This window comes from Oncorhynchus mykiss, chromosome 5 (genome assembly GCF_013265735.2).
Source record: "Oncorhynchus mykiss isolate Arlee chromosome 5, USDA_OmykA_1.1, whole genome shotgun sequence".
Lineage (NCBI taxonomy): Eukaryota > Metazoa > Chordata > Actinopteri > Salmoniformes > Salmonidae > Oncorhynchus > Oncorhynchus mykiss.
This window is the reverse complement of record NC_048569.1, coordinates 14,271,329-14,559,686: the sequence shown is the minus strand read 5'-3', so window position 1 is coordinate 14,559,686 and position 288,358 is coordinate 14,271,329. Positions and strand designations below refer to the sequence as shown.

The following is a 288,358-nucleotide window of genomic DNA, read 5'->3' as shown; positions in this document are numbered from 1 at the left end:
CTCCCTGTATGTAGCTCCACATTGATCTGGTACTGGTATTCCCTGTATGTAGCTCCATATTGATCTGGTACTGGTACTCCCTGTATGTAGCTCCACATTGATCTGGTACTGGTATTCCCTGTATGTAGCTCCACATTGATCTGGTACTGGTATTCCCTGTATGTAGCTCCACATTGATCTGGTACTGGTACTCCCTGTATGTAGCTCCACATTGATCTGGTACTGGTACTCCCTGTATGTAGCTCCACATTGATCTGGTACTGGTATTCCCTGTATGTAGCTCCACATTGATCTGGTACTGGTATTCCCTGTATGTAGCTCCACATTGATCTGGTACTGGTATTCCCTGTATGTAGCTCCACATTGATCTGGTACTGGTATTCCCTGTATGTAGCTCCACATTGATCTGGTACTGGTATTCCCTGTATGTAGCTCCACATTGATCTGGTACTGGTATTCCCTGTATGTAGCTCCACATTGATCTGGTACTGATATTTTGTATGGATTTAACTCCTCTTTGTATATCTATTTTATTCAAACTTTTTAATATAATTTTTTATATTTGCTTAGTTGAGAAGGGCTCAAAAGCAAGCATTTCACAGTAAATTTTACACCAGTTGTATTCGGCGCATGTGACTAATAAAATTGCACTTGAGGTACATATTCACCAAAGCATTTGATTTGAGTTTGAAACACAAACAAAACAACAAGATACATGGAGAGTAGTGTGTGATTCCCCTCAAAAGGACATTGAGCTACTGTCTCTCTGCGATTCACTGCACTGTCAAAAGAGACAAGAGAGTGAGGCAGAGAGAGAGAGAGAGAGAGTAAGGGTGGGTGGGAGAGAGAGAGAGAGAGAATACAGAGTAGTAATGTTCTGGGACATTTATTACATAACTCCCAGCGCCACCCCTTGTCCCTGTACACACATACACACACACAGTAGTTGAGACCAAGGATTGCCTGGTACAAGGAGATTGAGCCAACGCCACCATGGGACTATGAAAAACAGCCATGCCAATTATTTTGCTCACACAGTTCTGGAAAAACCCTTTGAAGCACACAGCCATACCTATGTTAAATAACCTATTTTGAGAAGTGTGTTTGAGTTCCAAGTTCCTGTGTGTACACAAGGAATATGTATACTGTGAACAGCCATACAGTTTAACCATGGAATTGGTCAGTACAGCTCTGGTCACTGTGCTCTCAAACATGCACAGACCAGACAATACCAGACCAGACAATGCCAGACCAGACAATACCAGACCATACAATACCAGATCAGACAATACCAGACCAGACAATACCAGACCAAATAATACCAGACAATACCAGACCAGACAAAACCAGACCATACAATACCAGACAATACCAGACCAGATAATACCAGACCAGACAATACCAGACAATACCAGACAATACAATACCAGACCAGATAATACCAGACCAGACAATACCATACCATACAATACCATACCATACAATACCAGACCAGACAATACCAGACCAGACAAAACCAGACCAGACAATACCAGACAATACCAGACCAGACAAAACCAGACCAGACAATACCAACCCAGGACAAAACCAGACCAGGACAAAACCAGACCAGACAATACCAGACCAGGACAAAACCAGACAATACCAGACCAGACAATACCAGACAATACCAGACCAGACAATACCAGACCAGACAATATGGAATTGGTCAGTACAGCTCTGGTCACTGTGCTCAAACATGCACAGACCAGACAATGCCAGACCAGACAATACCAGACCAGACCATACAATACCAGACAATACCAGACCAGACAATACCAGACCAGACAATACCAGACCAGACAATACCATACCATACAATACCATACCATACAATACCATACCATACAATACCAGACAATACCAGACCAGACCAGACAATACCATACCATACAATACCATACCATACAATACCATACCAGACAATACCATACCATACAATACCATACCAGACAATACCATACCATACAATACCATACCATACCATACCAGACCAGACAATACCAGACCAAATAATACCAGACCAAATAATACCAGACAATACCAGACCAGACAAAACCAGACCAGACAATACCAGACCAGGACAAAACCAGACCAGACAATACCAGACCAGGACAAAACCAGACCAGACAATACCAGACCAGGACAAAACCAGACAATACCAGACCAGACAATACCAGACAATACCAGACCAGACAATACCAGACAATACCAGACAATACCAGACCAGACAATACCAGACAATACCATACCATACAATACCATACCATACAATACCAGACCAGACAATACCAGACTATACAATACCAGACAATACCAGATCAGACAATACCAGACCAGACAAAACCAGACCATACAATACCAGACAATACCAGACCAGACAATACCGGACCAGACAATACCAGACCAAATAATACCAGACCAAATAATACCAGACAATACCAGACCAGACAAAATCAGACCAGACAATACCAGACCAGACAAAACCAGACCAGACAAAACCAGACAATACCAGACCAGACAAAACCAGACCAGACAATACCAGACCAGGACAAAACCAGACCAGACAATACCAGACCAGGACAAAATCAGACCAGACAATACCAGACCAGGACAAAACCAGACAATACCAGACCAGACAATACCAGACCAGACAATACCACACAATACCAGACAATACCAGACCAGACAATACCAGACCAGACCAGACAATACCAGATCAGACAAGAAAATACCAGACAAGACCATTTATGTACTGTAACTGTTATCTGCATTAGGCCCCGTATGTAAAACCCCAGCCTTCAACCTCATCCTCTATGCAAAACCCTAGCCTTCAACCTCATCCTCTATGCAAAACCCCAGCCTTCAACCTCATCCTCTATGTAAAACCCCAGCCTTCAACCTCATCCTCTATGCAAAACCCCAGCCTTCAACCTCATCCTCTATGTAAAACCCCAGCCTTCAACCTCATCCTCTATGCAAAACCCCAGCCTTCAACCTCATCCTCTATGTAAAACCCCAGCCTTCAACCTCATCCTCTATGCAAAACTCCAGCCTTCAACCTCATCCTCTATGTAAAACTCCAGCCTTCAACCTCCTTGTCAATGCAAAACCCCAGCCTTCAACCTCATCCTCTATGTAAAACCCCAGCCTTCAACCTCATCCTCTATGCAAAACCCCAGCCTTCAACCTCATCCTCTATGCAAAACCCCAGCCTTCAACCTCATCCTCTATGTAAAACCCCAGCCTTCAACCTCATCCTCTATGTAAAACCCCAGCCTTCAACCTCATCCTCTATGCAAAACCCTAGCCTTCAACCTCATCCTCTATGCAAAACCCCAGCCTTCAACCTCATCCTCTATGCAAAACCCCAGCCTTCAACCTCATCCTCTATGTAAAACCCCAGCCTTCAACCTCATCCTCTATGCAAAACCCCAGCCTTCAACCTCATCCTCTATGCAAAACCCCAGCCTTCAACCTCATCCTCTATGTAAAACCCCAGCCTTCAACCTCATCCTCTATGTAAAACCCCAGCCTTCAACCTCATCCTCTATGCAAAACCCTAGCCTTCAACCTCATCCTCTATGCAAAACCCCAGCCTTCAACCTCATCCTCTATGCAAAACCCCAGCCTTCAACCTCATCCTCTATGTAAAACCCCAGCCTTCAACCTCATCTTCTATGCAAAACCCCAGTCTTCAACCTCATCCTCTATGCAAAACCCCAGCCTTCAACCGCATCCTCTATGCAAAACCCCAGCCTTCAACCTCATCCTCTATGTAAAACTCCAGCCTTCAACCTCATCCTCTATGTAAAACTCCAGCCTTCAACCTCCTTGTCAATGCAAAACCCCAGCCTTCAACCTCATCCTCTATGCAAAACCCCAGCCTTCAACCTCATCCTCTATGTAAAACTCCAGCCTTCAACCTCCTTGTCAATGCAAAACCCTAGCCTTCAACCTCATCTTCTATGCAAAACCCCAGCCTTCAACCTCACTATCTACGCAAAACCCCCAGCCTTCAACCTCATTATCTATGCAAAACCAGCCACCACAACCGACTACAACAGGACAGCCATTGACACCTGTGTGTGTGTCAGAGAGCTTAAAGTGTTATATATAGGCGCCACACACCGGGTCGCTAGTAGTGGCATACGGTGAGACATCTGTCTTCTACTTAGAGTAGAGTTCAACTGACCTTCTTTACCGGTGACAAATCCTTTGTTGTGCTTTGAAGAGTTTATAGGGTCAAGGATGTAAATTATGACACCAAGACCTCTCTAATACTACTACAATGACTTTGACTTATGACTTTGTATCTATTTTATATGGCAGTTAGGTGCTTTGCCTTTGACACATTTACAGTTTGCACACAGACTACAAATGAGATTGGTTGGTTTGCAGAGCTGACAATCAAAGAGAAGCAACGTTAGGTCTGAGTCCTTCGATTCAGCGTTGCCTTGACAACATTACAGCAACATCTCCTAGTTGCTACCAAGTTGCCAACTCAGTCTCCTCCAGAGTCGAGACACACATCAACGTCTCTTTTTCAATTCAGGCCCTTTCATACGAACAACATAGGCCCGAGAATCAGCGATGCAACAACAACCCTTTAAACACGGTCCCTGAGGGCTGGCAATAACATTGGCCAGTTCTGTAGTATCTAACCATGTATCTAATCCACTGTTTCAACCCTACACCCTGGACAATATTACATGAAGTGCTTTGATGACAGAGTTCTCCATTAAGCAAGGCAAAGCCGGGGGAAATGGGGGGGGGGGGGGGGGAAGACAGAACTGCATAATGCTCTGACAGATCTCGCTCTCTTTCTCTCTCTGCAGAGGCTAACTAGACCCTGGTGTCTTCATCAGACAGTCATGTTAGGGGAGATAGTGGTGGATGAGATCATACAGTCAAGCAACATGGGATGAGAGGGGTAAGGAAACAACTACAGCAGAGGACTAGGACTATAGGGCTGTAGCTAGTGAGGGGCTATGGTGAGGGGTTATGGTGAGGGGCTATGGTGAGGGGCTATGGTGAGGGGTTATGGTGAGGGGCTATGGTGAGGGGCTATGGTGAGGGGCTATGGTGAGGGGTTAGGGTAAATGAACTTGGGCTAGTGTAGGGCTATAGTCACTGAGGTTGCATTAGGGTAAATGGACTTGGGCTAGTGTAGAGCTATAGTCACAGGGGTTACATTAGGGTAAATGGACTTGGGCTAGTGTAGGGCTGAAGTCACTGGGGTTACATTAGGGTAAATGGACTTGGGCTAGTGTAGGGCTATAGTCACTGGGGTTACATTAGGGTAAATGCAGGGGATGATCAACAGACTGCTTATCCCTGTTGTTGTGTCACCACCACTTAACAGGCCACTACTATAAATCAAATCACATTTGATTTCTCACATGCTTAGTAGACAACAGGTGTAGGCTAACAGTGAAATGCTTACAGGTCCTTTTCCAACAATGCAGAGTTAAAGATAAAAAAGAATTGAAACAAAAATAGAAATTGTGACACGAGGACAAAATACACAATGCATAACATGGCTATATACAGGGAGTAGAAAATAACATGGCTATATACAGGAATTATATAATAACATGGCTATATACAGGAATTAGATAATAACATGGCTATATACAGGAATTAGATAATAACATGGCTATATACAGGAATTAGAAAATAACATGGCTATATACAGGAATTATATAATAACATGGCTATATACAGGAATTAGATAATAACATGGCTATATACAGGAATTAGATAATAACATGGCTATATACAGGAATTAGAAAATAACATGGCTATATACAGGGAGCAGAAAATAACATGGCTATATACAGGAATTAGAAAATAACATGGCTATATACAGGAATTAGAAAATAACATGGCTATATACAGGGAGTAGAAAATAACATGGCTATATACAGGAATTAGAAAATAACATGGCTATTCAGGAATTAGAAAATAACATGGCTATATACAGGAATTAGAAAATAACATGGCTATATACAGGAATTAGAAAATAACATGGCTATATACAGGGAGTAGAAAATAACATGGCTATATACAGGGAGTAGAAAATAACATGGCTATATATAGGGAGTAGAAAATAACATGGCTATATTCAGGGAGTAGAAAATAACATGGCTATATTCAGGGAGTAGAAAATAACATGGCTATATTCAGGGAGTAGAAAATAACATGGCTATATACAGGGAATAGAAATCCATTAACATGTAGGCCACCCTGTCTGGGTGACATATATCAGACCATGTTTACAGCTGTTATCCAGATGAGAAGGAATGTTAGGCTCTGGAGTTCTAGAGGTATCTATGGATTTCAACATATCCCCCACACCTGTGATATAAATCACTACATTTCAATGTATCACACAATTAAACACAGAGAAACCCACATGGTGTAAGAAGAGTGTAGGAATGCAATTAATTTAAATGAACCAAGCCTAGGAAGGCTAACTGTCCACCAGCATCTTGTCGGTCTACATTTGACATTTAACTCAAAACAAATGAGTAGGGCAAGAGTTGTTTGGAAAAGGTCACTGCCACCACTGTGTGCCAACTTGAATGCTGAGTGTGAGAGGCAAACGATAGGAAAATACACACAATCACAGCAAGCCTTTCAAAAGCAATACACTGATATAACCATCTGTGGCATTTACCTTGGAAACCATTGGTGTCAAATGGCAAGTTTAAAAAGTACCCTGAAAAGGTTTTGTTGTAGAAACTGTGAATTACTGAATTATTACTATGTGTGGTATAGAAACAATACCTCTGTCACAATATGACACGGGATAAAATGGACATATCCCCATATCATTCCATTGATCAAACTGCTAGAATTCTTATTTGGTGTCTGCACACAGCAAAGGATCAGAAACAGGCAAAGCGTGACAAATCTGAAACAAAGAAACAAATAAGGCACAAGCCCTGACTACATTTTTGGCGGGGATCCAAGCAGCCAATTCACAGATCGGAAGATCCTATTATTCTCTTAGATAATATACACACTTAGAAAAAACATTGATATCTAGAACCTAAAATGGTTCTTTGGCTGTACTCATAGGAGAACCCTTTAAAGAACTAGTTTTGGTTCCAGGTAAAACCCTTTTGGTTCCAGGTAGAACCCTTTTCGGTTCTATGGTAGAACCCTTTCCAGGTAGAACTCTTTCCACAGACGGCTTAAGAACCCTTTTGGAACCTTTTTTTCTAAGAGTGTATGATGTTTAGAAAACTGATCTTGCTTATAAAAGCTACCTAATAATCCTCTGTTTACCATCCTGAAAGGTGTGATCAATCTGTCATCTATTATGTATGTCTATTCAGGCTAATCCCTCTTGTACCTACCTATATTGATCAAATCAAGCTTTCAGGACATTCAGGCAATAGCCTAGACTGGGTGCCAGTCTGTTTCTGCAAAACATGATAAGGAGTGGCAAGGAGTGGAATGATAGCTAAACAGACTGGTACACAGGCTAGCAATAGCCTACCCCAAGCACAAAATGCACAGTGAAAAAATACATGAGAATCGTTTTTACCTGGATGATGAGACGGCAAAGTCCCCACCGTCCAACAATCGGATCTTGCAAAAAAGTACCCCATTGACAAACGGTACGGCCGTGAGCTCGTCCAATGTAAAATGGATTTGAAACTTGAACCTCTTCTTTTTCATTAAAAATGCCATTGAGACGGTTGAAACAGGTGAACTGGAATATGTTGGGAGGTTTATTCAGCAGAAATAGTCCTAAATTAAATGTTTGGGATTGACAAACAAAAAGGATAGGAAATTAAACAAAGTATTAATTTCGTTTTTAAATCAGGAGCTTGCAAGTCCTTGATTTTTTGGCTCAGCATCTCTGATGACCCAGTGTTGATTCGGACCTGTAGCAGGAAAAAAAATAACAACAGGTGCTTTACGATCATATACTGAAGAGTGCAAACACATCTTATTGGTTATCCCTAATTTTTCTCACATATAGGTTAAAAGCCTTTCATGAAATATAACAACCAGATTATTGTAGTGATATTCATAGCCGATGATTATACTTATATTCAATCAGGGCAACTTCAGAGAAAATAGTTTGAAGGCATATCCTACACCCGAACACATGCTTTGTTGAGATGTTCTCTTGGCTTTTCTTTACACCCGGTGTTGGTTATGGGATTTAGACATTATAAAGTATCTACATCATTCCCCAAACCACACGTTAATTCGCAACTCGTGATTTTTAGGTAGTCGGCGTCAGTAAAGTAGATACAAAAAGGAAAGGGTAGTTCCACCCATGATCTATTCGATTCTTCTGCATTACATGAATCGTACCAAGTATTTCTTGCCAACCCTCCACGCAAACACAAGCGCATGTCAACCAGAGAACGAGGTGAATTAACAGAAAGTATACAGACACAATTACAACTAAGACACTCAAATATGTCAAAGAAAGTAATAGTTTTACCTCATATTCAAAGAGGACAACGTGACATCTCACAGTCCAGCAACACTGACATTCATTCTTTACTTTGAACCGTTGTGGGCTGTTCTTGACTCTAGTCCCTCCTATCTTCTAAATATAAATCGAGATGCTATAAGCACCGCCTTCGGCTCAGAGAAACGTGTAGATTACTTTTTGCATTATGTATAATAAATAACCTGAATTGATAGACAGTATTCACAAACATAAACGTCTTAGACATTACAATCAATTTATTTTAACCACCCAAAAGTTATATAATTTTCAGTTCATTAATACTCATAAATCCATATTTTATGGGGAGAAAATTATCATGTTCTTCTACTGGTCTATTATCAATATGTGAAAACATCAAAGGACGTTAATGTGTAGAGTACTCGTCTAAAATAAATAACCTTCACACTGTCATGTCAAATTGTGATTAGTTAAATCTTAACATAGAGCGCCATCTGCTGGTAATTGTAACATTGACGTTGCATCCTAATTTTTATTGAGTCAGTGTTAGCCTACATTTTACAGTCAGTCGTGTCAGTGCCAGCAAACTGTATTTTTCCATCAAACCCAACCAAATCATGAGAAAACAAAAAGGTAATTACTTGACAAAAACAGAGCAAACTAGAATGCTACAGTATTTGGCCCTAAACAGAGAGTACACAGTGGCAGAATACCTGACCACTGTGACTGACCCAAAATTAAGGAAATCTTTGACAGACTCAGTGAGCATAGCCTTGCTATTGAGAAAGGCCCCCGATGGCAGACCTGGCTCTCAAGAGAAGACAGGCTATGTGCACACTGCCCACAAAATGAGGTGGAAATTGAGCTGCACTTCCTATCCTCCTGCCAAACGTATTAGAGACACATTTCCCTCAGATTACAGACACACAAAGAATTAAAAAACAAATCAAATTTGGATAAACTCCCATATCTATTGGGTGAAATACCGTGTGCAATCACAGCAGCAAGATTTGTGACCTGCTGCCACAAGAAAAGGGCAACCAGTGAGGAACAAACATCATTGTAAATACAACCTATATTTATGTTTATTTATTTTCCCTTTTGTACTTTAACTATTTGCACATCATTACAACCCTGTATATATACATATGACATTTGAAATGTCTTTATTCTTTAGGAACTTTTGTGTAATGTTTACTGTTAATTTTGAATTGTTTATTTCACTTTTGTTTATTATCTATTTCACTTGCTTTGGCAATGTAAACAAAAACTAGGCAAAAAAAGAAACGTCCCTTTTTCAGGACCCTGTCTTTCAAAGATAATTCATAAAAATCCAAATAACTTCACAGATCTTCATTGTAAAGGGTTTAAACACTGTTTCCCATGCTTGTTCAATGAACCATAAACAATTAATGAACATGCACCTGTGGAACGGTCGTTAAGACACTAACAGCTTACAGATGGTAGGCAATTAAGGTCACAGTTATGAAAACTTAAGACATTAAAGAGGCCTTTCTACAGACTCTGAAAAACACCAAAAGAAAGAACCCCAGGGTCCCTGTTCATCTGCGTGAACGTGCCTTAAGCATGCTGCAAGGAGGCATGAGAACTGCAGATGTGGCATGGGGAATAAAATACAATGTTCGTACTGTGAGACGCCTAAGACAGCGCTACAGGGAGGCAGGACGGACAGCTGATCATCCTCGCAGTGGCAGACCACGTGTAACAACACCTACACAGGATCGGTACATCCGAACATCACACCTGCGGGACAAGTACAGGATGGCAACAACAACTGCCCGAGTTACACCAGGAACGCACAATCCCGCCATCAGTGCTCAGACTGTCCGCAATAGGCTGAGAGAGGCTGGACTGAGGGCTTGTAGGCCTGTTGTAAGGCAGGTCCTCACCAGACATCACCGGCAACAACGTCGCCTATGGGCACAAACCCACCGTCGCTGGACCAGATAGGACTGGCAAAAAGTGCTCTTCACTGACGAGTCGCGGTTTTGTCGTGGTCGGATTCGCATTTATCGTCTAAGGAATGAGCGTTACACCGAGGCCTGTACTCTGGAGCGGGATCGATTTGGAGGTGGAGGGTCCGCCATGGTCTGGGGCGGTGTGTCACAGCATCATCGGACTGAACTTGTTGTCATTGCAGGAAATCTCAATGCTGTGCGTTACAGGGAAGACATCCTCCTCCCTCATGTGGTACCCTTCCTGCAGGCTCATCCTGACTTGACCCTCCAGCATGACAATGCCACCAGCCATACTGCTCGTTCTGTGCGTGATTTCCTGCCAGACAGAAATGTCAGTGTCCTGCCATGGCCAGCAAAGAGCCCGGATCTCAATCCCATTGAGCACGTCTGGGACCTGTTGGATCGGAGAGTGAGGGCTAGGGCCATTCCCCCCAGAAATGTCCAGGAACTTGCAGGTGACTTGGTGGAAGAGTGGGGTAACATCTCACAGCAAAAACTGGCAAATCTGATGCAGTCCATGAGGAGGAGATGCACTGCAGTACTTAATGCAGCTGGTGGCCACACCAGATACTGACTGTTACTTTTGATTTTTAACCCCCTTTGTTCAGGGACACATTATTCAATTTCTGTTAGTCACGTCTGTGGAACCTGTTCAGTTTATGTCTCAGTTGTTGAATCTTATGTTCATACAAATATTTACACAGGTTAGGTTTGCTGAAAATAAACGCAGTTGACAGTGAGAGGTTTCTTTTTTAAATTAATTTATGTTTCCCATGCCTAGAAAGCCCTTAAATTGAAATTGACTACGGGAAGGGCACACACCAGTTTGGCCCACTTGTTGAGGATCAGCGTGGCGGGAGGTGCTGTTGCCTACCTTCATCTTGGTCAGCTCTTCAGGAAGTCTAGGACACAGTTGCAGGGGGGTTCAGAGCTTTGTGATGAGCTTGGAGGGCACTATGGCTTTGAAGGCTGAGCTGTAGTTGATGAACAGCATTCTTACATAGGTATTCCTCTTTTCCAAGTGGGATAGGGCAGTGTGCAATGGCGATTACGTCGTCCGTGGATCTGTTGGTACGGTATGCAAATTGTGGTGTAGGTGATATGAACACTTCATGATGACAGAAGTGAGGGCTATGGAGTGAGTCATTTAGTTCAGTTACCTAGCTTTTTGGGGTACAGGAACAATGGTGGACATTTTGAAGCAAGTGAGGACAACAGACTGGGAAAGGGAGGTTGAATATGTCCAGAAACACTCCAACCAGCTGGTCTGCACATGCTCTTTGGATGCTGTAGAGTACCATAAAACATAGAGAACAGGTTAAAAAAGACTAAAGGAAAAACTAATATTTATGGTATCATTTAAAGAAAGAGTTTATTTTTGTTGCATTGATTTTGAAAATAATGAGCAAATTCTGCAAAGAGATAAAAATGTGATGTAACTATGGCCCACTGGCTGTAAAGAAAAAAAATATTTAATTCCAAAAATCAATCTAGCCATGCTGACTAAGAAGAAAAAGGGTTATGACAATCCGGTATACTCTTTTTAGTCAGTATGGCTAGGGTCAATTACACCAATCAATAGCAGAAAATGTCAACTTCATTTTACAACCAATACAGCAACTTATCTCTATCTAGATATGTATTTCTAGAACTACAACCCTAAACCTAAATGCTTGTTCTAAGGCAACTTATTACAATTCTCTTTCTCACAAACATGAGCAAGCTCACAAATGCATTTCATACACCCTCTCTCATTCACGCACACACACACTTTCTCATTCTCTCTCTCTCTCTCACACACAAACAAAAACAAACAAACACACACACACTGAGTCTTTATTAGCCTTCGTCTGCTGGCTGTGGAGGCGGGGTCTTGGGCCTCTGTTCTGAACCCTCTGCAGCAGCCCCAGAGCTGTTGTTGGAGTTGTCAGTCCCGCTCTGCAGGAACTTCCTCAGGTCCTTGAGAGCAGGCCTCATCATCTGAACCAGGGCCAGCAGGGCTGCCTGGGTTCCCTCCAGGGCCTGGGCCTGCCTCTCCTGGGCGTAGGCCTGTGCTTCCTGGGACCTCCGGATCATCTGCAGCAGCTCGTTCTGGCCCTCCAGGTGCTGGGCAATCTGCCTCACGTGTACATTGGTGACCCGCTGTTCTTGGAGGAGCCGGGCTGAGTTGAGGGCGATGCGGCTCTTCAGCTCCTGGGGCTTGGCCTGGCTGTGTGGCGGAGAAGACGACACTGACGTCAGCATCTCCACCGGATGCGACTCCACAGCGGTCACCACGGTGGGAGTGGCTTCAGTGGTGGTGCAGTACTCCACCACACCGCCTTCCTCCAATGTGTGGTATGTGGTCTCGACTGGTGGAAAGAAAGATGGTTTTGCCTGTAAGTATAGGATTATTCACTACTGGTCTTGGAGATATACAGGCTGATTCAACTATTCATCAAGACCCTTGATTAGCTGAATGATTCAGCCTGAGAATCAGACTGAGTCCAATGTGGCTCTGTTGGTAGAGCATGGTACTTCCAACACTAGGGGTGTGGGTTTGATTCCCATGGGGGACCAGGGTGAAAATGTATGCACTCAGTACTGTAAGTTGCTCTAGATAACAGCATCTGTTAAATGACTGAAATATAAATGAATTAGTGCTGTGGTGGGGGGGGGGCTGCACACCCTGTTGTTCACCTCAAGTAAAGTGCAAAATTAATTCAAAATAAATTATAATGTCAAACATTTCAAACCTTGGAATAAACTACTTACCATCTAATTTAGTCTCCTCGCATGATGCTGAAGCTGTCTGAAGGCCTATACATATCAGAGAAAGAAAAGGTCAGGAGAGGAAATTGTAAAGAAAAAAAGTGTTTTGAAAAGATTAAGCAATGTATTTAAGCAATGTTTTTCCTTTAATTTTGGGTGGCAATCTGAATAAATGGCTATTGCGACATGAATAACATTATTTACATATATTCACACTATTAGTGTGTAACATTGGAGCTGACGAACAGTAATTCACTCTAGCTCTTTCTGCATATTTCATTACAGTCTGGTTAAAAATATTGTGAAATTCGTACTCTCTGTGAGTGTCACGGTGGTGGCTGAACTCATAGTAACAGGTAAAGTTATCTCAGCATCTGGGTCTCCAGTAGGTAAACTGATGATAGTCGCCTCTCCCAAAAGGTTACAAATACGCTGCTGCATAGCAGTGAGGATGACGTGAACCGGAGTGCAGTCGGTAGTGGTCTCCTCAATTGCCGCCCTAGCCTGGGCCACTTTGCGCCTCACCTCGGTCTTCATATCCGACCACTTCTTCTTGACTTCAGCCAACTCTCTTGGGCATGTTGTTACAGCGTTCACCTTCTTCAGAATTTCTATCCACGCGTTATTCTTTGCTATGTGAGTGACTCCAGCATTGAAGTGGTTAACGAGTGTGTGCTTTTGTTTCTCTATTTCCTCCACAATAATTTCGACCTCCCTCTCTGAAAAATTCATTTTTCTTTTTTTTGTATTCGATGCCATATTTGAATAAATTCCTGTTTTTAAAATACAATTGTGCGTATTGTACGCAAAAATAGTAGGATTTACTCAATTGATCTGCGCAACGTAATGGCTTCCAGAATCGGCTTCTTCTTCTTCTTCCTACAAACAACGCTTACGTTCGTTGTGCTTAGATCTCCGCCCAACCTACCAATGTAGCGCCATGATTGGTTACATTCTGAGGTTCCTCCAGTTTTACCTGCTACCGTTGGCTAAACCAAATGTCAATCGTTAATCCTCCCTTAACGATTTCTTTCTGTAGTAAAAACAACAACAAATTGATAAAATGATAACATTGCATTAATATATACAATAGGCTATGTTGTGATGTGGATGTTTTGTCATGAGATGGTGAGTCTAGTCATTATGTTTTCATTTCGTATTTAAATTCACCGGTTTCCTTGTGGGTCTGACAAATGTACATTTAACGATGGTGATTGGCTACTGGACCTTTCCATCATGCGCATTCCAACACCCGCGCCTTTCCTGTCACTCTTTGAACGAGTTCGTTTTGCATGGCCCGGTGCCACAGGGGGAGGAGTTTTAATTTTAGACCATGTCATCAAAGATTTTTATAACTAAGCCAAGATAGACCAGTGCCTGTCGTTATCAAATGGAACACATTTGTCATAGTGGGCAGAAAAAGCAAGGAGGTGGGCAGGCCTATTTCTATTTTGTCCTGTTTATCAAAAGTGGTGGAAAAATTGTCAATAATCAACTGACTGCCTTTCTTGATGTCTATAGTATTCTCTCGGATATGCAATCTGGTTTCCACTCAGGTTATGGTTGACTTTTAAAAAATGGTTTTAACAGCTTTCTTTTTAGAAGAATGTTGAATGGTCTTAATGTACTGCTCAAATTCCTTATAGAAAACACAGAAGAGTGTTTTTTATGAGTGAATTTACATTTATGAATATGCAATCTTTCCATAAGCACAATTAGATTTATGAGGTAAAATTGTTTTTCTTTATGCTTATTATGGTTAAGGAAACCGAGCAGCACATTCTCCCATAAAAAAACAAAAGTCATCAAGAATATTAACAATTATAAAACTGAATATCTTTCCATAATTGTTTTACATGTAGACAATGCCAAAATAAATGGATGCTCAACACAAAAAGGTCTCAGAGCAAGTGACGTCACCGATTGAAACGCTATTTAGCGCAAACACCGCTAACTAGCTAGCCATTTCACATCCGTTACACTCACCCCCCTTTTGACCTCCTCCTTTTCCGCAGCAACCAGTGATCCGGGTCAACAGCATCAATGTAACAGTATATCTTTAGACCGTCCCCTCGCCCATACCCGGGCGTGAACCAGGGACCCTCTGCACACATCAATGAAGCATCGTTACCCATCGCTCCACAAAAGCCGCGGCCCTTGCAGAGCAAGGGGAACTACTACTTCAAGGTCTCAGAGCAAGTGACGTCATCGATTGAAACGCTATTTAGCGCGAACACCGCTAACTAGCTAGCCATTTCACATCCGTTACATAAACAACATGAGAGTTCCAGATGGAATAGCATCAAATACTATGCCGAACTCGCTAGGTGGAACAGGGATATTGTAACGAGATAAAAAATTCCTCACAATTGAGTAACAATCCTTCTGCATTAAAAAGTTTACTCACCAGCAGGATATGATTATTAAACCAGTTCTTAAAAAATAAAGACTTGTTTCTATGCAAAATAACCTTATTGTTCCAAATTAAATACCTATGCGGGGGAAAATTATGTTTATATATTAACGACCACACTATACGAATACTTGTCTATGAAAAGCAGATAATTTTGTAGGAATCTTATCAATGTTTTAGTTACAAAGTAACATAAAATTGAGGCCACCAAAACGGGGGAAAATATAATGAGGGATGAGATTTCAAATTGAAGTTGGATTCTTTAAAACCTCTAGTGACTCCCCATCCCGCATGAGGGAGCGTAATCATCGACTGACACTAATTAACATAACACAACGGACATAAATATTCCTAGAAAATATTCCTATTCATGAAAATCACAAGTGAAATATATTGAGACACAGCTTAGCCTTTTTTAATCACCCTGTCATCTCAGATTTTCAAAATATGCTTTACAGCCAAAGCTAGACAAGCATTTGTGTAAGTTTATCGATAGCCTAGCATAGCATTTTGTCCAGCTAGCAGCAGGTAACTTGGTCACGGAAATCAGAAAAGCAATCAAATTAAATCGTTTACCTTTGATGAGCTTCGGATGTTTTCACTCACGAGACTCCCAGTTAGATAGCCAATGTTCCTTTTTTCCAAAAATATTATTTTTGTAGGCGAAATAGCTCCGTTTGTTCTTCACGTTTGGCTGAGAAATTGCCCGGAAATTGCAGTCACGAAAACACCGAAAAATATTCCAAATTAGCTCCATAATATTGACAGAAACATGGCAAACGTTGTTTATAATCAATCCTCAAGGTGTTTTTCAAATATCAATTCGATAATATATCCACCGGGACAATTGGTTTTTCAGTAGGACCGATTGGAATAATGGCTACCTCTGTATTTTACGCGAGAATCACTCTGGGAGCCATCAGGTGACCAGTTGCGCAATGTAGCCGCTTACGGGTATTCTTCAACATAAATGCGTAAAACTACGTCACAATGCTGTAGACACCTTGGGGAATACGGAGAAAAAGTAATCTGGTTGATAGCCCATTCACTGCTCAATAGGGACGCATTGGAACGCAGCCCTTTCAAAACATGAGGCACTTCCGGATTGGATTTTTCTCAGGCTTCCGCATGCAATATCAGTTCTGTTATACTCACAGACAATATTTTTATAGTTTTGGAAACATTAGAGTGTTTTCTATCATAAGCTGTCAATTATATGCATATTCTAGCATCTTGTCCTGACAAAATATCCCGTTTACTACGAGACTATCACAGTGCAGGTGCATTTATACGGAGACTTGATTACACACAGGTTGATTGTATTTATCATCATTAGTCATTTAGGTCAACATTGGATCATTCAGAGATCCTCACTGAACTTCTGGAGAGAGTTTGCTGCACTGAAAGTAAAGGGGCTGAATAATTTTGCACGCCCAATTTTTCAGTTTTTGATTTGTTAAAAAAGTTTGAAATATCCAATAAATGTCGTTCCACTTCATGATTGTGTCCCACTTGTTGTTGATTCTTCACAAAAAAATACAGTTTTATATCTTTATGTTTGAAGCCTGAAATGTGGCAAAAGGTCGCAAAGTTCAAGGGGGCCGAATACTTTCGCAAGGCACTGTAACAGAACTTGTAAGAAGTTGGGTTGCAAGCAGGAAGAGGTAAGGCAAAATCTGGGCAACCTTGCCTAATTCCTCTTTTCAAATCTAGGAGAAGTGCCATGCTTTAATTTAATGGAACTGTTCCCATTCATATAAAGAGTTATAATAGTACTAGGAGGGGTGCGTCACTTGAGTGGGTTGAGTCACTGATGTGGTCTTCCTGTCTGGGTTGGCGCCCCCCTTGGGTTGTGCTGTGGCGGAGATCTTTTGTAGGCTATACTCGGCCTTGTCTCAGGATGGTAAGTTGGTGTTTGAAGATATCCCTCTAGTGGTGTGGGGGCTGTGCTTTGGCAAAGTGGGTGGGGTTATATCCTGCCTGTTTGGCCCTGTCCCGGGGTACATCAGACGGGGCCACAGTGTCTCCTGACGCCTCCTGTCTCAGCCTCCAGTATTTATGATGCAGTAGTTTATGTGTCGGGGGGCTAGGGTCAGTCTGTTATATCTGGAGTATTTTTATATCTGGAGTATTTTATTTTATTTATTTTTTTGTCTTATCCGGTGTCCTGTGTGAATTTAAGTATGCTCTCTAATTCTTTCTCTCTCTCTCTCTGAGGACCTGAGTCCTAGGACCATGCCTCAGGACTACCTGGTATGATGACTCCTTGTTGTCCCCAGTCCACCTGACCGTGCTGCTGCTCCAGTTTCAACTGTTCTGCCTGCGGCTATGGAACCCTGACCTGTTCACTGTGATTACTATTATTTGACCATGCTGGTCATTTATGAACATTTGAACATCTTGGCCATGTTCTATTATAATTTCCACCTGGCACAGCCAGAAGAAGACTGGCCACCCCTCGTAGCCTGATTCCTCTCTAGGTTTCTTCCTAGGTTTTGGCCTTTCTAGAGAGTTTTTCCTAGCCACCGTGCTTCTACATCTGCATTGCTTGCTGTTTGGGGTTTTAGGCTGGGTTTCTGTACAGCACTTTGATATATCAACTGATGTAAATCAATTTTATTTTATTTTATTTACTACAAAATAATTCCCCAAAACCAAATTTCTCAAGGGAGAGAAATAGAAACTCATGTTCCACTGAATCGAAGGCTTTATAAAAGTCTAAGAAGACAATAAATCTATCTTCGAGGATTAGATCAGAATAGTCAATAAGGTCTAACACCAGTTGGATATTATTAGAGATATGTCTATTCCTCATGAAGCCAGATTGGGTCTCTTCTATAATTGAGTCCAATACTGCCTTCATCCTTTTTGCAAATATAGAGGCTAATATTTTGTAGTCATTATTGAGCAGACAGATTGGACGCCAATTATCGAGGAGAAGCAAGTCTTTCTTGGGCTTAGGTATTAATGTAATCATACCTTGAGTCAAACTGGGAGGGAGACTATTATTTGCAATGCTTTCAGAAAATACCTCCAACAGAAATAGGGCTAACTGATGAGAAAATGATTTGTAAAACTCAGCAGATATACCATCAGTCCCAGGAGCTTGTTATTTTGAAGGTGTTCAATAGAATAAATTATCTCTTCAACTATAATAGGGTCATCACACTGTTCCCTCTCAGCATCCCCAATTGATTTCACATCCCCCAGAGAGTCAAAAAAAGAGTTGAGGAAACCTCACAATACTTAGAACTATATCAATTCCTGTAAAAGTTGCAACTAAAGTTAGAGATGAATTTGGGATCATCTGTGATGAGACCATTAATATTTAATTGTTGAATTGTATTATTTTTAGAGTGGTATTTTTCTAACCTGAAAAAAATATTCATTTTGTTCACCCTCTTTTAGCCACTTCTTCCTAGATCTGACAAAGGCTCCCTCTGCTTTCAGTTTACACATATCATCCAACTGTTTTGTAGCTCAAACAGAACAGATGTGTCCTCCTCTGAGAGACTTTCAACAGGCTTTTGAACAAGAGAGGTGATCTTTGTAATTACACCTTCTTCTTTAGCTCTCCTCGTCTTGGCAAGAATACTCCCATATTTTCTTATATTTTCCAACCTCATTTAAACATCTCCCAGTTATTACTGTATGAATTGTCATTTATAGCTTTGTTCCAAAAGTGCGTAATTAAATAGTTTATCTCTATCTTGATCAACTCATGTTTTAATATAGAGCTATTAAGCTTCCAGTAGGATGCTCTGCCAATGTAACGCTCGTCCATAACGTTACTTTATTAACAAGAACACTAAACTACAAAATAACAGTGAAATACTGAAACAAACGAAACAGTCCCGTGTGGCACAAACACTAACACGGAAAACAAGCACCCACAACTCAAAAGTGAAACCAGGCTACCTAAGTATGGTTCTCAATCAGGTACAACGATTGACAGCTGCCTCTGATTGAGAACCATACCAGGCCGAACACAGAAATCCCAAATCATAGAAAGAGGAACATAGACAACCCACCCAAGTCACGCCCTGACCATACTAAAACAAAGACATAACCAAATAACTAAGGTCAGAACGTGACAGCCAAGGCCATTATCAGAGATAAAAAGTTTAATGTCAATATAAATAACTCTATGATCAGAAAGTGGAGTGGCAAGGATGTTAACAGAAATACCCTGTTTATCCAAATATTTAGACACCAGCCAAAAATCTATGTGTGATTGTCTGGAGCGTGCCTTAACTCTACAAATATCTATAATATCAAACCTTTCCATAAACTGCCTCAAACTTGTAGTCATAGGAGTGGACTTTCCCAGCGGCCATCTATCAATGAAATTATTTGAGAAATATTAAAATCCCCACCTACCATAGGTAAAGCATTAGGGAACTTGGTTAGCTAATGGAGAATACGCTTTTCTAAGGATTCAAGTAAGTGATCGTTTTCGAGTTTGGAATTGTACCCATAAATATTGGTAATAATAACAATGATGTTGTTACAGTTGATAACAAGACAAAGAAAGTGACCAAAAGGGTCACAGTCGGAGTGCAAAATACTTCCTTTGAAGTTTTTCTTTAGAGTGATAACTCCAGCAGAGTTCAGAACCATGAGAGAGCCATACATCATTGCCCCACTGCGATCTCCAGAAGTTGATGTCGGTAGCAACTGAATGAGACTCTTGAAAAAAACATACATCTGTTTTAAGCTGTTTGGCAAAGTCTTTGCACTTTACATTATTTGTTAACCCCCTAGCATTGAGTCAAACTATAGACAACGACAATGTGGAATATAGAACAAAGTACTAAGAGCTAAACAACAATCGCAAATCAAATAAGAATGAAAGGAAACCAGCGTTGCACACCATATACAGTTGAAGTCGGAAGTTAATAAACACCTTAGCCAAATACATTTAAACTCAGTTTTTCACAATTCCTGACATTAAATACTAGTAAAAATTGACTGTCTTAGGTCAGTTAGGATCACCACTTTATTTTAAGAATGTTAAATGTCAGAATAATAGTAGAAATAATTATTTATTTCAGCTTTTATTTCTTTCATCACATTCCCAGTGGGTCAGAAGTTTACATACACTCAATTAGTATTTGGTAGCATTGCCTTTAAATTGTTTAACTTGGGTCAAATGTTTCGGGTAGCCTTCCACAAGCTTCCCACAATAAGTTGGGTGAATTTTGGCCGTCAGGTTTGTAGGCCTCCTTGCTCACACACACTTTTTCACAATTGGCCTAGCGTCATCCGGGTTAGGGAGGGGTTGGCCGGTAGGGATATCCTTGTCTCATCACGCACCAGCAACTCCTGTGCAACACCGACACATTGGTGCGGCTGGCTTCCGGGTTGGATGCGCGCTGTGTTAAGAAGCAGTGCGGCTTGGTTGGGTTGTGTATCGGAGGACGCATGACTTTCAACTTTTGTCTCTCCCGAGCCCGTACGGGAGTTGTAGTGATGGGACAAGATAGTAGCTACTAAAACAATTGGATACCACGAAATTGGGGAGAAAACGGGGTAAAAATTCACCAAAAAAAAAAAGAAATACATCCACAGGTACATCTCCAATTGACTCAAATGTGGTCAATTAGCCTATCAGAAGCTTCTAAAGCCATGACATCATTTTCTGGAATATTCCAAGCTGTTTACAGGCACAGTCAACTTAGTGTATGTAAACTTCTGACCCACTGGAATTGTGATACAGTGAATTATAAGTGAAATAATCTGTCTGTAAACAATTGTTGGAAAAATTACTTGTCATACACAAAGTAGATGTCCTAACCGACTTGCCAAAACTATAGTTTGTTAACAACAAATTTGTGGAGTGGTTGAAAAACGAGTTTTAATGACTCCAACCTAAGTGTATGTAAACTTCTGACTTCAACTGTAGATATAAATGATTGAGTGACAGTAGTTTAGCATAACAAAGCTAACTTCCAGAACAAGAAGGAGTTTGCTCACTGCCTATACTGCATGTAAAAATATCAGAAGTGAGAGAACAAATAAAATAGTAAATATCCATTACTCCAGTGCAGTAAGAACAAAGGTTAAATCACCTTAAAGCCGGGAGTGGGATCTGCACACATCAGAGGTAGCTATCTATAGGTAGCCTATGTTGACCACCAGGCACAGCTTATGACAGTTCTCAAGGAGGAAGGTGATTTCGGATCCTGTGATGAAAGTGCGCCCTCCGATGAAGTAAGCCGCTTTTCCTTCTTTTCGTGCTTTTTCCATACTGGCCACAGTTTCTCCCTCTTTTCTCTGTCTGCTTTCGAGAGGTCTTCAGAAATCCGCAGATTTTTATCACTTAGGAAAGTAGATTTCTTGGCTGCTTTCCAAATGGCATCTCCGTATATCTGTGATGTGAATTGGAGAATGACACCTCTGGGCTTGGAGTCACCCTGCCTTCTCGTGCCGAGGCGATGTACAGTGTCGACAACATCTGCTATCTTAGCCTTCTCCACAGGTAGGATAGCTTGGCAGACTTTGATGGTCTCTTGCCGCACATTCTCCTCATCTGCACCGGGAACTCTATACAGTCTCAGATTCCACCGTCTGGTGTAGCTTTCGAGTTCCGTGATTCTTCTTTGGCACAAGTCCATCTTTCCCTCTCCTTTTCGAAACACTCTTCGATGTGGGCGACCTTCTTCTTAGCATCCTTAATTTACATGCATGCAAAGTCAACAGTTTTTTTTAAGCCCTCGATTTTCATTGCGTTCCATTTTCTCCATGGCATCGGACCTTGCATTGATGAGCCTAGAAAGAGTGGCGATAACATCATTGGCAGCGGCATCTTGGCCCAGTTCAAACATGCCTTTCTTGGAAGCTGGAGGTTTTCTTGGGGTTATAGGCAAAGAAGGAAAATCCTCGTCTGATATGGTTATTGATGTCACCATTGCTCTTGATTCTAAGCAATATTGTGCTGCTATTTTTATTGACTTGGCCAAAGCTTTTGATGCGGTAGACCATTCCATTCTTGTGGCCGGCTAAGGAGTATTGGTGTCTCTGAGGGGTCTTTGGCCTGGTTCGCTAACTACCTCTCTCAAAGAGTGCATTGTATAAAGTCAGAAAATCTGCTGTCTCAGCCACTGCCTGTCACCAAGGGAGTACCCCAAGGCTCAATCTTAGGCCCCACGCTCTTCTCAATTTACATCAACAACATATCTCAGGCAGTAGAAAGCTCTCATCCATTTGTATGCAGATGATAGTCTTATACTCAGCTGGCCCCTCCCCGGATTTTGTGTTAAATTCTCTACATCAAAGATTTCTTGGTGTCCAACAAGCTTTCTCTACCCTTAACTTTGTTCTGAACACCTCCAAAACAAAGGTCATGTGGTTTGGTAAGAAGAACGCCCCTCTTCCCACAGGTGTTATTACTACCTCTGAGGGTTTAGAGCTTGAGGTAGACACCTCATACAAGTACTTGGGAGTATGGATAGACAGCCTTTCTCTCAGCACATATCAAAGCTGCAGGCTAAAGTTAAATATAGACTTGGTTTTGTTGTAATAACATATTAAAACATGTAATGACGCATTCACGGACTGTTGTTAAACACACTGATAACCCATGAATATACACTGCTCCAAACCCTTTGGGATGGGCTACAAAGACAAAGAACTCTGTCAAGAACCAATGGGATACAGACAACAGGCTGGAGAGGACTGTCTATCACCTACGAACAACCAACCAGGAGCCAGGACTACTAGAATCTACCTACGTCATTTCAATGTATAAATGTACTGCCCAAATATGTGTTACGCCCTCTTTTTCCGAAACCTCCCTAAGAGTGGACGATAAGAGCCGTGCTGCACGTTTGCCAGATATTACCATGCTAGATTAAAGTGCCTCAAATATACCGTATCCGCCTTGTCCAGAGTCTCATCTTGGTCTTGTCTCTCCTATAACTAATCATTGACAGTTTCCTCTATCGTAATCGCTTCTCTTTCACCCCAGCTCCCAAACTATCCCTGATTCAGATGACCATCCTACCCATGCTAGATTACAGAGACATAATTTATAGATGGCAGGTAAGGGTGCTCTTGAGCGGCTAGATGTTCTTTACCAATCGGCCATCAGTTTTGCCACCAATGCTCCTTATAGGACACATCACTACACTCTATACTCCTTTGTAAACTGGTCATCTCTGTATACCCGTCGCAAGACCCACTGGTTGATGCTTATTTGTGCGATGTATTGTTGTCTCTACCTTCTTGTCCTTTGTGCTGTTGTCTGTGCCCAATAATGTTTGTACCATGTTTTGTGCTGCTACCATGCTGTGTTGTCATGTTTTGCTGCCTTGCTATGTTGTTGTCTTACATCTCTCTTTATGTAGTGTTGTCTCTCTTGTTGTGATGTGTGTTTTGTCCTATATATATATATTTATATAGTATTTATTTTACATTTTTAATCCCAGGCTCCCGTCATTTTGCCTTTTGGTAGACCGTCATTGTAAATAAGAATTTGTTCTTAACTGACTTGCCTAGTTAAATTAAGGTTCAATCATTTTTTATTTTTTTTAAAGCCAAGCACGAGCTAGTGAGATTCTATTGGCAAGTTCTAGCGTTTATTTGCAAATTTCCATTAGGGAACTTGCTATGTGAAGTGCGCATGAACAATAACTAAATTCACCCTTGCAATAAACAACACCATTTTTAGAAAGTCTACAAAAACACAGTCCACTCTGTTTCTTACAAATTCTAGTTTTAGAAACAGAAAACAGTATGGAGATCAAATGTTCCATCAATGAGAAAATTAGCAGAATGTCTGCCAAAATCCATTGCGCTCCATCTTTTCCCATTTCTGGCCACTGGGCTTCCTATCATCACCATATTTGGTAGTGAGCAGAAACAGCAACCGAATGCGTCACATTTATACATCCGGTGAAATATCTGGCTCATAGCTGGTTCTTTCTGTTATTCCATTGGTCAAATGGTAACTCACCACCAACTCGGGGAACCGGGCCATGCAAAACGAACTGGCCCAATTTGTGGCAGGAACAGCCCTCTTACTATACCGGTTTATTATGTGTCATCACTATCAAACCGACCGCCAATTCAAACGGGAGGATTTCGCCGGCGCCTTAGTCAAGACAGGAAAGTGGACCTCTTCACGACCAGTAGAAGGTATCTCTGTAGTGATTTTCGTGACACTGAAACTTGTCTAACGTTACATTCCAATCCGCGTGCGGCTCAGCATCCACCTCCTCGTTTCTCAGCTGTAGCTAACGTTAGCTGGCTAATATGTCAGTTGCTAGTAAACCAAACAGAGTTAGCAGATAATAAGTCAACCGTTTTGGACTAAACAGGCATAACAGTGAAATAAGAAAGTTACATTGCAAAGTCTACAACATTTGACTTTTTGTCTGTAGTTACTACTTTAGCAATCCTTAACAATGTGGGGTTATAACGCACGTGACATGGTGGCGAAAATAGACGGCTAGCAAAGCTACCACACGTCACCTTAAATTTCGATATTGTAAAATATCGTCATTGATTGTAGTAGTTTGACATTATTGGTTCCATCCGTATGATGCACCAGCAAGGGACTTTTGTGTCACCCTTACTCAGCGGGGTCTTTTGTCAATGCCGAACAGAGGATTCTTCTGACCCGGGTGGAGGGGTCGGGGGTGCTGGGGGCGCATCCTCATCATCTTTCACAGCCTCACTTCTAACTCGGGAGCGTCCGTTGTCAGTAGAAATCACAGGTTCCTGTGATGACTCCTGTGAGCCATCATACCCATGCGAACTTTGTGGTGGACCCGAGCAGGACCATAGACTAAAAGTGCTGTTTCAAGTCCTGGACGTGAATGGTGATGGGGGCATCTGCGTCAACGACCTGTCCATTGGGCTCAAGAAACTGGGGGTTCATCGCACTGAGCTCGAGCTTATGGTAAGTGTGAGGGTTCATATCTCGATATAGAGTAAATCAATGACTTATTGTGATGTAGTAGGTGAAAAGCAGTGAGTTCAAGCAAGCTATTTAGCACTGTGACAGGATAAACAGTTTATGTTGACTCCCTGGTTAAGTGGTTTTAAATGTTATTTTTTGAGTTGGTGGGAAATATGAGTTTTCTAGCCCATAAAGTCCTATAACAGATGTCTTTGATTTAAGATTAGTGTCTAATATGGAATGTTGTGAAAATGTGAATTTTCAATTTCCGTAGGTTCCCACTCAGTTGTTCTTATACAGTGCATGTCCCTTAAAGATGCAGTCCGGGATCTTGAGCGCTTACAAATTTGTAAAATGTTATGCAAATTTCAGGACTTAACATGGATGACAGTACACATTTGGGCACAATTTTCAAGGACCCATTTTGGCTTGTGAGCACTACTTTCAAATCTACTAGCTGAAATTATGCAAAAACTCTGGAGCATCACTTCCATGAGACTGTGGTTCTAGGCAGTTGCAAAGAAAAAGCCATATCTCAGACTGGCCAATAAAAATAAAATATTAAGATGGGCAAAAGAACACAGACACTGGACAGAGGAACTCTACCGAGAAGGCCAGCATCCCGGAGTCGCCTCTTCACTGTTGACGTTAAGACTGGTGTTTTGTGGGTACTATTAAATGAAACTGCCAATTGAGGACTTGTGAGGCATTTTGTTTCTCAACTAGATACACCAATGTACTTGAGCCTGTAATTGAACCCACAAATGCTGATGCTCCAGATACTCAACTAGTCTAAAGGACCGTTTTATTGCTTCTTTAATCAGAACAACAGTTTTCAGCTGTGCTAACATAATTGTAAAAGGGTTTTCTAATGATCAATTAGCCTTTTAAAATTATAAACTTGGATAAGCTAACACAACGTGCCATTGGAACACAGGAGTGATGGTTGCTGATAATGGGCCTCTGTATGCCTATGTAGATATTCCATAAAAAATCTGCCGTTTCCAGCTACAATAGTCATTTACAACATTAACAGAAATACATTGCAGATATTAATTCATTCAATGTTATTTTAATTGACCAAAAATGTGCTTTTCTTTAAAAAACAAGGACATTTTCTAAGTGACCCCAAACTTTTGAAGGGTAGTATACATAAAACTAAAGAGGGGCTGAGGAGGAGTATGCTATAGCAAGGATCACCGACCGGTCGATCGCGATCGATCACCAAACGTTTATGTAGAAAAGCTCCTCTTTTCTCTTAATTTTTTTTTGTCTTGCTCTGTTGGCGGTCAGTGGACTTGATTCAGAAGCCCTGCGCGCCGGGTAGGCAAAGTGTTCCCCTTTTGAACCATTTCATTTGTCTGAAGGGACACATTCCGCCAAGCCGGCAAACCAGGACCGCTGTGGCCTAATCAAGTGCGCCTACAGCGCTGGCCAAGCTTCCACGACCCCAGAGCAAATGTTCATACTAGCCTACGTGAGATTTCATAACTTTTAAAACCATGACCTGAAAGACTGTCAAAGAATACAGCGAAGAGTTGCTGTTTTTGAGTGCGTTCATGTCTGTGTTTCTTCAGCTCTGTCAACCCTGTTTTTATTCAACACTTTTACAAAACATGAAATGCTTTTCTTCCTACTTCCACTCGCGCTGTGATGAATGAGTAACAAAGTTTATTGATAGGTCTGCATTTTTATTATTAGCAGCTCGTAGTGTCTTTTAATATCAATAAATATTTTACTTTCACTGGTCATGGGTACAACATGAAGACTGTGTCCCCTCTCTCTGGTCAGACTCACCATAGGAAAGGGTAGAGCAGGGACCGTGAGAGGTGGACCCTCTGTTGCTCTCCCTCCCTCCACAGGTACCATCAATCCAGTAAAATAAAAAACCAAATTATTTAAATTTATGCTCAGCTGTGCCTCAAGTGATACAACAACTGATCTATTTTGTTCTCAAAGCTCGAGTTTAATATATAATATGGGCTGAGAAGAACAATATTGGCAGGCCGAGCATAGCCAATATGCTGTGCTTATGTATTAAGCCTACTGCACAAACCTAATTCCTACAGAACTGTTTTTATTAGGTTAATGTTGCATAAACATTTAAACATTTTGTTTAAAGTCATGGGGGAGAAAAAAATCTTAGTGGCAGGTCTCGGCTAGCTTTTTGACTGTGAAAGTGATCTTGACTCAAAGGTTGGTGACCACTGGGCTATAGCTTAAAGAGATGGCTCTTCCTATTTGTATGTTTCTACATCAGGGGTGAGCAATAATTTTGTCTCGAGGGCCACATCGGGATTTCAAAATTCAGACCGATTTTTTTTTTTTGTTGGCAAAAGCAATTTGTGGGCCAGAAAAATGTTTTTTTACGTGTAGGTCTATAATAATGTCTGCATACTTTCTATCAGATGTTCAAGAGTTACCTGGAGTGTTTTTACTTCTTTTTTTTTACACAAAATAATAATTTACCAAAAACCTTCCGAGGGCCAGATTGAATGGGCTCATACAGTGCAAAGTATTCAGCCCCCTTTCCATTTTCCACATTTTGTTACGTTAGCCTTATTCTAAAATGGATGACATTCATTTCCCTCATCAATCTAAACACAATACCCCATAATAACAAAGTGAAACAGGTTTTAAACTGTTGCAAATTTATATTAAAAAAATAAATAAAACAGATGCCTTATTTACATATTTATTCAAATGAGCTTAGGTGCATCCTGTTTCCATTGATCATCCTTGATGTTTCTACAACTTGATTGGAGTCCACCTGTGGTAAATTCAGTTGATTGAACATATGCCTTTCCAAACACCTGTCTATATAATGTCCAACCGTTGACAGTGCATGTCAGAGCAAAAACCAAGCCACGAGGTTAAAATAATTGTCCGTATAGCTCCCAGACAGGATTGTGTCAAGAAAGATCTGGGGAAGGGTACCAACACATTTCTGCTGCATTAAAGATTCCCAAGAGCACAGTGGCCCCCATCATTCTTAAATGGAAGAAGTTAGGAATCACCAAGACTCTTCCTAGAGCTGGCTGCCTGACCAAACTGAGCAATCGGTGGAGAAGGGCCTTGGTCAGAGAGGTGGCCAAGAACCCAATGGTCACTCTGACAGAGCTCCAGAGTTCCTTTGTAAAGGTGGGAGAACCTTCCAGAAGGACAACCATCTCTGCAGCACTCCAACAATCAGGCTTTTATGTTAGTGGCTAGACGGAAGCCACTCATTAGTATAAGGCACATGACAGCCCGCTTGGAGTTTACCAAAAGGCACCTAAAGGACTCTGACCATGAGAAGCAAGATTCTCTGGTCTGATGAAACCAAGATTGAACTTTTTGGCCTGAATGCCAAGCATCACGTCTGGAGGAAACCTGGCACCATCCCTACGGTGAAGCATGGTGGTGGCAGCATCATGCTGTGGGGATATTTTTCAGTGGCAGGGACTGGGAGACTTCAGGATTGAGGGAAAGCTGAACGGAGCAAAGTACAGCAAGATCCTTGATGAACACCTGCTCCAGAGCGCTCCGGACCTCAGACTGGGGTCAAAGGTTCATCTTCCAACAGGACAACAACCCTAAACACACAGCCAAGACAACGCAGGAGTGGCTTTTGGGACAAGTCTCTGAATGTCCTTGAGTGGCCCAGCCAGAGCCCAGCTGTGTAGCGACACTCTCCATCCAACCTGACAAAGCTTGAGAGGATCTGCAGAGAAGAACTGTAAAAACTCCCCAAATACAGGTGCACCAAGCTTGTAGCGTCATACCCAAGATGACTTGAGGCTGTAATCGCTGCCAAAGGTTATTTAACAAAATACTGAGTGAAGGGTCTGAATACTTATACAAACTGAAATATCACATTTAGATATCTTATACATTTGCAAAAATGTTAATGTTTTTTGTTTGTCATGGGGTATGGGGTAGATTAATTAGGGGGGGACTATTTAATCCATTTTAGAATAAGGCTGTAACGTAACAACAAAATAAGTCAAGGGGTCTGAATAGTTTTCGAATGCACTGTTGCCCACCCCTTTAATTATTCCTCTGCATATTTTCTCAGAGGGCCTCTAATGCTAAAATGAAGGGAAACAACAACTTTTCTCAAGTAAATAAAATAATTTAAGCCAAAAATGCTGGCAGGGGCAACAAAGGAAAGGGGGAGGCTATCCCACCAAAGTGATATGAGGAAAAACACGTTTTTGAATAAGAGATCAGATGGAAATGTGAGGTCACTTATTGACACGTGAGCCCCCTTGTCCAAATGCCTTACAAAGCAAAGATATTTGAGACCACCACAGGAAACCAGTAAATTTAGGTCAAATCCCAGACTAAGGCAGGGCTCAGGAATTAGGTAATGCCACACAACATTTCATTTACTTAGCAGATGGCCAATCTGTCATCTGTCAAATACAGGATCATTTCTGACTTTTATGACAAATTATCAAGTCAATAACAGCTCACGAGTTTACATTAGTAAATTCCTTTTTTTGTAAACATAATTCCTTTCCCTAAATTACATAACCCAATTCATTTAGTTAGGTCTAATATGGAGTGCTGTATGGCTCAGTTGGTAGAGCATGGCGCTTGCACCATCAGGGTTGAGGGTTCGATTCCTGGGGCCACCCATACTTAAAAAGAATGTATGCACACATGACTGTAAGTCACTTTGGATAAAGGCGTCTGCTAAATGTCATATTTATACTGAACATAAATGTGAAGTGTTGGTTTCATGAGCTGAAATAAAAGATCACAGAAATGTTCCATACTCTGCACACATTTGTTTACATCCCTGTTAGTGAGCATTTCTTCTTTGCCAATATAATCCATCCACCTGACAGGTCTGGCATATCAAGAAGCTGATTAAACAGCATGATCATTACACAGATGCACCTTGTGCTGGGGACAATAAAAGGTCACTCTAAAATGTGCAGTTTTGTCACATAACACAATGCCACAGATGTGTCAAGTTTTGAGGGAGTGTTCAATTGGCATGCTGACTAAAGGAAGGTCCACCAAAGCTGTTATCAGAAAATGTTGTTAATTTCTCTATCATACACCGCCTCTGTCGTCTTAGAGAATTTGGCAGTACGTCCAACCGGCCTCACAACCACAGACCACGTGTAACCATGCCAGTCCAGGACCTCCACATCCGGCTTCTTTATCTGCGGGATCGTCAGAGACCAGCCACCTGGACAGCTGATAAAACTGAGGAGTATTTCTGTCTGTAATAAAGCCCTTTTGTGGGGAGAAACTCATTCTGATTGACTGGGCCTGGCTCCCCAGTGGGTTGGCCTATGCCCTCCCTCCCAGATCTACCCATGACTGCGCCCTGCCCAGTCGTGAAATCCATAGATTAGGGCCTAATTCATTTATTTCTATTGACTGATTTCCTTCTATGAACTGTAACTCGGTTTAAAAGTTATTCAATTTTATATTTTGGTTCAGTGTATATATAGAATAGCTTATGCTATATTTCATGGAGGCTACTGTGCACTGTTTGTTAGACCTACCCTACTGTGTTTTGTATTGTATAGGTGAAGTAGTTGATATTGGAGATACAATCCTGGGTTCCTGGTGGTTTTGAGCATTTGCCAGACTGATTCGGCACGTGAAGGTTTACAATTGTCTAGTACTTTCCCCCATTGTTCATAGAGCAGTGGCGGAACAACCACATGGATATGCTTGCCCACTCTGCAGATAGGCAAAGGTCATGGGGGCATATTTTTGCTGCCTGTGACAACCACTATCTATGATCTTGTCTCACACTTTCACATCGAAAAGAAGCAAAGTCATGCTCTTTTTGTTCCTCTTCAAAATGGAGCCCAATAACTTGTTTTCAGTTCCTGACCATCTTCTGAAACATTTGGTTTAATATTAGCCTTGGTAAACCTGCATTTGTTGACTCAAGGTTAACCACCACGTGGTCTCTTTTAGATAAAACTGTTTCGAATATGGATTTGCTTTTGACCAAAAATATTTATTTTCTCTGCAATCTGTTTTAGTGGTTTGGCTGTCTAGTCAGGTCGTGATTCATATTTCAAATCAAATTTTATTAGTCACATGCACCGAATACAACAGGTAGTAGACCTTACAGTGAAATGGTTACTTACGAGCCCCTAACCAACAATGCAATTTAAAAAAAATATGGATATGAATAAGAAAAAAAAGTAACAAGTAATTAAAGAGCAGCAGTAAATAACAATAGCGAGACTATATACGGGGGGGTACCAGTACAATGTGCAGGGGCACCGGTTAATTTAGGTAATATGTAGGTAGAGTTCTTAAAGTGACAATGCATAGATGATAACGACAGAGTAGCAGCGGTGTAAAAGAGAAAGGGGGGGCAATGCAAATAGTCTGGGTAGCCATTTTGATGTTCAGGAGTCTCATGGCTAGGGGGTAGAAGCTGTTTAGAAGCCTCTTGGACCTAAAATTGGCGCTCTGTTACCGTTTGCCATGCGGTAGCAGAGAGAACAGTCTGACTAAGGTGGCTGGAATCTTTGACAATTTTTAGGGCCTTAGTCTGACACCGCCTGATATAGAGGTCCTGGATGGCAGGAAGATTGCCTCAGTGATGTACTGGGCTGTTCGCACTACCCTCTGTAGTGCCTTGCGGTCGGAGTCCGAGCAGTTGCTATACCAGGCGGGGATGCAACCAGTCAGGATGCTCTAGATGGTGCAGCTGTAGAACCTTTTGAGGATCTAAGGACCCATGCCAAATATTTTCAGTCTCCTGAGGGGGAATAGGTTTTGCCGTGCCAGTCTTCACGACTGTCTTGGTGTGCTTGAACCATGTTAGTTTGTTGGTGATATGGACACCAAGGAACTTGAAGCTCTCAACCTGCTCCACTGCAGCCCCGTCGATGAGAATGGGGGCGTGCTCGGTTCTCTTTTTCCTGTTGTCCACAATCATGTCCTTTTGTCTTGATCATGTTGAGGTTGTTGTCCTGGTACCACACGGCCAGGTCTCTGACTTCCTTCCTATAGGCTGTCTTGTCGGTGATCAGGCCTACCACTGTTGTGTTATCGGCAAACTTAATGATGGTGTTGGAGTCGTGCCTGGCTGTGCAGTCATGAGTGAACAGGGAGTACAGGAGGGGACTGAGCACGTACCCTTGAGTGGCCCCTGTGTTGAGGATGTGTTACCTACCCCAGTGTCCTTAGCTTATTGATGATCTTTGAGGGCACTATGATGTTGAACGCTGTGCTGTAGCCAATGAATGGCATTCTCACATAGGTGTTCCTTTTGTCCAGGTGGGAAAGGGGAGTGTGGTGTGCAATAGAGATTGCATAGTCTGTGGATCTGTTGGGGCGGTATGCAAATTGGAGTGGGTCTAGGGTTTCTGGGATGATGGTGTTGATGTGAGCCATGACCGGCCTTTCAAAGCACTTCATGGCTACAGACGTGAGTGCTACAGGTCTGTAGTCATTTAGGCAGGTTGCCTTTGTGTTCTTGGGCACAGGCACTATGGTGGTCTGCTTAAAACATGTTGGTATTACAGACTCAGACAGGGAGAGGTTGAAAATGTCAGTGAAGACACTTGCCAGTTGGTCAACGCATGCTCGCAGTACACGTCCTGGTAATCAGTCTGGCCCTGCGGCCTTGTGAATGTTGACCTGTTTAAAGGTCTTACTTACATCGGTTGCGGAGAGCATGATCACACAGTCTTCTGGAACAGCTGGTGCTCTCATGCATGTTTCAGTGTTATTTGCCTCGAAGCGAGCATAGAAGTAGTTTAGGCAGGCTTGTGTTACTGGGCAGCTCTCGGCTGTGCTTCCCTTTTGTAGTCTGTAATGGTTTGCAAGCCCTGCCATATCCGACGAGCGTCAGAGCCGGTGTAGTATGTTTCGATCTTAGTCCGGTATTGATGCTTTGCCTGTTTAACGTTTCGTCGGAGGGCTTAGTGGAATTTCTTATAAGCTTCCGAGTTAGAGTCCCGCTCCTTGAAAGCGGCAGCTCTAGCCTTTAGCTCAGTGCAGATGTTGCCTGTGATCCATCGGCCGATTATTGGAGGACAACAAAAAAAAGCAGATACCGATTAATCGGCCTATTTTTAATTATTTTTAATTAATAATAATAATAATAATAATAATTATAATTATAATTATAATAATTATAATAATTAAATACGTATTAAAAAAAAATATGTAATGACAATTACAACAATACTGAATGAACACTTTTAACTTAATATAATACATCAATAAAATCAATTTAACCTCAAATAAATAATGAAACATGTTCAATTTGATTTAAATAATGCAAAAACAAAGTGTTGAAAAAAGTGAAAGTGCAATATGTGCCATATAAAAATCTAACGTTTAAGTTCCTTGCTCAGAACATGAGAACATATGAAAGCTGGTGTTTCCTTTTAACGTGAGTCTTCAATATTCCCAGGTAAGAAGTTTTAGGTTGTAATTGTTATAGGAATTATAGGACTATTTCTCTCTATACGATTTGTATTTCATATACCTTTGACTATCGGATGTTCGTATAGGCACTTTAGTATTGCCAGTGTAACAGTATAGCCTCCGTCCCTCTCCTCGCCCCTACCTGGGCTCGAAACAGAGCATGGAGGCGCTACCAGGAGACAGGCCAGTACATCAGACGTGGAGGAGGCTGTAGGAGGGCAACAACCCAGCAGCAGGACCGCTACCTCCGCCTTTGTGCAAGAGGAGCAGGAGGAGCACTGCCAGAGCCCTGCAAAATGACCTCCAGCAGGCCACAAATGTGCATGTGTGCTCAAACGGTCAGAAACAGACTCCATGAGGGTGTTATTAGGGCCCGACGTCCACAGGTGGGGATTGTGCTTACAGCCCAACACCGTGCAGGACGTTTGGCATTTGCCAGAGAACACCATGATTGGCAAATTCGCCATTGGCGCCCTGTGCTCTTTACAGATGAAAGCAGGTTCACACTGAGCACATGTGACAGTCTGGAGACGCCGTGGAGAACGTTCTGCTGCCTGCAACATCCTCCAGCATGACCGGTTTGTCATGGTGTGGGGTGGCATTTCTTTGGGGGGCTGCACAGCCTTCCATGTGCTCGCCAGAGGTAGCCTGACTGCCATTAGGTACCGAGATGAGATCCTCAGACCCCTTGTGAGACCATATGCTGGTGCAGTTGGCCCTGGGTTCCTCCTAATGCAAGACTATGCTAGACCTCATGTGGCTGGAGTGTGTCAGCAGTTCCTGCAAGAGGAAGGCATTGATGCTATGGACTGGCCCGCCCGTTCCCCAGACCTGAATCCAATTGAGCACATCTGGGACATCATGTCTCGCTCCATCCACCAACGCCACGTTGCACCACAGATTGTCCGGGAGTTGGCAGATGCTTTAGTCCAGGTATGGGAGGAGATCCCTCAGGAGACCATCCGCCACCTCATCTGGAGTATGCCCAGGCGTTGTAGGGAGATCATACAGGCATGTGGAGGCCACACACACTACTGAGCCTCATTTTGACTTGTTTTAAGGACATTACATCAAAGTTGGATCAGCCTGGAGTGTGGTTTTCCACTTTAATTTTGAGTATGATTCCAAATCCAGACCTCCATGGGTTGATACATTTGATTTCCATTGATAATTTTAGTGTGATTTTTGTTGTCAGCACATTCAACTATGTAAAGAAAAAATTATTTAAGAATATTTCATTCATTCAGATCTAGGATGTTATTTTAGTGTTCCCTTTATTTTTTTGAGCAGTGTATTTTTTTTAACGTAAATAATCGTTACAATTGAAGACTGGATGATCTTTGTTCAATACAGGAAGAAAACAAACTGTAGCATGCTGTCTGGTCACGCGCCTCTATTTAACAGTACACTTCAAATGACCCTCGTTCAAGATGGCTGTACTTCATTACACAAAGGAATAACCTCAACCAATTTCTAAAGACTGTTGACATCCAGTAGAAGCGATAGGAACTGCAAGAAGGTTGCTTAGAAATCTGGATTCCCAATGAAAACCCATTGAAAAGAGTGACCTCAAAAAAACAAATCTGAATGGTTTTTGCCTGATAAATAAGTTATGTTATACTCACAGACATGATTCAAACAGTTTTAGAAACTTCAGTGTTATCCAAATCTACTAATAATATGCATATCTTATCTCCTGGGGATGAGTAGCAGGCATTTCATCTGGACGTGCAAATACTGCCCCCTGTCACCAAGAAGTTAATCGGTCGACCTCTAGTACGTACGTCACTGAGGGGATGATGTCATCGATGCACTTATTGATGAAGCCAATGACTGATGTGGTGTACTCCTCAATGCCTTCTCAGGAATCCTGGAACATATTCCAGTCTGTGCTAGCAAAACAGTCCTGTATTTTAGCATCTGCTTCATCTGACCTCCTTTTTTTTATTGATCTAGTCACTGGTGCTTCCTGCTTTAAGTTTTGCGAGTACGGAGGATAGAATTATTGTCAGATTTGCCATTGGAGGGAGAGCTTTGTATGCGTGTCTGTGTGTGAAGTAAACGTGGTTCAGAGTTTATTTTATTTATTCATTTATTATTTATTTATTTTACTCTCTGGTTGCACATTTAACATGCTGATAGAAATTTGGTAAAACGGATTTACGTTTCCCTGCATTAAAGTCCCCAGCTACTAGGAGCGCCGCCTCTGGGTGAGCGTTTTGTTTGCTAATGGCGGAACACAGCTCATTCAATGAGTGCCAGCCTCAGTCTGTGGAGGTATGTAAACAGCTATGAATACAGATAAACTCTCTAGGTAGATGGTATGGTCTACAGCTTATCATGAGATACTCTACCTCAGGCGAGCAATAGCTCGACACTTCCTTAGATACCGTGCACCAGCTGTTATTTACAAAAATACATAGTCCCCCGCCCCTTGTCTTACCAAACGCCGCTGTTCTATCCTGCCAGTACAGCGTATAACCAGCCAGCTGTATGTTGATGGTGTCGTCGTTCAGCCACGACTCTGTGAAGCATAAGATATTATAGTTTTGAATGTCCCGTTGGTAGTTTAATCTTCCGCGTAGGTCGTTGATTTAATTCTCCAAAGATTTCACATTTGCTAGCAGAATGGAAGGAAGTGGGGGTTTATTTGATAGCCTACAAATTCTCAGAAGGCCGCCCGCCCTTTGGCCCCTTTTCCTCCACCTCTTCACTCAAATCACGGGGATCTGGGGCGAGTCTCCGAGAAAGCAGTATAACGTTAGCGTCGGGCTCATCAGACTCGTTAAAGGAAAACGTCAGCCTTCTTCTTTGGCGCCATTTGATCCTTTGCAAGGTAAATGATGTACAAATGCCTGCTGGGCAATTTGCAAATGTCATCATTCTGATATCCAGTGAGTTTTGGAAGAAAGGTAAAGCTCTAGTGCTTGTACGCGTTCTCTACAGTTTATTATCTTGACAATAACACAAAAAATGGTGCACAATAGCAAATCATTACAAGCATGGACAATAGAAATACTCCCTTCACTGCTGCAGAGTCTGAGACAAGTCCACTGTCCTATGCACTTTTCTTGTCCAATTAGCTGGGTAATTGTAATGTGTGTGTGGTGCCAGCTCAGCTTTCTTATCTTATGACAGACATTTTATTTTCATGATGGTCTTCATCCATAATCGTTGGTTATTATATGGTAATTGTGCCAGCCCTAGTCAGGCCTCAAATCAGTTCTGTCAAGGGTGAGGTGAATAGTCTGGTCTTAATTGTTGCCAGCACAGCAGGGCTGCAGACGTAAGTAGGGCCAAACCAAATCTGAGGGGATTTTTTACATTTGATTAATACTTTCACAGCAGTTGTCTACACATAGTTGGTAGGTTAAACTGCAGCTGTAATATTATGCAGCTTCATATTTAGTCTTGCTAAGAGTGTGCAAAGTTGTCATGGAGGCAAAGGGTGGCTACTTTGAAGAATCTCAAATATATTTTGATCTGTTTAGCAGTTTTTTTTGGGCTACTCCCTGATTCCATGTGTTATTTTATAGTTTTGATGTAATCACTATTATTCTACAATATAGAAAATAGTATTAACAAAAACCCTTGAATGAGTAGGTGTGTCAACTTTTTATCGGTACTGTGGTACGCGCACACACACACTACCACACGCACTCTATACACACACACACACACACACACGTACATTGTAATATTGTTGTATGGTGGTATTATACATTTTGTATTGTAGGTCATATTGTGGCTTAATACTGTTATATGATGTACTGTTGTATCTTTTGTTTTGGATCCCTTATGAATACGAATACAAATGTATCACACTGCATGAGGTAAAAGGTGGCCACACCAGATACTGACTGGTTTTCTGATCCACGTATCTGTGCCTATCGGATGCATATCTGTATTCCCAGTTATGTGAAATCAATAGATTAGACCCTAATGAATTCATTTCAGTTGACTGATTTCCTTTATGTGGACATGTCCCTAGACATGAGGAGCACTCACTGACCTTTGCAATGATCTTCTGTTGTTATCTCTGGATAAAATCCCAATGCACAATCAGCTAGTGTTGAAGGAAACAAATAAACATTTCCTGGCCAAAAGGTCAACATGGGGAAGTCTGAACCCCAAGGTTAAGTCTGCTCAGAAAATGACCAGAATTCAATTGATTTAAATGTTTAAAAGAAAAGTATTAGCAAGATTGAAGCTAATGGGCAACATTCCAAATCATTCACTGAATGAGACATCCTTTAGTGATAAATGGAATTGACTCCAACCCTGTTGGAGACATCGTAATAAAATCAGTAATCCTAAGTAATGGTAGGATTCAGCTGTAATCGGTTCTAAGCTTCAATTTCAAGTTGAAAATGAATGAAAAGAAAAAATCAAATTCAAACTGATACTCAGACGTGCAAGCTCATTCAGAACAGTGTTGGATGGAGCAGTCTTTAAAATTGTATAACCTTTAACTTAACTAGGCAAGTTAGTGAAGAACAAATTCTTATTTACAATGACGGCCTACACTGGCCAAACCCGGACGACGCTCGGCCAATTGTGCGCCGCCTTATGGGACTGCCAATCACGGCAGGTTGTGATATAGGCCTTTGAAGACAGAAAAGACGAAGAGTGAGGAGAGTTGAAGAGGTTTTGCTGATCAGTATGTGTTAGTGGAAAAGAGCATGCAGAGCTGGGTGAGGTTGCCATGGTGATACTGACATTTTGATGGAGAGAATCGAAGAGGAGGGGAAAGAACAGTCAGCAGGTTTTTCCGAGAGTAGAGAGACTTCCCCCAACCCTTACAAGCCCATTCGATTTAGGATGACAAGTCATAAATTAGTTGCTTCGTTGTATCCTCCATTCTAATTGGTTGTGGAGTCCAGCTCTGGGGAATCTCCAGTTGGACCTATCAGTGTGGGCTGCCATGATTGGCTGATGCAGCGCTGCAGTGAGAATGCAGGTTTCAGGAGCCTCTTCTTTTTTACTGCATTACTCTGTCCGTCGATACTGAGCCAGCTAACCGGCACAATCTCACTGTAGCTCCTGTCTCAGTCTTAACCTCTCAGTAGATGATATGCAGCAGAGATGCAGCCAAGGTAGTATCGAACTAAACTCAAGATATCAGTTGCGTCATTCTTTAGTCTTTAACAGAAGTTACATGTTAGTGGTTTAAGAGTTTGTCCATACAATCGTTTTGATTGGAACAGTTTAGTCCTGCATATTTGGCTGCATTAAAGCTACAGCTAAATTAATGTTTTTGTTTGGGCAGAGTAGAACTTATGGTGTGCGTTGATTGAAAGAAAAGTGCCACTAATACTGACTGATACATCTGAGGAAGGATGATGAAAGGAGGAGCACAGCTGAGTGCACACAGGAAAAGGGGCTTTTGGAGCTGAAGCAGTGACGCGGAAGAAACTTGAAGGACCCTCTTTTGCATTCTGCGGTTGTCCTCACCTGCCCTGGCTGTGAATTCTCTTTCTACCGGCGCAGAACTCTTACCTCGGCTGACACCCACCTTTCTAATTGTGTGTTGGCACCGGCTTTTCAGCACCCAGACGAGCATCAGTCTAGAGACGAGGATGCTGCAGAGTGTGTGGACTTCCCTATGCCAATGGTTTGTGGGAAGGACAGAGTGTGAGCCCGTGGGAACCCAGTCACCGGAGGAGAGCGAAGCAGAGGTTTCCGTCAGTGGAAAGACTGCCAAGAAAACTGGACTCGAGGGAGACCTTGACACATCTGCCAGGGATGACAAGGGCAGGAGTGATGGTGCACCTGCGAAGAAGACCACAGTGTTAATCATGGTGGTGCCCCCTGATGGCTTTCAACAGGTACCGCAGGGACGGAAACAACCGCTTTGTATGTGTGGAGGGGGTGACAGGTGGAGGGATTGAACTGGCCATTTACTGGCTGTCTCCTTTGCATGGTGGGTGAGCACATTTGAAGTTACAGTAATTAAGACATTGAAAATTCCGGTTCAATTTGGAAAAGGTCATTTTTGAGTTGAGTATTTCAAAATTCTGTACTGTTCTAGGACAGAATATAGAGATTAAAGGGAGCATGTCTTCTTTGGTGATCTGAAAAACTTTGCACATCTTTCAAAGTTCACGCTGTGTCCACAGGCTGACACTTAACTATAGTGCCACCCTTTCAGAGAGGAGACGTTTCTAAGAGATGTCACAGGTACTGCATGTCCATTTCACAGCCAAAATACCTAATTCCAGTGAACATGTACAAACAACTTTAGAAATCTTTAGAAATTGGCGCGTGATTGTCCTCTGGGGTGCGATGAGCATTTGTTTAAGTGCTGTCCACTTAAGGGTTACCATGTGCAGTGGTGGTACTCAACTTTGCTGTGGTACTCTCTTCGCATTGTGCTATGTGACAAACGTTGGCTCAAGGTATCAGGTGGATTCAGAACATTGTGTCCAGAAAGGCTTCAAAAGTAGATATAATGTGTGGCTAGTTGCAGGTCTGGGAAAACCGCTATGTATGGACGATTTGTCCAATGCCTGCTTTCAAATTGACTTTACCGCAGATTGCAGAGTAAACGTGATAATACAATGTATGCCATTTGACTGATAATATATGCTATGCTTTGGTGGTAAATGGCACAACGGGAGATGGCGAGTACAGCTGTGTATCTGGTTTAACATGCTAGTTAGCTCAGTAAGTGGCTGAATCAATAAGGATACGGGGCATCATATAGTGTTAGCCGTGTTTTGAGAAGTCAAAGCACTTTGGATGACTTATCTGTTCAGCTGCCACTGCTATCTTGATTTCCTTGCGTCTTGCTCGCCTCTCTGTTTTCGGCCCCTCAGTCTGCTCTTCTCCGAACAGAGCAGGCAGGCCTCTACATATGCGCCTAAATATCTTTCTGTGCGGCCTGGAATTTTTATTTAAGAGCACCAGTGAGTCTCTATAAAAATGTACGATTTTAGCTTTGTTGCCTCCCATATTTTTCATTGTACTCGAAATGTCTTTGTGTGCGCCTACATTTTTCAGCTTAGGCGCACACGTGCTCCTTGTAAAGAAGGCCAGCGTGGAGCCCTGTGTTATTTTAGCGACTCCACACAGACACAGCGTGTACACATGCTGCTCCAGAACCAGTGCTCTTCTTCCTTCAGACAAGCATGTGTCAAAACTTTGTTCATTTGCACAATGTCTCTCATTCACATTCGCTTGTAAATGTCCAAACTCTCCAAAAATGACATTCGGTAGCTACTACCTATACTTGTATAACTTTGAGCTGGATTGCCTGTCTTTGCAATTAGTTTATTTTCGTTTTGTGCTCGTTAGCATATCTAGCTAGCAGCCTCTATGGAAATACGCTATGTGCAAGTTTTGTTAGCATTCTGGTAATAGACGCCCAATGGGCTGTTTTTGCGGATTCTTTGCACCCTTTGTGTACTGAGACAGTAATACCTTAAATCCTGGGATGAGAGAAGGACTGTACTGTTTGACAATATGAAAATCTAGGTACTGCCGCCATTTAGACTACTAAGTCCCCAATCCCATCCTAATAGGTTTCTTAACGACGGGACATTTAGGCCTGGCAAAGTTGCACTGCCATTTTTAGATGAGCGTCTTAATGGAGTGAGCCCCCCCCCCCCCCCCCCCCCACACACACACATCGTTCATGACACGTACGTATGTCACATGTTACAGACTTTATCTCAGCTGTAACCTCAAACCTATAATTCAAACCTGTGACTTTCACCAGTCACAACAATACATTAGGGCTGAGAATTGCCAGGAACATCATGATACAATACTTAGGTGCCGTTACAATATATATTGCGATTCTCACGGTTCTATATGTATTGTGATTTGATACTGTGATTGTATTGCTATTCAACGTTCCCAATTGGCTCTCTATTTTTAAAAGTGGTTCGGGAACAAGCTATAAATTAAACATTTTGGGGTGTTTTGGTGCAGGTACAGCCAACTAGTGCAAAAATATCACTACAATACGTACTCACTGACCGCATGTTTTTTTGCTCTAGAAAAGCGTTTTGACACTTTGGACTGTTGTGGACTGATTATCTGAACTTTCAGACCGGCCTAATGACGGGACTGTATTGGAGAGGGATTGCTGATAACTATATGTTTATGTCCTTTTCTAAGTTGTCTATTGCATAGAGCGGGAGTAAACGGAAGATGGCCTATATTCAAATCAAATTTTATTTGTCACGTGCCGAATTCAACAGGTGTACAGTGAAATGCTTACTTACAAGCCCTTAACCAACAATACCATTTTAAGAGAAATACACACACAAAAAATAAATAAAAGTAACAAAGAGCAGCAGTAAAATAACAATAGCGAGGCTATATACAGGGGGTACCGGTACAGTCATGGTGCGGGGGCACCGGTTAGTCGAGGTAATTGAAGTAATATGTACATGTAGGTAGAGTTATTAACGTGACTACGCATAGATAATAACAGAGTAGCAGCAGTGTAAAAGAGGGGGGAGGTGGGCAATGCAAATAGTCTGGGCAGCCATTTGATTAGATAGGAGAAGGATGAAAAAAACATGTTTTTCGGTAGGATCTTAATTTCATCACCCTGTTTCAGGAGAACTTTGAGGTTTTAAAAGGCTTCTGAAGTTTATTTCCACTTACAAATTTCAGACTTGGTTTTCCCTTATTAAAAAATGTATCAACCACTACAAAAATGTTAATTGAATTATAATTCACATTTCCTGTTGTAGCAGTATTATTTTCCTGCTGTATCAAACTGGCTCAAATTAAGACCCTACAGCTGTAAGACCCCATGTCCCATTCCCAGGGCCGTCCCTAGTTGCCACAAAGTCATAAACCCTGCCCATTTCCACAATTTATCTTCTTAAAATGTGAGTTTAGGGCCTTCCAGGTGGCACAGTGGTCTAGGGCACTGCATCGCAGCGCTAGCTGTACCACCAGAGACTGGGAGGTCTGTGGGGCGACGCACAATTTGCCTAGCGTCTTCCGGGTTAGGGAGGGTTTGGTCGGTAGGGAAATCCTTGTCTCATCGCGCAACAGTGACTCCCGTGGCGGGCCAGGCACAGTGCACGCTAACCAAGGTCTCCAGGTGCACGGTGTTTCCTCCCACACATTGGTGCAGCTGGCTTCCAGGTTGGATGCGTGCAGTGTTAAGAAGCAGTGCGGCTTGGTTGGGTTGTATTTCGGAGGACGCATGACTTTCAACCTTCGTATCTCCCGAGCTTGTACGGGAGTTGTAGCGATGAGACAAGATAGTAACTACAAATAATTGGATACTACGAAATGTAATTAAAAATAAATAAATGTGAGTTTAAACCTAACCTTGACCCTACCTTATCCACCCTCTAACTTTATGCCTAACCTTCAATTAAGACAAAGCTGTGGTAACTAGTGGTAGAGCTGTCCCCGGGAAGAAAAAAAAATCTTTGTTGACCGAAAGTCGTGTGTTCCTTCGACCAATCGATTGGTCAGAAATGTTTAACTAGTATTTTTCCATATAGACACACACTAGAGGTCGACCGATTATTCGGAATGGCCGATTAATTAGGGCCGATATCAAGTTCTCATAACAATCGGATATCTGTATTTTTGGTCACCAATTTGGCCGATTTAAAAAATAAATAAATAATACAAAAAAAAAAATATATATATATATATATATATATATATATATATATATATATATATATATATATATATATATATATATATATATATATATATATATCTCACACACACACACACACACACACACACCTTTATTTAACTAGGCAATTCAGTTAAGAACACGTTCTTATTTTCAATGACGGCCTAGGAATGGTGGGTTAACTGCCTTGTTTAGGGGCAGAACGACAGATTTTTACCTTGTCAGCTCGGGGATTCAATTTTGCAACCTTCCGGTTAACTAGTCCAACGCTCTAACCACCTGCCTTACATTGCACTCCACGAGGAGCCTGCCTGTTACGCGAATGCAGTAAGAAGCCAAGGTAAGTTGCTAACTAGCATTAAACTTATCATATATAAAAAAAAAAAAATTTGTTTACATCTCTGTTCGTGAAAATTTCTCCTTTGCCAAGATAATCCATTCACCTGAAAGGTGTGGCATATCAAGAAGCTAAATAAACAGCATAATCATTACACAGGTGCACCTTGTGCCGGGGGACAATAAAAGGCCACTCTAAAATGTGCGGTTTTGTCACACAACACAATGCCACAGATGTGTCACGTTTTGAGGGAGTGTGCAATTGGCATACTGACTGCAGGAATGTCCACTAGAGCTGTTGCCAGATAATTTTATGTTAATTTCTCGACCATAAGCCCCCTCCAACGAGGGCTTGGCGGTATACCGTATTTGACAAAAAAATGGTATTGATGGTAATACTGGTATTGGCAGACCGGTTGGGGTTTTTACTTTACCTTCGAAAACGGTATTTGAGTGTTTGGTTTGTTAAATGTAATACTCCGTGTGTAACATCCCATTTTTATAGTTAGCGACTTGCGTCATCTCTCACTCACTCCATGCTGCTTTCCACACAGACCTATCCCCGCCCCCGTCACTCAATGGGCACATTTTGTTGTTGCTCGAGCACAAGACACTTCCGTTTTAATATAAATCCCCTAGCGTTCTATAATTACACTTAATTTGTTTCTTACATCTGCAAACAGCTTAAGCTAGTTGTTTTTTTTCTTATCAAGTTGGGCCTAAATCTTGTTAGTCGCAAATGCTAATCGTTAGTTAGCTGGCATACTAGCTATCTAATAAATGTACTGAATCTGAGCAAACTTAATTAGCTATACATCCTGATAATACCAGTGACAGTGTAGACCTCAATCAGCATGTTGGTATAACAGTATCTTCTAAATTAAAAAGGAATACGCAAAGCATGAACGTTGCTACATGAAGTAGCTGAGAAAACATTCCGTGTAGCCAAAGATTATAGGGTGCCCTATAACACTTATCAAAACTTTGGTTCCTACCCTGTCACAATAACTCCTCCCTGGCATTTTCAGTCATTGTCATGTCCATCCACACTGTATTGAAAGTGCCCACTATTTTATGCAAACTATATAATTAGAATAATACTTTTATTTCCATTATTCCAACAGTTCGCTGAAGTGTTTTGCTGTAAATTGCAAGTCAAATCGCAATTGCCACATTTGGTAAAACAAGGCCTAGATTGTGTGACCATATCGTGCACCCCTATGTAGCAGTGTAAAAATGATCTCAAATGAGTGCGGGAAATGCAAAATTGAAAATGCTGAAAATATTTGGGGTTGAAGTTGAATTTAACAGTATAAAACAATCAGAATGGAGAAAGACCCATTGAAGTCAATTAGAATGTGTGTTGCCACCCAAGGGGCACACACTACTCATAAAACAATTGTAGAACTTATTCCAAAACATAAAATACTGTCAATTTATTTTTTTATTATGTTTTTGCCATATCGCCCAGCCATACCTGCCATGTAATTTTAGAGAATTTGGCTGTACGTCCAACCGCAGACCACGTGTAACCTTGCCAGCCAAGGACCTCCACATCTGGCTTCTTCACCTGCAGGATCATCTGACACCGGCCACCCGGACAGCTGATGAAAGTATGGGTTTGCACAAACAAAGAATATCTGCACAAACTGTCAGAAACCTTCTCATGGAACTCATCTGAGTGCTTGTCGTCCTCACCAGCTTCTTGACCTGACTGCAGTTCGGCGTCTAACCGACTTCAGTGGGCACATGTTTACCTTTGATGGCCATTGGCACGCTGGAGAAGTGTGCTCTTCACGGATGAATCCTGGTTTCAACTGTTAACGGGTAGATTGTGTGGGCGTTGTGTGGGCGAGTGGTTTGTTGATGTCAATGTTGTGAACAGAGTGCCCCATGGTGGCGTTATAGTACGGGCAGGCATAAGCTACGGACACAAACGCAATTGCTTTTTATTGATGGCAATTTGAATGCAAAGAGATACCGTGACGAGATCCTGAGGCCCATTGTCGTGCCATTCATCTGCCGCCTTCCTCATGTTTTAGCATGATAATGCATGGCCCCATGTTGCAAGGATCTATACACAAGGTTTGTGGAAGCTGAAAATGTCCCAGTTCTTCCATGGCCTGCATACTCACTAGACATGCCACCAATTGAGCATGTTTGGGATGCCCTGGATTGATGTGTACAACAGCGTGTCCCAATTCCTGCCAATATCCAGCAACTTCGCACAGCCATTGAAGTGGGACAACATTCCACAGGCCACAATAAACAGCCTAATCAACACGATGCGTCACACCAGATACTGACTGGTTTTCTGATCCATGCACCTATTTTTTTTTATTTATCTGTGACCAATATGCATATCTGTATTCCCAGTCATGTGAAATCCATAGGTTAGGGCCTAATTCATTTTTCAATTGCAATATTAAAGCTGCTCATGTTGCATTTTAATATTTTCATTGTAGCAACATTTTTAAATGTATTAACCCAATCAACTTGGCTGGTTTTGAATAAGCGTGTTATGTGTAAAGGGTGCATTACATCTCAGCCACGTGAATTCTGGACAAAGCAGAGTAAAAGGGACTGAATGTTTTACCCTACAAATCATTGACGGCCTAATGGCCGTAATGACTTTGACCAGACGTTTGTTTGTAAATGTCTATAGCCGAACTCTAAAGGGATGACTAGGTTTTAGAATCTAGGAGCAATCTACTATGTTTTAGGATCTAAAGCAGGATCTAGCAGCATCTAAACTCTGTACAGGTATTATCCTTGCCTGCACGTGTAACAGCTCCTGGATGTGCGTACGTTATTTTGAACAGTGGATTTGACCTACCTACACACACAGACCCCCCCCATACCAAGACCCCTCTCGTCAGCGGCCATTCTTCCTTTACCCTTGGACCCCAGCCAAGTGACTCACCCAGAAATAGCTGGCAAGTGAAATGGGAAGTCCGAGAGCTAGGTACCTGGCGGTCACCCAAGAGTTGCTTGGCTGAAAATGCCCCCTTCTGACTCCCCTGCGCCCACCCCCACCCCTTCAGTGGGATAGGTGGTTCCTCTAGCAGGCAGTGGACAAGTGTGTGGGTTTTACAAGCTTGCTGCAGTCAGGCACCCGGCAGTCTCTGGGACTCTCCAATCTCCTGTGCCTGTAATTGAATCACTCCTCACTCTCACCACCTCTATCGTTGACAGAAGACACTTTACTGGAGCAGACTATTACGTCAATGGTGATCTCTATTACTGACACACAATACAGTCTGGAATGGTGGTAACCTCTCGTTTAGTCCTAATTCTACAGGTACATGTTCTTTCTTCAGAAGGGGAAGTTTCATGCTGCTTTTTACTTAAGTTTTCTACTTAAAGGGCCCATTTGTAAGCCTACTTGTATACATTTCAAGAGTAAGCTACTAAGTTCAAATAGGCTAAACTTAATAAATCCACCAGCCTCATCCCTTGGGAGGCAGGTAGCCTAGTGGTTAAGAGCATTGGGCCAGTAATCGAAAAGTCACTGGTTTGAATCCTCGAGCCGACTAGGTGAAAACTGTCAATGCACAAGGCACTTAACACTAATTGCTCCTGTAAGTCGCTCTAGATAAGGGCGTCTGCTAAATGACTAAAATGTCAAATGTAATCCCTCTTGACTACACTTTGGGTTAGCATTTGTGCTTTGCTAGTACTCCTTGGGTTAGTGGTAGCGTATTAGCGTAGTGGTAGCGTATTAGCTGTGATGGTCTACTGCAGTCAGTCTCATACAATTTGTCATCAATGCTAATGGTGTGGTACTGTGTCGCCAAAGTTCCTGAGCACATCAGTGTGCCATTTTCCTTTTCTAACAAGATGACTAATATCTAGTGTATTAGCCATCTTGTTAGACATAAAAATTGTTACATTTCTTGAAAGGAAGATGTTAGACATTTCAAAGTTGCCCCACAATTACAACTGCACTTTAGTGAAACACAGATTTTGTGCATGTCTTTGAACTGTAGGAGATGGTCATCAATGTCAAACTTCAGCTAGTTTAAATATCAAATCCCCCTTGATATAATGGGTTGGGTAACACTTATCTGTAATAACCCAGTTAAAGGTGTTGATCATACAGTGCACCACAGTTTCGGTCCCAAGATCTGATTCCTTGTAATGCTGATGATCTCATGATTTCCTCTGTGTAAGGAAGAGAAAGATGCCTAATATTGCCACAGTTGGTCACATTCCAGTACGGTAGGCTGTGACTTGTGTATTTAAGCCGTTGTAATTAATTACACAAGAAGCATTTGTACTGAAAGAAAGAGGAGCTTTAAAGGGTTTTCTGGAAAGTTCACCTCTGGTTCCTTAATTTCATTCAAGTGCACAAGTCATTTTTTTCATGAAGGGGCCATTTGTTGGGGGCTAAATGGGAGGGCTCCTTTGTCGGACTGCAGTCTTGTTTGGTTCTCTTGAAATATTGACAGCCTGTGGTGTAAAGATAGTAAGAGGGCGGGATGTTGTGGCATCCAATGAGATTGCTCCTTGGTCCTACCAGTCTCTGTGGGAGGAACCTTTTTTGAGTCCTTTTATCCCATATCTGTCTTCTACCTACCAGCATTTTAGCTTTGCACTGCAGAGTGGGCAAACTTTTTTTTCTTTTTCTATGTAACTTATTTATTTGTGTTTTACACTTACCTAAGAGAAGCATGTTGTGCGTGTGCCTGTGTGTGCCCTTTCCAAACTCACAACACACTGAATTTGAGTATTTTGAATCAAATGGACTACCAGCTGAACTCAAGTCTCTCTTCAAACTGAGCATATTTCTTCCTTCTCAGGAATTTTCTACATATCGAAACTGGCGGAAGGTAGATATGCCGTTTTTAAATCTGGAATCTTTTTATAGCTGTATAATTCTGTTTATGTGATCATAGCAATAACACTTGAATGCATTCCAGTTGGCATTTCGGTATTTCATTCAGCACTTTCATTCATATGGCAAGACTGGCAGACAGCCCTACAGCTGTAGAATGCGCTTTGTGATTGATTGTGTGAGTGGCCAGTCTGTAGGCAGGCTCTCTGCCTCTGAGTAATAACTTGGAAATTATTGTAAATTCATACGAATTTGAATGAACTCTTGTTATATATAATCTGTCAGCAAGGCATTGTCCTTTGAACCCCCTGGGACCTAGCTTTTTAATGTGCTTCATGCACTGTCCTTATTTTGTCATTTGCTTTTTCATAGGGGTCAAATATGGCCTTAATGATTTATGCTAACAAAATATTTCAGACAATTCATTTCATAACCATGAGTTTGTCTTTTAATTCATGTTCTTCCAAACTCTATCCAGTGGCTATGTAGTCAGACTTCATTTAGCCTCTGCCACAGGCTTTGACCTCCCCTTCTGTATGTGAGTGAAGCCTGGGAGCCGACGCTAGACTATACTTGACTCTGAGTCTGAACTGGTTCTTTAGATTATTCATTTAAAGTCAGTGGTTTGGCAGGTATCCTTCAAAGAAGGCTCAGACGCTTCCTGTGGAACGAAGAGTCTAGAAATGTCTAGAAATCTAAGAAAGCCCAGATTAGTGACGTCAAAAATTATTAGAATGTAGGCTAATGCTTTGGTTGATATTTGCTTGTTGTCAAAATAACTTAACTTAAATGTATTCTAAGGGATGAGTGAGAAAATGGCGCTATAGTTCTTAAGACTGGACTTTGAACTCATTTCTGTTATTGCCCAGAAATTCTGTACTTCCTCAATAAGACTATTATCTGGAAAACTCACTATTTTATAAACAAACTAGTGGGCATCTGTCCAGTTTTATCCTTAACTTTGGTCAATTGCTCCTGGTCTGTTTTTAGGTTTCAGCTTGCAGAAATGGCCAGCTAGTTCACATGGTTGAGTTTTATCTGATGTTCAGTCAAAGCTGTCTCCTTCTTTTCGAGGGCAAACAAACCATTGTTTAAAGGACTGAGTTCGCAAACACCCATATTAGCTTAGTTTCCTGGGTCTACTGACTGACCCTGGTTATTATAATTTTTTTATTCTCAAAGTATCGCTATATAATACTATACACAAATTGCTGTCACTCGATTTAGTTTATGGCAGTCAAGTTCCACTTGGCACTATAATTCACTCTGCCTTTTTGCTACCAACAACAGACTGTTCAATACAGTATAAAACCTAATGTTCTAAAAATAGTCTGGTCCAAAATTGTCACCATTTAATAAAGATGATAAAAAATACTGTGTCAAATAAATAAATGTTGTTTAACATGTAATGTTTTTTATTTCAATACCTCACCTTGTGAGGATAACAACACTGAGCCTTTTCTAAAATGTTTTGAGATTGGAGAACACATTGGGAGGGATCTTAGACCATTCCTCCATACTGAATATTTTCAGATCCTTCATCGTTTGTTTGTTCTTATGGACTGTCCTCTTCAAATCAAACCACAGGTTACAAGTTCAATGGGGTTCAAGTCCAGAGACTAATATGGCCATTGAAAATGTAGATTTTTGTGGTCAATTAAGCTTGTTTTTGTGGATTTTGATTGGTGCTTGGGGTTATTGTCTTGCTGGAAGATTGACTATTTTGCGTCCTTGTTAAGATCAACGGCATCATGAACATTACCCAGTACCAGGACATTTTAGCCAAAAACCTGGTTACCTCTGCCAGGATGCTTAAACTTGGCAGCAAATTGATCTTCCAGCCTTATCTTTCTTCTCCAAGCACACACCAAAATCCACAAAGAAATGCTTAATTGACCACAAAATCAAGATTTTGCAATGCCCATCTGTCTCCAGACTTGAACCCCACTAAAAACCAGTGATTTGAAATGAAGAGGACAGTCCATAAGCGCAGACTAAGGATATCAAGGATCTGGAAAGTTTCTGTATGGAGGAATGGGTTTCCCAAAGTCGGTACTGGGACCCCCTCTCATGCTGCAAGTTTTGTTTTTTGCTCTAGCACTACACAGCTGATTCAAATAATCAAAGCTTGATGAGTTGGTTATTTGAATCAGCTGTGTAGTGCTAGGACAAAAAACAAAACATACTGGTCTGTTTGGAGATTCTCTTCTGCACTGTTCAACCAATCCAGTAAATGTGGAGGAGGATTTGAGATGGAGTGTCGCCTTGTTAACGTTTTAAAAGAGGAAGTCTCATCACAGGCTCTCTTTCTATTTTCCCTGAAAACCGGATGCATCTGGTGGTTGGGGACACGGCAGAGGCTAGGTAGGAGTTAAAAAGGTGCTGGACTGTTAGAAACACAATAGTCCTAGAATATATAGATATATTGGACCTGTATTTAGGCCATCTACTCTATAAACCTGATGTGATAATCTAAAAGTTTAACATAAGGAGTTACACTAAGGTAACAGGGTTATTCTTTCACCTGTCCCCTAAACATGGCCCCCAAAGGTCAGTAGTTCAGATATTTTTTGGAAACGCACAGAACCATACACACACCCCTACAGTCATGGAAATGCACACACAACCATGTGAGTCAGTCCTCGTAGATTCAGCTGGCCCAGACAGACACACAAACTCCTCACCCAAAGTTCATAAGTGTGAGTCAAGATTGACTGTAAATCGCTGAGAAGAACTCCCAGGCCTAGCTCCGCCTTCTCAATAAAGGCTCTTCCTTGGCTCAGAGCCCATTGGGGTAGGGGTTAATGACTGAAATGCACTCGGCTCCACATGCATTTCTCAACGCCTTCAGCTCGATGGCTCAGGCAGCCTGGGTGCTCTTTCCGCCAGGCTTGAGTTAGAGTTTAATGTGGCTGTGATGGTGTAAATACTCCACACTAATGGATCAGGTGATGCCCACTATATGACCACTCTGGAGCAAACAAGACCCAGATGGCTTGTGGCTGTTACCTTCCTCTCACTGACCTACACGCCTGTCCTCGAATCACTCGGTCCATCTCTTTCTCGTGGCTCACCTTTGTCATAGTTTTAACTACATTTAGGCTATAATTTCCCCTTGCCTCGAGAAATCTCCATATTTTTTGGTTTTTTTTAATAGTCCTTGACTCACCTGTCTTGTCTTCAACCTGTATGTAAGTTGATATTTAATCCTTATCTAAATGTAAAATGTCTCTTTCTCATCTGACAGAAAATAGTGAAAGCGGGAGACAAGGACCTGGATGGCCAGCTGGATTTTGAGGAGTTTGTCCACTACCTGAGAGATCACGAGAAGAAGCTTCGGCTGGTCTTCAAGAGCCTGGACAAGAAGAACGATGGTACGAAGGAACACAGGCTGGAGCCACACAATCACTGCCTGTGTTTATTTGTATCACTACCAGTTACACTTAAACCACTGTTTAGCCTTCAAAGTGCTATAACGTACTAATCACTTGGGCAGTTGGGGGGAAAATGATGCATTGGGTTAAGCTGTGCATACATAATGACATACTGCAACTGAGGAAATTCTGCATTTAGGTTTATTACATTTGATGTACTATTCTATATGCTGGTATTAAAAGCGTAGTGATATAATATCCAGTCAATGAGATGATATAATCATAATTCAACACATTGCAAGTGGTCGATGTTGATGTTTACTCTTTTGCCCCACAGGTCACATTGACTCGCAGGAAATCATGCAGTCCCTTCGAGACCTGGGGGTTAACATCTCTGAGCAGCAGGCTGAGAAGATCCTCAAAAGGTGAGGCTGTCAACCTGGGCTGACGAGTCTCCCGTCTCACCAACACTCCTGTCTAAACTAATGGCTCGTAGTGTCCAGCATACATTTAGTCTCTGACTGTCTCTACTTCTCTCTCCTCTCAAATTCAGATTGCTTTATTGACGTGAAATACAATTTGTAGATATTGCCAAAGCAATGAGGATAATGAAATACAGTTAATTTCAGTAGTAATAATAGTACATATCATGTATGCAGGTTCAACACTATTGATGTTGTATTGTGTAATCTTCGGTTGAAGATCCTCTGGGGAGAAATCCTCTCTCTCCCCATTTCTCTATTTCATCTTTAATTCCCGAATGGCTGACTGGTTGCAGTCAGTGTCGTCCATTTACCACTGCCTGGGTCGACTGGGTAACCCGAGTCCACCAGAACATTCCACAGAAGTATTGGTGTTTCCCTCGATTACTCTGGGATACCACCTGTTAATCCTGGTCAGAGTTGCCACTCCAGTCCTACAGTGCCTTGCGAAAGTATTCGGCCCCCTTGAACTTTGTGACCTTTTGCCACATTTCAGGCTTCAAACATAAAGATGTAAAACTGTATTTTTTTTGTGAAGAATCAACAAGTGGGACACAATCATGAAGTGGAACGACATTTATTGGATATTTCAAACTTTTTTAACAAATCAAAAACTGAAAAATTGGGCGTGCAAAATTATTCAGCCCCTTTACTTTCAGTGCAGCAAACTCTCTCCAGAAGTTCAGTGAGGATCTCTGAATGATCCAATGTTGACCTAAATGACTAATGATGATAAATACAATCCACCTGTGTGTAATCAAGTCTCCGTATAAATGCACCTGCACTGTGATAGTCTCAGAGGTCCGTTAAAAGCGCAGAGAGCATCATGAAGAACAAGGAACACACCAGGCAGGTCCGAGATACTGTTGTGAAGAAGTTTAAAGCCGGATTTGGATACAAAAATATTTCCCAAGCTTTAAACATCCCAAAGAGCACTGTGCAAGCGATAATATTGAAATGGAAGGAGTATCAGACCACTGCAAATCTACCAAGACCTGGCCGTCCCTCTAAACTTTCAGCTCATACAAGGAGAAGACTGATCAGAGATGCAGCCAAGAGGCTCATGATCACTCTGGAAGAACTGCAGAGATCTACAGCTGAGGTGGGAGACTCTGTCCATAGGACAACAATCAGTCGTATATTGCACAAATCTGGCCTTTATGGAAGAGTGGCAAGAAGAAAGCCATTTCTTAAAGATATCCATAAAAAGTGTCGTTTAAAGTTTGCCACAAGCCACCTGGGAGACACACCAAACATGTGGAAGAAGGTGCTCTGTTCAGATGAAACCAAAATTGAACTTTTTGGCAACAATGCAAAACGTTATGTTTGGCGTAAAAGCAACACAGCTCATCACCCTGAACACACCATCCCCACTGTCAAACATGGTGGTGGCAGCATCATGGTTTGGGCCTGCTTCTCTTCAGCAGGGACAGGGAAGATGGTTAATTGATGGGAAGATGGATGGAGCCAAATACAGGACCATTCTGGAAGAAAACCTGATGGAGTCTGCAAAAGACCTGAGACTGGGACGGAGATTTGTCTTCCAACAAGACAATGATCCAAAACATAAAGAAAATCTACAATGGAATGGTTCAAAAATAAACATATCCAGGTGTTAGAATGGCCAAGTCAAAGTCCAGACCTGAATCCAATTGAGAATCTGTGGAAAGAACTGAAAACTGCTGTTCACAAATGCTCTCCATCCAACCTCACTGAGCTCGAGCTGTTTTGCAAAGAGGAATGGGAAAAAATGTCAGTCTCTCGATGTGCAAAACTGATAGAGACATACCCCAAGCGACTTACAGCTGTAATCGCAGCAAAAGGTGGCGCTACAAAGTATTAACTTAAGGGGGCTGAATAATTTTGCACGCCCAATTTTTCAGTTTTTGATTTGTTAAAAAAGTTTGAAATATCCAATAAATGTCGTTCCACTTCATGATTGTGTCCCACTTGTTGTTGATTCTTCACAAAAAAATAGTTTTATATCTTTATGTTTGAAGCCTGAAATGTGGCAAAAGGTCACAAAGTTCAAGGGGGCCGAATACTTTCGCAAGGCACTGTATACTGTCTACCCTGATGGCTTTTTTGAAGCTTGGACTTTCAGGGTTCTCCCCGGGATTTTTTAACAAGGTGGTGCTGCTGAGTACGGCGGCAGGAGAGGCCCATAGGAGGGCAGTTACCGCCTTTGGACTCGTAGATTTTGCGTTTTTGAACACCTGTTGCTGCCATTTCCTGCAATCTAGAGAAATGTTTTGCCATATATTCAGCACCAGTCAAAAATGTGGACACGCCTACTCATTCAAGTTTAAAAAAAAAAAAAACTATTTTCTACATTTGTAGAATAATAGTGAAGATGTCAAAACTATAAAATAATAACATATGGAATCATGTAATAACCAAAAAGAGTGTTAACCTGTTCTGTTAGCGGAACCCCCCCGCAACAGCCAGTGAAAGTGCAGGGCTCCTAATTCAAAACAGCAAAAATCTCATAATGAAAATTCGTCAAGCATACAAGTATTTTACACCATTTTAAAGATAAAGTTCTCGTTAATCCAGCCACAGTGTCTGATTTCAAAAAGGATTTACAGCGAAAGCACCACAAACGATTATGTTAGGTCACCACCAAGCCGCAGAAAAACACAGCCATTTTTCCAGCCAAAGAGAGGAGTCACAAAAAGCAGAAATAGAGATAAAATGAATCCCTAACCTTTGATGATCTTCATCAGATGACACTCATAGGACTTCATGTTACACAATACATGCATGTTTTGTTTGATAAAGTTCATATTTATATAAAAAAATCAGTTTACATTGGCGCGTTACGTTCAGTAGTTCTAAAACATGCTGTGATTGTGCAGAGAGCCACATCAATTTACAGAAATACTCATAATAAACATTGATAAAGATTTGACTATTATACATGAAACTTCAGATAAACTTCTCCTTAATGCAACCGCTGTTTCAGATTTTAAAAAAACTTTACGGAGAAAGCAAACCATGCAATAATCTGAGTACAGCCTTTAGACAACAAAGCAGCCAGTCAGAAATAGCATTTTAAATATTCACTTACTTTTGATCTTCATCAGAATGCACTCCCAGGAATCCCAGTTCCACCATAAATGTTTGATTTGTTCGATAATGTCCATCAGTTATGTCTAAATATCTTCTTTTGTTAGGGCATTTGGTAAACAAATCCAAAAGCGCGTTCAGGTCGCGCCGATCGTCAGACGAAAAGTTCAAAAAGTTCCGTTACAGCTCATAGAAACATGCCAAACTAAGTATGAAATCAATCTTTAGGATGTTTTTAACATACAACGTCATTAATGTTCCAACCGGACAATTCAGGGTAGCCTAGTGGTTAGAGCGTTGGACTAGTAACTGGAAGGTTGCAAGTTCAAACCCCCGAGCTGACAAGGTACAAATCTATCGTTCTGCCCCTGAACAGGCAGTTAACCCAGGCCGTCGTTGTAAATAATAATTTGTTCTTAACTGACTTGCCTAGTAAAATGTTTTGGGTGGATTTTTTTTTAATCCTTTGTCTGTACAAATGATGTGGAATGTAACTACCTTTCTCGTGAGCGCGCTAGACCACTCACCCAAAGAGCACTTATGAGCCCCTCCTTAAGAGTAGTTTCCTCAAAACAGGTTCTAAATACTGTTGACATCTAGTGGAAGCCTTGGGAAGTGGAACATAACTAATATCCCACTGTATCTTCAATGGGGGCTGAGTTGAAAAACTACAAACCTTAGATTTCCCACTTCCTGGTTGGATTTTCTATGTTTTTTGCCTGCCATATGAGTTCTGTTATACTCACAGACATCATTCAAACAGTTTTAAAAACTTCAGTGTTTTCTATCCAAATGTACTAATTATATGCATATTCTAGCTTTTACAGCTGAGTAGCAGGCAGCTTAATTTGGGCACGTTTTTCATCCAAGCTACCCAATACTGCCCCCTACCCCAAAGAAGTTAAACAAATCAAATTGTTTATATTTTAGATTCTTCAAAGTAGCCACCATTTTCCTTGATGACAGCTTTGCAGACCAGCTTCACCTGGAATACTTTTCCAACAGTCTTGAAGGAGTTGCTACATATGCTGAGCACTTGTTGGCTGCTTTTCCTTCACTCTGCGGTTCAACTCATCCCAAACCATCTCATTTGGGTTGAGGTCGGTGATTGGGGAGGGCAGGTCATCTGATGCAGCACTCCATCACTCCTTCTTGGTCAAATAGCCCTTACACAGCCTGGAGGTGTGTTTTGGGTCATTGTCCTGTTGAAAAACAAATGATAGTCCCACTAAACTAAAACTAGATGGGATGGCGTATTGCTGCAGAATGCTGTGGTAGCCATGCTGGTTAAGTGTGACTTGAATTCTAAATAAATCACAGACAGTGACACCAGCAAAGCACCATCACACCCCCTCATTGCTTCACGGTGGGAACCACACATGCGGAAATCATCCGTTCACCTACTCTGTATCTCAAAGACACAGCGGTTGGAACCAAATATATCACATTTGGACTCATCAGACCAAAGGTTAGATTTCCACCGGTTTAATGTCCATTTCTCATGTTTCTTGGCCCAAGCAAGTCTATTCTTATTATTGGTGTCCTTTGGTAGTGGTTTCTTTGCAGCAATTTGACCATGAAGGCCTAATTCACGCAGTCTCCTCTGAACCGTTAATGTTGAGATGTCTGTTACTTGAACTCTGCGAAGCATTTATTTGGGTTGCAATTTCTGAGGCTGGTAACTCTAATGAACTCATCTGCAGCAGAGGTAACTCTGGTGTCTCTCTCTTTCCTGTGGCGGTCCTCTTGAGCCAATTTCATCATAGCGCTTGATGTTTTTTGACAACTGCACTTGAAGAAACTTGAATAGTTCTTGAAATTTACCGCATTGACTGACCTTCATGTCTTAAAGTAATGTTGGACTGTCGTTTCTCTTTGCTTATTTGAGCTGTTATTGTCATAATATGGACTTGGTCTTTTACCATAAAGGGTTATCTTCTGTATACCACCCCTACCTTGTCACAACACAACTTATTGGCTCAAACGCATTAAGAAGGAAAGAAATTCCACAAATGAACTTTTAACAAGGCACACCTGTTAATTGAAATGCATTCCAGGTGACAACCTCATGAAGCTGGTTGAGAGAATGCCAAGAGTGTGCAAAGCTGTCAAGGAAAAGGGTGGCTACTTTGAATAATCTCACATATAAAATATGTTTTGATTTGTTGAACACTTTTGTTTTGATTACTACATGATTCCATATTTGTTATTTCATAGTTTTGATGTCTTCACTATTATTCTACAATGTAGAAAATAGTACAATTTAAAGAAACCCTGGAATGAGTGTGTCCAAACTTTTAACTGGTACTGTGTATATATTACTTTTTTTACATAGTGGTGCAGCGCCCCTCTTAAATTCTTTGGGGAGAACCCTGCCTTTTACAGTTCTAAGGACCCACACGTTTAATATGTGCAAGGCATATTGATAAGCGGAGGAAACTACAATGATTTACTCTAGTTGAGATGACGCTAAGTTTATGTCCTTCTGACTGTGAAGTAGCTCTATTTTACTTGCATGTTACATATTAAACCATTTTTCACCACGTCCAATATGGATATTGTGAAATCACTAAGAGTATTTGGTTTTATTCCATCCATTTGAAAGATTCTTCCTCAGGCATTAGTTATGACATCACCACCACAGCCCCTCTTGTTCTTTTGTAGTTCTAATTGTGTGTTTATGTGCATGTCCCTGCCCTCCCCCTTTCTGTGCCTCCCCTCTCCTTTCTCTCCCCTTCTCTTTCGCCCTCTTGCTGGTCTCAGAATAAGGAAGGGCCTTGTCTGGGCCCCTATCATGTAGTAAGTAATGGAATCATCTCCGTCTGCTTGCCCTGCCTCACAAACGCACATTGTCGTCTTCGCTTCATATTTGACTCTGTTTGTTTGTTTCTGCCCTATCTTGAAGTTTGATTTAATTGTTACAAAGAAAGCCACCGCAAAAACTTGCAGCCCTTTTAATTGCTTGTAAAAAGGCCAAATTAAGACGAATACTGAAAGATTCCCATAACCCAACATAGAAAATGCCCATGGCAAAATTTGGAAAGTAAAAAAGCAGCATTTAAAAGCATTTATAATTTTATCAAAAAGTTGTGCATGTGTGAGCTTATGGCACACTCCCACACATAGACGGTCTGGTGAAACAAAAGAGAAGAGGCACTGTATAAAGCTATGTTGTAATGGTTCTGGTCTTTTCTGTTTTCTCTGTCAACAGCATGGACAAGAACGGCACGATGACCATCGACTGGAACGAGTGGAGAGACTACCACCTGCTGCACCCTGCTGATAACATTCCTGAGATCATCCTGTACTGGAAACACTCTACGGTAAAATGGAAAGCTGCATGTTTTCCTCTCAGGGTTGTTCAAAAGCTAATTTTGTTTTTCATTTAAGTAAAATTAGTGGTCCTGTATGGTAGAGCATGTGCTTGCACCACCAGAGTTGTGGGTTCGGTTCTCGGGGCCACCCATTCGTAAAAATGCACGCATGACTATAATTTGCATTGGGATAAAAGCATCTGTATGGCGGCGCGAACACCATGCTCTACCAATATTAAAACTACTAGGACTGTATGTTGACACGTTTGCCGTATTTCCTTTCTCTTCGAATTCAAAAGCAGAGTAGTGTTCATATATTATTAATAGTCCCACAGATACAAACACATTCTCTATGCCCCAACGATATTAGCCGTCTAGGCCCTGACCAGGATTCCCGGAAAGACTCCCTAGAGGAGCCAAACTGGTCACTGTGATCCTGCTTAACCAGACCAGAGCAACCAAGCAGCTACTGCTGACGTCAATAAGCTGGTCTTTCTGCTATCGTATCCCTTTAGGCCAGACACAGACCTGTAGATCAAATCTAACTTATTTTCCACGTTCGCCGAATACAAGTGTAGACTTTACCGTGAAATGCTTACTTACAAGCCCTTAACCAACAGTGCTGTTCAAGAAGAAGAAAATATTTACCAAGTAGGCTAAAATAAAAAGCAATAATAAAAGTAACACAATAAGAATAACAATAACGAGGCTATATGTAAATTGTCCGGTGGCTATTTTTATGAATTGTTCAGCAGTCTAATGGTTTGGGTGTAGAAACTGTTGAGGAGCCTTTTGGTCCTAGACTTGGCACTCCGGTACCGCTTACCGTGCGGTAGCAGAGAAAACAGCCTGAAGTCTCTGACAAAGATCGTAGTGGAGATTCAGTTCACACACTCGTCATTCACACACTCGTGGTCCATATGTGACCGACTGACTTGATTTGGTCTTATGTAGCAAAATTTGAAATTGTGTTTTTTACATTGGATAAAAGTAGAGACTCAGAGTTAGAAAATTGTAAATCATACACTACAGTTGAGGAACAATGGGAAAGTAATTCTCCTTTGAAATGTAATACATTTGTAACCCCACTTTTGAGAAAATGGTCCTTGAATGTTTTGTAACACCTCTGGAGAGCTCTTTGTCTACGCCCATTATGCATCGTTCACACCCTCTTAAGCCTTAGCCCCACCCATCTCTTTAAGGATTCACGTGAGGCCATGTGCTAAACAGAGTGAGTACGGTAGTGTACTAAACAACCAAAGATTTCAAGACTAAAGTCTGGTTTATACTACGTCTATCGACATGTCTGTAGACAGTTGTCGCAGTGACATCATGAACATTCTGTTGTCGCCCGACATCAAACTTGTCGTTGTCGTTATGAAAAAGTATAAACACAAAAACGACAGGCTGCATGACATCAGCAGCCTGGTGGTCCAAAATGGAATATCTGGTGTATTTTAACACCAATAAATCCATCCAGTCAATCTAGCAAACGAGGCAACTTTCTAAACAATGTTTTTTGTTAGCGAGTCAGCCAGATAACGTTAGCTAGCTAACAGTATGCTTTAACTTTCAATGAAAATGACTGTCTTTAAAAAAAAAGCTATGTTAGACAGGATTACCTACACATACTGAGCAGCTCATGTTAGACAGAAGCGTGGCAGACCAATCCAAACTCCTCTCCAGGCATGTCCAGCCCATCCATTATACCAGTGTTAGGAATATTATGAATAAATGACTAAACAATATCCTAATTTTAAATAGAACTGAAACTAAGTAAACTTATACTCTGTTTTATTATATCTGATTAACAATATGAGTTCATAAGAAGGGATTATGTGGCATGAACAAGGAGTAATTAAATATAACAATTCATGCATTCCTAGGTTTTCTGTTAATTAGAACTCTCAGCCAAGTGGTGATCGATAATGATGAGGGGTCAAGAGTTAATTCAGTTATGTTGTGTGTCCTGTGTGTGTGTTAGTGAGTTGGAATTAACTTTTAAACTCACTTCATTCTCGGTCGGGAGGAGGGGATTCATTCTAGAAGCAATGAAATGACGTCATGTTTTGTATATAAACTGTTGTTCGTGGATACATGAGAGCGCGCTCCGAGAATAAATCCTATTATCCATTTTTGATGAGACTCGTCTCAGTCTATTTGATGAGAATTTGCAAGATTCTTATTTGCATAAAATAGACGAAGTGAATTCAATTAATGAAAACATATTGGAAATAATTAAATTACTTTAACAGCCAGCCAATCATGGCTAGCGGGAAAGTTCCCATCTTTTTCCGTGGCTAAAACAACTAGTCTCGTAATTTTAACAATTTTATTCATATTTACAGATGGCAAACATGTTTGTTATTAAGGCACATGTAAGTTCACATGTTCCAGAAGGCATTTCTGCCAAAAAAAAACGCATTTTGATAAAAATACAAATTTGGGTTTAAAATGCCTCTCCTGTGAAGTAGTGATGTGATGTGAAAAATCATGACAGGTGAAATGAACGCGATCTTCTTTGTCTGCTAATGTATTGACAAGTTAACTGCAGGTATTTACTTTAAAAGCAGCTACAAATATTCACATTCATTAGAACACTTCAAATAAATAGTTTCAACGGTATTGACAGTATTAAAAAACGATCCCATGGCTATTTCCACAATTCCCCTGGTATGTGGTATATATGGTAAACACTGGACCATAAGGAGTACTGTCACTTATATGTAAATTAGAGTTTGGAGCAGGATGCCTTTTAACTACTATCACAAGGAATCTTATACCCTGGTCGGTTAGACCCGCTATCGTTGTGCATCTTATATCCTGGTTGGTTCGACCCGCCATCACGGTACGTTTGCATGTGACAAATGTTTTTATTTGGATTAAAAACATTTATTTAACATTTATTTAACTACAATGGGTAAGTCAGTTGAGAACAAATTCTAATTTACAATGTTGGCGTACCCCAGCCAAACCCTAATTGGATGACACTGGGCCAATTGTGCACCGCCCTATGGGACTCCCTGTCACGGCCGGTTGTGATACAGCCTGGAATCAAACCAGGGTCAGTGGTGTCTTATACCGCTGCGCTACTCGGGAGCCCCACATGGGGGACCAGTATACATTACAAGACTAGTGCTAAGTGGACTTAAACTTGAGGGGATTTGAAAGGGTTGAAAGCGGTTCTGCAGCTGAAATACAGTGGGTGTTTTCACAATTTGTCGTGACCCCCCCCCCCGCCCCCCCCCACCCCCTTTTAAGAGCTCAAACTTCATTTCAAGGGACATTCCTGTTTAAATGATCGTAGGGTACCGACTGGCTGATTCCCTGCAGGAGGTGGAACTTCTTCTAAAAACCCCTGATGCTTCTGTTCCTTAGAGGACCCCCCCTCTACAGTTGTCAACAAAGTTAAATGATTTCCCAATCGTTTGCTTATATATTTAAATAGCGTTTATACTGGGGTATGATACCGTGCTACGCCACTGTTTTGAACTTAAGTATAACTATAAGAAATCTAAGATGTGTCAAATAAATGATATGCAGCTCAGGGCTCCAGCTGTGCATTTGGTTTACTAACTTGTTAGATGTCAAAATCAAGCCTCTTGGTTACAGCAGAGACTGAATGAATGAGTGACATTTTTATTTTTGTGTCAAATCGCCAGTTGGCAACCCATCCCTTATGGGATTAATTGACACACAAACAAACATTACAAACATTCAATCCCCTCCTGGATCAAGATCCCTGTTGCCTAAATAGTAGTATTTTAAATATAATTTAAGAAATAGTGTCCCTTGTGTGCACATTGTGTAATACCGTATACCCCAGTATGGTACAGAAACTGTATGAAAATGTGGATACCGTCCAACCCCATTCTGGATGATGATTGCATAATACTGTTGGTCACAGGGTAGAATAAGGAAAGTAGACCCACCAGTCCAACAACTCTATGTCAATCATGGGACCTTGCTGGAAGTGTATGTGTGCCTCATACCTCCCTCCCTCTTATCATGTCAGAGCAGCCTGTGCTGCTCCTTATCGGTCCCATGTCCCAGACCGGATGTGGTGCTTCAATGCTCGTCTAATGCCCCAGTCAAGGCCCATAGCTGCCAGTTCAAGGCATAGCAGTCATTAGGTCATGATCATTGCCTTGAAATGGTACACACAGACAATAGTCTTGGGCATCATGTTTGCAATGTTACATTGTTCAGATACAAGACCAGAAATTACTTGTAGAGATAATTGTGACAAGTCTGTATGATATATAATCTATACTACCGTTCAAAAGTTTGGGATCACTTAGAAATGTCCTTGTTTTTGTCAATTTTTAAAATAACATCAAATTGATCAGTAATACAGTGTAGACTGCTAATGTTGTAAATGACTATTGTAGCTGGAAACTGCAGATGTATGGAATATCTACGTTGGCGTACAAAGGCCCATTATCAGCAACCATCACTCCTGTGTTCCAATGGCATGTTGTGTTAGCTAATCCAAGATTATCATTTTAAAAGGCTAATTGGTCATTAGAAAAACCTTTTGCAATTATGTTAGAACAGCTGAAAACTGTAGTTCTTATTAAAGAAGCAATAAAACTGTCCTTCTTTAGACTAGTTGGGTATCTGGAGCATCAGCATTTGTGGACTCGATTACAGGCTCAAAATGGCCAGAAACAAAGAACTATTCCTTGCGAGAAAATGCCAAGAAACTGAAGATCTGTGTACTACTCCCTTCAAAGAACAGCACAAACTGGCTCTAACCAGAATAGAAAGAGGAGTGGGAGGCCCCGGTGCACAACTGAGCAAGAGGACAAGTACATTAGTGTTTAGTTTGAGAAACGGGTGCCTCACAAGTCCTCAATTGGCAGCTTCATTAGTAGTACCCGCAAAACACCAGTCTCAAAGTCAACAGTGAAGAGCCGACTCCAGGATGCTGGCCTTCTAGGCAGAATTCCTCTGTCCAGTGTCTGTGTTCTTTTGCCCATCTTAATCTTTTCTTTTTATTGGCCAGTCTGAGATATGGCTTTTTCTTTGCAACTCTGCCTAGAAGGCCAGCATCCCGGAGTCGCTTCTTCAACCCACAAGTGCTGATGCTCCAAATACTCAACTAGCCAGTTTATTGCTTCTTTAATCAGGACAACAGTTTTCAGGTGTGCTAACATAATTGCAAAAGGGTTTTCAATTGGCCTTTTTAAAATGTTAAAACTTGGATTAGCTAACACAACGTACCATTGGAACACAGGAGTGATGGTGGCTGATAATGGGCCTCTGTATCTAATATAATTATTCTATAGTTTTTTTTATAAATATCAACCCCCCCCCCCTGCCCCACATAATACCCCTCTGGTTTTAGCCTCTAAAAGTATACGGATGTCTGATAGAGCTGTTGAAGGTACTACTCAACAATGTACATGCACTGTAATGTGTGTGATTATTACACTGTACTTGCCTATGTTATTTCCATGTAAATACCTACATGCCTTGTCGAACATCGAGTGTTCATGGTCATTTTGAAATGGGTTTGCCTATAGTTGTGTTGATATAGTTTAGGCCAGAGGAGAAACTCCATTGACCGGTCATCTTACCTGCACCTCTTTGTTTGTCCGTCAGATCTTCGATGTTGGGGAGAGTCTGATGGTCCCAGATGAGTTCACCGCCGAGGAGAAGAAGACTGGGATGTGGTGGCGACACCTAGTGGCTGGAGGGGCAGCTGGCGCCGTGTCTCGAACCTGCACAGCACCTCTGGACCGGCTCAAAGTGCTCATGCAGGTAAGGACACTTCCTTTGAGAAGATATGTCAAGAACTGACCTCACGCAAAAGGGACAAGAACTCGGTTCTTTGTATTCACAATGCAAGTGAACCCGGATCCCCTTTAATGAAACGCTTCTTAGTTCACTTTAACTTTAAACAGCCAGTCAGGATTTTGTCTCACGTTAAAAACAAACTTGAGACCCTACTTCTACACTAAACAGTAGTAATGTCACGTATCTATGTGCGTCGGCAACTATGGAGCAAAACAGACGGGTTTGGCTTAGCTTGTTTATTGAAAGCATAAATATATTTGCACAATGAGCACTTGTCTCGCTTACATCGTTACAGTTGTTGGTTAGCTAGCTAGTGAATTTGTGCCATATTAGCATGGATGTGACATCAGTCAAAACACCTCAAAACAACATATGATATTAAGAAGATGAAATTAACCACCTACGATTCCCTACATGGCAGCTTCTTGTCGTTGTTGCTAGCTTTCTGGCCATCCAGAATCACAACAACACAGACTTCTGATGTTGTCAGTTAACCCATCTATGGCAGTGAGCCAATTACATAAGGTCTGTCCTTAGGACACCATTTCTGCTAGCAAGTGCAATTCCACTGGTATGATGCAGCAGGGATTGAGACACAGATGGGTGACATGGCAGAGTAGGAGGCAGAGTTCAGCTTTCTCACGTTTCATTTTTTATTCAACCTTATTTATCCAGGTAGTATCATTGGGATAAAATCAATGTTTTCAAGTCCTGGTCCAACCAAGACAGCAGCAGGGGGGAACAATGTTTCAGACAAATATCCAACGTAACAACTTCGACATATACGCCATAAACAAATTATAGATGTAGACAAATATACATTAGAATTACATACCCAGATCAATCCCTAAGGCCCGAGAACACCCTCGGGTTGTAACGTGATTGGGTGGAAGAGAGCCAATGCGAGGGAATGTTCATGTGTGTCTGTTGGTCAATGATGTCAGCAGCGCTCGTGTGTTCCACCAGCAGAAGCAGACTGGCATAGATAACAGCTTGGAGTTTGTCCCTCTTTCTCGATCTGTTCATCCCTCGGTTTTTCACTCACATCTAGTTTTTTTATGAGCAGAGAGGGAAATTCTCATTCATTATAGCATGAGCAGGGTAAGTACAATAACGGCAAAAGACATGAAAATATGAACAATGTTATAAGGATGTGAAGTTGCATCTAGTTCCTCCCTGTTACAATGCAGTTCAATAACTTGAGTTCACAGTCAACGTGGTGATTTGAATAATGTGAATTTTGTGTTGAATAAATAAATTGTATCTCGGCTTGGTCTCCAGGTTCACGCCACCCGTACCAACAGCATGTGCATCGCCGGCGGCTTCACCCACATGATCCGTGAGGGCGGCATTAGGTCGCTGTGGCGAGGCAATGGCATGAACGTCATCAAGATTGCCCCCGAGTCGGCCATCAAGTTCATGGCTTACGAGCAGGTAAACCTATCGTTCAGCACCCTTACTTTGACATGACGGGACTCTTTCTAGTGTTGTCAATTGAAGCCAATGAAAGATGTGGTATCAACAGCTCTGTAGTTTACTGTCCTTCTGGCAAAAATGACTCCTTCAGACTCTGTCTAGAAACATACTCAGAGGAAAAATGTTAAGCAACTGTCACTTACCAAGTTTGTGTTAAAACTTCTTGGCGCTACCCATCCCATTAGCGGGATCATTTTCGTCAGCAACCGCTGAATAGCATAGCGCCACAGTCAAATAATATTACTAATACTAATTACTAAATATTCATATTCATGAAATCACAAGTGCAATATTGCAAAACACAGTTTAGCCTTTTGTTAATCCACCTGTCGTCTCAGATTTTGAGATTATGCTTTACAGCGAAAGCAATCCAAGTGTTTGTGTAAGTTTATCGATAGCATAGCATAACATCATGTACACTTAGCATCAGGAAGCTTGGTCACTAAAATCAGAAAAGCAATCAAATTAATTGTTTACCTTTGATGATCTTTGGATGTTTTCACTCACGAGACTCCCAGTTACACAACCAATGTTCCTTTTGTTCCATAAAGATTATTTTTATACCCAAAATACCGACGTTTGTTTGTCGTGTTATGTTCAGAAATCCACAGGAAAGAGCAGTCACGACAACGCAGACGTATATTCCAAATAATATCCATAATGTCCACAGAAACATGTCAAACTTTTTTTATAATCCATCCTCATGTTGTTTTTAAAATATATATTCGATAATATATCAGCCGAGTTTTTAGGTTTTTCAATAACAGCGGGAGGAACAATGGTGGCTTTACTCAGTTGCGCAAAAACTCACTCTGAGAGCCCCCACCTATCCACTTACACAATGTGGTCCTTCACGCTCATTTTTCAAAATAAAAGCCTGAAACTATGTATAAAGACTGTTGACACCTTAGGGAAGCCATAGAAAAAGGAATCTGGTTGATATCCCTTTAAATGGAGGATAGGCTTGCATAGGAACAGAGAGGTTTCAAAATAAGAGGCACTTCCTGATTGGATTTTCCTCAGGCTTTCGCCTGCAATATCAGTTATGTTATACTCACAGACAATATTTTTACAGTTTTGGAAACTTCAGAGTGTTTTCTATCATAAGCTGTCAATTATATGCATATTCTAGTTTCTGGGGTTGAGAAATAGGCTGTTTCAAATGGGTACGTTTTTTTGCCAAAAACGAAAATACTGCCCCCTACACGCAAAAGGTTAACTAGGTCCTCATGTCCTAGTTGTTCAGAACTGACACTAACAATAGTTGTTGTTGTCCAGATCAAACGGTTGATAGGCAGCAACCAGGAGACCCTGGGCATCCTGGAGAGGTTTGTGGCTGGATCCCTGGCTGGAGCCATCGCTCAGAGCAGCATCTACCCCATGGAGGTGTTAAAGACCCGCCTAGCCCTGAGGAAGACGGGACAGTTCTCTGGCATCGCTGACTGTGCCAAACACATCTTCCGGAAGGAGGGCATGGCCGCCTTCTACAAGGGCTACATTCCCAACTTGATAGGCATCATCCCCTACGCTGGCATTGACCTGGCCGTCTATGAGGTGGGTGTGAGTGAATGGAGGGAATTGAAAGGAAGTTGTTTAATACTGTTAGTCTCACTGTCATATCTCTTGCGACCACACATCTACTTTCTCTACAACTAACCTCATTGTCTATTTCTTTCATTGTCTCCTCCCTCCATCCAGACTCTGAAGAACTCGTGGCTGCAGCGCTACGCCACAGACAGTGCAGACCCCGGGGTGTTTGTCCTTTTAGCCTGCGGTACCACTTCCAGCACCTGTGGCCAGCTGGCTAGCTACCCCCTGGCCCTGGTCAGGACCCGCATGCAGGCACAAGGTATGCCCTCTGCCCATTTCTATTTGGAGTTTTATTAGATCACTTGCATAGAATTAATTGGTGACAGTGTTGGTTCATGGACCAACCATAATCGGTGGTACAATGGAATGTGTTAATCGGGGATGCATAATCTCCGTACTGGTAGAGGGGTACAGGGGTAGTGTATTTTATTACAGATGTTATATATATAGTTGCCATATCAGATAGTTGTCGACATTCTGAGATTTCCATACCCAACTACAACATTTTCTGTCAAGATAAAACTGCCAAAGGGGGAGGAGTTAGCCTGCAAAGTTCTGTCATACTTTCCAGGTCTATGCCCAAACAGTTTGAGCTTCTAATTTTAAAAATTAATCTCTCCATAAATAAGTCTCTCGCTGTGCCCTGGTCACCATATGTGAATTGATTTCCCCCCATCGATCTTCAGAGTTCGTTCTGTTAGGTGACCTAAACTGGGATAAGCTTAACACCCCGGCAGTCCTACAATCTAAACTTGATGCCCTCAATCTCACACAAATTATCAAGGAACCAACCAGGTACAACCCTAAATCCGTAAACATGGGCACCCTCATAGATATTATCCTGACCAAACGCTCCATAAAACACTTCTGCAAGCAGGCCTTTCTAATTGACCTGGCCCGGGTATCCTGGAAGGATATTGACCTCATTAAGTCAGTCGAGGATGCCTTGTCGTTCTTTAAAAGTAATTTCCTCACCATCTTAAACATCTCCAATCCAAAATTAAATCTAGAATCGACTTTGCAACAAAGCCTCCTTCACTCACACTGCCAAACGTACTCTCGTAAAACTGACTATCCGACCGATCCTCGACTTCGGCGATTGTCATTTACAAAATAGCTTCCAATACTCTACTCAGCAAACTGGATGAACTCTATCACAGTACCATCCATTTTGTCACCAAAGCCCCTTATACCACCCACCACTGCGACCTGTATGCTCTAGTTAGCTGGCCCTCGCTACATATTCGTCGCCAGACCCACTGGCTCCAGGTCATCAATAAGTCTATGCTAAGTAAACCGCTGCCTTATCTCAGTTCACTGGTCACGATAACAACACCCACCCGTAGCACGTGCTCCAGCAGGTATATCTCACTGGTCATCCCCAAAGCCAACACCTCCTTTGGCTGCCTTTCCTTCCAATTCTCTACTGCCAATGACTGGAACGAATTGCAAAAATTGCTGAAGCTGGGGACTTATCTTTCCCTCACTAACTTTAAACATCAGTTATCTGAGCAGCTAACCGATCGCTGCAGCTGTACATAGCCCACCCAATCTACCTACCTCATCCCCATATTGTTTTTAATTACTTTTCTGCTCTTTTGCACACCATTATTTCATCACCATCTGCTCATCTATCACTCCAGTGTTAATTTGCTAAATTGTAATTACTTCGCTACTATGGCCTATTTATTGCCTTACCACCTCACGCCATTTGCACACACTGTATATAGACTTTTTTTCCCTATTGTGTTATTGACTGTATGCTTGTTTATTCCATGTGAAACTCTGTTGTTTGTGTCGCACTGCTTTGTTTTATCTTGGCCAGGTCGCAGTTGTAAATTAGAACTTGTTCTCAACTAGCCTACCTGGTTAAATAAATAAAAAATGGACATTGTTTCCAGATCGGTACATCCCTAGTGTTGATGTGTATTTCTTGTCTCTCATCCATCTTCCTCTCATGTTGTGTCCCCTCAGCCACCATCGAGGGCGGTCCCCAGATGACCATGTCAGGGCTGTTTAAACACATCGTGAAGACTGAGGGCGTGTTCGGACTCTACCGGGGCCTGGCCCCGAACTTCATGAAGGTCATTCCAGCAGTCAGCATCAGCTACGTGGTCTACGAGAACCTCAAGATAAGCTTGGGGGTCGTGTCTCGGTGAGGACCAGGAGGAAAGGGAGAGAGCACCTCCCCTAAAAGCCAAAGGGTTATTTTTTGCTTTTCTTTTTGGAGAGAAAAAGAGCAGAGCGAGGAGTAGGAGACTGAGTGAGAAGAGTTGCCAAGCAGCGGAGCAGGTGACTTGGAAAGCAGGGGTTGTTGCTGGGGTTGTTGGAAACGTTGTCTCATTCTGTGAATGTTATGAGGACAGGTGGGTCGAGGTGGATGGAAGGGGGAGATGTATACTACAACACAAACAACTAAAACGGGGTTCTCCAACCCTGTTCCTGGAGAGCTACTGTCCTGCAAAAACTCCAGGAGGGTAGCTCCAACCCCCCTACCAGGAACAGGGTTGGAGAACTGTGGACTAAATGAAGTGATGGACGGATGTGGACGGACACTGTGACTTGGAGGGAGGTATGGGGAACCTCTCTCATAGATGTAACCTTTAATCATCATTATTTAATGTATTATTTTATCAGTCCAGAGGCACTTCACCATGAGTCCACTGTTGGCTTTTTAAAAATCAAACACGAAGACGCAGGTTAACTAAAAAGCAATCTCTTCACTGGAACACCAACATTCTCCAACCAGCTTGAAGTTTGCTAATAATGTATTTAGGGACGAAGAAGCCGCTTTTGTTCGTGACTGTTGCATTATGGTGGCTGTTGTATGTTTGTGGGAACTGGGGACTGACCCAAATCAACTGGTGGAGCACATATCAAGTAAATGTTTGACCCTTCGTCCCTTAGTACTATCCTATAGGTGGCAGTATTGGTTAACCTATCTGGCTTATGAAAGACAACCAAAGCCTAATTCACGACAAAGGGCTTTTTTGATTGTCATCTAAAATGTTCTTATGTATTATCTGTCCCCCTTTAACGCAGCATTCCCAATTCGGCAACTATTAGGGCACTAGCTGTGGCAAATTTGTCTCGAGGGAGAAAAACCTCAACTCAGAATTTTGGTTTAACTGATTAATTCTTGTATTGTTTTGCCCCATTCAAAGAAATCCAGACTGTGGTTTTCCTTTTTCTCATTGTTTGACTTGATAAGAATGTTAAATTGATTTGAACTGAAAAGGTGATGCAGGTTGAATGCCCATAGTGTCTTATTGTCCACTTAGTCTTAAAACAGCTGGTAAGAAGATGTGTGTGTGTATGTGTGTCTTGATGCTAATTTATTTTTGTATTGTAACCAGATATTTATTTAAATGTGGTCCGTACAGACAGCACTCAAATATTAGATGCTGCTAGCATATAAGTTTAGTTACAATACTATAACAACATATTCAGCAACTGTTTATATATTGTATTTAGCAATTATGATGCAACACACAATGATTAGCCTACCTATTGATCAAGGTTTGAGGTGTTATGTTGTCACTACCTGTTTAACATTTCGGACAGGAAGTCCTGATTTGACATTTGTTCCTCCGGGACCTTCTCTGTACCTGAAGTCTACAGTCTGTAAATGCGTGAATTTCCAGGGTGCAGGATATTCCATGTCCCTTTTCAATAAGTCTGTGAGGGCGTGGTGGCGTAGTACGGCCTTAGTCAAAGTGCAAGGCACTGGGAGACACAGCATCAGCAAGTGTGGGAGTGCTCTGTCTCCAGGGCCGCAGAATGGATAAAAATATCTGCAATGGGACAGGGCAATGGTCTGTGCGAATGAGGACCTGTGTGCATGAGGTCTCTCGTTTTGCTCCATTACATTTAAACTGCAATGTGCAAACACTTCCACCACCAAGCGTCCTCTCACTGCACTTCAACAAGAAACACTTAATAATGCACTTTAAGGTAATTTTCTTTAACTTGAACCAGACTTGAATCTCTTTTTTTTTTAAACAAATCAAATGAGGGGTTGCTAGCATTGCATTTTTTTATCATACATTTGACTGAAATGATTCATATTAAAGGCCCAGTGCAGTCAAAAACAAGATTTTCTTGTGTTTTATATGTATATTTCCACACTGACGTTGGAATAATACTGTGAAATTGTGAAAATTATAATGCCCTGTTAGTATAAGAGCTGTTTGAAAAGACTGCCTGAATTTTCAGTTTGTTTTGGTGGGATGGATTTTGGCCTTCCATGGTGACATCACCATGCTGTAAATTAGTTAATAGACCAATAAAGAGTTCCAAACCTCTCTGCCAATAACAGCTAGTTTTCAGTTCCCCCTCCCTAGTCAGAACACTCCCAGACAGTCCTAGTGAAATTCTTTCTTGAGAAATTGCTCTTTGATAAGAAGCTATTTTTGTTTATTTTTGATCATTTTAATTGAAAACAATCCCAGTAAGGTACTTAATTGTTACCCAGAAATGATTTGATTTTGAGATAAAAATGGCTGCATTGGACCTTTTAAGTGTTATATGGAGCGTGAATCGAGGCTGATATGTTATTTGTTGTAAGGCTTAATGTCTCAAAAGCTGTTTGTCCTGTATGCTGAAGGCCTTATTTTACCTGAGATCCATGCATCGACTTTTTGATTCATGGATTCAGTTTACAGAGGATGGAGAGAGAAATTGGTCTAAGTCATTTATTTTGTTCCATCCTCAGGGAGAATTTAGTAGTTTGGGGCTTTCAGTGTTCTGAAAAACACATTTTCTCATTATTCCCCCTGTCAATGTTTCCCAGTGTTCGCTAGGCAGTGTCAGTTTCCCTAGTCTTCACTGTCCTCTCACTGCATGTATTTATAAAGGGGAAATTATATGCATAAACATGTTGACACATGGTTGTCATTATTTGGCTAAAGGCTTTTTCTGCTTGGCACAGCTCCACAAAAATAATATTTTTCACTTTTGCTTTAGTGCAAATATCAGAGCCTGAATCCATATATTCTGTCCACAAGAGGATGGAAAAGGCTGTGTCAATAGTATTGTACTCCAACTAAGGATACCACTCCATACTGCCTGAAATGTAGCGCCTTCTCTTGCATTGACGAGCAGGCAATCAGACTTGTCGCTTTTGTAAACTTGAAATGCACTGCACATGGTCCCCCCGTTTATTGCTTTAGGCTGAAATGTATAGTATCTATATATTAGTCTTTTAGATGGTCTCTTTTGAATCAAAATAGCTCATTCATGGAATCTAAAATATTTTACAAAACATATACAGACTAAATCCTGATTATATTTAGAAAAGTATTAAAATATGTAATTGAAAACAATTGTTGTCCCTTTTGTAGAAGAATACATATTTGTTGAAGGAATTTAAAACTAAATGTATTCATGCTTATGTTTTAAAGTAACTCAATATTACATTTTGTATTGAGTCCTGGTTTGAATTGACCACATCTGAATCACTTCACATCTTAAGCACTATACATAGATATTGCATAGCAAATGGGGGATCAATGACTATCCCAGCCTGTACCAACCAGGTCTCATCATTGACATGGTGGGAGGGAGGCACAGACTTCATATGGGATGAAACTTGACACCTGCAACATATTTTATAATGCTTAGAAATGGTATATCAGACAATAGAAGTGAGAAGAACATAGTGAAAATGTGTCAAATAATCTATTTACAGTGAGACGGAGACTTTGCTTTGTTTGACACTGTTGCACTAGGATGGCAGCTATGGTGTGTTTGTGGGGGAGACAAGCTACTGGCAGAGCCGGTATCTCTTATGAAAAGTGAGCCTTCACCCTGCAGTACTTATGAATATCATATAGGTGTCAGTATTGGTCAACCTGGCTTGTGAAAGACCACCAAATTCAAGACAAAGGGATGATAGTCATCACACAGCCCTACACCTCCACAAACTTTACACATCATTTAAGGGGAATATGCCATGCATGATACAAAATACAATCTCCAAATGTGTATCTTGCACAGGGGTAAATGTAAATACATTTTGATTTCTAAACTTTCTGATACTGATACATAATGGGGATTCACCCAATTGTTTTACCAAAAAGGCTGAGACTTTTGTGTTTCCACAGCCCGGCGCTAGTGTATCGCTGGACCATGGCCTCAGTGTACCTGCTCTGACTTGGGACCAAGGCAAGGCCACTGGTACTTTTCAGCTGGCATTTACATAATGTATTGCCCGTTGAGAGGCTTGGAAGTCACCGGTCGGACATATTGGCACTCCCCAGTAGGAGCAGTCCTCCCTTGGAATGAATGGAATTCTGCAGTATTTCAATTCAATGTTTTAAGGACTAAATTACATGTATTCCAGTATTTGTTGTTGTAGTGGGAACAGTAACATTAGTAATCTAGCTCACATATACTTTTAAAGTATGCATTAAGGTGTGTGTAATAGAATAAACATGTCAAAAATGAATGTAGACACAAATTCATTTCTATAGCTTCCAAAATATGTTTTACAATTGTGGGGGAGTGCCAAGATGGTAAGGTGGCTTCAATACAGTGCCCCCTATCAGTCATCTAGTGTATATATAAATAATTGGCTAACACCTTCCACTGTTACCACCTCACAAAGCAATTGTGTTGATGATGCAGAGGTTGTTGATTCTGCTCTTCATAAGTCTTCAGTGTCAACCCTAGCTATGGAAAAACAGTTCCCCCAAAAAACATTAACATAATGACTGGCAACACAGTGGTGCTGTAATGGAAAACCTCTATAATAGAATGGGGTAACCCATTGCCTCTGCCTTTGGGGCACTTGTGTAGATCTGGGGAAGTTGGGTGGGTGGGTGGATGATTTAGTGGTGGCTCCACCTTGGGTATTTTGCTGTGTTGCTTGTGACTGACCGGTTCCTTCCAGTCTGAGTGTGAGTGGGGATGGTGGTTGGGAGGTGTTTACGGGACAGGGTCGCTGTGTCTCTGGACTGCCTCTGTTCCCAGTGGTTATGATGCTCAGTCAGCCAGAAGAGGATGCCCCCCCCCCCAATTACATCACGCCGAAACACAACAGCCTACATCATTAAAAATATACATCATACAAGACATTAACTTATTACTCTATTACAAATTTACAATATAAAATCCACACATACCATAAATACTACAACTACAGTGTGTGTTAAAGTGTGTGCATATGTGTGTGTTTGTGTGTGTCTCTTCACAGTGTGCCTTGGTGTTGTTTTATCTGTTTTTTTAAATCTGATACTACTCGCTTGAGTTACTTGATATGGCAGAGAGTTACATCAAGTCATGGCGCTATGGCTCTAATGACAACAAGCTCAGTCCGATGATACCGACCCTCCACCTCCAAATCGATACAGAGTACAGGCCTCAGTGTAACGCTCATCCCTTCGACGACAAACGGGAATCCGACCATCACCCCTGGTGAGACAAAACCACGACTCGTCAGTGAAGAGCACTTTTTGCCAGTCCTATCTGGTCCAGCGACGGTGGGTTTGTGCCCATAGGCGACGTTGTTGCCGGTGATGTCTGGTGAGGACCTGCCTTACAACAGGCCTACAAGCCCTCAGTCCAGCCTCTCAGCCTATTGCGGACAGTCTGAGCACTGATGGAGGGATTGTGCGTTCCTGGTGTAACTCGGGCAGTTGTTGTTGCCATCCTGTACCTGTCCTGCAGGTGTGATGTTCGGATGTACCGATCCTGTGCAGGTGTTTTTACACGTGGTCTGCCATTGCGAGGACGATCAGCTGTCCTTCCTGTCTCCCTGTAGTGCTGTCTTAGGCGTCTTACAGTACGGACATTGCAATTATTGCCCTGGCCACATCTGCAGTCCTCATGCCTCCTTGCAGCATGCCTAAGGCACGTTCACGCAGATGAGCAGGGACCCTGGGCATCTTTCTTTTGGTGTTTTTCAGAGTCAGTAGAAGGGCCTCTTTAGTGTCCTAAGTTTTCATAACTGTGACCTTAATTGCCTACCGTCTGTAAGCTGTTAGTGTCTTAACGACCGTTCCACAGGTGCATGTTCATTAATTGTTTATGTTCATTGAACAAGCATGGGAAACTGTGTTTAAACACTTCACAATGAAGATCTGTGAAGTTTGGATTTTTACGAATGATCTTTGAAAGACAGGGTCCTGAAAAAGGGACGTTTATGTATGGGTGTCTAACCTGTGTGTTAGCTGTTTGAACTGACAGTTCGGTACTTTCAACACATCAATACTCATAAAGACCAGTAGTGATGCAGTCAATCTCTCCTCTACTTTGAGCCAGGAGAGATTTGACATGCATGTTACTGATATTAGCCATCCGTGTACATTTAAGGGCCAGGGCCCGTTGCATAACACATCTTAAGTGTTTCCCTTAAAAGGAATAATTTTCCCTTACCTAAAGGGAATTTATTAAGGGTGTTGCATAGAGCCTCTCAAATATTTCCTTAGGTAAGGGCATACTTAAGGGGTTTTACAGTAGTTTGAAGGCATGTGTGTTAGAAAGAGTATCTGGTTACCATCGAGACGGCTTGATTCACTGACTAAATGTCACATCAAAAGATATGGCTTTCATTTTGTGAGATCGCAAAATAGAACTTCTACAATCAAGACAGGATAACCAAATTACTTAAGATAATAAACCATGTCCCTTGTTACTTTTTTTTCTCAACTTGTTTATATTACATTCTAGTACATCAAGCTCGCTAACAAGCAAGCTGGCTTTGTAGCCAAGGTTTGTGCACCTTCCATTGTTTAGCTAAGTAGTTAGCTGATCAATGTTTTCCTTTTGTAACCAGAGTAGAATAAAGCAACATTCACCTCCACAAATGTTGTTTACATTGATATCCATACTGAATGAAGTAGTTGAGTTTTATTTTACCTTTATTTAACTAGGCAAGTCAGTTAAGAACAAATTGTTATTTACAATGACGGCCTACCCCGGCCAAACCATAACCCAGACAATGCTGGGCCAATTGTGCGCCACCCAATGGGACAACCACAGCCGGTTGTGATACAGGCAGGGCCTGTAATGAACCCTAGTGACTGAGATTCAGTGCCTTAAACCGCCGCACCACTAAGGAGCAAGGGACCTCATGGGCACCCTTAAATTGTTCACTTAATTTAAGGGGGACATTCACCATACAAAGTTATGTGCAACTGACTTAAAGTTAAGGAAACTTTAAGGGAAAGATGAGGGGGAAATTAACAACGTCCGTAGCTTATGCCTGCCCATAGCACAATCCCACCGCCACCATGGGGCACTCTGTTCACCACGTTGACATCAGCAAACCGCTTGCCAACACGACACCATACACACGGTGTACGGTTGTGAGACCAGTTGGACATACTGACAAACTCTCTAAAACAACGTTGGAGGCGGCTTATGGTATAGAAATTAACATTCAATTCTCTGGCAACAGCTGGTGGACATTCCTGCAGTCAGCATGCCAATTGCACACTCCTTCAAAAATTGAGACGTGTGGCATTGTGTTGTATGACAAAACTGCATATTTTACAGTGGCATTTTATTGTCCCCCGCACAAGGTGCACCTGTGTAATGATCATGCTATTTAATCAGCTTCTTGACATGCTACACCTGTCAGGTGGATGGATTATCTTGGCAAAGGATAAATGCTCACTAACAGGGATGTAAACAAATTTGTGCACAAAATTTGACAGAAATAAGCTTTGTGTGCTTCTGGAAAATGTCTGAGATCTTTTATTTCAGCTTATGAAACATGGGATGAACACTTTACATGTTGCGTTTATATTTTTGTTCAGTGTACAATGCTCTTAGTTTATATATATTTAGGAATAGCTTTTTTATTACTTGCCACCCATTCTAAAACTGCAGCTCTTAAGTGTTGCCGGTATTTCACTTACTGTGGTAGCTGACGTGTATAGTCATCAGTGTACATAGACACACAGGCTTTACTCAATACTAGTGTTAGGTCATTAGTAAAAATATTAAAAAGGGTCCAACACAGCTATTTTGAAGTACGCCAAACTCTACCTGGTTTACGTTAGGGTGTTCTTTAATGGAACACTCTTTGTGTTATATTAGATATACGATATGGCCAAAAGTATGTGGACATGTCCTGCTCATTGACATCTCATTCCAAAATCATGGGTATTAATATGGAGTTGATCGCCCCTTTCCTGCTATAATAGCCTCCACTCTTCTGGGAAGGCTTTCCACTAGATGTTGGAACATTGCTGCGATTAGGCCTGGCTCGCAGTCGGCGTTCCAATTAATCTCAAAGGTGTTCGATGGGGTTGAGGTCAGGGCTCTGTGCAGGTCAATCAAGTTCTTTCACACCGATCTCGACAAACTATTTCTGTATGGACCTCGCTTTGTGCAAGGGGGCATTGTCATTCTGAAACAGGAAAGGGCCTTCCCCAAACTGTTACCAATAAAGATGGAAGCACAAAATTGTCTAGAATGTATGCTGTAGCGTTAAGACTTCACCAGAACTAAGGGGCCTAGCAGGAACCATGAAAAACAGCCCCAGACCATTATCCCTCGTCAACCAAACTTTACAGTTGGCACTATGCATTGGGGCAGGTAGCGTTCTCCTGGCATCTGCCAAACCGAGATTCGTCCGTCTGACTGCCAGATGGTGAAGCGTGATTCATCACTCCAGAGAACACATTTCCACTGGCAGTGAGCTTTAAACCATTCCAGCCGACGCTGGCATTGTGTATGGTGATCACTGATCTTAGGCTTGTGTGCGGCTGCTCAGCCACGGAAACCCATTTCATGAAGCTCCCGACTAACAGTTCTTGTGCTGACGTTGTTTCCAGAGGCAGTGTTGCAACTGAGGCTAGACGAGTTTTAGCACTCGGTGGTGCCGTTCTACCACTTTGCGGCTGAGCATCTGACCAGTACAGTTCTAGCAGGGCAGAAATTTGACAAACTGATTTTTTTTGGAAAGGTGGCATTTTATGCCACATTGAAAGTCACTAAGCTCTTCAGTAAGGCCACTCTACTACCGGTGATTGTCTTTGGAGATTGCATGGCTGTGCGCGTGATTCTATACATATGTTAGCAACGGGTATGGCTGAAATAGCCAAATCCACTAATTTGAAGGGCTGTCCGCGTACTTTTGTATATATACTGTAGGTAGGCTAACTCTCGATCCACGATAATGGTAGCGGACTAATTTTCCATCCAAGTTGTCAGTGCCAGTAGTTTAGTAATTATTGATTGAAAACAATACTGCATTTTTCTAGCACATTTGGGCTATTTTGTTAAATGGAAATCTGTTATGATGTAAATAGAACTTTGTTTTCATAGAAATAGTTACCTTGGCAGGTGCACAAAAAGGATGATCCAAAATAGCACGGTAGACGATCTGATTGGACATTATTGTGGTTGTGCTTTGGTTGACAGGACATTCAGCCAATCGACATTTTGGAAGGGGGAGGAGTCGATGTTTATTCAAACCATCGGCCGTGTGTAATGCCAGGAAGTCCAGACAGTTTGCTTTTGCCACCAAATCTATTCAATGGATGAGGAACTGGTACGTGCGAACGCTTTACTGCGCCTTGGTCACTTTTTGTAACTTTTACAACTTTTAGTTGTCGGTCGTGGTGTTTTAACTGGTTATAAAGTTGTTCAATTGTGTTTCTTTCGAGCGAAACTGGACGAGACGCTGACTTGAGCTGTGGTCAGTGTATGGCTATTTTCCCAACCCTCCCAGTTTGAAATCAATAATCGCGTTTCTGACATTTTGAGTCTGACATGGCAGGTTTAACACTACAGGTAAGCACAGATTGTTTTATTTAGCCTAATTGTGCGCCTTTTATCGAACTGTTATTCAGCTAGTAGAAAGAAGCAATGGGTAACTAACTTCAACTTTTCTTATCGGTTCAGTTTGCTGAGCAGTTGGCTAGCTTGCTAGCAAGCTGACGTCAATTTACTATCTACAATAGTTTCTCTCTCATCAAGATGTGTTTCTACCACTGTCTCGTGAAACATCCTTGTGAATAGCACCAGACAATGAAGGGTTTCTGGTTAAACTGGTTTCCCCACTTTACTTAGCTTTTATTAATTACCTTTTCATAATTCAACAATGCAGCCTGGGAAATATCAAAGTAGCTAGCAAACTATATCAACCTGTTTGTTTCAAAGGTTGGTGTTACTGTTGACAGTCAGATAGGGGATTTTCCACTTGTAACCAGCCATCAACTCCATTGGCAGACATGCTGGAGAGTTATATCTACTCTCGGTTCTCTACTTCTCAAGCCATAACACTGCTCCATCACCAACTACAATGTACCTTTCTTGAAATATCCAGTGCTAAAAAGCATAAATAAGTAGTTACAGTATTAATTCTGATTTGGCCGGTGGATGTCAGGGTGTGTCAGAAGTGTGGTCAGATGATTCAGTGTTTCCCTTAGCCTTTAGGCAGGGAGGGTTGTTCTTCTATAGAGCTTTCGTCTACAAATGTTCTGATTGGACAAAAACTGGTGCCACATGCAAACACAACACATTGCCATTTATTGGCCCGGTTGTTGCAATTTGCTCTTACATAAACCGTTGCCAACTTGCCACATTCCATTCATCAAAAGTTCCATCCCTCCCAAAGCACCTGCCTGCGGGCCGGTTGGACGGGGACATACTGGACCCGGAGTTCCAGCAGCGGCTGGAAGACGCACGCACCCTGCTGAGGCAGGAGATCCAGCGGGAGCTGAAGATCAAGGAGGCGGCCGAGAGGCTGCGGCGGGCTGTTACTAACCGTAAGAGCGCCGCCGAAGTGGAGGGCCAGCTGAGGGCGTCGAGCCGCAAGCTGGAGCAACTGCACTGGGAGCTGCAGGAGCTCAACACCCGTGCCATCACCCCCAAGCCCCAGAAGGACAGCCCCACAGGTAATAATCATGACTGTTCTCAGATCTGGGTTTTTCTGTGAAGCTGACTTCTATGGTTGACAATGACCATAGACATGGGAGTTAACTTTATAACACATACAGGCTAGTAATAATCATGATTATGATGATCATCATGACAATATTAACTTTTGACAAATTATGCTCAATCTGCAAATTATGCTCAATAAAACAGATACTATTAGCAGTAGGATCAAATAATTGTACTTTTTTGTTGCAAGGAATAGGCTAAGACTAATTGTTCACTGTATAAGCTTTTTCAGCAACTGTATCCCAAACTTTCTGTCCTGTCACTCACTGCTTGTGTCTCTGTCAAAGCAGATGGCAGCACGTCGCCTGACCCATGTCGCTGGGAGGAGGTGACATCCCCGCTTGCCGGGCGCATCTGTGCCCTGAAGAAACAGCTCACCATGGAGACCAAGGTGAAGCAGGGGGCCGAGAACATCATCCAGACTTACGTCAGCAGCTCCGTCAAGGTTTGGCACATGCACAGTGTAAATGTGTCTGTCAAATGAGCTTTCCATGTAACACATGCCACTAAGGTGCTATCTAATGTAGTGGCTTGTATATTAGTCACAAGACTCCCATTTATTTTGTCATTTTGAATGTTCAGTAGGCACACTGTTGAACTCTGCACTGGCAGCTAGTGATTTATGCCTCCACTGCTCTGTGCGTTTTAGACTCTGCTTGTGTATGGAGTTCCCACCACATGCACATACTCAAGAACACTCAGGCACACCTCTCTCGCTCTCTCTCTGTCACTCACACACTCTCTCACACACACAGTCACTCACACTCTCTCTCTCACTCACACACAGTCACTCACTTTCACTCACACACAGTTACTCAAACTTGGAGATATGCTCACACAAACATAAACCCAGTCGGCTCAGAAGAAGGGTGTGTATGTGTGGACTTCTCTCCTCCAAGCATTGCAACAGCAGCAGACCATGTGACTCTATGCCAGCCAATGTAGTTGTAGGGTATAGTCAGCCAGGGTCCTTCCAGGCACAGAGTTAAGCTGGAAGTCTGTTTCCAGAGGGAGAAAAGCAAGAAGGAGGGATGAAGTTGACTGAAGGAGGATGATCTCAGCATGCTGCTGTTCTGAGAAGCTGAGTGTCTTAAGTGTTAAGAGTGAGTGAAGGGGACAGATGGACCGAGTATGGTGGTCTGTGTCGCTAGCCAGTGAAGAGTGGGGGGGGGGGGTGTGTAACATATCGCATATTCTTTACAAATGCTGTTATGAATTAGAGGAAATTGTACCTACACACACTAAAGGCTATAAAGCCGAAACGTCTGTACACGATCCCCGACGCAGTGGAAACAATTAAAAACATTGAATAATGAAGTAAGCTTTATGCAACATCTTTTTGAGTGTGAACCCATTACACCTCTTTGCATTTCAAGGTGAGGCCAGAGAGCGGCTTGTGAAACTCTGTACGAATGTGATTAAAAATCTAACACTAGCCATAACCAATTACCAGCTGTAATCCTCACATTAAGGGTTTTATGGCCATAGGGTCTTGAGGACATTCATAAATTAGACTTTTGTAAAGGGAGAAATTCTAGCAAAAATGTGCTACTAATGAAAAATGAAAAGTGGGCTTATGTGTGGGTGCAGGCTTTTGTTCCAGCCAAGCAGTAAAACACCTGAGGGCTCATTTCTAACATTTGCAGCATGAGTTCCTAAAATGAGTAAGGTATGCCTGATTTACTGTAACAGTGAGTAAATCTGCATACTAACAACTGTGGTGCTGCAGAGAGCACCTCACTTTCACAAGCAGACGAGATCCTCTTCTTTATTAGTAGGTTGATCACCTGTCACACTTTCCTGCTTTGAATTGCAATTTAGATTGGTTTGTTGCTAACGCAGCATCTGAACAAAGCGGTAACTACACTGCTTCCTTTCCCCATCTTCTCCATTCATGAGAATGAAAGGATTGGCTAGGTTACACCACCTTGCTTTTACTTTGGAAATTCTATGGGGACACCTCCCAAGAGTGTTCACATCAGAGGAATGGGGCTGCTTGTAAAGGGTTGGCTGAGCTGTCAATGAAAACTTTGCAAGGCAGAGTTCTCGAGGGCCCCATTCATCATGCTGTCGTGGACTTTGAGGGAAGGCGTGTCAGTTGAGATGGGTGTTGGCGGCAGGTGTCCTAGTGGTTAGAGCGTTGGGCCAGTAACTGAAAGGTCAGCTCGGGGATTCGATCCAGCAACAAGGTCAAATTCTGTCGTTCTGCCCCTGAACAACGCAGTTAACCCACTGTTCATAGGCCGTCATTGTAAATATGAATTTGTTCTTAACTGACTTGCCTAGTTAAATAAAAAATAGCACCATGCATGTCAATGAACAAGGGCACTAGGACTGCTGTAAGTGGCCAATGCTGTTAAGGGCTGCTGTATCATGGACAAGTGAGGTACAGGACATGGCTGACTTGTGCACTAGTTGGATATTTTTTTGTGTGGTCTCCCCTCCCAAGGACCGTAAGATGCTGTCCATGGCCCAGCAGATGCTTCAGGACAGCCGCACCAAGATTGAGCTGCTCCGCATGCAGATTGTCAAAGTCACCCAAGCTAGAGAGGGGGAGCGGGAAGCCACAGAGACAGACGGTGAGAGATATATATATATATATACACACACACACACAGGTTGTGTGTGTGTGTGAGCTTGTTTGTCCTTTGCCATGTCTTTGTCTTGGTTATACACTACATGGCCAAAAGTATGTAATTACCCCTTCAAATCGGCTATTTCAGCTACACCTGTTGCTGACCGGTGTATAAAATCGAGCACACAGCCAAGCAATCTCCATAGACAAACATTGGGAGTAGAATGGCCCGTAATTAAGTGCTCAATGACTTTCAACATGGCACTGTCATAGGGTGGCACCTTTCCAACAAGTCAATTCGTCAAATTTCTGCCCTGCTGGAGCTGCCCCGGTCAACTATTAGTGCTGTTATTGTGGAAACATCTTGTAGCAACAACGGTTCAGCCGCAAAGTGGTAGGCCACACAAGCTCACAGAATGGGACCGCTGAGCGCTGAAGTACGTAGCATGTAATAATAGTCTGTACTCGGTTGCAACACTAACTACCAAGTCTCAAACTGCCTTTGGAAGCAACGACAGCACTTGAACTGTTCGTCGAGAGCTTCATGGAATGGGTTTCCATGGCTGAACAGCTGCCCACAAGCCTAAGTTCACCATGCGCAATGCCAAGTGTCGGCTGGAGTGGTGTAAAGCTCGCCGCCATTGGACTCTGGAGCAGTGGAAAAGCATTCTCTGGAGTGATGAATCACACTTTACTATCTGGCAGTCCGACGGACAAATCTGGGTTTGGCTGATGCCAGGAGAACGCTACCTGCCGACTGCATAGTGCCAACTGTAAAGTTTGGTGGAGAAGGAATAATGGTCTGGGGCTGTTTTTCATGGTTTGGTCTAGGACCCTTAGTTCCAGTGAAGGGATATCTTAACTCTACAGCATACAATGACTTTCAACTTTGTAGCAACAGTTTGGGAAAGGCCCTTTCCTGTTTCAGCATGACAATGCCCCTGTGCACAGAGCGAGGTCCATACAGAAATGGTTTGTCGAGATCTGTGTGGAAGAACTTGACTGGTATACACAGAGCCCTAAACCAATCCTACCGAACAACTTTGGAATGAATTGGAACGCCGACTGTGAGCCAGGCCTAAATCGCTCAACATCAGTGCCCGACTTCACTAATGCTGTTGTGGCTGAATGGAAGCAATGTTTCAACATTTAGTGGAATGTTTTCCGAGGCTGTTATGGCAGCAAAGGGGGGACCAACTCCATATTATTGGCCATGATTTTGGGATGAGATGTTCGAGCAGGTTTCCACATACTTTTGTCATGTAGTGTATGTGTTACTGTACATTTGGTGTTTTTTCCAGTGCCCTTCTTTTGATTGTTTGTCCGTTGGTGAATAAATGCTCGCCATTCCTCCTCCCTCCCTGCAGGCCGTCCCTCTGAGACTATCAGTCCTCTAGAGCTGCGGGTGGCTGAGCTACGGCATCACCTGAAGATCGAGGCTGCCGTGGCAGAGGGGGCCAAGAATGTGGTCAAGCACCTGGGCGGGCGCAAGGTGCAGGACCGCCGCGCACTGGCAGAGGTAGGGCACCAGGATATAGCTGAGGTCTTTAGAGGAAATCTGGTAAATACAGGTCTGATTCCTTTTGGGTTGCAGCTTAAAGATGGAATCTGCAGTAGGGGGGAAACGGCACCACTGTCCGTCCCACAGACATTATTGTTTTAGTTTTTTTGACGAAGCAGAAGTGGGGAGCGTTGTGCATCAAGGTAAAAAAAATAAAAATGCTGTACTTATGTTGCCGTTCTATGCAATGATGTCTGAGGGGGAAAAATTGTTATTTGTTTGCAGTAACTTCTTTGTCGTAATATTGCAAAAAGGACGTGGCAGTTTCACCGTTAAGGATTCCGGTTAATGTTTTCCTGGCTGGAAACATTAGTTATGTGTACCTGGTGGGTCACAAGGAAAATCTAAAAGTGTGTTTCTCATGTATCTGACTGTATATGTGTCCCCCAGGCCCAGACAAGGTTGCAGGAGTCGAGCCAGAAGCTGGACCTGCTGCGTCTGTCTCTGGAGCGCCGTCTAGCCGAGCTGCCCGGGGACCACCCCAAACTGTCTGTTATCAAGGAGGAGCTCACACTGGGTGCCTCCTCGCCCTCCCTGGGTCTGCAGCTGGAGCGCCTCAACTCCACCTCTTCCTGTTCGTCGTCCTCCTTCTTCAAACCTGCCACTCTCACAGGTAACGGACAGCGTTGTTACTCTATGCTATAGCGGCCTGATTTAGTTAACTATTCCAAATATGTGTGTGTGGTACTTTTTGGTCTCGTGTTATTTTTGTAAGTTTTTTAAAAATATTTTGTTATCGTATAGTATATTGATGTCACCCTAAAGGAAATTACTCGCATGAAAATACCGTTACAAAATGTGTATATGCCCTTGTATAAAGTTCTGCCAAGGACATGGAGTTTGAATTGCCTTCTCAGGGCAGTAAGCCTGAACTAATGTTCCCTGTATGTTGTCTCGTCGCTCTCCAGGTCGGTTGGAGGTGCGTCTGATGGGTTGCCAGGACCTGCAGGAGTCCGTGCCAGGTCGGTGCCGCATGGCCTGCATCACCTCCACCCCCGGCAGCCCCTCCGAAGCCAAGTCCCTGAAGATGAGGGCCGGTCTCTCCGGACGCAGCACCAATGGCAAAATCACCAAGACCGATGAGCTCTCCAGTGAGTCGACTTTTTATTTTTTTTATTTTTTATTTTACCTTTATTTAACCAGGCAAGTCAGTTAAGAACAAATTCTTATTTTCAATGACGGCCTGGGAACAGTGGGTTAACTGCCTGTTCAGGGGCAGAACGACAGATTTGTACCTTGTCAGCTCGGGGGTTTGAACTCGCAACCTTCGGGTTACTAGTCCAACGCTCTAACCACTAGGCTACCCTGCCGACTTTAGTCCTATGCAAATGTTGTTTTACATTTTAATTACCTCCATAAAAAATGCAAGTCATGGAAAACATGCAAATGTTTCGTACTTTTATATCGTTCAGGAACGAGGAGTGGTCATTTACTTACTAGCAGGGTGTCCACATGTCATTGAGTCTGATTTAAAAGCCTTAAGTTCTAAAATGTCTTAAATAGAGTTTTTAAAGTTTCTCAGAATCTGCGACAGAGATGACTACAGTGTTCCCGTTATATTGTGCCGCTGCTTAATTCTTCCACAGTGAAAAACCTCTAATACTTTCACACTTTCAAGATGTTAGAGAGCTATCCAACCACCTGTTAGAGAGCTATCCAACCACATGTCTCTGTGTGTGTACATGTGTGTACATGTGTGTGTGAGTCAGGCTGTTGCCAGAGGAAAGAGCTAGGTAGCATGTACAATTTTATTTTTTTGTAGTACATTACATTTACTGTTTGATCAATTGCATGCTATCTAGCAACAATATCATATTTAGAGTTAGCAATGTAGCTAATGTTTTGAGTTCCTACTTCCTCAGGTGATAGATTGTTGCATAGCCTAGGCCAATATGCACCAAAAACATGCAAGCAAATTCATCTCTAAAGAGCCCAAAAATATATCTTGATAATTCTGGATCTTATTTTGACATATTGCGCATCAAAATAGCCATCATGCAGTTCCTGAACATGTTGGATTAAATAGCTACAGTTGAAGTCGGACGTTTACATACACCTTAGCCAAATACATTTAAACTCAGTTTTTCACAATTCCTGACATTTAATCCTAGTAAAAATTCCCTGTCTTGGGTCATTTAGGATCACCACTTTATTTTAAGAATGTGAAATGTCAGAATAATAGTAGAGAGAATGATTTATTTCAGCTTTTATTTCTTCCATCACATTCCCAGTGGGTCAGAAGTTGACATACACTTAATTAGTATTTCGTAGCATTGCCTTTCAATTGTTTGACCTGGGTCAAACGTTTTGGGTAGCCTCCCCCAAGCTTCCCACAATAAGTTGGGTGAATTGTGGCCCATTCCTCCTGACAGAGCTGGTGTAACTGAGTCAGGTTTCTAGGCCTCCTTGCTCGCACACGCTTTTTCAGTTCTGCCCACAAATTTTCTATGGGCTTGAGGTCAGGGCTTTATGATGGCCACTCCAATATCTTGACTTTGTTGTCCTCAAGCCATTTTGCCACAACCTTGGAAGTATGGAAGACCCATTTGTGATCAAGCTTTAACTTGATGTCTTGAGATGTTGCTTCAATATATCCACATAATTTTCCCTCCTCATGAAGCCATCTATTTTGTGAAGTGCACCAGTCCCTCCTGCAGCAAAGCAACCCCACATGACGCTGCCACCCACATGCTTCATGGTTGGGTGGTGTTCTTCAGCTTGCAAGCCTCCCCCTATTTCCTCAAAACATAACAATGGTCATTATGGCCAAACAGTTCTATTTTTCAAAAAAAAAAGTAAGATCTTTGTCCCCATGTGCAGTTGCAAACCGCAGTCTGGCTTTTTTTATGGCGGCTTTGGAGCAGTGGCTTCTTCCTTGCTGAGAGGCCTTTCAGGTTATGTTGATTATAGGAGTCGTTTTACTGTGGATAGATAATTTTGTATCTGTTTCCTCCAGCATTTTCACAAGGTCCTTTGCTGCTGTTCTGGGATTGATTTGCACTTTTCACACCAAAGTACGTTCATCTCTAGGAGACGGAACATGTCTCCTTCCTGAGCGGTATGATGGCTGCGTGGTCCCATGGTGTTTCTACTTGCATACTATTGTTTGTACAGATGAACGTGGTACCTTCAGGCATTTGGAAATTGCTCCCAAGGATGAACCAGACTTGTGGACGTCTACACATTTTTTTTTACTGCGGTCTTGGCTGATTTCTTTTGATCATCCCATGATGTCAAGCAAAGTTTGAAGGTAGGCCACGAAATACATACACATGTACACCTCCAATTGACTCAAATGTGGTCAATTAGCCTATCAGAAGCTTCTAAAGCCATGACATCATTTTCTGGAATTTTCCAAGCTGTTTTAAGGCACAGTCAACTTAGTGTATGTAAACTTCTGACCCACTGGAATTGTGATACAGTGAAATAATCTGTCTGTAAACAATTGTTGGGAAAATGACTTGTCATGAACAAAGTAGATGTCCTAACCGACTTACCAAAACTATAGTTTGTTCAGAAGAAATTTGTGGAGTGTATGTATTCAAACTTGTATGTAAACTTCCGACTTCAACTGTAGCTTCTTTGATACCTGATTCACTGAATGAGGGAATTGCTTTATTATACTTTTTGGTTGCAGTCAGTTTTAGCATGGTACCTCCCGAGCGAGCTACTGGGTGTGTAGACTTTTGTTCCAGCCCCTCTAACACACCAGATTCTACAAAACAACTTCTCATCGGGACCTTGTTAAGCTTACTTGGGTGTGTTTGAGCAGTCCTAGCGCTCCAGATGGAGAGTTGACCACATCTTTTATACAGTAACAGTTCTGTATATTTGACTTGAAGGCATTTTTTCACAGGGGTATTGAATATCGTTATACTACGCTGATAACATTATTGGTAATTCTGAAAACATAATTTGTGATCTAGCTAATGGGTAGCCTAAATCATTGCAGATGGGCAACCTCATGATTCAGCCATCTATAGCCTAGCAACTATGCTACTACATTCATTAGGCGACAGGAGAATGCCAATTGCTAAAATAGCTCATATCAGGCAGGTGTGCTATGTAGGCTATAGCCAGCCCTGAAATACTACTTATTGCCAATATTGGCTCACTTTAGGAGAGGAATATTAGCAGGTGTGTGTGGTGCATGCAGACCTAAACATTTGTATTGATTTGCATTCCAAGTGGCACTTTAAAAAGGTCAGTTCATGGAACCTGCAGATAGCCTGTACTAAGAGCAGAAATCCTCACCTTGAAAAGTAGCTAAGGATATGACTCTATTCTCTTTGGAATGAGAGGCATATTATCATTAGACCCAGTATCTTTGGCTGTGGTAATTTAGTATCCCAGTCAATATCTGACTGGGACAGCTAGTGTGTGTCTGGAGGTGTACTGACTGTCTATCTGTCCCACTGTATGCTGTCCACAGCGGAGATCATTGCGGTGCTGAAGGTGGACAACAGGTTGGTGGGCCGGACACACTGGAGAGCCCTGAGCAAGGACGCCTGGGACCAGAGCTTCAGCATCGAGCTGGAGCGGGTCAGTGTTTTGTTTAACACCAGTAGGAGCAGTTCACACGTTCTATTCCTTTGCATGGAAACTGTATTTTCTCAAAGTAACACTCTATTGGTGCCATGAGTCATGTTAAATAGTGTAGAAATGCAGGAAATTTGCTTTAGATTGCAAGAATAATTATCGGGAGAACCCCCAGCCTTCAGTTGTCCCCTGCACATCTCAAAATCAAAGTTACCGGTACGCCACTTCCAAACAGTTGATCTATCAATGGCACTCGTGTCTCATCGATGCTTAAAGCGAGAGTCTGCTGGCTTTAACAACTCTCAGCTATTGGGATAGCAGTGAGCAATCCCACTGCTAATCCTTTAACACTTTCCACTAATCTCAACCAAAGCCCCATGCCAGGCTTCTGGAGGCAATGGTTGAGCTCGAAGACTACTTTCAGCTCCTAGCTCAAGGGCACACGCTACTTTGTCCCCATCCTCTCAATCAATCAATCAAATGTATTTATAAAGCCCTTCTTACATCAGCTGATGTCAAAGTGCTGTACAGAAACCCAGCCTAAGACCCCAAACAGCAAGCAATGCAGGTGTAGAAGCACGGGGGCTAGGAAAAACACCTTAGATAGCCCGGAACCTAGGAAGAAACTAGAGAGGAACCAGGCTATGAGGGATGGCCAGTTCTCTTCTGGCTGTGCCGGGTGGAGATTATAACAGAACATGGCCAAGATGTTCAAATGTTCATAGATGACCACTATGAGTCTTAAAATGGCACATCTGAGTGGCGCTGTACTGGTATTTTGGATTGTGCTGCGGAAAGCCTCGGGCTGGGGCGTTTTAAAGATTAACAAGATTAAGTGTTATTTCTTGTAGAGGAAGATGAGGTGTTGCAGTCTGTAAACATTTTCCCTGCAAATCGATTTGCATTTCTTTCCCTAAAAATTACTAACTAAAAGTCTGTTTCCAGTCCAGGGAGCTGGAGATTGGGGTGTACTGGCGGGACTGGAGGGCTCTGTGTGGGGTCAAGTTCCTACGTCTAGAGGACTTCCTGGACAACCAGCGCCACGGCATGTGTCTTTACCTGGAACCCCAGGGCATGCTGTTCGCTGAGGTAACAAGCACCCTTATTTCACAATCACAATAAGACATTGTCACAGTCAATATTATATATGCCACAATAAGTAATATGTCACGATCTCTGGCCTTAATGGCCATGTACTCTTATAATCTCCACCCGGCACAGCCAGAAGAGGACTGGCCACCCCTTAGACCCTGGTTCCTCTCTAAGTTTCTTCATAGGTTCCTGCCTTTTCTAGGGAGTTTTTCCGTAGGCACCATGCTTCTACATCTGCATTGCTTTGGAACAAGTCTCTTAATGTCCTTGAGTGGCCCAGCCAGAGCCCAGACTTGAACCCGATCGAACAACTCTGGAGAGACCTGAAAATAGCTGTGCAGTGACGCTCCTCATCCAATCTGACAGCGCTTGAGAGGAACTGCAGAGAAGAATGGGAGAAACTTCCCAAATACAGGTGTACCAAGTGTGTAGCGTTGTACCCAAGAAGACTCGAGGATGTAATCGCTGCCAAAGGTGCTTCAACAAAGTACTGAGTAAAGGGTCTGAATACTTATGTAAATGGAGCAGCTTCTTCTTGTTTTTAGCCGATAGGAGTAGAACCCGGTGTGGTCGTCTGCTGCAATAGCATAATTGTTACAATCACCATATGCATTATGTTTGATATGAAATCAACACCATCTCTTCTAGATTATGTTACCTGACCACAACATTGACCACTGCACTTTCTTTTTGATCCTACAACCTCAGTTAACCATTATGTTTTACTGTTTATTGTAGGTGACATTCATCAACCCTGTCATTGAGTGGCATCCTAAACTTCAGAGACAGAAGCGCATATTCCCTAAAGAAAAAGGTATATGTTCCTGATATTTTTCAATATATCATGATATGGGGAACCGATCAAACTGTCTTTAGCTGCCTTTACCCCGTACCCCGTTCTCAGGGAAGAATTTCCTGCGGGCGGCCCAGATGAACATGAACTTTGCCACGTGGGGGCGTCTGATGATGAGCGTCCTGCCCCCCTGCAATGGTTCCTTGCAGGCCATGAGCCCCCCACTGGTGGGCTCTGACATGGCCATCACCTCGCCCCCCTCCATGGAGAAGATGGCCAAGTCCACCCCCCCTCTAAGGTAAGTTGGAGGGTGCACCCAGGCCCCTTTTTAAGAAAGACCAACTGTAACATTGATTTTGTGGCCCACATTCACAAATAGTCTCAGAGTAGGAGGGCTGGTATAGGATCAATTTTGTCTTTAAGATCATAATGACCGGAGTATGGACAGGGAGGGCCTGATCCTAGATCAGCTTGAATGTCAAGCATTTCACTATACTTGTGCATGTGACACTGGTATTGATTACAGTAATGGAAATGTTTTCTGAAGGCTAGTTCTGTCATTGTAGAGATTCTGCTGTGGTGAAATTGGACTTCAGTGAGGAACGCCCCAACAATTCCCTGCAGAACAATGTGGGGAAAACTCTCGCATCAGAATCCATGTGGCAAACCACTCTCTCTCAGGTAGTAGACTAACAGGAAAAACAACTTTTTATTTTTAAGATTGCGTTAATATATTAATATAATAGTTTTAAGAATATTTTGTTTCAGGAGTACTACAAAGTGTCTGCTCATAGTTTCACTCACATGCAGAGGATTGTGTTCTAGACATTCTGTTTCCATGGTCTCACTTTCACAGTGACGTTGCACTTCTACAGCATTTAGGGGCTCGTACACTTTCATGGTTTTTTTTTGGAGTATCAAATATCTCCGTCTTCAGGTTATTTTTGTTCTCTCTCCCTTCCTTCCCATAGTCCTCTAAAGGTCATTCAACGGAGGATAACAGGACAACGCCCAAGCCAAAGACTGTATCTCAGCCTACTCCTAAGTATCTCTCTCTCATTCAGTATAACCTCCTACACACACACACAGCAGTAACCCAAATCCACTACTTATTTTTTAAGCCCTGTCAGGACTGGAAGTGATGTTTGTTACCTAGTTATCTAACCCCCCTCCCTCCTCCTCTTTCACGTTCCCTTCTTGTTTGGTCTGTGTTCAGGAGGGAAGTGAATGGTGGGATGCAAATGGAAGATTTCAACTGCGTCTCAGTTCTGGGGCGAGGACACTTTGGAAAGGTACTGTCACACTCACAACCCAAGGCCCTCATACCTAAAGAATGGAACTTTTTATTTAGTTACACTGGGTTGTATTCATTAAAACGTTTTGCAAAGAAAAACAAAAAGTCCAAGTAGTTCTTCCCTGTTTTCTTCTGTTTGGTGTTCACAACCTTCTCACTGTGTTGCACCTAAATCCTTCCCACTGCCCCAAGGTCTTGCTGGCAGAGTTCAAGAGGTCAGGCAAACTGTATGCCATCAAAGCCTTGAAGAAAGGGGACGTCGTGATGCGTGATGAAGTGGACAGGTGAGGGAGCACAGTGAGTGGATTCAGACATATACCACAGGTTGAGGGGACCAGATAGAAAGACTAGCAGTTGCGTTCCACCTAAAATATACTATTATTATTATTATATATGTATTTTTTTGTGCTTGTTCTTTTGTGTGTACATGTCTGTGATTTTAGTCTAATGTGTGAGAAGAGGATTTTTGAGACGATCAACTCCTCCCACCATCCCTTCCTGGTGAATCTGCACGGCTGTTTCCAGACGGCGGACCACGTGTGCTTTGTGATGGATTACTCCCCCGGGGGAGACCTCATGACCCACATACACACCAGCATCTTCACTGAGAGACAGGCTCAGTAAGCCTTACGCAACACACAGACAGGCCCCATTATGACAGCAACCCGAGTGTGAAGCATTGCAATTCCAGACTGTAAGGCAACAAAATATGCTAATAGTGCAAGGGTCGTGTACATTTGCTACAGGAACATGTACAGTTGAAGTCTGAAGTTTACATACACCTTAGCCAAATACATTTAAACTGTTTTTCACAATTCCTGACATTTAATCCGAGTAAAAATTCCCTGTCTTAAGTCAGTTAGGATCACCACTATTTTAAGAATGTGAAATGTCAGAATAGTAGAGTGATTTATTTCAGCTTTTATTTCTTTCATCACATTTCCAGTGGTCAGAAGTTTGCATACACTCAATTAGTATTTGGTAGCATTGCCTTTAAATTGTTTAACTTGGGTCAAATGTTTTGTGTAGCCTTCCACAAGCTTCCCACAATAAGTTGGGTGAATTTTGGCCCATTCCTCCTGACAGAGCTGGTGTAACTGAGTCAGGTTTGTAGGCCTCCTTGCTTGCACACGCTTTTTCAGTTCTGCCCACAAATGTTCTATGGGATTGAGGTCCGGGCTTACGATCTTTGTCCCCATGTGCAGTTGCAAACCGTAGTCTGGCTTTTTTTATGGCGGTTTTTGAGCATTGGCTTCTTCCTTGCTGAGCGACCTTTCAGGTTATGTCGATAAAGGACTTGTTTTACTGTGCTTATAGATACTTTTGTACATGTTTCCTCCAGTATCTTCATACAGTCCTTTGCTGTTCTGGGATTGATTCGCACTTTTCGCACCAAAGTACTTTCATCTCTAGGAGACAGAACGTGTCTCCTTCCTAAGCGGTATGACGGCTGCGTGGTCCCATGGTGTTTCTACTTGCGTACTATTGTTTGTACAGATTAATGTGGTACCTTCAGGCCTTTGGGAATTGCTCCGAAGGATGAAACAGACTTGTGGAGGTCTACAATTATTTTTTTCTGAGGTCTTGGCTGATTTTTTGATTTTTTCCAATGATGTCAAGCAAAGAGGCACTGAGTTTGAAGGTAGACGTTGAACTACATCCACACCTCCAATTGACTCAAATGTGGTCAATTAGCCTATCAGAAGCTTCTAAAGCTATGACATCATTTTCTGGAATTTTCCAAGCTGTTTAAAGGCACAGTCAACTTAGTGTATGTCAACTTCTGACCCACTGGAATTGTGATAAAGTGAAATAATCTGTTGTAAACAATTGTTGGAAAAATTACTTGTCATGAACAAAGTAGATGTCCTAACCGACTTACCAAAACTATAGTTTGTTAACAAGAAATCTGTGGAGTGGTTGAAAAACAAGTTTTAATGACTCCAACCTTAGTGTATGTAAACTTCAACTGTACCTACCGGTGACTACAAATAGATAATTCAGGCTAGTCTAATTCTCATACAAAGTGTACAGTAATGAGTACGAGCTTTAGAGTTGATGTATCTAAAATCACCATTTTATGTGTGCCTTATTTAGGTTCTATGCCTCCTGCGTGCTGCTGGGACTAGAGTTTCTGCACCAGAACAAGATAGTTTACCGGTGAGTAAGTTCTCTCAGTACTGCTTTCCAGCCCTCCGCCTTCACACACCGAAGAAGCTACCTGTGGGTCATTCTTTCCCGACAATGCAGTTATCAATAGACTATAAAACATCAATAGTACTATAAAACATTAAGTCAAGTACAACAAAAACACACTTAGAAATAATAACTCAAAGTAAGTAAGCTATATACAGGTTCAATTGATTCTTGTCCCATTTTATCCTGTCATGTTTCTCACCTCTTCTGTCGGGGATCTGAAGCTAAACGACCTGTTACTGATCTCTCTCTTCTCTCTCAGGGATCTGAAGCTAGACAACCTGTTGATGGACGCAGATGGTTATGTGAGGATAGCAGACTTTGGATTGTGCAAGGAAGGTATGTACGGTACATTATGGTTATGGCAGTCCCTTTGACACCCACTGTCCCACCCACTCACTTGATTTATCAAATGAACAGTTAGTGTTATTAGGTTTAGGTTGCACTTTGGTTCAGTCATTTGCTTTTAGCCCTGGGCTAAGCAACGCCTCACTATTAAAAGTGGGACAACAGCGTCAAGCTTGCTGTCTTGATGCACACCCCTCCAATCCCGTTAAAAAGTTATCTTTCCCTGTCGTGTGTGTGTGTGTGCAGGTATGGGTCATGGAGACCGCACCTCCACGTTCTGCGGCACGCCAGAGTTCCTAGCCCCTGAGGTGCTGACAGACAACAACTATACCCGCTGTGTGGACTGGTGGGGCCTGGGTGTCCTCATCTACGAGATGCTGGTGGGAGAGGTCAGTAAAATAGAGATGAATAATGGAACCTAGAGGATGTTTCTGGTCAGTTGGCTCACAGGTCCACTCCTATGGTGAATATAGAAAGTATTTTGAGGTCTTGGTTGAATTTCCGTGTTTGGTCCAGAGAAATGAATAGAGTTTAGATGTTTCTGGTCAGTTGGCTCACAATGTCCAATCATATTGGGATCCCATTAAGTATGATTCTGATGATTGGTCTTGCTAGAATTAAGATGTTTTCGGATGCTAAAGAGTGAGGTTTGTTGGGCTTTTGTTGCTCTCTCTCTCCTCTCTCGTCTGTGGCAGTCTCCCTTCCCTGGTGACGATGAGGAGGAGGTGTTTGACAGCATAGTGAATGATGAGGTGCGCTACCCCAGGTTCCTCTCTCCAGAGTCTGTCTCCATCACCCAGAAGGTATGTGGGCAATCACTCAGTATACTGCCTTGTACAGGTCTGGATTAGAGGCCGACCGATTATGATTTTTCAATGCAGATGCCGATTATTGGAAGACCAAAAAAGCCGAAACCGATTAATCGGACGATTTTTGTATTTCTTTCTTTCTAATAATGACATTTACAACAATACTGAATGAACACTTATTTTAACTTAATATAATACACCAATAAAATCAATTTATCCTCAAGTAAATAATGAAACATGTTCAATTTGGTTTAAATAATGCAAAAACAAAGTGTTGGAGAAGAAAGTAAAAGTGCAATATGTGCCATGTAAGAAAGCTAACGTTTTAGTTCCTTGCTCAGAACATGAGAACATATGAAAGCTGGTGGTTCTTTTTAACATGAGTCTTCAATATTCCCAGGTAAGAAGTTTTAGGTTGTAGTTATTATGGAATTATAGGACTTTCCCTCTATACCATTTGTATTTCATATACCTTTGACTATTGGATGTTCTTATAGGCACTTTAGTATTGCCAGTGTAACAGTATAGCTTCCGTCCCTCTCCTCGCTCCTCCCTGGGCTCGAACCAGCAACACAACGACAATTAGCGCGCGCTAACTAGCTAGCCATTTCACTTCGGTTACACGAGCTTCATCTCGGGAGTTGATAGGCATGAAGTCATAAACAGCGCAATGCTTGACGGACAACGAAGAGCTGCTGGTAAAACGCACGAAAGTGCTGTTTGAATTAATGTTTACACGCCTGCTTCTGCCTACCACCGCTCAGTCAGATACTTGTATGCTCAATCAGATTATATGCAACACAGGACACGCTAGATAATATCTAGTGATTATGATTTATTGTTTTTTATAAGATAAGTTTAATGCTAGCTAGCAACTTACCTTGGCTTACTGCATTCGCGTAACAGGCAGTCTCCTTGTGGAGTGCAACGAGAGAGGCAGGTCGTTATTGCGTTGGACTAGTTAACTGTAAGGTTGCAAGATTGGATCCCCCGAGCTGACAAGGTGAAAATCTGTCGTTCTGCCCCTGAACAAGGCAGTTAACCCACCATTCCTAGGCCGTCATTGAAAATAAGAATGTGTTCTTAACTGACTTGCCTAGTTAAATAAAGGTAAAATAAAAAAAAATGGCGCCTAAAAATACTGATTTCCTATTGTTATGAAAACTTTAATTCGGCCCTAATTAATCGGCCATTCCGATTAATCGGTCGACCTCTAGTCTGGATACAGGTTACCTCTTTTTATATAAAAAAAATAATCATATTACGTTGTCTGAATCGACGACAAACTGCATTGCAAGTACACAAAAGGAAAACTATGAGTGGGAAAAAAAACATACAAAGATGCATAGTGGGGGGGCATAGACTGAGCCAGGCTTTCCTATTGTGCTGCAGCTTCTACAAAAGAACCCTGAGAGAAGGCTGGGATCAGGAGAGCCGGATGCCAACGAGGTCAAGAAACACAGGTTCTTCCAGGTAAAAAGTAGCTTCATTTGGGGCTTTTGTGTAATTTAATTTCAGTTGAACATCGCCAAGATTTTGGTATAGTACATTTGATGTATAATGTTCCCAGGGTGTGGACTGGGCGGCCTTGCTTCACAAAAAAGTGGTTCCTCCGTTCTTCCCGCGCATCAGGACGCCGGGGGACGTCAGTAACTTTGACGAGGAGTTCACAAAGCTCAAGCCAGTCCTCACCCCCCCACAGACACCCTACTTTCTCACTGCAGACCAACAGGAGATCTTTGCCGATTTTTGACTTTTCCTCTCTGCACTGACCTTTTTTAAACATACACTGACGGATGGACAGACCGGACTGAAAGCCAAAACGGTTGCTGCTCCACTGAAGATGTTTCCTTTACTTCATTGTGTCAAACGGCTACCTGTGGCTGAATGAGTACTGACGACACAGGCTATCGTGATGTCCTCTTGGGTAGCCATCTTATCTTCAGGTCCATTACTGTTCATATGCTCCGTGGGTGATGAGAACTCCACCTGTACCTCTACAGCCAATCAGAACTGGGAACTCAGCCTGCCTTGTTCAAATCTGGATTGGTATGTCGGTGTCTCTGTGTTGGTGTTCAACATTGACTTTTATTACAACTGTACTGGTCTTTTTTCTTTTTCCTGTGAGGTTCCCACTCCATATTGATAGTATATCAACTAGGTTCGACATTGATATTGCCAAATCAATACTTGACATGCCACTGTTTTGGTGCTATGTCAACAATAATCAATAGGTATTAATTTGTGAAACTGAACAAGAGTACTTTGTTTCAAACATTGCACCAATGCAATAATGAGTTTTTTAATTGGTTCTAATTAGAAGGTTATGCATGACCTGCACCTCCTAACACTACACTCCATTCGTAAGAGTCTTTGCTGTAAATGAAGATAGAAAAATATATTTATTGTAAACCCACTGCTGTTTTGGATCTTACACTGATTGTAGCGACTGATGTTTGTATGTTTAGCCTGGGAATCCAAACTGAATCGCCATTCGTTCCTAGGCTAGTGTATGTTATGTTAATGGAGGAAATGGTCCCTGAAGCTGTTTAAAAAGTGTATTGTGCTACTTTGAAATCAACCTATTCCATGGGTCCATCTTGGGCTGGTTTAGGCCATTGAATGTCATGTTGAAACTGACATCATCCTGAAGTATCTTTCTAAAAAAAATAGTAATTGTAAGTAAACTTTTTGGAAGGATTATAGTTTAAGTATTCCTAGGGAGTCATTTTCATTCCATTCCAGTAATGAGTATATTGCCATTTATATATTGTATTTCATATGAATATACATGCTTTATTACTAAAATATATATGCTGTGAATTACAATGAAAAAGATGCTGTGTCTAGAGATGAAACAAGTATGTTTTTCTTTACAATGCATGAAGGAAATGTAAATTAATAAATATATCTACTGGACTCTTGAAGCATTTTTCAGAATCAACCATTGTAATTACATTTTCATAGGAGTACTGCATTTTAAAATTATTTAAAATAAAATAAAAATGCATACATTTTGTTCAGAAACAGTTCACATTGAAATCAGCACTCGACCAAACATTAGTGTATATAAAATCACATCACTCATCTTCAAATTTTACTGGAAGAGCCAGAATGATTTTCCAATGTAGTCCATATTACCATTATTGCTTATTTCTGTTTTTCAGTGCTCTCCTATTGCACAGAAGATAAGCTAACGCTTGAGTTGGGGAACTCAACGCAAATCTGTTTTTACAGATTAGCGTGCTGTAAAGGTACATTTCCGATTTGAGCCGACAACGCAGGAACATTGCCTTTAAATTTCAATTACGCTGTAAAGCTGAATTTCAGCGATACGGATTGAGTACAGGCCTTAGTCAATCAGCCACTTAGTGGCTACAGAGGCTCTGTCCATGCGGAGTTGATATTGGGGAAAGGACACCAACAAAGAACTAAATAATGCTCTAAAAAAAGAATTATATCATGAGTATATGAAAGTACCTTTATACTGTAAATAACAGTTGGTGTATGACCTAGTAAGCTCAGGGATTTGTACAACAGGCCATAAGTGATTTTCATGTATCTGTTACCCTAACTTTCAAGGGCTTCATTTACACAGGCTGATATTTTTTTCACTAATTGGTATTTTGGTGTAGTTAGTGTAAAAAAATCAAATAAAAAGACCAGAATTGGGCGGGCTGTCTAAATGCAGCCAAGGAATGGCTGTAAATGTCTATCTATTCTATAAATGTTTCCTCACAAGTGTTCCGTCACTTAGCTCAAATTCCTAAAACTACAAATTCCTAAAATGTTTAACTCTTCAGTCTTCTTAATTATTCTTTGGACTGAAGAGGACATTGGAGTAGGTGGGAGTGTCCCACTGGGCACACTGGTTGAATCAAAGTTTTCATGTAATTTTCATATATTGAAGCAACATCTCAAGACATCAGTTAAAGCTTGGTCGCAAATGGGTCTTCCAAATGGACAATGACCCCAAGCATACTTCCAAAGTTGTTGCAAAATGGATTAAGGACAACCAAGTAAAGGTATTGGAGTGGCCATCACAAAGCCCTGACCTCAATCCTATAGACAATGTGTGGGCAGAACTGAAAAAGGTGTGTGCAGGCAAGGATGCCTACAAACCTGACTCAGTTACACCAGCTCTGTCAGGAGGAATGGGACAAATTTCCCCCAACTTATTGTGGGATGCTTGTGGAAGGCTACCCGAGATGTTTGACCCAAGTTAAACAATTTTAAAGGCAATGCTACGAAATACTAATTGAGTGTATGTCAACTTCTGACCCACTGGGAATGTGATGAAAGAAATAAAAGCTGAAATAAATCATTCTCTCTACTATTATTCTGACATTTCACATTCTTAAAATAAAGTGGCAATCGATCCTAACTGACCCAAGACTGAATTTTTACTAGGATTAAATGTCATGAATTGTGAAAAACTTAGCCAACAAATACATTTAAACTAAGGTGAATGTAAACGTCCAACTTCAACTGTACATTGAACCAACGTGGAATAGACATTCATTTTGATGTCTGTGCCCAGTGGGGTAGTAGAGTTGGAAAATCAACATACCAAGACTAAGGATCTCACTACTATTCACAGCAATTACTTTTCTAATGCAGAGAGAATTTCTGACCTATTTGTTTCAGTAAAACTTTTCCTGCCTCTGACCTTTGTTCTTTTGTCAACTGACACAAATACCAGGATTGGGGTCAATTCTTTTGAAATCCACTTACATACTGAACTGGAATTTCTTGCAATCCTGGTTCCAAAGAGTTTGGTCACAAGCTGAAGTGATGAGAGGAGTCATAGTTCATTTGGACGTCTGTCTCATCTAAAGATTATAGAAATATAATGAATGGAACGGGCTTGGACGTTCTTACCCTGGCAATTTGACTGGTACACTCATGGCTATGGCTTCCAAGTATTGTGATGCAATAACTTCCATGATATTTTGGAATGTTCTATCAACTGATGTTGGATTGCCATTCTAATGTAGAATGTTCATTCAGATCATCCTAACGATGTGGCTCATGCAATAGATGCAGTAAAGGGGTCAATGGAACGCAGACCATTCCATTGAGAAGATCAGCGCACGTTCAACAAAACTAACAAAGTGGATATTTGTCAAATCCTTCATGATTTATGTATTGTAAAAAGGCCCCCAATGTGATTACTAAAGTCCGATGTGGATATACAGTGAAGGCGGAAGTTTACATACACTTAGGTTGGAGTCATTAAAACTCGCTTTTCAACCACTCCACAAATTTGTTAACTATAGTTTTGGCAAGTCGGTTAGGACATATACTTTGTGCATGACACAAGTCATTTTTCCAATAATTGTTTACAGACAGATTATGTCACTTATAATTCACTGTATCACAATTCTAGTGGGTCAGAAGTTTACATACACTAAGTTGACTGTGCCTTTAAACAGCTTGGAAAATTTCAGAAAATGATGTCATGGCTTTAGAAGCTTCTGATAGGCTAATTGACATAATTTGAGTCAATTGGAGGTGTACCTGTGGATGTATTTCAAGGCCTACCTTCAAACTTAGTGCCTATTTGCTTGACATCATGGGAAAATCAAAAGAAATCAGCCAAGACTTCAGAAAAAAAATAGACTTCCAAAAGTCTGATTCAACCTTGGGAGCAATTTCCAAATGCCTGAAGGTACCACGTTCATCTGTACAAACAATAGTACGCAAGTAGAAACACCATGGGACTACGCAGCTGTCATAGCACTCAGGTAGGAGACGTGTTGTGTTTCCTAGAGATGAACATACTTTGGTGCGAAAAGTGCAAATCAATTCCAGAACAACAACAAAGGACCTTGTGAAGATGCTGTAGGAAACCGGTACAAATGTATCCATATCCACAGTAAAATGAGTCCTACTACGACACAACCTGAAAAGGAACTCAGCAAGGAAGAAGCCACTGTTCCAAAACCGCCATAAAAAAGCCAGACTACGGTTTGCAACTGCACATGGGGACACAAATCGTACTTTTTTGAGAAATGTCCTCTGGTCTGATGAAACAAGCATCTATGGAATGTATTTTTTGTAATGTCAGTTGAGTTGACTCAACAAATCAAAGCACATATTGAAGAGTAGGCCTGCTTTTATTTACCTGGCATGGGTATACTCAAATGATTGTCAGTCCACCCATTATGCCATCACTGACTTAAATGGAGACTCCATTTCTATTCATATTAGTTTTATGATAAAGATACTTCTAGAAAGGAGGATGTAAACACAATTGGAGGAAAGGTGGGAAAGGCTGATTTCTAGGGAAGGAATGAAGGCCTTGAGTGGATGGTGAGTTAGCATTAAGTCGTCAGATGGGGTCACTGCCCACCCGGAAGTAGACCTGCTCCCACACTACAGCGCCGAAGAAGCCCCAGAGGTTGCGAAGCACACCGCGGTCAAACGGGTTCTCGACGGCGCAGCATTGCTTGAGGTAGCAGATGCGGTGGCGCGACATTAACTCCCAGGTGGTAGTGTTGAGGGAGACCAGGTAGATGTAGGAGTGTAACAGTACTCTTCTTGCGTTGTGTACAATCATCAACACAAACTCCAACTTGTAGCACCAGTCAGGGAGATTTATTCTGATGGAAACAGCACAAAATTGGATGTCAGGCAATGCACGGCTCACCATCCAACGCTGCACTCACGCACGCTAGTTTGATGCTTGTTCCCTGGGACGATTCTAACTGAAATATCCTCCCTCATAAGCAAGCCACAAAAACCAGCCAATAAGAAGCCATATTGAGTAGGTGAAGGCAAGACTAAACTAAAACCAAAAACCGATTGGCTTAACAATAAAGTGGCAAGGGGAATCACCAATATGACCCTGTTTACACTCCCCCCTACCGAAATCCACTTGCAAACAAAAATATTAAAAATACAAAACTGCACTGCGCAAATATGCAGCGAATATACAAATATAGGTACAGCGACACACAACATATGTACTAAATAACCCAGAGAAAAAAGTATATATATTTTTATACTACCCAAAAGAGAAAACTAAAAGGTAAAGCTGTGGATGCAGACCCTGCTTTAAGTTAAAACAGTCACTAAATATTCCAGTCATCAGACTATTCTCCACGAGAATTAGAGTGAAAAGTGGTTGATCAATCCCCTTAGCCCTCATAGGTAAACATGCCTGTTACATGTTAAGTACACTCAGTGACTTTAAAACATCCAAGTAATAAAATAAACCACCATGAGAGACTTTATCATATCTGTCACATTGCCATCCTGCAACCTCTAATCATGGTCACAATGATGTAAAAACAAAATAAATAAAAGATGTCAATACCATTGACCCTCTGTATTCACATATTAACCTTCAAGAGCTAACTTTCTGCTGATTCATAATCAGTCTAGACACTGGCCTTGACCTAATACGACCAAGAGTACCTTCAACTGCATAAGGAGTGACAGTGTGGTGTACTGTTGCAATAGTGGGTCTGTCAACACAGTCAGTGCATAAGGTAAGGAATGGTCTGAGTTTGGTAGGTCAGTGCGGATATTGTAAGCAGACTGGTCAATTAGCTCACTCACTACACTGTTATGGTCTTGGTCAGATTCTTGGTCAAAGACTCTTTGATCGAGGCAGACCTTCCAGTTGCAGTACATCTTCCACAGAATCTAAAAGGTGGAATATCCTGAGCAACCAAGGATCACACATCACCCTCCAGGCTTGTGTCACCGTTCTTTCAGAAGGCAACTCCAACACCCACACTTTTGTTCTGTACTCGGCATCATCATCATCATCCACTGCAGTGTCCATGGCAGCTGAGACCACAAGGCTGTCATTCATGTCCTCAGACTCTGTTAATCCAGATGTGTCTGTTCCATCATCAACGGCAGCATGGGGAAGAGGAAGAAAGTTGACTGGCATTATCAGGTTGCGATGTACTGTACTGTGCGCACTTCTCCTGTCCAGTGGAGCTGTGTGACTGTCAGCATTCTATCCAGTGACAAGGTAGACAGCATGTATCCTCCCAACGGTCAGTGAGCTCCCGCTTTCCGTGATCCCCCTTGTTTGCCAGCAACACTTGATCACCAATCTCCACTGGTGCTCCTCTGACTCTCATGTCATACAGGTAAACATGCCTCTTCAACTGCTTCACTGCAGATGCCTGTGCTGTATTCATTGCTTCTTTCAGATCTCTCCTCAAGGACTGAACAAACTGGTCATAGTCGACAACTTCTGGGTTCTCTATGATAGAGCCAAAGACTATGTCAACAGGCAGTCTTGGCGTCCTCCCAAACATTAGCAGGAAAGGGGCAAATTCTGTGGTCTTGTGGATTGTACAATTATATGCAAACATGAGGGACTTCAGCGCCTGAGGCCATCTGTGCTTTGCTCTCATTGGCAGGCCCCGGATCATGTTTCCCAATGTCCTATTCATCCTTTCGTAGGACCCATTCCCTATCAGATGGTACAGCGTGGTGTGAGACTTCTGAACAGCAGTATGATCTCTATCATTGAATCTCTTGATCCTCTCCCTGAGAATACCTTGTTAGTTACTTTTGATGTTGAGTCATTATACACTAATATTCCACACGAGGGCGGTATTGAAACTATGGAACATTTTCTTCTGCAACGTGACCCTAATGAACTACCTTCCAGTGCATGCATTGTAACATTGGCTGAAATAGTACTCACGCATAACTATTTCATGTTTCTAAATTATTTCTTTATTCAGACGAAAGGTACTGCTATTGGATCCCCCATGGCTCCTAACTATGCTAATTTGTATGTGGGTTACATGGAGAAACAGTCTATTTTCAATCCTCTCAAAAATGTTTTCTTGCCTCACATCATTATTTGGAAACGGTATATTGATGATATTTTTGTTCTATAGAGGGGTGATGCAAAACAGCTCCAGGCATCCCATGCTTTTCTTAACTCCTGTTCTGAGCATCTGAGATTTACTATGCAATCTGATACACGTCAAATCAGTTTTCGTGTGAAGATAATGTTCTATACACGGATCTTTACAGGAAGCCTAGATCATAACAGTTTGTTGAGGGCTGATAGTTGTCACCCACTTCCCTTGAAAAATAGTTTGCCCTACAGCCAATTCTGTCGAATCAAAATAATTTTAACAATCCGATTTCGACAGAAATATGGCTGAGACGCAAAGAAAGTTCAAGGAGAGGGGCTACAAGAATGATCAGATTTTTCAAGGTCAGTCTCGTAAAAAGACGTATTCTTGCGTTCTAACTACCCGCTATTCAAAGTGCTCTGAACAAATTAAGGGAATTGTTCACAAACACTGGCACATCCTAAAATCCGATGATAGTCTCGGTAATGTGTTTTCGGACCTTCCCTTGGTCGTATTCTCGCGGGGCAGAAATCTCAGAGACCAATTGTTAAACTCTGATTTACCACCCCAAGATATTCCTGAACAACGTCTATTTGCGCCCCTACTGGATGGAAACTACAAATGTAATGGCTGTGCTCAATGCAATGGCACTTGCAAATGTAGATCCTTCAAACACCCACAAACAGGGAAATCGATCCCAATAAAAGGTGTTATTATGTCCTCCACTAAGGCAGTTATTTATCTTATAACTTGTCCTTGTGGTAAAAATGATGTAGGTAAAACAAAGCGCGAATTAAAAGTACGTATCTCAGAGCATCGTAGCACCATTAGGTGTTAAAAACTTTACTTATCCAGTTGCGGCCCACTTCTTGGAGGCAGTCCACTCGATTTCGTCTCTGCGTTATATTGGCATCGAACATGTCACCCTCCCTAGGAGAGGGGGTGACCTTGATAATTTATTGTTAAAACGAGAGGCTGCCTGGATCTTTAATCTAAAGACCTTTGCGCCCTTCGGTCTCAACGTAGACTTTGTTCTGAAGCCATTCTTGTGATTATTGTGACTTTGCCATTGTAATTGTTTGTAAACTTGTGTAGTCAAATTAATCTATGATCGTATGCTATCCATTTGTTGTTTGTATGCTGTTCTTTGTATGACATTTTAAAATTTGATTATTAACCAATGATATTAGGCCACTCTTGGCCATGATTACAGACACCTGTGTCTTTTGACACTATATAGGCGAGTCATCCCGCAGTGTTTGTGATTATACCCTGATGAAGATAGCTTGGCTGTTGAAACGTTGGTAATTACATTTTTGCATCTGAGCTCCTAGAGTGTGCGGCTCTCTTTTATTTTCAAGGGAGACTTCTGAACACCTGCAACACACAACAGTTCTACAGACCAAAAGTCTATGCACACTAGTTCAAGAGGCTCAGTTGTTATTATGCTTTCCAGAACCTCTGTCTTGTCAGGTAGACTGTTCTATGTTGGCCCTGCTTAATCATCAGTAGGTCGTGTGGTAGAACATCGACATCGGTCTGCTCTGATAGCATAACAGCCTGCGGAAGCTGTGGCAACAGCAGTGCATGTGAGCCCACATCACCCACACAGCACCTGTGTTAATGAAGAACAGCTGCAACTTCATGTCTTGATAAAGCACCAGATGGGATGTCAACAGTAGCCTGGCAGCTAATGACCACCTTGTTGGAGTCAGATGCTTTGTCAGAAGGGTGGTTGGACCAGCAAAACACGTCTTGCACTCTGTCTGGGCGCACAGCTAGTAAGGTCTCGTACGGGACCCTTGTCAGGCGATGGAGTGCACTGGGTTGTATAAACCTCTGCTCAAAGCATCTGCAACAAAACAAATTGGCCCAGGGATGTACTTGATGTCAAACTCGTACGGTGCCAGCTTGGCGACCCATCTCTGTTCACAAGCATCGAGCTTTGCTTTGGTCAGAATGTATGTCAAGGGATTATTATTCGTCCATACAGTGAACTGCTACCCCCGTAACCAGTGGTGGAACTTGTCACAGATTGCCCATTTCATGGCAAAGAACTTGAGCCTGTGCACAGGATACCTCGAGTGTGCATAACTGAGGAACTTGCTCGTAAAGGCTATAGGTCTGGCAGTAGCTCCCCGTTCCTGTACTTGGGACAGCATAGCACCTAAGCTGTTGCTGGACGCGTTCACCAAGAGTAGAAAGAACGATCCATCCATCTGCCAAAATTCCTCCACAGTGACGTGAGAGACTGATCAACAACTACAGGAAGAGTTTGGTTGAAGTCATTGCTGCTGAAGCTGGCACAACCAGTTATTACTTTTTCACACAGGGGCATTGGGTGTTGCATAACTTTCTCTATTTAGAGACGTTGCTTTGAAGTAGCCTACCTTATCCATTTGTCCCATTTGATCCCTGTTCCTAGGCCGTCATTGAAAATAAGAATTTGTTCTTAACTGACTTGCCTAGTTAAATAAAGGTAAATAAATAAAAATTCATTGAATGAGGGAATCATTTTATAAAGAAAAGTATTTGGTTGTAATCTTTCAATATTTTATATCAAGGGCAGCAACCATCCTCCAGGATAGCTACTGGGTGTGCAGTGTTTTGTTCAAGCCCTGGTCTAACCAAATTGTAGCCTAAACATCAGCTGCTCAACAGGACCTTGATAGGCAGACTTGGGTGTTTCAGGGCCGGATCAAAAGCCAAGCCTGCAGACCCAGGTGCTTTCTAGATGGAGGGTTGACAACATGTTGACAACATGTTGACATGTAACTAACAGTGCAGTTTTACTTTGTGGAGGGTTAAGTGCATTGATCAAGGGCACAATGGCAGGAAATGGTAGGCCTACATGGGATCAGACACAGCAGCCTTCCAGGTACAATAATGCTTACTTTTTCATGTGGGCTATAATAATAGTAATGAACATTTGGTTAAAAGTAATGGAAAAGGGGGTATGACCCCTTAACAGCTCCCAAATGGCGCAGCGGTCTAAGGCACAGCATCTCAGTGCTAGAGGGTTCACTACAGGCCCTGGTTCGATTCCAGGCTCTATCACAACCGGCCGTGATTGTGAGTACCATAGTGCACCGCACAATTTGCCCAGCGTTGTCCGGGTTTAGCCGGGGTAGGTCGTCATTGCGGGGCGGCAGGGTAACCTAGTGGTTAGAGCGTTGGACTAGTAATCCAAAGGTTACAAGGTCGAATCCCCGAGCTGACAAGGTACAAATCTGTCGTTTTGCCCCTGAACAAGGCAGTTAACCCACTGTTCCTAGGCCGTCATTGTAAATAAGAATTTGTTCTTAACTGACCTGCCTAGTTAAATAAAGGTAAAATAAAAAAATTGCAAATAAGATTTTGTTCTTAACCGACTTGCCTAGTTTAAATAAAAACAGTGAATAATCACATCTATAAAAATATAGATAAACTCTCTTGGTAAATAGTGTGGTCTACATCTTATCATGAAAAGGGGGTATTCAGGTAAGCAAAACATTGAAACTTCCTTAATATTTGATTTTGTGCAGCAGCTGTTATTGACAAATAGACACAGACCGCCATGTTGAAAAATTTCTCAAGATTTTCAAAAATGTTTTTCAAAAGGGTAGATTATGTTCACCACAATTCAGAAATTACATTATGCTACATTCTACTCTTGGTGAACGCTTCCAGCAATAGCATGTAATTTCTGAATTGTGGTGAACATAATCTACCATTTTGAAAAATTACATTTTTGAAAATCTTGAGAAATTTTTCAGCATGGCGGTCTGTCTATTTGTCAATAACAGCTGGTGCACAAAATCAAATATTAAGGAAGTTTCAATGTTTTGCTTACCTGAAGTAGAGTATCTCATGATAAGATGTAGACCACACTATTTACCAAGAGAGTTTATCTATATTTTTTGTTGCTATCTATTTACCACCACAAACCGATGCTGGCACTGAGACCGCACTCAACGAGCTATATAAAGCCATAAGCAAACAAGTGAATGCTCATCCAGAGGCGGCGCGCCTAGTGGCCGAGGACTTTAATGCAGGGAAACTTAAATCCGTTTTACCTCATTTCTAGCAGCATGTTATATGTGCAACAAGAGGGAAAAAAACTCTAGACCACCTTTACTCCACACACAGAGATGAGAGCTCTTCCTCTCCCTCCATTTGGCAAATCTGACCATAATTCTATCCTCCTGATTCCTGCTTACAAGCGAAAACTAAAGCAAGAAGTACCAGTGACTCGCTCAATACGGAAGTGGTCAGGTGACTCAGATGCTAAGCTACAGGACTGGTTTGCTAGCACAGACTGGAGTATGTTCCGGGACTCATCCGATGGCAATGAGGAGTACACCACATCAGTCACCAGCTTCATCAATAAGTGCATCGGTGACGTTGTCCCCACAGTGACCGTACGTATATACCCCAACCAGAAGTCAGGGATTACAGGCAACATCTGCACTGAGCTAAAGGGTAGAACTTCCACTTTCAAGGAGCTGGATGCTTATAAAAAAATCCTGCTATGCAATCAGACGAACCATCAAACAGGCAAAGCGTAAATACTGGACTAAGACTGAATCCTACTACACCGGCTCTGACGCTCGTCGGATGTGGCAGGGCTTGCAAACTATTACGGACTACAAAGGGAGGCCCAGCCACAAGATGCCCAGTGACACAAGCCTACTAAACTAGGTAAATGACTTATATGCTGGCTTCAAGGCAAGCAACACTGAAGCATGCATGAGCACACCAGCTGTTCCGGACGACTGTGTGATCACGCTCGTCGTAGCCAATGTGCGTAAGACCATTAAACAGGTCAACATTCCCAAGGCCGCACAGATTGCCAGGACGTGTACTCTCAGCATGCGCTGAAAAACTGACATTTTGAACCTGTTCCTGGCCGAGTCTGTAATACCTACATGTTTCAAGCAGACCACCATAGTCCCTGTGCCCAATAACACCAAGGTAACCTTCCTAAATGAAAACCAACCTGTAGCACTCACGTCTGTAGCCATGAAGTGCTTTGAAAGGCTGGTCACAGCTCACATCAACACCATCATCCCAGAAACCCTAGACCCACTCCAATTTGCATACCGCCCCAACAGATCCACAGATGACGCAATCTCTATTGCACTCAAGACTGCCCTTTCCCACCTGGACAAAAGGAACACCTACGTGAGAATGCGGTTCATTGACTACAGCTCAGCATTCAACACCATAGTGCCTTCAAATCTCATCACTAAGCTAAGGACCCTGGGACTAAATACCTACCTCTGCAACTGGATCCTGGACTTCCTGACGGGCCACCCCCAGGTGATAAGGGTAGGCAACAACACATCTGCCATGCTGATCCTCAAACACAGGGGCCCCTCAGGGGTACATGCTTAGTCCCCTCCTGTACTCCCTGTTCACCCGACTTTGTGGCCAAGCACGACTCCAACACCATCATTAAGTTTGGTGATGACAACAGTGGAAGGCCTGATCATTGACAATGACAGACAGCCTATAGGAAAAAGTTCAGAGACCTGGAAGTGTGATGCAAAGACAACAACCTCTCCATCAACGTGATCAAGACAAAGGAGATGATTGTGGACTATAGGAAAAGGAGGGCCGAGCACGTCCCCATTCTCATCGACGGGGCTGTAGTGGAGCAGGTTGAGAGCTTCAAGTTCCTTGGCGTCCACATCACCAAACTATCATGGTCCAAATACACCAAGACTGTCGTGAAGAAGGCATGGAATGGCAACTGCTCAGCCTCTGACCACAAGGCGCTACAGAGGGTAGTGCGTACGGCCCAGTACATCACTGGGGCCAAGCTTCCTGCCATACAGGACCTTTATACCAGGTGGCGTCAGAGGAAGGCCCTAAAAATTGCCAAAGACTCCAGCCACCCTAGTCAGACTGTTCTCTCTGCTACCGCATGGCAAGTGGTACCAGAGCACCAAGTCTAGGTCCAAAAGGCTTCTGAACAGCTTCTACCCCGAAGCCATAAGTCTCCTGAACAGCTAATCAAATGGCTACCCGGAATATCTCCATTGACCTACCCCTCTTTTTTACACTTCTGCTATTTGCTGTTTATTATCCATTATCTATGCAGTCACTTTATCCCATACCTACATGTACATATTACCTCAATTATATCGACTAACCTGTACCCCCGCACATTGACTAGGTACCCCCTGTATATAGCCTCCTTACTGTTATTTTATTGTCGCTCTTTTTTTTTTTACTTTAGTTATTTTTCTTAAAACTGCATTGTTGGTTAAGGGCTTGTAAAGTAAGCAGTTCATGGTAAGGTCTATTAAATCCACAAATTAACATACCAAGCTTTCTGCTTAGATGCATACAACCTGACAACTAGTGAGCTGACTATATTTTGTCTGAATCCCCAAAAAGCACTCATATCCTTTTCTCTCTAATAAATATGATCGAAAGCATCTCTGGAGGACTGCAATGTTACTGTTCGGTTGCTGTCGTTCCTACGGATACGTTAGTTCTATTGGTCAGTTGCATTCAGGTGGTACATGATATGACATCATCGTGTACATAGATTTTTGCTGAATTAATGTCCTCCTCTAGGAATTCCAGAACGCTGACTGGAAAATTTGTTTGGTATTCAAGTGATATCTAACAACGGGCCATATAAAGATTTTCCGACGCCAAAACAGTTAATTTATGATCCTCAAAAACAGAATTACGAGTGGGAATATGGGAAACAACTTCTACCCCGACTTGTTCAGTCAGATGGTTGTTATTTCCGAGTAGCATATGAACGTAGCAACAAACAAAAAAATCTGTGTACTGTACTGGATGGAAACTGAATCATGTTAAGCGTTATGTTACCATTGGATGGCAATATTGACTCATTTTTGACTGAATTATGATGATCCAAAGGGGAGGGTTGTCACTAGTTACAAGATGCATTTCATACAGAAAGGCTGGGGTATAGAAAAGATGCATTTCATACAGAAAGGCTGGGGTATAGAAAAGATGCATTTCATACAGAAAGGCTGGGGTATAGAAAAGATGCATTTCATACAGAAAGGCTGGGGTATAGAAAAGATGCATTTCATACAGAAAGGCTGGGGTATAGAAAAGATGCATTTCATACAGAAAGGCTGGGGTATAGAAAAGATGCATTTCATACAGAAAGGCTGGGGTATAGAAAAGATGCATTTCATACAGAAAGGCTGGGGTATAGAAAAGATGCATTTCATACAGAAAGGCTGGGGTATAGAAAAGATGCATTTCATACAGAAAGGCTGGGGTATAGAAAAGATGCATTTCATACAGAAAGGCTGGGGTATAGAAAAGATGCATTTCATACAGAAAGGCTGGGGTATAGAAAAGATGCATTTCATACAGAAAGGCTGGGGTATAGAAAAGATGCATTTCATACAGAAAGGCTGGGGTATAGAAAAGATGCATTTCATACAGAAAGGCTGGGGTATAGAAAATATGCATTTCATACAGAAAGGCTGGGGTATAGAAAAGATGCATTTCATACAGAAAGGCTGGGGTATAGAAAAGATGCATTTCATACAGAAAGGCTGGGCTATAGAAAAGCTTTATAATTTCCACAGTTGCTTTGATCATTAACATTCGACACATTATACAAAAAGGGTAAAAAAAGTAAATTAATTTCCTCAAAGTGTATCATAAAGTAAAAATATAATCCAATGTTTTATATTAGTTCCTTGGTATCATGATTACAGTACTTGAGTTTTGCTTTATCAATAACTTTTAGATTTTACTTTTCCAAATGCATACTGAAATGTGTATCCCGTTTAAATTATGTCCATAAAAATTAACTGAAATGTGTATAATCAGAAGATAAACACAATGTGTTAAAGTGCTAGAATAATTTGTTTCCTTTTAAGCAATAGATCATGGAAGAGTATGGGACAACATTGTAATGAGCATGTTTGGATGAAAAAAAATGTGGATACAAAAATTCCCTTGTAATTGCCAATGCATCTTTGTGCTCTGGTGCTGAATTCCAAACAGACCCTTAGTCCCCTTTCTTCAACACTTCATGAAAATCTGAAAGGACCAGATAGTTATGAGCATGGTTATGGAGTAACTGATTACTTCTACATGTAATCAGTTAATCTGATAACCAAAAAACCCCAACTGTAATCAGTTACATTACCAGCTAAAATATTGTTATCAGATTACAGATACTTTTGAAAAACTAGAGGATTACTTATTTGATTACTTTTAAATTCAGAAAGGATACATTAGGATACATCGACACCTTCCGGTTTCTCAATTACATTCAATTAAGCATTGAAAAAGGCGCAGGTTAAAGTTTGTTCCACCTGAGCGAGTCTGACCACCATAACGGCACACCAAATGCATTTGTTGTAGCCTTTGTGTCTTCTTCTAATGTGTCTTAAGGGGAAAGTAATCTAAACGTATCAAAGTAATCAGATTACAGTAATGATTTTGGGTAATCCAAAAGTTGTTACTGATTACAATTTTGGACAGGTAACTAGTAACAGATTACACTTAGAAAGTAACCTACCCAACCCTGTTTATGAAAAACATGCCATTAGGGGCAACAAAAGGCTCCATTTTGAAATCAAGCCAAGGAATGAGCATCTCATATCAACAGGCCCAACTGCTCAAGAGGTAAGCCCATCTGATGGGAACAGTGTACTGTAGAGCTAGCTACTGGGCCTGGAGGAGTTCTTTTGCCCTGTTCTCGTCCAGAAGGAAGGGGGTCGTCAGGACCTTCTGTCCCAGCAGCTGCTCCAAACCCTGGGGGAGACAGACATGAAGAGAGCAGATATGGAGAGAGCAGCTTTAGTCAAATCAAATGTTATTGGTCTGGTCACATACACATGGTTAGCAGATGTTATTGCGAGTGTAGCGAAATGCTTGTGCTTCTAGTTCGACAGTGCAGCAATATCTAACATGTTTGAAAGTGTGCATTTAGAGTAAAAAATACACCTCCCCCCACTCTCATGGGAAAGTGCCAATAGATATCATGTTCTTGAGGACGAGAATAAAACAGAACACTTTCCTAATTTGCCATGAGTGCACATTAACAATATTAGAGTGGTGAAGTAACTGCTCAGTCTAGTGTAACCTTACAGAGAAACTCAACACTGGACCCTGCAGATTAAATATTAATGGTCATATTGTTAGGAGACTACAATAGGAGGAAATAAGGGCAGGAAGTGACATCACATAGGAACTGTTGTTGTGGCCTCACCTCTCCGAAGAAAGACACCAGCGGGGAGATCTCACAGACAGCTGGTAGGTATTCATCCCGTGTCACCCTAACAAGAATTTGAAAAAGGAAATAGATCATTATCCCAATGTTTCAGGTGCTGGACAGAACAACATATAGGAAAAAATAAAAGAGTCTGCAATTTATATAATCCCAACTGTGATTTATTGGTGAGATAAGTGCACACACACCCACCCTCTAATCCCCATTGAGATCCCCATATTTTATGTAGAGCAGCGCTCACTCCCACCTGGGTCTAGGAGGTAGGGATTTCCCTTGGGCATCCAGGAAGCTGGCTCCCGCAGCCATCGCCCAGCGGTAGTGCTGTGCCAGTAAGGATTGTCTGGCTGTGGTAGGAGTGTCCAGAGGTGCCCCATCAGCATTTTTCAATGGCGAGAATTCTTCCTCTCTCAGAACCTCAAATGCCACAAATTTCCTGCCAATGTCAGGAGGAAAATGTATCATATTTGGTGTGCTGGAGAATGTCATTCAGTAGCAAAATATACTGTGTTCCGTTTACACTATATCTTACATGCATTAATATTACATTGTGTTTAAATAAGCAATCATTTTGGTAAAATAAGCAGTCAATTTATGGTTACTATGTAACGTTAGTAAAATTGTCTAGAATATCATTAAAATATTGGAAACTAGGAAAATTGTGTAATGCAAATCAGTCACAAAATTTGAATTTCACCTTGAAAACTGAAAGACATCAAAAACAAACTTCTCCATTTTGATCCCATTGGGCTTGGTGGGTTTCACCAGGTTTCCTTCCCTGTCCACAAAAGGGACTTTCTTAAGCGCCACGTGCTGCTTCAGCTTCCCCTGAAACTTCCTGAGGAGATAGGTGGACGAATGGAAGACATTACAAACTGTTATATCACAAGTTGGTTTTGCCCAGACAGTTGTATCAGCAATGCAATATGACAAGACAGTGACAGTGTGCAAAATTGTGCAGGAGTGGGGTCCATGTAATTACAACTCATTCCATTCCAGAAATGAATGTTAATTTAATTTATTCAACCATTACTTTCAGTAAGAATTGTTTTCATTTTATTCTTCTTCTTACTGAAGTGTTGTGCACATGACTTGTACATAGTGGTTTTATTTTTGCCCCATTACAGTATACATCTCTTCATCTCACTCACTGTGCCACTTCGTTGAGGAAGGGCCGAGTGAAGAAGTGGTTGCAGATGTTTCCTGCGCTGTACACCAGCTCTCCTCCTGGGTCTCGCTGCTCGGCCGTCTCTGGGCGGAGCTCGCTGTACTCCACCACCTGGTACACCCCCTTCACCTTGCATACCACGCCTACCGGCTCCGCTGGGTACGCCTTCTCAACTACCTGGAAATAGTCATGTCAACTGTCATAACATTTGAAATCTTAAGAATGTAGAACCAAATGTGCATATAAATAACATGCATGTGACCAAGTTATAACAAGTATACAACCTAATAAGTGTGGATCAGGAAAACATGCCCGCATGATTACATTGTAGGTGTGATGATTCGCTTTCGTTTACCTTGGCACCGCAGTCTGCTCCTTTACTCACACAGAAACCAATGAAGATAGGGTCGGCCATTTTGACCAGGATGTTGTCTACACAGTAGACGTGGAGGTACTCCACACCCCTCTCCTCCATGTTCTCAAGTACCTTGTTATCCACCAGTGCTCGGTACAGGCCACCATTTCCATCTAAAATTTTAGAGAGACGGAAAAGAGAATCATGGATTCATATGCACTGCCCCGATCAACTAAATTGCATTAAAGATGCAATATGCAGAAATCAAAATCAAATTGTATTGGTCACATACACATGGTTAGCAGATGTTATTGCGGGTGTAGCGAAATGCTTGTGCTTCTAGTTCCAACAGTGCAGTAATATCTAACAAGTAATCTAACAATTTCCCAACAACTAACTACCTAATACACACAAATCTAAAAGGGTGAATGGGAATATGTCTTTCCTGATTGTTAAAATTCTAATAGTTAGCCAAATTTCAGTTTATGTGATAAAACAAGCAGTCATTGTGTAGGGCAGGAGTATTCTTATCCTACGAGGTCCAGAGCATGCTGGTTTTCTGCTCTACCTAATAATTAATTGCACACACCTGGTGTCCCAAGTCTAAAGCAGTCGCTGATTAAATGGGAACAATGAAAAAATGCAGTGGAACTGGCTTCGGGGTCCAGAGTTGAGTCCAGAGTTGAGAGACTCATTATACCATCTAAACTGCCATGAAATGTTTTCCATAACCAAAAATATTATATTTTCAGCTGTTTGAAACTGGTGTACAAAACCGAAAGTAAAAATATGAAAAACAAAAAAAATTAAGAACGAGAAGCATAGAAATAGCCCACTGCTTCTTAGACTTGCATTCAACAAGAATGACAGATCTGTAACTAACATTTCTAGATGAATTTGGTCAGGTTGCCCAAAAAGTTACATATTCCTGCTTTAATAAAAACTTAACTTTAATCTGCCAACCAACTCCATGCCATTTTCTTACCTGGGGCCATAGCTATCTTCCCTTTGTCCTGTAGGATGACTTTTCCATCAAAGGTCACAGCAGGGATCATCCTTTGCTCGAACATGACCACGTCAGAGGGATCCAGACCAAAGTATTTATTCTCCTGGAAGAACTTCTTGGTAGGATCCAGGGTAAACTCACTGGTCATGATGTACCTGATGACGGCAGAACAGTAGCATAGAGCACACAGAGGAAAACCAATGTCAGAGAGCAGGAACGCTCAGTCAAATTGAGAACTTTTAAGTTTGCAAATATACACTGCTCAAAAAAATAAAGGGAACACTTAAACAACACAATGTAACTCCAAGTCAATCACACTTCTGTGAAATCAAACTGTCCACTTAGGAAGCAACACTGATTGACTATACATTTCACATGCTGTTGTGCAAATGGAATAGACAACAGGTGGAAATTATAGGCAATTAGCAAGACAACCCCAATAAAGGAGTGGTTCTGCAGGTGGGGACCACATACCACTTCTCAGTTCCTATGCTTCCTGGCTGATGTTTTGGTCACTTTTGAATGCTGGCGGTGCTATGACTCTAGTGGTAGCGTGAGACGGAGTCTACAACCCACACAAGTGGCTCAGGTAGTGCAGCTCATCCAGGATGGCACATCAATGCAAAATGTGGCAAGAAGTTTGCTGTGTCTGTCAGCGTAGTGTCCAGAGCATGGAGGCGCTACCAGGAGACAGGCCAGTACATCAGGAGACGTGGAGGAGGCCGTAGGAGGGCAACAACCCAGCAGCAGGACCGCTACCTCCGCCTTTGTGCAAGGAGGAGCAGGAGGAGCACTGCCAGAGCCCTGCAAAATGACCTCCAGCAGGCCACATATGTGCATGTGTCTGCTCAAACGTTCAGAAACAGACTCCATGACGGTGGTATGAGGGCCCGACGTCCACAGGTGGGGGTTGTGCTTACAGCCCAACACCGTGCAGGACGTTTGGCATTTGCCAGAGAACACCAAGATTGACAAATTCGCCACTGGCGCCCTGTGGTCTTCACAGATGAAATCAGGTTCACACTGAGCACTTGTGACAGACGTGACAGTCTGGAGACGCCGGGGAGAACGTTCTGTTGCCTGCAACATCCTCCAGCATGACCGGTTTGGCAGTGGGTCAGTCATGGTGTGGGGTGGCATTTCTTTGTGCTCACCAGAGGTAGCCTGACTGCCATTAGGTACCGAGATGAGATCCTCAGACCCCTTGTGAGACCATATGCTGGCATGGTTGGCCCTGGGTTCCTCCTAATGCAAGACAATGCTAGACCTCCTGTGGCTGGAGTGTGTCAGCAGTTCCTGCAAGACTGGCCTGCCCGTTCCCCAGACCTGAATCCAATTGAGCACATCTGGGACATCATGTCTCGCTCCATCCACCAACGCCACGTTGCACCACAGACTGTCCAGGAGATGGCGGATGCTTTAGTCCAGGTCTGGGAGGAGATCCCTCAGGAGACCATCCACCACCTCATCAGGAGCATGCCCAGGCGTTGTAGGGAGATCATACAGGCACGTGGAGGCCACACACACTACTGAGCCTCATTTTGACTTGTTTTAAGGACATTACATCAAAGTTGTAATAAGAATATTTCATTCATTCAATATTTCATTCATTCAGATCTAGGATGTGTTATTTTAGTGTTCCCTTTATTTTTTTGTGCAGTGTAGTATTGTGTGATCTGCAGTTTAAGAGCACTGTTTTTTATTTTGTTTTGATCGTGTGTTTGGAAATGAATCTGATTCTGCACATATTGCACTGAATTGAAATTGTGCCAGCTTATAAAATGAGAGCAGTCAATTGACCGCCATGAGATCTCACCATGGTACTGTGCACTTTGATCCATGCTTTGCATTCGCCAGCTCCTGTATTTTGCAGATGCGCTCTGCCTGGATTTGATACAGAGTTTTGCTGCTCGGGAGACCCACATTGTACATCCCTTTGGGGTATGAAACCCCAAGACGGGTCCCCTGGCCACCAGCCAACAGCAGCACAGCCACTCTGTTCTGGGAAATTTGAAAAAACCCTGTAAAAGGACAATACCAGAGGAAAGAAAACAATCATTACAGCACCATGGCAGAGCACAGACAAACCAAAGAAACAAGGTTGACACTGACATTCACCAAACAGGTGTTAGTATCAATATTTGCATTTGCTGTGGTTTTATAGAGTAAGCTACTATGTTGGTGCACTACAGTGGCCTGACAGTCCTCATTTACCATTACAACAAAAAAAATACACATTTCGGGAATCCCTGACCTATGATTGATCAAAATGTAAGTGTAATTGCCATACATTCAAATGACAGTGGGACCCAGGCACATGCACAGATAGAGGTCTAAGGGTGCCTGAGCACCTGCCCCCTTGCCCTCCTATGAGAGTGTTTTAATCATTACATTTTTTCATTGTTTTCTCTTGTTATTTAAATGAATTTCCCATCAAACTAGCTAATTTCTTGGAAAATTCCCCCACTTCACTGACCCCATGAGCGCTGGCACCTACACTTGTCCTGCAGGCAGAAGCTACTGGGCACACACTGGTTGAATACATTTTGTTTCCACGCCATTTCAATTCAACGACATTTAATCAACGTCGAATAGATGTTGAATTGACATGTGTGCCCAGTGGGAAGGAACCAGCTCTGAACGGCAGTGTAGAAGTGGCTTCCTTTTGAGTTGCAAGGGAAGGCTTCAATTTGACTGTTTGTTAGTAAGCCTAAGAGGCAGATGTCAGCAGCAGAATGAACTCCAATCACAAGTGAAGATTAGTTGGAATTGTTTCAACAGTGTAGCTAACTAGCTATTGGATTTAGATAATCACATTCGCTATAATCAGATGATAGCCCACCCCTCTTTGTAGTCTTATAGGAACCATCCTGATCTCGCATATGTAAGTTTGTGAGATCAGGGTGGTTCATTTGAGGCTACCCTCTTTGAGCAGTAGGCTATAAACTTACTTACAGTGGGATTTTGCAGAAAATAAAGGCATATTCTAAAAAATATGCTGAAATTTGGTTACAAGAGCATTAGATACTTCTCAAATTTTACACAAGTCGCAACAATTCCAAGTGCAGCAAAGTTGAGTCACAATTATTTTTAAAAAAATATTTAAAAAGGGGCAATCTGCAATTGCTAAATAAATGTTGGGATTTATAATTAACATTACCCATTGATTCTTGAAGAATATAACTTAGAAATGCCTCAGGGGTGTATGCTTAGGTCCCTCCTGTAATCCCAGTTCACCCATGACTGCGTGGCCAAGCAAGACTCAAACACCATTAAGTTTGCTGACAACACAACAGTGGGGTATGCCTGATCACCGACAACGATGAGACAGCCTATAGGGAGGAGGCCAGAGACCTGGCAGTGTGGTGCCAGGACAACAAACTCTCCCTCAACGTGAGCAAGACAAAGGAGCTGATCGTGGACTACAGGAAAAGGAGGACCAAACACGCCCCCATTCACATCAACGGGGCTTTAGTGGAGCGGGTCAAAAGTTTAAAGTTCCTTGGTGTCCACATCACCAACAAACTATCATGGTTCAAACACACCAAGACAGTTGTGAAGAGGGCACGACAACACCTTTTCCCCCCCAGGAGAGTGAAAAGATTTGGCATGGGTCCCCAAATCATTCAAAAAATTATCCAGCTGCACCATCGAGAGCATCCTGACAGGTTGTATGGCAACTGCTCGGCATCAACCGTAAGGCGCTACAGAGGGTAGTGCATACGGCCCAGTACATCACTGGGGCCAAGCTTCCTGCCATCCAGGACCTTATATACTAGGCGGTGTCAGAGGAAGGCCCAAAAAATAGTTATTTTATTGTGTTTATATTTTACTTAAGTTTATTTAGTAAATATTTTTTTAACTTGTCGTACCGCAATTGTCGTACCGCATCAGAGCCCCACAAATTTACACTTGTTTCACAAATTTGACATGTTAGTAATTTAGCAGATTACGTGCCATGCTCAAGGGCAAATCAACAGATTTTGCACCTATTCCGCAGGAGGAATCGAACCGGCAACCTTTCGGTTACTGGCCCAACGCTCTTTAAACGCTTGGATGGAATAGTAATGGAGTAATGCTTCTAAACATTGTATAAAAAATTAATACATAAAAAAAACACTGTATAGATTTAAAACATGCTTAAAACTATAATTTGTACATCGTGGATGGTCAATCCTTGCATCCCATATCGCTGTCTATGAATTTAAGAGGTTACATTTTCTCCAGCACCATCCCGAGGCGGGGATTACTTCGTTATTGGCAATTCCTGATTTCAATTCAAATTAGCTAGTTGAGTGTTTACTTTTCTCATATCGAGAATACAGTAGCCTACCTTCATTTTCCCAGCCAGTTAAGGCGGTGTGATCACTCTTCCGAATGCTCCCGATGAATTCTGAAGATACTGGCTCAATTTGCTGGTCCGCGGCTGTTGCGGAATGATAAGCTTTAGCAGACTCCGCCGCCCGTTCACAGTGCTCGCGCAATTCATTTAAATCCAACTGAGACAACTCAACCAGAAATGTGTTTTTGTCATCCCCAGAAAGTTCAGACCAAAATTGCAGAACGTGAGACTGTCCTGCATGTTCTAAAGAAGATTTTATTTCCTCAAATGAAAGCATTTTCACGACCTAATATCCAGAAGAAACACGTTCACCTATACCATGTTACACAGCCGTGGTAAAGGTTAGTTTGACTTGGTCAATCTTCGGTTTGTTACTCCCTTCGTCAGGAACTCGTGACTTGTGCAGGGCTCAGTAGGAAAGAGCAAAATACACAAAGGCTGTCTTGTGATTAAATTTGAGTTGCTGCCTGTGGCTGGGCAAAGCAAAACCACACAACTGCGCATTCATCAAAATATGAAGAAACATTTTAGTTTTAGATGCGGTTTTCTCTCAGTGGTTGGCTTGCTATATTACAAACACTGTACAATGACTACAGTATCCAACTGCAGCCCCGGAGAAATATAAACACTACTTTGAGTGGAAATCGTTTGATCGCGCCAAGGAAAGAAGGAAGGATGCATTTTTGAAGTATTCGATTTCAACACGGCGAACCCGTTCTGTTGGGGGAGGAGTTGGGGGGGGGATGCGCGTTCTGGCGAGCGCGAGAAGAGGAGAGTGTGTGCATGAGCAAAGCCTCTCGTTCACGACACGCTTTATTTGCACTCTCCACCATTCAAGGTGGAACTTCACCTTTCTCTTCCCCGAGGAGAAGTCTAAACAACAGGGAATATATATTCTGACGCAAACATCTACGGTGTTCGAAAATCATGGCAGCCTCGTCGGCGAAAGTCGTTAGAAAGGAAAACTCTAATCATGATGGAGCGGACGAGACCTCCGGTAAGAAATGGCGGCCTCCTATACAACGTAATTTATAGTTTTTATATTGCAAAACTGTTACCATGGCGTATACTTTTGGTTAAGCGAACACTCTTTAGTTAGTCCAAAACGATGTACTTATTTGATGGAGGCTTTAGCCAACGGTGAAATGTGATGGCTCTTGTAGGACTAGTAGTGAGAACAGAACTTGCTAACTGGCTAGCCAACTATGCTACAACGTCGTTGGAGGAGGCCATGTTGTGCCTTGCACAAGCTCATTGTGCCACGCAGGTTTGGGAGTAATTCGCGTGTACTTCCAAATTAAAGTAACTTCTCAAGGTTAAGTACCTTACACTTGTTTTCTTAACTTCACGTTGTTTGGGAAATAGCCAGCTAGTTAGTAGACCAACAAATGCGGCAGCTAAGTTGGCTAGCAAGCTAACATTTGTTTGCGTGAGGCCCAACATTCATTGTTGCTCCGCCATCGCGGTTTGCACCCACGCGTAGAAGTACTTACTTACCATTGTAAACTAACAAAATGCAGCACTAGGGTCGACATAGATTACTACAAAAATATTGCACTAGTAAGATCCTAATAGTCGGCTATTATGCCAACCGGCTGTCTGAGGGGTGAAACCAGTCCCCAGCGTGCGGCGGCCACTTCATTCAAACCACGCGGCCTTGAGAAACAGCAGGAAGCTGCATCAGAGTACTTTGGCTAGAGAGCTACTTACTTGAGAGATAATCGTTACTACAAAAGATGGTGGAATGCTTAGCTTGGGTATCCAATGCGCAAGTCTTCGTTTACTATACGTTGTTTACGTTGGTTGGGTCTTTACCATGTCTTTATTTTTACCATCAAGATGTTTTACATGTACATGCCCATCCAATTTCATTAATTTATTTCAATAAAATTAACACGAATTTAATCTCTTTCAGAAAAAGAGCAACAAGAAGCTATTGAACACATTGACGAAGTACAAAATGAAATTGACAGGTGAGTTAATTATCCTGGAACTTTTGTGGTTTATAAGATGGACCTTTTACCATATACATCTCATCAAATTGTGTTGCACAATTCTCTTCCCTCTAGATTGAATGAACAGGCCAGTGAGGAGATTTTAAAAGTAGAGCAGAAGTACAATAAGTTACGCCAGCCATTCTTCCAGAAGCGGTCAGACCTCATAGCTAAAATCCCCAACTTCTGGGTCACTACATTTGTTAACCACCCACAAGGTAAGTTCAGATATCATGCTCATTTTTAACTAGTTTGTGTTCTTTTCTTTAGGAATTGTACACTTATTGTACATGGTGGGATTCTGCACGTGACAAATGTTTCCATCAGTCTGATTTAAGCGGTTGATATACAAACTGTTCGGTGACACACTTTCTATGTAAATGTGTTCTTGTTTTCAGTTTCAGCCCTTCTTGGTGAAGAGGATGAGGAGGCACTTCATTACCTTACCAGAGTGGAGGTGACTGAGTTTGAGGACATCAAGTCGGGTTACAGAATAGATTTTGTAAGTATTTACATCTTTTTTTGGATCGTGCATTTCAAACTAAATGGCGCGTAAATTAACCAGATTGTTTTTTTCCAGTACTTTGATGAGAACCCGTACTTTGAGAACAAAATCCTCTCCAAAGAGTTTCACTTGAATGAAAGTGGGGACCCATCTTCAAAGTCAACTGAAATCAAATGGAAGGCTGGAAAGGTATGTTTACACCTACATTTTTACAGTGTGTCTTATATGTAGTCTTTTTTATATATATATATATTTCAAGTCCTGTCTTGTGATGTCATGCTGGATGCAAAATGCGTGACGTTGCTGTTTTTGTGTTTTATTCATTTATCCCCTCACAGGACCTGACAAAGCGTGCCGGCCAAACGCCGAACAAGGCTGGCAAGAAGAGGCAACATGAAGAACCAGAGAGCTTCTTCACCTGGTTCACAGATCACTCTGACGCTGGGGCAGACGAACTAGGAGAGGTCGTTAAGGATGACATCTGGCCAAACCCATTGCAGTATTACCTGGTACGATTCCATGCTATTGTCCATAGTTCTTTGTTGACTGCCCATGGTGTGCTAAACATTTTTGAATTGGTGCCAGCACCCTCTTACTCTGGTAGAGTATTCTGCATGTTTCTTACAATTATCCAAAATATCTTGGCATTACGGCCATAGGGTCAGACCAAAGTGTCTCTGTAAAAAATGAAATCTGCGAGATTTTTCTAAAGGCTGTTCCGGGGACACTTTCAGACGTGTGTTGTATAACCATAGGGTTCTACGGAGCATTACAAAACCATATCCAGCTACCTAGACATCTCTTCTGGATTCCTAGATTCTGGACTGTAAATCGTCTCATGCTGGCATTATGTTTGGGAACTCTTATTCATATAACATCTCAACTCGTCAAGGTCCCTGACATGGATGATGAGGAAGGGGAAGGTGAGGAAGATGAGGAAGAGGGCTTGGAGGACATCGATGAGGAAGGGGATGAGGATGAAGGAGAGGAAGATGACGATGAGGAAGGAGAAGGAGAGGTATGGTAGAGGTCATTCACTCCGGTCTTGTTTGGACAATATTGTCAACGTTATAAAAACAATTGTTGGTTGACTGCCACTTGTCTGAAATGTTAGTCTTCGGGCATGGGGTTAAACGTGTATCTCTCTTCTACAGGATGACGGCGAGGATGATTAAGGCAGAAAAGGACATATTCCGACCTATACCTTTGCCCATTCTTTCCTTCTAATCATCCTTCAATGCTTGGGAGCAAGAAGCTTTGTTTTCATTTTATTTTTGTATTATTTTGTGCTCTGTCTCCTGTTCCACAAGCTTCCGCCTGTCCATACCATGTCTGAAGACGAGTAAATTCCCAGATCAGAAAACTCTGCCGTCTCGCGTGTCATAAAACTACTACACATGTCCATGAAGACCAATAAAAGTACAGGCATTCTGCACGTCATCTTAGACTAAAATAAAGTCGAATAGCAATTTATATGTATGATAAATAAGGTTTCTGTTAACTTGTGAGTTGAATAAAGATAAGCAATGGTGCAGTGATAACTTAGCATCCCTGGCCACGTTTTATTTTATTTTATACATTTTCTTTGATGCAGAGTATGGGGGTGGGGGGGGTCTTCTGGAGTTGACACATTTTCTTCGTCATGCGTTGTACTAACGGAAAGCACCAGCTTGTTCCTGTCAGCGATTGTAAATGTTTTGGGGTTGATATCTTGGTATGACACGGTTATTATTGTAGACAGTTAAATGGGGTTTGGTGGGGTAAGTGGGCATTTTGACACCTCAACATTTGGGTTTATGTTGATTGACTTTTCATTGTAATGTTTTACAGACACCCATGAGGTTTGAAAATGACATTTTTAATAAAAACAAAACCCAAAAAATGTCCTCTTGTAATTTTGAACTTGGCTAATTAACAGGTTATTTAAGAGAACGTAGAGACCCTATAGAATCTCATAGGATATACTAGTGATCTCCACCTTTTCCACTGGAAAACTGTTCACATTAACATTTTAAGTGTACCAGTTGCTTTGTTACAATAAATGTATACACACGTGTTTGGGGTAGTTTCTGAACTGTTTTGACACTGTGTTGTGGGGGTATCTAATTTAGGCTGATGGGGAAACAATTGTTACTGTCTGGAGAGCCTTCTACTAATCATCCGATTTTCAAGGTCATCCATTGTTCTGTAGTCACAACAGCTAGTCAGTTGGTCACCATAACTGAAATCAAGTATATATTTTTTTGTACGTCCCCTATGATTAAATGCTGGATGGGTCATTCATATTCAATGGGACCACTGTCTACTCACAGATGCATTCTGTATATTCCAAATACTTCAAAACATGCCCTTCCACTGCTTGGCAGGCTAGAATTCTACCACAAATGCTTGAGAAATAATATAAATTGTCTCAGACAGTGTGCCCCTGTTGACATTCTTGCACCAGGTTAGACCTAGCCTGCGTGGCACTCCTTGTCACCCAATTGTAATACCAAACAAGTTATTGCTTTCACCGATTACTTCAAGGCAAGGAAGAAGGGTGAGTGCATTGTAAAAGTATTCCAACGGCCAAAATGACGACCCCGGACCAATGAGTGGAATGCGCATGGTGCTTAGAAAAAAACGGATTGGTCCCATAGTCGATGTGTTTCCAAGGAAGCAGCGGTAAACGGAAGTAAATCAATCTCTAAACATGTGTTGAATAGACACAATTAAGTTCGCTGATATGTAAATCCGTTTGGGGATATTATTAATGTGCTACTAGCTAGACAGGTACGTCTATGAGGCACAGTAGTCATGTTCACTGATGAAAGTTTGGATGCCTTGGGCGTTGAGTCGCTGTGGAGGAAATCGCAACAGTTTGCACAGGAATCGGTATGTTCTGTTGACAACCTAGTTAGCTAGCATCAGAGTTTTGCTATGGCATGTTAGCTGATTTTTTTGTTTAGCTAGCTAACGAGTTCGTGTACGTTTACTTACCTGGCCATATATGACAAGGCTATAGGCCCTGAAAAGATCAGACACATGAATACTACCAGTGTCGAGTATTGCTAAAGCTCCTGAATCTGCCAATCAAGCCTTCTTTTAGCTAGCCAAAATATTTAGCTAGTTAGCGATGATGGTCTGGAGCAACAGTCGGCACATCCTGATCAGTGTTGGTGGTGGGCTGACCACGTGCATTGTCCAACGTGTCATTTTCAGCGTTGTTGTGAAGCCCAACACATTTCTAAACATACTAGCTAGTTGAATAATGACATGGTACACAAAAGTGGGGTTCTCATCAACAGTTGGTGGAATTACTGACACACAATCATCAAGCCAGTTATGGGCATGTTTTAATATGTTATATAGGCCTAATATAATCCAAGTAGGCTATGTCTGTTGGCTTTTCAGAGAGGTTGTCAAACCCGGCCCGTACACACAGCTGAGGCTGAAATACAGCCCCTGCTTAATGCAGATAATGGCACCCAGACGGATCCACAAGACCACCTCATATACCAACTCCCCCCTAAAGGTGAGCTCCGACCAGAGTCTCCCGGGCTGAGGGACTTCCTGCATCGAGTGGAGGACATGGTTCTCAAGGAGTTGGCCAGCAACGCCAAGAGTCATGCGTTTGATGGGTTCGATGTGAATTGGGAGGATCAGAACGAAACGGTGAGAATAGTATAAATAACACACTAACAAAATGTGCAATATCTCAGTGTGCATTATTTCCATGTAAATTTGTTTTTAAAAAAAACAACTTTTTATTAAAACTGCCTTGTTGGTTAACGGCTTGTAAGTAAGCATTTTACGGTAAGGTGTTCTATTCGGCGCATATGACAAATCAAATTGTATTTGATATTGGACAATTTTTTTTGTGTGCATTTCCCCCTGTTGAATTGTCAATTCTAAAATGTGTTTATGTGTAGGTTTCATGCATACATTGTCTCCAGCACCCCAGTGCCCAGGAGAAGGGTCTTCAAGTTACCAGTATATCCTGGAGTTGCACAGGTTCAGTAATCGCCTGCGCCTTCGGTCGGTATGTTCAAACTTCACATTCATTTTCCATCATGTTTGCCAACATCGTTGTTGTATAGCCAGAACTTGAGGTGAACAGTGATCGATCTGTCTCAGTGTTGATGACGGAGACTGGAGCACAGAGAAGTCCTGTGTGTGCACTTGGAACCTGGACCGCAGAGGCCTGAACCCCAAACGACCAGACATGATCATAGATGTGGCCAGGCCAGTCATGTCTCTGTCCTTCCACCCCTCTCAACCCTCTCTCATAGCTGGTATGCACTTCCATATTGCTTCCGCCAGTGATTTGATCACCAAATGATCTTAGTACATATATACAACTGTCCTGTGTAGCTCCTTACTTCTCTCACCCTCTACCCAACACCACAGGGGGTCTTTACAGTGGAGAGGTAGTGGTCTGGGACACAAACAGGACACAGGACCTAATTTTGGCGCAGACAGGAATGTCGACCGACACTCACCGAGAGCCAGTCTACCAGGTATAGATACCGCATACTGTCTCCTATGAAACTAAAATACACCTTCATTCAGGAGGACACGTTAACTGATGGTAAATGCTTTATCTAGTATTGGTTATTCTCATGGTGTAATTTGTACACAGTCCATGTACTGTAGGTCCCTTGTATATTACTAATAAACCACATGAATATCACATAGTGGTGAGAATCTTTATGGGATGATGACAGTAAGATTCTTCATAGCAGGGTTGTGTTCATTAGGCACCAAACAGAAGACAGGGGATTGAAATTGAGGGACAACCTAGACTTGACCAATAAGAAACACACATTTTCAGTTGCAAGTCGTAATAAACATGACAGAGGTCTGAACAAGTGTGTTTTCAGGTAGCCTGGGTCCCTGGACCAAGGCGAGGGGAGATGGTGGTGCTGAGTGCTGGTTCTGGGGGCAGGGTGCTGCTGTGGACAGTGGACTCAGACGAGGGGAGGCTGGTGCTCAGTGCCGGCTTTGCCCTCATCAGACAGCAGGTGCCTCACAACAGTGCACTGAGCAAGGTGAGACTCGGGATACAGGGGCCAATGTGGTATTTACAGACCTTGAAAATGTGTGATTTAATAGATGAAATATGATTGTGTTATTTACAAAATTGTCTGAAACAGACATTTATGTATAGAGATTTTCTTAAACCTTCAAAAAAACTCTCCTACTGATGTTGTTCTTGTAATGGTACCTGTCTGCCTGCTACAGAACAGAGGGAGCAGCAATGTGGGGGTCACCTCCCTGGCCCTGTCCCCCTGGGACTTGGACACATTCCTGGTGGGCTCCGAAAGCGGCCTGGTCCTTAAGTGCTCTTTCTCAGCCCAGACGCTGGCAGCAGCACCTCCCGATGGAGAGAGTGTGACCTTGCGTGCCCCAGCCCAGTTCTCCTTCAGCCCCCGAGGAGGCCCTGTCCACTCCTTGCACTGCTCCCCTTTCCACAGGTGAGAGAGACATGGGTGGGAAGATCAATTGCATACTTCTGACATCCCTTTGAATGAGAAAGCCAGAGGTCCCTCCTCTATGACCTCCAATGGGTTTTGAGAAAGAGATGATGCGAGGAGTGCAAATGAGATCTTCCCCATGGGTCAGGTCTGAAGGTGGTTTTAGTGAGAAATTAACCAGACTGAATGCTTGAGACTCTGGTTTAAGACTTACAAAAATAAGAGAATTGAACTGAACATTTCTTTATTCGGAACTGTCATCATACTGTGTTTTGATTCCAAAACGAACCAGTGATATTGATGTTTACCTGTTTGTTAAACAGTTTGCCCTGTTCCTATAGTACATTTGGAAGCGTGTAGCTAACTTGCATCTCGCAATAAGTTTTGAACTCTACAGCTGTAAAATGCTTTATAGTACCATATTCTGTCAATGAATCAAAGTTATGATCTAGTTGTCTCCCATTTCGTGTCTAAGGAACCTGTTTGTCAGTGTGGGGACCGACGGCCTGGCCCATCTTCACTCTCTGCTGCAGCCCGATCCGCTGCTCTCGCTGCGGGTGTCCGACTCATATGTGTTTGGGGTACGCTGGTCACCAACAAGGCCCCTCCTCTTTGCTGCAGCCACAGGACAAGGTATGCTCCATTTCAGCTCATTCTCAATTGGTTCACAGAACTTCACTATAAATGGTGTGACTTGAGCCAAGTCGAGTTAATATATTGAAAATCATTAAGGGGCCCCCCTATTCAGACTTACGATAAGTCCATATCAAGTCTGAAACAGTCCCTAACTGCTAAAAACAATGGCACATCTTGATGTAAAGTTAACTCACCAGTTCATCAATTAACCTTTAGTTTTTCACTAAAAAGCCAAGTTTAAAAGCCCATAACCTTCTCTCTTCCCAGGTCTGGTGCAGATATTTGATCTGGGCAGGAAGTCCCTGAGACCAGCAGCCACCCTAGACCAGCTGACGGGTGGCCAACCAGTCTACTGCCTGGAGTTCAACCCCAGACGGAAAGACCTCCTAGCGGTGGGCAACGCCGATGGCTCCGTCAACATCTGGCACCTGAGCACGGAGCTGACGGAACAGGGGCCCCGAGAGACTGCCAAGCTGGAGCAACTAGCTAATGAGGTGGCAGAGTGAGTCGAGGCAGGAAGGAGAGGGCCAATGAAATTACAGAATAACAGGGTCGTCTCCGTGCAAGGTTGCTGGCATATCTGTGGATGTATATAGGTAGAAGAACGTGGGTTTTTGTGCCATATTATTTTAGATGGATTTGTTATTGTGAAACATCAAATATTACTCAGTAGGTACTGAACTGGATATTAAGACTTTTTTTGTGTGTACTGAAAACATGTAATAAAGGCACAGAAAACATTTCCACTTCTAACCAGTAGCGTTTATTAAAGCACACCGCAGTCCTTATTGTGATGTTACAGCATACCATATCTATAGGTTCTTAAATCCAGCGAAAGCACTAAAACAGCTAAAACATTCAAATGCAAACACTAGGCTATTGACAGTGAAGCACAAAGAGTGAGATATATATAGGTACTGATAACTATGGAGTATTCTAGTGTCAGACTCATGCAGTTTCAGCATGTGTGCGTGACAAACGCATCCCGATTGGTCACTGGCAGGCAAGGGATCAGTTGACAAAAAGTGAGCGGGTGAATTCGACAAAGTCGAAGGCCGAGGGCATTTCCCGGCCCTTGCTGTCTAGGTAGGGCTTCATGTGCGAGATGCAGTAGTCTGCCTGTTCCTTGGACAGATTCTGAATGAAGAGGAGAAGAGAAGGTTAAAACCTCATACCTGACCATAAGTTTTGCTAAGTTATAAATGCGCAACTTATGGCTGAAGCTCATACTCAAATGCTGGTACTATTTAATACTCATTTCTATAAGCATTATGACAGAGCCAGAAAGTGAAGGAGGGAAGACCGAACTGTAAGTACCTGGTAGAGCTCCTCCTTGGTAACGTAGGGCTTGGCATCGACGCTGAGGGCTCGGAAGGCGCTCTCAATCTCCTCGCTGGACTTGACGTTCTCTGTCTCGCGGCTGATCATGAAGGCCATGTACTCCTGCAAGGACACGTTGCCATCCCTGGAAAACACAAAATTAAATCAGTTACCCATAATAAAGCAAAAAACTCAAGAATAGAAGAAAATTAGGCAACAAGACACACCCATTCTGAATGTTGGCTTTGCTCAAACTACTGATCGAAAACCCCAAGTAGAGATGAGTGAGAAAAGCTGGGGTTGCTGACCTGTTGGGGTCGACAGTGTCGAGGATGGACTCAAACTCTGGGTCTGGCTCTCCCTCCTCCACCATGGGCAGGTCGTAACCCAGTGAGCGCAGACACGACTTGAACTCCTGGTGGTTCAGACGGCCAGACTTCTCTTTGTCAAAGTGCCTGGGAGCAAAGAGAACATGGCTGAGATTATTGGGAGTTTCTTTACTTTAAGCAACTACTTGGTATGACTAAAAGGTATGGTGAAAATGGCCGCCACTCACTTGAACACCATGTTAAAATGGCTCCCACTCACTTGAACATCGTGTTAAAATGGCCGCCGCTCACTTCAACATCGTGGTAAAATGGCCGCCGCTCACTTCAACATCGTGTTAAAATGGCCGCCGCTCACTTCAACATCGTGGTAAAATGGCCGCCGCTCACTTCAACATCGTGGTAAAATGGCCGCCGCTCACTTCAACATCGTTAAAATGGCCGCCGCTCACTTCAACATCGTGGTAAAATGGCCGCCGCTCACTTCAACATCGTGTTAAAATGGCCGCCGCTCACTTCAACATCGTGGTAAAATGGCCGCCGCTCACTTCAACATCGTGTTAAAATGGCCGCCGCTCACTTCAACATCGTGTTAAAATGGCCGCCGCTCACTTCAACATCGTTAAAATGGCCGCCGCTCACTTCAACATCGTGTTAAAATGGCCGCCGCTCACGTTAAAATGGCCACCGCTCACTTGAACAGTGTTAAAATTGCCACCACTCACTTGAACATCGTGTTAAAATGGCCGCCACTCACTTGAACATCGTTAAAATGGCCGCCACTCACTTGAACATCGTGTTAAAATGGCCGCCACTTACTTGAACGTCGTTAAAATGGCCGCCACTCACTTGAACATCATGCTGAACTCCTTCAGGGCATCCTCTGTCACTCCAGTGGTGTTCCTATGGTGGAAGAGAGATTCGACAGGATTAGGAAATATGTTCACTGCTTGTGAGGTACTGTATGTGTGTGTCTCTCTGACCTGGCCTGGATCTGCTGCTCCAGGTTGTGCTGCATCCTCATGCCCAGTTGGTCTAGCTGGTCCCACTGCTGGGCCAGGCCCACCGTGCTGTGTTCTGTGTACTTGTTGTCCAGGATCAGAGCCTCCTCCATGGCCGCGCCCAGGTCCTCAATCTTCTTCAGCTGGCTACGCATTGCCCGGATCTCCTGGTGCTTGCGCTACAGACAGAGTGGCACACAGAAGGGTGAGGGTATGCAATTACAAAAGTAGTCAATACAGCTGAAATATAATTGGTACTTGCTGTGTATATCAAATCAAATGTTATGTCACATGTGCCGAATACAGCACCAGGAGTGAAATGCTTGCTTACAAGCCCTTAACCAACAATGCAGTTAAGAAAATATCTAAAAAAAAAGAAATAAGAAGAGTCAATGTCAATGTGCGGGGGCACCGGTGTCGATGTAATATGTACATGTAGGTAGAGTTATTAAAGTGACTATGCATAGATAAGAGTAGCAGCAGTGTTGTGGGGGGGGCAATGCAAATAGTCTGTGTAGCCATTTGATTAGCTGTTCGGGAGTCTTATGGCTTGGGGGTAGAAGCTATAGGAGCCTTTTGGACCTAGACTTGGCGCTCCGGTACTGCTTGCTGTGCGGTAGCAGAGAGAACAGTCTATGACTAGGGTGGCTGGAGTATTTGATCATTTTTAGGGCCTTCCTCTGACACCGCCTGGTATTGAGGTCTTGGATGGCAGAAAGCTTGGCTCCAGTGATGTACTGGGCAATACGCACTACCCTCTGTAGTGCCTTGCGGTCGGAGGCCGAGCAGTTGCCATACCAGGCAGTGATGCAACCAGTCAGCACGCTCTCGATGGTGCAGCTGTAAAACCTTTTGAGGATCTGAGGACTCATGCCAAATCTTTCCAGTCTCCTGAGGGGGAATAGATTTTATCGTGCCTTCTTCATGACTGTCTTGGTGTGCTTGGACCATGTTAGTTTGTTGATGTGGACGCCAAGGAACTTGAAGCTCTCAACCTGCTCCACTACAGCCCCATTGATGAGTATGGGGGCTTGCTCGGTCCTCCTTTTCCTGTAGTCCACAATCATCTGTTTTGTCTTGATCACGTTGAGGGAGGTTGTTGTCCTTGCACCACACGGTCAGGTCTCTGACCACCTCCCTATAAGCTGGCTCATCATTGTCTGTGATCAGGCCTACCACTGTTGTGTCATCAGCAAACTTAATGGTGTTGGAGTTGTGCCTGCCCGTGCAGTCAAGAGTGAACAGGGAGTACAGGAGGGGGCTGAGCACGCACCCGAGGGGCCCCTGTGTTAAGGATCAGTGTGGCAGATGTGTTGTTACCTACCCTTACCACCTGGGGGCAACCCATCAGGAAGTCCAGGAACCAGTTGCAGAGGGAGGTATTTAGTCCCAGGGTCCTTAGCTTAATGATGAGCTTTGAAGGCACTATGGTGTTGAATGCTGAGCTGTAGTCAATGAACCGCATTCTCATGTAGGTGTTCCTTTTGTCCAGGTGTGAAAGAGCAGTGTGGAGTGCAATAGAGATTGCATCATCTGAGGATCTGTTGGTGCGGTATACAAATTGGAGTGGGTCTAGGGTTTCTGAGATAATGGTGTTGATGTGAGCATTGACCAGCCTTTCAAAGCATTTCATGGCTATAGACGTGCTACGGTTCGGTAGTCATTTAGAGAGGTTACCTTAGTCTTCTTGGGCACAGGGACTATGGTGGTCTGCTTGAAACATGCTGGTATTACAGACTTGGACAGGGAGAAGTTGAAAATGTTAGTGAAGACACTTGCCAGTTGGTTAGCGCATGCTCGAAGTACACGCCCTGGTAATCCGTCTGGCTCTGCGGCCTTGTGAATGTTGACCTGTGTATTTTATTCCTCCTGATATTATTTTAAATTAGTAAAAAAAAAAAAAATTCTGCATTATTTGGAAGGGCCCGTAAGAAACCATTTCACGATAAAGTCTACACCCGTTGTATTTGTTGCATGTGACAAATACATTTTTATTTGATTTGAAATAGCGAAGATGGTCTCCTCAGCGCCCCCCCCATACGTTTCAAATTTTTATTTTAACCTTAAACTGGCACACCTGATTCACCTGAGACTCAATCAGGGGTGCTAGTTTAGGGTTAAAAAAAAATGTAAAACAGCTGGTGGGGCCTGAGGAGAGGGTTGTGAAACCCTGGTCTATAGCATAAATGATGAGGGATTCTTTCTTACCTTGGTTGCCTCAAGTTGTGATTCCAAGGTTCCGGATTCTTCTACCATGCAGGACCTAGATGCATACACACAAGTGTCAGGAGAGAGAATCTTGAAAGGATGATCAAATATTGGGATAGACAACATGCCACAGTCAGTCACACCCGCACACAGTCTCAGTCTGCACCCACACCCATCTACTTGTAGGACCCCTTAGATCCAACCCCATTCCTACCGTGAAATTAATTTTCATTTTGATAAGATCCATATATTTGAATATACTAGAGGTGTGTCAAGAGATTCTAAACAAATCTTGAAATGCACTAATTGAAATCCAACCAATGATTTTTTTGTAAAGAAGCAAAGTAAAGATTTTGTGAATTAAAAAAGGGGAAACAGAAGTACAAAACACACAAAAATAACTTTCCATCACTCAAAATGTTCAGAGCAACACCATCCTCCCAATGCATGCCAAAGAAGTAAACTCATAGCCATGGTAACCTATACCATGCAAGGTTAGGACTACTGTGTAAAGGGCAGGAAACGGCATTTTAACCCTGAATCAGTTGTGAATTAGTCTAACACTTTCAACAAAAAAATATAGACATTTCAAGTAGTGTCCACCCCTAAATTTGGTGAAAGAAATATCCCCAAAAGATGAAAGTGAAGACTTTTCACCCCTTTAAAACAGTGCTCAATGTTGCCAGACTCAAAAAGAGTATCCAGACCAATCATGAGGTCGATCTTAGTTTCAGGAAGCTACATTGGGGTGACGTTAGTAGAGATGTAACTGAGCAAACCGATCTCAAATGGTGGATTTTAGAAGTGTATGAAGACACGCAACCCAGAGGGCGTGATGGAAGTAATGAAGGGTGAAGGAAAGGCGAGTGAGGGATATATGGAATGTAAAACCATGAGAAAAAGGAAAAGACCTTCGGGAAAGATCATCACCGACTTCATATTGAATGACACGGACAACCCGTCGATAAGCTATGCTATTTAGAAAGGGAGGGAGGGAAGGATGAAAATAAAGTAAATACCAACAGAAAGAGGGAAATTAGAGACAAACAAAAGGGAAATTATACAACAAAAACTGTCAAAAGGGGGAAAAAAAGCTTACAGAAACACAGTAATAATACACAATACAACTTGGATTCCCTTGAACATAGTGATCCCTGGTCCAGTTTTACCTTTATTCGACAGATAGAACCACCAGGTAGGTAGGTGGGTATGTTATGCAACATCTTCCCACCGACCTTGGTCCAAAACAATGTCACTCCAATCAACCCTCATTGATTTGACCCCATTCACACAGTCAGACACACAAACACAGAAGGGCAGTATCGCAACACTTCAATGACAATCAAGAAAAGACGAAGCAGACTAAACTCTTTGGTCCCATAACCTGCTGTATGTAAAATGTGTGCGATATCTTGGAAAATAAATAAATGTGACTCTGAATAACAAAAATAATGATGCTTGTTTCCAACATTAAGGGATGTTATCCTAAAATTAAATCCGCTTTGTGTTTTCTTCCCTTGCCATGATACTAATGAGTATCGCGATACTAGTATCGTCACAGCCCCAACTGAGAGGTAGTAAAATGTGATATTAACCCATCCAGAAGATATGTCCTGATTAGCAAAGTTATCCAAGCATCAGCGAGGTAGCAGCAAGAGAGAGGGAGAGGAAAGGGTGGGGGGGTGGGATGGGACGGGAAAAGAGAGAGAAAGAGACAACGGTTAGAAATACTAGGCAGGGACAAAATGGTCACTCCATCATCCCCCCCTAAACAAACATATACAGACACAGGCACAGAAATAGTGGGAGCACAGGAGCATCTGCAGTATGATCCCATTTTCATTTCTAAACGTTCACAGACCACTTGTGCAGTTGTGTAAAAGTCGTATCAGCGCTCCCCCACCCACCCCCCAAAATCTACAGAATATATGATACACTAAGAATGCGTTGCCTGGGGCCAATTCAGTGAGGAGCAACATTCAGAGCATTGCAGAAATAAATGCAAGGTGTAGAATAGAGAAACTGTAAAGAATCATGTCAGTTTCATATAACAAACATTTATCTGCAACACTTCACGTTGCGCTCCGATGAATAGCAGCTTCCTGTTCTCTATGGCCGAGAACATGGTGGCAGAGAGAGACAGGAGGCACTTTAAAATTCCAGGTAGCTCCATTGATTTATCATTGTTGAAAGAGAATCTAAAGAATGATGCATGCAACATTTAAAGACATCTCAATGCTATTCATGCAGGTGACGTTATTCAATGAACTTAAACTACATTCTTTAAACAGCCACAAGGCCTTGGAAATGTCCCCATTCTATTCCTATAAATTGTATTCGATTCCTATCTATTAAATTGCCAAAAGGAATATTGATTTAAGGGAGTTCTGTGAGTGCACTGTCTTCCTAGCACAACAGATCCAGGCCCTACCTGGTCTCCTGCAGCCACTGGTGGAATGCATTGGCGTGCTGCGCAAACTCCTGCCGCAGCTTGTCATTCTCCTCCTGCCGCCTCTGCTCCTTCTGCAGCTCCAGCTCTCGTTCCTATACAGACAGAGACAGAGAGGGATTGAGATGTATGTATGAAGTGCTTTCCAGACATGATGCAGACCAAGACATCGGCCCCCAGAGGCCCTCATTGGTTCTGGACATAAGTAGAGCATTACAGTGGGGAATAGGACAACATTTGAGATGTGCATGTCCTCCTCACCAAGCCTGCTCCTCAGATACATTAGTGCTGTATAGCCAATTCATATGGTCGTTGTCATGCCAATTGGTTAGTAATACAGCACAAACAAATCTGGGACCATGCTACCTCCCCCCTCTTCTCCCTTCTAACCTTGATGATCTTCTGCAGGTTCCTCCAGGTCTCTTCCAGGGCCTCCATGGTGAACCAGGTGTAGGGGTTGGACACCACCTGGTAGCTCTTGATCTGCCGGTCCAGCTCGGCCAGCTGGTTGAAGTCGGCCTGCGCCGAGCTCAGCGATGAGCGGAAGGCCTCGTGGGCGTCGCGCAGCGCCCGGATCTCCTCCAGCGAGTTGCAGCGCACCGGATCTGTCAAGTCCTCCTCAGCATTCTCAAACCAGCTATTGAAGGCCGAAGCCTTCTTGGCAAAGGTCAGGAATAGGTCTTCCACCTGGAGACAGAAGAAAGATGGAATCGATGGAGGTAAGGTTTTTGACTTCGTAGGTGAAGGATAGTCTGATATTCCTGTTCAAAATATGAACATCAACAACGATGAAATCTATGAACAGTAGTCATGATATCCTCATCGTAAGCTAAATGACAATTATCCGTCATCATAGTCTTTACATACCTTCCTGAAGTGCTCCTGGGCCTCCAGCAGTTTCTTCTTGCGGGCCTGCGAGTTGTCGAGAAGCTGGTTCCAGCGCTTCATGAGGGCAGCGTGGCGCGTCTCGATGGCCTTGGACTGGACGTGCTTGGCCGCCAGCAGCTGGTCCTTGAGGGCTGTGATGTTGGTGATACCCTCCTGCTGGAAGGCCTGCAGCCCTGCGTCAAACGTCTCCTGTGGACCCGAAGGGGGAACATGAGGCATAGGAGAACGTATCTAGCTTTCTTGCACAAAATGGCTGCCGTAGCATCACTCATTTGGGAGCTACATATTGCTACACAGTACCTGCTTAGTGAGCAAGGTCTGCACAGAGGAGAGATCTCGTCCGTACTCATCCGTCTTCAGGCTGTTCTCCTTCTCACCTGAACAAACAACCAGACAGTATAAATTCAGTGCTACACTTAAAAATTAAACAATGTTCTCATCTCACCAGAGAATGTTGAAGCCTCATCCCCTAAACCTTCCCTTCTCAGGTCTCAAACCGTACCGATCCAGGACTCCACCACGTCAGCCTTCCAGTTGAACTGCAAGAAGGCAGAGTTCTCATCCAGCTTGGCTTTTCTCATGGCAGCGGCCCTCTCCAGCTCAGACACCTTGCCCCGCAGGGACGCCATCTTGGCTGAGATGCTGTCCACGTGGTGGTTGTTCTAATGGAGGGATGGACAAAAGCAAAATATGCATTTAACTGTGTGGGTGAATTGACATCAGCCAAGGTAAGTGGAAAATCATTGTAAAAGTAGATTTTTTAAATTTTGTGTGTGAACTATTGCTTAAACACCATTTCAGCTGGTACCGTATGAAGAGACGGAAAGGCTTTTCATTTTATATTTTATCATTTTCTATACGACAACAGTATTGTCAGTGTTTACCTTCTTGATGAGCTCGTCTCCGTTGGAACACACGTCATTCACTCTGTCCCTGTGCACAGAGAAGTCAGTCTCAAACGCCTCATGCTTCTTCAACAGGCCCTGCACAGCAGCCAGGGTATCCCCGTAGTCTTCACTTCCCACCAGGTTCAGCTTCTCGTTAATCCAGGCTTCCTCCTCTTCAACATTCGCAACAAACTGCTGGTACTCCAGCGACTCCTCCAGCCTCTGTCCCCTGATCACACACACAGAGGCACACACAGATTAACTTCTTATGGCTGGGGGGGCAGTATTGAGAAGCTTGGATGAATAAGGTGCCCAGAGTAAACTGCCTGCTACTCAGGCCCAGAAGCTAAGATATGCATATTATTAACATATTTGGATAGAAACTCTGAAGTTTCTAAAACTGTTTGAATGATGTCTGAGTATAACAGAACTCATATGGCAGGAAAAACCCTGAGAAAAAATCAAACCAGGAAGTGGGAAATCTGAGGTTTGTAAGTTAAAGTCGTTGCCTATCCTGTGTAAAATTTGGTCCGATTGCACTTCCTAAGGCTTCCACTAGATGTCAAGTCTTTAGAACCTTGTTTCAGGCTTCTACTGTGAAGGAGGAGAGAAGATCATCAAAGGTAAGTGAATATTTCTGACTTCTGTTGACTCCACAACATGGCGGGTATCTGTATGGCTTGTTTTGGTCTCTGAGCGCTGTACTCAGATTATTGCATGGTGTGCTTTTTCGAAATCTGACACAGCGGTTGCATTAAGGAGAAGTTTATCTAATGTTCCATGCATAACACTTGTATCTTTTATCAATGTTTATTATGAGTATTTCAGTAAATTGATGTGGCTCTCTGCAAAATCACCGGATGTTTTGGAAGCAAAACATTACTGAACATAAAGCGCCAAAGTAAACAGATTTTTGGATATAAATATGAACTTTATCGAACAAAACATGAAGTCCTATGATGAAGATCATCAAAGGTTAGTGATTAATTTTATCTCTATTTCTGCTTTTTGTGACTCCTCTCTTTGGCTGGAAAAATGGCTGTTTTTCTGTGACTAGTTGCTGACCGAACATAATCGAATGGTATCCTTTCGTCGTAAAGCTTTTTTCAAATCAGACACTGTCGTGAGATTAACAACAAGTTTATCTTTAAAATAGTGTAAAATACTTGTATGTTTGAGGAATTTTAATTATAAGATTTCTGTTCTTTGAATTTGAAGCCCTGCACTTTCACTGGCTGATGTCATATCAATCCCGTTAACGGCATCTCAGCAGTAAGAAGTTAACACTCAACATCAATAAACGTTTAAGATGATAATGGCGTTTCATTGCAAAGCAGGCCTGGGAATATGTGTGTTTGTGTCAGAATGTATACGCGTGTCTGTGTTCCTAGTCTAACCTGGCTGCAGCCAGGTCCTTCAGCTCCATCCAGTGCTCCTCAAACTGGGCCAGCCTCTGCTCAATCTCATCCTGGCCGATGGTGTTGTCATCGGACAGCTTCTTCCCTGTGTCCTGCACAGACTGGATGGCCGGCTCATGGGCCCCCAACTCAGCCTCCAGCCTCTTGTGTTTCTTCCTCAGATTCTGCACTCCAGTCAAATCACGTCCATAGTCCTCCGAACTCACTAGCAATTTCTTTTCTCTGGATAGAGAACAGAGAGTGAAAGAGAGTGTTAGTAATCACAATGTCTCAACATCGAAAAACCCTCAGATGTCGACTTGCATCCATTCCTCCACAACTCCAGGGGGCGCTCTTACTTGATCCAAGACTCCTCGTCGTCCAGGTCCCTGAAGAACTGGTGTAGGCGGTGCGACTCGTTGAGCTTTGCACGGCGGCCAGTGGCCATGCTCTTGATCTTGGTGAAGCGTCCATTGACAGCGTCGCGCTTGTCCTTAACCTGGGTGGGGTCGAAGGCCGTGCTGGCCGTCAGGCTGTCAGCCTGGCCGTTCAGGTCCTTCAGACGATCCTGTGGACGGACAGAAAGACGTTCAAACCAAAGCACTAGACTGAACTCAGTGGATGCCTTTGTACAAAATCATGCTTCATAGACTTGGAAGTTGTTCAACAGAGGACAATCGGTTTGGTTGCCATCGAAAGCTTTGAGTACAAGGCAGCCTCACCTTTCAGCCAGTCAGCATATAAAGGTGTGTAATCTGACAGATCCTTTAGTACATCAAGGCCCCCAGCTGAGCCCAGCATCAATCCAGGTTTGACAGAGATAGGGGGACGTTGAATACATTACCTCATGAGCAGAGATGTCGGCTTCCAGAAGCTGATGTTTCTTCAGCAGGTTGTTGACGGAGGCCAGGTCTTTGCCATAATCCTCAGAGGCAAGAAGGGCCTCGACCTACAGAGAGAAAACAAAAATTATTTTTTCCAAATCTAATCTCAGCTTCTTCTTTTGTTTTTGTTTTCCTACAGCACAGGTAGGCTAATGGGTTAACAAGTCAAATCCATTTCAATAAGAAAACTAAATAGCCTGACACAATCTCAGATCCAGAGGTGATGGTGTCTGTCCAGTACTTAATCTGTGCAGGTCTCAGATAAATCATATTGAACATCAAGGTTTTCAGTACAGAATACACAATTTCTCATCACAGATCAAATATCAGCATCTTTAACTTTGAGAATTGTATGGTGGATGGAGATTTGAACTTAGATGAAAGTAGTCATATTGACATCTAGAAAATATGTTTATTTATTTCATTTTACCTCAGAGAGCCAGAAGTCAAAGTCCTTAATGCCAGTGTTGAAGTTCTGCTGCTTGTTGGCTTCTTTCAGCTTCTGGCTCTTCTCTGCCGACTTGTTCACCAGGAACTGCCACTGCTCGTCCAGAGCACCCAGACGTGACTGGTGAAACACACACCCAGGTTAGATACCCAGCTTTGGAACAATAGATGTTGAATGAGGCAATAATTGGTTCACGTAGCTTGAATGCCATAGGAACAGTTAACATTCTGTTTGCAATGTTATCACCATATTTTTCTCAAAATCTTTCATCCTTGAAGTGGCATTGTAGAAGTACATTTAAACTCAGTTTTTCACAATTCCTGACATTTAATCCTAATAAAAATTCCCTGTCTTAGGTCAGTTAGGATCACCACTATTTTAAGAATGTGAAATGTCAGAATAATAGTAGAGCGAATGATTTATTTCAGCTTTAATTTCTTTCATCACATTCCCAGTGGGTCAGAAGTTTACATACTCTCAATTAGTATTTGGTAGCATTGCCTTTAAATTGTTAACTTGGGACAAACATTTCAGGTAGCCTTCCACAAGCTTCCCACAATAAGTTGGGTGAAATTTGGCCCATTCCTCCTGACAGAGCTGGTGTAACTAAGTTTGTAGGCTTCCCTGCTCGCACACGGTTTATCAGTTCTGCCCACAAATTTTCTATAGGATTGAGGTCATGGCTTTGCGATGGCCACTCCAATACCTTTACTTTGTTGTCCTTAAACCATTTTGCCACAACTTTGGAAGTATGCTTGGGGTCATTGTCCATTTGGAAGACCCATTTGCAACCAAGCTTTAACTTCCTGACTGATGTCTTGAGATGTTGCTTCAATACAGTGAGGGAAAAAAGTATTTGATCCCCTGCTGATTTTGTACATTTGCCCACTGACAAAGAAATGGTAGGTTCATTTGAAAAATGAGAGAAATCCAGAAAAACGCATGTCAAAAATGTTATAAATTGATTTGCATTTTAATGAGGGAAATAAGTATTTGACCCCCTCTCAATCAGAAAGATTTCTGGCTCCCAGGTGGCTTTTATACAGGTAACGAGCTGAGATTAGGAGCACACTCTTAAAGGGAGTGCTCCTAATCTCAGTTTGTTACCTGTATAAAAGACACTTGTCCACAGAATCAATCAATCAGATTCCAAATTCCCCACCATGGCCAAGACCAAAGAGCTCTCCAAGGATGTCAGGGACAAGACTGTAGAACTACACAAGGCTGGAATGGGCTACAAGACCATCGCCAAGCAGCTTGGTCAGAAGGTGACAACAGTTGGTGCGAATATTCGCAAATGGAAGAAACACAAAAGAACTGTCAATCTCCCTCGGCCTGGGGCTCCATGCAAGATCTTACCTCGTGGAGTTGCAATGATCATGAGAACGGTGAGGAATCAGCCCAGAACTACACGGGAGGATTTTGTCAATGATCTCAAGGCAGCTGGGACCATAGTCACCAAGAAAACCATTGGTAACACACTACGCCGTGAAGGACTGAAATCCTGCAGCGCCCGCAAGGTCCCCCTGCTCAAGAAAGTATATATACACATGCTCGTCTGAAGTTTACCAATGAACATCTGAATGATTCAGAGGACAACTGGGTGAAAGTGTTGTGGTCAGATGAGACAAATGGAGCTCTTTGGCATCAACTCAACTCGCCGTGTTTGGAGGAGGAGGAATGCTGCCTATGACCCCAAGAACACCATCCCCACCGTCAAACATGGAGGTGGAAAAATTATGCTTTGGGGATGTTTTTCTGCTAAGAGGACAGGACAACTTCACCGCATCAAAGGGACGATGGACGAGGCCATGTACCGTCAAAACTTGGGTGAGAACCTCCTTCCCTCAGCCAGGACATTGAAAATGGGTCGTGGGTGGATATTCCAGCATGACAATGACCCAAAACACATGACCAAGGCAACAAAGGAGTGGCTCAAGAAGAAGCACATTAAGGTCTTGGAGTGGCCTAGCCAGTCTCCAGACCTTAATCCTATAGAAAATCTGTGGAGGGAGCTGAAGGTTCGAGTTGCCAAACGTCAGCCTCGAAACCTTAATGACTTAGAGAAGATCTGCAAAGAGGACTGGGACAAAATCCCTCCTGAGATGTGTGCAAACCTGGTGGCCAACTACAAGAAACATCTGACCTCTCATTGCCAACAAGGGTTCTGCCACCAAGTACTAAGTCATGTTTTGCAGAGGGGTCAAATACTTATTTCTCTCATTAAAATGCAAATCAATTTATAACATTTTTGACATGCGTTTTTCTGGATTTTTTTGTTTTTCTGTATCTCACTGTTCAAATAAACCTACCATTAAAATTATAGACTGATAATTTATTTGTCAGTGGGAAAACGTACAAAATCAGCAAGGGATCAAATACTTTTTCCCCCTCACTGTATATCCACATAATTTCCCTTCCTCATGATGCCATCTATTTTGTGAAGTGCACCAGTCCCTCCTGCAGCAAAGCACCCCCACAACATGATGCTGCCACCCCCGTGCTTCATGGGATGGTGTTCTTCGGCTTGCAAGCCTCACCCTTTTTCCTCCAAACATAATGATGGTCATTATGGCCAAACAGTTCTATTTTTGTTTCATCAGACCAGAGGACATTTCTCCAAAAAGTATGATCTTTGTCCCCATGTGCAGTTGCAAACCGTAGTCTGGCTTTTTTATGGCGGTTTTAGAGCAGTGGCTTCTTCCTTGCTGAGTGGCTTTTCAGGTTGTGTCGTAGTAGGACTCATTTTACTGTGGATATGGATACATTTGTACCGGTTTCCTCCAGCATCTTCACAAGGTCCTTTGTTGTTGTTCTGGAATTGATTTGCACTTTTCGCACCAAAGTACGTTCATCTCTAGGAGACAACACGGCTCCTTCCTGAGCGGTATGACGGCTGTGTGGTCCCATGCTGTTTATACTTGCGTATTATTGTTTGTACAGATGAACGTGGTACCTTCAGGCATTTGGAAATTGCTCCCAAGGATGAACCAGACTTGTGGAGGTCTACAATTTTTCTTCTGAGGTCTTGACTGATTTATTTTTATTTTCCCATGATGTCAAGCAAAGAGGCACTGAGTTTGAAGGTAGACCTTGAACTACATCCACACCTCCAATTGACTCAAATGTGGTCAATTAGCCTATCAGAAGCTTCTAAAGCCATGACATAATTTTCTGGAATTTTCCAAGCTGTTTAAAGGCACAGTCAACTTAGTGTATGTAAACTTCTGATCCACTGGAATTGTGATACAGTGAATTATTAGTGAAGTAATCAGTCTGTAAACAATTGTTGGAAAAAATGACTTGTTTCATGCACAAAGTAAATGTCCTAACCGACTTTCCAAAACTATTGTTTGTTAACAAGAAATGGAGTGGTTGAAAAATTTATTTTCCAACCTAAGTGTATGTAAACTTCCGACTTCAACTGTATGTAAATATTTTTTGTTATATACTTACAAGTATGAAGTGTATGATTAAAGACAGGTATGATTAAAGACAGAGTGTGTGTACCTGAACCGCATCCTCACTGCCGGAGCAGGCCCCTCTATGGATGAGGGCGTTGCCAGTGTCGATAACCCCACGGATGCGGTCTGCGTTGGCATGCAACTCCGCCTCGAAGGCCTGGTGCTTCTGGTGCTTACTCTGAGCTCAGGCAGGGGAAGGGGTGAGAGAGCGGGAGTGAGAACTATGGGAGGGTGTGGGTTGGTGGTGGATGGGTGACATCTCCCTTAGATTGTGTGAAAACACAATCCGGTAGGCTACTTAGAAATAATGTGTTGGTAAGGGTTGATGTACAATTTGAAAATAAGGAGGCTGAGTACATGTATATATATTAGAATGGAACTTTTATAAGTGGCAGTCATTTTTCATGCATGTTTGTGTTTGGAGAGTAAATGTCTCCTAACTTGGGGCTATTGTTGATGGATATACACACACATATATACACTAAGTCTACATCCAGGAGATAACTGTAGGACAAAATCCACACAAAAGGTGAGGTCATAATAAAAAATAAAAAAGATGAGGTCACAAATGTGAAATTCAGACACCACCAAATGAAGACAGACAATGTGTCGGACTGACTTCTACAAGACAGGAAACACCAAGGTGACAAACACAAAATGGAGTTGGAACAGACCCACAACGGGGCCACGACAAATGTTACTTTTCAAGAGTACCTAGAAGAGGTCAGGGTCTTTTCAAAACTCGTTCCACAATGTTTTTACACACCGAGAGAGAGCAAACAAAAACCTTATGCGAGGTGTCTAAGCTAGGGCTGTGGCGATCACGAAATTGTCAGCCGATGATTGTCAAGCAAATAACTGGTCGGTCTCAAGGTAATTGACCGTTAATTAACAAACACATTTAGCATCTCCTGGCTTCCACACATAGCCTACAAGCCATTTTTTTTTAAGTCTAAAAAAATCAGTGTAATATAGCCTATACCTTCACAATAAATCCATTATTTATTTTAGACAGGTCTAAAGAAGCATGATATGAAGAAAATGTGGTCTGTCAGAATAAAAGAATAGCATACTCTGAGTTGTCCTTATGTTAGAACCTGATGTGTCTATGCCAAATGGTTGCGGGCTATACTAGTTCATTTAGCAGACAAGACTCATAATTGCATGGAATTATTGTATATTATTTTATAGTATGAAGAATACAATTGAACAAAGCTGAATAAAATATAAATATTTTCTCCAAACGTTTTGAGGGGGTGCGCATATATGCGGCTATTGTGTGTTGAGGTTAACAAAGAAATAGGTATTCCTATATGCTTAATTTAGTTATTAATGTAACTTTAGTTGTTCTACAAACGTTGGGCTATATGTTTTGATTTTTAATACATTGTAAGGCTGCATGATGCGACTCTAAAGATGATTTGAAAAAAGTTGCTTCAAAGGCATGAGCCCTGCAATGCGCACCTCGTAGTAGGCTATAAGCGTGAATGTTCCATTTGTGGAAAACACCATTATCAAAAGTGACCGCAAATGCAATTATGCATGCATTGCTTTTATTATAAAGGTGCATTTTAATGGTGAACATGATCTTCCCCAAACTTGAAACCCCCGCGCTGCTTATGTATGCCAGTTAGGCTCTACACCCCTTGTAAAGCGGATTAATGTGCTTAATTTTAAGAAGTTATTTGGCCACTTCAGTTGTGATACAAACCTTATTAAAACATATAGGCCTATGGGCTAGGCTAAATGAGGTGTGCGACTATGATTAGAAAAGGTTGCAAAAAAAGGCATTGTTTCTTACGCTGGGCATCAATCACCAGTGATAATATATAATTAACAAGTGATTGTCTGATTGGTGACAATATTAGCCTTTTCTTGATTTAATCTTGTCTTTTGATATGGTAAATAATATAAGAGACATTGGACCATTATCAAGCACCTGTATGGAAACAGGGCAGTGGAAAAAAGACATGTCATCTATGCACTTAAATAGCAAATGGAGGACACTTTTCCCTGTGGTTTATTTTCATACCAGACAGGTAGGCTATACTCCTGTTGTAAATATAAGCAATGTGCTTAATATTAGGAAAGTTGAGAAATAAATATGGAAGCCCTAGCCTATAGAAAGCTGATGGGATCCTCCTATTTTTAGTAGAGACCATCTCCATTTTCTCACGCAATTGCATAGCCTATAGAAATGTTACACAACATAAGCTCAGAGTCTGATTATATTTAACATTTGCATTGATGTCAGAGTGATTAGAGGGACAATAGAGTGCTGAGTACCAGGCAGTTACCAAGTTTGGTAGGCTACTAATGACCAGCAGCAGAATCAGAGCTTGGAGAAGCCTAATTACTGTGACTAAATGGTCATGTGGAATTTGACCGCCGGTGTGGCGGTAATACGGTCACCGCAACAGTCCTAGTCTGAGCTATCCTTGATGTTTGATAGATATTTGACAATACTTATTTTACGGCTAAAGTATGGTTTTTGTTCACAACCATGGCTGCTGCTAGCATACATGTCTCTACATTAGCTACAATAAGGCAAGGCACAACAATTCTAAGCTGGAGGTCTCCTCTCTCTCATGTCAATGTATTTGATACACTACAGATTTGCAGTTCTGATAGATGGAAGACGTTTTTTTATTTTTTTTTATACACTAATAAACGTTTTATAAAATTATATGTCAAGTTTCTGTTATATTAAGATCAGAACATGTTTAGACATTTCTCAAGATTTATAGGAATATTTCAACAAAAGCAACAATATGTGGAGCGTGTTTGAAGATGACCATACCTCAAACAAGCAAAAAAAGAAAACCACAAAATATGGAAGCCACGACCAGCAACTACACAAAGTGACATTTGCTAAAATGATAACAGAACTACAGTCATGTACAAACATGTGCGTTGATGGCAGAAGATGGGGGGGGGATGAACACATGAATGAAACCCATACAAAAAAGAAGCAGGCACTCGCGAGTGCGGAGGAACACGGAAAATAGACAGACGGGATGGCGTTCTACATCAAACAAGGCAACAGACGTGGACATATAACAGGAAACCTACTTTGGATGTTAGCTTAGCTGACACACTATTCAACTTACCAGCAGCTTCGACAGCTATAAACAAGACAATAAAACAGAGGAGAGATTCAGTCCCATATAGACACAACACATGGGGTTGGTTCAGTAGTCACAGGAGTAGAAGTAGTAGTCATTGTTAACAAGGAGCGACAAGACATTAAATTGCAGCATTAAAACCACTGGCAAGTTAGATGTCATTCAACGTATATTAACAAACCCTCACAAAACTAACCATCTATTGAAACAATTTGATTGTGATCTATTCAACAGGTCAAAGTGTTTCATCCGACAACAAAGTCTTGACAGGCTAGGTAAAAATTAACCCTAACCACTGCCAGAGGGTCAGATATGTGTTATCCTACTAATGGGTATGGGGCAGTAGGGTAAACTGACCCTAAATATGTGGATAGGGGCAGCCCATTGAGATGGTTAGAGGGCGTACTTCCCATGGTAAAAGTCTTCCATGGAGCTGCCCATGCTTATCATTGCCTTTTGTGGCAAGTGTGCCCTCTATGGGGCAGCGTGCTCAAACCTCTAAGGGTGGAGCCCTGAGATGCTGCTAGCCAATCCTGTACCTGGATGTTGGTGGGGTCCTTATAGGACTCGTCTGTAGCTGTCTGCAGCTTCTCGCTGATCCAGGCCTCTATCTCGTCCACGTCGCGGCTGAACTGCTGCAGCGTCTGGGACTCGCCCAGCTTGGAGCGCTTCTCAATCATCTGAGCCTTCAGACGGCGCCACCTACAGGCCGGGAGGACAAACACTTAAGACTGGAGCAACAACGAACAGGCAGACTGTGGGCATCTTTGTGTGTAACTAAGTCATACACACGGTCATCAAAAAGAGAAAGACTGACCTGTCCAGGACTTCATTGCGACGGTTGAATATCTCTGGTTTGGCATAATGATCAGCGCCAACCAGCTGGTCTGCAAAGGACTGCAGAGCAGCGATTTTCTCCTCCTGTACGTTGATGGCCTTGTCAAAGTCCTCGTGTTTCTTGATGAGAGCCTCCACGCTGTCCAGGGAGTCACCCTTGTCGTCGCTGGCCAGGAAGGCCTCGCGAGCCGCCATCCAGTTCTCAGCCTGTTCACAGTCACGGTTGAACAGCTGAGGGAGGAGAGCAGAGAGAGAGGGGAAAAGAGAGAGGTTATTCACTGGCAGTGGATGTTGTATAGAGGCTAGTAATTGTTTAAAAAAAAAAACTTTTTTTCTGTGGGTTGGTAGACACACAATAGATTAGGCCTTGTTCAAAAGGTGTCAGATCTGGTGCAATGGAACATACACTTATGGGGACACAGAAACATGTCCTTGAGTCCAAATAGCCAAAAGTCACTGAGACAAGACGTTTGGTTTTGGAAGGATTCGTCTGGTACTCTTAAATGTGCCAGAAGCAAAGATCAGCAAGAGGAGGTTTCTAAGAGGAGGTTTCTAAGAGTGTGTGTGCCTGCGTTTATACCTGGAGCTCCAGGCACTGGTCGAGCATCATTCGTCTCTGCACCCAGGCCTTCTCCAGGTCTGCCCTCTCGTGGTCCAAGGCCTCCAGCTTCTGCTGGATCTCAGGACTGGCATAGTGGCCGCGCGCCAACAGCTGCTGGCCAAACTGCTCAAAGGCCTGGAAGGTGCCCGCACGGGCGTCGATCTCAGTACGGTGCTCCTAGAGAGAAGAAGGGGAGGGTAAGAAGGTGTATTTGATGGACGGGAACTTTGTGTATGTTGATATGTGGGATCAAACTTATCTGGTGTCCATAAGGAGACAGTGGATGGACGGTACCAGTGCAGTGTGTGTGTGTGTGTGTGTGTGTGTGTGTGTGTGTGTGTGTGTGTGTGTGTGTGTGTGTGTGTGTGTGTGTGTGTGTGTAGAGGCAGTACCTGGTGTCTCTCTAGCAGGGCCTCAGCCCCGGTCACGTCCTTGGCCAGCTCTTCTGAGGACACCAGGCCTCGGATGCCGTTGATCCAGGACATGAGGTCCCTGAAGTCGGAGAGGAAGCGCTGCAGGTCGTGGGAGTTGCCTAGCTTATCCTTTCGCTGGTCGGCGCGCCCTACCAGACTGCTCCAGGCCGTATTGAGCTCTGTGCACTTCTCCTGGATGTCGTCCACTGCCTCCGGGTGGGACTGGATCAGACGCTCCGCTGTCTCCCCCAGGGAGTTCACCTGGAACCGGAAGGAAAAGGGTCAGTATCGTCTCTAAACAGCAGAGCAACGAAAGTGTGCGACTGTGTGTGTGTGTGTGTTTGAGAGACCGACTGTGTTCACTCTCACCTTATCTCCCAGGGCAGCCAGGTCTCTCTCAAAGCCCTCGTGTTTGCGCTGAAGGGCCTGAACGCTGGCCAGGTCGTGGCCATAGTTGTCTGTGTTCAACGCTTGGTTCTTCTCCTCAATCCACTCCTTGGTCTCATCCGCATCCCTGAGGACAACAAAAAGCAGCCATTTAAATTTTGACTCAACACCAGCCATTTTGTTTCATGTGCGTTGTAATATTCAAATCCACCCACTGTTTCTTGCTGAACTGTGTGTGTGTACCTGTGGAACCTCTGCACTTCGTGGGCACTGCCCAGCATGTTGCTCCTCTCCTCAGCCAGCTGCTGCAGGGATCTCCAGCGGTTGTTCAGCTCCTACAAACACACCCCCAGAAATGTATCACCCAATCACAGAGCTAGATGGAACATCGCCAGGAGTCAATCACTCCCTTGAGGCCTCTACCCAGGTTTCTGGAACCCAGTGCTCCAATTTAGCTGATTCAAATTGAGGGAATGTTTTAATGTATTGATAAGTTACTTATTTTCAGGATTCTATGATATATAGACTATTGGTTGTATATCCTCCAGGTTAGGGTAAATTCCATTTGAACGCAAATGAAAAATATATATATTTCATTTATTAATTGAATATGAACTCGTTTGCATTGACAGTTATAATGGAGCCCAATCCTGGTAATCTTGACTTAAACTGATATCAGTGGTGAATATCAATCGTGAATCACTGAAAGTGCTCAAAGATTCAGTTTGTGCTCTGTGTGTTTGACAGAGAGACTGACGTAAAAGGAGGGTGTTGAACACAGATGAGGAGTTGGTGATGAGGAAGAAGGTAAGTCAGACAGGGAGAGGGATGCATGGTGATGAGAACACACAAAATGGAGAAACAAATGACAACAAAATGCTAGGGTTACAAAGATGGTGTTGAGGCATATTTCAATGCCTTTTTGTAACAGCCATCCTTCCTTCTGAAAACAAATAACAAATGGTTAAAGAAGAGGGGGGTGAGACAAATGAAAACCGTAACGAGGGACAAGGTCATTCAATGACATCGGTCACATGATTAGAACAAAAAAACATGTAAGGAGTGTGGACACGGAGATCAAACCAGGACGATGTGCAAGACAATGGAACTACAGGACGACAACGAACGCACAGCAAGACCACAATGAGACTGTTGATGGAAGGGCTTAGTCTCCCGAATAAACACGATGCAGGTATGAGACGAGCCAGGAGGACATAATGCAAGGGAGGAGAAGGGGGTGCGATCAGGGGCGGGACAGATGGAGTGGTCTTTAAAAATCTTACCTTGATAGTATTAAAGTTAGCCGTCGTTTGAACAGCCAAGCGTACATTCTACAATCAAAGATGAAAAAACCAGATCAGGAGGGCGGAGAGGAAAAGGGGGGAGGAGGGAAGGAGGATTTGGAAAATAACAGAAAACACCACACCAGTCACCATGTTAGCGCAGCAGGGAGGTAAAAGCTGCCCATGTCTTTACACGGTTGCCCAAGAGACAACCGGCACCATCACCATGGCAATAGAAGACCAGCAGAACCTGAAGTGGACACTGAACCCCAACGTGAACTGCTACACATACAGTGCACTAGGTAATATGGACATTTATGTGCAGGGTGTGTCCATAGAGAGACATATAATACTGTGTTCTAATTCTATTTATATGGGTGAGTCAACATGTGTCTGCTTTGGTCTTTTCAGGCTGCTTTACATTTAAAAATGACCTGATTTTGAGGAATAATGTTTACCCTAATGAGTAAACAGCTAGTAAGTAAACAGAGTAGCTACAAAAGTGGAGTACAGCTACTCTACTGTCTTTTATAAACTGGGTGGTTCGAGCCCTGAATGCTGATTGGCTGACAGCCGTGGTATATCAAGACTGTAAACCACGTGTATGACAAAACATGTAATTAGAGCAGTAAAAATACATTGGTAACCAGTTTATAATATATGGCCAATATACAACAGCTAAGGGCTGTATCCAGGCAGGGGCCGTGTTGCGTCTTATGTAAGAACAGCCATACCTAAAAACAGCCATATACCACACCCCCTCCTCAGGCCTTATTGTTTAAGTAAACTTGAAGATAGAATGGCGAGTACCACTGCCAGGTCTTCCATTCGTTTGTCTCTTGTTTGTGTTAACAAATACATCTTACATTAACTGATGTAAGCCCATATGAACAAGGCTGAGTTAGTGGGCATGATTTAGGTTCATTCGAATAGTTTTGACTCCCACTGTGTCAAAACCCACAATACAGTTCAATCATGCTCAGGTTCATATGACAAGTCCAGATTGACAGGCTGCTGCATGCTGTCCAATGTCAGCAGTTGATGTCTGTTATGGACTAAAACAACATTAAAATAAGGTCGGGACACAAAATGTTTTGTTTGGAAGCACATGAAATCATGTTGATTGGTCTTTTTGTCAGAAGACGAGCGTCTTACCTTCCATGGAGAGGCATTCTTGTTATCAGCCTCATCCTGTTCGAACAAAGAGCGGAATTTGGGTTGACGTTGATGGCACATCTATACATTTTGATTGCATTAACTTTCCTTACCAGTATAATGTATTGCAACTGTGAAATTGTCTTACCTGGCCAGGAGCAGATCCCAGCATCACTTGTTCCTAGAGAGGAGAGAAAGAGAGAGAAGACGAGAGAAATGATGCCATAACTTCAGCTTACACATTTGAGTTTAACCTTTTTGGGATAGGAGGCAGCATTTTCACTTTTGGATGAATAGTGTGCCCAGAGTGAACTGCTCAGTCCCAGATGCTAATATATTCATATTATTATTAGTATTGGATAGAAAACACTCTGAAGTTTCTAAAACGGTTTGAATTATGTCTGTGAGTATAACAGAACTCATATGGCAGGCGAAAACCTGAGAAAAATCCAACCAGGAAGTGGGACATTGAGGTTTGTAGTTTTTCAAAGCTTGGCCTACCAAATACACATTGAGATATGGATGAGGTTGCACTTCCTAGGGCTTCCACTAGATGTCAACCGTCTTTAGAAACTGGTTTGAGGATTCTACTATAAAGTAGAATGAGACATGAGTGGTCTGGCAGAGAGCCTCGGTCTCATGACGCGCGATCCCGACAGAGTTACCTCTCGTTCTAGTGCTTTTCTGAAGACAAAGGAATTCTCCGGTTGGAACATTATTGATGTTTTATGTTAAAAACATCCTAAAGATTGATTCCATACATCGTTTGACATGTTTCTAAAGGACTGTAACGGAACTTTTAGAGTTTTTGCCTGGATGAAGTGCCTGCGCCTCATGAAGATGGATTACTGGGCTGAACACGCTAATAACAAGTGGCTATTTGGACATAAATGACGGACTTTATGGAACAAATCAGTCATTTATTGTCGACCTGTGATTCCTTGGAGTGCCTTCTGATGAAGATCATCAAAGGTAAGTGAATATTTATGGTGTTGTTTCTAACTTTGTTGATTCCAAAATGGCGGATATTCCTCTGGTTCTTTTGGGTTCTGAGCGCTGTTCTTAGATTATGCTTTTTTTTTTTTATCTGACACAGCGATTGCATTAAGGAGAAGTCTATCTTTAATTCTGTGAATAAGACTTGTATCTTTTATCAATGTTTATTATGAGTATTTCTGCAAAATCACCGTATGTTTTGGAATTAAAAACATTACTGCAAGTAATGCGCCAATGTAAACTGAGATTTTTGGATATAAATATGCACATTATCAAACAAAACATACATGTATTGTGTAACATGATGTCCTATGAGTGTCATCTGATGAAGAACATCAAAGGTTAGTGATTAATTTTATCTATATTTCTGCTTTTTGTGACTCCTGTGTTTGGCTGTGTTTTTTCGACTTGGCTATGACCAAACATAATCATATGTGGTGCTTTCGCTGTAAAGCATTTTTGAAATCGGACCCGATGGGTAGATTAATATGCTGTTTATCTTTCATTTGCTGTATTGGACTTGTTAATGTGTGAAAGTTACATATTTCAAAAAAATATTTTTGAATTTCGCGCGCTGCCTTTTCAGCGGAATGTTGTCGAGGGGTTCCACGCTAGAAATGTTAATACATTTGATTTATTTCAAATAATGTACCAAATTACTTTTTACAAATCCTCATAACATTCACTCCATATGCTTTTATCAGTGACTTAATATGAAAAGTATTTAATATCTCTGCAGTGGTTGGCTACACCATCCTACCTGAGCTTGGACCATGGTTGCCTCCTCGGCCATCAGGCCCTCAGACTCCAGCTCAGACGCCACCTTGTTGATGTCCCTCAGACGAGACTCATTGGCCTTCAGGTCCTGGTAGTCAAACAGACAGAAGACAACACAGTCAACACAAAACTCATACCAGTATTCACCAATGTACTGGGTGAGATGGGACAGCATAGATTAGAAGAACTGAGTAAGTATAATACACACATTGCTCCTGTTCTTGAACATGATTTTTAAATGCTTCTTAGTCCAGTAAGTATCCTTCTCCTACTACTGGTGGCCATGTTGTGTGCGGCATACCTTCTGGAAGTCGTCAAACTTCTTCTGCAGCACCTCCACCTGCTCCAGGTCGGAGCCCACCTCCTCATTGGTGAGGGCTCCCTCCTTCTCGTTAATCCACTGCTGTAGTTCGTTGGCCTCGCGGAACAGCATGAACTTCTTACAGCTCTTCTCCAGCATGTCCTTGCGCTTCTCGCCTAGCTCCTGGAGAGTTCCGTACCTAAAAATACAGGATAAAGGCTTTCAGAATTCCCTGTGTGAGGGGGACACTGGGTAGTGGAAATAACGCTGAAGTGTCAATACATTATGATTTACAGGGAGAACTGAGCGCACTAGGGTTGTTGCCAAAATTATATTTCAATTTGGATTAATAATTTAGCAAATCTTTAAATACCGGTAGACCTCCAGGGTCAGCCCTAAAGTGCACACCTCTCCACTGTGATAGCTGATGTGTGGTGAGCTTTCTGGCGCAGCACAAAATGGCTGCCATGGCATCCCTCAGGTGGTTGCTACACATTGGTGGTGGATGAGGTGATTCCCCCTTACTATGCTCACAATTTCATAAGATGCCATCGGAATGACATAATCAGCCAGGTTTGTAACATGGCTGTCTATGATGCAGAGTGAAAAACACGTCTATACGCTCTCATGGAAAAACAGAATGCAAGTGAGAGCTCATGACACCCACAGGCAAGCTGGGAGAAAAAAGGAGTGAGAAAGAAAGATGAAGCTTCTATCCATCTGTTGAATAGAAGATGAGTGATGGATATAAGAGAGAGAGAGAGAGTGCACACTGGAATCACAGTCACAAGGACCACGACATCGACATGGGTATTGATTGACATGGGTATTGATTTAGGGAGTGGCAGGAATGGCAAATGGCTTTGCCCGTGGCAATGCGTGGTGGCTTCGCAAACACGACACCTACGGGGACACTGGTCCTACTCACAGTTCCTCCACCTGCTTCATGCGTACAGACACACTGCACGCCTCCTTGGCCAACGGCCTGCTCAGTCCAGACATGACATGCGCAGGCAGGCAGGCGTTAGTGGTTAGAGAGAGAAACAGAGGTAGATGGAGAAAAAGGCAAAAGGCCGTTAGTGATAGAGAGAGAGAGAAAAAGTGTGACTCTGGGCTGTTTCACTAAGGAATAGAAAGGGAAACAAAAATAATTTGAATAGAGAGCCGAGACAGAAAAGGGAGAGCGAGATAGAAAAGGGAGAACAAGACTGGGGCATCAAAGAGGTAAATATTATTGGGTTGAGCTCACATGGACATTTCTTCAAGTCAGGAAACGTTAGAACACAGAATACACAGTCAATTAACCCATTAGGGACAACACGTCCTAAGTTAAAGGGGTAAATAACTATACAGAGATGCAGGAGTGTACTGAAGAGAAGTACTGGGGATAGGGTATTTTGGGACTGGCTTAGGTGGAGGGAATAGAAGTAGTCCCTTACTGGTTCTCAATCTGATCCTGGCGCAGGCCGATGCTGCCCTGCTCATCCAGCAAGTTCTCTCTGGAAGAGGACTGGGTGGGATCCAGCTTCTTGACGTAGGCTGCCGGAACAAAACCCTGGCGGTCATTCACCTCCACCTTCCACCAGTCCTACAGCAGGGAAGAGAGGGGAGGTCAGGAGATAGGACCACAAGAGAAGACATGCTCTTTTTATCCCCCATAAAATATTAAGATATATGTCCCATACTCTCTTGCCTATATCCTTCCAATTCTTTCCGTTCTACATCAAGTGCCTAGTCATGGGTATGACCTAGTAGTTGTTTCCGGTACAAGGCTTTTGATCATCTCACTAAGATGCTGTGTGTGTATGTGTGTGTGTGTGTGTGTGTGTGCCTTGTTAGTGCTGTTGAGCAGGGTGAGGATGTCTCCCTTCTTCATGGTGACCTCGCGGGGGCTCTTCTCCTGGTAGTCATAGAGGGCCAGCACCAGCTCTTTACCTGTCTCATCATCGGTGGGAGCCACTTGTTGCTGCAGGTGAGATTAAAAATAAGGATTATAGGTGTAATTTAGAAGATGGCAACATAAAAATATCAGGTTGTGTATATGATAGACCGGGAGTAGAAAATAAATTATTGATTTGTTGGACCTCTGGTTCTCAGATGTTTGCATGGATGAGAAACACAGTTTTACTATCCAAAGAATGTGAACTAGCTAGTTAAGGCATTCATAAGCTGACAAATGGTTCATATCCATTTTACAATAATGCTAAAGATACAATGTGGGTTCCAGACTTACCCTACAGGTTTGGGCCTGCTCCTTCAGAGCCTGGATGCTGCTTCCATAGGCACTCAGATCAGACATCAGGGCTTCGTGCTTCTTCAGCAGGGCCTGGGGAAGAACAGAGAGGGGTGAGTGTCATCTCCACTTTACATCCTCCAACCTTCTACATCCAAACCTATCCTCAAACAAAGTATTCATTCATTAATTCACCTCCATAATTTACCCACCTAGATAGTCAAATGTCCCTCTCCGCCTCTCTTACCTCAGCAGAGTCCTCGTCCTTGCCGTAGTCGGGGCTGCCCACAATGGGCTCCTTCTCCCTCATCCAGGACTCTGCCTCGTTGGCGTCGGCAAAGTACTGCTGGGCCTGCAGCGAATCCTCCAGGTCCTGCCTGCGCTGCCCGGCCTTGCCCTTCAGGGTGTCCCAGCGGCCGTTCAGCTCCTCCAGCTTCACCTTCACCTCCTCTCCGGCAAAGTGACCTAGTGGGGACCACGGGGAGAGGTGGATAGTTTATTTATTAGAGTGAAAATCATTGAAAAAATATATTTTACAATAACGACCTGGAGAGCGGGGTTGGGACAATTCCATTTCAGTTCAGTCAATTCAGGAAGTTCGTTTAAATTAAAATCAAAACAAATTGAATTGGTCATAAACACATATTTAGCAGATGTTATTGTGGGTGTAGCGAAATGCTTGTGTGCCTAGATCCAACAGTGCAGTAGTATATAACAATTCACAACAATACACACAAATCTAAAAGTTAAAGAATGGAATTAAGAAAAATATAAATATTAGGACGAGCAATGTCGGAGTGGCAATGACTATAATCAGTAGATAGAATACAGAATATAAACTCAACAAAAAAGGAAACGCCCTCACTGTCAACTGCGTTTATTTTCAGCAAATTTAATGTGTAAATATTTGTATGAACATAACAAGATTCAACAGACAAACTGAACAAGTTCCACAGATATGTGACTAACAGAAATGGAATAATGTGTCCCTGAACAAAGGGGGGGGGGGGGTCAAAATCAAAAGTAACAGTCAGTATATGGTGTGGCCACCAGCTGCATTAAGTACTGCAGTGCATCTCCTCCTCATGGACTGCACCAATTTTGCTGTGAGATGTTACCCCACTCTTCCACCAAGGCACCTGCAAGTTCCCGGACATTTCTGCAGGGAATGGCCCTTGCCCTCACCCTCCGATCCAACAGGTCCCAGACATGCTCAATGGGATTGAGATCCAGGCTCTTCGCTGACCATGGCAGAATACTGACATTCCTGTCTTGAAGGAACTCACGCTCAGAATGACCAGTATGGCTGGTGACATTGTCATGCTGGAGGGTCATGTCAAGATGAGCCTGCAGGAAGGGTACCACATGAGAGAGGAGGATGTCTTCCCTGTAATGCTCAGCATTGAGAATGCCTGCAATGGAAACAAGCTCAGTACAGTGATGCTGTGACACACCGCCCCAGACCATGACGGACCCTCCACCTCCAAATTGATCCCGCTCCAGAGTAGTGGTCAACCGATTAATCGGAATGGCCAATTAATTAGGGCCGATTTCAAGTTTTCATAACAATCTGTATTTTTGGACACCGATTTGCCGATTAATGTTAAAAAAAAATGTTTTACACCTTTATTTAACTAAGCAAGTCTGTTAAGAACACATTCTTATTTTCAATGACGGCCTAGGAACGGTGGGTTAACTGCCTTGTTCAGGGGCAGAATGACATTTTTTACCTTGTCAGCTCGGAGATTTGTTCTTGCAACCTTCCGGTTACTAGTCCAATGCTCTAACCACCTGCCTTACATTGCACTCCACGAGGAGCCTGCGTGGCAGGCTGACTACCTGTTACGCGAGGGCAGCAAGAAGCCATGGTAAGTTGCTAGCTAGCATTAAACTTATCTTATAAAAAACAATCAATCTTAACATAATCACTAGTTAACTACACATGGTTGATTATATTACTAGTTTATCTAGCGTGTCCTGCGTTGCATATAATCGATGCAGTGCCTGTTAATTTCTCATTGAATCACAGCCTACTTGATGATTTAACAAGCGCATTCGCGAAAAAAGAACTGTCGTTGCACAAAGGTTCCTAACCATAAACATCATTGCCTTTCTTTAAAACCAATACACAAGTATATATTTTTAAACCTGCATATTTAGTTAATATTGCCTGCTAACATGAATTTCTTATAACTAGGGAAATTGTGTCATTTCTCTTGCGCTCCGTGCAAGCAGTCAGGGTATATGCAGCAGTTTGGTCCGCCTGGCTCATTGAGAACTGTGTGAAGTCCATTTATTCCTAACAAAGGCCGTAATTGTACATAATTATGACATAACATTGAAGGTTGTACAATGCAACAGCAATATTTAGACTTAGGGATGCTATCCGTTAGAAAAAATACGGAACGGTTCCGTATTTCACTGAAAGAATAAACGTTTTGTTTTCGAAATGATAGTTTCCGGATTCCAAAGAAATATCCGCCATGTTGGGTTTGTGCCCATAGGCGACGTTGTTGCCGGTGATGTCTGGTGAGGACCTGCCTTTACAACAGGCCTACAAGCCCTCAGTCCAGCCTCTCTCAGCCTATTGCGGACAGTCTGAGCACTGATGGAGGGATTGTGTGTTCCTGGTGTAACTCGGGCAGTTGTTGTTGCCATCCTGTACCTGTCCCGCAGGTGTGATGTTCGGATGTACCGATCCTGTGCAGGTGTTGTCACACGTAGTCTGCTACTGCAAGGACGATCAGCTGTCCGCCCTGTCTCCCTGTAGTGCTGTCTTAGGCGTCTCACAGTACGGACATTGCAAATTTATTGCCCTGGCCACATCTGCAGTCCTCATGCCTCCTTGCAGCATGCCTTAGGCATGTTCACGCATTTCCTTTGGTGTTTTTCAGAGTCATAAGAAAGGCCTCTTTAGTGTCTTAAGTTTTTACAACTGTGACCTTGCCTACCGTCCGTAAGAATGACAGGATGCTCTCAACTGAGCATCTGTAAAGGTTTGAGGGTCTTAAGGGTCAAGCCGAATTTCTTCAGCCCCGAGGTTGAAGAGGCTCTGTTGCGCCTTCTTCACCATACTGTCTGTGTGGGTCAACCATTTCAGATTGTTATTGATGCATATGCCGAGGAACTTGAAGCTTTCCATCTTCGCCAGTGCGGTCCCGTCAATGTGGATAGGGGCGTGCTCCCTCTGCTGTTTCCTGAAGTCCACGATCAGCTCCTTTGTTTTTTTTTTACGTTGAGGGAGATGTTATTTTCCTGGCACCACTCTGCCAGGACACTCACCTCCTTCCTCTGGGCTGTCTTGTCATTGATGGTGTAGGAATATGTCGAAGATAAATACACAACGCAGAAGATGAGCGGATGAGAGGACTAAAAACTAGAGTATTAATGGTCATTAGGCAATTGTAAATAGGAGTTCAGTTCGACATCTGTTCAGAATCTGTGGAATGTCACTCCTGAACTCAGTAACGTCTGTATATTGAGTCGGGGGCAGGATACTTGTTATTTGGCCATTGGCCAAGTTATATTGCAAGAACTTCTGATTGGTCAACCCCAAACTAGGGTGGGAGGAGTTATAAATGGCATCCTGTTCCTTCGTTCAGTGGGGAAAAGCTGAGGACGGGAGACTGAACATCTACCTACCTCCCAGCATAACATCTTGATTTGTCCTCTCTGAATAAACCTATTTTTCTCCCCATGATTTGCTTTGGAGTTTGTGTTATTGAAGAATAACATCAGTTGCTATCATTGGTAATCAGGTCTACTATTGTTGTGTTATCTGCAAACTTGATGATTGAGTTGGAGGCGTGCGTGGCCACTCAGTCAAGGGTGAACAGGGAGTACAGGAGGGGGCTGATCACACACCCTTGTGGGGCCCCAGTGTTGAGGATCAACAAAGTGGAGGTATTGTTTTCTACCTTCACCACCTGGGGGGCTGCCCGTCAGGAAGTCCAGGACCCAGTTGCACAGGGCGCGGTTCAGACCCAATGCCCCTAGCTTAATGATGAGCTTGGAGTTGGTGTTAAAGGCTGAGCTATAGTCAATGCATAGGTATTCCTCTTGTCCAGATGGGATAGGACAGTGTGCAATGCGAAGGCATTGTCTATGGATCTATTGGGGCGGTATGCAAATTTAAGTGGGTCTAGTGTCAGGTAAGGTAGAGGTGATTTGATCCTTAACTAGCCTCTCAAAGCACTTCATGATGACAGAAGTGAGTGCTACAGGTCATTGAGTTCAGTTACCTTTGCTTTCTTGGGCACAGGAACAATAGTGGATTTCTTGAAGCAAGTGGGGACAGCCGACAGATAGGGAGAGATTGAATATGTCCGTAAACACTCCAGCCTGCTGGTCTGCGCATGCTCTGAGGACGCGGCTTGGGATGCCGTCTGGGCCGGCAGCCTTGCGAGGATTAACACGCTTAAATGTCTCACTCACGTCAGCCACGGAGAACGATAGCCCACAGTCCTTGATAGCAGGCAGTGTTGGTGGCACTGTGTTATCCTGTTTAGCTTGTCTGGGAGCAAGACATCATGTCCGGGACGTGGGCGGTTTTTCATTTGTAATCCGTGACCGTCTGTAGACGCTGCCACATTTTTTACCTTTATTTAACTAGGCAAGTCAGTTAAGAACAAATTCTTATTTTCAATGACGGCCTAGGAACAGTAGGTTAACTGCCTGTTCAGGGGGTTCGGGGTTTTGAACTTGCAACCTTTCGGCTGCTAGTCCAACACTCTAACCTCTAGGCTACCCTGCCGCCCATACATCATACATCTTGTGTCGGAGCCGTTGAATTGCGACTCCACTGTCTCTGTACTGACGTTTTGCCTGTTTGATTGCCTTACGGAGGAAATAACTACACTGTTTATATTCGACCAGATTCCCAGTGGTTCGCACTTTCAGTTTTGCGCGAATGCTGCCGTGTATTCACAGTTTCTGGTTTGAGTAGGTTTTAATAGTCACAGTCAGAACAACATCGCCTATACACTTCCTGAAGAACTCAGTCACCATGTCTGTGTATATATCAATGTTATTCTCGGAGGCTACCCGGAACATATCCCAGTACGCGTGATCAAAACAATCTTGAAGCATGGATTCCGATTGGGCAGACCAGCATTGAATAGACCTTAGCACGGGTACTTCATGTTTGAGTTTCTCCCTATAGGAAAGGAGGAGCAAAATGGAGTCGTGATCTGATTTGCTGAAGGGAGGACGGGGGAGGGCCTTGTAGACATCCTGGAAGGGCGAATAGCAGTGATCAAGTGTTTTAGCAGTTTTAGCAGTAGAGTACTAGAGTCAAAGTGTTGAATTTAAATGGAATTGACCCAACCTGCTAGATAGTCAACAGGTGAACAGTTGAAAAAGGTGGCAGTATGCATGTTAGTAAGAGCCGACTTACCTTCCTCCACCATGGCCTCTCCCTTCTGGGTGACAGCCTTGATGCGGGGTTCGTGGCCGGCGATCTCCGCTTGCAGGGCCTGGTGCTTCTTCAGCAAGTTCTGAACGCCAATCAAGTCTTTGCCCCGGTTGGTGGAGGCGGCGATGGGCTCCTTCTCCCGGATCCAGGTCTCCTCGTCCTCCACATCCCTGAAGAGCTGCTGCAGCCGCAGCGAGTCCGATAGCTTCTGCTTGCGGGCAGCCATGGGGTCGCGAAGGGCGTCGTAGCGCGCCATCAGCGCCTCCTGCTTGCGCTTGATGTTGTCGGCGTCAAAGTGGCCCGCCTCCTGGAACTGACGCGCCTGGATGGTGATGCCGTCAATGCGGTCCTAGAGAGGGGAGAGAGAGTCAGTCAGTGTTGGCAGTAAGTCAGTCAGCAAGACTTACCTTGTGCACTGACAGACAGTAGTCAACACAAATATTTGAATGCCTGAATATTGTAGACCAAAATAATGTCTCTGCAACTGGGCTATGAAGGATACTTGGAGTGGCAACTCCCATGCATAAAATCACAGAGTATATATTTGCCAGTCAATCAAAAACCTATAGATCAGCACAGTTCAGCTTTTTCTAGGAACTACCAGGCATGGACGGGGCTCTTATAATTAGAGTAGAAACGCACTAGCTGCTCCCAGAGGTAAATGCAACAGTGTCTGTTAGTAGTTTACTTTTTGGTTCTGAAAACATCTAGTGATGGCAGTCAGTCAGTCAGTTACACGGTGATGGCAGTCAGTTACCTAGCGGTGATTTAAGCAATAAGGCACGAGGGTGTGTGGTATATGGCCAATATACCACGGCTAAGGGCTGTTCTTATGCAAGCCGCATTGCGGAGTGCCTGGACACAGTCCTTAGCCGTGGTATATTGGCCATATACCACAAACCCAGAGGTGCCTTATTGCTATTATAAAGTAATTACGAACGTTAAATAAAATGTTTTGTCATACACGTGGTATACGGTCTGATATACCACGGCTGTCAGCTAATCAGCATTCAGGGCTCAAACCACCCAGTTTATAAATGACAGTAAATCATTACCTGGTGTGCGGCCACATCGGCCTCCAGCAGGGCATGTTTCTTCTGCAGGTTCTGGACGCTGGTCAGGTCCTTGCCGTAGTCGTCGGAGGCCAGGTGGCCCTCCACCTCGTAAAGCCACAGCTCAATGTCCTCCACATTCCTGTTGAACTGCTGCTGCTGGTTAGCCTCACGCAGCTTGATGCCTGGGGGGAGGGGAGAGAGTGGTGAGGAGATGTTTAAGGGTGGATGAAATTAAGTTGGATGTAGGTATTGAAGGAAGGGCAGTTCTAAATTATTTGTAGGTTTGGTTTCAGATCTTGGGGCTCTTAAATGAAACCTAGTGTAGTGACTAAAAACTAGCTTAAAACATAAATGCATAACATAACATAAATAACATAAAATAAAACATAAATGCTTTTTGCAGCGCTCCTTTACAGAGTAACTAGCGTCACCGCCATTTTATATTTCCTCCACTCGAGGCAAACTCAAAATGGTGGGCGCCATAATAATAACAGCCTCACTCCCACTCATCTCACCTTTGAGCTCAGTGGCCTCCAGCAGCTTCTTCCACTGGGAGCTGACCTCATCCATGCGGACCGACACTTCGTCGGCGGCGTAGTGCTTGCCGTCCAGGAGCTCCTGTCCAGACTTCTGCAGCGCGTCGATGCGGCTCTGGTTGGCTGACAGCTCCGCCTCGAAGGCCTGGTGCTTCTGGACCTTGCCCTGCAAGTTGGACGGATCCTGGGGAGAACAGAAAGAGCAGAGAGATGGTGAAAGGAAGGGGTTGTTATAAGTATTAGGCCATAGTACTGGGAATAAGGAACTGTGTGGTTCACAGTGGTATTGCAGCCTAATGGGATCCCACTGCAGTCTAGGAGAAAGTCACGTTGAGTATTGAAACCCCATTATAAAGTACTAAGTAGCTTACTAGCTAAAGTATACCACTTTAAAGTAGATAACTAACTAGCTAAAGTACATCACTATAGAATAGCTAGCTAAAGTAGCTAACTGAGAAACATTGATACCTTGTAGGCTTCGTCGGTGGCCGTCTTCATCTTCTCATTGATCCAGCTCTTGAGCTCGTCCGAGTCGCGGGAGAACTGCTGCAAGTGGAAGGAGTCCTCCAGGGCGGCGCGGCGGGACTGGGCACGCTCATGCAGGGCGTTACGGCGGCTCAGCAGCTGAAGGGTGGGTGAGATTTTATACACAACACCCAGGATATGGTATAAGCAGATATAGGGCAGCAGGTAGCCTAGTGGTTCAGAGTGTTGAGCCAGTAACCGCAAGGTTGCTGGTTCGAATCCCCAAGCCGACTAGGTGAAAAATCTGTTGATGTGCACTTGAGCAAAGCACTTTGTTTGTAGCACTTGCTAAATGACTTAGGACATATTCTGGTCCAGATCATCATATTCTACTTACAGCATCTCTACGAGTGGCCACATCCTCCTTGGCGTAGTGGTTGTTCTGGATCAGTTTGGTGGCAAATTCATCCAGGGCCTGGAGAGAGGTTAGAGATTAGGCGTAACATTTGAGGATGAAAAGCTGATCTTAGAGGTTACTGTTATGTACTCACAGTGATCTTCTCCTCCTGGGCGCTGAGGGACTTCTCAAAGTCCTCGTGTTTCTTCAGCAGGGCCTCCACGCTGTCCAGAGAGTCACCAAGATCCTCGTTCAGAAGGAACGCCTGCACGCACAAAATAATTACTTCACACCCAAACATTTTTGGAGAATAATAATTTAAGTGTAATTAAGTGAGCATGTTATTGTGTGTGGATGGCGATACCTCTTGCTTGCTCATCCAGTTGTCGACCTGCTCCGTGTCCCTGTAGAAGAGCTGCAGGTCCATGCACTGCTCGTACTGCTGCCTGCGCACCTCCCACAGCTCCAACAGAGACTCCTTCTCCTCAGTCAGTACACCCAGCTACACACACGGATGGGGTTAAATTAATCTGTCCACAGGTCCATGTAAAAGCTTGAATTCCAAACCAAGGATAAAGAGACAGATAGCCCTACCTTCTCCTTGACCTCCTCTGAGGCGTAGTGTCCAGTGTTGAGCAGAGCCTTGCCAGCCTCGTCCGTGGCTTTGAAGCTGTCCTCATGGGCGTCAATCTCACCCTAAGGACCACACACACACAGTAAACGTCAGCAACATTGCAGGAAAAACTAGCATCACTGATTGAAGATCTGAGAAAATATATAGTACTTAACAACTGCAATTATATTAAAATTATTATTAGGATCAGTTTTCCTGTACCTTGTGTTCCTGGTGGCGGTCGAGGAGAGCCTCAGCTCCAGCCACGTCGTTGGCCAGCTCATCAGCGTTGATCAGGGCCTTCATCTCCGTCACCCAGCTGGTCAGGTCACGGAAGTCTGAAGTGTAGCGCTGCAGCCTGCAGGGGGCAAAACACATACAGTCAGTCAGAAGATAGGGTTCTGCATACTTTCAACTAAACTGGGCTTAAATGGCTGATAAATGTTTTGTTTGACCAAGCTATTGGGTAGTCGCTGTGTGTTGAGCGCAGTGGTGTTACGGTACTAACCCAGTAAAGTTACAGTACTGACCAAGTACGGTTACAGTAGGGACACTGCAATGTTATGGTAGTGACATAGTAACAATACGGTACTGACCCAGTAAAGTTAGTGTGTTCGCTGTTAGGGCGGCCAGGGTTTTACCGGTACCCACCTGTAGGAGTCGTTGAGGCGGGCGTGGCGCTCGGCGGCCAGCGTGCGGATCTGCTCCCAGTTGGTGATGAGCTCATCCCTCTTCAGGTGGATCTGGGAGGCGTTCTGGGGGTGGGTCTGCTGCAGACGTTCAGCCTCTCCGCCCAGAGTGTTGACCTTGTCCTCGAGGGCAGCCAGGTCTCTCTCCAGGCCCTCATGCTTGCGCAGCAGAGCCTGAACGCTGGCCAGGTCCCGGCCAAAGTCATCGGATGCCATGAGCTGCTCCTTCTCCTTGATCCAGCTAATGGTCTCGTCCACATCCCTGCAGGCCACATAACACTCTCAGTCAGAACAGAAAATCCAAATGTCTTGATCCTCTCAGTTGTCTTGTGGCTTCCCCATCACACACACACTCCAAAATAAAACACACACCCAGCCTGTCCTGGGCATACCTGTTAAATCTCTGCACCTCGGCGGCTCCGAACAGCCTGCCCTGCCTCTGCTGCGCCAGGCCCTTGAGCCTCTGCCAGGCGGCGTTCACCTCCTCCTGCTTGCGAACGATGAGCTCCGCCTCGGGGTGGGACTCCTGGCTCAACTTGCCCGCCAGCTGGTTCACCTCGTTCACACGCTCCTCGTGGGCTGCCAGGTCCGTCTGGAACTCCTCAAACTTCTTCTGTAGCACCTCTACGTGCTCCAGGTCCTGGCCCAGCTCCTCAGAGGTGGCCATGGCCTCCTGTTAAGACACAGGTTTTGGTAAGATTTAGGATCGGTTATATAGTAGGGCCCTGCAGACATGGTTATGGGAGGCTAATGTTTAGAATTGGTTATCTAGTAGGGCCCTGCAGACACGGTTTAGCAAGGCTAATGTTTAGAATTGGTTATCTAGTAGGGCCCTGAAGACACGGTTTAGGAAGGCTAATGTTAGGATAGGTTGTCAATAAGGTCCTATGGCAATGGTCTCCTGTTGGATATGATTTAGGGTAAGGTCATGTTGTCTATTAGAGTTCCGTAGACATGCTTTAGGCCATGGCCTCCAGTAGATATAGAGGATGTGTGTGACTTCAGGTTGAGACACTGACCTTGTCACTGATCCAGTCCAGGGCATCCTCACACTCGCGCAGGTACTGCACTAGCTTCTGGGCCTGAAGTAGACGGACACCCTTCTCCTTGGTCTTCTGCAGCAGCATGTCCCAAAGACGGTGAAGCTCCTCCAGACGAGTCTAAAAGCAGAAAGGGAAACCATTTACACAGGGTGATGGAAACTGATTCAAGACCAGGGCCCATATTCAGTCTCTCAGAGTTAGAGTGCTGATCTGGGATCAGGTCCCCTCTGTCCATACAACGTTATTCATTACGATCTAAAAGTAGAAATTAGGGCCCATATTCACAAAGTATCTAAGAGTAGGTGTGGTGACCTAAGACTGACCAAATCAGCACTCCTACTCTGAGACACAGGTTATGGTTCCAGTACTTTGAGTCCAGTACTTGCTGAAGCTGTAGTTTGAGACCAAGATAAGTGCATATCAATAGAAAATAGGCACACACACATCATGCACTTCTCATAGTCTTCATATATAGGTCATAACTACACAGCAAACAGAATGGATCTGAAAGAATTAAAAGGGAGTGGAACCTAAAAGAGAGAGAAACACAAGAGCCAGGAGGTCCACATCACCCAAGCACCTACTTTTATATAGTCTGCCATATTGAAACTTGAAACTATGGGTCTCTGGGAAGTCCGGTAGGGCGTGAAGGACTGAACCAGACATGATCGGGGTTAAAAAGGGTGGATTGTGTAGATCTATCTTGGTCAGGCACATAGCTCAGCGGACTGTGTGGGTGTGTGTCATTGTCTCTTACGCGGATGGTTTCGGAGGCAAAGTGGCCTTCGGAGATCATAAGGTTGCCAGTCTCGTCTAGCTTAATGATGGCTCCAGCGTTGGCCTGCACCTCCGCCTCAAAGGCCTGATGTTTCTGGAGCTTGCCCTGTGGGGGGAGAGGAGGCATGTTAGCATGGCAAAGATTGCAATGGAAAGGACAGACATACCTGGCGAAGGGTCACGGATTATGATGTACTGATCATTTTGTGTGAGTTTTATGACCTTGCGGTTTCATTTTGAACGGCCACTAGAAAGGCTACAAGTCAGTCTATTCACAAAAAGTGGCTCGTGCATACTGTAATAAAGTAAGGTGACAAAATGGAATCAGGATGTTATCATTCATTTTGTCAAAGCCATGGTTACAGTACAACACAACCCAAATTCCAATAGACTAAAATGACAACTGGACAGGCTGATCCTAAATCTACCTGGAGCTGTTGAAATGCATCCTTGTGCACTAAAACCCATGATGTGCGATAGGTAGGTACTGTTATGCCATATGCTGACAGACATACGGACAAGGCAGACTGACCTGGAGGTTGGTAGGGTCCTTGTAGTTCTCATCAGAGGCAATCTGCAGCTTCTCCTGGATCCACTTCTCCAGCTCGTCAGCATCGCGGCGGAAGAACTGGAAGCGGTACGAGTCCTCCAGCTTCTGCCGTCGCACGCCCGACAGCTCCTTGAAGCGCCGGTAGCGGTCCAACACCTGCTGCCGGCGCTCCTGGATGTCATCAGCAGACTCCAGCACTTTCACCCCACTGGTATCCATTCTCTGACAAGAGAAATACAAATGGGGGAGGTAATCATTAACACTTCTTACCACTTGCAACAAAACGATTCTGCTTTCTAGTTGTTAGCATTAATAGTTACTATAATTGAGATGAGTGGATGAGAATGCCGTCAGCCATCTTGACAAATGTATGTGTATGAACAAGATGGCTGCTACCATTTGTCCATCGCTTTGAATAGTATAGAAATAAAAGGTCCAACTGAGCCTGCTATGGCAACGCTAGCATCGCATCAAGCATTTCTACTTGGCCGTCATCCAATTTCTCTAATCTCTGCTTCTTTAGGCCTTTAAAACACAAGAGCTCTCAGAAACGGAATAGCTGTGGAGGACTTCCAGAAGGTCACAAAGTGCCATTCTTTCTTTTCCACTTTCTCTTTCCCTGGGGGCATTTGAACACAGTGCTGCTCTTCATGGATCTCTACTCACCACGCAAAAAAATGGAGGAAAAGTCACGGAAGACACACAACTTTATAGAATACAACGAGACAAGGCTGACTATTGCTATGAAGGACAAAAACTCCCCAGTGAAGTAAGTAGCCAGCTCCTCTCCAGTCCAGCTGACTCGCCGTGGGGCCAGCAGCTGAGAATGCGAGAATGAAAAAAGGGAGTGGAGGCAGAAATTCCACACAGCTCTGAACAAACAGTAACCAGACCTCACTTCACAATTGGACTGCTGCTGTCAGCCCTCCTAACACGCACCGGCCCTCAGCCCCCCTCTTCACCAAGCCTATATACCATCCCACCATACACCGGGGGAGTGGAGGCCAGTAGAAAGAGGGAAGAGTAGGACGAGGTAACCAGACAGGATCACAGTCACCCACCCTGTATTCTAGTCCCCAGCCTGGATAGTGGGGCTGTCAGAGGACCACACCCTGGTAGTGACTGTAACGCAGTCTCTGCCAGGCAGGCATACCCAGGGTGCTTCCTTTCATATACTACTTGTCTCTCTGGACAACAAGGAATGTGAGCTGAACATTTGGTGTCATTTCTGGAGTGGCAGGATGCCCGGGAGGGCGAGAGAATCTAGGCTCCTAGACCATAAATTGAATTACCAGTATTCAACATGGCAACTTTGAAGCTGATGTGACAGTGAACTGTAGCAGCATAAAGTGCATTTAAGATGGCAAATTTGTCTTTTTCAATCATTGATGAATACACAACAAAATGTGAGGCAGCCTCCAAATGGCTTCCGTGAGATTGTAGGATTTTAGCACATGGGTGTAATCCCAGCCTACCTGCCAACCATTGTGGGGGGATTGATAAATTGTCCGTGGCCAGTCTTTCCCAATGCTTAGGCCTACATCTGGAGTCTTTTCTCAGGGTGGTGTGACCTACACTGTGGCCTATCAGGTCCCTGTGACCTCTGATACACCAGACCAGGCCCTGGTGGAGAGAGGCCAGTCCAGCTGAACACCAGGGGGAGAAAACACACAGCATCCTTCATCTCAGGTCAGGACTGTTTGCGCATGGTTGTCATCCAGTTCCAATAGACCATCTCATACCCTTCATACAATTAGAACCTTCTCGACAGAAATAAACAGACTAAACCATTCTTCCAGAAAGAAAGGTACAGACAAGGTGTCTCACAATAGACATGGATAAGATCAAAATGTGATATGACGACTATGAACAGAATTCAGTGTGCTTAACTGAGTAATTTATTTCAGTAAGGAGGGACAGAACATTGATTTACCCAGCCAACCCAAGGACAGTGAACCCCATGAGCAAAGAGGACCATATAGAAATAAAATAAAATAGCTGACAGACCAACAGTCTGCCCCGGGGGGTGGGGGTAGTGCTAGACCTCATGAAATAGGCCCATTGTTAAAACACGGCCAGCGCAGCTCCCATTCACACAGCGAGAAAGAGGGGTGGAGAGAGATAGAAGGAGGGAGAGAGACAGTGAAATTGTCCATCTCTGACAGTAGGATTAGTGGTGTCAGCAGTGTGGTGACATTCAGCAGATCCAGGAGACACTGCTTGGTCTGGTCCACAGAGGGGCCGCTGGGCTGGCTGGGTCTCCTCAATAATCAACATACCAGTTTGTTGCCTGGTTCAACTCTTCCCCAAACATCTTCCTACACCAGTGGCTCCCAACCAGGGGGTACTTGAGAAGATGCACATGAAGGGGTAATTCGGGTGCACTCCGTTCAGAGCAAAATTCAGTTGGAGGTACAGTAAATGAAAGAGTTTGGGGACCACTGAACTACACCATAACCCTAACTCACTGAAGAGATGGCACCAGGAAGAGAGAGAACTGAGGAGCCAGGAGTCCAGTCAAAGTGTAGATTGTTCTATATAGCTCATATACAGTGCATTCGGAAAGTATTCAGACCCCTTGACTTGTTCCACATTTTGTTATATTACAGCCTTATTCTAACATGAATGAAATTGTTTTTCCACTTATCAATCTACACACAATACCCCATAATGAAAAGGCAAAAACTGCTTTTTAGACATTTTTGCAAAAACATTTGAAATATCACATTTACATAAGTATTCAGGCCCTCTACTCAGTACTTTGTTGAAGCACCTTTGTGGCCATGTTTACAGCCTTGGGTATGACGCTACAAGCTTGGCACACCTGTATTTGAGGAGTTTCTCCCATTATTCTCTGTCCCGAAGCCACTCCTGCATTGTCTTGGCTGTGTGCTTAGGGGCATTGTCCTGTTGGAAGTCTCCCCAGTCCACGGTCCTGAGCGCTCTAGAGCAGGTTTTCATCAAGGTTCATGTTTCCTAGTCCCTGCCAATTAAAAACATCCACAGAGCATGATGCCGCCACCACCATGCTTCACCGTAGGGATGGTGCCAGGTTTCCTCCAGACATGACGCTTGGCATTCAGGCCAGAGTTCAATCTTGGATTCATCAGACCAGAGAATCTTGTTTCTCAAGGCCTGAGAGTCCTTTATGTACGTGCCTTTTGGCAAAATCTAAGCAGGCTGCCATGTGCCTTTACTGAGGAGTGGCTTCCGTCTGAACACTATCAAAAAGGCCTGATTGGTGGAGTGCTGCAGAGATGATTGTCCTTCTAGAAAAGGTATCCCATCTCCACAGAGGAACTCTGGAGCTCTGTCAGAGTGACCATTGGGTTCTTGGTCACCTCCCTGACCAAATGCCTCCTCCCCCTATTGCTCAGTTTGGCCGGGCGGCCAGCTCTAGGAAGAGTCTTGGTGGTTCCTGTTGTGTTCTTGGGGACCTTCGTTGCTGCAGGTACCCTTCCCCAGATCGGTGTGTCGACACAATCCTGTCTCGGAGCTCTACGGACAATTCCTTCGACCTCATGGCTTGGTTTTTGCTCTGACATGCACTGTCAACTGTGAGACCTTACATACAGGTGTGTGCCTTTCCAAATCATGTCCAATCAACTGAATTTACCACAGGTGGACTCCAATGAAGTTGTAGAAACATCCCAATGATCATTGAAAACAGGAAGCACCGGAGCTTAATTTCAATATACTATCCGGATGTACTGTATGAGTTTATGGCCAATCTGCCATCAAACAAATCAATCTATAAAAAGAAAGAGATACGTCAGAAATAACTGACAAGATCATGAAAAAGCATTTAAACCCATTAGTAGCCTCTACACTGGCCCATTTTCTGTAAAAAGCATCATACTAGACAATTTCCCCTCCCCCGTCCCCTTACACCAGTCCTAATACACAAGGGTTTAAATCATCCCAGGATTTAGCTGACCACAACCCCGTTCTGCTCTGACATCTGCCTGTGGGGATGAAGGCACACGCTACTCTGACTAGCCTGTTTGAGGGACAGCTCTCTGGACCAATGAGTAAACAGCCTTTGGGTTGTGTCTTCAGGACACCGCCTTTCCTGGGAGACACTGCTGCTCTGAGACACAATGTGCCAAAGTCGTTGTTGAAGGAGTGATGAAGAGAATTTTACAGCCGTGTGAGATATCGTCACTTCAGTGTGAACTTGAAGTCATCGGACCTTGTAAAGAGTTTGCCCTGTTGGCATGTGGTTTAGAGACAACTGAATGTGTGTGCAAGTCCAGGTGTCAAGCCCAATGCCTTCCGAAAGCATGTATACCCCTTGACTTATTCCACATTTTTTGTTTAACAGCCTGAATTCAAAATGGATTAAATAGATATCTTTCCTCACCCATCTACATATGATACTCCATAAAGATGGAGTGAAAACATGTTTTTTGAAATGTTTGCAAATGTGTTGAAAAGGAAATATGAAAATATTCACACACCGAGTCAATACATGTTAGAATCACCTTTGGCAGCGAAAATAGCTCTGAATCTTTCTGGGTAAGTCTCTAAGTGCGTTACACACCTGGATTATACAATACTTGCCCATTCTTTTAAAATAAATTCAAGCTCTATCAAATTGCTAGAAAATTATTTAAGCCTTGCCATCAAACAGATTTAAGTCAAAAGTGTAACTCGGCCCATCAGGCCGGTAAGCAACTCCAGTGTAGAATTGGCATTCGGAATGTATTCAAACCCCTTGACAGACTGGACCAGGTTTTCCTCTAGGATATGCCTGTGCATAGCTCCATTCCATTTCTTTTTAATCCTGAAAAACTCCTTAACGATTACAAGCATACCCATAACATGATACAGCCACCCCTATGCTTGAAAATATGGAGAGTAGTAATCAGTAATGTGGTATATTGGATTTGCCCCAAATATAACTTTGTATTCAGGACAAAAAGTTAATTACTTTGCCACATTTTTGCAGTTTGACTTTAGTGCCTTGTTGTAAACAGGATACATGTTTTGGAATAGTTTTTATACTGTACAGGCTTCATTCTTTTCACTCTCATTTAGGTTAGTATTGTGGAGTAATAACTACAAAGTCATAATTCCACTTTGACATTATGGAGTATTGTGTGTAGGCCAGTGACAAAGAAAATCTCAATTTAATATTTCAAATTCAGGCTGTAACACAACAAAATGTGGAAAAAGTCAAAGGGTGGGAATACTTTCTGAAGGCACTGTAAATGGTTACATTACAGAAAAACAAATCTGTAGCATTTATCAGACGACAATACATTTGGGGAAGGAAGAGGCCACGTCATAGCACGTTGTATCTTCGACCTGCGGTAGACCCCCTAGCACAGTGCAGCTGCAATAGGAGATAGTGCTCGACTGACGCTGTGAGTGGTAGATAAGACCAATTTCCTCCATCTCCTGCCCCCTCTCTCTAACACTCTTTCCCTCCCTCGTCCACTTACCCACTAACTACCTCACACACCCCCACATACTACTACTAAACAGCAGAGCTGAATGCTTCCTCGAGGCTCACAGTCTATATAACCCTTGATCTCTCGCCAACAGGCTCATTCATTTTTAGTGCTAAGAGGAGGAGACAGAAGCACCATGCACAAATTCCATCCGCATTACATAGGATAGTCAAAGTCCAACCACCTGGTTTCTCAACCGTGTAAGCAAGCAGCAATTAAATAACTCTACGGTGGTTAGGACTTATACCTAACAGTGGTTAGGGCTGCTTATCAACTGTACAGAGACAAAGGTTGTGGATTGAGGTGGTGGACCCACATCCTGTTTTTGTGGCTTCATTGTTACTGTTTTATTTCTGGTTCAAAATAGCACTTAGGTGGTGGGGGTGACAGGTGGGTGGCCATGGGTGTGGCCAATGGTACAGTCAACAACAAGAAATCTTAAAAATAATAATTTTTACCTTTATTTAACTAGGCAAGTCAGTTAAGAACAAATTCTTATTTTCAATGACGGCCTGGGAAAGAGTGGGTTAACTGCCTTGTTCAGGGGCAGAACGACAGATTTTTACCTTGTCAGCTCGGAGATTCGATCTTGCAACCTTTCGGTTACAAGTCCAACGCTCAAACCATTTGGCTACCTGCTGCGCGAAAAATCTGAAATCTTTTAGGCTTAGCTAAAAGATTTATGCTAGTTTCCTGCAAATTTACACCATTTACAATGGAGCTAAGAGAAAATCTGCAATCCTACACATTTTGCCATGGCTTATGCCATCTGAGTGACTTAAACATAAAATCAAATGGGGGCCTCATGCAATGACAAAAATACTCCCGAATGCATGATTTGGGGAATGATTTATTCTCCCTGACTATCTAGCATTTATTTTGGTGATTGCTAGTTCTCAAAAGTATTATTTTTTAAAGTGCCATTATCATTCCTACATACTTTATTTGGTTTTAGTCGTTTTAGTTAAAAAGCTTTTTTTCCATCCCTAAAACTATTTTCCCAAATAGTTTTCTATGCAGAAAAAAAACACTAACTATAGGCCTAGATACCCGGAAAGTGGTTGGGTTAAATACTGACGCAGGAAACTAGGCTAAATTGCCACTTCAGTACCAACTACATAAGACATCTTTAGAGAAAGAAAGACGTTATGTCAGTGCACGGGACCGGCACACTTGAAGTGTTATGTAAATGTGGCTGTTTCAAGGTTCTCTAGAAGATTCTTCCCTCCCTCTGTTCTCCCCTTCAGTCATTTCCCAAAGGTGCATTCAACTTGGGTGTTTACCTCAAACTGTCATGTCAAACTATTTCACATTTTCAATGCATTAACGAAATTTAGTGAATCAGCTATATTCAAAATTAATATTAATTTGGTATTCTTGATGAGTCAACAACTTGAACGCAAATATCATCACGTCATTGTCTGCAATAGGTATTTGTCACTGAAATAACCACTTGTAATCGCCACACAGTAGTGACAGTACCTTTTCAGACGGTTAGCCATTGTCATGAAGGCATATTAACAGGGCTGTTCCAATTCCGGTCCTGGAGGGCCAAAACACTTCTGGTTTTTGTTCCTACCTGGTAGTTAATTGCACTCACCTGGTGTCCCAGTTCTGAATCAGTCCATGATTAGAAGTAAAGGATGAAAACCATAAGTGCATCTATTCCCACTCTCCCCATTTAAAAAATCAGGTCATTCTCATAAAAACGTGCCACAGATTCCATTCGAGGAGGCCAGAGATATTTATAGATCCCTGTGTGGCTCCCATCGCTGCACAAGTATCCAGAGATATTGCTCTGCGGAGAGAGAATGCGACACAAGGTGGGTGGGTGGACGGGTTGGTGGAGAGGGGAGGGGTATTGATTTGCTTCATTCGAATTATTGCCTACGCATTAGGCCTAGGATACTCTTAGTAGCTGGATATTTCATTTGAGTGCACCAAAGTCTTTGCTCGCTTCCTGGCATAAACAAATCCATTCGTTTTGACGGAGCACAAAAAATGATTATACTGAGGAGAAGGCCCATCATCACTCCCAAAGGGTGAGACAGTGGGAAACAGATAATTGGTCTTTTGACCAATTATATCAGATCTTTACACATCTTGATATAATTGGTCTTTTGACCAATTATATCAGATCTTTACACATCTGATCTTTTCATAGCTGATCGGATTGGTCAAAAGACCAGTAGGTGAAAAAAAAGATCAGAATTGGGCTGCCTGTGTAAACGCAGCCATAGTCAGCCCCCTCACGGTTCCTATGGTAACATCAGTTAGCGAGGGGTTATATGACGCCATACTGGGCGAATGCAGACCGGAGGAATTTACAGGAAACGGCAGGGTGATCCCAGAAGACTTAGTACATGCCGAATACATGTGCAAAGAGAAGAGGCGTAGCTTCAGTTCCCTTCCCTCAGAGTGAACCTTGACAACCCTCCCCTTACAGCCCACTCCACTCCTAGCTGATCGGTAGCATGCCCAGGGGAGATTTGAGTGCAGCTGAAGAAGTTAACAGTGGATGGTTGGTTTGTGAATTAAAACAATATGTACAAGAGTGTGATAAGGCTACATGACAAAATATTGAATTCAGCTTCATTGTTACTCTTATTTTCATACATTTTCACAAACTTTCAATCAGTCATACAAATCCCAAATCCTACTCTGGAACATCACCAAAACAATCACGTCTGGATTAAATCAAAATGGCTGCCGCCCAGTCAAGAACACAGTGAAATGCCAATGTCAAGAGATTTGACATCTGGGGAGGTTTACCATGCCAAATGCAAACGTGATTCCCTTGCATGTATTTTTTTTCATAAATAATGGTCAGTGACATTAATTTAATCCAGCTCAGTTAAAATCAACACAAACCTTCAGTTTCATGCACACGACTCCACTGACAACGCATGCAGTAGCCTAAACGTAGGCCTGAATTCAGTGATTCAATTACCATGGAATTCAGTTAAAACCAATCAAATTACCACATTAACCAAGTCCTGTCAAGACAAAAAACATTTGCTTACACAAACATACAATGCATGCAGAAAACGCAGGCCTGAATTCAGTGACAAATTCCCATAAAAATAAACTAAAACCAAATCAACTGACCAGAGTTAGATTAACACAGTTAACTATAAACATTTACTCAACTTAAATTCTCAAAAATTAAGGGACATGGGCTAACCATTAACCTGTAAAACCAACTTTGGTTATGTATCAAGAGAAAATCAAGATATTCTGGGCTGTTTATCCAGAGCCCTGTTCTTTCCAACACTGTCTCTGCAATCAGTACCTGAGGAGAGGTGGTGGCCATGAAGCCAGCAGCAGTCACTTCGGTCTAGGCTCCAGATGAAAGGCTCAACTGATAAAGGAAGAATGAGAAACTGAACGCCCCTCTTATTCTCTCTCACTCGTTCTCTCGCTGCAGCGCAGACAGACGCATCGCCCCTGCAGTGGCTAGGCCGTGATGGGAGCAGGCCAAGATACCGCCCAGCCCTTTGCGTCTCTCTGCCTCTTTCCCTCCCTCCCTCTTCCTCTATTCAGCAAAACAACAGCATCATGGCCTGCTCTCAAACATTCTCCCTGGCTGCTCTCAGCATTCCAGAAATGTCCATGCATTCGATGAACACCCTTCCGATAGCAGCAACGCACACAACATGCAAACTAACACACAGTGGTGACACACGTTACCTTCAGTTTTGGTTTAATAAACTGGGACATGACGACAGGTGCCTGCGCAGGCTAAAGGCAACAACATACACCACAGTTTCATGTCAGAGCAATGGGTTATTTCCAACCATTCAAAAAGAGGAGAATTCAAACTATTGCTTTTAACGAACATGACTTGTTGACATTGATAAATACAGTTGCAATAAGAATATTCATTCAGTCACAGCATTACAAAAGTGTTTGTTATTTGCTTTGTGTCAAGTGTGCATGCCCAAAGTATGAGGTGAGTTAGGACAGCCAGCCAGCAACCTGATAGACCACTAAGGCCAGGGTAACAGCATTCAACTGCATTAAGATCAGTCATTTTTGTATTATGCAAGTCATTTGGGATTAACAAATGACACACAGTTTGATGTATTGGGTTACTAAATCTCAAATAGAGCTCAGTACAGTTTTCCAATGGCAAACTAGGTAACACTCATTACCGAAACATGCATTCTCCTCTCCGAAACCATTTTGGAAAAATAAAAAGTTTACTTTGGCAATCTGGGCTTAATCTGATAGTGTGCCCCTTGTTCTTTATACATAAACTATATACATACAAAAGTATGTGGACTCCCCTTCAAATTAGTGGATTTGGCTATTTCAGCCACACATGTTGCTGACAGGTGTGTAAAATCAAGCACACAGAATGCCACCTTTCCAAGAAGTCAGTTCGTAAAAATGTCTGCCCTGCTAGAGCTGCCCCAGTCAACTGTATGGGCTGTTATTGTGAAGTGGAAAGGTTAAGGAGCAACAACGGCTCGGGCCGCGAAGTGGTAGGCCACACAAGCTCATAGAACTGGACCGCCGAGTGCTGAAGCTTGTAAAAAATAGTCTGTCCTTGATTGCAACACTCACTACCAAGTTCCAAACTGACGCTGGATGCAACGTCAGCACAATAACTGTTCGTTAGGAGCTTCATGAAATGGGTTTCCATGGCCGAGTAGCCGCACACAAGCCAAAGATCCCCATGCGCAATGTCAAGCATTGGCTGGAGTGGAGTAAAGCTCGCCGTCTTTGGACTCTGGAGCAGTGGAAACGCATTCTCTGGAGTGATGAAAAACGCTTCAATATCTGGCAGTATGACAGACATATCTGGGTTTGGCGGATGCCTGGAGAACACTAGCTGTCCCAATGGATAGTGCCAACTGTAAAGTTTGGTGAAGGAGGAATTATGGCCTGGGGCTGTTTTTCATGGTTCGGGCTAGCCCCTTAGTTCAAGTGAAGGGAAATCTTAACGCTACAGTTTACAATTACATTCTAGACAATTCTGTGCTTCCAACTTTGTGGCAACAGTTTGGGGAAGTCCCTTTCCTATTTCAGCATGACAATGCCCCCATGCACAAAGCGAGGTACATACAGAAATGGTTTGTTGAAATCGGTGTGGAATAACTTGACTGGCCTGCACAGAGCCCTGACCTCATCCCCATCGAACACCTTTGGGATGAAATGGAACGCCTACTGCGAGCCAGGCCTAATCGCCCAACATCAGTGCCCGACCTCACTAATGCACGTGGCTGAATAGAATGCAAATCCCCGCAGCACTGTTCCAACATCTAGTGGAAAGCCTTCCCAGAAGAGCAGCAAAGGGGGGGGACCAACTCCATATTAATCTCATGATTTTGGAATGAGATGTTCGACGAGCATACCATTGGCCATGTAGTGGATGGGTACATACAAATAATATGTATACACAGGTTATGACAAAAAACAAGTTTCAAAAAAGATTGTGTTGCGAAATACATAATAAGTTAATTTTAAATATATTTATTTTCCGTGCTGTTTAACTCCAGCCTTTTCAAAAGGTGAGCAGTGTAAAAAAAAAAATTTAAAAATGTTGAAGTTGCTTTGTTTATAGCCTTTTTGGACTTTGAAAACTGTTGCGGTATTAAGAATTATTGCATTAGTAGTTGTGAAAATTGTGGTAAAATGCATATCTGATCAATAAACACAACAATTATGAAATGGATGAATAAAGATCCTAATGTTAGTGATCCAAGAGTAATTATTTTCTGTCAGTTTCGTGAGAATCACCCATATACTTTTGTGCAGCTCAAATTTTGGAACGGACCATATCCGTCACTCTGTTTGCGTAGGGCCCTTTACACAAAACCGACACACTGAACAGAACATATACGGACAGTATAACTGAATAAGAGTGGCATCTGTCCTCGACCATTTCAGACAGGGAGTGACTAAATGGATAGGGATGCTTTAAATTAGACTACTTCACTGTCAACACATTCTCTGTTCAAATGTGATTATCAGTCAGCCAGCCGGAAACCATATAGCTGACCATGTTAAACAAGACAAACAATGAAAAAAAACTCTTGAATATGCCGGGAACTGGAAGCTAAATCAGTCCGCTGTTAATATGTTTAGGGTTAGGCCTATACGAGGTTCAGACTTTAAAATTAAATCAATACGACACATTTTTTGAGTGAGGAGCGCTGATTAAATGTTTTTCATGTGAATTTGTCCTTGGTCATGTGTTTCCTTCACTCTGGTGACAGTTGATGACCTCAACCGTGTTCTTGATCCCATCAAGAATGCAAAACACACGTCAAGAATGCAAAACACAGACCTGCCAAGGGTACATTGTGTGTCTAATGGTTTGAGCAGTTTGTTGTTGAGCCACACCCATTCTGTCACCCTTCAACAGAAACACAATGTGCATCACCTATGAAGGGAAGTGGGTGGTGGTGGGTAGAAGAGCTTATAAAATATACCCCTTTCTGAGCTCGGTGGATGAACTCCCTTGACTACACAAGAAGCTAATGAAATAAGTTAATTTTGTTTCCTGCCTGGCCCCTTCCATTCTATATATTTCCAGGGATTACCTCATCGAAGGGATAGGGACAGACAGCAGCAGCATTATGATTGCTCCACCTAACTCTCCGAAATGCTAAGTAGAGCTTCCTTCCCCCATCCAATCGATTCAGATCTGAGCATAGTAGGGCGAGGGACTATTGGAAGGAGTTAGGGGCCACAATGCAACCAGGCCCGAGTTCGGAACATACCGTCTTTAGTCTGGAGTGATGACTGGAAAACTACATTCTGACATTGGTGCAAAAACTACCAGAGACACTATGAGGACAGAGAGGAGACAACTGAACAGGCTCATCCATAATGCAGAAATTATTTCTTCACTCAGGCTGCAGCTCTGAGAATAGACCTGAAATTCTATTAATAAATTAGCACGGAATAAGGCCATCAACTAGAAAAATGACAGGCCTTCTCGTCTCTGCAATGTCATGGAGACATTGGTCTTACTAGGTCACAGGAGAAGTAAAAACTAAAACAGCTAAAAGCAGCAAGCACAGATCACAAGCCTTGCATGCTAATCTTTGAGGACGTAGTTGTTACTTTCCCCATGGATTTCTCACTGAGGATGGAAAAGGCTTATGTCATGTCCACAATTGGCCACCACCCTTGAAATGCAACGCAATGACGCAAGCGAGGCACAGCGTGGTCCAAATTCTCAGAGGTCATCACCCACCCAGCTGTGCAAATCCTCTCCCTGTGACTTCAACACATATCTATCTTTTATTCGATTTTTATTGGCATGGCATGTTTGTTCACATCTACATTGCCTTAGGGCCCTTGCCAAACTCTTAAAGAAGGTGAACTGCTGACAACAGCAGCTGTTCATCCGAGTGTGTGTTGGAAAATACAAATATTTTCATTATGATAACTTTACATTTATAAGGATTTTAATGAATTTTGTTATTATTATAATTGGTTTTAATGTTTCAACTTTTATTTAACTAGGCAAGTTTGTGAATAAGAATTTGTTCTTAACTATGACGGCCTACCCCAGCCAAACCCTTATGACGCTGGGCCAATTGTGTGCCGCCTTATGGGACTCCCAATAACGGCCGGTTGTGATACTGCCTGGAATCGAACCAGGGTCTGTAGTGACACCTCTAGCACTGCGATGCAGTGCCTTAGACCGACCGCTACACCACTCAGGAGCCAGAGTGGGTGAGATAAAACTCTATTTAGCGCAATAAGTTTACCACACCATCAAGACGATTATAATCAGGAAGGATTAGGTATACAAAAGGCTAGTAATACCACCACCCAATGAGAAAACCATCAAAATGCATTGAAAGCGAGGTGAAAGACAAATCGACAAAGGCCATCGACACCATCCAATGGCCGAATTACTAAAACAATGAACAGCCAGCTGCTTTCTGCTTACCATGAGAAAGATTCATTTAGGATATTCTTAAAGCCGTATTTTAGAAGTATGTAAATATTTGCCACTACGCAGTATTGCTGCTATATACAAACGCCCTGGTTGGCTTGACCAGCAGATGATGCCATTATATTCAATGGCATTCTAACTGTGTGGCATTGATGCTGGGCGGGTCCTTCGCCTATAGCCGACACAAATATGTCTTCCGTCGACAACAGACAATAAATAACAATTAATTAAATAATGTATATTTATACACTAAGGTTATAGTCAATTACATACCATATGTATAAATGGGTATTTTATTTATAAACATTTATAAGCTGCAAATATTGCTGTAGAATGGGTCGCGACGTTGTGGGCTCGCTCTGTCAACGCAAGGAAGCTTAGCTAACTTGCTAGCAAGCTGACAAGCCAGTGATGGCTTCTGGTTCAGCTAGCTAATAAAGCTAGTCTCCATAAGGTTTTATAAGTCTGTTTCAACAAGTTCTAAATTAAGCTTGTTTTTTTTACCAGGGAGGAGATGGCGGTGACCTGGCAGTTATGTCAAATATTGTATAGTACGTTTAGAAACTGGTTTTGCTGTCGGGCTTGCATCTCCCAGATGCAAGTAGCTAGCTAACTTAGTTAGCAGGGGGATGGTGAGGCCACTGAGGTATATAGGGTGAGGCTAGTTGTGTTAGTGACAAAAATGCTATCCCACACAACCTAACGTTACTAGAAAAAGCAGGATGGTAAAATTGCTATATGAATAGGCTAGTTAGTAAACGCCAAAGCCGTTTTTATTGAAACCCACCACGTGCACGCTTACCTCTACTTTGCAGGTAGCTTTCTAAAACCGGATCAAAAATGTTTGGAAACCTCCCGGAATAAAATAGCTGTCGACGGGCGTCGAGCTGTTCTGGGCTGTAGAGTGAGCTGTTTGGGATGTCGCTAGTGACATCATGCACCGCAGCACCGAATGTGTAACGGTGACTACCGGAAAATACCGAACCTCATCATACTATAGTTTTGCATGCTTATGTAATACATTTGTAATAAATGTGACTTAAATTAACATTATTTCCAGTGATAATGAAACTATATCATATCACATTAATTTAGTGACTGTTTCACATGTCTAGAAGTAGATGTGTGTACTCGTGCAGGATGCAGGCCATTTGGCCGGGTGCCACAGAATACATGTTGGTTCTATACAAATATATAAAAATGTCTATGGTTTGTATTGTATCGTGTCACCTTATGATTGTTGTCTTATTCATAGAAATAAAACATGTTTTGTTATACTCCTGTATCAAATTACCAACATTGTTTCCTATTATTTTAAATTAACATGGAATGTAATATTGATACATAGTTTGCTTTGTGTTAGCATACAAACCAATCTGTCTGACACAATGTACTTGATTTTAAACTAGGTTGTAATATTTCAAGAATGTATGCTTAACACTGGAGGGCAATGCATGGCTGCCATGTTTTCCTCCGGGCTGGCTCGGCCCTCCCCTCCTGAGTGAATCATTGTGAGCTTACAGAACAGGGCTGTGGGCAGCTGAGCGAAAATTGAGGAAACCTAAACTTTCCCGGAGGACCTATCATCCTATCACCTCCTCTCTACCTTCTCTTCCTCTGTATCTGCTGCCAAAGCCACGTTCTATCCCTCTAAATATCAAGCTTCTGCCTCTAACCATAGGAAACTGTCGACGACAACTTTATTTCACTATCTCATCCCTCCTTAAGCCTCCACCCCCTCCCTCTCTGCAGATGACTTTGTCAACCACTTTGAAAAAATGTTTGATGACATCGGCTACTCATTCACTCAACCCATTGAATCCATTGGTCTCACTCACACCTTACACCTTGACCTCTTTCTTCCCTCTCTCTCCAGATGACATCCTGCGACTAGTGAGGTCTGGCTGCCCGACAACCTGCCCACTTGACCCCATCCCCTCCTCCCTTCTCCAGACCATCTCTGGAGACCTTCTCTCATTCCTCAAATCCCTCATCAACTCATCCCTGACCACTGGTTGCGTCCCCTCTGAATTCAAAATGGCCTGAGTTGCTCCCCTTCTCAAGAAACCAACACTCGACTCATCTGATGTCAAAAACTATAGACCTGTATCCCATCTTTCTTTTCTTTCAAAAACACTTGAGAGTGCTGTCTCTGATCAACTATCTCATTATCTCTCTCAGAGCAATCTTCTTGACCCTAAACCTCTTCTCTGTGTCACGGAGGCTCTCCCCATTGCCAAAGCTGACTCTCTCTCCTCTGTTCTCATCCTCCTAGATCTACACTGTGAACCATCAGATCCTCCTCTTCACCCTCCCAGGGCTGGGCATCTCAGGCTCTGCACACTCTTGGATTGCATCCTACTTGGCATGCCGCTCCTAGAGGATCTCTGTCTGCGCCATGTACTCTCACTACTGGTGTCCCCCAGGGCTCGGTTCTAGGCCCTCTCCTCATCTTTCTAAACACCAAGTCACTTGGCTCTGTCATATCCATACACATGGTCTTTCCTATAATTTCTACGCAGATGACACTCAGCTTCTTTTCTCCTTCCCCCTTCTGACACCCAGGTGAAGACACGCATCTCTGCGTGCCTGGCAGATATCTCAACTTGTGTGTCAGCCCATCATCTCAAGCGCAACCTAAACAAGACGGAAGTGCTCTTCCTCCTGGGGAAGGCCTGCCCGCTCAAAGACCATCACAGTTGACAACTCCACAGTGTCGCCATCCCAGAGTGCAAATAACCTTGGAGTGACCCTGGACAACACCCTGTTGTTCTCTGCAAACATCAAAGCACTGGCCTGCTCCTGCAGGTTCATGGTCACAACATCCGTAGAGTACGACCTTACCTAACACAGGAAATGGTGCAGGTCCTAATCCAGGCATTTGTCTTCTCCTGTCTGGACTACTGCAACTCGCTGTTGGCTGGGCTCCTCGCTTGTGCCATCAAACCCCTGCAACTTATCCAGAATGCAGTAGCCCGCCTGGTTTTCAACCTTCCCATGTTCTCTCATGTCACCCCACTCCTCCACACACTCCACTGGCTTCCAGTTGAAGCTCGCATCCACCACAAGACCATGGTGCTTACCTACAGAACAGCAAGAGGAACTGCCCCTCCCTACCTTCAAGCTATGACGTAAATATATCACTAGCCACTTTAAACAATGCTACCTTATATAAATGTTACTTACCCTACATTATTCATCTCATATGCATACGTATATACTGTACTCTATATCATCGACGGTATCCTTATGTAATACATGTATCACTAGCCACTTTATACTATACTATGCCACTTTGTTTACATACTCATCTCATTTGTACATACTGTACTCGATACCATCTACTGTATCTTGCCTATGCTGCTCTGTACCATCACTCATTCATATATCCTTATGTACATATTCTTTATCCCCTTACACTGTGTACAAGACAGTAGTTTTGGAATTGTTAGTTAGATTACTTGTTATTACTGCATTGTCGGAACTAGAAGCACAAGCATTTCGCTACACTCACACTAACATCTGCTAACCATGTGTATGTGACAAATAAAATTTTATTTGATTTGATTTGATTTGCTCAAACCCTACACCCCAACCCGAGCACTCCGTTCTGCCACCTCAGGTCTCTTGGCCCTCTCACCCCTATAGGTGTTCAAGCTCTTCTCTGTAAGTCACTCTGGATATGAGCGTCTGCTAAATGACTAAAATGTAATGTAAAATGTTTTCCCAAAGTACCTGACACAACTAACCTATTATTGGTGGCGTTGGGTTAAGGATTCAATTCAATATGACTTTATAAATGCAGTAGTATAACTAGTGCTAGGCCTACAGCAGTACTATGACTCACTCGGGTGGGTTGGGAAGTCGGCACACTCTGTCACGCCCTGACCTTAGTATTCTTTGTTTTCTTTATTATTTTGGTTAGGTCAGGGTGTGACAAGGGTTATATGTGTGTTTTTGTCTCATCTAGGTTGTTTGTACTGTCTAGGGGTTTTGTAGATGTATGGGGTTGTTTCCATCTAGGTGTTTATGTAGGTCTATGGTTGCCTAGAGGCAGGTGTTTATCGTTGTCTCTGATTGGGAACCATATTTAGGCAGCCGTCTTCTTTGGGTATTTCGTGGGTTATTGTCTATGTTATGTTGCATGTTAGCACAGTATTTATATAGCGGTCACGGTCGTTTTTTTTGTTTAAGTGGTCTTCATTAATAAAGAATAATGTACTCTAATATTCTACCCACGCTGCGCCTTGGTCTACTCCATACAACGATCGTGACACACTCACAACATAACTTTATTTGTTTATCCATTTTTTATTTCACCTTTATTTAACTAGGTACACAAACAACTTACTTGTAGCAAATAACATTGAATACCTACCAATAGTGTGCTTCCATTTCTATTATAATATAACATGTTCCCAGATGGCTCTGTCTAGAAGTATCACCCTCCTTAGCAGACATGCAATGAACCATGTTGTCACAACTTTCAATTGTCGGCTCTGTTTACATTAGACAGCCCCATCAAGATAGAAGGACAAAGAGGACAGAAACAACCAATAGAAAGACACCCGCTACTCTAGATTCAGAACCCCATATAAAACCAGCAATCAACCCTTGCAATCTTCACATTCATTTCAGTGACCGACACAGACCAAACCAGGAGAATGTCAACTTCTGAGGACTTTGCATTGTCCAGTGAGAATTTGGCAGCAAGGGACAATGGCAGAGGCATAGCATTCCACTTGTAAGTACCACATTTCTTTACTATTATCCTGCTGACAGTTACATGAATTAGTCCTTTGCTGAGGGGAGGTTGCCATACCAAATTGTTCTATTTAAGCATATCTGCCGCTGACTGAAAGGTTATGCAGTAATAAAACTCAGAATTTGCTCAACAGCTTTGATGCAGTTGACTCAGGATACAGTTTGCAACCTGGTGTCATCCCAACCAATTTTGATGTCCAACAATTACAGCTAAGCCTATTTTGGCTTTATTTTTACTGATTTGTGTGCTAATACCCTCTGGTGTGACCATGCCTTGTGAAACATACTATTGCCTGATTTGTAGGCAGGCCCAACACCCAACCTCATTTTTATCAAAACTCTATGCAAACGCTATCCACAACCCCCATTCTGTCACACCTCTGTGAAGCAGTTGTGATAAAAGCCTATAGGTCTGATGGTGTGATTGGAAGTTAACTTTTACATTATTCTATTGATCAACTCAGATTTCGAATCCAAACAAATCAAATGTTTATAAAAGGGACTCATTGTGTCGTTCTCTTTTGTTCCTGGCCTGCTGTGGTGAGATACCTACACTGTCTAAACCCCCCGTGGACTCTTGGGGCATGGCCTTTCAGCCCATGAACTCTCTCCCTCTCTTTGTTCATAATAAATGCGTAATTACAGGCCCTAAATATCCTTCTACCATAGTTGCTCAAACCATGCTGGAAAGGACAATCAAAATACTACTAGGCCTAAGTGTTGGCACTAGATACACAGTTATCACCTATTATATTTTCAATCCGAATTAAAGTGTGTCAGTGTGTTAAAAAACACTCCACAATTATTTGTGTTCGAATTTGGTTTAGATTTATCTGAATTTGTCTTTGTTTGGATGTTTTCTAGGAAATGCCTAACCTGCCTAGTCCAAGAAGAAATCTTCATGAATCTGAGAACAACAATGCTATGAGAAGTCCCACAATTGCTCTCTGTTCTTGTGAAGGATCTCCCATCGCCACCATCATTCACCTAATGGCCGAAATGAGTTCACGAGCTGAACTTAAAAACAGACTCCGAAGACAGTTAGTGATAACAATCCAGAAACGTGACGAGTACCAGAGGAGAGACAGAGAAGCCAAAGCCAAAGTGAGGATGTTTGAGAGAAAGGCCATTGTGTTGAGGGCACAGGTCAGTGCTTTACAACCAGGTCAATTCCATTTGCGATCTGGTCAGATCTCAAACAACTTAGTGCGAGCCAGCAGACAAATACAGGTAGGTTTACTTATCTGGCTTGATTAGGATGTGTAGGTAGGGCTGTATTTTTGTGCAGATGCTGAAAGCTAAAGACAAATGGGGTGACAATTCCTTAAACACAACGAGGGCCAAATTTGTGTCAATTACTTGTGTTGAAATTAGATGTAGAACTTTTAGCTTTATTTTGATCTCTTCCAGGAACTGCGTGAACAGGCTAGACAGTATCAAATGCCTATTCCGATAAGAACTGCTCGTGGATCTCAGAACAGTGCTATGAGATGCCATGGTGACACTCTCTGTTCTTCTTGTGGCCAACCTCTCACTTCAATCAGCATACGCCTACGGGCGGTGATAAGATCCCGGCAAGCACTGAAAAACACCTTTCGAAGACAATTCGCGCTGATAATCCAGCAACGTGATGAGCTCAGGACCAGAGCCAGAGAAGCTGAAGCTAAAGGGAGGATTTTGGAGAGAAGGCACATCCTGATGAAGGCACAAGTCAGAGCTGTGCATGAGGCCTACCTAAGAGATATCGAGTTAGGTAATCTCAGCAACCCATAACCAAATGTTGTGTGAACCTTGGGTTCTGGAACCAGGGGATGTGATGTTTGTGAGAAATTGGAAGTTATTTGATAAAGTTATTTGTCACTTACCCAAGTGGCGAGAAATGGCTAGTTATTTGATGCAAGATGATTTGCAGTTGACAGCAAGTCAATAGCCTTATGACAGGCTTCTCTCATGAGAGAGTTAGGTGAAAGAATGAAAATATACAATTAATTCCATGCATTCGTGCATAACAAATTCCATGCATAATTCCTTTGAATACCATAATGATCTTAGCTTTTCTGTACAATATTTTAATAAAAATGTATACATTCTATATATTTATTTTCCCTTTTACCTATATTAAAGTGGATGAGAAAAAAATAATTTCTAATTGCGTGTACGTAACATAAACCATTGACTCTAAAGGAGTGTAGGCTATGTCATGACGTTACCCTCTTTGGGTACAGCGAGCACTATTTCCCCCTCCCTCTGCACTATTCCCCCCCTCCCTCTGCTCCAGCCCTTTTCTATGCATCATTCCCCTACCTCTGTCACACCCAGGCTGCTGTGGTCAGAAGAGCTAGTAAATTCCTAGAGAAGATCCTGCCTCATGGCCAGACAGTATAGAGAGAGTGAGTTTTCATAGAGAGAACAAAGGAGTTTCTTCCACCTCACAGAACTGGAGAACCAAACGACATTTATGTTCTGGAGAAGGTATAAAAGATTGGTGAAGAATCCGGCTACGAACTGGTCCGTTTGGTACAATTTTGTGAAACTCATGGGAGACAATACAGCCACATTACCATAACGCTGTTTGTACAATAGCCTCAGTTAGGAGGCTTACATATTTGTTGTATAAGATGAATGAGTGAGGGTGATACTGTTTGTGAAATTGTGTAATGTGATTTTGGACTGTTTAATGAAGGAAACTCCAATTCCCTAAAAAGTTTCACTAAGTCAGGACCTGGCGTCATGAGACAGCCTTTTTCTCTGTCCCGAATAAAACCCCCACCTGGGTTTTCTATCAGCAGACCGAGCTTACCTAAATTACGAGATGGCTAAAGGTTGCAGACCAGCTTACCACGAGAGGGCCAAGGTTTGAGTAGAGACCATAAACCTGAGTATAAGCTAAGATTTGAGTAGATGGCTGAATATTTTAACCATACCACATGGTTAAACTCTTAGACTATCGATACCGACAGAATAAGAACAAGTCTGACATTAATTACTAGTCTGCAGCTAGGAATTCGGCATCATTGAACGCGAAGACCGACAACCGCCGAAACATCTATTCTATAACGACATGAATGAATGTCATTCTGAACTAGCCATTCTAACCACGACAGAGAGAGAGAGAGGGCGGACAGACTTTCCAACAAAAACAAACTTTTCAACAGAGATCCCGATGACACACTGAGCGTAAATATATATATATATATTGCAATTGTTCCCGAATGAGTGAGCGTTCATGTTCAAAGGATTACCATTTAAATTGTTATAATTATCACTCTAACAAGCCACCATACCGGTTTAGCCCACTAGGGCACATCCCCCTATAATTTCTTTGTAACCATATCTACTTTGTTTGTTTGTGTTATGCATTTCTGTGAGTACTTAGTAAATAAATGATTTTAAGACAATTGATGTATGGATGACTCATAGTGAAGACCGGGTTTGTGCAGATAACCAACAATTTACGACGTTTGGAATGAGACTAACGTGTGGTAAAGAATAATTCATTAATACGAAGGCTAGGTGATCAGATATTAAAATATCTGAAAGCTATTTTAGGAAAATTATAACTTTTGTAATCTGAATATTTTCCTTGGTGCCCCGACTTCCTAGTTAATTACAGTTACGTGATTAAGTAGTTTAATCACGTAATAATAATTACAGAGAAATTTTGATAGAGATTCCTCTTCAGTTTAATGATGCCAAAGACAACAGCTATTACCAGAAAAAAAAAAAAAACCTTTTAAATTGCTTTATTGTAACTCAACACTTTCAAGGTATATAAAATAATTGTATTAAAGTATAAAAAATATATATATCCTATTTCATGATTGAAGTAGAAGTACAACTATTACAATTATCGCCAAGAGCACATCAACTCCTACTGACCCAAATAAACAGTAAAAACAACCCAAACTAAATCATTAGTTTCATTGATATGGCCTTGGTTAGCAGATAACACCAATCATTAGCCTGGGTACTATTCTTTTTGTGTCAACATGCCGCTCCTCGTCACGCCAAACATGACAAGGAGTTGACATGATAGCACAAAAAGATCTGGGAGCAGGCTAATCAATCATAGCACCAATGGAACAATTCCGTAACATGATAAGATGATAAATACAGTGCCTTGCGAAAGTATTCGGCCCCCTTGAACTTTGCGACCTTTTGCCACATTTCAGTCTTTAAAGATATAAAACTGTATTTTTTTGTGAAGAATCAACAACAAGTGGGACACAATCATGAACTGGAACGACATTTATTGGATATTTCAAACTTTAACAAATCAAAAACTGAAAAATTGGGCGTGCAAAATTATTCAGCCCCCTTAAGTTCATACTTTGTAGCGCCCCATTTTGCTGCGATTACAGCTGTAAGTCGCTTGGGGTATGTCTCTATCAGTTTTGCACATCGAGAGACTGAAATCTTTTCCCATTCCTCCTTGCAAAACAGCTCGAGCTCAGTGAGGTTGGATGGAGAGCATTTGTGAACAGCAGTTTTCAGTTCTTTCCACAGATTCTCGATTGGATTCAGGTCTGGACTTTGACTTGGCCATTCTAACACCTGGATATGTTTATTTTTGAACCATTCCATTGTAGATTTTGCTTTATGTTTTGGATCATTGTCTTGTTGGAAGACAAATCTCCGTCCCAGTCTCAGGTCTTTTGCAGACTCCATCAGGTTTTCTTCCAGAATGGTCCTGTATTTGGCTCCATCCATCTTCCCATCAATTTTAACCATCTTCCCTGTCCCTGCTGAAGAAAAGCAGGCCCAAACCATGATGCTGCCACCACCATGTTTGACAGTGGGGATGGTGTGTTCAGCTGTGTTGCTTTTACGCCAAACATAACGTTTTGTATTGTTGCCAAAAAGTTCAATTTTGGTTTCATCTGACCAGAGCACCTTCTTCCACATGTTTGGTGTGTCTCCCAGGTGGCTTGTGGCAAACTTTAAACAACACTTTTTATGGATATCTTTAAGAAATGGCTTTCTTCTTGCCACTCTTCCATAAAGGCCAGATTTGTGCAATATACGACTGATTGTTGTCCTATGGACAAGAGTCTCCCACCTCAGCTGTAGATCTCTGCAGTTCATCCAGAGTGATCATGGGTCTCTTGGCTGCATCTCTGATCAGTCTTCTCCTTGTATGAACTGAAAGTTTAGAGGGACGGCCAGGTCTTGGTAGATTTGCAGTGGTCTGATACTCCTTCCATTTCAATATTATCGCTTGCACAGTGCTCCTTGGGATGTTTAAAGCTTGGGAAATCTTTTTGTATCCAAATCCGGCTTTAAACTTCTTCACAACAGTATCTCGGACCTGCCTGGTGTGTTCCTTGTTCTTCATGATGCTCTCTGCGCTTTTAACGGACCTCTGAGACTATCACAGTGTAGGTGCATTTATACGAAGACTTGATTACACACAGGTGGATTGTATTTATCATCATTAGTCATTTAGGTCAACATTGGATCATTCAGAGATCCTCACTGAACTTCTGGAGAGTTTGCTGCACTGAAAGTAAAGGGGCTGAATAATTTTGCACGCCCAATTTTTCAGTTTTTGATTTGTTAAAAAAGTTTGAAATATCCAATAAATGTCGTTCCACTTCATGATTGTGTCCCACTTGTTGTTGATTCTTCACAAAAAAATACAGTTTTATATCTTTATGTTTGAAGCATGAAATGTGGCAAAAGGTCGCAAAGTTCAAGGGGGCCGAATACTTTCGCAAGGCACTGTAGACGGATGCTGTATATGACAACTATGCGACAGGGTAGCTAGACAGCTATGGTTTGGTACAGTACATTTGTTAGGTGGGTGGCTAGCTATATAGTGTTGTACAGTAAGGTACAGGACAGAATGATAGTTTGCTGAGATATCATGAACCGTAAAGGTGAAAACATAATGGACTTAGTAGGACATCAACAACTATAGGACAACTGTAACAATTACTGTAGACAAGCAGGAAGTAAATCCCCAAAACATTCCTTATCCCAGCACACTTCAGTTGGTAGAGCATGGCGTCAGCAATGCCAGGGTTGTGGATTTGATTCCCGGAGCTACCCATACATAAAATGTATGCACGCATAAGTTGCTTTGGATAAAAGCGACTGCTAAATGGCATATATTATTCAACTGGTGACTTTCCGGGAGTCAGGCTCTGATGAAGGTGATTCATGCCTAAACGTAAGCCTATTGTTTTTTTGGTCCTGTCAATAAATTTATCAGATTTACCCAGAAACAGAAGGATCCTTTTTCTGTATTCTCCCTGATAGTCACTAGTTAAAGCGTCCTGGGGTAAGGAGTGTTTTTTTTGGATCTCCAAGTCCCTCAGCCAAACAGATGATTCCTTTTTTTGTTTTAGCTGGACTGAAGCGTGTTTGGGTGTACTTTTCCAAGCTGGAAGTGAAGACTGTGTAAACTATTAATGTCTGCAAACAGCACTTTCCTTTCTTGAAAAAAGTGATATATTATAGCCATATTGATATTGTATAATTGTAACATATACACACTCAAAATCCACATATTTCATATAGATGAAAAGAGCCCTCTGAAAATGGACCTGGATAAATAAGTGTGTTTGGGGAGAGTATCCTCAGATGGGATAGGTGTCTGTGTGTGTGTGTTCTGAGAGAATCTTTGGGGATGGTCCCCTCAGATAGGAGAGGGGGCCCGCAGAGAGCTGGTGAGGACTAAGTCGCCGAACACGTTGGCATAGGATGCTTTGAGGAACTGGACGTAGTTCTGCAGACTCCTGTTGATGCTGTCTGACTGCTCCAGACGATCCTTCAAATCCTGCAGACGCGACTGGTATCGCCGCTCCACCTGAAGGGGAGCACACACACAGTTATGAAATTATCTCTGATTGTGTGTGTAAGGTCAGTATTGTCGTGATTCAATGTCTTTGACCACAATAGGTTTAGAGACTATCATAGATTATAATCAGAGTTTTACACGAGAGATGTGCATTTTTAAAACACTCGCCCACACCTCCTCTTTGCTACGGCGTAGGGTGGTGAGTTCTGTGGCGGTTCTGCTCAACTGTGTCTCTAGGTCCACCACCTTGGACTGGGTGGAGCGCTCTTTGGTGGACGCACGCTCCCGGGTGTTGGACACCTATACACCAGGACAGAGATACTCCATCAGACAGAGCAACGGACTTCTCACCTTGTTACAACAAAGATAAAACATCCTCAGGGAAGAAAACTATTGTCAGAGTATTTTAGCTGATGTCGTGGTGAGATTTTTGTTGTCTGAAAATGACTGCTCCCCAGCCTCCCCCTGTCCCCAGACAGACCTGTAGTCGGGCGTCTTCTAAAGCCTCCTCCAGCTGGCGGGTCAGGTGGGTGCACTCACGGGACTTCTCCTCCAGACAGAGATGGTTGCTGTGGATGGTCTCCTCCCGCTTGGCGATCACCCCCGCCAGGTCCCTGTTTTGACTGGTGGCCTCCTCCAACTTCCTGTAAGGGAGAGACAGGGTGGGAGGGAGGGATAGGGTGGTTAAAGGGAGAGATAGAGGGGAGGGCTGTAAGACCCAGGTATGCTCACACGGGATACATAAACACACACTAACACTGTACTGTATGTCACTTTGGATATACAGTTGAAGTCTGAAGTTTACATACACCTTAGCCAAATACATATAAACTCAGTTTTTCACAATTTCTGACATTTAATCCTAGTAAAAATTCCCTGTCTTAAGTCAGTTAGGATCACCACTATTTTAAGAATGTGAAATGTCAGAATAATAGTAGAGAGAATGATTTATTTCAGCTTTTATTTCTTTCATCACATTCCCAGTGGGTCAGCAGTTTACATACACTCAATTAGTATTTGGTAGCATTGCCTTTAAATTGTTTAACTTGGGTCAAAACGTTTTGGGTAGCCTTCCACAAGCTTCCCACAATAAGTTGGGTGAATTTTTTGCTCATTCCTCCTGACTGAGCTGGTGTAACTGAGTCAGGTTTGTAGGCCTCCTTGCTCGCACACGCTTTTCAGTTCTGCCCACACATTTTCTATAGGATTGAGGTCAGGGCTTTGTGATGGCCACTCCAAAACCTTGACTTTGTTGTCCTTAAGCTATTTTGCCACAACTTTGGAAGTATGCTTGGGGTCATTGTCAATTTGGAAGACCCATTTGCGACCAAGCTTTAACTTTAAGACTGATGTCTTGAGATTTTGCTTCAATATATCCACATAATTTTAATTCCTCATGATGCCATCTATTATGTGAAGTGCACCAGTCCCTTCTGCAGCAAAGCACCCCCAACAACAACATGATGCTGCCACACCCGTGCTTCGCAGTTGGGATGGTGGTCTTCGGCTTGCAAGCCTCCTCTTTCCCCCCAAACAAAACAAATGGTTATTATGGCCAAACAGTTCTATTTTTGTTTCATCAGACCAGAGGACATTTCTCCAAAAAGTACAATCTTCGCCCCCATGTGCAGTTGCAAACCGTAGTCTGGCTTTTTTATGGCGGTTTTGGAGCAGTGGTTTCTTCCTTGCTGAGCGGCCTTTCACGTTATGTCGATATAGGACTCATTTTACTGTGGATATAGATACATTTGTACCTGTTTCCTCCAGCATCTTCACAAGGTCTTTTGCTGTTGTTCTGGGATTGATTTGCACTTTTCGCACCAAAGTACATTCATCTCTAAGAGACACAAAGCGTCTCCTTCCTAAGCGGTATGACGGCTGCGTGGTCCCATGGTGTTTCTAATTGCGTACTATTGTTTGTACAGATGAACCAGACTTGTGGAGGTCTACCATTTTTCTTCTGAGGTCTTGGCTGATTTCTTTAGATTTTTCCATGAGGTCAAACAAAGAGGCACTGAGTTTGAAGGTAGGCCTTGAAATACATCCACAGGTACACCTCCAATTGACTAAAATTATGTCAATTAGCCTATCAGAAGATTCTAAAGCCTTGATATCATTTTATGGAATTTTCTAAGTTGTTTAAAGGCACAGTTAATTTAGTATATTTAAACTTCTGACCCAATGGAATTGTGATACAGTGAATTATAAGTGAAATTGTAAACAATTGTTGGAAAAATGTCCTAACCGACTTGCCAAAACTATATTGTGGAGTGGTTGAAAAACGAGTTTTAATGACTCCAACCTAAGTGTATGTAAACTTCAGACTTCAACTGTAGTAGTCAGGGGCGCAACTTTGGTGGGGGGGACATACTTTTAAAATTATTATTATTTTATTTTTATCGTCGGATAAACACTCCAAACAGCCTACACGACTGCTCGGAGGCGACCGCATGGTCCTAAAGCACACCGTTGCCTCGTTTTGTATCACATTCCAATATCAAAACTGGGGGGGGGCACAAAAATGCATGTCCCCCCCGTCCCCAGCGAAAGTTGCACCCCTGATATTAGTTATCATATTACAAACACACACAGGAACATGCACACTGTACACACATACAAACTCATACTGTTCAGTGTGTAATGATATTCATGCAGGTCACTGCAAGTGTCAGTCTCTAGAATGGCCGTAACTGTCTGACCTCTCTAGACTCTCCACACAGTTTTGCAGCTGTTTGTTCTCCTCCAACAGCACCGAGTTCTTCACTCTCACCAGCTCCACCTGGGTGCCTTGTTGCTCCACCTAGAGAGAGACACACACACCACCCATTAATAAACCATTAATAACACCATTAAAGCCACAGTCTGGAAGCATACCATTACGTTTTGTGTGCAGCACACACACCATGCTCAGGTCAGCCAAGGTGGTTCCCACCTCCCATACACACACACACTTTCCACCCCCCCCCCCCTTCACACCTTCATGCGCAGGTCGGACAGGGCAGTGGTCAGCTCAGTGCTGTGTTTCTCCTGGGCGTGTTCCCTGTCCTGAGCTTCCTCCAGTAGGACCTCGGTGCGCCGCAGTGCCTCAGGAAGAGGCTCCAGCTCTGTCAGCCGGCCCAGCAGCTCCCTACGCACCACCTCCAACTCCCTCTCCATCTGGTCCCGGACCTCCCGCGCCTCGCATTCCGTTTGTCCCAGCCTGGCACAATACTCGTCCGCCTTCGCCCGCGTCTTCACCACCTCAGTGATTAGCATTACACAGATGCAGTAACACACATAGGGCATTCAGGAACAGTGCACGCACGCACACACATAGTTATTTATTTAAGCAATAAGTTGAAGTCATTAAAACTTTTTACCTTTATTTAACTAGGCAAGTCAGTTAAGAACAAATTCTTATTTTCAATGACGGCCTAGGAACAATGGGTTAACTGCCTGTTCAGGGGCAGAACGACAGCTCGGGGGTTTGAACTTGCAACCTTCCGGTTATTAGTCCAACGCTCTAACCACTAGGCTACCCTGCCGCCCTCAACCACTCCACAAATTTCTTGTTAACAAACTATAGTCTTGGCAAGTCGTTTAGGACATCTACTTTGTGCATGACACAAGTAATTTTTCCAACAATTATTTACAGAGATTATTTCACTTATAATTCACTGTATCACAATTCCATTGGGTCAGAAGTTGACTGTGCCTTTCAACAGCTTGGAAAATTCCAGAAAATTATGTCATGGCTTTAGAAGCTTCTGATAGGTATTGACTAAAATTATGTCAATTAGCCTACCTTCAAACTCAGTGCCTCTTTGCTTGACATCATGGGAAAATCTTTTTTTTTTTTTTTTACCTCCACAAGTCTGGTTCATCCTTGGGAGCAATTTCCAAATGCCTGAAGGTACCACGTTCATCTGTACAAACAATAGTACGCAAGTATCAACAGCATGAGACCACGCAGCCGTCATACCGCTCAGGAAGGAGACGCGTTCTGTCTCCTAGAGATGAACGTGCTTTGGTGCGAAAAGTGCAAATTAATCCCAGAACAACAGCAAAGGACCTTGTGAAGATGTTGGAGGAAACAGGTACAAAAGTATCTATCCACAGTAAAACGAGTCCTATATCGACATACACTGAAAGGCTGCTCAGAAAGCCACTGCTCCAAAACCGTCATAAAAAAGCCAGACTACGGTTTGCAACTGCACATGGGGACAAAAATCGTACTTTTTAGAAAAATGTCCTCTGGTCTGATGAAACAAAAATAGAACTGTTTGGCCATAATGACCACGGTTATGTTTGGAGGAAAAAGGGTGAGGCTTGCAAGCCGAAGAACACCATCCCAACCATGAAGCACGGGGGTGGCAGCATCATGTTGTTGGGGGTGCTTTGCTGCAGGAGGGACTGGTGCACTTCACATAATAGATGGCATCATGAGGATGAAAATTATGTGGATATATTGAAGCAAAATCTCAAGACATCAGTCAGGAAGTTAAAGCTTGGTCGCAAATGGGTCTTCCAAATGGACAATGACCCCAAGCATACTTCCAAAGTTGTGGCAAAATGGCTTAAGGACAACAAAGTCAAGGTTTTGGAGTGGCCATCACAAAGCCCTGACCTCAATCCTATAGAAAATTTGTGGGCAGAACTGAAAAAGCGTGTGCGAGCAAGGAGGCCTACAAACCTGACTCAGTTACACCAGCTCTGTCAGGAAGAATGGGCCAAAATGTACCCAATTTATTGTGGGAAGCTTGTGGAAGGCGACCCGAAACGTTTGACCCAAGTTAAACAATTTAAAGGCAATGCTACAAAATTTAGTGTATGTAAACTTCTGACCCACTGGGAATGTGATGAAAGAAATAAAAGCTGAAATAAATCATTCTCTCTACAATTATTCTGACATTTGACATTCTTAAAATAAAGTGGTGATCCTAACTGACCTAAGAAAGGGAATTTTTACTCGGATTAAATGTCAGGACTTGTGAAAAACTGAGTTTAAATGTATTTGGCTAAGGTGTATGTAAACTTCAGACTTAACTGTATATGGCCAATATACCATGGCTAAGGGCTGTTCCTATGTACGACGCAAAGCGGAGTGCCTGGATACAGCCCTTAGCCGTGGTATATTGGTAATATACTACAAATCCCCCGAGGTGCCTTACTGCTATTATGAACTGGTTACCCCTGTAATTAGAGCAGTAAAAATAAATGTTTTGTCATACCCGTGGTACACGGTATATTGGCCATATACCACACCTCCGCGGGCCTTATTGCTTAATTCTCTTTCATTTAGTATATTATTGCATGTTTGTGGGCACTGTACGACGTGGGCGTATACTTGTGTGTGTGTGCGCTTGTGTGTGTGTGTGTGTACATACCTGGGTCTTATAGCTGTCTACCAGGCTCTCGTATTGCTTCACAGAGGCTTTGACTTGTTGTACCTCTGACTGGGACAGAGCCAGCTTCTCCTCCACAGCAGATAACCTGGCCTGAATGAGGGAAACACACACATATGGCTGTCAGCCTGCAGTACAGAACGGTGTACATGTGTGTACCAGAATAAACTGACCGCAAATCGGTGTTATGATGCAATGAAGCAATCTATTATCTGGTCAGCTAAATCTATGAATAATGAATTACATTTGTATCTTTGTAATGTACTGAAACCAGAACCAACACGTACTATTTGTTAGGTACCGGGTAGAGATGGGATTCTCGTAAAAGAAGAAAGTGGATTGGTACAGAAACAGATTAAAGGGGAAGGGAAACACTAGGCTTTAGAATGTCAGCTAACTGTAACGTTGCTTAGCTTTACTTCCTGAAGTGTTTACATTCCCCTTTAAAGCCCAATGAAAAATATCCATTCAAAGCGATTTCTAGTCCAACTTCCAGACTAAAATGAATCTGTCTCCGGGAAACTGGCCCAAAAATGTCAAGTGTTATTAATCCATTGTCATCATTGACCTTGAGGCTCTGGTTCTGTAGCCTGGCGTGGGTGCCCTCTGTGGTGAGACTGTGCAGGTGGTCCAGGAGCCCCTCTCTCTCGGCCCGGCCCTTGTCCTCTCTCCCATGGAGCTGCTGTGTCAGGTCTGACATTTGGCTGCACACACACAGGGTGGAGCAGGATGATAAAAATTGGATTATGAAGGATTTACGTCAGCAGGGCTTTATGTTAGACCATGGGGGTTTATACTGTGTATTTAAAGACACTATTCTTGACATAGCTCATTCTAATATTTCTACTACTGTACATTACATTTTAGTTACTGTTTATAAACACAGCATATTTATTAATATACTGGATTCTTGATGTAGCACACTCTAATATATCTACTGCTTTACATATCATTCTTAGTCTACACTACATGACCAAAAGTATGTGGACACCTGCTCGTCGAACATCTCATTCCAAAATCATGGGCATTAATATGGAGTTGGTCCCCCCTTTGCTGCTATTACAGCCTCCACTCGTCTGGGAAGGCTTTCCACTAGATGTCGGAACATTGCTGCGGGGACTTGCTTCCATTCAGCCACAAGAGCATTAGTGAGGTTGTGCCCTGATGTTGGCCGATTAGGCCTGGCTCGCAGTCGACATTCCAATTCCTCCCAAAGGTGTTCGATGGGGCTGAGGTTAGTGCTCTGTATGGGTCAGTCAAGTTCTTCCACAAACCATTTCTGTATGGATCTCACTTTGTGCACGGGGGCATTGTCATGCTGAAACAGGAAAGGGCCTTCCCCAAACTGTTGCTACAAAATTGGAAGCACAGAATCATCTACAATGGCAATGTCATCCTTGTCATAGACTGTTCTCTCTGCTACCACACGGCAAGCGGTATCGGAGCACCAAGTCTAGGTCCAAAATACTTCTTAACAGCTTTTACCCCCAAGCCATAAGACTCCAGAACAGCTAATCAAATGGCTATCCAGACTATTTTCATTGCCCCCCCCTCTTTTTAACTGCTGCTACTCTCTGTTTATTATCTATGCATTGTCACTTTAACTCTACCTAAAACTGAATTGTTGGTTAAGAGCTTGTAAGTAAGCATTTCACTGTAAGGTCTACACCTGTTTGTATTCAGCACGTGACAAATAACATTTTATTTGCTGTAGCATTAAGATTTCCCTTCACTGGAACTAAGGGGCCTAGCCCGAACCATGAAAAACAGCCCTGACCCTTATTCCTCCTCCACCAAACTTTACAGCTGGCACTATGCATTACGGCAGGTAGCGTTCTCTTGGCATCCACCTAGATTCGTCCTTCGGACTGCCAGATGGTGAAATGTGATTCATCACTCCAGAGAATGCGTTTCCACTACCCCAGAGTCCAATGAGCTTTACACCACTCCAGCCGATGCTTGGCATTGCGCATGGTGATCTTAGGCTTGTGTGCGGCTTCTTGGCCATGGAAACTCATTTCATGAAGCTCCCGATGAACAGTTATTTTGCCAACGTTGCTTCCAAAGGCCATTTGGCACTCGGTAGTGAGTGTTGCAACCAAGGACAGACCATTTTTAAGCGCTATGAGTTTCAGCACTCGGTGGTCCCTTTCTGTGAGCTTGTGTGGCCTACCACTTCGCGGCTGAGCCGTTGTTGCTCCTAGAGGTTTCCAAGTTGACCGGGGCAGCTCTAGCAGGGCATACATTTTACAAACTGACTTGTTGGAAAGGTGGCATCCTATGACGGTGTCACATTGAATGTCACTGAGCTCTTCAGTACGGGCCATTCTACTGCCAATGTTTGTGTATGGAGATTGCATGGCTGTGTGCTCGATTTTACACACCTGTCAGCAACATGTGTGGCTGAAATAGTCAAATCCACAAATTTGAAGGGATGTCCACATACTCTTGTATATATTATGTATCTTGTGTAAATTAATCTGGTGTATACAGTATACTGTATATGTATCGATTGCATTTGGATTACTGTTACAGTTTTATTTGGGTTTTTAATCAATTAGTACAGAAATTCTTGATTTGTTTTTTGGTTGTGGATTATCTGTGTACTTCTTTGACATTTCACTGCATTGTTAGGAGCTAGTAACATGGGCATTTCACTGCATTCCCTAGAAGATCTGCTAAACGGCGTATGCAACCAATGACTTTGATTTGACTATATTTTACATTTGACATATTAATGATTGTGCTTGATTCTGTGTTATTTGATTGATTCTGTCTTATTTTGAGAGAAAGTGGTCAATCAACTGAAGCATCTCTCCCTTTCTCTCACCTGTTGAGGACTGAGACCTCCATCTCTAGCTGAGTCTTGTCCTTCATTTCCTGGGCGTGGCGACCACGCCAGTTCTCTGCTGCTGATAGGGCCTCTGCCATCTGATTCTCCTGTGAAGTCAACAATATCATCCAATAGATTTGAACGTTATTTAAGCCAGGCCCCACAGTGCTACACGGTACATCTGGCTGTTGTTCTAGCCCATTACTAACAAAGGTTGACTAATCATCAAGCTATTCTTCTGTGGGATATCTTGTTCCTAAGCACTGATTCAAGGTCAGTTTTTTAAATAAAAATTAGACACAGTTAGGCCACCTTCTCCTCCCCTTCACCTACCACATCCAGTAGCTGGGTGCTGAGCTGCCCGGCGGTATCTTCGCTGCGTTCAGCCCGGTGTTTCTGGGCCCGTGTGGCCCTCTTCAGGTCCTCTTTGTCGGCCTCCGCCTGAAGTTTCAGACCCCGCAACTGCTCCAGCAGGTGACCCATCTCTCCCTGCTGCTGACTGGCCGCCCGCTCCAGGTTCTTGACAAATCCGAAAGCAGAGGGTGAAAAAAAACATACAGGAACAAATTGTTTGCAGAAGAAAACATATTTGTAGTGGGAATGATCTTTTCACTTTTCTTTTACAATAAGGCATAGGCAAAGTATGTAAATATAGCAAAATGAAGCTGCTCCAGAGCAAGATGAATTGCGTACTAAACAGAATCCACACAACAAACATGTCACTCTACTCTACCTTGATTTGCACAGCAAGGCGGTTGTTGTCAGCCTCTTTGCAGCGTAACTGGCTCTGCAAGTGTGCCCGAGTAGACTCCAGCACTTTAGACAGTTCGCCTGTGGTCTTAGCATTCTCCTGGAACATCAACAGACAGAAAATACAGTATTGTAATCATTAAAATAATTAAATATTTGATGAACACGCTGCGAGTGTGTGAGACACATTACTGCCTCTGTACTTCACCTTCTCTGTGTCCAGAAGCGTAGTCAGTTGCTTCACCTCCCTCTCTTTCTCTTGCAGTTTCACCACAATATTCTGTGTGATGACATGCCATGTTTATAATATGCTTATAGTGTAATGTATGCGTTACGAATGACACAGACATTAACTTCAGTAGGACCTTCTTCTATTCATCAACTGCCCCAAGAGCACAAACCATTTTGAAGAGGACATTTTGGTGATTCGAAATTCAAGGAATATTTTGCTGACAGACAATGGCTTATTCAAAGAAACACACCGAGTTTTCTGCCTCTGTGTCTGTCAGCCTCTTCAGAAGTACATCTTTCTGTTCTGACATCCTCGTGGATTCCAGCTGTTCAAAAAACAAACAAGAAAAAAAGCCACCACAACAGGTAAAAGTGCTGTTATAAGAGAGGGCCTTATTTCGGGCCACAACATGAGATTGTGAGTTGTAATTGGCTTGCTGCCTCATCCTGCTCCTGAAAGTCATTGGTTCCTCATCTTGTCAGCATTTTCACCATCCTGGAAGTTGTTGAAACTTAGGGGTTCAAGTAGGGTTAGGGTTCAGGGTAAGTAAAGTATCTTTGCTAATCATGTTGTGGCCCTAAATCAAGGCATGTTATAGCTAAAAGTAAGTTCTACTCTACTGCAGGCCAATCTGACCTCTACTGGCCTGAAGCATGTACCTCACGTCCGTGCTGTTCCCTCAGTAGGTGGCGCAGCGTGCGGTTGGTGGTCTCAAACGTCTCCAATTTCTGGAGCAGCAGCTCCTTCTGACGCGCCAGGAGGGAAGACTCAGTCCCAGACATCCTCTTTTCCAACCAAATTAAAGAATTTCATATTTCAACACCTACATTATATCCTGAGGTTGCACCTACCATATGCATTTTGAAAACATATATTGGTTTCTTAGCATGGTTGGGGTCAATTCAGTCAACTGAGGAAGTTAACTAATATCCCCATTGAAAATAACTAATAGTCTGAATTGGCATGTCAATCCATCCCCTGAATTGAAATTGTGCTGAACCCCCTAACCCTGTCTCTGTTGTCACTCACACTGGTGCTGACACTCCTCATCTTAGTGACGGTCTCTCTGAGGGCTGACACCTGTATTGCAGCTTCTGTCCCATCTATCTCAGCCTCCATCAACTTCCTGAGCAGAGTGTCCTTCTCCAGCTGCATCGACTCCATAGACCTCTCTAGTCTGGACAGATGTGTAGGCAGACGTCGTGTGAGAGGCAGAGGAATTGCAGATTGTGAATATGGGACACAGAAAGGAAAGATTGTTGTATTATAAACTGGGTGGTTTGAGCCCTGAATGCTGATTGGCTGACAGACGTGGTATATCAGACTGTATACCACATTTATTTTTACTGCTCTAATTATGTTGGTTACCAGTTTATAATAGCAATAATGCATCTTGGGGGTTTGTGGTATATGGCTAATGGTTCTACCACATCCCCACAGGCTTTATTGCTTAATTATACACTAAGTATACAAAACATTAAGAACACCTTCCTAATATTGAGTTGCACCCCCTTTATCCCTCAGAACAGCCTCAATTCGTTGGCGCCTGGACTCTACAAGGTGTCGATGCTGGCCTATGTTGACTCCATTGCTTCCCACAATTGTGTCAAGTTGGCTGGATGTCCTTTGGGTGTTGTACCATTCTTGACACACACGGGAAACTGTTGAGCGTAAAAAACCCAGCAGCGCTGCAGTTGTTGACAGAAACCGCCGCGCCTGGCACCTACTACCATACCCCGTTCAAAGTCACTTAAATCTTTTGTCTTGCCCCAAGGCTTAAAAATCCTTCTTTAACCTGTCTCCTCCCCTTCAACTACACTGATTGAAGTGGATTTAACAAGTGACATCAATAAGGGATCATAACTTTCACCTGGATTCACCTGGTCAGTCTGTCATGGAAAGAGTAAGTGTTATTAATGTTTTGTACACTCAGATTTTATTTTATTTTACCCTTATTTTACCAGGTAAATTGACTGAGAACACATTATCATTTAAAATCAAATCTAATTTTATTGATCACATACACATGATTAGCAGATGTAACTGCAAGTGTAGTGAAATGCTTATGCTTCTAGATCCGATAGTGCAGCAGTATCTAACAGGTAATATCTAACAACTCCACAACAAAACCTAATACACACAATCTAGTAAAGGAATGAGATGAGAATATATATGTATAAAATATATGGATGAGCAGTGACAGAGCGGCTAAGATGCAATAGATAGTAAAGAATAGATAGTGAAGGATACAGTATAAAACATATGAGACATTCTTAAAGTGGCAGAATTAAAGTGACTAGTGTTCCATTTATTAAATTGGCCAATGATACCAAGTCTGTAAGTAGGCAGCCGCCTCTCTGTGCTAGTGGTGGCTGTTTAACAATCTGATGGCCTTGAGATGGAAACTGTTTTTCAATCTCTCTGTCCCAGCTTTGATGCACCAGTACTGACCTCACCTTCTGGATGGAAGCGGGGTGAACAGGTAGTGACTCGGGTGGTTATTGTCCTTGATTATCTTTTTTTCTTCCTGTGACATTGGGTGTTGTAGGTGTCCTGGAGGGCAGGGAGCTTGCCTCCGGTGATGCGTTGTGCAGACCGCACCACCCTCTGGAGAGCCCTGCAGTTGTGGGCGGTGCAGTTGCCGTACCAGGTGGTGATACAGCCCGACAGGATGCTCTCAATTGTGCACCTGTAAAATTTTGTGAGGGTTTTCGGTGACAAGACCCATTTTTTCAACCTCCTGAGGTTGAAGAAGAGCTGACATTGAGTGAGAGATTGTTTTCCTGACACCACCCCCCCGAGGGCCCTCACCTCCTCCCTGTAGGCTGTCTCGTCGTTGTTGGTAATCAATCACTGTTGTTTCGTCTGCAAACTTGATGATTGAGTTGGAGGCGTGCATGCCCACGCAGTTGTGGGTGAACAGTGTATACAGGAGGGGGCTGAGAACGCACCCTTGTGGGGCCCCAGTGTTGAGGATCCTACTTTCACCACCTGGGGGTAGCCCGTCAGGAAGTCCAGGACCCAGTTTCACAGGGCGGGGTCGAGAACCCAGGGTCTCAAACTTAATGATGAGTTTGGAGGGAACTATGGCGTTGAATGCTGAGCTGTAGTCAATGAACAGCATTCTTACATAGATATTCCTCTTATCCAGATGGGATAGGGCAGTGTGCAGTGTGATGGCGATTGCATCGTCTGTGGACCTATTGGGGCGGTAAGCAAATTGGAGTGGGTCTAGGGTGACAGGTAGGGTGGAGGTGATATGATCCTTGACTAGTCTCTCAAAGCACTTCATGATAGAGAGCCCACAGTCTTTGGTAGCAGGCCGCGTCTGTGGCACTGTATTGTCCTCAAAGCACACAAATAAATGTTTTAATTTGTTTAATTTGTTTTTAATTTGCCATGATGGTATGAGAGCCAGATTGGGAATGTCAGCCAGGACACCGTCATATCATTGTATGACATTATAACAGGCCAGTGATATTTTGCATGGCTCGTGGCTCTTGATAACTTAACTTTTGGCTCCCGACAATAAATCAGATGTTATATATAAAGAACTATTAAATAGACCTTATTTTATTACAAGGACTATTAATGAGTTAAAGGCGTCTGAGAATGATGGCTCATCATCACAGTCATAACAACTCTGGACAACTCATACCTGCAGGCAACAGGGTATTGAATCCCATCTTCCTCTCTGTCTGCCTCTCTCTCCTCTTCTTCTCTGTCTGTCTTCCTCTCTGTTTCCCTCTCTACTTTCTGACTAACACTGTCCATAAAATACAGTACATTTTTAATACAGGGCAAAAATAAGAAAATAAGTTAAAGCTGTAACGTTACGAAAACAAAGTCAGTTAAAATAAACTATGGTTTCAAGTGCATCTGTCTGGTCCATACCTGCTGGTGCAGTCGCTCTCGTCCAGCATCTTCTCCATGGAGTGGCGCAGACGGGAGTTCTCCCTCTCCGTGACCTCTAGCTCATTGGCCACCTCGGCCAGCTCCTCCTCCTGCTCCTTGATGACCTGCTGGGAGGCGCTAAGTTTCTCAGACTGCCGCTCCAGCAGCTGCTCCTTCCTTCGCAGCTCCACCTATACACACACACACACACTTATAAGATTAAATAAATGTTGTATCAAGAGGTAGGGAACTAGGGGAACTTGTGCATCCGGTCCGAAGGAGAATTTTACAGGAGGGACAGACCACACTTTTGAACGTGCTGACCTCAGTCATCAGGCTGTCAATCTTCCTCTCATACTGGTTGATTCGTCCATGCAGCACTTCCTCCTCCTCTGACGAGAGGTCGGCAAATCGCAGCAGAGAGTGGGAGATCTCAGACTGAGGTAATGGTGTGATCTCCAGACGATGAGTAGGCCCCTGAGACATGAATAGATTCAGTGACCACAGACTCTGGAAACATTGCTTCTTTTGATCCATTTTATAACATATTATTGAAAGGGTTGATAGGATAGTCTTGAAATTAGTTATTTTATAAAGATACTGCTTTAATAGGCGTTTGGATACATTGTATTAGTGGAAATTAAGATAAATAGACAGACAAGATAAAAGGAGTGAATAGCATGTCAGACCTCCCATTTGTAGGAGGCATCCCGTATGGAGGCCTTCCCAGGCGGTATCCACGGCACTCGTGTCTTGACCTTTGCAGTAGGTCGCAGGTTCCCTCCATCGCCCTTAGTCTTACCCTAAAAAACAGACAGCATAAAACTCAAGGGAGACATTATGCTTTTACATGTAGTGCATGGTATACAGTATCAAATAGCATAAAAGAAAGGAGTATACATTCAGAGACCCTTGGAAAGAGTGTAAAACATATTCTCCATGCTTTTCGTATCAATTCAGCATCTCAGGCCCTGAATCAGAACTGTATTGATAGGAAACTAGGACATCTAATGAACTTTTTAAAGTGTTCCCCTGAAAAGGTTTTTCCAACCAGTGGTGTCCTGGCAGGGCTCCTACTCTTCTTCACATGCACAGGCGTGGTCTCATTCACGTGCACATGTAGGGGTGGTGAGATTGATCGGGTTCTCAGTGCTTTTTTCTGTAAAAAAAAGAAGAAGCTGTGTGTCAACTACGCAAAGGCCACAAAATAACTCCCTCATCAGCTCAACCTTTCTATTGTGGCCCAGCATTACCACACTATGCACTGTCAGAAACAGAGTCAATGGTGCAAAGCAGGCCTTGATAAGGGACAGTTTCACTGGGTACATCATCAAACACAAAAATCAAGGAAATTGGGGCAAGTGTAAACAAACAAGGTGGGGTTGATTCACTGTCAGATGTGATTCTTGTTTAGTAGGAGATTGTCTGTCAATCAAAAGATAAGCAGTTAGTTAGATAGCCATTATACTAACATGCTAGATAGATACGTCGCTTATGAAATATAGTAGTTACCACATGTAATGGCCTGGTAGCGTTAGCTAGCTATTTGGCTAAACCGAGTTTCTGCTAAGACAGACTGCAATGTGGAGAAATTGATTAGCTAAAAATAAGTTGAAGTGTCTACTGTAGCATTATCATCAGAAGTCACTCACCATGTGAAAACCCAAATATTCCTCGAAATGGTAGATTATGTATATTGTGAATTATATTTTACTTAGCTTGCTAGCATTTCATTCAACAGGCAAAGCTTCCTCCAAAACACCATTCTTCCGGTAGACTAGCATTCTGATAGGTGATTGGCTGATTCAAAACTTTGCTGATCTGTGATTGGAGCAAAGAACTGGCCTTGGTGTTTTATGGTCTACGTTGTTGATAGCAACGGGTTCCATAGAAACCGTCCAAGCCTACACAAGTTTGTTTTGGCTGGGGTTGCTCTCCTCTCCTGGGGTCATGGTTAGAAGTGCTTATGCAGCAGGTTAGAATAATTAACTTAGCAGGTTAGGATAATTAGGTTAGGTTAAGGTGAGAAAAGGTGTTACGTTAGGTAAAATGCAAAATGCATGACCTTTTGACCTTAATTTACCAAAGCTGGATTTGTTCTAGCCATGACTATCCTGGCTGTACTCATGATGGTGATGGCAGTAGTTAGGTGGTCCAATTAATGATGAAAATTAGCCTAGATCAGTGGTTCCCAACCGGGGATCCTTGGCCTATCCACAGGGGATACTTACGAAGACTCATGAGACCATAGGCTTACTGGTAAAATTCCCACAAGGGTGTACTTCAGGTGTACTCCGGGCAGAGCAAAATTCAGTTGGTGGTACAGTAAGCAAAAAAGGTTGGGAACCACAAGCCTAGATAAGACAGCTGTTGTGAACTAAGTCATTTTTAGGTACAGCCACAATAATATAATATAATTCTAGAATATCATTCTAGAATGCAGTGTAACTAATAGAAAATAAAATAATACAATATAATAACTTTATTTTTCCTAGAGGGATGTCAGCTGTGGCAAGTGGCTTTCGCAGTAGATTATAAACAAACAGCTACATTCACACATGTTAATGACAGACTATAGTTATGTGATGAAGCTAGAAGGACTGCAAAACTGATCAATATCAGAGTTTCCCAGACCCAATATTGTTTCAGTTTGTATAAAAAATCCAGATCATCAATGTTGTCTTGTAGATGTCAATGTTTTTTTTAATGTATTATTCTTTATAGGTTTTTTTCTTTACTGATGGAGTTTGTACCTCTTCCCCCAGGCACAATATTCTCAGGTTTAAATCCTACTTATAACAGATGCAAACAGGCCAACACAATGTTAATCCACATGTTCTGGTCCTGATTCTAATCACTTATTGTAGGTCTATTGGTCCTTCATATTCATTTTCATTTCTGAAATTACATGTTTTTAACAGGACCATTTTCACAACTAAACAGGGCAGTCCTACAGAACCCTCAGTCTGTCAAACCTGCCTGAGGCACCCAAGGAAGAAGGAGTCTGTGAGTTGTTTCCCGCCAGAGTGTACTCATATACAGATATTTCCTGGTGTCAAAAGTGAAAGTAAACCCCGGGTGTTGCAATCGTGACACGTTGGCACTGAGAAAAGCTTATTTTGGATACCAAAAAGGTACGATGTTTTGTCTCAATAAACACTAAAAGGTTGTATTGTTTTTCTGTATTAAAAAAACTATTATTAGAGGGTGCTTCAGTCAAAGTTTAACCAGTTTTTCTCCTTGTTCTGAAGTAGTGTGTGTAGTGATCAACCATGGTGATCAGTTCGGCTCAGCTGCTTAACATTATGGAGGATCTGGACTCAGACGGGTTGAAGAGATTTCAGTGGTTCCTGACTCAGGGTGTGTTGAATGACTATCCTCCCATCCCAAAGAGCTTGCTGGAGAATAGAGACAGGATGGACACAGTGGATAAGATGGTGCAGAGCTACAGACTGGACGGTGCTGTGACAATCACTCTGAAGATCCTGGAGAAGATGAACCAGAATAGTCTCGCTGGGAAGTTAAAAAAATACATATAGGTATGTAACATAGTCTTATCTTTTGACTAATATGGGGATATGGGGAGTAATCACTGTGCAGTAATTCTCAATCTAAGAAAGTAATGCATCCCTAGTTGACTTTTCACATCCTTAACGATGAGCAGCTAGAGAGAAGAGGCTCAGTGGCTCTACTGACCAAGCTGATAAATAAGGATAAAGCTAAGGGGAGATTCTACCTGGCCCTGTCAGAGGACCTGGAGAAGCAGACAACATCCTGAAAGATGTCATGCATACAGCAAGATTAAAGGTTTGTTGTTCTGAATTCAACACAAACCAAACGAGAATGAGCAAGAACATCTTCATTTGCCTTGCTGTTTCAAACAAAAGGACATTACTGTATACTAATAAACTGATCCAGCAGGGGTTGTTACAAGGCAAACTTAAGACTAACAATATTGTTTGGAACCCAGGAAGTGTACCTGCTGCCTTGCCAGCTAATTAGGGATCCTAATAAATACAAAATTGTGTAATGTATGGACAGCAAGCACACAGTCGAAATATACATTTATTTGTTTGCCTTCACTTGTACATGACTGTTTGACAAGATTAGGCCTAATACTGGACTGTTGTGGGCTGTATTGCATGGAAAGATAGCCTTTTTTTCTTTTTTAACATTAGCTTGGTTTACAGTGCACTGTTCCTAAATATGGAGTCACTTAGAAATGTCATTGTTTTTGAAAGAAATACACATTTTTATCCATTAAAATAACGTACAATTTATCAGAAATACAGTGTAGACATTGTTAATGTTGTAAATGACTATTGTAGCTGGAAAAGGCAGATCTGGTCCTTCTTTGGACACCGTGTTAACAAACCTCCAAACGGGGTTCAACGCCATACAACACTCCTTTCGTGGGCTCCAACTGCTCTTAAATGCTAGTAAAAATAAGTGCCTGCTCTTCAACCGATTGCTGCCCGCACCCTCAGCTTCCTATTTCGCAACAAAGCCTCCTTCACTCATGCCGCCAAACATACCCTTGTAAAACTGACTATCCTACCGATCCTTGATTTAGGCGATGTCATTTACACAATAGCCCTCAACACTCTTCTCATCAAATTGGATGTAGTTTATCACAGTGCCATCCGTATACTCTCGTTGGCTGGCCCTCACTACATATCCGTCGCAAACCCACTGGCTCCAGGTCATCTATAAGTCTTTGCTAGGTAAAGCTCCGCCTTATCTCAGCTCATTGGTCACCATAGCAACACCCACCTGCAGCATGCGCTCCAGCAGGTACAGATCTCAACCCCATAGAAAATCTTTGGAGGGAGTTGAAAGTCCGTGTTGCCCAGCAACAGCCCCAAAACATCACTGCTCTAGAGGAGATCTGCATGGAGGAATGGGCCAAAATACCAGCAACCGTGTGTGAAAACCTTGTGAAAACTTACAGAAAACATTTGACCTCTGTCATTGCCAACAAAGGGTATATAACAAAGTATTGAGATAAACTTTTGTTATTGACCAAATACTTATTTTCCACCATCATTTGCAAACAAATTCATAAAAAATCCTACAATGTGATTTTCTGGATTTTTTCCCCCCTCATTTTGTCTGTCATAGTTGAAGTGTACCTATGATGAAAATCACAGGCCTCTCTCATCTTTTTAAGTGGGAGAACTTGCACAATTGGTGGCTGACTAAATACTTTTTTGCCCCACTGTATATTGCACTAGTCTTCCCCAAAGCCAACACTTCCTTTGGCCGCCTTGCCTTCCAGTGCTCTGCTGCCAACGACTGGAACAAATTGCAAAAATCTTCGATTACAGGCTCAAAATGGCCAGAAACAAATAATTTTCTTCTGAAACTCGTCAGTCTATTCTTATTCTTGTTTTGGGGTTTTAGGCTGAGTTTCTGTACAGCACTTTGAGATATCAGCTGATGTAAGAAGGGCTGTATAAATCAATTTGATTTGATTCTGAAAAATTAAGGCAATTCCATGTGAGAAATTGCCAAGAAACTGAGGATCTCGTACAACGTTGTGTACTACTCCTTTCACAGAACAGCGCAAACTGGCTCTAACCAGAATAGAAAGAGGAGTGGGAGGCCCCGGTGCACAACTGAGCAAGAGGACAAGTACATTAATGCCTAGTTTGAGAAACAGACGCCTCACAAGTCCTCAACTGGCAGCTTCATTAAATAGTACCCACAAAACACCAGTCTCAACGTCAACAGTGAAGAGGCATCTCCGGGATGCTGGCCTTCTAGGCAGAGTTGCAAAGAAAAAGCCCTATCTCAGACTGGCCAATAAAAATAAAATATGGTTTAAAGAACACAGACACTGGACAGAGAAACTCTGTATTTATCAATTTGATGTTATTTTAGATGGACAAAAGAAACATGCTTTTCTTTCAAAAACAAGGACATTTCTAAGTGACGGTTGTGTATGTTAGTCATTATGATTCTTACCACCAAAACAGCAGAGAAAAAAAATCAATAACCACATTATCCAATGTTCTTGTGATATGAATGAATAGTTGAAATGACATAGTAATAACATTGAATACAGGTCAATTGACTTACATTTCCTCTAATCAGGGTATTTTATCATCTAGCTTGTCAAATGTGTGGTTCTGTTTACTATGGCAGACATGTACAGTAATGTACAGTAATATAAATGAATGAGTCCTGGTTCCAGGACATAGTTTCATGGGGACAAATTCCATAATCCTAAAATGCAATGCAAGTCTTATTGGCGACATGTGGCACTCATGTCCAATTGAGTGGTGGAAACACTGACAGGGTTTGTCCTCTCCAATGGCAACTGTTGTGGAATGGATGCTTGAAGTCACTCTGTCGTCCACAGTGCCGCCTACAGGTAACTCATAACAGTACCTTTCTTTCCAACCTGATGAGGCTCCAGTGCATAGAACCTGATCACGATCCTGGAGAATACAAGTTAACCTATAATTAGATTAATGTAATGCAAATCAAATACACAAACATCATAATTACAATCTACTAAATGCAATATTATATTCATGCAATATCAAATGAAATCCAGTATATAGTAAATACATATTTTATATTTATATTCCCTATGAATGACGCTGTTGCAAGGCAGTGGAGCACCTTACTTAGGCTATAATCAACAACTTATTGTATTAGTAGCCTTGCCCTAAACTACACATCTGCCTGCACTGTCCATAAATCCAGAAACACCATGGCACAACAGATAAGAAACTTGCTAGAGAAGTCGATGTTGAATTGTGCTCTAAAGAGGCTACAGGATACAGGAACTGGTCATAACTGAGTTGTGTTGGACACTCCCACTTTCAATATCAGAGGAGGTATCACATGACTTTGTCCTTTATCCACAGCAAGCTCCTTGTCGTCTGCATATGAAAACTAATGATTTGTAGCATATTACACACATAATCAGCTACTAACCTGTCTTCAGTAAGACCAAGTTCTTCAATAAGAAAAGTGAAGATATTGGCACTGTGTTCCTTGTTCTTCTCCGCAGTGTCAGTGACGCCGATGGCGGACACGGACAGTATGACGCACGGAGCGCAAGTTCCACCCATGAGCATTGGCAGTCCAGGCTTCACCACCAACATCATTCTCTACGTAAAAAAATACAACATAAATGCACACACGAGCACAACCTAGCTAAGCTACAGTAAACTGCAATCTCAATAGAGAATGTTGTATTGGTGATATTTTGTAACCTCTGCTATTTAGCTGCAGTGAGCCAACTTCACTCAGTAGCGTTATTAAATATAGTGTAATGAAACAGCAGGGAGCAGGTCTCGAAACCTCGACCTTCGAGCCCGAGGTCCGGCGCGCTATCGACTTCTACGCGGTGAACCAGAGCTACCTACTCACCTCTTCGGGTTTGCCTAGAACAGCAGCTGTTTTGGACCCTAGCTTTTTCAAGAAATCCTCAGAAAACTTACTAGCAGCTAAGTTACTTTCCAAATCAATGAACGGCATGATGATTTCGTAAAGAGACCGTTCTGTCAGATGAGATGGCTACAGGGGTCAGTTTACTGCGAGTGTTCACTTTGTTCGAGAAAGCGATTGCACTTCTCTTCTGCGCATTGGTCGGTAGAGAAACGCCTCATGAGCTGTGATTTGTCCGTTCCCACCCAGGTTCATATGCATTATTCACGTTATATTTGATAGCAACCCATGGCATGAAATCCTAATCAATTGTGGACATTTGCTCTCCTTTATCAATTTTTACATTAAAGCTGCAAAATGTAGCGACCCAACCAAGTTTACATAGAAATGTGTGTTACAGATCTGTCATTCTCATCGAATTCAAGTTTAAGAAGCAGTAGATATGTTTTATGTGTTCTATTTCTATGTTTCCTCTTAAGTTTCGGTTTTGCTTCTTTTACTTTGGGTTTTGTACACCAGCTTCAAACAGCTGAAAACACAATATTTATGGTTATGGAAAATATATATTCACAGTTGTTTATATGGTACAATTACTCTCTACAATATACTTGCTTGTTTTGTGACATAAACATAATTTTTGCAACCAGAAAGTGGTGGAGCGATTTCTGCATAGTGCATCTTTAAATTATTGTGTTCTTTTATTATAGGTTTTATTACCTTGTCTTTTTTTACCAACTGTTGTGATCATTTTATTTGTATTGTCTAATTGTCTATTGATTGACTCTGCTACTTTACAATCATTCTGCAGTTGAGGAAGAGCTGCAAGTAATACTTTCATTGTACTATTTACACATTGTACTATTTACCTGTGCTCCTGACAAATAAACTTTGATTTTATTCAATACTTTATTCAAATATAATATTATTTGTGCAGAATAGTGCAGAGCGATTAAACATCAAATTTTTTGTGAGCCCAAAGTGCAGTTCCTCGGGGGATGCGTTCGTAAATTCACGCTGACTATCTATTCCGATTTCAGAGTGCTCTCGTCTGAGTGTGCCATAGTGCAGGATAACTATTGAATTTACGAGACGCGCAACACACGTTGAATATGACCTGTGTCAGTAAAAGTCGGCAAAAAACGTAATTCAATTGTTGCCAGCAGCACAGATACAGTCACTAACGCTCTAGATAACATGAAAACAGCCTAACCAGTTATTCTAGGAGGACAAAAATGGGGTGTTCTCATGTATGTCTGAAGGGAGTTGTAGTTTTCATTAAACTTATTCAACCGAGTTCAGGTCAGAAACGTGGTAATTAACTACAATCCCACACTCCATTGCGCCATTTCCCCCGAGGTTTCACTCTCGCCAAAATAAGCCAAAAAAGTATTTGATCCCCTGCTGATTTTGTACGTTTGCCCACTGACAAAGAAATGATCAGTCTATAATTTTAAAGGTAGGTTTAGTTGAACAGTGAGAGACAGAATAACAACAAAAAAATCCAGAAAAACGCATGTCAAAAATGTTATAAATTGATTTGCATTTTATACTTTAGCAATTACATTTACTTTTGATAAGTATATTTAAAACCAAATACTTTTAGACTTTTACTCAAGTAGTATTTTACTGGGTGACTTTCACTTTTACTTGAGTAAAAGTATAGGTACCTTCATAGAAATGACTGAAGTATGACAGTTGGGTACTTTTTCCACCACAGCTTGTTTGTATAGTGCATAAGTAGTCAAAACATTACAGGCAGACGTTTCAGCTCGTGGCTGCACTTCCTGTGCTTGTGACCACAGAAGAAGACAACAAGAATAGGGTTGAATGGGGGAACCCTCTCCCTTTTCCCCGGGAATAAATAACTGCGAGAAACAGGTAAATTATTTATGTGAACAGCATGGCATGAATTGGAACTATGAAATGATATGCAATGTCTAAATCTGTCTTCTCTACAGCCTCTGATGAATCAAAGGGTGGGGGCAGACAGCCCATTGCATTATAGAGTGTAGTTCACAATGCATGTAGACGTAGGCCTACATTTGCTGCAGTATAGCCAAAGTAATATAAAGACCGAATGCGAGTCTCATTTACCCATCTCCATCTGGCTTTCGGGGGACAACTTGTTTTTTAATTTAAAGATAATCATTTAAAACGCATATCAGTCAAATATTGTTGCTTTAAATCAGTGCACACGTGAGCACTCTCACAGTCTATCTATCTCTCTCTCTCTCTCTCTCTCTCTATTTCTCTCTCTCTCTCTCTCTCTCTCTCTCTCTCTCTCTCCATCAACTCCCTTGAAATTACATCCAAAATATGATTGCGTAATGCGCAAGAGACAGAGGATATAAGTTAAACGCGTATTATGTATAACCCATCATTAACTAGCTAAATGTAATGCTAATACTGCATTGAATGTATTTCCTGAAAAGGGTAGGCTAGGATATCTATATACAGTGCATTCGGAAAGTATTCAGACCCCTTGACTTGTTCCACATTTTTTTTAACATTACAGCCTTATTCTAAAACGTATTAAATCATTTCCCCCCCTCATTAATCTACACACAATAACAAATAGTGACAAAGCAAAAACAGTTTTTAAATTTTTTGCAAATGTATTTTTAAAAATAAACTGAAAAATCACATTTACACAAGTATTCAGACCCTTTACTCAGTACTTGTTGAAGCGCCTTCGGCAGCGATTACAGCCTTGAGTCTTCTTGGGTGTGATGCTACAAGCTTGGCACACCTGTATTTGGGGAGTTTCTCCCATTCCTTTCTGCAGATCCTCTCAAGCTCTGTCAGGTTGGATGGGGAGCGTTGCTGCACAGGGTTCAAGTCCGGGCTCTGGCTGGGCCACTCAAGGACATTCACAGAATTGTCCGGAAGCCACTCTTGCGTTGTCTTGGCTGTGTGCTTAGGGTCGATGTCCGGTTGGAAGGTGAACCTTCACCCTATTCTGAGGTCCTGAGCTCTCTGGAGCAGGTTTTCATCAAGGATCTCTCTGTACTTTGCTCTGTTCATCTTTCCCTCGATCCTGACTAGTCTCGCAGTCCCTGCTGCTGAAAAACATCCCCATCGCATGATGCCGCCACCACCACCATGCTTCACCATAGGAATGATTCCAGGTTTCCTCTAGACGTGACACTTGGCATTCAGGCCAAAAAGTTAAATATTGATTTCATCAGACCAGAGAATCTTGTTTCCTCATGATCTGAGAGTCTTTAGGTTCATTTTGGCAAACTCCAAGCGGGCTGTCATGCCTTTTACTGAGGAGCGGCTTCCGTCTGGCCACTCTACCATAAGGGCCTGATTGGTGGAGTGCTACAGAGATGGTTGTCCTTCTGGAAGGTTCTCCTATCTCCACAGAGGAACTCTGAAGCTCTGTCAAAGTGACCATCAGGTTCTTGGTCACCTCCCTGACCAAGGCCCTTCTCCCCGATTGCTCAGTTTGGCCAGGCAGCCAGATCTAGGAAGGGTCTTGGTGGTTCCAAACTTCTTCCATTTAAGAAAGATGGAGGCCACTGTGTACATGGGGACCTTCAATGCTGCAGACATTTTTTGGTACTCTTCCCCAGATCTGTGCCTCGACACAATCCTGGGTGTTAAGAAGCGTGGTTAGGTGGGTCATGTTTCGGAGGACGCAACCTTTAATTTAATCCAATATAATCAATTTTAGAATAAGGCTGTAACTTAACAAAATGTAGAATAAGTGAAAGGGTCTGAATACTTTCCGAATGCACTGAAATGGCACTCAAGCAATCAAGCAATCAAAGTTTATTTGTGGCTGTATTTATATGAATACATCCACAAACACTGGCCAATGTGGGTGGGCTTTCCTTACCACAGGGGGAAGGTCCTCTTCTTGTCGCGGCCCATGCGGTTGCGGTTGATGGTGGTGGAGCAGGGAACAGCGTCCAGGTGGTGGGAGCTGTTGGGCAGTGTGGGGACCCACTGGCTGTTCCTCTTCCCCTTCTGCTCCCTGAGATGGACAGAGAAATGGGGACATTTGAGAATGTAAGACTGTGACCAATGAAACCCATTTGGGTTTTTAATCCATTTTAGAACAAGGCTGTAACGTAACAAAATGTGGAAAAAGTCGAGGGGTCTGAATACTTTCCGAATGCACTGTATATGCATCAAACTACTAATTATACAAATAGGCCCTACTATATTTCAAAATCAAATTCGCTATATTTTGAAATCAAATTCGCTAGCCTATACTTTTTACTTTGTAGGCTGTCACGCCTGCTCCCGCTCTCCCTCTCTGGCGTTCGAGGGGGCCAGGCTGCCCTTCATTATGCACACCTGTCACCTTCATTACGAGCAGCTGCGCAATATTGGACTCACCTGGACACCTACCTTCTTTGGACACTTACCCCACATCATGCTTCAGCCGGCCCATCAAGCTCCCACTTCTCAGCCGGTTTGTGGGGCTCCCACGCCTCAGCCGGCTTGTCGGGCTTCTACGCCCCCAGCCGGCTTATCCAGCGCCCTTGCCTCGGCCGGCCCACCATGCTCGCCTAGGTGGGATGCCGGGTGGTGCCCCTAGAGGGGGGGTACTGTCACGCCCGCTCCCGCTCTCCCTCTCTGCCGCTCGAGGGTGCCAGGCTGCCCTTCATTACGCACACCTGTCACCATCGTTACGCGCAGCGGCGCAATATTGGACTCACCTGGACTCCATTACCTTGTTGATTACCCCCTCTATAACTGTTTATTCCCTGTGTCAGCATTAATGTTGTTATTTGTTCATGTCCAGACGCTGTCCTGTCCTGTTCCATGTTCGTGCACCAGAATCACATGTTCTCTTCTGTTTTATCATGGTTTGAACGAATTCCAGTCCATATAATACAATACAGTATAGTAATACAGTTTAAACTCCAAAAATTTGCCGACTGGAGCTCGTTTAATTTATTTCCCCAAGAAAGCATATAGCTAGCTACATCTATGGGCTTTTATGTTTTTCTGTTGTGCGTAATGTGCAGTAACCTATGAATCATATATGTATTGGACAATAATTTTGGCTTTTAAAAAAAAAATGTTGTTAATGTAGGGCTCATAAAATGTATTTAATATATGACTTATCAGGCTCAGGTAGCATCAGGTTTGAATTTTCATGCTGATCAGAGCTCTAATCAAATCCAGACATACAGTAAGTCATAATTATGTTTGGTTAATTTGGAATAAGCTTTAATTTTAATATTTACCACTGTAGCAATACAACAAACTATCATGGTCCAAACACACCAAGAAAGTTGTGAAAAGGGCACGACAACACCTTTTCCCCCTCAGGAGACTGAAAAGATTTGGCATGGGTCCTCAGATCCTCAAAAAGTTCTACAGCTGCACTATCGAAAGCATCCTGACTGGTTACATCACCGCCTGGTCTGGCAACTGCTTGGCATCCAACCGTAAGGCGCTACAGTGCGTACAGCCAAGTACATCACTGGGGCCAAGCTTCCTGCCATCCAGGACCTATATACCAGGGGTGTCAGAGGAAGACCCCAAAAAATGTAAAAGACTCCAGTCACCCGTCATAGGCTGTTCTCTCTGCTACCATACGGCAAGCGGTACCGGAACGCGAAGTCTGGGTCCAAAAGGCTCCTACCCCCTTTGTTTTTACGCTGCTGCTACTCGCTGTTTATTATCTATGCATAGTCACTTTACCCCTACCTACACTGACATTGTAAAATAAGATTTTTTTTCTTAACTGACTTGCCTAGTTTTAAAAAAAAGGTTAAATAAATAAATTATCCCACTCTCTGAGGGTGTATCACGGTGAGTTAGGATATGCAAATAACACATTTCCAATTCACACATGCATAGTAATGCACACTTCTACATTTGTGAAATAGGACAGATATACAGTGCCTTGCGAAAGTATTCGGCCCCCTTGAACTTTGCGACCTTTTGCCACATTTCAGGCTTCAAACATAAAGATATAAAACTGTATTTTTTTGTGAAGAATCAACAACAAGTGGGACACAGACCTCTGAGACTATCACAGTGCAGGTGCATTTATACGGAGACTTGATTACACACAGGTGGATTGTATTTATCATCATTAGTCATTTAGGTCAACATTGGATCATTCAGAGATCCTCACTGAACTTCTGGAGAGAGTTTGCTGCACTGAAAGTAAAGGGGCTGAATAATTTTGCACGCCCAATTTTTCAGTTTTTGATTTGTTAAAAAAGTTTGAAATATCCAATAAATGTCATTCCACTTCATGATTGTGTCCCACTTGTTGTTGATTCTTCACAAAAAAAATAGAGTTTTATATCTTTATGTTTGAAGCCTGAAATGTGGCAAAAGGTCGCAAAGCACCCATCAAATTATTATTAAACAAGTAATTACATTTCAGAGAAGTTCTGCTCCCGTACAGCAGGTGGTACTGGAGCATCGGGTTGAGGACCAACAGGCTCCAAAAGAGCTTATTTTCCCAGGCCATAAGACTGTTTAATAGCATAAAACTTGAATAGCTACTACTAGCTCCACAGACTACTATGCCCATCCTCAGGTCTCTACCACTTAGCCACATACACCTACACCGACACTCTTCACATCCATGCATACACACACACTCATGCACCCATGCTCACACACTCCCCACTGACACCTCACACATACACTCACACTCAATCATTACCATGCACACACCACATATGCTGCTGCCATGATTGATTGATTTATTATAGGGATTCATATTACCATCCGATGCTGCTGTATTGTTTGTCACGATTATTATTATCCTTCAGTATTTATCCTGCTACCAGCCACTTTAACCTTTTACTGCAGTGGGCTATATCAGGGTCACACAAAGTGTTTATTGGTAGTCTTCAACAAATCTACCTTGAAACAAAAGTTTACACCTCACACATGGTTATGGGCTTAAAAAAAGAAGACATCTGTACCATGTCAGATATGAAGTTGAAATGTATTCAATTTGAGTTTACATCCCAATATTACACTTTATATACATCACAAAAGTCTGAAATATAACAAAAATGTTTGATGTAGAAACACCAGATTTTCTCCGGTTAAAACAAAATAAAGTTCTATTAAATATGAAATTATGAAAAAGATGAATAACATTCCACCCATCAGGCCACTAGATCATTTGACTGCAGGAAAGGGCTACCCCTTGTTTACATGTACATTTCTACCTCAATCACTCCAGTACCCAATTTTAGTACTCATCACTGCATTCTCTACCAGAAAGTTGGTTGGCTCGCTTTGACGTCACATTGGTTGATAGATTGCTATGTTTTCATTCATAAAGCCCTTTTACAAAAAGTCTCACTGTACCAACATCAAACTTTAGACATACGAGTTACCACACCCAGGCTCAGTGAGGTGAACTCTGGAAATTCCTTTGGTCTCTAGTCTACTGAGTTAGGTAAATCACAATTTCTTACACCTTATTTGTGGAACAATGTTTTGGTGTCTCTAGGGCAATTCAGAAAGCTGATTGAGGACCTTATTATTGATGAATATGTTTTGTTTTTTATGATCGTGTTTTTCTTTCTGCTTGCATTTTGTATTTATAGTGAACAAAAATATAACATGCAACAACGTGAACGATTTTACTGAGTTACAGTTAATATAAGGAAATCAGTCCATTCAAATGCCCTAATCTATGGATTTCACATGACTGGGCAGGGGTGCAGCAATAGGTGGGCCTGGGAGGGCATAGGCCCACCCACTTGGCAGGCATGCCCACCCACTGGATAGCCAATAATGAGTTTTTCCCCATGAAAGGGCTTTATCACAGACAGAAATACTCCTCACCCCCTCTGCCCCCACCTCAGACGGTCCCAGTGAAAAAGCCAGATGGGGAGGTCCTGGCCTGGTGTGGTTACACGTGGTCTGTGGTTGTGAGGCCGGTTGGATGTACTGCCAAATTCTGTAAAACAACATTTGAGGCAGTTTATGATAGAGAAATAAACATGACATGATCTGGAAACAGCTCTGGTAGACATTACTGCAGTCAGCATGTTAATTGCACGCTCCCTCAAAACTTGAGACATCTGTGGCATTGTGTTGTGTGACAAATCTGCACATTTTAAAGTGGCCTTTTATTGGCCCCAGCACAAAGTGCATCTGTGTAATGGTCATGCTGTTTAGCTTCTTGACACCTGTCAGGTGCATGGATTATCTTGGCAAAGGAGAAATATGAACAAAGGAGGGGTATAAACAAATTTGTGCACAAAATTTGAGATAAATAAGCTTTTGTGTGTATGTAAAATGTCTGGGATTTTTTATTTCAGATCATGAAACATGTGACAAACACTTTACATGTTGCCTTTAAATTTTTGTTCAGTGTGTATTTTCTGTAATTTGTGTAATTCATGGCTTATCTGTAAAGAGACCTTGGTCTCAGTATGACTCCCTGATAAAATAAAGGTTACCCACAGATTTCATGTGTTGTGTTTATCTCATTGTAATGCTGTTACCTAACAAATAAATCACCACAGATAAAGGGGAGAGGGCTCTTATTCTTCCTTTGTTTAATGTAGGAAAATGTATATATATATTGTTCCGACCTGCACAGACAGCTGTGTGTTATGTGTTAGGCTAGTAGGTGGTTGTGTTGTACTTACCAGTACCCAGTGTTCGCGGGGTCCGACATGCCAATCAATCTGCCAATCACGGGAATGCCTGGAATGTTCTGATGCCGGGCATCCTGGCGGTTGGCGGAGTGGCGTGGAGGGGGATTGGGCAGGGGGATGGAGCATTGGAAGTTAAGACCAGGTTTAGCCTTTGTTCTCTCTTTTACGTCTGGGCTTCACAAGAGAAGGTCACGATTAGCTTGTGGGTTATCTTTCATTTATTTGGCGTGGGCTACGGCCAAACAATTGTTCCTTTATGATCTAGTCAGGTCATTACAATATATATATATATATATATATATATATATATATATATATATATATATATAGTAATGACCTGACTATATATATATATGGAGGATGGAGGTGTTGTGACTTGAAAACAGCGCCCCCTTTTAGTCATCTAGTGTATATATATATATATATATATATATATATATATATATATATATATATATATATACACTAGATGACTAAAAGGGGGCGCTGTTTTCAAGTCACAACACCTCCATCTTAGCACTCCTCCACGCAAAAACTTTTTTTTAAGCTACAGAAATGCATGTATCAATGTCTACATTTGTTTTGGCCATGTTTATTATTTTACAGACATCTTAATGCATACTTTTAAATTACATTATGTGAGCTAAACATAAAAATACAAAATAATTTTAAAAAAATCCTTAAAGTATAATTTTTGAAAGTTATAATGTTACTGCCCCAACTACAACAACAAAAATACTTAAATACAGGTAATTCTGTTCTTGAAACATTGAATTGAAATACTATAGAATTCCATTAATTCCAGGGGAGCAGGGGATTCCAAACTTTTTCAATTGGGGTCCCCCTTCTAGCATTGGGGAACCCCCACCCCCCACCCTTTGCACACACGCCACGTCTAATTCTATGGGCACAAGCGCAAACTGTTCACACCCCTCTTGTTGGTAGAGAGAATTTTGCAGGTTTAAAGCTTATTTCCTGCAATTCTACAAATTTTGCCATGGGTTGCCAAGACAAATTTGCCGTTATAAAGCAAATTTTCTTGCAATTCTATATATTTTACCATGTCTAATGTGTATTCATGTGATATTTGAGTGACAAAAAAATTACAACAATATCTATGGTAAAAAAAAAATGACATAAAATGATGTTAGCTGACATGGGCTAGTTGATATGGACATTTCTGACAAGTTATAAATAGTTCTCTATGGTATGCAATGACTAACGTGACAAGAGCAACTGATGATGCACAATTTTGAAATTGCACATTATACTATAGATCAATTTCTGTGTTTGCAAACATTGCCGCACAAGGGCAATGCGCGAAAATTGGTGGCAGAATAAGGGGGAGTTCTTATAGAACACCAGCAAAAAAAGCCTCTATTTACAGGTTGTTTATGAATGCATTTCACACCACATTTAGATAAAAATTTAATGACATATGAATGTCGTGCTTAATATAATGTTTGTGTCATCACCGCAAATCAACTGCATTGTACTTAAAAAACACCAACTTCAACCAGTAAAATTGCTCTTTGGCTAGCTTTTGCAACAGCCTATCAATGAGTGTTAGCATTCTAGCTACCAACTGCTGCATCCCAAAGTCATTTTGCAAAGATCACAACCAAATATAATCTTAATGACTGTTAAAGCAAGAATCAAAACATCATTGTAAGCGTGTGAAAACTATTTTTTAAAATTTGGTTTAGAGGTAATAAAACTGTAAATCTAGGCTATGTTGAATGGGTGCAGATGGTGATGGCTTTCTTATTGCGTCTAGGGGCGTGGGCATCTATGTGTGAGATCAATGTGTCGTGTACTGCAACAAGGGACTTCCTGACAACCCCTCGCGCCTTCCCCACAGTTTGGGAACCACTGCTAAGGAGGACTGCTTCTTCTTGGGAGTGCCAATATGGCTGACCGGTGGCTTCAAAGCCTCTCATTGGCCCAGTACATTGCATGCGCAATCCATGTTCATGTGCTATTTCTAGGATACTATTTAGTAAAACTGCCAGTTGAGGACTTGTGAGGGGTCTGTTTCTCAAACTAGACACTCTAATGTACCTTTTTTAAATTATAAACTTGGATTAGCTAACACAATGTGGCATTGGAACACAGGAGTGATGGTTGCTGATAAATGGGCCTCTATACACATATGTAGATATTCCATAAATAATCTGCCGTTTCCAGCTACAATAGTCATTTACAACATTAACAATGTCTACACTGTTTTTCTGATCAATTTGATGTTATTTTAATTGACCAAAAAATGCTTTTCTTTCAAAAACAAGGACATTTCTAAGTGACCCCAAACTTTTGAACGTTAGTGTATATATATATAATTTATAATTCCAAAATGGATGTAGCAACTACAGATTACCCCTTTAAATCTATCAAAAGTGTGCAAGTCTGAGCATGTGTCCATTAGGCCTATGGATGTTTTTTTTATCAGCATGAATTAGATTGAGCAATAAAAGCCCCACTTTTATTCCATAGACTTTGATCCGCACTATGCAGCTGTTGCAAGAGTGCATTATTTACTGGCTGTCCACTGGTTTCAAAAACAATGATTGATAGGCAGCTTAAACTTCTTTAATTCAGCCATTATTGGGTTCAAATACACATTTAGATTTGTGAACAGCCATCCACAACAACCACATTCTGTAAGGCGCAAATAGCTAAATGGAAGAGCAGCAGTGTGATTCACATCAATGCCTATGTAGATATCAATAATAAGCATCGTCATAGGATGGATGGTGTCATCCTTACCTCCAAGCATTTATTCAAATTGGATAATCTTTGGATACCGACAGCAGTCGGCAGTTGGAAGACATAGTTTGAACTGTAGTTTACAAAAGCCTATTTCTACTCTTTTCCCGCGAACCAGCAAACACATTTGGTGTGTCATCATAGTGGTCTCTGACTTGTGGTCAGACTCGCTCAGGTGCAGTGGTATAAAGTACTTAAGTAAAAATACTCTTAATAAGTACTACTAAAGTCATTTGTTTGGTGTATCTCTACTTTACTTTAATCTTTATATTTTTGACAACCTTTACTTTTACTTCGCTACATTCCTAAAGAAAATAATGTACTTTTTACTCCTTACATTTTCCCTGACACCCAAAAGTACTCGTTACATTTAGAATGTTAAGCAGGACAGGATAATTGTTCACGCTCTTCTACTGCCTCTGATCTGGCAGACTCACTAAACACAAATGCTTCGTTCGTAAATTGTGTCTAAGTGTTGAAAGTCGTGTTGTCTGGTTTGCTTAATATAAGACAATTGAAATCATTTATACTTTTGATACTTGAGTACATTTAAAACCAACTACTTTAAGACTTTTATTCAAGTCATATTTTACCGGGTGACTTTTTTTTAAAGGTATCTTTACTTTTACTCAAGTATGAAAATTGGGTACATTTTGTACCACTGCTCAGGTGGAACAAACTTAAATTTGCTTATTTTTTCAATGCTGATTTGAATGTCATTGAGAAAACAGGAAAGTGTAAAATATATTTTTTTCTCGCAAATATCCTTTCCGAATTTAAATGTCATCCTCGAAGTAATCATCTAGTTTTTCAAAAGTATCTGTAATCTGATTACAATATTTCTGATGGTAATGTAACGGGTTACAGTTTCTTTTAAAAAAAAAACATTTTTACAGCAGACCATAATATTACAATGTAAATTACCTTATAAAGGCATGATCTGTGCTTTTACACATTAGATTGATGATCATTTTGTTCAGGTGTAGTTTATGAGGGGTAAATATGAGGAACATTTATTCAAATACGTTATTATTATTATTGGAGGAAGAAGGCTAGTCTACTGTCCGAAATTGACAATCACCCAAAGACAGCTGACACTACAAAGAATCAGTCACAGATGCACAAGTTTCATTAGACCACCAACTCTCCACAAAGGTGGTAGATACATTTATTATAAAAGAATGTTTGGCAAACATTTTATCACCGGTCAAATGCCAGGTTATAGACCGTAGAAATACAGTTTTTATATGTTTTATCTTGTCTTCACAAGACATCGCATATTGGCGCCGAACTGACACTTTTAAACACGACAGTTTGAGCATGCGCTGTGGAGCTTTGTTACTAGCTAGCTACTGTAAAAATGGCGTTAAGCAAAACCTTTGGGCAGAAACCGATTAAATTTCAGTTAGAGCAAGATGGAGACTTTTATATGGTTGGATCAGAGGTATGTATGAGCTGTATGATAACGGGAATATTTAGCTGACAACACAGCGTACTGGCAGCCAGCATTTTGGCCATCATCAGCCTGTGCCATTGCATTGTTGTGTCTGTTCTGAAAGCTAACGTTAGCAGCTAGCTAGCCAGAGCACAAACTAGCTAACATCTCGCTTTGCATAATTAACTATGTCTAGCTAGCTAACGTTAGTTCACTACCACGGTCAATATTGCATGCAGTTACAGTGTAGCCTATGAGAATGCTGTGTATTGTAGTAGAAAGCACAAAATCAACTGATCGCACCATTGACCCATTCAATCGACTAACTCCTTTCTATCAAGCTAACGTTAGGTATTGTTGTGACCGTCTGGAGTTGTGCGCTGGGTGGTTCTCTCCCAACATTGTTCATTTAAAAACTCCAAACAGCTACTCTCTGCCCATATTATAGTCAAACACTATTGGAGATATGAATCATAGGCAGAAACAAGATCTAGCTAACTAAAGTAGACAACTGTATACATAGCAACTAACAAGCCTACTCAACTCCACGATGTACAATCGTAAATCGTTGAGTTTCGTCGGCTAACTAGCTATGTGCTCAGTCACTACTTGGCTACATGACGTGTAAGGGCTTCGAATTGTTTCTGGACTGTCTGGGGCCCTATACTCTACTAGTAAGTACAGCATAGCTGACTCTCTTCCTTGCTCTCAGGTTGGAAACTACCTGCGTATGTTCAGGGGCTCCCTGTATAAAAGGTACCCATCACTCTCGAGGAGGTTAGCCTCAGTAGAGGAGAGGAAGAAAATTGTAGCATCATCGCACGGTGAGTGATACGCTCTTGTCAGAAATAGCTATTTTATTGTCATTCGCACAGAGCAAGTAACGTTAGCATAATCTTTTTGCCACGTTTCACAAACAGGTGTAGACTAACTGCTCACTTATTTGTATATTTTTTTATATATAACAATGCAGAGTTAAAGATTATTTTTTTTTTTTAGAAATAATGACACGATGAGTAATTACACGGTAAATAACAATAAAGAGTAAAAAATAACATGGCTATATACAGGGAGTACCAGTACCGAGTCGATGTCCAGGGGTAGTAGGTAATTGATGTTGCTATGTACTTCTCGGTAGGGGTAAAGTGAGTTGGTGCAAAAAGTATTAACACAACACATGGTTACATAACTTTTAGCCACAAGTGTGACTCTGCTGAAGGCCTCCGAATGTGAAGAGATTTTCGAGGGGAACGATGAGAAGTACAAAGCTGTTTCCATCAGCACAGAACCACCGGCCTACCTCAGGTGATGCCTCCTTGTTATCTGCATTTACATATTTTACATTTTAGTCATTTAGCAGACACTCTTATCCAGAGCAACTTACACTAGTGAGTGGATACATTTTCATACCTTTCATACTGGTCCCCTGTTGGAATAGAATCCACAACCCTGGTGTTGCAAGCACCATGCTCTACCAACTGAGCTGGATGGGAGGATTTTTTTTGTATTTATTTAACCATTATTTAACTAGGCAAGTCAGTTAAGAACAACTTCTTATTTACAATGATGGCCAAGGTACAGTGGGTTAACTGCCTTGTTCAGGGGCAGAATAACAGATTTTTACCTTGTCAGCTTTGGGATATGATCTAGAAACCTACTGGCCCAAAGCTCTAACCACTAGGCTACCTGCCACCCCTATTGCATAAGAGTCCTGCAAAACATTTAGTGCATGACAATATTGGCTACCAAATTTTGGGAGTATGTATGCAAAATGTGCCTTTTCAAGCTACCTACAGGCACCTTGGCGTGTGAACAAACCAAAATGGGTTTCATTGGTCACAGTATTGTATTTTCAAAAGTCCCTACTTCTCTGTCCATCTCAGGGAGCAGAAGGGGAAGAGGAACAGCCAGTGGGTCCCCACACTGCCCAACAGCTCCCACCACCTGGACGCTGTTCCCTGCTCCACCACCATCAACCGCAACCGCATGGGCCGCGACAAGAAGAGGACCTTCCCCCTGTGGTGAGGAAAGCCCACCCACATTGGCCAGTGTTTGTGGATGTATTCATATAAATACAGCCACAAATAAACTTTGATTGCTTGTGTGCCATTTATATAGGCGTGCCCTTTATTTTTTATAATCTTTGTTTTTCACATTTTAAAATTATATATATATATATATATATATATATATATATATATATATATATATATATATATATATATATGTAAAAAAAAATACAGTCCAACTTTCACATCAATAAATTTGTGTTCATAATTATGTAACATCATTTTAAGATGTGTCCATTTCTTATTTTTAGTTAGTTTTTGATGTGTTAAAAAAATAGTTAGATCAAAAAGTTGTTTTATAGTCTTAATGCATCTTGTCTTCCAAATTGAGAAACATTGCTGCATTTCAGGCCAGGTTAGGCTCTGACACTTGGAACTGTCTTTCTACTCTTTTTCTCATTGACCACTGCAAGGTCATTTCTACATTTCCCTTGTGAAAATAAGCCTTCAGAAAAGTCCCGATATGTCCACACGAGATGATGAATCTCAGATCTGCTTGCTCAACGGCTCTCATCAGTGAATGGATGACTGCATAGCCATAGTCATTATGGGGAACCATCAGAGTGTGGGAAAATGTAAGGGATGGTTCAGTCGCACTCTATCAACCTCCTGCTCTCAAGCTATTTGGGGTTCAGGAGATGCAGTCTGAGACAGAGGTCATCCAGGGTCACTGGGACTCCTCTGGTTTTTACATTCCGTAGAGTTGCTCGTTCATCATCAGCTGCTTTTCCGATGGTTTTCCAGAAAGCAACCGCTATCTCCTGTCCTGACATGACCGTCTATGAAAACATCCCTCCCTCTCTCCCATGTCCCACAGCCCACTTGTCTAGATCACACAAGCATTTCATTGTGTGACTGGAACTTATCAAAACACATCTGTTTATACAGGGGCACTTTTTGCTGACCTTGAAAGATGGAGGCTTTTAAGTGCCGTTGCCATGTTTTCAACAGGCAGGGTCTCTGGCCGTAGTTCTTGTTTTCATGTCCGAATTTCAAGGCAGCCATCTTTGTTTAGTTGCTGTTTGCATTTGTAACTACGGTTTAGATAATAAATAGGGAAGTACATACTCAATTATGTTAGGCTCTTGTTTATCTGATGGTAGAAAAGTTCGTTTTGTAATAGGACACCCTTAACTTGTGAAATGTAGGCCTAAATAACAAAATTATTTGAACAAACAAAGAGTGATGCAAACTGGGTGAATAAACAGTGATTTATTCTTTTCACCTTGTATAGCCTAAGTTGCTAAGGCAACCGGGTGGGATAATAAACAACACTTGTTTACTTCGGAGGTCTACCACTTCTGTGGGTTTTGAATCCTTTTTAAAAGAATGTAGACCTAGTATCACTTTCCCAGATAGGTTGTCAACAGTTGACACAGTCTCCAAAAGGCCTATACAATGCTAGAATTCACATCTTTTTTTTTTCAAGACCTTGAAAACAATGTAAGCATGTCTGGCTCAAAGCATTGCTCCTTTTGCTGTGGTTTTGGTGAGACCCATCTTGTGGCTTCTCTAGTGAACATCTCTCCTTTCTCTGGCACAGATGTGATCTGTTGAACAGTGCATGTTGTGCATGCTGCACTCTGAATGTTAGTGTTGATGGACATCTAGTCTGGGAAATACAGTCTACAAATCAGTAGAGCAGACAGATCCCTGAATCTTTCACAGTCTACCCAATTGGGCAGGACAATCAAATTTTCCATTGTTGAATTAAGCAATAAGACACGAGGGTGTATATGACCAATATACCATGGCTAAGGGCTGTTCTTACGCATGATGCAAAGCGGAGTGCCTGGATACAACCCTTAGCCGGAGTATATTGGCCATATACCACAAACCTCTGACGTGCCTTATTACTATTATAATCTGGTTACCAACGTAATTAGAGCAGTAAAAATACATGTTTTGTCATACCTGTGGTATACGGTCTGATATACCACGGCTGTCAACCAAACAGAATTCAGGGCTTGAACCACCCAGTTTATAATTGATCATTTTATTAGGGTCCACATTAGATGAAGTCTGCTAATATTCCTGGGGTCCAACACAGAACTTTAAAGACTTTACTAGAATGCGTAGACTACTACCCTGGCCAATTCTTTGTGTGGAGCCAACTCTTCTATTGTTGTCAAGCCATACATATGGTTAGCATGACAAATGAACAAACACAGAAAGAAGTTGGCTAATGTACAAACAGACTAGACCACCAGGCTAGTAGAATGCTGACAGAGAGACAAAGAATTCCCATATGATAAGCATCAATTCATCATTCCCAATGGTGTATCAAATATGGCCACCGGTGTACAATGACGCTGATTGGATTAATCTTTTGCTAGCAATGACCTGCTGGAAGTGAGTAAAAGCTAAATTAGCAGTAGATTTTAGAGCCTGCTATTCACGATAAATGTCTTTAATGAGGTCTCCAATGACTGTGGAATGCCAAGAAATGCCGTACTAACGTTTTGTAGATTGTAGTTTAATCTAACACCTTGTCTTCTTCCCTCTGCAAAGCTTTGACGACCACGACCCGGCGGTGATCCACGAGAACGCGTCTCAGGCCGAGGTGCTGGTTCCCATCCGTCTGGACATGGAGATTGATGGGCAGAAGCTCAGAGATGCGTTCACCTGGAACATGAATGGTACTGCGCCACTCTCCATCCGCCGGGAATAAAGACTGCTTTAGAGCAACAAAGTCTAGTTAAGGGTGTTATTCTGAAAACAACCTAAAAGGCTGTAGAATCGTTGCCTGTAACAGAACCGGCCTCAAAAGAGAGCCACACTGAATGCATCTCATTAATCTAGTGGCTTACGATAGAAGTGGGAGAAACGGACGTTAATGAACTTAAAAAGGAAAATCTTTCTGAGGGAAGCGTTACTTGACTTACAGACTAGATCTATGAGAGAATCTAGTACGTACTGGTATTCAAGAAAGAGAAGAAGTTCCTGAGAATAGATTAAAAGGGAAGCATGTAGCTCTCGTAGTCAATATACAATTTATTGACAACCAAATGTTCCGAGACACAAAGACTACCCCATGGCTATTCAAAAAATTACAACGTTCTCATAGAGTCGAATAATGGAACACCAAATACTAGCCATGGTAGGGATTGTAATAAATAAAAAAATTGATAGAAAAGCAATTACAATTAAGTAATTGTTAAATAAACTACAACTACACTACCATTCAAGATAGGGAATGTAGTAAAATAATTATTGAACTTTATATTTTAAAAATGAATAAGATGCTATTAGAAGAAAGGATAAATAGCAAAATATAACGAATTTGAACACAAGTACTCAACATGGTAGAGATAAGCATAACAAACAAGAGACATAAGGCACAGTATGTGTGGATGTATTGTGATGAAAGGTGTGTTTTTGTGTTTGGGAAAAGTGTGGCATTAAGTGAGTAAGAAAGGAAACGGTTGTGTATCCCAGAACCAATGTACGTCTGTGAGCAGGGGTTGCGAGAGAGATGGAATAAACAAGCATACAGTCAACACAATAGAAAAGAGTCTCTATATACAGTTTGCAAATGGAATGAGGAGGTATGGCAATAAATAGGCCATAGTAGCAAAGTAATTACAATTCACCAGATTAACACTGGAGTGATAGATGAGCAGATGATGATGATGGTGTGTACGTAGTGATACTGGTGTACAAAAGAGCAGCAAAGTAAATAAAAAACAATATGGGGATGAGGTAGGTTGATTGGGTGGGCTATTTACAGATGGACTATGTACAGCGATCGGTTAGCTGCTCAGATAGCTGATGTTTAAAGTTAGTGAGGGAAATGTAAGTCTCCAGCTTCTGCAATTTTTGCAATTTGTTCCAGTCACTGGCAGCAGAGAACTGGAAGGAAAGGCGGCCAAAGGAGGTAGGTGTTGGCTTTGGGGATGACCAGTGAGATATACCTGCTGGAGCACGTGCTACGGGTGGGTGTTGTTATCGTGACCAGTGTGCTGAGTTAAGGCGGAGCTTTACCTAGCATAGACTTGTAGATGACCTGGAGCCAGTGGGTCTGGCGACGAATATGTAGCGAGGGCCAGCCGACTAGAGCATACAGGTCGCAGTGGTGGGTGGTATAAGGCGCTTTGGTAACAAAACGGATGGCACTGTGATGACTGCATCCAATTTGCTGAGTAGAGTATTGGAAGCTATTTTGTAGATGACATTGCCAAAGTCGAGGATCGGTAGGATAGTCAGTTTTACGAGGGTAAGTTTGGTGGCGTGAGTGAAGGAGGCTTTGTTGCGAAATAGAAACCGATTCTAGATTTGATTTTGGATTGGAGATGTTTGGTATGAGTCTGGAAGGAGAGTTTACACTTAGAAATGTCCTTGTTTTTGAAAGAAAAGTACATTTTATCCATTTAAAATAACATCAAATTGATCAGAAATACAGTGTAGACATTGTTAATGTTGTAAATGACTATTGTAGCTGGAAACGGCAGATTTTTTATGGAATATCTGCATAGGCGTACAGAGGCCCATTATCAGCAACCGTCACTCCTGTGTTCCAATGGCACTTTGTGTTAGCTAATCCAAGTTGATAATTTTAAAAGGCTAATTGATCATTAGAAAACCCTTTTGCAATTATCTTAGCACAGCTAAAATGGTTGTGCTGATTTTAAAGAAGCAAGAGGACAAGTATATTAGTGTCTAATTTGAGAAACATATGCCTCACAAGTCCTCAACTGGCAGCTTCATTAAATAGTACCCGCAAACACCAGTCTCAACGTCAACAGTGAAGAGGCGACTCTGGGATGCTGGCCTTCTATGCAGAGTTGCAAAAAAAAAAAAGCCAGAACTCGGACTGGCCAATAAAAAGATTAGGATGGGCAAAAGAACACAGACACTGGACAGAGGAACTCTGCCTAGAACACCAGCATCCCGGAGTCTCCTCTTCACTGTTGACGTTGAGACAATTACATTGATGGAAGCTGAAATATTAAAGCTGGGGCTTCCTTCCTATCCTTGTGAACCCTTTGTTTTATGTACACTGATCTGAAGATGCATGAACATACACACAGAAAGCCTTTTCATAGAGTATTGAGATTCACCCCTGAACTCTCCAAATGTAGGAAAGTAGATGAGGAAGCCTCTTTAGCCTATTGAGACTCAACCCTTCACTCTTCCACCATCCTCTCCCGCTCCTCCAGAGAAGCTGATGACCCCGGAGATGTTTGCAGAGATCCTGTGTGACGACCTGGACCTGAACCCACTGGCCTTCGTCCCGGCCATTGCCTCAGCCATCCGCCAGCAGATAGAGTCCTACCCCACAGACAGCATCCTGGACGAGCAGACCGACCAGAGGGTCATCATCAAGGTGGGTACACACACACACACTAGGGACTTTATAAAATCAGTTGTATATTTTTTTGCCTGATTCCGTTTAGTTTTTTTCAGATTTTCACTCTCAAAATCACACAGGTTTGTTTTAGTCCACAACAATGCTTAAACCACTTCACGAGACCACTTTTGATGTCTAGGTAAAATATGATATAGATTACATTTTGGGTGTAGTTACCCTTTAATGCCAGTGCCACCAGCCAGAGACCTTTGTTTCTGTAGCGTTCATGTAAATTGCAGAGTTTAGGAAAACAAATCTGCACTGGATTTATTCAAATAATCATGATATCACTCTTCGAGCCTGAAAGATGTGATTTTTAATTATTTAATTTTTTAACCGTTTTTAGTGAAGCTGATACTGATTTTAGGGAAGCAAGTCACAATTAGTGACTATCTGCCATTTAAAAAAAAGTATTTTATTTTTTATGAAAGAGGTGGAGAAAAGCATAAAACATTTTTTACACATTGTGCTCCAAAGGATTAACAGACTCTGATTTCTTAACTAAATTACAAATGATTTAAGAATATTTTATTTGTGGTTTACAGGATATTCACCTCTAAATACGATAGTTAAACATGTTTAGTTTACCTTAGGTACAACTTAAAAGATGTGCATCTATGGCAGTGGATAAGAAGTATGCAGAAGTGTTTGTGCTAAACCACCACAAGGGGTGGCTGGATGAATAAATGTACATTTGAAATGCAGTAACATGCCGTTCGTAACTAGGTGTCTTGAGTAGATTTACTAGTGTTTACAAAGGTCAAAAGTAACACACTTTATGGCAACCTAGCAGTGAGAGTATGTTAGATCAAACGCAAGCTAGCTGTTCATTACGACAGTGTTTCCTTACAGAAACCAAATGTACATTACACCGTAATTCAATACAAAAGGAATTGGCTATAGAGTTAAACTGCAAATGTCATGCACCGATGACTGAAAACGTTTATGCAGGCAAATGCTTGCCGTACTGGTTTTACGCACACATTCTAATTTAGCTAGCTCACTAATGTTAGCAACTTATCTAATCATGAATGCAAGCACATAGCCTGAATGATAGCTCTGCACCAACTGTCTTGCTTTTTGCGTATTTGTGAAAACTAACTAAATAATCCCGCCAGCTAACGTAATAGGCCCTGACAGTAACAGTGTTCTTTTTTTAATTTTACCCCTTTTTCTCCCCAATTTCGTGGTATCCAATTGTTTAGTAGCTACTATCTTGTCTCATAGCTACAACTCCCGTACGGGCTCAGGAGAGACGAAGGTTGAAAGTCATGCGTCCTCCAATATACAACCCAACCAAGCCGCACTGCTTCTTAACACAGCGCGCATCCAACCCGGAAGCCAGCCGCACCAATGTGTCGGAGGAAACACCGTGCATCTGGCGACCTTGGTTACCGTGCACTGCGCCCGGCCCGCCACAGGAGTTGCTGGTGCGCGATGAGTCAAGGATATCCCTACCGGCCAAGCCCTCCCTAACCCGGACGATGCTGGGCCAATTATGCGTCGCCCCACGGACCTCCCGGTTGCGACAGAGCCTGGGCGCGAACCCAGAGTCCCTGGTGGCACAGCTGGCGCTGCAGTACAGCGAACAGTGTTCTTTTTGTATCAAGGATAATTGTTCACTTTGGCGCCAGTCCAGTGTTAGCACATAAGGGAGATAGCACATAGCAACCATTTCGAATCCCACCGTACCTTCTCCGCTATGCAGTCTGGTTTCAGAGCTGGTCATGGGTACACCTCAGCCACGCTCAAGGTCCTAAACGATATCATAAACGCCATCGATAAGAGACATTACGGTGCAGCTGTATTTATCAACCTGGCCAAGGCTTTCGACTCTGTCAGTCACCACATTCTTATTTGCAGACTAAACAGCCTTGGTTTCTCAAATGATTGCCACGCCTGGTTCACCAACTACTTCTCTGATAGCATTCTCAGCTCACTGGTCACCATAGCAGCATCCACCTGTAGCACGTGCTCCAGCAGTTATATCTCATTGGTCACCCCCAAAGCCAATTCCTCCTTTGGCCTCCTTTCTTTCCTGTTCTCTGCTGCTAATGACTGGAACGAACTGCAAGAATCACTGAAGCTGGAGACTCATATCTCCCTCACTAGCTTTAAGCACCTGCAGTCTGAGCAGCACACATATCATTGCATCTGTAAATAGCCGTTCCAACTTCCTCATACTGTATTTATTTATTTATCTTGCTCCTTGGCACCCCAGTATCTCTACTTGCACATCTACCATTCCAGTGTTTAATTGTTATATTGTAATTACTTTGCCACCATGGCCTATTTATTGCCTTATACCTCCCTAATCTTACCTCAATTGCACTCACTGTATATAGACTTTTATTTTATTTTTGTCTACTGTATTATTGACTGTTTGTTTATTCCATGTGTAACTCTGTGTTGTTGTATGTGTCGAACTGCTGTGCTTTATCTTGGCCAGGTCGCAGTTGTAAATGAGAACTTGTTCTCAACTAGCCTACCTAGTTAAATAAAGGTAAAATAAAAAGACGCACAGGTTGCTAGCTAAGCTACCTACCTTGCTGGCTAGGTAGTTCCTCCACAGAGGGACTATGTCAGTCACCATCGTGTTCTTGGTCACCTTCTTGACCAAGGCCCCCCCCCGATTGCTCAGTTTGGCCGGGCAGCCAGCTCTAGGAAGAGTCTTGGTGGTTCCAAACTTATTCCATTTAAGAATGATGGAGGCCACTGTGTTCTTGGGGACCATCAAAGCTGCAGACATTTTTTGGTACCCATCCCCAGATCTGTGCCTCGTCACGATCCTGTCTCGGAAATCTACAGACAATTCCTTTGACCTCGGGTTGTTTTTTGCTCTGACATGCACTGTCAACGGTGGTACCTTTTTATATAGACGGGTGTGTACCTTTCCAAATCATGAATGCATACGTTTCTAAAAAAAAAATTTCAAAAATGTTTTTGCTTTGTCATTATTGTGTGTAGATTGAGGGAAAAAATATATTTAATCCATTTTAGAACAAGGCTGTAACGTAAAAATTCAAGGCATCTGAATACTTTCCAAATGCACTGTAGGCGCTTCAAAGAGCTGTCGGTCAAGGCATTAATTTCTGTCAAAATAAGCTCCCCGCCCACTCAGCCTCTTTTCAAACTTCCTGGTAGCCATGAGAGAGAAATAACTTTTCAGAATAACTGTTCAGGACCTATAACTAAGCAAATATGATGAGGACAGGGCTGCTTGCTTGATGTGTACTTTTGATTATTTACTTATTCAAATAAGCTGGCTGTGGCATGCTACTCACCGTCAAACCACCATGACTACTCTCTTTCACGTTGTGACCTAGGACTGAATGTTCAATGAGCAGCTTGTTGAGCGCCCTCTTCAGGCAACCATTGAAATATAAAAATGTTTAACACAAATGAGCAGACGTATAGGTTTTTGTTTATCCTATGTATATAATATCAACGCTTTTATCTGTGGAATAAAGGCCGATACAAATATTTATGCGAAAGGCTAATATCGGCCGTTAATCGATTTACCCGTCGGGCTCTAATCATTCTGCAAGGTAGGCATAGGCTGCTTTGTAGTGAAAATAATGATTGTCAAGGTTTTTGGGAAAGCCTTTCCATCTACCAGCAGACGGTTAGCATTATCGCTAACGGCTGCACAGGGTGATAATCAGACATACAAGCACCACAAAACACACACAGATGGGCATTCCTGCGCCTTTTCAGAAAGTTACAGGAAAATACAAAAAACTTATTCATTTTGTTCATGTCTTATGATTAACTTTGGCAAATTTAATGACTTTTCTAAGTTGACTATTTTTAGTTAAAAACATTTTTGAATGTTCCGGTTTAATGTCTGAATTTCCTTGACTCTGTCCGCGTTTTCCGCAACGTGGATTTTATAGGGACACACACACACTTCACTGCTGCAAAGGTCAAAGACTATCTCAATAGTAATTTCCAGTGTCTGCATCTGGCCCACGTGACAAAGAGGGGTCTCGAACTGGCGGCACATCACTCGGATACATACTGTGTCTCTTAAAGTGTGTGTGTGTGTGTGTGTGCCTCAGCTGAATATCCACGTGGGGAACATCTCCTTGGTGGACCAGTTTGAGTGGGACATGTCGGAGAGGGAGAACTCTCCGGAGACGTTTGCCCTCAAGCTGTGCTCCGAGCTGGGCCTGGGAGGAGAGTTTGTCACCACCATCGCCTACAGCATCCGTGGCCAGCTCAGCTGGCACCAGAGGACGTACGCCTTCAGGTAACACACACACAGGACACCCTCCCAGACCAGAACCTTCACACACTCATGCTCGTTCAGACATATTAATGTCCTATGCGTTGCCTGGAGTACTGATGGAATTGAAAGTTGAAGTGGTAGAAATGCCTGTCCACATTCTGATTGCAGTGTCTTTGTCGCAATACCCACACACATTTTTCAGCCTAAACACAGCATTTTCCAGAGTCTCATTCTGTAGATCCTGTAGAATACGTCTTAAATACTCAAGATGTGTGGTCGCCTGCATCATGGAGCGTTGCTGGATAAGGCCAGAACGCATTTAGTTCACCTCATGTTACTATGTTCTGTGCTCTTTTAAGATTAACTGTATCTCACAGTGACATGGACTGGGGTCAGTTTAAGGTGTTTGTGTGTGGAGGGTTTAACAGTTGGCTGCTTACCTGTGACTCACAAAGTGGATTTAGATTTCAAACACAGACTGCCTGCGTCCTGTTTACATCACTGAGTACACAAACACACACACATCCATTATTTACAAGCATGAGTACCATGTGTTTTCCCACCAAAACAAAAACCTTGCTACCCCCTCATCTGTTCAAGTAGTACTCTTCAGCCATTTGAACCCTGAAACAGTTCCTTTTAGCGTGTAATGGCATTCGTTTTACAAATTGAAATATCCTAACGTTGTATAGGTTTTCCCCCTGCCAGTGACAGACATACAGCCCCTTTGTTTGTGTATGTGTTCCTCCCCCACTCTGCCTTGCATGGTTTGTCTCATCCCATCAGCTTGGCTCAGTTCATTTGGGACTTTTGGATCATTTGGGACCTGCTTATCAATCAGTGTTGGGCTCAATTCCATTTCACTAATGGTGATTTCATGAAATGAACTGGAAAAAGCACATTTAACAAATTGAGAAATGGCAGATTTTTGTATTGGTATTAGTAAACGATTTACCTTCGATTGGTTTCGGTTTTGAGCCCAACCCTGATGCCAATGCTTTTCAAGCCATTGATTGTGTGTAAATGGTAAATGTGGAGTTTAGCTAACATCGTCATCATCATGGCTTTTTTTGTTTTGCATTGCAAATTAATTCTCTTTTCTACTCTCTCCCCCCACTTGTCTGTCCCTTATAGGTCTGATTTCAGGTCAATATGCTTTTGAATTACTTGAACTACCCCCCCCTCTTCCCCAAGCTTAACCCTCTACTACCCACCCACGTTCTCTTGACACGGTCTGCCCTGGGAAGCTGAGTACATTTACACTTTTTATCTCTTTCTCTCTCTCGCCTGTTTCCTTAACTTTGCAGGACACGCCCCCCCCCCCCCAAAGTATGGAAACTATATGAATTGTTTATGAAGAGTAAAACCTATGAAGTTGTTTGAGGTATTCTGTTTCTGCCAAGTCAGGGAAAACTGTAGTTATCACTGTTGGTTTGTCTACAAACTGCAGTCCGCACATAGAATGGAAAGGATAGTCAAGTACTGTGTGGCTTATTGTCACTACATAGGGAGAGGTTCAGAAATCCAGGAAGTATCTGACAAAACGGTTCCACGGGTGCCTTCCTATCTATTGTCCTAGTTCTTAATTTGTCAAATTGGAATTGAATGTGTTATTTTGGAATCCCTTTTACCAGGTGGAATAATGTTTTGTAGGCATTTTGACTAGAGGTATGTAAAATGCTGTAGTGGTCCGAGCAGCTTTTGATTGATGGCTGCTTTATGACTGTTTCAATGCTTTGGTTAAGTGTGCTTTACTTTTCTACTTTTACATGGCATCTTGGGCGTGAAAAAAATACATGGTAGAAATAAGTTCCAGTAAGTCACATTTTTGTCCCTTTTGTATGTCTATTCCTCATCAAAATGGGACTAACCCACCCAAGAGCGACAACAGGTTGTTTTTTTTCTCCCCAAGATGCCTCTTATTTGCTCTTCCACTTCTTCAACACACCATGACTGCAGCATGTCCCATCCTGGGCGCTCTCTTCCTCGTTTGTCTTTGATTTCCTGTCGCTCTGATGTCATTTCCTGCAGTGAGAATCCCCTGCCTACGGTGGAAATCGCCATCCGCAACACAGGCGACGCTGACACATGGTGCCCCCTGCTGGAGACCCTGACAGACGCAGAGATGGAGAAGAAGATCAGGGACCAGGACAGGAACACTAGGTAATAGAGCGATGGCCTGCCATTCAAAACCTGACAGGAATGCCAGCTAATAGAGAGAGAGAGGTGGCCTGCCATTCAAAACCTGACAGGAATGCCAGCTAATAGAGAGAGAGAGGTGGCCTGCCATTCAAAACCTGACAGGAATGCCAGCTAATAGAGAGAGAGAGATGGCCTGCCATTCAAAACCTGACAGGAATGCCAGCTAATAGAGAGAGAGAGAGATGGCCTGCCATTCAAAACCTGACAGGAATGCCAGCTAATAGAGAGAGAGAGAGATGGCCTGCCATTCAAAACCTGACAGGAATGCCAGCTGAGAGAGAGATGGCCTGCCATTCAAAACCTGACAGGAATGCCAGCTGATAATGAGAGAGAGATGGCCTGCCATTCAAAACCTGACAGGAATGCCAGCTAATAGAGAGAGAGAGATGGCCTGCCATTCAAAACCTGACAGGAATGCCAGCTGAGAGAGAGAGAGAGAGAGATGGCCTGCCATTCAAAACCTGACAGGAATGCCAGCTAATAGAGAGAGAGAGAGATGGCCTGCCATTCAAAACCTGACAGGAATGCCAGCTAATAGAGAGAGAGAGAGATGGCCTGCCATTCAAAACCTGACAAGAATGCCAGCTAATAGAGAGAGAGAGATGGCCTGCCATTCAAAACCTGACAGGAATGCCAGCTGAGAGAGAGATGGCCTGCCATTCAAAACCTGACAGGAATGCCAGCTAATAGAGAGAGAGAGATGGCCTGCCATTCAAAACCTGACAGGAATGCCAGCTGATAATGAGAGAGAGATGGCCTGCCATTCAAAACCTGACAAGAATGCCAGCTAATAGAGAGAGAGAGATGGCCTGCCATTCAAAACCTGACAGGAATGCCAGCTGAGAGAGAGATGGCCTGCCATTCAAAACCTGACAGGAATGCCAGCTGATAATGAGAGAGAGATGGCCTGCCATTCAAAACCTGACAGGAATGCCAGCTGATAATGAGAGAGAGATGGCCTGCCATTCAAAACCTGACAGGAATGCCAGCTGATAATGAGAGAGAGATGGCCTGCCATTCAAAACCTGACAGGAATGCCATTCAAAACCTGACAGGAATGCCAGCTAATAGTGAGAGAGATGGCCTGCCATTCAAAACCTGACAGGAATGCCAGCTAATAGAGAGAGAGAGATGGCCTGCCATTCAAAACCTGACAGGAATGCCAGCTAATAGAGAGAGAGAGAGAGAGAGAGATGGCCTGCCATTCAAAACCTGGGTTCTTTCTCAATTCATCTTTCCTTTCGATTCCTCGCATCCTCTCTACTTGCTTACTTCTCAAAACCCCTTGGAGAAGAAGGTTCGAGGGGAGAGACCTTGGACCTTCTACAGTTGAGAAGGAGGTGAGGAGATGAGAGGACTCGCAGAAAGACATTGACATAGAGCCTTCCTCTATGACTAGCGCCCTCTCCCCGTCTCTGTCCACTGCTATAGAATGGCTTAAAGGAATCCTATGCTCAAGTTTCCTTTTTTGTTCATTAGTCCAAATAATTGTGTATGTCATCAATGAGGTTTTCAAGATGGAGCACGCATCATCAGGAGTTTTTGCTCTGTACTGTTCTGTAACTTTAAAACTTGACTGCTGACATGCACCATTTTGGGGGGACTGTATTAATGAACCAAACACTCAAATATGTTTTTAGTGTGTAGTATTCCTTTTAATGGGCGAAGGAGCATTGTAGTGGAACTTATTAGAACCCACCCTGTCCTCTAGGAAGAAATCATTAAAGAAAGTGGGCTGCCCAAACGTTACAGAGACAGACCAGTAAACTGGAAGGTTGAGGAAGAGACCACGAGATGGTTTTGCCTCAAAATCAGACACATTGCTTTTGGTCTGCACCAGTCAGACTATTTGAAAACTGATCTGGGCAAAACCAGTCAGTTTCTAATTTGTAATGGGGCATCTTTTTTTTTTTTTATTTATTTTACCTTTATTTAACCAGGTAGGCAAGTTGAGAACAAGTTCTCATTTACAATTGCGACCTGGCCAAGATAAAGCAAAGCAGTTCGACAGATACAACAACACAGAGTTACACATGGAGTAAAACAAACATACAGTCAATAATAAAGTATAAACAAGTCTATATACAATGTGAGCAAATGAGGTGAGAAGGGAGGTAAAGGCAAAAAAAGGCCTTGGTGGCAAGGTAAATACAATATAGCAAGTAAAACACTGGAATGGTAGTTTTGCAATGGAAGAATGTGCAAAGTAGAAATAAAAATAATGGGGTGCAAAGGAGCAAAAATAAATAAATAAATTAAATACAGTTGGGAAAGAGGTAGTTGATAGGGCTAAATTATATGTGGGCTATGTACAGGTGCAGTAATCTGTGAGCTGCTCTGACAGTTGGTGCTTAAAGCTAGTGAGGGAGATAAGAGTTTCCAGTTTCAGAGATTTTTGTAGTTCGTTCCAGTCATTGGCAGCAGAGAACTGGAAAGAGAGGCGGCCAAAGAAAGAATTGGTTTTGCGGGTGACTAGAGAGATATACCTGCTGGAGCGTGTGCTACAGGTGGGAGATGCTATGGTGACCAGCGAGCTGAGATAAGGGGGGACTTTACCTAGCAGGGTCTTGTAGATGACATGGAGCCAGTGGGTTTGGCGACGAGTATGAAGCGAGGGCCAGCCAACGAGAGCGTACAGGTCGCAATGGTGGGTAGTGTATGGGGCTTTGGTGACAAAACGGATTGCACTGTGATAGACTGCATCCAGTTTGTTGAGTAGGGTATTGGAGGCTATTTTGTAAATTACATCGCCAAAGTCGAGGATTGGTAGGATGGTCAGTTTTACAAGGGTATGTTTGGCAGCATGAGTGAAGGATGCTTTGTTGCGAAATAGGAAGCCAATTCTAGATTTAACTTTGGATTGGAGATGTTTGATATGGGTCTGGAAGGAGAGTTTACAGTCTAACCAGACACCTAAGTATTTGTAGTTGTCCACGTATTCTAAGTCAGAGCCGTCCAGAGTAGTGATGTTGGACAGGCGGGTAGGTGCAGGTAGTGATCGGTTGAAGAGCATGCATTTAGTTTTACTTGTATTTAAGAGCAGTTGGAGGCCACGGAAGGAGAGTTGTATGGCATTGAAGCTTGCCTGGAGGGTTGTTAACACAGTGTCCAAAGAAGGGCCGGAAGTATACAGAATGGTGTCGTCTGCGTAGAGGTGGATCAGAGACTCACCAGCAGCAAGAGCGACCTCATTGATGTATACAGAGAAGAGAGTCGGTCCAAGAATTGAACCCTGTGGCACCCCCATAGAGACTGCCAGAGGTCCGGACAACAGACCCTCAGATTTGACACACTGAACTCTATCAGAGAAGTAGTTGGTGAACCAGGCGAGGCAATCATTTGAGAAACCAAGGCTGTTGAGTCTGCCGATGAGGATGTGGTGATTGACAGAGTCGAAAGCCTTGGCCAGATCAATGAATACGGCTGCACAGTAATGTTTCTTATCGATGGCGGTTAAGATATCGTTTAGGACCTTGAGCGTGGCTGAGGTGCACCCATGACCAGCTCTGAAACCAGATTGCATAGCAGAGAAGGTATGGTGAGATTCAAAATGGTCGGTAATCTGTTTGTTGACTTGGCTTTCGAAGACCTTAGAAAGGCATGGTAGGATAGATATAGGTCTGTAGCAGTTTGGGTCAAGAGTGTCCCCCCCTTTGAAGAGGGGGATGACCGCAGCTGCTTTCCAATCTTTGGGAATCTCAGACGACACGAAAGAGAGGTTGAACAGGCTAGTAATAGGGGTGGCAACAATTTCGGCAGATAATTTTAGAAAGAAAGGGTCCAGATTGTCTAGCCCGGCTGATTTGTAGGGGTCCAGATTTTGCAGCTCTTTCAGAACATCAGCTGAATGGATTTGGGAGAAGGAGAAATGGGGAAGGCTTGGGCGAGTTGCTGTTGGGGGTGCAGTGCTGTTGACAGGGGTAGGAGTAGCCAGGTGGAAAGCATGGCCAGCAGTAGAAAAATGCTTATTGAAATTTTCAATTATGGTGGATTTATCAGTGGTGACAGTGTTTCCTATCTTCAGTGCAGTGGGCAGCTGGGAGGAGGTGTTCTTATTCTCCATGGACTTTACAGTGTCCCAGAACTTTTTTGAGTTAGTGTTGCAAGAAGCAAATTTCTGCTTGAAAAAGCTAGCCTTGGCTTTTCTAACTGCCTGTGTATAATGGTTTCTAGCTTCCCTGAACAGCTGCATATCACGGGGGCTGTTCGATGCTAATGCAGAACGCCATAGGACGTTTTTGTGTTGATTAAGGGCAGTCAGGTCTGGGGAGAACCAAGGGCTATATCTGTTCCTGGTTCTAAATTTCTTGAATGGGGCATGTTTATTTAAGATGGTTAGGAAGGCATTTTTAAAAAATATCCAGGCATCCTCTACTGACGGGATGAGGTCAATATCCTTCCAGGATACCCCGGCCAGGTCGATTAGAAAGGCCTGCTCGCTGAAGTGTTTCAGGGAGCGTTTTACAGTGATGAGAGGAGGTCGTTTGACCGCTGACCCATTACGGATGCAGGCAATGAGGCAGTGATCGCTGAGATCTTGGTTGAAGACAGCAGAGGTGTATTTAGAGGGGAAGTTGGTTAGGATGATATCTATGAGGGTGCCCGTGTTTAAGGCTTTGGTGGTCATCTGGTCAGCAGTATGACAGCCCCCTGTCCAACGTCATCAGATTCCCCATTTAAGAGTCTTCTCTATTCATCCAGCCGATTTGCCATCGACCACATAATAACCTATTCCATGTGTTTTCCTTTCAGACGAATGAGGCGACTTGCCAACACTGCCCCTGCCTGGTAGAGAGAAGCAGCAGTAAGCTACTACAGAGCCTCTGGTCAACAAATGGTCAACCCCAATGGGCCCTCTGAGAGACACACACAAACTCAACAATAGACATTCCACTGGTCCCTTCTTACAGCCCCCATAATGTTAACTAACTCTACGCTTGGCTGTCATGTCCTCTGGACACTGATCCAGGACCATTGTCACATACCTAACTCCATTAATTACAAGAATTACATTTGATCCAGGAACAGGGACTTTTGTTGAAGGAGCCTTATCCATTTCTATTGCCGAATCCAAGCCCCTGTAGTGGTTCAAGCCGCTACTCATCTCTGATGAGACGAGGTGGTAAATGAAAGGTGCCATGGGTAGAGTGTATGGATCAGAATGAAATGTAGCCTTTGTTGTTTCTACGGACTCACCATCTAAGTGAGCTCAAACTGTAATACTGCTTTGGTGCACTCGTATCCCTCTTGATGGATGATGCAGATAGATGACTGACTGACCTGTCCGTTTTAATAGAAACTAATGTTACACTCGAGCAGACTCAACTCTTGCAAATAATGTAAAGTTATGTATTGTGCTTTCTTTTTGTAAAGGTGCTGATACTTTTAGTCAACGTTTTTGTTTTGTTTCCTTTTTTAATAAAATGCCATAGACTTCATTACAGATGTAGTTTGTTGCTCTACAATCGTCAACAGTGGGCTATTATTCATTGTCACTGTGAGGTACTTAAAGTAGATTTGCTTCAGTCTGTGTGGCTTTAAGGCCAGCGAGTCGATTCTGTTTCTCTTCAGTTCGCTCAAGCTCTTCCTTGTGACCTGATCTCCCATACCGAAGTGCTGAGTCTGCATGGTTTCTTGGTTAAACATACTTTTAACTCTGGTTCAGTTTAATCAGCTTAAATGGGGACTAATCTCTACACCAACACTTTTCACATTTGAGATATTGTGTTCTCAGGGTAAGATTTTCCAGTGTGTCCCTTTGAAATTCAAGATGGCATATCTTTTATACGGTCCAGCAATTGGAGATCGTTCACATGAAACTGAAAAGATTAACGAAAAACCACAATCCTTTGGCAACCGATCCCATTTCTTTCATTGGTGGCAGTGTTGGCACTGATAAATTAGCTGTAAGGGCTGTTTCAGAGATTTGGACGTTCCTTTGTGTCATTCACCACATTGTAAGTTTCATGCTAAACTACAGGAAATCACACTAGTATGCACTTGACATGCCTCCAAGGGCATTGTAAATGCATTTGAGTATCTCTCCAGATTAATTTTACATAAATGTGGAGAAAAACTACTTTACTAGCTGTGTTTGTTAAGAATAAAGAACAGCTGGTAACACAACATTAACGCTAATGGGTATAATGCATTGTAATACTTGTCATAAACATGTATGACCCCCCCCCCCCCCCTTTCAACGTCTTGTACTGACTAAAGAACTGCCATTTTGAAACAGTATTGCTACATAATATAAGCCATATGACATAAATGCTCATACTGTACATGCTTATAACGCATTATACCTGTCCACTTTCTTCATTAGCAACAAACCGGTATGTGAATTAATATGAACAATGAAGACGCATCTTTCTGTAACTGGCATTAAAAGCCTCGTGACACGGGCAAAAAACATTTCTGCTCAGAGTAGTTGGAAGTGGGGTCTTTCCTGTGTCTTGTATCCCCTATGGGTCCTCCTAATCTAGGCCATGGAGTTCCCCTACTGACTTCATACCCCACAGACAGGATGGCTCTTATTGGAACCATCATTCAGCATCTGGGGGCTCAGATTCCTACTGTATGCTTGATTGGTTGAAGCAGACCACAAAAGGATGACAGATCCATGACTAATGCTTGCCTAAGCAAAACAGAAAGAAAGAAAGAACCCCATCAAACTCATAGGAAGTCATCTGAATCTGGTTTGGGGAAAATGGTTACATCGCTAGTTCCGAAAACCATCTGTTTCACTCAAAACATTGAAAATTGACACTCGTTTTTTGGAACCAAATACATTGTGGTAATTCATACCATAATGAATAAAAAAGCTCAACCGTGAATTTAATCTTGAAGCACAAATTGACATTACTGCAGCTACAAGCAGCTACGTTGGACATGGCATAACAATTTAGTGAGCACCATGAGAACTGTGAGAAATAAATGCTTTGGAATGATTGAAACAACATCCATTGAAATAAATGTTATTCCCCAAAGTATCCCCCCCATCTACTGTAACTGCACATTGCCGAACGTTTAGGAACTTGGCAACGTCCTCTTGCCGCCTGAATAATGCATCTATAAAATAGCAGAGGTTAGGGGTCATGTGTATGTGTCTGAGCCAGTACAGGCTTGCTTCATCCCCGGGCTGCGTTCCTCCTGCTCGACATGCTGATATGATTCTCTCTTCAGTGTCACCATAAGGACAAGTGCAGGATACTAGCAATAACTCGGGTTCTCTTCTAAAGGAGTATCTCCTTGTGATGCTCCACAGTGACTGTCACAGAGAGTGATGAGGGGTGAAGGGGACACTGTGAAGGTGAAGTATTGTGGTTTATGTTGTTTCAGTGCCTTTCTTTCCATATTCCCTTCTGGAGACATTACTAATGAAAGAATCTGGACTGCATTGTGAAATTTTGTAAAAAACTGATCTACACTGAGTATATAAAACATTGGGACCACCTTCTCTTTCCATGACATAGACTGAGCATGTGAATCCATGTGAATGCTATTTCAAATTTTTAAATCCACTTCAATCAGTGTGGAGGAGACGGGTTAAAGAAGGATTTTAAAGCATTGAGACATGGATTGTGTATGTGTGCCATTCAGAGGGTGAATGGGCAAAACGAAAGATTTAAGTGCCTTTTGAATGGGGTACAGCAGTAGGTAACAGGCGCACCGATTTGAGTGTGTCAAGAACTGCAACGCTGCTGGGTTTTTCACATTCAACAGTTTCCCGTGTGTATAAAAAATGTTCCACCACACAAAGGACATCTAGCCAACTTGACACAACTGTGGTAAGCATCCTTGTGGAATGCTTTTGACACCTTGTAGTCCATGCCCCGATGCATGGAGGCTGTTCTGAGGGCCAAATCCAACTTTATTTGTCACATGCGCTGAATACAACGTGTAGACTTTACTGTGAAATGCTTACTTACAAGACCTTAACCCAACAGTGCAGTTCAAGAAGAGTTAAGAAAATATTTACCAAGTAGACTAAAATAAAAAGAATAACAATAACGAGGCTATATACAGGGGGCACTGGTGCCGAGTCAGTGTGCGGGGGTACAGGTTAGTTGAGGTAATTTGTACATGTAGGTGGGGGTGAAGTGACTATGCATAGATAATTAACAGCGAGTACCAGCAGTGTACAAAAGGGAGGGGGTGTCAATGTAAATTGTCGGGTGGAGATTTTATTAATTCTTTAGCAGTCTTATGGCTTGGGGGTAGAAGCTTGCCGTGCTGTAGCAGAGAAAACAGACTACAACTTTGGTGACTGGAGTCTTTGACAATTTTATGGGCCTTCCTCTGACACCGCCTAGTATAGAGGTCCTGGATGTCAGGAAGCTTGGCCCCAGTGATGTACTGGGCCATACGCATTACCCTCTGTAATGCCTTACAGTCAGATGCCGAGCAGTTGCCATACCAGGCGGTGATGCAACCGGTCAGAATGCTCTTGATGGTGCAGCTGTAGAACCTTTTGAGGATCTGGGGACCCGTGCCAAATCCTTTGTCTCCTGAGGGGTAAAAGGTTTTGTCGTGCCCTCTTCATTACTGCCTTGGTATGTTTGGACCGGGGGGGGGGGGTGCAACTGAATATTTTGCTAATGTTTTGTACACAGTGTATATCAGAAATCTGTAGAAACCTAGTTTTGTGCTTTATAATTTTTTTGCCTTAGAATGTGATGCAATATACTGTACAGAGTGGACTCAAATGATTTTTTTGAACTGTCCAAAACCAACACTATCTCGCAAGGCACCAAACCTCCTCCCGTTCCCTTCCCATCTGACCCATCAGTTATCCACCTCAGTCGATTGTTGTATTCATATCCAAATCTTACAAGGGGCCTTTGGCAATCCTTGTAAGCCCTTGCAGTCACCGCCTAATGAGAGAGCTCAGCCACTATAAACGTATTGAGGAAAAGACATTGAACTTTAAGGAAAGTGAAAAGAGTGAAGGAATGGCTTGTATTGAGAGCATCTGCTTGTTCTCCTGCTGCCCACATCAAAGGAGGAGGGATATTTACTGTAAGGCACATATGGATAATAAAAGAAAGGACGCTTCAATTAATTTCTGGTGTCTGTCAGGTTCTGTCCACCACTTTTCCATAGTGTGTGAGTGTGAGTTAGGCTAACCCTTTCAACTACCGTTTATCATCTTTTCAACCCCCACTCTGTTTTGTTTATGGCAGAAGGTTTTAGTTAACAGGGAAGAATACTGTCAGAATACAGGTTTACAGTTATTCAACTCAACCTCGCTCTGCGATGGCCGCAAAGTTGAAGTAATAGTCTCTTTTTTTGGACTTCCTGCAGCTTTCACTATGCCAAGTGACATCATCCCACACAGAGATGATAGGGATTTAGGGGAGAGTGGGGTAAATTCAGCCAAAAGGTTAAGTTGAGTCACCCTTGTTTTTGGAAAACCATTTGATCAAATATTTAGGAAGACGTCATCATTTCAAGTCTGTGAAGGAAAAACTACATGGAAAAAGTGGTAAGCAAGGTAAAATTTAAAAAAAAAAGTCAAATTAGTGTTTTAGAGGTTACATGATGCATGTATCTAAACCAAAGTAGATCATTTTAAGAGTGTTCTATACATCAGTTGGGGTCCTAAACCTAGTATGAAAATGCCTTGTAGCTGTGTGGGCTAATATAGTCAAAATGTTTGCCTTGGGGTGAGTTGAGCCAATGGTTAAGCCAATTGAAGTGTTTTCTTCCCAGTACTAAAGCAAGGCATTATTACTGGGATATGAGGTAACAACATTGCTTATGTTTAAATTGTTAAAAAGTCCAAAAAAAAACAATTGTGTTGAGTTGTGTTTGGGAAATAAAGATAATTGTATCTCTCAAAGTTGATTATTAGCAGAAATATCCAATCAAAACAGAGCCGTTGACACGTAACAAATTGGTGGCGTTGGGGGCCAGAGATGACATGGTTGTGGAATGTGGTTCGCAGGGGAGGAGCACGGAACAGCCGGATTCCATTTCCAACACAGTTGAACTCGGGCTCCATTTCAACACTGTGGAGGATAGATTGGTACCAGACCTGCTTTGGCACTTAAGAGGATGAAGCCTTTGGGCCCCCAGCTCATAAACAAAAACATGAGCGCAGTCCGCATTAGTCCAGAACAATCCTTACATTGTCTGTACTTCAATATCATGCAGCTGATGCAATCCACATGTATTATGTTGCAATGATTAATAACATTACTGATACTGATCCAGCACTATACGAGACTGAAATGTTAGCATTTTGTGGCACGGAATTTATGTTTTTCACAAAACACAATGTTACTGTATGCAAGTGTATGCAAGTGAAACATTTCATTCAAAAAACAACATTTCATTTCATTTAAACCAAGAGGCTTTTTATTGGTACCAAAGAATTTATACTAAATGATTTACATAGTAAATATATATTTCGGTTAAAAAAAACTATTCTAGGAAAGATAAATGGTCAGGTTGTTATGCTGGATACATGGTAAAAAAGAAAACAGTGTTCGCGAGACATAACTCTACAGACAATGCTCTGACACCAAAACTACCAGTGCAAGCTTTATGAAATAGTTATCTTGCAGTCAATGACATCACAACATATCAAAAAGAGTGAGGAAATTGTATCAGTGGCCTGCACTGACACATTGAAGCATCAATGACTAGCAATTGAGGCTAGCTGCATGACAAATGGTTCCACGCTACAACATGAAAAAGGTTTACAGCATCATCTTGGAAGGAGCAGTTTGTAAAAGAACTGAAGGACGTTTTACGTGATGAGGTATCACCGTGACAACTTTGGATATGCAATGCTTGGCTTTCACCACTGTAAAATCATCACATCAATAAAGGGACGTTATACTCCCAAATCAAATTTTGTCAGATCTTTTCAGACCAAAAAAATGTCAAGATGAATCTACACTCCTCCAGCTATATGCATTAACACCTTTCATTTTGGATAGTGGCATATGGCTGGATCTACAAAACAGATGGCCTACTTTTGAGGTATAAAAAAGTCTATCAAACATTGATTTTGGAGTGAAATATCCCTTTAACTGTTAAAGATAAAGCCCTCTATTTGAGGTACATCTTTACCTTCATTGTTGAGTCAGTTTTAGCAGCTGTGTGTGAAATAGAGAGCTCAGTGAGGCCGGAGAGAAAATGTGTGTCCCTCTCAAATAGGTTTACACTGCTACCTGATGGGTTTTGTCTAAACAATGGCAGAAAAGAAAGCAGGACTGCACAGATAAATACTTGAGACTCATCTGTGGGTAAAATATTTTTGACAACACATAAACAGCAATAAATAAGAATCAAGGCTAAACATCAAGCAAAAAAAAAACAATTCAGAGGGTATAGTTTGTTAAATGTACTTTTTCCTGAGAAGAGTATCATTGGCTGTCGATGGAAAGGGCGATGAGCACCAATAAGAAACATGGAACTATCACCTCACTTTTCTAGTGCACCGGTTGTAGTTTTTAAAAGGGACATATCTAAAATGTTCAACTTCATATTCATCATCGCCAGCACCATCCCAACATCAACATACTGTATGTGAAAATTGTGGTTTTCTATGTTTTGTATTAAAAAATATAGAGAAAAATAAGTGTTTCCAATGACATCATCAACCATTAGTCGACAATTAGTAGGCAATGCCTACTCATAATTGGTTAAAAATCACATGATGCACACCGATGATGTCATGTGACACACTTAAGCTTCCTCTATATTTTTTTATAAAAAACATAGAAACGTGCATTTTCACATATGTTGATGTTGGGGTTGGTGCTGGTGATGATGAATATGAGGTAGAATTTTTTTTAACATTTCCCTTCATAGAGAAAAGTACTCATAGAGTATTGAAATAATACTGTAACTACACTGTTCCTACGGATTTGAAAAGATGAGCCTATGTAAAATGTTACTTTTAAATGCCATGTTAAATAGTATGTACCAGAGGCTAAAGACGATTACAAAAGGTTTTGTTCTGAAAAAATAAAAACATATAGCATACCAAAACGTATTATTTGATGCAGAGGTAAGCATTCGTCTTGAGAAAAAGCTGCCTATTGATTAAAATTGGGTTATGATTATCGTGAACAAAAGTATTGAAGTTACTTATCTTGAACGAAAATGTCCATTTACAAATACCAGTTGGGCACATTGTTTTTCTGTTAGCTGGCCGTTCGCTCTTTAACGTATCTCTCAAACAGTGTGCATCGATTTCAAACCAGCTATTATCATATTGTGGATGATGATGAAACTAAATGTCCTCAATTCACCCTTTGAATTATGACCTCAATTTCTATTGGTCTTCAGACTGCCCCAGACCTCAGACTGGGGTCATAATGAAGGTTTCAACCAATAGCATCAAGTCCTGACCTCCATTAGACCAAAATCAACAGTCATCCTGTTTATGTTACACAATGATGTAATTGTATCAGTCTAAAGTCCCAGTGGAACAACATTAGTCTTAAGAGCAAAAAAATAAAGATGGCCCTGATATTCCATTCACCTCTTGGGGCGATATGGACTCTTCCTGGCTTTATCGATAAAAGGAAGCAGGGCAGCCAAAGAAGTCCATGCCGATATAGCGGGGGTATCCTTCCAGAACCTTCACCTCCACGGGGTCAAACTTCCAATACTGTCTCCCACTCAGGAAATGAGCAAAGCCTATTAGGAAGTTAGGAGGTCAATAATTAGCTCAACGCAATTAAATGGGTTTACCATGTGGTTACATGCAGGCACACACACAAACTGTCAGAAACACACAATACTCAGAGATATCCACATGCTTGCTATCAATAAAACTGGGAACACAACACGACATAATGGATCCTGTCCAAATACATTTTGCCTTTGACTCTTTTTGTATATCTATGACTCTCACCATATCGGTCCTGGAAGGCTGCGTCAATGTCCTTGGGGATGCCCCTCCAGTCCTGCATGCTACGAGGGTGTGCTGTGTCCACCCGGTTCTCCAGGGGGCTGAAGCGCCAGTAGGTGCCCGACTTGAAGAGGTAGGTCTTCTGGGCCTTGTCCTCGCCCCACATGAGGGCTGCTTGGATGTCCGACACTTGAAGGCCCAGCCGACGCACTGAGTCCGGCCCCGTGATCCTCCTCTCCGCGTCAAACACCCAGTAACTGTCACCTGTTGATGATGTCACACTTCTTTTTAGACACAGATCTGGGATTAGCCTAGTCAGTCCTAATGTTAACTATTAGGGGGATGAAATAATATAAGAAAGGGAAAGGAGGATACCTAGTCAGTTGTATAATTGAATGCCTTCAACTGAAATGTGGCTTCCGCATTTAACCCAACTCCTCTGAATCAGAGCCTGTATCAGCTGTCAGGGATGACATCTGTGCTAGGTAGACAGTGGGTCACATAAACTAGATGCTCAGGCTGAAACATGAATGGACCAAGTACTGCTGTTTCCTCTCTCCCTACTACTAGAATTGCCTCTCCCTACTACTGCTGTTTCCTCTCTCCCTACTGCTGCTGTTTCCTCTCCCTACTACTACTGTTTCCTCTCTCCCTACTGCTGCTGTTTCCTCTCCCTACTGCTACTGTTTCCTCTCCCTACTGCTGATGTTTCCTCTCTCTCCCCACTGCTACTGTTTCCTCTCCCTACTACTACTACTGTTTCCTCTCTCTCCCTACTACCACTGTTTCCTCTCTCTCCCTACTGCTGCTGTTTCCTCTCCCTACTACTACTACTGTTTCCTCTTTCTCCCTACTGCTGCTGTTTCCTCTCTCTCCCTACTGCTGCTGTTTCCTCTCTATCCCTACTGCTGCTGTTTCCTCTCTCCCTACTGCTGCTGTGTCCTCTCTCCCTACTGCTGCTGTGTCCTCTCTCCCTACTGCTGCTGTTTCCTCTCTCCCTACTACTGCTGTTCCCTCTCTCCCTACTGCTGCTGTTCCCTCTCCCCCTACTGCTGCTGTTCCCTCTCCCCCTACTGCTGCTGTTCCCTCTCCCTACTGCTGCTGTTTCCTCTCTCCCTACTGCCGATGTATCCTCTCTCCCTACTGCTGATGTATCCTCTCTCTCTACTGCTGCTGTTTCCTCTCTCCCTACTGCTGCTGTTTCCTCTCTCCCTACTGCTGCTGTTCCCTCTCCCTACTGCTGCTGTTTCCTCTCTCCCTACTGCTGCTGTTTCCTCTCTCCCTACTACTGCTGTTCCCTCTCTCCCTACTACTGCTGCTGCTGCGCTTATAGGAGCTTCTGCAAACTGCTGGGCCTAATTGGCCCACCCAAACACTGGCTGAGACCTGGTGGGAGGTGGAGAGTTTAGACGCCAATAAACACATCCACAGACACACGCCTTTGCACACAGGCACACACAGGCAATCGTATATCTAAACACACACACACACACACACACACACACACACACACACACACACACACTTGCAAGACTAGACCATGTTTCTGCCATCTGTCATCACTATGATCAACGCTGTTTAAATAAACAAAACCAGAGCAGAGTCGTTAAGCCGTGGATTGTTTGTGTGAAGCAACTAATATCACTGTACATTTACCCCTCTGGTGATCTGCTGTCAAATGCTTTCTTTTTAGAAGTTTGACCAAACCTGACTTCACAGGAGGTTGGTGGCACCTTAATTGGGGAGAACTGGCTCGTGGTAATGACTGGAGCGGAATCAGTGGAATGGTATCAAATATATCAAACACATGGTTTCCAGGTGTATGATGCCATTCCATTTGCTCTGTTCTGGCCATTATTATGAGCTGTCTTCCCCTCAGAAGCCTACTGTGTCTGACTTTAAGAAAAATGTCTGTCTCAAAACTAAACACTTATGGTCCCACTCGGGAACTGCTACCAACATGCCAGAGTCTGGTACTGCGCTCTAAGGTCCCAACTCTGGACCACACATATGCTCTGGCGATAGGGGTTTGACTCTCACCTTGGGCCTCTCCTGTCTGTTTTGAACTGTCCTGTCATAAAAATAGCTAATTTAAAAACAATTAGACACATTGCCCTACAATGAGCTACTTCTGTACTCCTTACCATGCCTGCCAAATTTCAGAGCTCAAAATCAACTGCTACCAGCAGAGCAGTGGAGCCCATAGAAATACACATTAGAATGGGTAAAACCATAGACAGGCAGGTATTCTATTTCTATGGTTTAACCCACCTTGGAAGAACCAGCTGTTTCCCGTCTTGTCTTCGTAGGCCGCATCGATGTTGTCGGGGATCCCCCTCCAGTGGCGTGTTGCTAGCGCCGGGTACCCCGCCTGCAGTTGGCCATCACGGATACGCCACACGTAGCGGGACTTGAAGAAGAACATCTCCCCTCTGATCATTGACACGGCATCAAAGTTAGTCCTGCAGGGATCTGGCTGTGGCCAAGTCATGAAGAAAGAGACAGAGTGAGCACAGGTTATGTCATGCAAAATCAAAATTGCAGAAGCTCAACTCAGCCTGGAAACTTTCATCAATCTCAACAAATTGAGTCACTGAAACGAGCATTGCGTATTAATCTACTAATATTCCAGTTGTTAGCTATTTGCTCCCAACAATGGATGTGTTCACTGATAAGTTGGACTTCTATTCATTTCTTGTCATATTCAGTCCTCACCACAGTTGTTTCGATCTCATTGGTCTCTGTGATGACGGGAGGGGCTTTTCGCAGCGGACCATACAGGTATTGGATGCCCTGCTTGTCATCGTCGCTCAGCTCCAGGGGATAGGAGAAGCTGTAGAAGGGGGACATGATGGCTCCTTCGACCAGGGAATGCTGGAGGCCGAGGACGTGGCCAAACTCATGGGCCGCCACCTGCAGGAGATCCGTGCCTGCAGGACCATCATGGGACAATGGTCAGTGACATTGAGACTGAGGGCATCAACCATACTTGCCTGAGCAAGATTTAGGCAGTATCTTTAGCAATGTTTGTTCAGTATCTTCACATATAAACTACTACCTAGAGAACAGTGCCGTTTAAGATGAGAGAGGACGATCATTTTTTTAATGAGATGGCCTATTACAGAATATTGGATGACTCTCATTCTTATTCCATTCACCCAGCTCAATGTAACATCGATAGGTTTAGACTACTACATGATACTCACATTTCCCCTGTACCCATCATGAGGTTGGTACAACCAAGCCTATGAATGGAAGTTTACAGCGTAGGTGCACAGGTTGAGAGAATTTTGAGTAATCAAGGTGACAGACATTGACACATTCAAAATCGCCTTGCACACTCTTGCCTGCATTTAGCTGATCTAGGGTGTAATCATTTGTCCAACAGTTGCAAATGTGAGTTTCTATTGGACAAATTCAGGTACGTTTATCCCCGCTTTGTTCCGTTCGCTTCTGTTTTAAGAAATGTTTTTTCCTCGATAGAATCGATATCTATAATACACCCCTGATCGCACACAAACACATTCACGTTCATAGCAGCCACATAAAAACAACATGATCTCTTTGCTCGTTGTATATATACAGTGCCTTGCGAAAGTATTCGGCCCTCTTGAACTTTGCGACCTTTTGCCACATTTCAGGCTTCAAACATAAAGATATAAAACTGTATTTTTTTGTGAAGAATCAACAACAAGTGGGACACAATCATGAAGTGGAACGACATTTATTGAATATTTCAAACTTTTTTAACAAATCAAAAACTGAAAAATTGGGCGTGCAAAATTATTCAGCCCCCTTAAGTTAATACTTTGCAGCGCCACCTTTTGCTGCGATTACAGCTGTAAGTCACTTGGGGTATGTCTCTATCAGTTTTGCACATCGAGAGACTGAAATTTTTTCCCATTCCTCCATGCAAAACAGCTCGAACTCAGTGAGGTTGGATGGGGAGCATTTGTGAACAGCAGTTTTCAGTTCTTTCCACAGATTCTCGATTGGATTCAGGTCTGGACTTTGACTTGGCCATTCTAACACCTGGATATGTTTATTTTTGAACCATTCCATTGTAGATTTTGCTTTATGTTTTGGATCATTGTCTTGTTGGAAGACAAATCTCCGTCCCAGTCTCAGGTCTTTTGCAGACTCCATCAGGTTTTCTTCCAGAATGGTCCTGTATTTGGCTCCATCCATCTTCCCATCAATTTTAACCATCTTCCCTGTCCCTGCTGAAGAAAAGCAGGCCCAAACCATGATGCTGCCACCACCATGTTTGACAGTGGGGATGGTGTGTTCAGGGTGATGAACTGTGTTGCTTTTACGCCAAACATAACGTTTTGCATTGTTGCCAAAAAGTTCAATTTTGGTTTCATCTGACCAGAGCACCTTCTTCCACATGTTTGGTGTGTCTCCCAGGTGGCTTGTGGCAAACTTTAAACGACACTTTTTATGGATATCTTTAAGAAATGGCTTTCTTCTTGCCACTCTTCCATAAAGGCCAGATTTGTGCAATATACGACTCATTGTTGTCCTATGGACAGAGTCTCCCACCTCAGCTGTAGATCTCTGCAGTTCATCCAGAGTGATCATGGGCCGCTTGGCTGCATCTCTGATCAGTCTTCTCCTTGTATGAGCTGAAAGTTTAGAGGGACGGCCAGGTCTTGGTAGATTTGCAGTGGTCTGATACTCCTTCCATTTCAATATTATCGCTTGCACAGTGCTCCTTGGGATGTTTAAAGCTTGGGAAATCTTTTTGTATCCAAATCCGGCTTTAAACTTCTTCACAACAGTATCTCGGACCTGCCTGGTGTGTTCCTTGTTCTTCATGATGCTCTCTGCGCTTTTAACGGACCACTGAGACTATCACAGTGCAGGTGCATTTATACGGAGACTTGATTACACACAGGTGGATTGTATTTATCATCATTAGTCCTTTAGGTCAACATTGGATCATTCAGAGATCCTCACTGAACTTCTGGAGAGAGTTTGCTGCACTGAAAGTAAAGGGGCTGAATAATTTTGCACGCCCAATTTTTCAGTTTTTGATTTGTTAAAAAAGTTTGAAATATCCAATAAATGTCGTTCCACTTCATGATTGTGTCCCACTTGTTGTTGATTCTTCACAAAAAAATACAGTTTTATATCTTTATGTTTGAAGCCTGAAATGTGGCAAAAGGTCGCAAAGTTCAAGGGGGCCGAATACTTTCGCAAGGCACTGTAATTATTTCTCTTTACTATCTACGTGTTCTCCTCCTCTCACCTTTTCCCTTCCCTTGTAGACTTCAATGCACAACACATCAGCTGTCTGTGACCAGGCGAAAAACCTTTCCAAGCCAAACCTTCATATCATGACCGCTAAACGCGACACACAGCCTGCATCGTTGCCACGTCATAGTCAACATAGCTACTACAACTAATGCATTAACAAAGCCGCTACAATCATAAATTAATAAAACCAAAAGCTTACCTTGACTTGGAAGAGTTCCCGTGTTGGATAGCCATAGCCAGCTAGCAAACATAGCATCCCTCTTTGTTTGAGCCGGGTGTTTGAATATCCTAAACTAGCTAGCTGCATTTGCTAGCTAAGTTAAAGTTTTTTTTAAATACAACCAAATATATCTAGCTCTCTCTCGCTCTCTTGCTTCTCTAAATTTTGGAAGAAATTTGTTAAAAACTGTTAAACTATTGTCTTTCTCGCTCTCTGAGTCAACTATTCACCACATTTTATTCACTGCAGGGCTAGCTAGCAGTAGCTTATGCTTTCAGTACTAGATTTATTCTCTTATATTTTGATTGGGTGGACAACATGTCAGTTCATGCTGCAAGAGCTCTGATAGTTTGGAGGACGTCCTCTGGAAGTTCAGAGCAGCTCACAGATTACTGCACCTGTACATAGCCCACCTATAATTTAGCCCAAACAACTACCTCTTTCCCAACTGTAATTTATTTATTTATTTTGCTCCTTTGCACCCCATTATTTTTATTTCTACTTTGCACATTCTTCCATTGCAAAACTACCATTCCAGTGTTTTACTTGCCATATTGTATTTACCTTGCCACCATGGACTTTTTTGCCTTTACCTCCCTTCTCACCTCATTTGCTCACATTGTATATAGACTTGTTTATACTGTATTATTGACTGTATGTTTGTTTTACTCCATGTGTAACTCTGTGTCGTTGTATCTGTCGAACTGCTTTGCTTTATCTTGGCCAGGTCGCAATTGTAAATGAGAACTTGTTCTCAACTTGCCTACCTGGTTAAATAAAGGTAAAATAAAAAATAAATAAATAAAAAAAGTTGTCATAATTACTGTGTAAGTCTATGGAATGGGGTGAGAACCATGAGCCTCCTAGGTTTTGTATTGAAATCGATGTACCTAGAGTACACCATAGTGATACCCTACAGACTGCTGCTGAGGCTACTGTACACCTTTATTGCAGTGCGTTTGAATCAATTATTTGGTGACGTGAACATATTTAGGATAGTTGTATCTTTTTTAATGTTTCACTATTTTTATTTTTATGAAATTCACTCTGGAGGACGGTCCTCCCCTTCCTCCTGCGAGGAGCCTCCTACTATAGACCGGTAAATTAAATAGGTTATTTCTGCTATTCACTCACCCATGCTGTTTCCCACTGTCCAACTCTCATCATAGTCAAAGTGGATGTCGCCTGCCCTGTGAGTTCTGGGGAAAAAGGCATGGGCCAGAATGCCTCCAGGACCATCGAAAGGCAGGTTATCACCATGCCAGTACCTACACAACAAACACAGAGGCACAAGGCAGGGTGGTCAGGCATTTTATTTTAGACAAAGTTCACCACTTCATTAGTCACTTTAGGGCATTAGATTCAGCTGCGGGCAAATTTTCTTCTTAAGCGGATGGTCGGAGGGCCTGGAACTTAATTACAAATAGTAGACTGCAATTTGATTGCAAGAATCCCAAACAGATCATTTCAAACATTGCTTAGATTTGTATACGATCACGTCTCTCTATTATGCGTGGGAATACTTGGAAATAGAAAACTTGGAGCTGATTTCCTGGTGTCTTTTATGTCTAACTATGAAAATTCTATACTGAACAAAAATATAAACGCAACATGTTGGTGTTTCATGAGCTAAAATAAAAGATCCCAGAAATGTTCCATATGTACAAAAATCTTATTTCTCTCAAATGTTGTGCTAGTGAGCATTTCTCCTTTGCCAAGATAACCCATCCACCTGAAAGGTGTGGCATATCAAGAAGCTGATTAAACAGCATGATCATTACACAGGTACACCTTGTGCTAGGGACAATAAAAGGCCACACTAAAATGTTCAGTTTTGTTACACAAAATGTGCAGTTTTGTCACACAGATGTCTCAAGTGTTGAGGGAGTGTGCAATTGGCATGCTGACTGCAGGAATGTCCACCAGAGTTGTTGCCAGATAATTCAATGTTAATTTCTCTACCATAAGCCGCCTCCAACGTCGTTTTAGAGAATTTGGCAGTACGTCCAACTGGTCTCACAACCACGGACCACATGTAACCACACCAGCCCAGGACCTCCACATCCAGCTTCTTCACCTGCGGGATCATCTGAGACCAGCCTCCCGAACAGCTGATGAAACTGAGGAGTATTTCTGTCTGTAATAAAGCCCTTTTATCGGGAAAACCTCAGTCTGATTGGCTGGACCTGGCTCCCCAATGGGTGGGCCTGGCTCCCAACTGTTTGGGCTTCCTGCCCAGTCATATGAAATTTATAGATTCATGCCTAATGAATTTATTTCAATTGACTGATTTCCTTATTTGAAATGTAAGTCAGTAAAATTGTTAAAATTGTTGCATGTTGCGTTTCTATTTTTGTTCAGTATAAAAAAATATATACAGTGCCTTGCGAAAGTATTCGGCCCCCTTGAACTTTGCGACCTTTTGCCACATTTCAGGCTTCAAACATAAAGATATAAAACTGTATTTTTTTGTGAAGAATCAACAACAAGTGGGACACAATCATGAAGTGGAACGACATTTATTGGATATTTAAAACTTTTTTAACAAATCAAAAACTGAAAAATTGGGCGTGCAAAATTATTCAGCCCCTTTACTTTCAGTGCAGCAAACTCTCTCCAGAAGTTCAGTGAGGATCTCTGAATGATACAATGTTGACCTAAATGACTAATGATGATAAATACAATCCACCTGTGTGTAATCAAGTCTCCGTATAAATGCACCTGCACTGTGATAGTCTCAGAGGTCCGTTAAAAGTGCAGAGAGCATCATGAAGAACAAGGAACACACCAGGCAGGTCCGAGATACTGTTGTGAAGAAGTTTAAAGCCGGATTTGGATACAAAAAGATTTCCCAAGCTTTAAACATCCCAAGGAGCACTGTGCAAGCGATAATATTGAAATGGAAGGAGTATCAGACCACTGCAAATCTACCAAGACCTGGCCGTCCCTCTAAACTTTCAGCTCATACAAGGAGAAGACTGATCAGAGATGCAGCCAAGAGGCCCATGATCACTCTGGATGAACTGCAGAGATCTACAGCTGAGGTGGGAGACTCTGTCCATAGGACAACAATGAGTCGTATATTGCACAAATCTGGCCTTTATGGAAGAGTGGCAAGAAGAAAGCCATTTCTTAAAGATATCCATAAAAAGTGTCGTTTAAAGTTTGCCACAAGCCACCTGGGAGACACACCAAACATGTGGAAGAAGTTGCTCTGGTCAGATGAAACCAAAATTGAACTTTTTGGCAACAATGCAAAACGTTATGTTTGGCGTAAAAGCAACACAGTTCATCACTCTGAACACACCATCCCCACTGTCAAACATGGTGGTGGCAGCATCATGGTTTGGGCCTGCTTTTCTTCAGCAGGGACAGGGAAGATGGTTAAAATTGATGGGAAGATGGATGGAGCCAAATACAGGACTATTCTGGAAGAAAACCTGATGGAGTCTGCAAAAGACCTGAGACTGGGACGGAGATTTGTCTTCCAACAAGACAATGATCCAAAACATAAAGCAAAATCTACAATGGAATGGTTCAAAAATAAACATATCCAGTTGTTAGAATGGCCAAGTCAAAGTCCAGACCTGCATCCAATCGAGAATCTGTGGAAAGAACTGAAAACTGCTGTTCACAAATGCTCTCCATCCAACCTCACTGAGCTCGAGCTGTTTTGCAAGGAGGAATGGGAAAAAATGTCAGGCTCTCGATGTGCAAAACTGATAGAGACATACCCCAAGCGACTTACAGCTGTAATCGCAGCAAAAGGTGGCGCTACAAAGTATTAACTTAAGGGGGCTGAATAATTTTGCACGCCCAATTTTTCAGTTTTTGATTTGTTAAAAAAGTTTTAAATATCCAATAAATGTCGTTCCACTTCATGATTGTGTCCCACTTGTTGTTGATTCTTCACAAAAAAATACAGTTTTATATCTTTATGTTTGAAGCCTGAAATGTGGCAAAAGGTTGCAAAGTTCAAGGGGGCCGAATACTTTCGCAAGGCACTGTATATACATTTTCTTTGCTCAGAAAACTTGGGGGCCCAAGTAAAACCAACCGCGGGCCGCCAGTTTGGGAACCTTGCTTTATGGGCGCCTTACAAATCTGATTCCCATATGTTTGTTATTATGTTTGTATTGTTGCTTATATACAAGGGATGTATCCATGTATCAATTTCAACATTAATGAGGACACATTCAAAGGGGAAATTGACATTTGATCCTTTCCTTTCTGCTCAGATATTCAAGTAAGCTCCATGGGCCTTCTGTATAGTAAATAATCAAAGTAATGCTGTCATTGCAGACAGTAAAAAATCTGGGTCTATAACAAATCTTGGGGCTCCATAACCCTCTCGATGTCAAGATCCAACCTAGTACAGTAACTGAACATCCTGTCATTACTGAGGCATCTTTTTGATGTAAGGTACAAGGTCCTAAACTATGCCATTGCTCAGACCCATCACACTGTGGGGGCATTGAGTTACGGCTCATACCACAGCGATTAAATCCAATTCATGTTGCCAGCCTGCATAGTGATGGAACTAACGACTGGGTCAAATGATGAGAAAGTATGAATTCACTTATAAAAAAAATACAAAAAAAATTGTAATATCTACGAAAACATGTTATTTCTTCCGGTAAATATGTGCTTTAGTATTTTTTTATTTTACAACTGTGGTATAAGCAGGATAAACGCCTCTGTTCTGTACATTACCTTGGAAAAATGAACTCCGCAGCGGGACGAGACAGAACGTCAGTGTTAATCTCTACTTACAAAGGCAAAGGTCTCGAGGGCGGATACAGTATCGTCTGAGAGAAGAAACATGTATATAGGTCTGGTGTGTAGGTGGATGCTCTAAAGCTGCAGTAATTTACAACAAGGGAATGTAATGTTGTTGTGCTCGTGCCAACGCAACAAATCCATTGAGAGCCGAAGAAATGTGCCCTGAGGCTTTTCATTCAAATAAACCGTAGCAAACAAGTCCTGCTTTGTAACATTCAAGTGCATTCAGGATGGAGAGGGGGGGGGGGACGATTCGCCCATGAGCTTGGCCTATTATAGACATGGGTGAGAGATGGGCAGGGTTGGGGTCAATTCAACTCAGTTTAACTGAGTTGGTGAGTTCAGGTTCCTATTTAGAAAATGTAATTCAGGAATTACATTTCTTTGAAGATAAACGGACATTCACAAATTCATGCACATTTTTAGATTTGATTGAGTAAATGAAACTTGCCCTCAAGTTTGGTGATTGTACCGAGATAACTGAACACTAGTGTTGGCCTGTGAAAAATGCTACACCTGTACTAGCTGTAACACCACTCCCTTATATCCCACCTCTTTCCCTAACAGATAACAAGTCATGAACATAGCTGTGTAAATGTCCAACAGCAAAGCTGATTATCTGTACAACCATCAACGCTAATCCCTCAACCTCTCTTTTGAAAAGGTCCTTGTGTTTTTGTCTGATAAGACGAGAACTTCACTTCTCTAAGTCAACAAGATGAACCTGATAAGAAGCACAAGACAGATGAAATAGGTTGTCCTGGGTGTTAGCATTAGTAATATTTATAGTAAAGGTTGAGTGCTTCACAGATAAACACAGACATTGAGTGAGTCAGGAAAGTGACACAAGACATACCAATAGTTTTGATGATGTGCACCAGCACACTGTCATATGACCAGTAATGCTGTTATACTGAAAGTACATTTAAAAACTGTAATATAAATCAATAACACATTTTCCAGTGCATGACTGGAATTTCAATAGATTTTCTGAAATACGTGAGCTGAAATAGAGTTCATCCCAAGCTTGCCTCAGGTTCTCAGTGTTCTGCGCCACAGGAAATGCAGATGAGCTTTGTGATTTACATAAATTCACTGAAAACCCACACTAACACACAGTTATATTTACAGTATTGTACTTTTCATGTAGCCTAATTTTGCCCAGCTAATAGTCTAACCATCGACCAAGCCCCATTATGGACTAAACTAAACTCTCTGGCGCTCGAGGGCGCCAGGCTGCCCTTCATTACGCACACATGTCACCATCATTACGTGCAGCAGCGCTCATTGAACTCACCTGGACTCCTTCCCTTTGTTGATTGCCCTGTGTATAACTGTCTGCTCCCTCATTTGTTCCCTGTGCCTGCATTAATGTCGTTATGTGTTCATGTCCAGACGCTGTCATGCCTTGTTTCATGTCCATTGTTAATTAAATGTTCACTTCCTGTACCTGCTTCTCGTCTACCATCGTTGATCTATTTTGTTACGACAATACTGATCAAATTAAGATCCTACACCTCTAGAATGATGATTACCTGGTAAAGTCGATGATGATGTCAGCTCTCCCACTGCTGACCTCAGTGAACTTCAAGGGTGTGACTTCACTCCACACACGCAGAGCCTCCTGCAAGATGTGACGGACTTTCTCATTACTCAACTGCCAGGGGAAGCGCATGATCCTGTGAGACACAAACACACACACACACACGTCAGAAACCACCAGCATGATCGCCATCTGTGTTCTACCCATAATCCTCTTTTGCGGGGGGCAGAGTGAGTGCCACCCTTCTCTAGTTGCTTCATGGGCCACGGGGTGACCTTGGTCTAGGATAATCTGGTTGTTGTGAGAAAGAAGCCTCTCTAAAGTGGGTGCAAGGCCCAGTCTGATGCCACCCAGCTTGACTGGTGGGTTGGAGCTGTCAAACATCCCACATCAACAAAAGGATATAATATGTTGCTGAATGGGTTGTATGGATTAACTTTCTGCACAATGCCAGATCACCATGATAGCATGGTTCAATCATACATATTTAATTTGAACCAGTTTGCTACAGAAGGTAAATAATCCTACAGCAACAGGAAATGTGAGTTATTATGTGAATTCTAAATTATGAACATTTATGTAGGGGTTGACACATTTTTTGTTAGGGCAAATCAAGTCTGAAATGTTCAAGTGGAAACCACAAGTCAAATACACTACAAGGTGCATTTTCTGCAGTGCAGGAACATTCTCAGCGACAAAAGAGTGATCAACTTAAGTATACAGCAACATGAACAAAGACTATGATAGGTGCTTGCTTGCATACTGACCCAACTAACCAACCAACACTCTTTATGCAGAATAATTTACAAAAATTATACCTATCCTCAAAAAGTCTGACAGCTGCCATCTTGACTTGCTGCATCACCGTCTGTTATGGCAACTGCTTGACATCCGACCGCAAGGCGGATGCAAAGGGTGGTGTGGACAGCCCAGTACTTCCCTGGGGCCGAGCTCCATGCCATCCAGAACCTCTATACCCCAGCCACCCAAGCCATAGACCTGTTCATTCTGCTAAGCGGTACCGTAGTACCAAGTCTGAGACCAAAAGGCTCCTGAACAGCTTCTATCCCCAAGCCATAAGACAGCTGAACAGTTGTGAACAGGACTATTTGCATTGACCTAGTCTTGCACTGACTCTACGCACACACTCACTGGACTCTACCCACACACTCACTGGACTCTACGCACACACTCACTGGACTCTACCCACACACTCACTGGACTCTACCCACACACTCACTGGACTCTACCCACACACTCACTGGACTCTACCCACACACTCACGCATACTTAAAAATTTGTTCTTAACTGACTTGCCTAGTTAAATAAAAGTTTATTTTTAATTTTTTTTATTTTTTTTTATTAAGACTCCAACACAAACACACATGCTCACACACACATGCATACTGACGCCACACACACATTTTTACACTCTTCACATACGTACAATGATGCTACTTTGTTAATTATCTATCCTGACTGCCTTGTCACTTTTACTCCTACCTACATATACATATTAGCTCAACTATCTCGTACCCCTGCACATTGACTCGGTACTCCTTGTACATTGCCTCGTTATTGTTATCTATTGTGTTCCTATTTTCTATTTTTATTTGCACATGTTCATACTTCTTAACTCTGCATTGTTGGGAAAGGGCTTGTAAAGTAAGCATTTCACGGTAAAGGCTACACCTGTTGTATTTGGATTCATACTTCAGTTATTCAAGGCACAGGTAATGTGCAGTACATAGAAACATAACTTCCTCTTGTTCACAGTTGTTGTGGATTACCATGCAGCAAGGCTGAATGCTGAGTTGACAGAGGTTGTGTGTGCGTCCGTCCAACCAGGACCTGCATTATTATGACAGGCGTTGACAGACAGGAAGGGCAGCGCTTGTTATTACCAGGCGACACCCCATGGAGGACATTTAAACAACCGTGACATGTTCAGTCTCAATGTCCGTCTCATGTTTCATATTATGGGTTTCTCAGTGGGCGCCAGTAAAATCCCCACCCCCCCTCTGCTTTCTGTTGCAATCCGTTACCCCCCTGCCCTGCAGACATTTCCCCTGGTGCCTCCCTGGATACCAGCCATGGCGGCTATCACTTTTATTCTTCATTTTAGATTTCATAATGAATGGGCGGGGGTTGCAAAAATGGATTGCGCCTCATTGTGTGGAGGCCCTACATACATGCCCAGACAGGAGAGGCCAGCCTTGTGCTGTTGCTGTATTACCCTACTCTACTTCAACAACCTCCCTAACCCTGCCACGGTGATGCATGCCGGGGCCCGGTTCTAACCACAGCCCCCGACGCCTGCAGCAGACACCCATTAAACCTGTGCCCTGGGAGTTCAGTTCCAGAATGTGGAACAGTCACTATGTTGCTAATGCTACGGCCCGTTATTATTAGTCATCACAGAGGAGACAGTAAAACGCTGGCCTGGTAATGACCCCCCTCACCATAGCCACTCTAGGAAAAGAGCAGTGGAACCAGAGCGGGGACAACAGTGCTGATTGCTGGCTCGCGGGCCAAAAGAGGCAGGTCCAGCTCTGTGCTGTTGTGTGTCTCCTGAGGTAAAAATGTGATGAGCCAGCAGAGTACAGCACACACCCCTACAGTACTGTACAATCGTACAATTATTTGTTCCTTTCTTGAAAAGCTGTGTGTGCAGAAATTCTTTTCTGTGAGAGGGAGTGCAGGGCACGGGAGGTTCAGTGCCTGTTGACAATCAGCAAAATGACAATGAAGCTATACTTAGGGACACTGAGTAAGTGGCTACCTCAAAGGGATCATGAGTAATGATGACTTATGATGCAATATATTGTTGTTTGTTTGGGGAAGGGTGGTTAATCATACACAGTATTTTTACTCTTGATCAATACATATGGCATTTTTCACATGAAAACATAAGCTCACTATTCATACAATATAACAATTCTACGCCATTAAAGGGAAAATCCACTCAAAAACTATATTTCTGTATTTTTTCATTAATCCACTGTTATTAAAGACATGCTCCGGTACTTTGGCGACTAAAAAAAATATATTTTTTAAACATCCTGCTTTGGGATGGATGTGTCAATGTGTAGTTCATACATACATAATCTATGAGCAGAATTACTGCTCAATTAGCCACAAAATCCCTAGTTTGAAAGCAACTGTTTTCTTGAAGATGTTTCCTACATTTTTACCTCCACATGGGTCAGCACCCTAGCAATTTGAGTTTTAGCCAATGAGCTTCAGCCCCTCACATTTGAGGGACAGCTAGCAAAAGGCCTGCCCAACAGAGAGAGAGAGAGAGAGAGAGAGAGAGAGAGAGAGAGAGAGAGAGAGAGAGAGAGAGAGAGAGAGAGAGAGAGAGAGAGAGAGAGAGATGAGATATGACATGGAGCACATATGTGCCTTAGGCTATTTTTTGGCTCATGAGTGCTACTTTCAGAACTGCTGGCTAAAAAATATCCAAAAGTTCCAGAGCATCTCTTTAATACAGTCCCAAAATGTTTAGCATGTCAGCAGTCAAGTTTTCAAGATATTGGACTTTCAAGAAGCAAAGTGTCACTTCCCACAGGCATCATCATGATGTGGCAAGTGACACTTTGCTTCTTGAAAATCCTATATCTTGAAATGTTTTGGGACTGTATTAACAGTGGACTAATGAAAAAAATATGAGTGACACTTACTGTTGTGCTGAAAAATAAATTGCTTTCTGTAACAAAGACTCAGTGTTGCTCTTCTGATAACACTCCTCTGGAAGTAACTATTAACTTGACCTTTCCCCTCTCCAGCCCCCTTCCTGCTGAGCTGTATGTGGAGACATCAGGAAGCATGCGGTCTGCTCTGCTGTAACATGCTTGAGTGCTCTGACACTGTCTTGTAAATGCTATGTTTTTTCAGGTCGCGACCCCCCCTGACTCCAAATGACAGAGGGGGTGGGTGGCAAATGTCCAGTGTGGCCCGTCTTTTGACTTTAATGGAAGAGGCAAGGCAGTCCAAAAACAGGGAGGAGTGCAGATGACCCCGAGGGCACGAGGTCACCGTGTCACTCAAAAGGTGCTTCAAAGGCAAAGAAATCCCAAAGTAAATTGAAGTAGAGCCTCCTAGTTTTCTGCCATGTCTGGTTTGAAATTCTATCAAAAACATGAACTCAGCCAAACACTGAATACACATCTACATAGGCTGGGCAGCCTATCCTTTACAACAAAGTAAATTATCCTTCACTGAAATGTGTCTCTTTAGAAGTTTTGGCTTCAGTGTAAAGGCTCCTCTCTCCTCTCAGTAGCTGTAACCTGGGTGGCCGAACCCAAATGATTCTTGATTTTGAGCATATAAAATAAGCTGAGGTGCTGGGTTGGGGACCAGAGTGATACATATGATGTACACATTACCCGCCTTTCATTCAGAACAATGTAGTGGCTTTTGCCAGCCAGTAGCGACCTTTGCAGGCCGGTGGTGGCCTTTGCCTGCCAGTGTACTGTAGAAGTTAACCAGTCTACCGTGACAGGGGTTGCATTTGTGACTCTGTCCTTGCTGGCTAAACTACAGATATCAGTGATAACCTCTTGAATTTCTACGCCATGTATAAAAATTCCAGCGCAAACTCAGGAAAAGCAGATCCCAGTGAAAAGGCGAAATGCATGGATATGTCTAGAGCAGTGGTTCCCAAACTGGGGTACGCCAAATAAAAATGTATGGTCCTGCACCCCTTCAAACATTCAACCTCTAGCACCAGGGTCAGCGCACTCTCAAATGTTGTTTTTTCCATCATTGTAAGCCTGCCACACACACTATGTGATACATTGTCCGTAAGCTTGATTTCATTTGCACACAAACAATCATACAATGATGGAAAGACCTGTGTTGTCCTTGTTAATGCAGACAGAAAAGAGCTCCAACTTCTTAATCATAGCCTCAATTTTGTCCCGCACATTGAATATAGTTGCAGAGAGTCCCTGAAATCCTAGATTTAGATCATTCAGGAGAGAAAAAACATCTCCCAGATAGGCCAGTCGTGTGAGAAACCCGTCATCATGCAAGCGGTCAGACAAGTGCAAATGATGGTCAGTAAACAAAACTTCAAGCTTGTCTCTCAATTTAAAATATCATATCAATACTTTGCCCTTTTATAACCAGTGTTATAAAAGCATTACATGGTCGCTGCCCATATCATTGTATAATGCAGAAAATACACAAGAGTTCAGGGGCCTTGCTTTAAGTTAACAAAGTTAACCATTTTCACTGTAGTGTCCAAAACGTCTTTCAAGCTGTCAGGCATTCCCTTGACAGCAAGAGCCTCTCGGTGGATGCTGCAGTGTACCCAAGTGGAGTCGGGAGAAACTGCGTTACCACTCCACTAAGTCTCCCTGTCATGACTTTTATGCCATCTTGACCACCAAAGTCCATTTGATGTCACAAAGCTGTCCAGTACTTTAAAAATATCCTCTCATGTTGCCCTGGTTTCCAGTAGTTTGCAGAAGAGGATGTCTTCCTTAATTGACCCCCAATAAACGTAACAGACATATACCAGGATCTGTGTCAGGCACGCCACATCAGTTGACTCATCCAGTTGTAATGCATATAACTCACTGGCTTGTTGGCGAAGCAGTAATTGTTTCAAAACATCTCCTGCCATGTCACTGATGCGCCGTGAAACAGTGTTGTTGATGAAGTCATTGTCTGTATAGTTTTTTGGGCCTTTTCCCCAAACATTGCCCCAGACATATCCGTGGCAGCAGGAAGAATTAAGTCCTCCACAATAGCATGGGACTTGCCTGTCCTAGCCACTCGGTAGCTCACCATATAAGACACTTCTAGGCCTTCTTATTAATGGTATCTGTTGCTTTTGTACATGTCTTACTACTGAAAAGACGTCTTTATTTTTCAAATGATCATGTTTCGCTTCTAAATGTCTGCGCAAGAGTGAAAGTTTCCCGCGAGAGAGTAACAGTTAATGTGATTGGATGTTAATTATTTGACTAGGCTACCTGTATTTGACATTGTGTTGTTATTTCGCTGAACACTAGATGGTTTTATTACATTTTTGGCAGTGAAACGAGGCTACTCAGGCGAGAAAAAAACCTCACCCAAATGTATAGCCCTGTTGGAAAATATTAATGGACTGTTTAAAAATTTGAAGATATTTTTTGTATTTTTTTTTCTTCTAAAATACTATTATTAATATTATTAATTTTTTATGTGAATCACATTTTTATTTGGCGTACCCCAGTTTGGGAATACCTGGTGTAGATCAACCAAAGAAGAATAACCTTACTTGTAGGTGAGGTCAGTCTTGTCCCAGCGCCCCCCAAAGACAACGAAGCGCTTCCGCCGCTGCTTTCCTCCAAAGGTGCCCCCCTTCGTCATGTGGTAGTCCGAGATGCCACTTTGCTTCTGAGTAGGATAGTCTGGAACACCACAGCGAGGCCGATTCCAGATTGACTCTGTGCCATTCCATGACAACACAGTCTCTGGATAGACACCTCCCGACAGGTGCAATTGTTCCTTCAGAGTGTCCTGAGTATGATCAAATCTTGTCGTCTTCTTCAGGCCATATGGGTGAGTCTTCTGAGGCCATCCCTGTGAAAAGAGGTATGTGCAACTAAGTACCAATCAAAGAATGTAAATTAAGCTATTGTTTTGACAAAATCACATACATCTAGGCTACAAAGAAAATGACAAACTAAATCAAATGGAAAATGGAATGAATGTTTTTAGATAGCTGCATGGCAAGACATGGTCATCACAGTAAATTGCAGCATGGCACATTACTGTAACGTTCTAATAGAGAACCTCAGGAGGAGCTGGGCTTCCGGGACCCAGATAAATCTCCAAGGCATTATTAGTCAATTTCCTCCAGAGAATTTAGAGGGAATTGGTCTGTCAATTGAATGGGTGGAGAGATGATTGGGTGGAGGACAGGGAGGGGTCGGAGGAAGGGGGACGGCTGAACCCTCTCACCACTTTATCCTTGCTCTATCTTTGGCTTCGCTTTATTACAGTTTACTTGTTTCCTAAAAAGCAGCTGTGAAGGCTTGGAAACTTTTCCTTCTCTGGCTTTTTTCTATGGGGGAGGGGATGACAGTTGTAGAGGTGAAATAGGGTGAATTGTAGTTTCTTTCTTGTTTTAACGGTCTTAAAAATGCTTCCGCGTCCGACAGCCCAAGGGTACCCTTTAAAAGCTGTAATTTGTGAACAAGCTATTTTTAAATGGCCATTAAAAGTCTAACATGAGAGGCTTTGATGCAGTGGTGCATTTTCACAAAGGCTTGAAAGACTTGGATGTTGTGATCAGGGACTAGTACACACTACCTTCCTTGCTAAAACTCATATTTCCAAACCTTGCAGATGGACATTAAGAGAGGAATCCCATTTATGTCTATCAGTTGTACGATCTAACATAATAAGTAACCAGGTACACTTCTGTTTTTCAGCCTTTGAATGAGGAAGCCTTCCCTCCTATCTCCAAGTTATTCTGTAAATTCTGTAACCATTCAATTTTATGTCATGTCTATCTTTTTTTTTTTAATTGATCACAGTGGCACTGACCTTGACGTATGGATGAAACCCCAATTTGGTTAGGCAGCCGATAGTGGGCGCTAGATTTATGCTATCGTCTAGGATTTATGTGCCCAACTGGTAATACACTCGTGTCCCATGTAGGCTGGTTCGTACATAACGCACCCACCGTTCAGGCTGCAAAGGCATCATTTCCCTCCTTATCGAGCTTTAATGGTGTGCAGTTGGGGGGGAAATGAGGAAATAAAATACAGTTTTCCACCACAGGATGTTGCACACTGTATTCAGCCAAGGGATTTAAGCAATTGATCTTATGTCATCGTGATGACTATAAACATTTATACTAACATTCCCAATCGGAGGTAAAAAAGGATGTGTCATTTATGGGGTGAAAATGCTAACTTGTGTAAGGTAGTAACACAAACGGTCTACATTAAGGAAATTTGCTCAATATAAAATAATTGAATATGTGTCACGACTCCTACCGAAGGTGGCTCCTCTTCCTGTTCGTGCGGCGCTCGGCGGTCATCGTCACCAGTCTACTAGCTGCCACTGATCCCTTTTCCCTTTTCTGTTGGTTTTGTCTTATTGGTTACACCTGTTTCTTGTTTAGGTTTTTAGTTGGGCTATTTAAGCCGGTAAGGCCCGCCTGCTCTTTGTGCGGGCTTATTTTTCCACTGTGTTTATGTGTGGTAGTGTGTTTCGTTTTGGGTTTTTCTCCAGACTAGTTAGGTACTGTTTTTGGCCAATCGTGGATGTGCGCCTGGTATTTGGAGTGTACGATTTTCCCTGTGCTGAAATAAAAGCACTATTCCGTACCTTCTGCCTCCTGCACCTGACTCCGCTCCCACTACGCCTGAGTGCGTCACAATATGGCTAAATAATTCAACATGTTCATTTGAGATAATAGTTTGTGAGTGGGCAACATATACGATTGCAATGACATATATTTCTCACTCATTTAACCATTTAGAGACTAAAAATAAGCTCTCAAACACAATTTAACCAGGCGCTGTAGACTAGAGCATCCATAGTATCAGTGCAGCAGCCTGAACATCTGACTCCTACTCTAATATCAAAGTGCAGATACTGTGTTGAAGAATGCTGCAAGAGAAAGCAGCATCAAAAATATTCAAGGGCAGGTGTTCACTTTTCATCCAATATTTTAAAGATAAACAACATAATACCTATTTAATAGACCACCTACATATCTTTTGCTTTGACACTCAACGTGACAAGACAGTTAGTTCAGATCTTTTGGGGTTCAGCTGATGCAATGAACCGTAGCCAAAAAAGTCTCTATGCAGAACGCAGGTTGACGTTTATTGTCACGAGTCTTGTCCTGGTGGCAGAACTGAGTGATTTCCCCTTCGATAGGCCAGGTGTAAAGTCAAAATTGACTATATTGTAAAAATGTATGAAAACAAAAATGTGCTTTTTGGTCTTAATTTGAGGTTCGGGTTAGGAATTAGGGTTAGCAGTGTGTTTAAGGTTAGGTTTAAAATCATATTTTATGATATTGTGGCTGTGCCAGCAAGTGACAACTCTGCAGAGCTGCCTCCAGAACAAGATTCATGATGAAAAAATGCTAACTACGGTGAGAACAACCACTTACCAGCAGAGCCAAAATAGCATCTTTGTGAGACTTGGCCAAATCTAATAAGAAGAAAACAACCCTCCAGCATGTTGTCAGCTATTCAGTGTGCTCATAACAACCACACGCAGATGAATTAATTACTCATAACTCAGGACCATCAAGAGCTTTGAAATATTTTTGGTCCAATGGGAGTTACAAGTTCCATGCTTATTAGAAACAGGTGACATTGGACCAGATGTCATCCTTATGTGAGGGATGCATGGGTTTGATTTTCTTAGTTGGGTGTGAGTTTCAAAGAAAGGCCCAATATATCATTGTTCAGATTGGCAGACAATAGGCTACATTTACAGGCCTCAACTGACTAAGACAATAGAGAACATAGTACTTGTGCAAGAGAGAAAGCCAAACTCCAGGTCTGCCCCATAAAACTGATGACTGCCCCATTCTGTGTGAAGCATTGTATGCCGCTGAGACCGCTGGCAGATTTACACCAGATGTATTTATCACCTGATAGCAATGTTTTGGTCTGTGATAGCCTGAGATATGATAACTTTTTGGAGACATCACCCAACTATAGCCTATTGACTTCTATCCTTACTTTACTTTCCTTCACTTAACATTAAGAATACCACATTTGTAGCCAAGTCCCAACTTTGAACCACAGCCGAAAAGGCTTTTACTGTGACCAACCAATAGGTCCCAACCCTCCATTTGGAAAACACTGCCGTAATTTATTCTGAACCTCTAATGAAATATATTTCACATATTCAGGGAGATTCAGGGACACCGCATCATACTGCACACAGATTGGTTGATGAAATCAGCTGAACTGGCTTCAACAGTAGTCCAATAGAACTGACTAAGTGACTGGTTTTAGTCAAGCATGTGGCGGTGGATGTTGGGTTGCATTTCAACAACGGGCTTAAAGATCCAGTGAGGTCGAACAACACAGAACCGCAGTCTGTCAGATGGAAACTAGGGGAAAACCCAGTAAAAGAGAGCTGACATGTCCCTACAGGACAGTTCTGGATAGCTGTGTCTTGCTCACCTTGGCAAACCCCAGCTAACGGTGAAACATGACAACAAAATGTGCCCGCCTACAGACCATGGCTCTGGGGGGTAATCTCCCTGGTGGCGTCTGTTGCTATAAAAGGGGCTTTTGTCTATGTCATTCATTCACTAAAAACCTTACCCAGCCCCAATGCCTCCCTCATACCCTGAACACACAGCTGTAGTGAGGGGAACAGGTGTTAGAAAATTCCCTCTCACCCTGATCATAGACAACATCTGGATGTCTGTCTGGTGTACAACAAAGGAGTTTGTCATGAATGTGACTTATGATGCTGTTACCATACCAATCTGAAAACAATTGGTCTTCAACTGAAACTAGAGCCCGACCGATAGTTTTTTGGGGTCCGATACATATTGTGATTTCATGGGGGACAAACTTTACCGATACCGATATATCTGCTGATATCCCGTTATACAACAAAAAACAAAAAAAACGTTATGTTGATTTCTTACATTGAGACAATAATGACATATCATGAGAATGGTTGCAAGTGTTCAGATCAGCATGAGATTCCCTTTTTTCCAGCTATCGCTGGAATTATCGGATGATATATCGGTCGGGCTCCAATTGAAATTTAAAGATTGCTTTACTGTAGATTAGAACCAAGGCGTGAAAGTAAGGCGGTACGGTCTGGTACGGCGTCCCGACAAAATAAATCATGGGGGTACGCCGTACCAGTCAGAGGCATGAAAAATGTGCAAATGGACATGAAAACGGGTGGTATAGCCTACGATCCAAAATGCAACGTGGTTTCGAGAAAAACAGACATTTTCCAAGGCAGCGATGAGTGGCCGACACTGAGAACCGCGAGGACAGCAGTGGACACATAAATGCTAACCTAATGACAATCGCCAATGCCATGACACGTTTTGGTGTTTTGAGTAACAGTCTCTTACCATTCACCACTGTTTGGAGGCTGGTAATATGTTGTGAGTGGATGAACGTAGGCATGTAGCCTAGTAATGGAGCCATTTGACGTGATTGTCTGACAATCAGATGAAACATCATGACTGGTTGTGTTTATGCCACAATACATTTTAAAAGTGAAATGACAAATCTTTACGACTAGGCCCACAGAGATGCTATTGAATTAATAGCGATTATATATGTAATTCTATGATTAGGTCCATAAAAATGTTTGGCGCAGCGTGTGCACATTTAGGAGGTTGGGTACCGGGAAAACATGTATTCTACTTTCACCCCTGATTAGAAGGTAGCCTTTCTTTCTTAGAAGAAAGTGTAGGGGAAAACAGCTTCATCCAACCAAGACGATTAGGTACTCAGACTTTTCAATGCACCCTTTGTGACATCCATCTAAATCCACAACTGAAACAGGAAAAAGGTGCAACATTTACTTTCCTCCTACATACTGAGCACATACTGCACACAGTATATATACAGTGCCTTCGGAAAGTATTCAGACCCCTTGACTTTTTCCACATGTTGTTACATTACAGCCTTATTCTAAAATGGATTAAAAATAAAAATAAATCCTCAGCAATCTACACAAAATACCCCATAATGACAACGTGGAAACAGGTTTTTAGAAAATTGTGCTAATTTATTAAAATAAAAAAATAACTTATTTACATAAAAACTCAGACCCTTTGCTATGTGACTTGAAATTGAGCTCAGGTGCATCCTGTTTCCATTGATCATACTTGAGATGTTTCTACAACTTGATTGGAGTCCACCTGTGGTAAATTCAATTGATTGGACATGATTTGTAAAGGCACACACCTGTCTATACAATGTCCCACAGTTGACAGTGCATGTCAGAGAAAAAAACAACCTACATGGTCAAAGGAATTGTCTGTAGAGCTCCGAGACAGGATCGTGGCGAGGCACAGATATGGGGAAGGGTACCAAAAAAATGTCTGCAGCATTGAAGGTCCCCAAGAACACCGTGGCCTCCATCATTCTTAAATGGAATAAGTTTGGAACCACCAAGACTCTTCCCAGAGCTGGCCGCCCAGCCAAACTGAGCAATCAGGGGAGAAGGGTCTTTGTTAGGGAGGTGACCAAGAACCCGAAGGTCACTCTGACAGAGCTCTAGAGTTCCTCTGTGGAGATGGGAGAACCTTTCAGAAGGACAACCATCTCTGCAGCACTCCACCAATCAGGTCTTTATGGTAGAGTGGCCAGAAGGAAGCCACTCCTCGATAAAAGGCACATGACAGCCCGATTTGAGTTTGCCAAAAGGCACCTAAATACTCTCAAACCACGAGAAACAAGATCCTCTGGTCTGATGAAACCAATATTGATCTCCGTGGCCTGAATGCTAAGCGGCATGTTTCGAGGAAACCTGGCACCATCCCCACGGTGAGGCATGGTGGTGGCATCATGCTGTGGGAGTGTTTTTCAGCACCATGGACTGGGAGACAAGTCAGGATCGAGGGAAAGATGAACGGAGCAAAGAGAGTTCCTTGATGAATACCTGTCTCCAGAGCACTTAGGACCTCAGACTTGGGCGTAGGTTCACCTTCCAACAGGACAACGACCCTAATCACACAACCAAGACATTTCAGGAATGGCTTCGGGACAAGTCTCTGAATGTCCTTGAGTGGCCCAGCCAGAGCCCGGACTTGACCCCGATCAAATATCTCTGGAGAGACATAAAAAATAGCTGTGCAGCAACGCTCCCCATCCAACCTGACAGAGCTTGAGAGGATCTGCAAAGAAGAATGGGAGAAACTCTCCAAATACCAGTGTGACAAGCTTATAGCGTCATACCCAAGAAGACTCGAGACTGTAATCGCTGCCAAAGATGCTTCAACAAAGTACTGAGTAAATGGTCTGAATACTTATGTAAATGTAATATTTCAGTTTTTAAATAAATTTGCTACATTTCTAAAAACCTGTTTTTGCTTTGTCATTATGTATAATTGTGTGTAGTAGATTGATGAGGGAACATTTTTATACATTTTAGATTAAGGCTGTAACATAACAAAATGTGGAAAAAGTCAAGGAGTCTGAATACTTTTCCGAATGCACTGTATGAGCACTATCCCCACTAACTCAGACACCCTTTGGTAGATAACAAGTAGGCCATAAAGATAAAGAATGTGCACGCTGGAGGAAATCCATCGAGGATAAATATTTATACACAACGAGCCCCAGAGACCTGCATTCTGCACGCCTTGAGAGGTTGTACACACAAACTAAGTGATTACACTGAGTGAAGAAATGGTTTAGCAGGAAGAGGATGAGGATGTAATATGATGGGAAATGAGAGAAAGAAAGAGGCATTGACAGTGGTGTATCTAAGTTGTTAGTTAGAGAAGAATGAATTGGTTGCAACACCAAAGACCACTGCTAAGGAAAATTATTTTGATGGCAGGTCTCGCTTGGGGTGAAGAGATTCCTCAAATCGTCAAATCAATGTTAGACATTGGGTTCTGGCTCACTAGTCTGTGTGTCTCAAAGGAAACAATGAAAGAATTCAATACAAAAAGGTTTCAAAACTAATTCTGTAGTGTAGATTAATCTCATGAGTGAACGTTCCAACAACTTCAGGGAATATTTTAAGAGCTCTCTGGTGAACTCACAGTTCTGTCTATGTTGCCACACTACGTCAGACTACTCCAACAGACCCATTTTGGAACCTTGACTTAAGTACTTATCCTGCTTTCAATGGCTTGAATTGTAAACTACATGTAAGTATCTCACGAAGTCTCTCAAGCTTTACGGTTCAGTCTCTGAAAAATGATGGGATACGAATGTAGACTTGCTAAGTTCCAGTATAGCACCTCTTGAGCTTAAATTACAGTATCTACACAAGCATCTACATGTTCAGATACCACTAGATAATTCTCAGTAGCATTTCTTTCAAAGCGGAGCTGCCAGCGTTGCTTTCAACCATACTTCTTTCTCAATTGACAGGTTTTTAAGGAGCGTCGGCATGCTCCCCTTTAGTCATATGTCTGTGACTGCCCTCTGACCATTAATCTATGCTTTGCCATGGTAACCTTTGTCTGTTTATCATTCAGTCGAAATCAGCAAAGTTATTTGAAAAGAAAGTACCCACTCTGTTTGTAGACTATAACATACACTACATGACCAAAAGTTTGTGGACACCTGTTTGTCGAACATTTCATTCCAAAATCATGGGCATTAATATGGAGTTGGTCCCCCCTTTGCTGCTATAACAGCTTCCACTCTTCTGGGAAGGCTTCCACAAGATGTTGGAACATTGCTGAGTGAACGAGCTTCCATTCAGTCACAAGAGCATTAGTGAGGTCGGGCCCCGATGTTGGGCGATTAGGACTGGCTCGCAGTCGGCTTTCCAATTCATCCCAAAGGTGTTCAATGGGGTTGAGGTCAGGGCTCTGTACAGGCCAGTCATGTTCTTTTACACTGATCTCAACAAACCATTTCTGTATGCTGAAACAGGATAGGGCCTTTCCCAAACTGTTGCCACAAAGTTGGAAGCACAGAATCGTCTAGAATGTCATTGTATGCTGTAGTGTTAAGATTTACCTTCACTGGAACGAAGAGGCCTAGCCCAACCATGAAAAACAGCCCCAGACCATTATTCCTCCTCCACCAAACTTTACAGTTGCCACTATGCATTCGAGCGGGTAGCGTTCTCCTGGCATCCGCCAAACCCAGATTTGTCCGTCGGACTGCCAGATGGTGAAGCAATTCATCACTCCAGAGAACCCGTTTCCACTGCTCCAGAGTCCAGGGGTGGCGAGATTTACACCACTCCAGCCGACTCTTGGCAATGCGCATGGTGATCTTAGGCTTGTGTGAGGCTGCTCGGCCATGGAAACACATTTCATGAAGCTCCCAACAAACAATTCTGGTTCTAGGGCCTCCCGAGTGGCACAGTGTTCTAAGGCATTGCATCACAGTGCTTGAGGTTTCACTACTGACCTGGGTTTGATCCCAGGCTGTATCACAACCAGCTGTGACCGGGAGTTAGTGCACAAATGGCCCAGTGTCATCTGGGGGGGGGGCTTTACTTGGCTCATCGCACTCTGGCGGGACAGGTGCCTGCAGGTTGACTTTGGTCATCACTTGAACAGTGTTTCCTCCAGCACATTGGTGTGGGTGGGCATAAAGAACCGGGTCACGTTTTGGAGGACGCGTGGCTCAACCTTCACCTCTCCTGAGCCCATTGGGGAGTTGCAGCAATAAGACAAGATCAAAAAGGGAGTAAAATATTAAAATATACTCAGTTCCAATCAAAAGTTCAGACACCTACTCATTCAATGTTTTTTCTTTATCTTCACCATTTTCTACATTGTAGAATAATAGTGAAGACATTAAAACTATGAAATAACACATATGGAATCATGTAGTAACCAAAAAATAGTTAAACAAATCAAAATATATTTATATTTTAGATACTTCAAGGTAGCCACCCTTTGCCTTGATGACAGCTTTGCCCACTCTTGGCATTTTCTCAACTAGCTTCACCTGGAATAGTTTTACAACAGTCTTGAAGGAGTTCCCACATACGCTGAGCACTTGTTGGCTGCTTTTCCTTCACTCTGTGGTCCAACTATTCCCAAAACATCTCAATTTGGTTGAGGTCGGGTGATTGTAGAGGCCAGGTCATCTGATGCAGCACTCCATCACTCTCCTTCTTGATCAAATGGCCCTTACACAGCCTGTGTTGGGTCATTGTCCTGTTGAAAAACAAATGATAGTCCCACTAAGCTAAAACCAGATGGGATGGCGTATCGCTGCGGAATGCTGTAGTAGCCATGCTGGTTAAGTGTGTCTTGAGTTCTAAATAAATCACTGACAGTGTCACCAGCAAAGCAACCCCACACCATCACACCTCCTCCTCCCTGCTTCACGGTGGGAACCACACATGCAGAGATTATCCGTTCACCTAGTCTACATCTCACAAAGACACGGCGGGGTTGGAACCAAAAATCCCAAATTTGGACTCATCAGACCAAAGGACAGATTTCCACCAATCTAATGTCCATTGCTCATGTTTCTTGGCCCAAGCAAGTCCAAGCAAGTCTCTTCTTCTTATTGGTGTCATTTAGTAGTGGTTTTTCTATGGAGATTGCATGGCTGTGTGCTTGATTTTATACACCTGTCAGCAACTGGTGTGGCTTACATAGCCAAATCCACTAGGGCTGTCCACATACTTTTGTATTTATAGTGTATGTGCATGGTATGCAAGGAAAATATTTGCATAAAAACAACTTAACTGTATCCCTACCGACTATACTATTGACAGTCACTTTGATTCCAACCAACTGCACTCTCAGATGCTTTTGGGGGTGCCTTTTCTGGCAGCACAAAGGGAAGTTGTGATTGAGAAGAACGCACAATGGAAGACCCAACGGAGGTGAACCGGCTCTCTCAGCGCAGCAACTATCTTGTTCTTTCCCTTTTCCCTGTGTCAGCAGACATAGGGGTTTGTTATCCTGCACCAGATGCCAGATGACTTGCCTCAGCCTGCATAATCTCCCTCTCTCGTGCTTTGTCAACAGCAGGGAACAAATTGACTGCATGCACCACTGACACACACTATCTAGGGCGGCAGGTAGCCTAGTGGTTAGAGCATTAGGCAAGTAACCAAAAGGTCACTCGTTTGAATACCTGAGCTGTCAATGTGAAGAATTTGCTGATGTGTCCTTGAGCAAGTCACTTAAACCTAATTTTCTCCAGTGGCACGGTACTACTATGGCTGATCCTGTAAAACAACACATTTCACGGCACCTATCCGGTGTATGGATACTTTTACTTCAGTTCGGACCCTAGTACATAAGTATTTTTCACCTGAATGGTCTGAAGCATTCCAAACCACTCCCACACCCTTTCAATATAAACAAATCCAAGTCCTTATGTTAGCTCTCTCTCAGCAAAGAGCAACTTGATGCTGTCGCCAACTGTGCAGAGCCCAGCGCCAATCTGAAATGTGTATCCAAGAGGCAAGCGTTGTGTGTAGGGTTTCTCCTTTGTCATGTCTGTCCACCAATTGGAAAGATTGAGGACTGTCAATGTCTTACAAATCATAGAGAATGTAGGTTGCATCCTAAGTATTCATACAATTGTCACGTATACTCCCTCTCAGGCCTCTAGGTAATCAAGCTGCTGATTATCCCACGCACTTGCGTCTCATGACACTCACCTGGACTCCATCACCTCCTTGATTATCTTCCCTATATCTGTCACTCCCCTTGGTTCTTTCCTCAGGTGTTATTGACTCTGTTTTCATGTCGGGGCATTGGTTGTGTTTCGTGTTCATTGTTTCTTTTATTTCTTACAACACTCACTCCCTGAACTTGCGTCCCGACTCTCAGTGCACTCGTTACAACAATGGCATACAAGCTCTGTCAACATTTCACTCTGGTCACCTTCAGCCTCCCCCACAGACATAGGCACACACACCTTTTAGAGAAACTACACGTTCTCCTGAATATCTAAATCTAGCGGTAATGGGGTGGCAATTAGGCTAACAGTTAAGAGCGTTGGCCAGTAATTAAAAAGTCACTGGTTTGAATCCCTGAACCGACAAGGTGAACAATCTATGTGCCCTTGAGCAAGGCACTTAATCTGATCCTAATTGCTCCTGTAAATTGCTCTGGATAAAAGCATATGCTAAATAACTGAAATGTAAATGAAACCTAAGTTGAAACCCATGTTTCAAGAGAGCATGGGCTTAACATATTAGGCTATTTCAACACCAGTTGATTGACATGCAGCCAATAATAAAAAATAGTACAAACCACTGATCATGCATACAGTGCCTTCAGAAAGTATTCACACCCCTTGACTTTTTCCACATTTTGTTGTGATAAGCCTACATTTAAAATGTATTAAATGTAGATGTTTTTTGTCACTGGCCTACACACAATATCCCATAATGTAAAAGTTGAATGATGTTTTTCAAACATTGGAAAAATGTATTAAAAATGAAAAGCCGAAATGTCTTGAGCCAGGGCACGAGTGGTGCAGATGTCTAAGGCACTGCATCTCAGTGCTAGAGGTGTCATTACAGACCCTAGTTCAATCCTGTGCAGTATCACAACCAGACGTGATTGGGACTTCCATAGGGCAGCGCACAATTGGCCCAGCGTCGTTAATGTTTGGCCGTCATTGTAAATAAGAATTCGTTCTATACTGACTTGCCTAGTTAAATAAAGATTTTTTTAAATGTAAAAGTCTTCCACCCCTTTGTTATGGCAAGCCAAAATAAGTTCACAAGTCACATAATAAGTTACATGGACTCTGTGTGCAATAATAGTGTTTAACATGATTTTTGAATGACTGCCTCATCTATGTAGCCCATACATACAATTATCTGTAAGGTCCCTCAGTTGAGCAGTGAATTTCCAACAAAGATTCAATTACAAAGACCAGGGAGGTATTCCAATGCCTCACAAAGAAGGACACGTATTGGTAGATGGGTAAAAAAAAAAAAAAAAAAAACAGACATTGAATATCACTTTGAGCATGGTGAAGTTATTAATTACACTTTGGATGGTGTATAAAGGTGTCTTTCCTAACTCTGTTGCCGGAGAGGAAGGAAACCGCTCGGGATTTCACCAATGGTGACTTTATGTAACGTGTGCGCTGGGAGTCGGGAAGCAAGTTCAGGGAGTGAGTGTTTTAATAAATAAACGTAACATAATACAGAACAAGAAAACACAAACAACGCACAGACATAACAATGACGCCTGGGCAAGGAACCAAAGGGAGTGACATATAGGGCAGGTAATCAAGGCGGTGATGGAGTCCAGGTGAGTGTCATAATGTGCTGATTCACGTAACGATGGTGACAGGTGTGCGCCATAACGAGCAGCCTGGTGACCTAGAGGCCAAAGAGGGAGCACACGTGACACTTTAAAACAGTTACATAGTTTAATGGCTGTGATAGGAGAAAACTGAGGATGGATCAACAACATGGTAGTTACTCAACAATACTAACCTAATTGACAAAGTGAAAAGAAGGAAGCCTGTATAGAATAAAAATATTCCAAAACATGCATCCTGTTTGCAGCAAGGCATTAAAGTAATACTGGAAAAAAACGTGGCAAAGCAATTCCCTTTTTGTCCTGAATACAAAGTGTTATGTTTGGGGCAAATCCATTACAACACATTACTGAGTACCACTCTCCATATTTTCAAGCATAGTGGTGGCTGCATCATGTTATGGGTATGCTTGTTATCGTTCAGGACTGGGAGTTTTTCAGGATACATTTTTTTTTTACAGAATGCAGCTAAGCACAGGCAAAATCCTAGAGGAAAAGCTAGTTTAGTCTGCTTTCCACCAGACACTGGAAGATTAAATCAACTTTCAGCAGGACTATAACCTGAAACACAAGGCCAAGACAGTGAATGTTCCTGATTGGCCAAGTTACAGTTTGACTTAAATCTACTTCAAAACTTATGGCAAGCAGTGGCGACCCGTCATTTGAGCCCCACACTTTTAGTTAAATATTTTTAATGCAAAATCAAAAATGGGGGGTGGGGGCTTCCCTGTTTTGCTTGTTATTTTAGCATTAATATGTGTCACATATCAGTTTGCAAACAATGTAAAAAATAAAATAAAAAACGTTATTGAGTTGATAAAGCCGCATACAAACATGGTCTCTTGTTTGCTTTCTTGAGTAAGGCAGCTAGCTCAGTGATTTAGCTCACTCTAGCTCAGTGATTTCTGTGGTGGTGGGGCTAGCCAGCAGACAATACAGAGTGTTGCCCCTGTTTGGCTCAGCTTTCTGTTATGATTGGCTCAGTTTTCTGTCACTCATAGAACAGTACTCATTCCCAATTCTAAGGTTAGAGCTCGAAAAATGTTGCCCCTTGGGTTCTGCCATAGTTATATTAGAAGTGCCCATCCAAGAAGGCTCAAGGTCATTGGCCACAGAATGACATCAAATCACGTTATATGTACAGTAGCTTTGATTGGACTGATCATGTCAATATCATACTTTCAACATCTTAGCTAGCAAGCTAGCAGTCCTCACCATGAATCAAGTCGACAATCAAATCTTTTTCATATGAAGAGAAATTAGAGATAAAACGTATTGGTGCTAATCGGCCATTAGACATAAACATTACACAACAAGTTGGAAATCTCAAATCCTACAATGAGTGGTTTGGGAAGGAATCAGTGGCTAACTGTGAGTTCACGACAACTGGGAACTCGGGAAAACGAGCTAAGACTGAGAAAAGTCACTCAACGGGTCACTCAACTCAGAATTGTAAATCCGGCATCTTTCTCTTTGATTACAAAATGTTCCCATTTTCCCGCCTCGCAACTTTCCTGTTCAAGCACATCACAACAACGTGAGTCCAACAATGGATATGCTGCTTCATAAATTATGTAGGATGCCAGATAGTATTACTTTCTTAACTACAGTATACACATATAAGTGTATGTTGTGTAGTAAACTGTTAATAGCCCATGTGCCTCACCCTAATAAGTTGGTCTATTTTCACCAACGCGGTATTGTAAACACATCGTTCGTGGCCGGTGTATGCTTGTTTGCCTATAAATTGTTTTAGAGAAATGTAATCATCGAATATTCTAAGATATTTTATTGTCTGTTTATGTGTAAGAACGACCCATGTTCTGAATTATGTCGCTGTACGTTTAAAAAGTGCTAAACAAATAGTTATATCGACTAACTATTACGTCCGTCGTCTCTCGCTCATTAAGGTCATAATCGAAATTACGGATTCCCTCTTATCCGCTTGTCGTCCCCTTATACCATAGCTTGTACATCTCAATTGTCATTAGAAACCACATTAAGCAAGTCAGCCATATCAGCTATGTTTTTTTAAAGTCAGTAAATGAGGCTGAATGAACTGTAGCAGTGGTAAGGTGTTGGGACTGCTGTTGGGACAGCTTTATGTAGGCCCTAACAGTTTGTGGGCACCGTTTGTCACCGTTATAGTGCAACTGGTGTTATTGTTTAGTGTTGTGTTATGGCTTTGCTGGCATCCATCACAATTTTTTTGGTTTACCCCACGACAATTTACACGCTAAAATCTCCACTGATGGCAATACCTGTAAATGGTTGCCTAGCAATGATCAACAACCAATTTAACAGAGTTTAAATAATTTTGAAAATAATAATGCACAAATATTGCACAATCCAGATGTGGAAAGCTCTTAGAAACGTAAAAACTCACAGCTGTAATCGCTGCCAAAGGTGCTTCTACAAAGTATTGACTCAGGGGTGTGAATACTTGTGTCAATTAGATATTTCTGTATTTCATTCTCAATAAATGTGCAAACATTTCTAAAACATGTTTTCACTTTTTCATTTCGAACTCAGGCTGTAACACTACAAAATGTGGAACAAGTCAAGGGGTATGAATACTTTCTGCTGGCACTCTACCTGTAAATTGTTGCGGAACAAAGTTACTGATTTAGAACAAACACTCTTCCACAAGTAAACGGCGCTCATTGTGTGCATATACATAATTTCAACGTCTAGTTTTGATTTACATTATGAAGTTAAAAGTTTGGTCAAAAAATGACCTTTTGCAAATCCAAATAAGTTTTCCACATCAACGTCATCACATAGCATTTTTGTTGTTGAAATTACATGGAAACAACGTTGATTCAACCATTTTTTCCCCCAGTGGGTAGGCTACTCTCTTTCTTCTGATCTCTCTCTCTCGCTTTCTCTCTCAAAAGGATAACACACGCACACACACACACAGTGAGTCTGGACCCACATACTCCATAACTTCGACTCATAAAACGCTCTTGCTCTGTAAAATGTCAAATAATTCCACATCATCTGCATTTATATCGTCACTCACCGCCGCGGCTTTGTACCTGTTGCTGGCTCTCCACTCCGGTACTGGCAGAGAATGAATGCAGAGCAAGAGGTGCAACGCAAAGATGCTACAGAAAAACCAAAGAGACGGCATCATCTTTTGATTCGGAGCGGACTCGCAGTTTGACCGCGCTTGAGCACACCTTGGGTATAGAGAGGGCGGAGGATGTGAGCGGGATGAAGTGGAGTCAGTGAATGACGGAGATGTGTCTCATAGGGGGATTTTATACTCGCTTATTTCTTTGTTCTCTTTCTTCAAATTACACTTTTTTATGGGCCTCAGTGGCAAGCCAAGTACACAGGCGCTCACGTGATTTAACCCGTTTCCCGCTGCATCAATGCCCATGTGCAAGAAGCCTTGCCTTGTAAATCCCTTTCACAACTCTGACCTGACAGATCCTAGTGTTAGGGGTATAGGCATAAACTCAGCTAATGTGGTCTTTAGGCGCAGAGTAAATCATTAGGGGTTGATAGGTTGGTCACATATGTAATTCATAACATGTTTATTAATCTTCATTTATAGGCAACTTTGATTGAGATTTATTTTAATAACTCAAGATGGTTACATGCAAAGTTACTTTTTCTGTTTTTGTGGTTGTGTAACAGTATAACTTTAGACCGTCCCCTCGCCCATACCCGCACTGCTAACTAAGCTAGCCGTTTCACATCCGTTACAGTAGCCTATGAAGTATTTTGTAACAAGATTCATGTTGATGCAGACTATCTTTGCCCAACCATGGGTGCAGGTATTGACACTTTTCAGGAAACTTTAGTGGAACTGGAAACATTAGTGAATGGTTCAATAAGGGTTATCCACAAATCTGCCCAGAGGTCAGATCTGCCCTTGAACAAAATGTACCCCCAAAAAACACCAAATAGCATTCCACTGAACCATCCATCAAGATTTCCACCAAGGTATTGTGGCATTTATGGGTTTCCCGATCTGAGGTAGACCTTTACTAGCTCAAATAACAAACGGACAGAGAGGGAAATACAGTTAATGCCAACAGGTGTTTTAATGTTACACTGTAAAGGGGAGGTGCACAAAGCAACAAACCCAGCCTGAACTAGCTAGCCATAAATCACAGTACAGCGGGAGGTATCTCCCCTGAGAGATAATCACAAGAGAGAGATAGTTATATCCCCACAAACCTATTTTGAACACCCCCCCCCCCCACACACACACACACACTCTTCTATTACCATGACAACCCCATAAACTAT

General features: G+C 42.6%; 12 protein-coding genes, 1 long non-coding RNA gene and 1 other non-coding gene across 36 annotated transcripts in view; 6 read left to right on the top strand and 8 right to left on the bottom strand.

The window, feature by feature from the left end:
• Positions 1–11,744, bottom strand: part of fam102ab (family with sequence similarity 102 member Ab) — an 82,127-nt gene extending 70,383 nt beyond the window's left edge. Inside the window, exons 1-3 of one of the 2 annotated variants that reach the window (XM_036976865.1) lie at positions 11,622–11,744; positions 11,336–11,526; positions 7,598–7,940 (exon numbers count right to left, since the gene is read on the bottom strand). In XM_036976865.1, coding sequence (XP_036832760.1) covers positions 7,598–7,743 — 146 coding nt within the window. In that variant the 5' untranslated portion in view covers positions 7,744–7,940; positions 11,336–11,526; positions 11,622–11,744. Of the gene's footprint in view, positions 1–7,597; positions 7,941–8,512; positions 8,610–11,335; positions 11,527–11,621 lie in introns of those variants that run through there. The other variant, XR_005051650.1, reaches the window with a different exon arrangement.
• Positions 11,745–11,807: 63 nt separating this feature from the next.
• LOC110523268 (nuclear apoptosis-inducing factor 1) lies at positions 11,808–14,118 on the bottom strand. Its single transcript, XM_021601816.2, has 3 exons — positions 13,527–14,118; positions 13,216–13,260; positions 11,808–12,812 (listed from the first exon to the last, which is right to left on the bottom strand). Exons 1-3 carry the CDS (start codon positions 13,969–13,971, stop codon positions 12,301–12,303), a joined length of 1,002 nt encoding a protein of 333 aa, XP_021457491.1. The 5' UTR covers positions 13,972–14,118; the 3' UTR covers positions 11,808–12,300.
• Positions 14,119–24,564: 10,446 nt separating this feature from the next.
• On the top strand, positions 24,565–71,937 carry slc25a25b (solute carrier family 25 member 25b). Of its 4 annotated transcripts, none has more exons than XM_021601810.2 (10): positions 24,565–25,529; positions 51,984–52,110; positions 52,448–52,535; positions 58,425–58,460; positions 58,873–58,984; positions 64,583–64,741; positions 66,059–66,211; positions 67,532–67,807; positions 67,952–68,102; positions 69,818–71,937. In XM_021601810.2, the coding sequence occupies exons 1-10, from the start codon at positions 25,167–25,169 to the stop codon at positions 70,000–70,002; spliced, it is 1,650 nt and encodes a 549-aa protein (XP_021457485.1). In that variant the 5' UTR covers positions 24,565–25,166; the 3' UTR covers positions 70,003–71,937. The 4 variants fall into 4 exon arrangements, with proteins under 4 accessions (XP_021457485.1, XP_021457487.1, XP_021457489.1 ...); XM_021601814.2 differs by lacking the exon at positions 24,565–25,529 and adding an exon at positions 48,472–48,731; XM_021601812.2 differs by lacking the exon at positions 58,425–58,460 and having other exon boundaries at positions 24,567–25,529.
• A 7,329-nt stretch (positions 71,938–79,266) lies between these two features.
• pkn3 (protein kinase N3) lies at positions 79,267–98,869 on the top strand. Its single transcript, XM_021601809.2, has 22 exons — positions 79,267–79,588; positions 80,415–80,694; positions 81,034–81,188; positions 83,193–83,322; positions 84,686–84,837; positions 85,270–85,492; positions 85,788–85,970; positions 89,312–89,421; positions 90,364–90,507; positions 91,249–91,324; positions 91,415–91,601; positions 91,870–91,984; positions 92,275–92,348; positions 92,520–92,595; positions 92,790–92,881; positions 93,041–93,217; positions 94,695–94,757; positions 95,056–95,132; positions 95,388–95,530; positions 95,837–95,944; positions 97,343–97,423; positions 97,521–98,869. The coding sequence occupies exons 1-22, from the start codon at positions 79,568–79,570 to the stop codon at positions 97,701–97,703; spliced, it is 2,850 nt and encodes a 949-aa protein (XP_021457484.2). The 5' UTR covers positions 79,267–79,567; the 3' UTR covers positions 97,704–98,869.
• Positions 98,870–112,326: 13,457 nt separating this feature from the next.
• uap1l1 (UDP-N-acetylglucosamine pyrophosphorylase 1, like 1) lies at positions 112,327–121,571 on the bottom strand. Its single transcript, XM_021601806.2, has 9 exons — positions 120,879–121,571; positions 118,362–118,566; positions 116,525–116,700; positions 115,540–115,712; positions 115,168–115,361; positions 114,714–114,854; positions 114,267–114,452; positions 113,999–114,065; positions 112,327–113,541 (listed from the first exon to the last, which is right to left on the bottom strand). Exons 1-9 carry the CDS (start codon positions 121,162–121,164, stop codon positions 113,452–113,454), a joined length of 1,518 nt encoding a protein of 505 aa, XP_021457481.2. The 5' UTR covers positions 121,165–121,571; the 3' UTR covers positions 112,327–113,451.
• On the top strand, positions 121,192–125,441 carry LOC110523265 (protein SET). Of its 4 annotated transcripts, none has more exons than XM_036976864.1 (8): positions 121,192–121,228; positions 122,803–122,860; positions 122,957–123,099; positions 123,280–123,383; positions 123,462–123,575; positions 123,725–123,895; positions 124,279–124,404; positions 124,541–125,441. In XM_036976864.1, the coding sequence occupies exons 1-8, from the start codon at positions 121,207–121,209 to the stop codon at positions 124,559–124,561; spliced, it is 759 nt and encodes a 252-aa protein (XP_036832759.1). In that variant the 5' UTR covers positions 121,192–121,206; the 3' UTR covers positions 124,562–125,441. The 4 variants fall into 4 exon arrangements, with proteins under 4 accessions (XP_036832759.1, XP_021457482.2, XP_036832758.1 ...); XM_021601807.2 differs by lacking the exon at positions 121,192–121,228 and adding an exon at positions 121,609–121,884; XM_036976863.1 differs by lacking the exon at positions 121,192–121,228 and adding an exon at positions 121,637–121,911 and having other exon boundaries at positions 124,279–124,396; positions 124,539–125,441.
• A 479-nt stretch (positions 125,442–125,920) lies between these two features.
• dync2i2 (dynein 2 intermediate chain 2) lies at positions 125,921–130,218 on the top strand. Of its 3 annotated transcripts, none has more exons than XM_021601804.2 (9): positions 125,921–126,260; positions 126,780–127,040; positions 127,298–127,407; positions 127,503–127,660; positions 127,776–127,885; positions 128,249–128,416; positions 128,610–128,842; positions 129,318–129,475; positions 129,746–130,218. In XM_021601804.2, exons 1-9 carry the CDS (start codon positions 126,183–126,185, stop codon positions 129,982–129,984), a joined length of 1,515 nt encoding a protein of 504 aa, XP_021457479.2. In that variant the 5' UTR covers positions 125,921–126,182; the 3' UTR covers positions 129,985–130,218. The 3 variants fall into 3 exon arrangements, with proteins under 3 accessions (XP_021457479.2, XP_021457480.2, XP_021457478.2); XM_021601805.2 differs by having other exon boundaries at positions 126,126–126,260; positions 126,901–127,040; XM_021601803.2 differs by having other exon boundaries at positions 126,132–126,260; positions 126,758–127,040.
• On the bottom strand, positions 130,219–182,728 carry LOC110523261 (spectrin alpha chain, non-erythrocytic 1). Of its 11 annotated transcripts, none has more exons than XM_021601793.2 (51): positions 182,576–182,728; positions 168,379–168,618; positions 167,827–167,952; positions 167,046–167,186; positions 166,419–166,699; positions 165,989–166,288; positions 165,560–165,695; positions 165,319–165,420; positions 165,089–165,226; positions 164,879–164,989; positions 164,725–164,802; positions 164,331–164,486; positions 163,842–164,046; positions 163,327–163,508; positions 162,254–162,620; positions 157,106–157,323; positions 156,859–156,951; positions 156,457–156,591; positions 156,065–156,213; positions 155,554–155,610; positions 154,626–154,824; positions 154,308–154,412; positions 152,700–152,732; positions 152,552–152,587; positions 151,397–151,444; positions 150,357–150,448; positions 150,096–150,240; positions 149,706–149,987; positions 149,293–149,490; positions 148,693–148,943; positions 148,415–148,577; positions 147,861–147,875; positions 144,797–144,928; positions 141,269–141,406; positions 140,799–140,903; positions 140,314–140,522; positions 139,955–140,197; positions 138,555–138,786; positions 138,173–138,332; positions 137,971–138,047; positions 137,650–137,859; positions 137,173–137,469; positions 136,765–136,877; positions 135,929–135,946; positions 135,245–135,307; positions 134,334–134,388; positions 132,108–132,304; positions 131,974–132,027; positions 131,107–131,253; positions 130,796–130,943; positions 130,219–130,615 (listed from the first exon to the last, which is right to left on the bottom strand). In XM_021601793.2, the coding sequence occupies exons 2-51, from the start codon at positions 168,613–168,615 to the stop codon at positions 130,490–130,492; spliced, it is 7,503 nt and encodes a 2,500-aa protein (XP_021457468.1). In that variant the 5' UTR covers positions 168,616–168,618; positions 182,576–182,728; the 3' UTR covers positions 130,219–130,489. The 11 variants fall into 11 exon arrangements, with proteins under 11 accessions (XP_021457468.1, XP_021457466.1, XP_036832751.1 ...); XM_021601791.2 differs by lacking the exon at positions 182,576–182,728 and adding an exon at positions 177,145–177,219; XM_036976856.1 differs by lacking the exons at positions 135,245–135,307; positions 182,576–182,728.
• On the bottom strand, positions 162,742–162,877 carry LOC118964781. Its single transcript, XR_005051974.1, has one exon. It is a non-coding gene; the product is annotated as a small nucleolar RNA SNORA84 (small nucleolar RNA).
• Positions 182,729–192,146: 9,418 nt separating the features above from the next.
• Positions 192,147–208,234, bottom strand: LOC110523259 (outer dense fiber protein 2). 2 transcript variants are annotated; one of them, XM_021601789.2, is made up of 19 exons: positions 208,085–208,234; positions 207,484–207,591; positions 207,122–207,235; positions 206,757–206,909; positions 206,433–206,623; positions 203,568–203,715; positions 203,198–203,323; positions 202,789–202,863; positions 202,515–202,586; positions 202,290–202,406; positions 201,890–202,075; positions 201,554–201,663; positions 199,292–199,427; positions 198,706–198,816; positions 196,316–196,579; positions 196,039–196,139; positions 193,821–193,983; positions 193,514–193,639; positions 192,147–193,348 (listed from the first exon to the last, which is right to left on the bottom strand). In XM_021601789.2, exons 1-19 carry the CDS (start codon positions 208,085–208,087, stop codon positions 193,178–193,180), a joined length of 2,475 nt encoding a protein of 824 aa, XP_021457464.2. In that variant the 5' UTR covers positions 208,088–208,234; the 3' UTR covers positions 192,147–193,177. The 2 variants fall into 2 exon arrangements, with proteins under 2 accessions (XP_021457464.2, XP_021457465.2); XM_021601790.2 differs by having other exon boundaries at positions 196,316–196,570.
• A 1,171-nt stretch (positions 208,235–209,405) lies between these two features.
• LOC110523260 lies at positions 209,406–210,371 on the top strand. 2 transcript variants are annotated; one of them, XR_002473416.2, is made up of 3 exons: positions 209,406–209,566; positions 209,687–209,971; positions 210,097–210,371. It is a non-coding gene; the product is annotated as an uncharacterized LOC110523260 (long non-coding RNA). The 2 variants fall into 2 exon arrangements; XR_002473417.2 differs by having other exon boundaries at positions 209,549–209,566; positions 209,684–209,971.
• Positions 210,372–212,274: 1,903 nt separating this feature from the next.
• LOC110523258 (D-dopachrome decarboxylase-A) lies at positions 212,275–214,054 on the bottom strand. The gene is made up of 3 exons (XM_021601787.2): positions 213,819–214,054; positions 213,381–213,556; positions 212,275–212,875 (listed from the first exon to the last, which is right to left on the bottom strand). The coding sequence occupies exons 1-3, from the start codon at positions 213,924–213,926 to the stop codon at positions 212,803–212,805; spliced, it is 357 nt and encodes a 118-aa protein (XP_021457462.1). The 5' UTR covers positions 213,927–214,054; the 3' UTR covers positions 212,275–212,802.
• Positions 214,055–226,381: 12,327 nt separating this feature from the next.
• Positions 226,382–245,973, top strand: smarcb1b (SWI/SNF related, matrix associated, actin dependent regulator of chromatin, subfamily b, member 1b). Of its 2 annotated transcripts, XM_036976850.1 has the most exons (10): positions 226,387–226,658; positions 227,362–227,473; positions 227,846–227,954; positions 228,533–228,670; positions 231,230–231,357; positions 233,878–234,044; positions 238,130–238,320; positions 239,434–239,445; positions 240,331–240,462; positions 245,254–245,973. In XM_036976850.1, exons 1-10 carry the CDS (start codon positions 226,575–226,577, stop codon positions 245,291–245,293), a joined length of 1,113 nt encoding a protein of 370 aa, XP_036832745.1. In that variant the 5' UTR covers positions 226,387–226,574; the 3' UTR covers positions 245,294–245,973. The 2 variants fall into 2 exon arrangements, with proteins under 2 accessions (XP_036832746.1, XP_036832745.1); XM_036976851.1 differs by lacking the exon at positions 239,434–239,445 and having other exon boundaries at positions 226,382–226,658.
• Positions 245,974–250,967: 4,994 nt separating this feature from the next.
• mmp11b (matrix metallopeptidase 11b) lies at positions 250,968–287,382 on the bottom strand. The gene is made up of 8 exons (XM_021601785.2): positions 287,118–287,382; positions 271,454–271,758; positions 265,175–265,318; positions 259,992–260,125; positions 256,091–256,305; positions 255,647–255,851; positions 253,379–253,639; positions 250,968–253,161 (listed from the first exon to the last, which is right to left on the bottom strand). The coding sequence occupies exons 1-8, from the start codon at positions 287,229–287,231 to the stop codon at positions 253,034–253,036; spliced, it is 1,506 nt and encodes a 501-aa protein (XP_021457460.1). The 5' UTR covers positions 287,232–287,382; the 3' UTR covers positions 250,968–253,033.
• Positions 287,383–288,358: the final 976 nt, after the last annotated feature.

What these genes read in the sequence shown, in the direction of transcription:
- LOC110523268 (XM_021601816.2), bottom strand. Translation starts at nt 13,971, where the DNA reads ATGGCATCGAATACAAAAAAAAGAAAAATGAATTTTTCAGAGAGGGAG. An exon ending in CACCGTGACACTCACAGAGA is followed by an intron (nt 13,261 to 13,526) that starts GTACGAATTTCA and finishes TGATATGTATAG; the next exon opens with GCCTTCAGACAGCTTCAGCA. An exon ending in CGAGGAGACTAAATTAGATG is followed by an intron (nt 12,813 to 13,215) that starts GTAAGTAGTTTA and finishes TCTTTCCACCAG; the next exon opens with TCGAGACCACATACCACACA.
- slc25a25b (XM_021601810.2), top strand. Translation starts at nt 25,167, where the DNA reads ATGATGCACCAGCAAGGGACTTTTGTGTCACCCTTACTCAGCGGGGTC. An exon ending in CCTGGACAAGAAGAACGATG is followed by an intron (nt 52,111 to 52,447) that starts GTACGAAGGAAC and finishes TTTGCCCCACAG; the next exon opens with GTCACATTGACTCGCAGGAA. An exon ending in GTCTGGGCCCCTATCATGTA is followed by an intron (nt 58,461 to 58,872) that starts GTAAGTAATGGA and finishes CTCTGTCAACAG; the next exon opens with CATGGACAAGAACGGCACGA.
- pkn3 (XM_021601809.2), top strand. Translation starts at nt 79,568, where the DNA reads ATGGCAGGTTTAACACTACAG. An exon ending in AAGTCCACCCCCCCTCTAAG is followed by an intron (nt 91,602 to 91,869) that starts GTAAGTTGGAGG and finishes CTGTCATTGTAG; the next exon opens with AGATTCTGCTGTGGTGAAAT. An exon ending in CTGTCTCCATCACCCAGAAG is followed by an intron (nt 95,945 to 97,342) that starts GTATGTGGGCAA and finishes ATTGTGCTGCAG; the next exon opens with CTTCTACAAAAGAACCCTGA.
- uap1l1 (XM_021601806.2), bottom strand. Translation starts at nt 121,164, where the DNA reads ATGCTTTCATTTGAGGAAATAAAATCTTCTTTAGAACATGCAGGACAG. An exon ending in TCAAAGTGCACAGTACCATG is followed by an intron (nt 116,701 to 118,361) that starts GTGAGATCTCAT and finishes TGCCGTCATCAG; the next exon opens with GTACATCATGACCAGTGAGT. An exon ending in TCCCTACCTCCTAGACCCAG is followed by an intron (nt 114,066 to 114,266) that starts GTGGGAGTGAGC and finishes AATTCTTGTTAG; the next exon opens with GGTGACACGGGATGAATACC.
- LOC110523265 (XM_036976862.1), top strand. Translation starts at nt 121,815, where the DNA reads ATGGCAGCCTCGTCGGCGAAAGTCGTTAGAAAGGAAAACTCTAATCAT. An exon ending in ATTTGTTAACCACCCACAAG is followed by an intron (nt 123,100 to 123,279) that starts GTAAGTTCAGAT and finishes TCTTGTTTTCAG; the next exon opens with TTTCAGCCCTTCTTGGTGAA. An exon ending in CGGGTTACAGAATAGATTTT is followed by an intron (nt 123,384 to 123,461) that starts GTAAGTATTTAC and finishes GTTTTTTTCCAG; the next exon opens with TACTTTGATGAGAACCCGTA.
- dync2i2 (XM_021601803.2), top strand. Translation starts at nt 126,193, where the DNA reads ATGAAAGTTTGGATGCCTTGGGCGTTGAGTCGCTGTGGAGGAAATCGC. An exon ending in AACAGTTTGCACAGGAATCG is followed by an intron (nt 126,261 to 126,757) that starts GTATGTTCTGTT and finishes TAATCCAAGTAG; the next exon opens with GCTATGTCTGTTGGCTTTTC. An exon ending in TCAACCCTCTCTCATAGCTG is followed by an intron (nt 127,661 to 127,775) that starts GTATGCACTTCC and finishes CCAACACCACAG; the next exon opens with GGGGTCTTTACAGTGGAGAG.
- LOC110523261 (XM_021601791.2), bottom strand. Translation starts at nt 177,165, where the DNA reads ATGGCCACCACCTCTCCTCAG. An exon ending in TTGCCTCCGAAACCATCCGC is followed by an intron (nt 167,187 to 167,826) that starts GTAAGAGACAAT and finishes TTCTGCTTTTAG; the next exon opens with ACTCGTCTGGAGGAGCTTCA. An exon ending in TGGCCACTCGTAGAGATGCT is followed by an intron (nt 164,487 to 164,724) that starts GTAAGTAGAATA and finishes CCCACCCTTCAG; the next exon opens with CTGCTGAGCCGCCGTAACGC.
- LOC110523259 (XM_021601789.2), bottom strand. An exon ending in TACAGAACCAGAGCCTCAAG is followed by an intron (nt 198,817 to 199,291) that starts GTCAATGATGAC and finishes TCCCTCATTCAG; the next exon opens with GCCAGGTTATCTGCTGTGGA. An exon ending in TAGAAGACGCCCGACTACAG is followed by an intron (nt 193,640 to 193,820) that starts GTCTGTCTGGGG and finishes CCTGGTGTATAG; the next exon opens with GTGTCCAACACCCGGGAGCG.
- LOC110523258 (XM_021601787.2), bottom strand. Translation starts at nt 213,926, where the DNA reads ATGCCGTTCATTGATTTGGAAAGTAACTTAGCTGCTAGTAAGTTTTCT. An exon ending in TTCTAGGCAAACCCGAAGAG is followed by an intron (nt 213,557 to 213,818) that starts GTGAGTAGGTAG and finishes TTTTTTACGTAG; the next exon opens with AGAATGATGTTGGTGGTGAA. An exon ending in CTTGGTCTTACTGAAGACAG is followed by an intron (nt 212,876 to 213,380) that starts GTTAGTAGCTGA and finishes TGTATTCTCCAG; the next exon opens with GATCGTGATCAGGTTCTATG.
- smarcb1b (XM_036976850.1), top strand. Translation starts at nt 226,575, where the DNA reads ATGGCGTTAAGCAAAACCTTTGGGCAGAAACCGATTAAATTTCAGTTA. An exon ending in GTTCACCTGGAACATGAATG is followed by an intron (nt 231,358 to 233,877) that starts GTACTGCGCCAC and finishes CCGCTCCTCCAG; the next exon opens with AGAAGCTGATGACCCCGGAG. An exon ending in ACCAGAGGGTCATCATCAAG is followed by an intron (nt 234,045 to 238,129) that starts GTGGGTACACAC and finishes TGTGTGCCTCAG; the next exon opens with CTGAATATCCACGTGGGGAA.
- mmp11b (XM_021601785.2), bottom strand. Translation starts at nt 287,231, where the DNA reads ATGATGCCGTCTCTTTGGTTTTTCTGTAGCATCTTTGCGTTGCACCTC. An exon ending in ACAGGTACAAAGCCGCGGCG is followed by an intron (nt 271,759 to 287,117) that starts GTGAGTGACGAT and finishes CTCTTTTCACAG; the next exon opens with GGATGGCCTCAGAAGACTCA. An exon ending in AGCCTTCCAGGACCGATATG is followed by an intron (nt 253,162 to 253,378) that starts GTGAGAGTCATA and finishes ACTTCCTAATAG; the next exon opens with GCTTTGCTCATTTCCTGAGT.